The sequence below is a fragment of the Chelmon rostratus genome, chromosome 15 (genome assembly GCF_017976325.1).
Source record: "Chelmon rostratus isolate fCheRos1 chromosome 15, fCheRos1.pri, whole genome shotgun sequence".
NCBI lineage: Eukaryota > Metazoa > Chordata > Actinopteri > Chaetodontiformes > Chaetodontidae > Chelmon > Chelmon rostratus.
Genome location: NC_055672.1, coordinates 5,852,448 through 6,074,911, shown reverse-complemented (window position 1 = coordinate 6,074,911; position 222,464 = coordinate 5,852,448). Strand labels below are relative to the sequence as shown.

Here is a 222,464-nt window from a genome sequence, read left to right as displayed (position 1 = left end):
TTCATATAAAAAAAAAACAGGATGCTAAGCCAGAAAAACTCACTGGAATGGAAAACGGTTCATTATGCTGTCTGTAGTGGAATAGATGCCTGTCATTTGGAGCCAAATACACACCTCCAGCACAGTTTACGGCTGCTGGGTTTCGTTAAGTCAAGGTAATATTTCAGTTGTTTTTTTCCATGATGATACCATGTGTCTCTGTCGATACGGGTAAAACACCCAGTGTTACACATAACATGAACTGCTCATGAGGAGCGCTCTGCCTGTGAAAACTGTGCTTCAATAGCTGCTGTGGCTCTGAAATGAGCTTCAAAGGTCCAGTGTGCAGGATTTAAGTGACAGCTAGTGGTGATATTGCACATTGCAACTTATTGAGCACCCCTCGCCTCACCCTCCACGAAAAACACAAAAAGCCCCTCACTAGAGCCAGTGTTTAGTTTGTCCTGTGTGGGCTTCTGTAGAAACATGGCTGTGCAAGTCAGCAGACTGGGGATGTTACTGGGAAATTGGAGTTTGACCCAAACCAGACACTAAAAGTCAATTAATCTCAGCCTCTGCTGCTCCAGTTTTGATCATCCTTTTTTTTTTTTTACAATCTGTCCCCCAACTTTATGGATGATTATCACTGCAGTACTCCCAAAAACTTTAAATCAGGGTTGTGTGTTTGGGTGATAGTGCTGTAGCTGATATCCAAGCATTGTGTTTATATGCAGACATGCAAAACTACAGAAGAAAATTACAATCTCAAAGTCGTTTCACTGAAGCTTTTTATTATCCCGAATCCACAAACAGCCCAAATCATTCGAACATCTGCCAGGATTGTGAAACAAGTGCCATCAATTTGGGATGAGTGTGTGGATTTCAGTTGCACATGATCTCACACAGCAAGGAAGATAATTCACTCGCTCCCTGCAGAGCCGAGCGTGCTCTGACACGTCAGACCTCATGTTTGTTTTTCTAATCATTCAGACAGATGTACACTTTTACACAGTTTCCACTCAGATAAAGTCTGATATTTTTGTTTTCTGCTAAAAGAAAGTGAAGTAAGTTTCATGCCTCATGTCAATAATGTGGGATGATGGAGCGAGAGGGTTCTTCAGAGGCTGACTGGTGGGACTCAGTTATTCAGTCAACCACTAGAGGGAGCTGCATCCCTGCTTCCCGCGGCTATGGACAATGGAGAATTTATGGATTGAGGTTTTATTCCAGCAGAGCCACAGAAATACTGGTGGAGGAACAGTGAATGATGGAAGCCACACTTCGTTCTGTTGGACGTGGGGAAGGACGGCCTTTACGAAAATCACTCCAGCACTCAATGTCACCCATTGTGATACTCAATCTTGTGCGAGTCTCAACACTTTAGACAGGTGATGGAGGTTTCACCGGCCCACAGGTGTGAGACACAGACGCGGATATTTCTGAAACAGAACTTGATGGTACTGGTGTACATTTAAACGTTTCAAACCTCGCTGTGGTGTGAAGTGGTTGTGTTCACATGCCATGGTGTCTACGAGGAAAAAATATATATTTTAGGTCTTTAATGAGAGAGAGCTTGTGGTACTGGATATTTAAACAAATACTTTTAAATTTACCCCTTATAAAAATTGTATCAGCATATTATTGAATTTTATCATAATGATCATTCTCATGTTTTGAAATAAACATTTATATACTTATTTACTTTGCATTATCTCATATTTTGAGTGTAAAAGGACAGAAGAAAGCAGCTTTAATACTGCTCCAAAGCTTTGAATAATATATGAATAATAAGCTAAGAATAATACAGGAACACAATGAGCACATTGTCTGAGTCTGTTTGACACATTTGGCCCCAATCAAACCTATTTAAAACCCACTCATTTCACATATATTGTGTGTATTTGTTGTCAAATGAAACATTTTAATGATTTTTGCAGAGAGGATTTCACCCAGAATTGTCAAGGATACCTCCTACATGATACACAAACGTCTAAAACATACTAAATATAAAATGTGCTGTCAGGAAGCACTGAGTGCATCCCAGCCGAATTTAGCCATTTCAACCTCTCAGTTCATCAAGAGCGCCAAACAGAGCAGCTGCCTCTACGCTTGCTTTTATACTGGATGAGCTTTAAGTGGTAATGACTAACAGGTGTGAGAGACGCGAATCCCGGTAAAGTGTTAGCAGCTTGTTAAAGGGACAGAAACTATTAAAAACTGATATTAATTATAATTAAAACAAACAAAACATCCAACAAATTATAGGAAGCTGAGACAAATGAACCACAATACGCAAATGAGCAGTTCACAGATCAGTGCACGCTAATCACAGAAAAACTGAACTTTTTGTCCACATCTTTAGGCAAAGATGTGAGAAAGTAAAACATCTCATGATCATTTGTATCTAGTTTGTGATATTATGAATATTTAGGGTGACATTATGAAGTTGTGTGGGGATTTTGTAACACCTATTACTTGTTGACTTGACGATTGCTCATCCAGCATGAAAAGGTGGTGCTGCAGCTCAGTTCGGCACTCTGAGGATCAGAGGGGTGGGGTTGAAAGAAGACTTTTTGGGCGCAACTATTGCGGCATGTCTGATCTCACAGGAGCATTTTAAGGCTGCTGCTTGCGCTGCGCCACTCGCCGCCAGAAAAGCCGGCAAAGTCTAGTGCATGAGCCGTTTGTTGTTTACAAGCTCAAGAGCCTGTGTAATGCATCTTCAAAAGGCCTCTTCTCCACACTGATGCTTTAGCACACGCCGTGTTGCTTGATAAAGGTGTAGCATTACCTCTCGTGAGAAAAACGAGAAGCTGTAGCAGCTCTGAAGGGAAGTCAAAGACCTGTGACTACCTCTTGTGACTGTTGGTGAAAAGAGATAAAGATGTGAACATTTCTTGCACACTAGGACTGTGGAATGAAAAAACTGCTGCACAGTGAAATGCAAGGTGCAACCCAGAATATGTTGGATGTATTACGCTGATATCTGTCTTGAATGAGCAAATCTAAGCGCTACCTTGCAATTGATCTGTGCGGGATGATTGTGGTGTTTATCTTGTCAGAAAACTGATAAAAGCTTGAATGGGCTGTAAGCCCTCAGTCAATTACTTTATCACATTTTATTGAAGCCTGTCTTACAAAGTGATGTGTGCTATAATCTACATTAGACACAAATCCGGTCAAAGCAGCGCATGAGACTCCTCTGAGAAACGCTCGTGTTTCCAGGGCCACTTAAGAGGAGGTTTAGGCGCTACTCCATCTGGGAGTGTAACGATAACCTGTCATGTAATGGCAGCTTTCAGCCACACAGAGGCACTTGAACCTGTCCCGAGGCTCGTGAGGGTGGAGTGTGCAATGGAGATACCTGCAGAGAATTCACATTAGGGATGTTTTAGTTACAGTGTGATGGAGACGTGCGCTCGTTTCCAATCGTTTCATCTAAAAGATGAGCATGGTGTGCTTTATCTATGTGTGTGTGCATGTGTGTGTGTGTGTGTGTTTGCTAGTCAGTCACACTTCAGTCACCCCATGAAGCAGTGGCCTACATAATGTGGCAGACATCATTGTTGCACATTTCATCTGTATTGATTTATAGCATTTCTTAACCACACAATCACTGCGACATTAACACCCTAAAAATACCGTTTTACTATCTAACACTGGAAATTGAGTAAAGCCTGGATGAAACCTGGCACCTGTCAGTAAAGGCAGACTTTGAAATTGATGCCGCAGAATATAATTCTTCAGTACAGATGAGAGCTAACAGCATGTGGGATGCTTGAAGGGGGGTGAGAGAGAGACGAAGAGGGATGGGAGTAGCATGCTGATGATTTAGTGCCGGTGCATCGACCAGACTGTATAAAGTGAAGATAATCGCACGGTGGTAAAGCCGATCAATCACATGTTCTCTGCCCTCGCACATGATTGGATTCTCCTTGTAATAAAATAAACAATGGGCTCTTTGTCAGGTGATGGGGTTGCGCTGAATGGGTTGTGAAAAATAAAAATCAATGAGAATCCAATCGTAGAATTGTGTGGGCTTTCATAGCTGCGTGGGTGGATGTGTCCACATGCAGATATCAACCTCACCTGCATGCCTTCAGCGTGCTTACACTGCCTCAGTCTGGAATTCTGCATTTACTCTATGTGCATGTATGTAGTTTGTGTGTGTCCCTGTGCGGAAAGCCTCCCGCTGCATCAGCCATGCAGATGCGTGCATGTGTGGGTGTCTGCGTGTGGGTGTGCACATGCACACGCTTTATCTTTATTCTCCCGCAGGGGAACCCACATATCCACGTGTACAGTATGTATGAATGGAGATGGCCGGCCTTTTGCTCAGACGCAGTAATTGGGTCACATGTGTGAACGGCAGTCAGGAAGAATTTTAATCAAACTTAAGAATCCCCAATGTGCCCCACCCCCCCACCCCCACTGGCAATCAATTACCATCCAGTGGGGTTAATCGTGAGGATAGCTGATAATGCATTCATTCTGTAAGAAAGAAACACAATTGCGGGGATTTCTGCATCTCTGAGGTTCTGTAGCTGTGACCAAATTGTGGAGAGGAGTGTGAGTAGCCTGTGGGAAGCATAAAACGAGTGTTCATCCACCTCCACCTCACATGTCTCTCTCCCTCCATCTCTATAGTGCTTTGTCTAGTAGGTAAATAGGAACCAGGCTCTGTGAGTGATGAGTGTATTAGCTCCTGCCAGCTGTGACCAACCCTGGGGTGTTATTGGTGGGATGTTGTGTGTGTGTGTGTGTGTGTGTGTGTGTGATGGTGTCCGGGTGGGGGCCTCTGGGCACGGAACGGGAGGGGGTGCAGGGGAGAGAGTCGCAGACGAGGGAGTACCCCACGAGAACCAGAGAAACTCCCTGGCAACCGGAGACGGGATCAACACTAAATGGGGCGCCCCCATTCATCGAGCACCGAGCACCGATACAGAGCCAAGTGACAGAGACTGAGAGGGGGGGGGGGGTACAAATATCTGAATGAGTGTAAAACCATCAGAGGCTGGACAGCGGGCGACTTCCTCCTGCTCTGCACCCCCTCAAATTAGCCTGCACAGATCTTAACACACGGGCTGCAAGCGTCCCTGAACGTGTCACAACACTTAGTCAGTGATTGAGACGAGAGATTTAAAATGTGGAGAGGAAAGCGTGGGTGCTGGGGGGCTATTTACGTTCAGCCTTAAGCCCCATTAAGAATTGATAACTGTGGGAGGAAAAGATATGGATCTCATACAGAGAACATCTTCAGCATCCACGGGGGCGCACGCGTACGAACACGACGCACGCTCGCACGCACGCACGTGTGCACGCACAGCCGACTCTTTGATGTTAATTGCCGCAATGTCACTCATGATGAGTCAGTGCATCGCCGAGGTGTCTGTGAATGTGACTCTCAGTGTGGATGCAGGGCTATCGCACAGCTCGTGCGCGCGCGCCGCGCGTGTCCTCGAGCTCCGCGTCGGATCCTCCGGGGGGATATAAATGCACCACAGTGGTCAGACGCCTGCCACACCCTTCCAGAGTAAACAAAGGCGGAGACATCTGAGCCGTCAGCCCTGGAAACGAGAACAAGTTGAGCCTCTCAAGACGCATCTGATGGTGTTTAGAGAAGCGCGAGGCGTGTCTGATGCTCAGCCTAATATTGTAATTACAGTGAAATTGGCTCCTGCTTATAGATGAGAGGCTATCTCCAAAACCGCCCCCTCGCTTTTACGCACACATGCGCAGGCCGCTTTTACTCCACAAACACACACACACACACATTCCGAAATCTGCCCCTTTGTCTCGGTCGCCCCCAAACAGGAATCCAGCGAGGAAAGGAACAGAGAAGTGTGGACCAGACTGTCTCCTCCCCCCACCATAAGCGCACACACCACACTCTCTCCTCCCCCTCCCTCCACAGCCCTGCTCGGCCCCCAAGCCTTTGTGTGTATGTGTGTGTGTATGCGTGTATGTGTGTGTGTGTGTGTGTGTGTGTGTGTGTGTGCGAGCTGTGAGGCTGACTGCGTACCCGAAAACCGTGTGACGGATGCCTCGCGTAAAAAAGAACAAGCTTCTTTTGGATTTCCAAATTTATCCGCGTTGTGTGCTCAATGAGCATTTGGAGAACCTGCAGGTGCGAGTAAAGGGGAGCAACCGGGACGCACGTGAATCTCTCACTTATCCAAAGCCAGGAAATAGAAAGGAGAGAAGCGCAAGTGCCGCAAATTGGACTTTCCACCATCAGCAACCCTCCTCTCTCTCCTCTCTCTCTCGCCATCCCCTGCTCCTCCTCTGTAGGTCTCCCCACTTACTCCCATCCACCCTCATTCTCCCAGTCTCCTTCAGTGAGCCCGGAATAGCCGCCGCACACCGGAGCGCTCCACAGTGGTGGGGGGTTCAGAATTTCGGCGTGAGTTGGGAGACGCCGGAGATGGATTAAAGGGACTGTGCGCCGCAAAACTGGAGCAGCACGCAAGACCACGCCGGGGGGGAAGGGGCCGACGGGACTCGGTGAATTCACGGAGCCCCCGGGACAGAGGTGAGTGCTCGGGCTGTCCGGTGGTTTATGTGGCTCTCTCCCCCGCATGCACCCCCCCAGCAACCGCTCCTCAGCACATGGTTTTTCACGTTTCCATAATTGATGATCTCATACGCAATCTGATGATTTCTGCTTGTGGTGGAGTAACTGCTGTTATCAATAGCCTGCACAGCTTTATGCTCATACATTGCGGCTCCTTTTCATGCAATGGCTGCTAAAACCTATAATATAAGAAAACAGCCACTAAAGCAAAGTGCATGTTGAGAAATACATGTTTTCCCTCCAGGAGAGACGCAACCATCACTACCACTTTTGTTTTACATCTTATTAAATGAATATTCAGTAATGAGGTGTAATAGCAGCATAAACTGATGGTTGAACGGTTGTGTTCTGTACAAAAGCAGGTGATAGAAGTTGTGCAAACCCTCCTCCGCATCAAGCGCTGCAAATGGCCCTTTATATGTCTCCCCCGGCTGTTAAGGGCCCTGCAGTGGACATGGCTTTGCAGGTTGCACTGCAACTTTCTCCAAGGATGGATGAGTGAATGGAGTCACTCAGTGCATTTACACATTCCTTCATTTTCAAGTTCATGTTTGTGAGCTCTGGGTCGTACAAGAGCAGCGACTTTACGCTGTGCCTTCTGGTTTAAAGGCTTAGTCAATGGCCTGCTGGGAGACACCAGGGATCCATGTCAGTACTGTACCGTACTACATGGTAGCACTGTAAATACTATACCGAAATCTTTGCTTATACAGGGGCAGACCGATTTGGAAGCAACCACATCACATTTATTATGACAAGTATTGGGGCCTTTTGTATATTTTGCATATTTGTTCTAATGAAAATTCTAAATGATCGAAATGTCATGAAACAGGACTGTGACACAAAAACAAAAACACATTCTTAACTAGAATGGCACCATCACACAAATAAAGACAGTTCTTATAGTATGCAAAATAAATGTACATGAAATCTTTCCTCCTCTCCTATTGCACCATGCCAAGGCTGCAACTACCAGTTATTTTCCATATCAGTTCATCTGACAGTGATTGTCTTGTTTTGTCCAACCAGCAGTTAAAAACTCAAAGATTTGCTGTCACACGACACAGAGAAAAGCAGCAAATTCTCACATTTGACAACCTGAAGCGACGTAATATGATATTATCAACATAGCTGCACATTAATTTCCTTCCTAATTGATTGTCTAATTGTTTCAGCACTTTGCCAGGCAGCGCTACACTACGCTCAAATGTGCTAAAATCTCCGCTAAAGTATGTGCTCAAATATATAGATGAATGACAAATTAAAGGAAAAAACTGAATAAATGTGAGGCCTAACAAAGGTGCCTTCCGACAGTGCAGGAGGGGTCACTGAGTGGTTTGATGCTTTTGCAGTCACCAGATCTCACATCACTGAATCTTTATAGGAGATTTTGGATCGAGCATCATCGTAAAAACATCAGCGCTTTAATAAGATGCTTGATGATGGGGTTTTCCTTGATTGTGTCATCCATCTGTACATCACAGTGCAGTTATAGACTGTAATGTATGTTTTACACCTCATCGTCCCTCACCTGACTGCACTGCTAGTCTGTACTAGTCTGTCTCCAACACCCCTCAATGTCGATGATCACTGAGTCTTGTATCTTTCTCACTGTCTGACACACTCTCCACTGCAGGCTATACAACCCACCTCCCTCACACACACACACACACACATACACACAATGTGTACAGATTGCCCAGACTATACACACACATGCGAACGCAGCCTTAATGGTTGCTGGTGTGCACACATTTTGCATTCTCACACACACATATGACGTGCCCCGGAGGACAAGTGCTGGTGTGACAGATAAACGAGCCCTTTTCTTCAGTGAAGAGGCTCATTCTGTGTGTGTGTGTGTGTGTGTGGGAGTGGGGGGGGGGGGGCTATATGCACTGTAATGTAAATCATTAAATGTTGGGGTTGAAGACTTGGGTGAAGGTTTGGGTTATTGGTAGTCTCCCGGAAGTCAATGGAATGTCTTCTGAAGCCATGTAAGTGTGTGTGTGTGTGTCTGTGTGTGTGTGTGTGTGTGTGTGTGTGCGATGTGAGTCCGGGTGAGGTTTAAGTGCTGGCTGGAGTAGGTCACTGAGACCAAGCGGCTGGGAGAGCGAGACCCGGGACGCAGCGTCTTCCTAAGCTGCTTTCAGCTACACTGGAATCCATCCATCCCAATATCCTCCCTGACTCTGATCCTCACCCGCCACCAACCCCCCTCTCCCTCCACCAGCACCACCAGACATACACAAACCACAGCCACACTCCTCTGCGTTTCCTCTTTTTTTTTTTATCATTCGCCTTCTTTATGTCTTTGATCTCCGCTTATCTTGTCCCCAGTCCTCTCCTATTCTCCTCTCCTCTTCCCTCCTTTCCTCTCCTCTTCATTTCTAGCGGTCATGGAAATTAGACGGTAGAAGTCTTTGATTCCCGGTGCCTTACGCCGCCTCAGGGTCAGGCCCCCTTATCTCGGAGAGAAAGAGGGGAAACAGGCAGAAACAGAGAGGAGATAAAAAAAGAAGGGGTGATGAGGCAGGCAGAGAGGTGTCGATGCAGAAGGACAGAGAGCAAGAGAGGGGTAGGTGTGGGAGGGTTGAGACAGCGGAGACGGGGATTTGTAGACAGATGTGCTGCAAAAAGACAGAACGGGGAAGAGAGAGAAAGGTAGAGAGAGGGCAGGTGAGAAACAAATAAGCAAAGCCAAACAAAAACCCTGCAATAAAACCAAGAAAGAAGCACCAAGAGGCAGAAATAAGTGGAGAACCCTACACAGCTTTCAGCCAATATGATGTTCCCGAAGGGTGGTGTTTTCAGATCGAAGCCTCAGATCAGCTGATTTTGTGCTCATATTCAACCTGCCTTGAGTTTGGCCGTTTGTGTGCCTTTTAAAAGGGGAAAATCCAACTAGAAAAATGACATTTACACAATCACAGGAGAGTAAACCTCTCCATAGGAGCCCATTCAAATGGTGTGATTCATTTAAGGCGCAGGAGCATGTTTTGGAGACACCGCATCAAAATCAGAAAGCCTGCAGTTCATATTGAAAAGTCAATACTGACCTGACGGCAGCAAACAGAGGTTAGGGAGTTAAAGAGCAGGAACTGGAGGTAACAAAGAGAGAGAAAAAGAGGGACGTAGAGGGAAGTGTTGTGGCGGGTGGAGGACAGAGATGGAGAGAAATGGAGAGCTGTAGGGAGAGCTGTAAATATTTAACTCTGTTTAGATTTCCATTTGGGCCCTTGGCTCTTACTCCTCTCAGAGACCTTCTGATCGCCTACAGGTTACTGACGGCAGGAGATGTCTGCATGTGTGTGTGTGTGTGTTTATGAGATTGTGAGGAAGTGGAATTTAGAGGATTTAGAAGTGCATTCAAGTAGAGGATTCATTAAAGTAATTCAAATGCTTCCTTTTCACCAGAATTTAGTAGAACTCAACATCACTTTTCGGCGGTGAATATTTATAACCGTGTGTGTGTGTGTTCCTCTGCACGTGTGTGGTTATTAAATGTGCATGTGCAGCGTTATAGGCCTCATCATTGAGTGTGTGTGGGTGTGCAAAAACTAAAAATGTGCCTCGTTACAAAACGCTATAACAAAATAGCTCAGAATGGATTTTAATTGTCTGCTAAGCAACGCGAGGTCTCGTTCTTCAAGCTAATGCATTGAAACGTGTGCAGTGTAAAACCTACCAGCCTTTGCCAGCATTTGAGAACCTTTTTGACCTTCATTCATCAGATAAATCCAGACCTGGCAGAGATTTCAACATCTTTTTGATGCTTTCGGAAATATTGATGGTGTGAATCCAGGAAAGTGAAGCGAAGCTCGTCTCTGACAATCTGTTATCCCAACAGGCTGTGACTGGTCCCACCCCAAGATGACGTCCCCCAAGAACAAAGCCAAGAAGAAACCCCCCAAAGACAGCATGACGCTGCTGCCGTGCTTTTATTTTGTCGAGGTATGTGTAGATTGGAGGTATTGATGAATCACCTTTTTTATACGCCGGTGCACAGTCAACATGACTCACCACATTTACTCAATCGATCAGTAGCTGAATCGCTCTCTCTGTCGTGTGGAGTATCAGCGTTGATGTTCTCCACTAGAAAATGTTATGGCGTCATCACTTTTCGCCTGTGTGTGTGTGTGTGGAGGTGTGCATTAGCTGAGATGAATCACCTCTTTCCAAGCAAATATTAAATGCTAGTCACTCTTTGCTTTGTCCTTGTCCTTGTGTGTGTGGCGGGCGGGTGTGTGTGTGTGTGCACATGCGTGTTCAGCTCCCCATCGTCCTGTCCTCCTTGGTGTCCCTGTACTTCCTGGAGCTGACGGATGTGTTGTCCCCGGCGATGGTGGGCTTCCGTTGCCATGACCGCGACCTCTCCATGCCCTACGTGGAGACGGGTGATGAGCTCATCCCTCTGTTGATGCTGCTGAGTTTGGCCTTCGCCGGTCCTGCGGCATCTGTAAGTCCATTGCACACACTCTCTCTCTCACACACACACACACACACACACACACACATATAGCCATGCTTCCATAATTTTTGGGGACATTACGTAGACTTACATTAATTTCCTGGAGACTAACCCTAACCATAACCATAACCACTACCTGCCTGACCCTAACCCTTACCCTAACTTTAACCTAAACCTAACCTTATCCTAACCTCAACCCAAGTCTTCACCCTTATATTTAATGATTTAGATTATAGGGACTTTTGTCTCCATAAGGCCCATAAGGAAGGTGAGTCCCCACAATGTGACTAGGTAAACAGACCTTTGTCCCCAAAACATGAGTAAAACATGTCCCTGCATACATATAGGATTATTGATGCGGATAAAAGGGAGTTTCATGCAAAACGAAGGAAAGGTTAAGGAATAGCTACATTTTGGGGGCAATTGTGCTATTTTGCCTCATTGCACAGACTCAGAAAAAAAGCAGAGGGGCACTCGGAGTGCACAGACCTCCACCAAGGCCAATACCCCACTCTGCTATATGTGCTTGTGCCTCATCAACTCAGCTGTGCTTTTAATGATACAATTCTAAATGGTAAATATTTCAACATACATTAGTGGAAACCAGAAACTGCGTTTCCATAGCCAGACACTAGTTTATGAAAAAAGTCTTGCAATTGTACCCGTTCTTCCGTGAAACAAAGAGCTCCATAACGACTGCTTTCTGCATGCAGTTTGAGCATCTATATGTGTCGACTACCGCAGAGGACTTCTGGTACCCGTGAATGTGCATTGTGATATGGAGTCATTGTATTTCTAGAACTGGCTTTTTTGTCACTGTGAAAGTTGCGACTGTCTACTGGATTTTAAGACGTGTTGCATTTATTCCACCAAAGTCAAAAGCCCCATCTGGGAATGATAATGAAAGTGGAAAATAGTTGTATCCACCCAGTGAGATCCGCTGCAGAATTTAATGGGCTCTTTCTTGGTCCTTGCTACACCCATCCACCAAGTTATATGAAAACCTGGCCCATAGTTTTTCCCTAAATCCTGCTGACAAACAAACCGGATACATAACCTGCTGTGTGGAGGTAAAAGCAGCTCTGAATGTCTGTGCATGTACTTTTAAGGTGTGTCAATGCTAGACTATGCTAACTCCTATAGAGATGAGCACAAACTGAGCGTAGCTCAAACTCCACCTTTAGAAGAACAAAGGGCATTTCTAGCTTGATCTGGCCTTTCAGTGTCACTCAATATTTCACAGGAAATTATATTTGAAAAAAGAAGGAGTATTAAGTGACTTTTTTTGTAGGTTTAGCAAACCTGCATAATTATCGGCCACTGGTCCAACAAATGGACCCTTTTTAAAGTTGTTTTTGCTAACTTAGCAGCAAATGCGACACACATAGGGAACAATGACATTCATTTGGAGTCATTTTTCTGGCCAAGTTCAATATCCGCTCTGCTGTGAGCTCAGTTTTGGTCTCCACCAACTCCTGAGAAAGCTATCTTGATCTTTAGCATTTAAGGTGTCCGACTTTTTTCACCAACTAGTCACTGTCATTGCCGTTTGGTGCTGGGCGGGTAGCATACAGTTGGTTGATTAGGTGTTTTTTTGCACCTGAAAACTAGTGAGTAATAATTCCCTGTGGGTTTGCAGCTGAGTGATGCTTGATCCATTGTTCATGTAAAAATTAATCCAAAACCTCCCAATACTGGAGCCACAGAGATAAAATCTTATCCCAGAGGATCAGCGATCTCATGCATGTCTTTGGTTTTGTGTGAGTTCGACACACATACATCACCCGGGAACCCTTGTGTACAGACAGATGCGTAGATCACACAAATATGCAAACGTACAGCCTCTCAAACACTCACAAAGCAAACTCAATCTCCCCTCAGAAATGCAGGATCAATGGACACATTGATAAATACACACCTGACATTCCAATACACCCCATCAAACACGCCACAGGCCCCCACGATCAATACGCACTCGCACACAGACACGCACGCTGTTAATCCATCAGCAGCATGGAAACGAGCAGACCTCTCCAACACTCATCTATCACTCTGATTGGAAGTGATCACTATTCGATAGCACCCTGCATGCATTCCCCCTCTCTCTCACTGTAGATCATGATCACAGAGATTTGACATCAGTAGCAGTTTAGCAGCCCATTTTCTTCCTCTTCTCTTTTTGTATTTTTCCCTCGCTGCCTTCCTATATGACAGAAACGCCTAGAGTACTCAAAAGCTTTTTTTTTTATGTGTGCGTGTGTGTTTATTCCTCACCTTAAACCTACTTTTGTGCCTCCCTCTGTAGATTATGATGGGGGAGGGCCTCATGTACTGCATGCAATCCAAACTGAAGACGTGTCCCAAGTCGGAGAGCAGCATCAACGCTGGAGGCTGCAGCTTCAACTCCTTCCTACGCAGAACCGTGCGCTTCGTCGGTACGTCCAACCACCAATCCTGTCAGGGGTTTTTTTGTGTGTGTGTGTTGAGTTTTTGGGGAATTAAGGTCATATTATAATCCTTTTAATCATTTTTTTTGCAGTTAGTGAATATGGTTCAGGGTTTGCTCAAGGAAACCTGGAGAGATACGTGGCTGCTCTTGCTGCAGGGGCCATCTTTCAGAGGGTCTCATGAGCCACGTGGTTTGTCAAACAGTGTGATTTTCCCATATATGTGCATTCTGTCTGTGATTGAGAGGCCTATAAATAGCTTTTTTTAATCGCACGATCCAAAACAAACACCCCACTGAAGTGAGCAGTGCAGTGTATTAAAGTAAACCGATAACTGCATAAGTATGACAGTGTTACATCTATTTCTTTCTCTCTCAGAGTTGGATATCGCTTTGTTTCATGTCTGCTTTTCTCCATGTTGTTGCTGCCGAAAAATAACTAAAATGAATTACGCATGTGGCCATCGGACAGAGGATTAATCCTTCAAAGGTTGAAGATTAACATGTCAACACATGTGTTTTATTTAGTCTTACGTTACCAGCAGCACTAACATTGCAAAGAGCAGTCTGCTGTCGGGAGTTGGCCACAAAATGTTGTTGTTTTTAAGATGGAAATCAGTTTTGGCTCTAAATTATTCCACTTACCGGCTGAGCCCCCAACCCGATTCCACTTTTAAGAGAAGGGAAATAAGCTAATTATATGCGTTAAATGAAGGGTGACTTGAAATGAAATAAGCACGATACAATGCTCCATGTGTAATATCTTGAGGCCGGCTTTGAGCTTTGAAGTGAAAAGACAAATTAATTCACCTTGCCAAATTTCACTGTCTGCGGAAAAACTTAACATAACTTAACAAACTGAAGGCTTGTGGTGTCACTTCAGGTTGCCGGAGCAAATTCAACGTTGTTTTCGACTGCAGGTGTTCACAAATGAGCAGCTCAATGGGATGAAACCTCCAGAGGCTTTTAGTCCATTTACCAAGGCAGCCCCGCACCGTCTCTGTCTCCATCTCCTCCCTCAGGTGTTCATGTGTTCGGTCTCCTGGCAACAGCCCTGGTGACAGATGTCATCCAGTTAGCTACTGGTTACCACGCCCCTTTCTTCCTCACCGTCTGCCAGCCCAATTACACGGCCCCGGGAGTGTCATGTGACAACAACGCCTACATCACACGGGACATCTGCATGGGCAAAGACCAGTATGCCATCATGTCAGCTAGGTAAGGCGTGCACAAATGTTAAGAGCTGAAACGCACCACGCATAGACTGTGTCCATCTGCCTGGATTCAAAAATGTCATTCATTGCAATAAATAATCAGTTAATCTGTGCAGGATCTAACTCATATGCTTCTCTCAAGCTCTGCTGCTCTCATGCCATGAAACAAGAATTCAATGTGGGGCCTCTTTGCTTTTTAGTTGATGCACAGAACTATTTACAAACTTACAATATGCTGAAGGCATATTCCTGCAGTTGAGGCTCTGCTCATACAAACATATCCTTTATCAGAAAAATCTGGAAGACGGTGAGTTACAATGATAAAAAGATTTACAGTGGTTGAACACCATACTGTATATTGCAACACACCACTATCTTGCAGGAGTGTCTATACAAGCTATGCTGTGAGGAGTCATCAAAGCTAATTTGCATCTGAAGAGGATTACAGGAGATTAAAATAGTGAAGGAGTGACATTGTTGCAGTTGAATACTTTAAAATAATGCAAGATTTGCTTATTCATGATGTTGCCCGCTCATTGCCCAGCTGTTTCTCACTTTCAGGTGCTGTGGCCAAGCAACAAACAGACACACGTCAGACAAACAAGTTACAGCATATACTGTATATGTTAAGCAGGCATAATAGGTGCACGCTAACAGAAAAGATTACAACTGAATATAGCTCCTATAGGGATAATCCCAGAAGTACAAATGTACACGTGTTTGTACTTCTACACCTGTGAGGACCCTTATTGACATCATGTATTCCCTGGCCCCTAACCCTGACCTTAACGGAATAGTTTTGGATAATGTGCTTATTTGTTTTCTGCACAACAAATAAGTGTTACTATACATAATATAAGGCTACAGCCAGCGGTTGGTTATCTTGTGTAACCATGACGATTAGTCTTTTTGATGTGGGGGTTATACTATTTCCAGGTCGGTCACTGCACTGGACAGGAAATAGTTTGGCACGTACCGCTTTGGATTTGTAGCCTGAGCTTGAGGCGTGTTGTCGATGCACTGTTGAACAGAGGAAGGAGACTGTTCCCAGGCTTTATCCTAAGCTAAGCTAAGCTAATTGGCTGCTGGCTGTGGATTTACACCGAACATTATCTCATCTAACTCTGCAAAAATGCAAAGCCTGAAGCCTAAAGTCTTGACCCTCAAACACACCTTTGAAATAGCAAGAACCAGCCGAAAAGTTAAAAAAAAAAAAACGTTCTCGCCTTGAAGGTGAAAACTCAAATTGGTCTTCACAAAGACAAACCAGACTTAGCCTCCCAGAGCACTTAACTTTAACAGCACACACAGAGATTTAGCCTTGAAGAAGTGGGAGAAGGTAAACACAGCACTGCAAGACACAGGGAGAAATACACCCACAGCACGAGGCGGCTTCATAAGACAAAGTAAATGAGATTTGTGATTCAGCTTTCTAAACTCTAAATTAGCCGCTTGGACCGAGACGCGCTCGCCCTCCCCTAATGTTCCCACTAATGCCCCGTGGTATTCTGTTTGCGCTGATTAACGCTCACATCCAAGGACGTGCGCTCGGTTTGACAGGCACAGCCGAGCAGGCACTCAGGTTTTAATGTCAAATACAATCCAGACATCGGCGATAACACGAGCAACCGTGACAGCTTCATTCAGGTTTGTCCAAGAGGCAATAAACAGAATCCACGCAGGCTTTTTTTCTGTGAAAATACATGAATCTCTCTTCCTCTCTGCCCTCACCTAACTCTCCCCCCTTTCTCCCCTCAGGAAAACATTTCCATCCCAGCATGCAACGCTCTCTGGCTTCGCCGCTGTCTATATCTCCGTAAGCACTTAATTATGACGTATTTGCATCGTATACTGTCTGCTCGTTTGTTTAATAACTCATCAACCCTGTTTGTTTTACATTTGGGGACGTCCTCGGTGATACATTGATATCACAGCAGTGTTTTTGCACCACTTTTCTTTATCTTTGGAATTTTCCTTTCATAAATTTTCATGAGGTTGTGCAGATGACAGTAATCTAATCTAAAAAAAAAAAACTATCCAGATGCTCTTCTATGTATTCTTAACAAATGTAGCTGCTGGCAGCATGAAATTAGTTCCTGCATATCAAAGGATTATGTAGCTGGAATTAATTCACTGTCACGTCATACATAAGTCACAATTGCATTATAGTGTTTACTCGCTGAAAGATTTCCGGATTTTCAGACTACAGCACCCTCGAGCCGTTCAAATTAAAACACATTAAGATAACAGCCTTTTAATGTCAGATTTCAGTGTTAACTTGTACGTCCTTGCACATATTGGGCAGCTTTTTGCCATTGTGCAGTCCGGCGCTGACTGCAGCAGTATGTGAACTGTACAGCAAAGTATCACTGTCATTTTTCCATGAGGTAGCACCCTCCCACACACACACACACACACACACACACACACACTCACTCCTCCAATGGCTAACGCGAGCTACTGGCCATATCTCTGCTGCCTCACTGAGCCCAGGGTGTGCTCATTAAAAGCTCACCAGACAGATTTCTTATGAGAGGAGGAGGAAAGCAGCTGTTTTGGTTGCTGGAGTTGCAACATGTTGCCTGATCTCTGCAGAGTCGAGAAGCAGCCCAAAAACACTGTTCTCAAATCATTTTTCTCCTGTATTATTCTTCACTGACCACCGCATTAAGATGTTTATTTCTTGTATTCAATTTTTAAATGCTGCTCCCTTCCGCTTTGGGAAAAGAAGGATTTTTATGCTCAGTGGTAGAGGGATGAGCTTGATTAAATGGATACTTTTGCAAAGCCTGCTTTTCTGCCACTCAGCTGTCCTCCCCTTTATGTAATCGAAATAAAGCGTGCGTGCGGAGAATTTCGATGTAGACGTAAATACATTCTCTCTCCCTGCTTTCTTCCTCTCTCTGTTTTACTGTCAAACAATATTCATCTTAATGACTCACTCAGTTAGCCTCAGATGAACAAAGGCAACAGAAACAATATGAGACAGTTCATTTAATTTTAAAGAGAATTCCTTAAAGCGGTTGAGCTGCTTTGGAAACGAATGCAATTTTGACATCCAGTTGGATGAAAGTTTTTTCTCTTTAAAGGAATAAATCTACATTTTGGGAAATGCAGTTATTCGGTTTCTATTTTTCTGCCAGGACAGCAAAAACACAAGTGGCTTAGCTTAGCAAAAAGAGTGGATGCATGGCTAGTGTGGCTCTGTCCAAAGGTTAAGAGAAAACCCTCTGCCTTTTCACTTAAAAAAAACTTGTAAAGTCATGATGATGTGGCATAAATTGGGGTCTGTACCAATGTGTAGGCCATATTCTACTTAGAGTTTTCCCTCAATAACTTCCTAATTACTGCTTCTTGATAGTAAATAAGGAAGTTGTCGTACATGGATTACAAGCTTAATAACCCTAACCCTAACCCTAGGAAATCTCCAGAATAAGACATTAATAAGTGCTTTGTTAAGACTAATAAAGAGCCAGTATGCTACTAATATGCATGCTCATAAGCAGCAATTTATTGGTGAATGTCCACCTTGATGTAAAATCTGACGATAGTGGCATCAGTCTTCCTTCTTAGCAAGTGCATTTCCCAACATGTCAAATTATTCCGACAGGACGACTTTCCACTGTTGAGGTCAAACTTTTGTTGCAGTGTGTTGTTACGCCTTTTCATGACATCTCCACCCCGGTCTCTCTGTCCACAGATGTACTTCAACGCCAGCATCAGCAGCACGACCAAGCTGCTGAAGCCGCTGCTGGTGTTTGCGTTCTGCATGGCGGCGGGCCTCGCCGGGCTGACGCAGATCACTCAGCACCGCAGCCACCCGATAGACGTCTACGTGGGATACCTCATAGGAGCCGGCATCGGCGTCTACCTGGTTAGTCATAAAACTGTGTGTGAGGAGGTTTATAGTTAAAGGACCTAATTTATGTAGCTGGTGTAAAGATGAGTGCTCCTTTTATGATAATGTCACCGAAACTGTCTGGAAATGGATTTATTATTCTATTTCAGGATTTGGTTTGAGAAATGAGCGCCAGAGTGTGTTTTTGTGTGTGTATTTAGGGATTTGTTTTGTCCCCGGGGAGTAGTTAACAGTCAGCATGCAGCGTGGTGGGAATGACTGAACACACATAAATAGATTTTTTTTTAATAAAGTGGTTTAGTTGTTTTGCTGTGGCTGAATTGTCCCATTGTATTATTCTAACACTATCACAGCATGTGCTAACAAATGCATCTTTTTCAACACCTCGCTTCCATACTTTCCTCTCACAGCAGTTTTTTTTTTTTTCAGGCTCTATATATAGCTTTTTCTATTACGGAGGGAAGAGAGAGAGAGAATGAATAATCCGATAAGAATTCTCTGGAACAATTTCACACTTCATTTTAAGAAAACTTGTCGTTGCCATTTTCTAGCTTTCCTCCTCCTCTCACTCTCTTTCTCCCTCGCCTGTTCTGTTTTTGAGAGGGGGGAGCGTTTCTCCCCCTCATTAAAGGATGAATTCTGAGAGAGAGGGGGGGAAGAGAGTGATTCATGCTGACCTCAGACTAAACAGGAGGAAGGAGGAACGATGCCCATTCGAGCACTCGCTCCCCACTAATAGGAATATAAATTTTATTCCCTCCGCAAGATTAAAGAAAAGACATTTTCACGCTTCAGTCTTTATTTAACATGCTGGGTGCTTCTATCACATCATTTATTTCTCCTTCCCACCTCTCTGCCTGCATCCCTCTGTCCTGTCAGGCGGTGTACGCAGTGGGAAACTTCAAAGCATCAGAAGAGGATGCTCACTCCGTACAGAGGCTGACCCCAGCTCAGCAGAAGGATGGCCTGAGGGTGCTGAGTCAGCGGAGTCACGACTCCCTGTACAGGAAGACTCCCAGGGTGTCTGAGAGCAGAGAGGAGCTGGGGGTGGGGCTGGGGTCCGGGGCCCGCAGTAAGGTGAGGAGGGAGAAGGCGTCCCTGGCCTCCCTCAAAAGAGCCAGCGCTGACGTGGAGCTCTTGGCAACCCGGGGTCCCATGGGCAAGGAAACCATGGTAACCTTCAGCAACACCTTGCCCCGAGTCGCAAACGGCAACAGCCCCATCTCCCCCTCCGATGAGCCGGCCCCCACGCAGCGTCACATGACCTTCCACGTGCCCTTTGACCCCCAGAGGTCTCGGCAGCTGGTGTCCGAGTGGAAGCAGCGCTCGCTGGAGCTCCGTAGCCAGAGCTCGCGAGACGATGAGGAGGGAGCGGAAGGGAACGATGCAGACGAAGGGGGAGACGGAGGAGACCAGGAGATGCCTTCGTCCCTTTACCCTACGGTGCAAGCCAACAAGGGCATCGCCACGCCCACTGGAGCCAGGATGGCGGTGGCGCCGCCGCTCGTCCACATCCCCGAGGAGGCCTCTCGGCCGCCGCCCGTCTCCCCCAAGAGTGCCAAGACCCGTGCCAAGTGGCTGTCTCTCACAGAGGGAGGAGGGGCAAAAGAGCCGGGGCCGGGGCCCATCGCGGTGTCGACGCCCCGCGTGCCCAACCTGCCGCCCAGCCAGCCGCCCAGCCAGCAGAGAGTCACTCAGGTGAGACGTGAATGCCTGCGTTACTTTGAGGAATCATTTTTCCTTTGATTTCAAGCGGCGCGTAGCCAGCTCTGAGCAATACATCGAGACAGGAGGAGAGAGTCAACAGCTGCCAAACGCTGAACACACCTGTGATTTATTTTGTTGTTGAAATCAAAACACAACAACATGGTTGGAGGCAGTTCCACTGATTAGTTTTCAATATTAAAATACTCCCACAAGGGTTCAAACGCTAATTATTGTTGAGATAAATCTTATTAAAATGTCTGTGAGGGTTATTGAACGTGTTGCTATTACCTTTTACAATGTTTACCGCAATAAAAGTGCCTGAATTCTGGGTTTAATGTGCCACAAAGCAAGTTCTTGCTTGACCTTGGGAGCAGCAGATGTCAACGTCAGTAAGGTCAGCATCTGTCCTTTGTAGATTCTGATGAGGTTTTCTCCTGTCCTCCAGGTGATAGCCATGTCCAAGCAGCAGGGTCATGGACCCGTCTCTTCATCCACTAAGACATCAGAAGGTGGCTCCTCCTCCGGCGGCGGGTCCAACTGCTCCGAGTCGCCCTATTATCGGATCCCGTCTGATCGAGACAGCTGCACGGGGAGCAACCCGGGAAGCATCGCCGGGAGCGGGAGCATCGTCACAATCGACGCTCACGCTCCTCACCACCCGGTGGTGCGCGTGTCGGCCAATAACGGCAAGCCGTGGGAGTGGAGAAACACCATCAGTGGTAACATGATGGCGGCCGACACGACGGGGGACAAACACCGCGCGGCCCTGCAGCGGCAGGACAACGTCAGTCACTACCGGGATTACCGGACGCTCCCAGTCAAAACGGACTCCCTCGGCTCCTCCTCGGCCAGCGGCAGCGCCGAAGGAGGAGCGGAGCTGCCTCCCCCGCCTCTCCCGACCTCCTCCTCCCCTCTACCTCCCCCTCCTCATCTCTCGTCGTCTCCTCTACCCCCTCCGCCTCCTCACTCGTCTTCTTCCCCCTTGCCTCCCCCTCCACACCCGAGCTCCTCTCCAGTGCCTCCTCCTCTCCCTCCACCTGCCTCCTCTCACATGCCTCCCCCACCTCACCTGTCCTCTCAAATGCCCCCACCTCCGCACCCATCCTCCTCTCCAATGCCCCCACCTCCGCACACATCTTCCATTCAGATGCCCCCGCCTCCGCACCCATGCTCTTCCTCTTTGCCGCCGCCACCTCACCCCTCATCCTCCATGCCTCCGCCTCCTCACCCGTCCTGCTCCAGCATGCTTCCCCCTCCTCCCCATCCAGACTTGCTGATGGACAGCCACAGCCAGGCGCTGTCCCGCTCCTCCACCCTGCCTCGCCGGCCCTCCGTCTCCGCCCGCAGCCATGCCGAGCAGGAGCACTACTACAAGGCCATGCAGAATGAGAGGATGTTATAGTGAAGGGGACAGACAGCAGACATCATTGTCACATCAGCGATTGTACTTCGAAAAAGACTCAACTGAGAGAGACAGTGAAACAGAGTAGGTTGCGGCAGGTGAAGAGAGGTTTAGGAAAAATGACAAAAAGGTTTAGAGACTCTGAATCCAGAACAGTGGCTTCAGTCAAAATGCTGCAAACGAAGAGAGTGGAGGACCATTAGGAGGTCTGGCAGCTCACACACACTCAGCAGGGGATCCGGTTTTTCCCTGCCCCCCACAGTGCCGGCTCAAAGGCCCCGACTGGCAAAAACGACAAGGCAAGGGGAGAAATGGGAGTCAAAGAGAACAGGGCGAAAGATTACAAACCTTAGCTTCAGCACGCGCATCCTCCGTGTTGTTTTATGACACATTCGGAGAAGGAGTGGAAGAGGCTGCGGCTGAAAGAGATATCACAATGAACGGTCTGGGATTTGCTAACTCAAGTTTCCCTTGAGAGGGTGGATAAGCCTGAGAAAACAAAACAACTACAGGCAATGCGAGCGCTCCTTAAAGTAGCGCAGCCGTGTGAGGTTGCCAACCATCACACACAGAGAATTTGCCGTTGTTACCAGTTGAGAAACTCGCGCTTCAAAGCGCCCAGAAGCCGTGAATACAGAAAGAAATGCAGTAAGTTCGGCGACAGGTTTGAGAGTATTAAACGGCAACCTCAAAAGTGTAAGGTGCCGTTTTACCCCCTCTGAATAAACAAACCAAATGGGGAATTTTCTGTTTGACGCCGAGCAAATCTGTCGGTATCCACCAGAGAGAGCCGGCTTAGGAGGTGTTGCTTCTGGAGGGGTGCGCGAAGGAGGAGGAGGAGGGGTGGGTGTGAGGAGGATCACGCACAGTTGGGCACCCCTATACAGACGTCACCGAACGGATTACTGCTGTAAACATGAGAGGCGGTGAAACGGAAAGAGAATTGTTCCTAGCACGGCGAGCCAGGCAGCCGGTCTGTCTTTGCTGTGTGCAAAACCTGCCGCGGAGCCTGAAGCAGCACTGAGGAGATTAACGTCTGTTTGCCAAACCACGCCAGCGCGCTCTCTCCCTCTGTGCCCCCCTCACATTCGGCCCTCTGGCAAATCGCGCTGGTGAGGGGGACGTCAATGTAAAGCTGGCCAGCCGGCAGCGCGGCCCACCATCGGCGTGCACGTCGGCTCGGTTGGATGGGGCTAACAGGCCTGGTCGCTAGGAGTTTCTGTTTACGCCTGTTAGCATTTCAAAGGTCTTGGTACCACTTTCTAGCTATGTATACTTTATAAGAGTTTATTAATAGTTTATAAATTGTTGGTTTATCAACAACTTTTATCAACAACAGCATTTATTTATGCTTTATAGATCAATAATAATGCTTTCTTAGGAGCTACTTTTACGTTGTTAGATATGCACCTGTAATGTCTTTTTATTTTCAGGAAGTTCTCTGCAGGAAGTTTACAATCCTTTATTCATCCATGTGTCCGTCCATTATCAATAACCGTTTATCCTTTGCAGGGTCACCAGATTAATTTACTATGTAAGTATGCCTTACTAGAAAGTGATACCAGGATTTTTTTGTCGTCGTATGATAATAAATTTGTGGATGACGGTGTAAACGGCCAACCAACACCATGACAGGTCTGCAAAACCTCCAGAAAGCGCTGACAGAACAATCGCACCTCAAGCTCCACTTGCTCTCTTGCTCTGGATCTTTTGACCAGCATCACATGGTCTTCATCAGCCACGCGCTCAGCTGCCAGTTGAACTGCTGATGCTCCAAAGACATTATGGGCAAACTGCTGTGTGCTGATGAGAATCGTGCAACGCGGTCGAAAGGTCCAGAACAAGCGAGTAAGTTCGCCTCCACCTGAGAGGAGTTTTGTCAACGGCTGTTTCAAAGGTCAAGAATGAGCGGCCCGCCAAATGGCTTGCATTTAGTTTTTGACATTTGTGGACAAAATGATTAATCGTAGAAATAATCTAATTATTAATCACTAATAAAAATAATCAATCAATGCAGCCCTAAGAAACAGTGCGTGTTCTTCCTGCGCACCTCTGCCTCTTGTGTGTATTCATACTATGCTGTATAAAGTCGTTATCTGGTCATTTCATACATCCAAGTCTTTTCTAATGACAAGTGCTTTATTTTGGATTGTACTTTGATCATGTTTTAATGGAAGGACGCAGTCTCACGAACACATAGACGGCCGAGTCGGCCTCCACCCATGCACCACAACGTCTGAACAGTACCGATTTTGTAAAGTTGTGCTTGGAAGGGGGCAAGTTAAGTGGAACAAGTTGTATTTAGTAGTGGAGCCCCTCAGACGGGGAGCTGGTAGATAATGTTGCTCGTCGGTTTGTGCTGCATGTGTGTACGAGCTTGTTTTTTTTTAACTTCTGTGCTTCAGGTCTGCGACGTTACCTTTGACAGACAGACATGCAGCACTTTTCAGTGCTGGTGATTATCGTACTACTTTCCCTCTTTTTGACTGTAAAAAATACTTGATCTTACCTAACATTATTAATACTATTATTATTCCACAGTCCTCTTTTATGGGCTAATGTTTTCTATCTGTGGTGATGTGTAACATTAACAATCTGATTGAATAAAAATGAAGGCTTCTTAACAGAGGTTTCGTCTTGTGTTGCTTGACCGCGGGTGTTTGTAGTACGGCTCAAAATAGAAAGAGGGTCAATGCGGGAGCAGCTTTTACCGCCACTCTAATGAAAAGGATCTCCTCCATTGATTCTGGGGTCGTGAGTGCTTACACGCTCATTCGTATTGTACACTCGCGGACACGTGCACGCAGCCGGACGGACGCAGCACGTGCACATTTGCAATGCAACATTTGCTCTTTTCCTGTGGGCTGGTGTCAGGTTTCCGTAATGAATTCTGCTAGAATGCTGGTCAGTCCCAGATGACCTGCAGGGATGCAGCAAGCATTGGCTGAGCCCTCTGTGTGTGTGTGCATGTGTGTGTGCGTGTGTGTGTGTGTAAGCGTGCCCCCTCAGTTTATTCTGCAATTATAGCACGCATTCACACGCATTAAGGTGGATGATTATGCAGATTTTAATTGGGACTTGTGCATGCGCGCAGATGTAGTACATGGTCCTGGTCTTGTGCGTTCATGTGGTTTTGTGCATTTTTCGATCTGCACGCATGTTCGAGCGTTTGTTTCGTCATGTATGCATGTATGTGTGCGTCCGGTGCTTCAGAGCGTTGAGCTGTGTGATGAGGCCGAACAGGCAGTGGGGGTGCAGATGGTGTACTGAGGCCTGAGGACAGTCAGCCTGTCCATGACTCACACTGAGCAAGCCAACAGCTCTCGCTCTCTCTCTCTCCTTGGTGGCCCAGAAAGCCCAACACAACAAGTGTGTATGTGTGTGTGACTGCAGGAGGCAACAGAAAATGCGGAGCGAGCTGTCCGTATGCATGTGTCTATTTTTGTGACTGTATGCCTGTGTGTATGCTTACATCTTTTTGAGTGTGTGTGCACTACTTTGTGTGTGTGTGTGTGTGTGTGTGTGTGTGTGTGTGTGTGTGGCCGTGGCTGTCCAGGGGAAGCTGCTGACATTCTTTTCAGGGCCGATTTGCCGCCGCAGAAAAGCACAAAAGCCTTTTGTCCACAGCTCTGCTTTTATCTTACTCACTTTGTCGCTATCGTTCCACCTACCGCCACCTCACACATGGAGGAAAGCGGTTTGGAGCTGCGGAGCTTATATCCTGATCCAGCTCTCAGTTTCTTGAATGACAGATTGGGAGTTTTATGAGTCACAGGGATCACTTTACTCTCATTTCGATCAATATCGGGGTTCATTTTTCTATAAAAAAATAAATAAATGTTGATCTATTTGTAGCATGGTTGTCATATAGTATTGCCTTCTGGTTAGGATCTACACAGATTCATAATGGATCCCAGCGCTTAAAGAGTTATTTTTTTATCAGGGTTCATTGCTGAAATGGTTGAAGAAATGCTCTTTAACAGCCCTCTTGAAGGGCTTCGCCAATTATGAAAAGGAAACTAAAGTGATGCTTTCAAATTCCCATGGTGTTACGGTTGTTAAAATTTTCAGCCTTGCACCCACAGTACATTACATTTAGTCTCAGACGGGCTTATTAAACCATGTTAGAGATCCTGTCATTTGTCGGCCCACCAGACACAGACCTTGTAGCGAGCTCTTCCGGATCCCGAAAGATAACCAGCCGTAATGTTCTGAGTCTGAGTCTGGCGCCTACCGCCCCAGCTAGAGGCTAAGGCTGACATTTTTAGGAGGCTGGCTGAGTCAGAAGCTGCATTTCCAAAGCGTGTTTCTACCTTGGGGGCCAAGTTCTTTTTAAAAAAATCTACATTTCATCAGACTTTTATGTGACCAAAAAAAGACAACAATAAAATCACGACTGACTACCTGCCAAAGTAGCTGGTAATGTAATCCAACACTATATAATTTGCCAACATTTAGCTGGTGGGGAGAATTATTCCCCTCCATGGATATAGTCTTGGAGTTGAGGATTTATGCTAGCTCGCTCGCTCTTCAACCCGCAGGCTATAGAGTGTGATAAATGTCCCACCAGGCTACCGGTTGCACTGTTTCAGTCCGGCTGGGAGCCTGACATTTTTATAAGGCTGTCCTCGCCTCTCAAGGCAACTGCTCCTTTACAGGAACTTGATTTTCAGCCGCACTGACTCTTTCCAATACTCCTGACATGAACCATTTTTATTTTGAACTGAGGGTCTACGTATGAAGTATTTTCAAACAAGACCTCGTCCACAGAAATGCCGTGCTTGCTAACTCCCCGTCTTCTCAGTCAGCGATCATCTGCTGCTGGTTTGTTGGAGGTTCCCAGGCTACAGCCTTTGTCAGTTTTGCCTCAACGCTCTGGAACACAGTGCTGAGAGATATCAGGAAAGCGAGCTCGCTAAATATTTTCAAAACTAAAACTAAAGCGTTGTCCCTTCACTTAACCTAGCTGTGAATTTCCTGATATAGGCCTGAAACTGTCGCACTTTGTCTCACACTTGTGCACTGCTGCACTACTTAATTTTATGCATTCTATTTACTCTATTTTTAACCTTATTTTATCATTATTATTGTTCAGTGGGTTTTGTTTTCCATCTTATGTTGTGTATTCTCTTTATTCTTTTTTCATCCTTCGTTTTATCTTATTTTTGCTATAATTATCAAGAGGGTTTTATTCTCCAACTTATTAATTTTCTATCCTCGTTTTTAAATTCTTTGTGTTCTCCTACTAATGTGAAGCACTTGGTGAATATGATGTCTTTGTTGTTCTGTGTCCTGTATGAAAGGTGCATCTACACCAAATGTCATGGCAATCCATCCGATAATTATTAAGACATTTCACTCAAAACCACAAATGTCAACCCACCGGTTGTGCTAGAGGAAATGTCCGATCATAATCAATCTCAGTAGGATTCATCCTCTGGAGATGATGAAGGTCTGTACAACATTTCCTGACAATCCATCTAATAGCTGATGTACAGTATTTCTGTCTGGGCCGTTATGGGTGCCGCTGCTAATGGCTGAAAATGAATGAAAATCACCCATAGCAGAAAAATAGAATAGGTGGCTGACAGTCCGTAAATAAGATTGTTTCCAAAAATTCCTCAAAAGTTGACTTTGCAAAGATGCAAGGCTTTCATGTGACAGCTTAAAGACACACTCTCCAAGCAGAGAGAGCAAGTCTTTCAGTCCCACTCTCTGCTTCTCCAATTATACTTGATGCGTCTGCTCGGCTGTCTCCTCATGCTTTCCCCTGAGAACTGAGGTGATAAAGGGAGAGACGGAAGCAACGTACTCCTGTACCCATGTACCCCACATGCATGGATGCGTGCAGAAACATAAATATGCCACGGACGTGCACGGCGACACACTCAATAAAACCCATGCAGATCTGGAGATTTATCAGTTGAGACTGTCGCATACACAAATACACCCTCACGCTTACTTTTGCCCTTGTGCTATTTGTCTACATGTAAGGGGAGAAGAGAGGGAACAGCGCAGTGTGTTTGAGCTTGAGTGGGTTGATGTGGTTGTGGCCTTACATGCATGAGTAAGACTTTACAGTACATGGCTTTAATACCCTACAGGCCTCGCAATGGGTAGTAGCACACTGACACAGTTATCAGACCAGACTAATTGGGTCTGGGACTATGTGTGTGTACATGTGTGCATGTCTTAATGCATGTGTGACCCTTTCATGCATTTATTTGGAACCTTACACTGCATATTCTGTTCTCCTTCGCTGCCCTCTCACCTCTAAACCCTCTCAAATGCGGATGTAAGAAATCATATAAGTTCCTCCGTGCATCTGTCATGACTACATATGTTGTTATACTCCCATACGTCATCTCATATTCACAAATATCTCTCCTGCCAGGAAAAAGTGTCAGATGTGTCAGAGTTTTCTATGGAAGCTCTTGGCAGAGGATCACGCACTCTTGCAACCATCTGACCCAGTTTCGGTCCTCACATCACCACAGTTGATATGCTGAGGGATATTATGCATTATACACAAAAACACAAACATTTAGCTTGCCCTGCACCAAGCAGTCGCCACTCCACAATCAAAATAGTACACTTCATCGAATCAGCAGGTGCGCATATGCATATGTGTACTAGCTTGCGTAAGTGTTTCGCCAATGCAAATAATCCGGTATGAAATTAAAAAAAGACAGTCCCGTCGTTAATCCAGTCTAAATCAGTCGGTCTGGGAGCATCAATTTAATGAGTAAATTAGAGCGCTGCGGCACTACACTCATCTGTACTCATGCCTGTGATCCGTCCTATTTCATATCAGCTACAAGCAGGGGAGCCGAGACAAAGACTGCATCTAAATGTAACTGACTGGCTCTAAGTGTGTCTGACTGTTTCTGGGTATTTTCTAACCTGGTAGTCATTCTACATCTCATCACCATGTGTCACACGTGGTGAGTGACGATCAGAGATGGAAGATCTGAACAGGAATGTGCGCTGATTGATGAACCTGGATCAGCTACAGAGCCCACAGAGGCAAGGAAGGAAGGAAAAGAAGGAACAAAGAAACAAACAGAAGGAGGAAGGAGGTGAGGAGTGAAGACAAAGCATAAAAGAGGAGTGAATGAAGCAGAGAGGGAAGTAGGACAGACAAAAAAGGAGGTTGTGAGATTGATAGAAGACAGAGAAGAGACAAATGAAGGAATGAATAAATAAAGTGTGATGCAAAGAGGGATAAAAGCAATGAAGAGTAGAGAAAAAGGGGAATACTGAAAGGAATCAAGGGTTAAGAGAAAAAAGGAGGTATATGGGAGGAAGTGGAAGGAAGGAATGTTTGGCATAAGGAGGGAAGAAAATAAGGGAGGGATCAAGAAAATAAATGAAAAAGGAAACTGGAAGGCTTAAAATGAGGGAAAGAAGCAGCAGGGGGACAAAAAAAAGAAACGAACAAAGGCAAGTGTGTGGCACAAAAGGGGAAGACATTAATGAAGGTGGGAAATCTAAAAAAGGGTGAATGAAGGAAAGGAAGGAAGGGAGCAAAGGAGTAAAGAAAGAGGCTGCAAAGGAAGCAAAAATCCTAAAAATGACCAAATGAATGGGGGAGAAAAAAAAAACATCCATTTCAAGTTTCACGTGACTTTATGGGTGTAAGACAGAAATAAAAGAGCTGTCACTCCACCGTGGCTCCCAGTTGAGGCCATGAATGGATCGCTGGCTTTGCCACGATACTCGCTGACCTGCATAACAGCCACCGATTAACACGTTGTCACATTTGATGCCAACTTGACCCAGCAACAAGGGCGGGGGAGAGGGGAAGGGGTGTCATGGTGATGGTGTGTGTGACAGACAGACAGATATTGTGAAGGAGAGAGGAAGAAAACAGGAGCACAGATTCTGTTCCATTAGCCGAATATGAGTGTGTGTGTGTCTGTGAACATGCATTACTCGTGTAGATCTGTTTTCACAGTCATGTTGTGGGGCCTTATGGGGACATAACCCAAGTCCCCGTAATGTGAATTATTAAGTTCAAAGGTGAGGACTTTGGTTAGCATAGGGTTAGGTGTTGGTCTATGTATGTTTGTGTTTATGCAGGGACGTGTATTACTCATGTTGTGGGGACATAAATCTGCTTACATAGGAACATTGTGGGGTCCCACCTTCCTTGTGGGTCTGACGGGGACAAAAGTCCCCATATTGCACATCATTACATTTTAAGGTGAAGACTTGGGTTACCGTTCGTGTAAGGTTGGGTTTAGGTTAAGGTTACGGCTGAAGTTATGTTTTGGCAAGTAGTGGTTATGGTTAGGGTAAGTCTACAGGAAATGAATATAAGTCTATGTAATGTTCTCAAAAGTAATGGAAATGCAATTGTGTGTGTGTGTGGGATGCAGTGATGGGAGAGTGACAGTAGGAGTGCAACTAACGATGGCGCCTTATAATGAGGCCGACGCATCCGTTCACACTCACGCATTTCCACTGCGTGACCCTCATCATTCCCCCGTGGACCTACGGCAGCAGACTGATGTGCTTTTGTGTGCCTATTCAAAAGGACGGCCAGATTAAGAGAACTGTATTAAAAACTGAGTCAGGCGCGGACCAAACGCTCATCTTTCATAATTCATGTATGGTTTAGTGGTGTTATTCTGCTGCCATGGAGAGAAGTACAAAGAGAAGTAAGTGAGACGGGGAGAAGGAGAGAGGAAGAGCGACAAAATGAAAGATGAGGCAGGAATAAGACAGAGATGAGGTAAAAAGGGTTCGTGGGAAACATCATCTTTTGATGTACTCTAGTGAAACAGCTCATTACAAGCCAGAGCAACAACAGAAAGTACAAAAATTCTCCGACTCCCACATACACCCACAAACACAGGCACGACGGCATACAACAGAGGAGAATACAAAACAATCTACGGCAGCCCGCAGAGGCACAGCTGACATTTTAAAACATACAGCGAGAGACGGCAACTGAGGCAGGTAGACAGAGGAAGCAAAAGGAGGAAGACTAAAGAGAAGTGAAACATTTTTGGCGTTTTTCTGGCCCAGCGCACTGAGCGTATTCCAGGATGAAGGAGACTCTTTATACTCCTTCTCCTCCAGGGCCTCAATCTGCCTTTCAGCTCCCTCCCGCAACACTTTAGTTTCTTCCTCTCTCTTATCCATTCACTTTCCCGACGCCCTCCTCCCCTGCTGTGGATTTGCACCCGCCTCCTCCAAATTCCACTCAGTCATTTTCATTTTGGGTAATTTTCATCCCGCCGATGTTTATTCATGACCCGGGTTCTGAGAGAGAGATAAGAAGCCGAGCGCTGAGCTGGCCCCGAGGGCTGCGAGGGCTCCGAGTCAGTCTGCGCCCAAACACACATGCACATAAACATGAAGAAAGAAAAGCTCATGCAGGAAGACGAGAGTTAGCACGCACACAAATGCTAACCCTCCCACAAACGCACTGTTTTCAAACAGAGGCGTTTTGTACGTGAAACACCGCTATCGTTATCAGATTGAGACTGAGCCGGATGCCTCCCTTCACCGTTTCTGTTTTTTCTTTTCTTTTTTCTGAGATGTCAGTACCAAAACATGCCTGACCCTCATCTGTCAGCAGTGTTTATCATGATGTCATGACAGACACACGCACGCACCACAAAGGAGGCTGTATCCTTTTACCAAACCCCCTTCCTCCCCTCCCCTCCCACGTGTACTTGTGTACTCGTACGTTGCCTGCTTGATGCCTCTGTGTATGCAAGTGTGCATGTTTGTGCAGACAGATTTGCAGTTAAAATGGCGGGAGAGAGAGAGAGATGAGAGACGTGATGCACAGAAAGTGAGCAGGAGACAGTCTCTCGGAGTGGGTTGAAATCCTTCTTATTCTCCCAAATCTGCTCAGCCACGCTGCTGTTTCGATGCCTCAGAGTCTCGAAGTCTCCAGACAATGCACGCCAATCTCCCTGTGTGTCGCCTCTGCACCTTTTCCACCTGTCCAAATTATGAGAAGAGGCCAGAGACTGCGTGTCAGCTCAGGTTCTGGTGCCTGCCAGTTTGAGCACAAGGTGGAACTCCTTAAAGTAACTCTCCACACTTGCAGGTTTAAATCTTGGCGTTCTAGAGTTCTATAGACTGTAGGATGACTTATATGTCATATTTATGAGAAACTGCCCTATTGGTGTGCTTGTGTCTACACTGACAAGGACATATGTAAGTGCAAGGCTGAGAAGAAAAGAGATAACTTTAATTGACTGGTGAGTTTATTTGATGCATGGTCACTGAAACAGTTACCTGGATGCCGTAAAGACTTTTTCAACTTCGATCACATTTAGTGCAGTTGATTGTTGGTGATGGTTCTTTTGGCCTTCAAATCATCTAAAAATATCTGAAATATCTGAATTTAGCAAGATCAAATGTTCCTAAATCTGAAAATCTGATCAAACCGCACAAAAGCGGATGAAGCAGATTAGCCAGGTTTTTGGGTGCTAAAGTCTTGATAAATAATACCTAAGACTTAGCCATGAATACTTAACGTTATAAAGAAATTCTTAAGATTTAAACCCAGGTTTTCACAGGCATAAATTATGCTGCAAGTAACAGAGAAAAGGCTGATCTCTGCAACAACCACGAGCTGAAGAGGAGCAAAAGTTACGCAGAAACGGGAATAATTGTGATCCCAGAAATGTGTATTTGACACTAAATACGTTATTGTGTCCCTGGTAGGAACAGTTTATGTTTATGGTTTTATGCTCATCAGTCATTCTAACATTTGAGCGACTGCATGATTGAAGAGGTTCCAGCCATGCTTAATGTTGCATAAACTCATTCAAATGTAACCAAAGCCTTCACAACGAAAATACAGTTGTGGCTATTAAATGCAGTAAAATATTTGATTTATCTCCCGTAAAGACCTATCCATCCTTGTACCAAGTTAATTTAGTTGATAAATTAAGTGCATAAGTCAGTTAATTAGAAAAAAAGTTTCAAAGACAGATGAGTTATTGACCTTTTAATCTTCATTTTATCTGATGTACAGGGACACATGGATGATTTTGTGTCCTTAGATCATCCTAAATACAGGTCTTGACTGATTACAACAGAATACAGTGATGAGGTTAACAGACTAAGTAAAGTGTAAAGTGAAATAAAGTGATAAAAATTGTAACCATCACTGATGAATTGACAGCTACAGAAGATTTTCAGACAGGAAACTTGCAGTGGCACATGTCTGACACGTGAGCTCCACCTGCTGGACAACGGGTGCAGGTGCAACATATTTTGGTTGTGCGGATGCAGGTGTGAAAGAATAATTTGGGTCAGACAATAACAGACGACGCCAAAATAGTTTAAGAATTAAAAAAATTATCACTGTGACTCTTTTAGTGTATTTTTTTCCGAATAAGAAATAGATAATATACCGAGCCCTGCTCAAAACCACTGCTTCAGGCTGGAAAGCTGTTCAGCCTCAGAGCCCGAGGTTATTTATGTAACAGAACGAAAGCACATCTTGAGACGTCTCGACATTGAGTCTCTCCACCACTAGATGGCGAAGTGGGGCAGAAAAAATGAAATAATGGTCTTAGTCTCCCCTGGATTTGATCCCAATTTTGGGCTGCACGCACACCGCTCTTCTGCAGACCTGAGGCAGACAGCCTGGTTCCTTTGCACGTCATATGATAAGGCTGGAGGAGAGCCAGCAGGGCCCCCGTTTGGAGAGGAGGACCCATATCTCAGTCAGCGCGCGCAGCCTGGGCCCCGTTTATCTCTACAAGGCAGGGAGGCGTATCCTTTTCCTCTCTCCCACTCCCCCCTTCACATACCACTCTGCCTCCCTCTCTCACCCGTACACTAACTAGACTCCAACCTGCTTCAGACGACGCCCCACCGCCCGTGAGATTTCCACCGAGGGCCGCGCCAAGTCTGCCGTGCGTCTTTTTCGCTCCGGCGGAAAACCATCGGGCTCTTATTACTGTCGGGCTGCGCGCTCGGGCTGCCCACGGCATCACTTCAGCAATAACAGGAGGGGTGCCAGCCACAAGAAGAAGAGGAGGAGGAGGAGGAGGAGGAGGAGGAGAGGAAGGGGTGGTGAGAGTATTCCGAATTGACGCTCAGAAATAAACAAGGAGACACCCTGTTTGGAAGACGTCTGTGGCGGGAAGCGACAGGGATCCGCAACTGAGTAAGTGGCGTTTTGCGGTGTGCGGCGGTCGTGCCCGCGTTTTCCCGAGGCTGACCCGCTTTTGGTCTGATCCGTCCAGCGGCTGCATTTAAGCTTCCAGTCCGGCAGCATCCTCTGGCTGCGGGGTGGCGGAGCGGGACAGAGGCGCGGAGACAAAAGTGGTGGTGGTTAGGAGGGAAATAAGAAAGATATTGGCGTGAAGCATGTGCACTGGTGAAACCCTTTCCTGTAAACACGGTCGTTGCTTTAAATCCGAGGTTGCAACTCACAGGAGGGAGGCGCAGCATCCTTTCCAGGGGGACGCAAAAAGCTAAATAAGAAGCTGGCGGGGTCAGGCGCTGCTTTTGAGCTGAATTACAGAGAAAAAATAGCTGCATTATTATGTCATGTCAGCAGTCTTTATTAGATGCCCTGAGGCCGCGTTCCTGTGCTGTACTTTCAAGCCATGATACCGACAGGTGTAACGGGACTACATGTTTACGCGAACGCCTTTGATGATCCATCATGTTACATCGATCTGTTTAGGAGAGTGGTTTCAGGATGCCTTTTAGTTTTGTTTTTTTTTTTTTTTTGCCACGATGGTGAATTTCCAGTGGCGCCAGCAGCCGTGCGCGGCCGCCACTGCATGGGTGAGAGATGCTGAGTGGCTGCAGGCTGTGGAGGAGAGAGAGGAGAGTAACAGGGTGCTGTGTTGTGATGTGAGCAACATGGCGCGCATGAGCTGAAAAACCTTGGCCATTACATACTCCTGTCTGGAATTCACACAGCTCGGCGGACCAGGCACTCCGCTTCTGGATACCAGAGAATGAGGTCCGTGCATCATCCCCAACAGCCAATTCAGCTCAGGTTGCCACCGGTGATAGTCCGCCTCCTCTGTCCCCTCCAGAATATCATGTAGGCTTGTGTGCGTCCTCTCCTGCTGAGTAGAATACATCAGTATCAGCTGGAGCAAGTCCTGGTTTTTGCTCTGTTTTTGTAATTATGTTTGATCGCAGCAGGCATAGGCACAACCAGACAAAGGGTGTGTTTTTGTTTGGTCTTGTGTCCATTGTTTCTCTCCTGGGTGTCTGCCCTGTGAACCTATACGTGACTTTTGCGGACAACATCTTTGTTGACAAGACCAGCAAGTTCACTGCCACAGCACAGAGTCCATAAACCTAACATGCCAGGTGAGCTTCTGGGAGAACTCCTGTGAGAAGCGCAGGCGGGCCGTCCACTCTTTACGTAAATGGCTACAGAGACACCTGTTTGAATCCTGGAAATGCAGTGAAGCATGGCGGTCTCTTCTGAGGTGACAGACCAGGTGTGAATGCGAGTGTTGTTGTTGAAAAAGGAGCCAAAGTGACCTGATTTCAAGTCCTTAGAGCAAGTTCGCAAGATCGTGACAAGTGTAAGGAATGATGCGATGCATTTTAGGCTTTTTCCTTGCCAAATTCTGCACTTTTTCACTATATTTTACAAGTCTGGCAAAAAAAAGTAAAGTAGATGCTATGCTATTGCTAGATTATGCGCATTAGTCTTCATTGTCCAGGTTAGTGGAAATGTATCAGTGTTTATTACTAAATACACAATAACGCAAAGTTCAGATCTCTGGGCAGACAAGCATCAAATTAATAAACGTACACTACATCCTATGAAAGACTGAATTGAAATTATGCATATGCAGTGATGCAAATATGAAAAAACAGACAGTATCAGCAGCACGTCTCTGCACGCGCTTTGTTGTCTGCTCTGTCATTTTCTCGTATGAGCGAGTTAAGTCCACGTTAGGCCTCAGCCTGGCGGCGTGTTAGCTGACGGTCTGCTGCTGCTCTGTGTTGTGTCAGCGACTCGCAGTAGAGCTGACAGCACTTGTCTCGTCCAGCCAATCATCATGCAGCAATGTGACCCTGGACAGCCCCATCTCTGTGTGTGGGGCCTTTGTGTGGCTTTTACAGGTATCTCCACATGTGTGTTTGCATGCGTGCGGCTCTGAGTGTGCATTTTAGTCTGTCTTTGCTAAAAAAGGATGGCTTGTGTGTGTGTGTGTGTGTGTGTGTTGATGGCTGTCTCCTGGCCTGACAGGCTGGGCACTGGGATGGATCTGCTTTCACCAATTTAGATAGGGGAAATGAGCTGGTAACCGGAAGGTCATTCATCCTAATCTTGGACTGTCAGTGAAAAATGAGGTGAAATGCGAATGAGTGACACGTTTTACCACCAGCTAACTACGGCGAAAGCGCCCTTTAGTAAGCTGAAAAGCCCTGATTGCTCCGACAGATATCCTGGCAGAAATATCGAGCTGCTACTTGAAGCGAAAGACCAAAAAGTGAGCAGTCACTAACCTCCCTGAAAAACTCCTTAAATAGGTGAAGGGCATCCAAGCGACACAGCATTGTTGCTCATATTAATGCAACCTACAACCTGGTGCTTGCTGTCCAGCACCGAATGGCTGAGGTAGAAACTAGATGGTGAACACGTTGGAGCTCAAATCCACATGTTTCCCCTTTAGGAGCTAAAAGAACATTTGACTTACATTCATCAGGTCACCCATCTCCAAATAAATGCCAGACTTGCTCTGTATGGATGTGTAAATATGCAAGTGAATGCATTTTATCTACTGTTAATATGGCAGTGTTGTGTTTACAGCATGTTCCCACTGGCCACAACTCAAAAAAGCCAAAAAAAAATCAGTTATAGCAGGTTAAATGAAAATGTTAAGCGGCTGAATGTGACTTCTAAGTAAAAGCGACAGCAAATAATTTACTTGCAACATAACACTAGCTCTGCTATTGCACGATTGCCAGCATTTCGGGGGCAGAAGCGGTTGGTACACCGTCATTACCAAAGGATAGCGGGCCTCTCACGGGTTCATATCCTGCCCTGAGCGAGTAGCCCCAGAGTGATGGATATTACTAATTACCCTCCCTGACCTTGCTGTCATTAAGAAGCCATCTATGGCGTGGTTATAAAATCACAGCGTGCTAGTTGAGGAAAATGAATGTCATGCATTACAGCTGAAAGATGGTATTGTTGGGTGAAAGAGGAAGTGGAAGTGAAAGCTTGCTCAGCGAACACGCAGCGCGATAAGGAGAAACATCTGGCCAGATAGTCGAGATGTGAGATGTTATTTGATAATGTGATGCAATCCACCTTGCCCTTCCTGTCTCTATGTTTTTTTTTTCTTTTTCTATTAATCTCTGCCTCCTCTTTTCCTCCTGGATAGTCACTTTCCTCTTTGTTTTTTTTTTTAGACTATCTCTCATTACAACCCCCCCCCTCCCTCCTCGCTGCTTTGTCATGACAGATAAGGCGAGAGAGGATTTGTTTTTTTCACTCCTCTTCCCAGCAGATACTCTGTCTTCTGATAAACTGTCATTTTTAGCCTCAGAGTCATTTTAATCTCGGAGGGAAATGTGCTCGGCGGTGTTGTGTTCGTGCACGTGCGCTTGTGCGCGTGTGCGCGTGTGACGCGCCCCTCCCGAAACACGCGCACACCCACGCGCTCATATGATGATCACCAGTGTTGTTGCAGGGATGATAATCAAAAGCACTATTGATAAGCAGCAGAGAAGGATCATCCATTTTTTTTGCACTGTGGATAAACTGAACCCAACACACACACACACACACACACACACACACACACACACATTTCCAGACAGTTCAGATCTGGTTGAAGGGGAAAGAGGAGAATGAATATGAGGTCTTGTCCCCTCGTGAATGAAACATTGTTTTGTGTGATCCCAGAAGAGATCCGACAGTGTGATATTGAACAAACATACTTGGCATAAACAGTTCCCGAGCCTCTTGAGAGCTTTAGTGGGGATTGGGATCTTGCCATAAGGGAAGGCAACCTACTCGCCTAATGGTTCCTGTGTTAACGCTAAGAGGCTGCTCCAATAATGCAAGTCCTGTATCCGGATACATTGCCGATTGACCAGAGAGCACGCCGGGACACAGGAGACAGTCCACTTTAGAGACTGACTCGTCTGCAAACATAAAAGCAGTGTTGTCAGCTGGTCATGTCGAGGCTAATGCAGGCACATTGTTTTCACAAAGAGATGCAGGCTGAGGAAAAAGTCAATAGTTACAACCAGCAACCCCTTCTATGCAACACTGTTAACTTCTTGCACTGCGGTTAAGCCTGAATGGAGAGACGAATAAGCATCTGTAGCATTTTTGTCCAACAATCAGGTGATATTCAGGGTTTTTTAATTGCAGTGTCTGTACACAAATTCAAATGAAGGCACGTGAGAACGCTCATAGAAAAGATCTGGTTGCTCTATTCTAGCGGTTTTGTTAGCAGCTGCACAGAGAGTGACCCCTCTTTCTAGGCCACTCAGATTCCCAGTCGTAGGACTGCGGCTTTGTTGCTTAACTAACTGACAACCACAAGACTTGATGCGAAGTGCCTTAACATGACGTTCCTCTAATGGCTGCTGGAGGCTGACTCCAAAATGTCTGCGTTCTGAAGGGATTTGGCGAACGCTTTGTCGCAGGGCTGCAGCTCATGATTATTTTCATTATCAGTTTCTCTTTGCAATTAATTGTTTTGTCTCTAAATGTCAGAAAATAATAAAAATCCTCATTATCGTTTCAAACAGCTGCAGACGATCATGTATGACAGGAAGAGCATCCTCACAGTACCAGTGAATATTTGCCATTTTTGCATGAAAAGTAGTTGAACCGCTTAATCGATCTTCAAAATACTGAAGTTGGCAAGCTGTCAGCTGTTGCAGCTCTACGGCGCAGTACGACCTGTGCATGCATCCCACTCCTTTCCACGTTTTGTTGTGGTGGTGGACTGTGTGTAATGTTTTTTCCGGGCCTTTAGTTTGCTCTCTTGCTTTTGAATGTGGCTCAGCTAAGTCTTATTGCCATACACACCCAGATATTTAACCATGCTGTTTATCTGTCAGTTTATCTCCTCTCAGGCCGAGAGTGACATAAAAGGCCTTTATGTCACTCTCGGCCACGTTGGTTGCTTTCAAACGTCCCACCACAGACCTATCTGTGACACCGAAGACGCTGTGTACGTGTTTTTCCCCCGTCTACAAGCTAAAGCCTGTGTTCCGACCTCCGTGCAGTGGCTGGAATCAAAACACAGGGATCAATAAAGTGCCACAGGAGCTGTAGACTCAGCATGCATTCCCTGGATGTCTGAAAATTAACAAGCAAAAACCATGAGTCCACAGATCTGCAGTGTAAAGGTTTACTGTTGAGGAAGCAATGAAGGTCGAGCGTGAAACACAAACGTGAGGCGAGTCGATGAGGAGGGGTCCAGGGAGAGGAGACACAGGGCGGGGAGGTCAATCTCGTTCCCCCGCACCCCGAGTGCCCGCGTTCAGTCATCTTTGTGACTTTCCAAAGTCAGATCTGACAATCGCGCCTACTTTCTGCATCGGCCGCTCAGGTGTGAAAAACTCCTTGTGTGTCTACAAATGGACGCCCTCCTCTGCAGCGATGCCCTCACAATTAAAAAAACACAGAGCTCATGTCTCTCCATTGCTGCTGCACATAGACCCACTTTCACACCAAAGCACATCTGGCCAGTTGCTGTGAATAGCGGGCATTGGTGTTTGCTTGATTATGTATTTACGTATATATATTTTATATATTTAATGTTTGACCTCTTTTTGTAAATATCTGCTTATTCTGAATCTGATGCAGCAACATGTTTCAAACAAGTTGGGACAGGAGCAACAAAAGACTGGGAAAGTTGTGAAACGTTCCAAAAACACCTGTTTGGAACATTCCACAGGTGAACAGGTTGATTGCTAACAGGTGATAGCATCATGATTGGGTATGAAAGGAGCATCCTGGAAAGACTCAGTCGCTCACAGGTGAGGATGGAGCGAGGTTCACCACTTTGTGAACACAGTGAGCTCAGAAACATTAATGAAATTGCGGTCATTAAACGCAGTTTGTATGCTAATGATATTATTATCATGTTTTACAGTGTCCAGGTTTTTGGAATCAGGGTTTTATTACGGGTATCCAGTATTTCCGGAGCTTGACTAATGGCAGCAAATACAGTTGTGAGAGCCATTTCTGTGCATTTCTGTTTCATTTTTATTTTTTTTAATTTATTTTTGCTGTGAGCTTCCCACCACTTGGGGCATCCCAGCTGGGAAGTGTGAGAGGTCATATAATCAGCCAGGTGAGGCACTCAGGTGTGGCTGATGAGAGGGAAGTTTTGACCGCGCCGTGGTGTGTTGTGTCGCATCGTTTTGGTATTTGTTTAATTCTGATTTGGTAATCTGCATTGGTAAGCAAACAATTATTGGTTTTGGAAACTGTGAAATTGAAGAATATGAACAATAAACAGCACCGTGGATCGAAGCAGTGGAGTGGACATTCACGCGTCGAAACATCCTCACCATCAGCAACCAGGTGCCCTTGATCGATTGGCGAAAGGGGTCACGACAACAGTAAATCTTAATATTTGTTAACTTGCATGAAGGTATTCATTCCCCCAATCACACTTCTGATTGACTCACTCCTTCCTGACCTCCTCGTTGCACTCCACTTGTCTGTGCGTGGCTTCTCATTTCTCCCCTCTCAGCACGGAGGTTACGCAGAGTTTCACTCTCTTCTGTACTGACAGAGCTGTTATTTATGGGTGACCTCTGGGGGGGAAAGGAGTTTTACCCTCTGACCCCTGGAATACTAACATGTGACCTCAGCGGACTTCCTCTCGTTTTTATTGGCACCGCGCTGTTTGTGTTGAGCAGGGTTGTGCCTCAGATAGAAGGATGCAGGGCTGCACGGGAGGTGGTGGAGGAGTCGTGGTGTGCCTGCTGGCCTGGAATGAGTGTGTGTGTGTGTGTGTGTGGCCGGGGCAGAGAGGCAGGGAGGAGTATTGTTGTCCCTGCACTCTTTTGGCCTGGAGGAAGGAAGCCGTGGAAGTGGGGAGCAGAGAGAAGGAGAAAGAAGTGCCACTCCAACACAGCGAGTGTGAAGGGGATTTGAGATTAGTTTCCTCTTCCAGACTCTCTCTCAGCTTTCTAATGCAGGTTCTGGGTCATTAAGCCCAAGAGTCATTCTCACAGTCATCATTCTTTCTGTAGAGGAAGCATTTTGGTGCCAGACACTGTTATTCGGTGTGTGTTGATGTGTGTGTCTGTACGTGCTTTTTTTATTCAGGAATAGCTAGAAATGATCTATTAGGAGCAAGTAATAGTCAGTAATTAGTAATTTAATGTGTCCTCAACCACAATTTTCTCCCTTTTTTGCCTCTCGGTGTCATGTAATTTCTAAACAGGAGTTAGTTTGTGTGTGTGTGTGTGTGTGTGTGTGTGTGTGTGTGTGCGTGCATGTGCAGAGGAGATTTCATTATGGCTGCACACTTACCAGTTCTTGCTGTTATGAAGTAACACCTGAGTGAGCGGGTTCCTCTTTCACGAGGCGAGAAAGGCTCGACGCCATTAGAGGCCGTTTTCAAGGTAATTTGTTTTAACAAGACATGAACGGTATAAAATTAGAAAGAGTTTCTCAGTGTGTTTCATTTTACGTACCTGTCACTCTGACTGTGAATGCGGCCTCTCTGATTGGCTAACAGCACAGTCTCTGACTGGCCGACGAGGTTCCAGCAGTTCTTCAGTGTTCAGATCAGTTTAAAATACATTTATGGTCCATTTTATTGGATAATGCCACTAATATTATATATGTTTGCCATAGTCATTACACCCCTCTCTCTTTTTACCCCAAATACATCATGAATATATACCTTTTTACTGAAAAAATGAATCATTTTGCCCGTGTTCATCACAAAGAAGGATAATAGTGTGGCTCAATGATGCCTTTTAAATACTTTTTAGGCAACAGTGGAGGTCATTAGTGTTGGAAAACAAGCTTTTAGTTGTTGGGGTTTTTTTGTGGGATTTGTTAAGGCAAATATTGAACATCACAAGACTGACTGTATCCTTTAAAAGCAGTTTCATCACTCTCCTGGTGAAAATGTTTTGGTTAATGTACCTCTGGTTCATCAAGCCCCGGGGCTACCCATATGGTTGCAATGTTGTAGGTGTTAGATCAGCTCAGGCATTGTGCATTGAAGTGTTTACTATCTAAGGAAGCGCAGATGCTATAAAAGCAATCTTTAAAAACAATCTGTGCATCTGAGTACGTGTGAGCGTGGGAGGCAGGATCAGAGTCAGCGCGCTGCGGTGTCCATTTCCAGGTTGTTGTGGTGTTTGTTTAAGATAATCCTAGATTAGTAGTGATGAGATCTGGTGTGATGTGTCACCCCCGCCGACAGATAGACCCATAGACAGGCAGTCTGTGGCTGTGCCACAGTCCCACAGTGGGGCTGGACTCATGCACGGGTCAGTACAGCATGTACTTGCTGACCTTTCCACTCCCAGACTGTGTTGCGTTAATAATTCATACAATGTTTCTCTGCCTTTTCAGAACATATTAGTGCAGCTGGCTGTGAGAAACTTTGTTCCTTTTGTTGTTTTTGCTACAGCGAGGACAATCATTTAGTACAATGAAAGGTGGGTAGGAGGGTGTGTGTCTAATTTTGGCTTCGGTGCCACTTCAGCGTAGAAAAAACACTTCATCTCACCTTGCAAGGGAGAGTTTTAAATCCAGGCTGGGCTTTAGATCAACATGATATCCAAAAACAAAGATGCTCAGCGGGATTATTATTCATTTAGCTCCGTTGGCATTAAGGTAATCACTTTCAGGGCATTTGGGTGTAGATAGAAAGTGTGTTAAGTGACTGCTGGTGCCAGAGGACCAAGAGCACGATGCTATTAGCTGGTGCTCTATGCAGGCACTTAATGTGTTCCTGGAAAGGCTACAGCGTCAGTGCACTCACTGGGGAGCATTGCTGGTCATTAGTCCGTTTCCTTGACTTCTTCTGCCGTGCACCTGCCTCGACTTTCATAAAAACATCCCCAGCTCTAGTGTGTTGTTTGCAACTAAGCATGCCAGCTAAAACCACTTCCTCTCTCAGCCCCGCCTGACCGATATTGTTGATCTATTATATTTATCTGTCTCAGTGTGTTTCTGCTGGCCTGTCTGCGAGCGGCTCCCTGGAAGCCTTCCCTCCTCGCCCATAAATGTAATTACTCTTCTAACTATGCTGCAGAGATGCCTGTCTTTGTGTCTGCTTTCCTTTCTCCCTGTTTGTTCATAATTTATGAGAGAGGCAGCGGGACACAGGCCCTCCATGTTCCAACAAGGTGGACATATTTTTTCCAATACTCCTTCAGAATTTACAGCTGTAGCGGTCAGAGGAGCAGGGCTGGTGCTGCAATTCAGGGTTGAATTGAGTATTTGACCCCAAATTGGTCCAGTGCACATCTGCTGTTAACTCTGAACTCAGATCACACCTCAGAGCCGCACAGATTTTCCACTGTCATTGAGGACTGATGGTTTCTAGTTGCATTATTTTAGGTGTATGCATGATTATCAGACCTCTGCAGCATCGGTAAGGTTCTAGTCAAGTCAGCTAGTCTGCTTTTTGCTGGATTTTCAACTGCATAACACGGCCTTCATCAGCTCATAGAGTTTGCTCATGTGACCTGTGAAACCTCAGTCAGACGACAGCAGCTAAAACAGTTCCAAGCTCTGGAAAAAGCTTCGATCTGCAGTTAAATACCACTCCCAAAATCAATGCTGAACATTCAGGGTGTAGCTTCTTGATGTCTGTAGACAATTTCATTTGGTCAGCGATCTCTAATGACAGCTGGATGTTGAGACGAACTTAAACATGAATGAATTTGAGAGGTTTGTCCCATTAATGAACAGTGGGTTATGGAGAAAAACCTGGTTATGTTCGTCAAAGCTTAGTGTAAAAAAGTCTTGCTTTGGTTTGATGATGTATCAGCCTTAGAAATAATAATAATAATAATAATAATAACCAGCTGTAATTGTATGCTCATAAATATGTGCTCATTTAACACTTTAAAAAACAAAATCAATAGTTTCAACTCTCTTATTAAAATTATGTAAATGTAACTTGAAAGATATTTTAATTACACTGACAAATTCATGGCCGGAAAATTTAAAATATGAAGTTGAGTAGACTTTTTTTAATTGCATTTAATAAAGACACAATTGAACCTTCTCCAACCTTATTATTCTATGTGAAATAATCCACATATTCCCTCTATATGACAACGGATGCAGTGTTCAGGTGTGCATGACTCTCATGTTGATATACTGTGGCGTTCTCTGTGCAGCTGTTTTCAGTAAACTTTGGAGTGGAGTTGGGATTTTCTCTGTGTGCTGCTTTGTTCGGGATGGAAAGCGTCCTTCATTTTTCACAACTGATTCATTCAACAGAGTTAATGAACATTAATAGAAATCCATGTGACTCGTCCCGTCTGTATACCCTCAGTCTGTTCCGCCTGTCTTAGCTACCGCTGTGTTCGGCCTCGCCTCTGCCGATGGTCACGGTGACCTTTCCCAGGTCAGGATGGTCAGGCCTCGCTTCCAGGCCTCCTTCATACCACCGATGAGCTGATCCAGATGAGTCCCCCCCGGATGCTCAGTCAGCTAAGTGCCCTGCTTCCGCTTTAACCTGAGGGCTGGGAAGGACGTTCAAGGAGAAAAGAAGTTCTGAAATGCACAACATGGACATGAACAGTACCTGGATGAAATGTCCTAACAACACAATGTGCTTTTGAATCTGGAGCCTTATTTTATTATTCATTATTGGACTTGACAGTGCCGGCTTCTCTTATTGGGCCTGAGTTTATTCAGTGCATCTCCAGATGTTTTTTTCCTTCTTCCTGTTTGTGCTGGATCAGTGGGAAAGGCGAAAATGAGAAAGAATGTGTCTAGACAGTACTCTGTGTGTGTGTGTGTGTGTGTGTGTGTGTGTGTGTGTGTGTGTGTTCATAGTCGATCAGATGATTGTGGTTTTACTTTTTCTCCAAAGGCTCTCCATGTGATGAGAGCAAAGAGCAGTGTGGTGTTGGAATGCATGTGTGCCAAAAATGAGTGCATGAATCCTGCATGTTACAGAGCGTCCTTTTATAATACACCCCTGAGGTTTTTTTTGTCAGTCCTTTGCAGCTACTGTGGTTTGTCAGTGGACTAACAAGCATGACAGAAAATGTGAGCCAGTGCTTTTGCATTGCAAGCCTTTGCGGGGGGAAATAACAATCAGATGAACCCGACAGCAAAGCAAGATCGGAGGGATTGACTCTGCTGATATGCTCACAATCCAAGCTTTATGGGTGCTTAGTTGGGAAATGATGCAAGCAAATGTAAACAGTTACAGTGGGTGTTCTGGCCACTCATCAGGAGGAGGAGTGACACAATCAAACATTTTTAACACATTTCGCTGGCAGTGGGGAGGGCTGGGCGTGGAGTGAACAGTAGAGCTGTTGTTGTTGCAGCTAAATGAGAATCCCATATGTGTTGTGATGCAGTTTCGGTTCAGGCTGGAAAAGGCACACCGTGGCCTCTTTCTGTGCTTCATGCATCCTCTCCAGCTTTTTTACACATTCACAAAATAGTAACCTGAGTCAAAGAGGTCCTCTTCTTTTCTGCAAACTGAGCAACCAAAGCAACTGGACACCAAGTCAGTGGATTTATACAAACTGAGTCCATTCATTTGTGGGCTGCATTGCTTATCAAATTCCTGGGGTTCTATGCAGTAGTCTAATTTTATATTAATATATTTTATCTAAATGCATTATAATTTTTGTTTAGTCCCCATTAATTAACTTTATTCAGTCACCAAGACAATCTCAGCAATCTGAAAGTATCATGTGGTTTAACAGGAAATGATCATGCAACACTTCAAATCTAGATATTAAATCATAGGTCATCCATTTGTACGGTACTGTGCTATATTCACTTATTATTTTGCTTTTTCTTTCCTCAAGTACTCAGAAAACAGTGAAAAATGTACATGGAGACATGAAAACGGAATTCAATGACTGATTCATCAAAATAGTTGACACTGAATTTAATGTTCATCAGCTAGTAGAAGAATCAACTGAGGTCATAAATGATTTTCTACTATGAAGAGATAATGTCAGCCTTTAACTTCAGAAAAAAGCAAAATTGATGTACTATGATGATTTTTGAGGGCGCCTGGTACCGTGATCGCTCTGTCCTTGCCTCAGTGGAGGAACAGTTGCAGTCCTTCCACTCTTGCTTCGGCTCTGCTTCCGTCCATCCTCCATCCTGGAGCTCTGGTCTGGAACCTATTAGAGCAGGAATCTCCAGCAGCGCCCTGCTAGCACATTAGCATGCGCTCGCAGACTCTCCCTGACAGGGAAGGGACACTGATTTAGTGCAAACAGACAGATATTTAACCTCAGTCACTGGGAAGTCGTTGGAAGGTAAATGTCTGGCGAGCGAGCGCTGCGGTCGAGGATGGTTGTTTGTCACAGTGTGTCATCTCTGATGCTGGTGGTCATGTGTGGTTATAACGCTCTGCTTTTGTCGGTCTCTCTTTCTCCCTTAATCTGTCTCTATTTCTTTCCTTCAGGATGGCTGAGGTGTCACAAGAGGAGAGACTCCAGGCCATCGCTGTAAGCTCTTTCTACACACACACACATGCAGAGGGCACATCAGGGCAACACTGATGGCTGCAGAGGCAACAAATCATTGCTGCTTGTCAGGATCTGACCACCCGCCTTAATGACGCAGTGTTTTAGATCCCGTCTCCTTCACCCATTAGAGGACATTGAAAGCTAATGCAGCTCTCAGCTCTGCAGGCCTCCCTTCCCTTTGCTCGCTACCTGTGACACAACATACATGTTTCTGCCCAGTATAATTACATATATTATGATATAAACTTTCACAAAACATTTTTAATTGATGGCAGGCACAGTTAGTAAAGCACGTTTGATTTGCTGTTGAGCTATGTGTCCTGTTTTTGGGGTTTTTTTTCTCGCCAGTGCAAGTACATTGATTGAGTCCAGTGTTTAAGCCAAATTCCTTGTATGTGCACACATGCTTGGCCAAACAAGCCGATTCTGATTCGCATTCTGATTGCAACAGCAACTTCCACGTCAAACATCAACATTTCAAACGTTTTCCTGGAATTAACTTAACATATGGAGTCAATAATATGTGGGTAAAAGTATATAGTAACATACAGTAACTGTGCACCAACTGCTTTTCTGCTGCCTCTCAGATACACTGAGCAACTACATTGGCTTACACATAATGTACAGAGTCATCAAAAGTTGGCCTTAAGTCATCAGTACTACCAGTAAAGACTAAGGCTGGAAATTGTAAGACAAGACACCAGCGCTAATGCCTAATAAACTTTGGTACCCAGCCAAATTAAGGAAACAGTGTACTGTTCTTTCAAAACATCTGATTCATAATGCTCTTAAGTATTGTTGTGCACGCTTGCAGAGTAATCATAATGTGTATTTGCTGTAACAGGAGAAGAGGAAGAGGCAGACAGAGATCGAAAACAAGAGGAGGCAGCTGGATGATGACCGGCGGCAACTCCAGCATCTCAAGGTGCACACGCACTCACTCCCACACACATTTTACACATGCCCTATGTGTACTGCTGAACCTGTGGGAATACCTTTGGTGTAATTTATTATTTGAAGATTAAACCTCCAGTTTATGCAAAAGATTGTCTGCAATTGAGGTGACAGTACAGTTAGCGGGGTCTTCTTTATTGTAGTCTTACTTTGTATTTAAGCCGGCAGTTCACAAGAAGTAACACTGATATGTGCTCACAGGCAATTTTGCAGATTTTAGATGAACGTATAGCCACACATTGAGTTTCTTTGCCGCAGCGTGCACCGGACACAATCACAGCTTGTCCAAGCCTTTGCACAGGAAACAAGGCCCTGCAAAGATGTGGACAAGCTTAACCTGCTTAATACTTTCATGTCCTATGCAGTGGACTTTGGATAAATCTTTCCAGTTAACGTGTTATTTCCACTTTAACTAGGCAGATGTTGACTCCTAGATGAATCAGTTCCAGGAAAGAAATCCATCCTCGGGTCCCTGAGTCAAGTCCATGAATGAACAGAGAGCTAGCAAGTGTTATTTTCCATATTGCAAAGCTTCAGTTTCATTCACGACACCTCAAGAGCATCACAACAATGCACACAGTGACTACAATATCTGTAGTCGTGGCTGCTGCAGTTAAACACACCGTGAGTCAATAAAGAACAATAAAACACAGCTGGAGAGTAGATGTTCTCAGCAGACTGGCAGAAAAAAATGCAGCATATTTTAATTACATCGTGTCTCCACCGTCCAGCCTGCCTTCGAGTGTGGCCGTTTGGAACAACTATAAGCTTTTGATCCCCAGTGTTGTACAAACCAGTTCTTTTCTAGTCTGTTCTGATTGGAAATCTCATCTGTTGCTCCTGTCCATCCTGTTTGGTACATACATACTCTTTTTATAGTTTTTTAGATTTAGTACCACTTCAGTAATACTCAAGTGTACTTGATATGTAAATAGTTAATAAATTGGCTCAATGTTTTACAAACTTTAATTGAACTGAGGTCAACCAGTGACAATCAGGATTCATTAACATTCAAAGCACACTTGTAGTACAACTGTATTATATCACCAATGTGTTGGAAATATACTTCAATATACTTAAAATGAAAGTGAAATTAAAGTACATTTTAATTAAGCTGCCCTTCATAAGGACACTTTATTACTATTAAAAGTATTTGGAATTTAGTACACTTTTTAGAAGGGCCTGTAAATACAATTTATATACATTTACAATAAAGTACACTTTTTATAAGTACTGTGAAATACCACTTTAAGTATTGCAGAATTAGTATATTCATCTTTAATACGTTTAAGTAGAACTAAGTGACATTTATTTAGAAGTACACTTTTTAAACATATATGTCAAACATACTTTAAATGAAGCACAAAAAGTAAAAGTGTACTTCTAATGACTTTTCTGTACTTCAGTTATATTTCTAACACACTAAAGTCTTCTACTGTTTGCCCTGGGTTTTCATCGTCATCGTCATCATCCTCACCTCGGCTCATTGTGAGTGAACCGCTGTTTGCACCGAGCTCTGCGTTCGACATCCTCTGAGAACACTTTGTCTGAAATGTGCCGGAGCCCTCGCACAGATAAGATGAACGTATTCACGGATAAAAATTCTTTCCAAGTGCAACCTGGACCCCTGCACGCCTCTCCCTTCCTCTTACCAGAATTTGAAGCAAGCGGACAGGAATCCCGCCGCTCAGTTCTGTGTTTTCAGGAATGATCTGAGTAGTGTTTTGTGCTTAAACGGCTAAATTAAACTTAGCAGTCCCTTTCAAAACCCCCAGTCCTACGCACTGAGATACTCCCAAACTGCTGCTGTCACGGAATGTTCAGAATGGACAGCAGATAACACCAGCAGCTCCTCCACATGCTGTTAATACACACACACACACACTCCCTGAAAAACACACATTCAAATCTGCATGCATACAGACACACACACTCATTATATCAGAGCCAAGGCTTTTGTCGGCGTATGTGTCAGCACTATCAAAGCTATTTCAGCCCCGGACAATCCAGCAGGTCACAGATACGAGCAAAGGTTGCGGTGAGTCGACGCACGTGCGCAAAAATGCCTGTGACCTGTGCTATTGTCCTCGCGTGCTCCCACTTTTTCTATTTTCAGAGCAAACCTTTGTAAGTGTGTATCTGCACTTGTGCGCGTGTTCGTTTTTGTGTGCGTCGCTTCATAAAAGAACACAGAAGCCTCGGACAATGCGGAGGGCTTTGGCAGAGGAAACAGATTTTTGTCCCACTCCCACCAACAGGAAACGGCTCTTACACCCACCGCGCCCCGCTTTCGTCTCGCCCGCCGACACACACAGATGCGCAGAGGGGAAGTGCAATCACGCTGTACAGGAGCACTAGAAGGCCCTTTGTGCAAACCGCAGCAAGTATGGCTTTTCCAGAGGCGTTCATGTGGAAAACCCAATAAATGTCTCTGTTCACACGCAACATTTTTATAAGGGTGTACCTGCCCCACCATTAAATCACACTAATACTGGATCATACACACACATAGTCACACTCTCACACTGCAGATGAAATGGTGACGTAATACGATGTGAGGAGGAGTTCTGCTTTTAATTAGCAAGCTATAGATGATGGGATTTTGCTTGCAGCAGCTCTGAATGTCAACACCCCATATTCTTTTTTACCTAAATATGAAAAACACACAGTTTATATATGAGGATATGAGAGGTAATGTTCCAAATTCAAATGACCAGAGCTCACCACTGACACAGCTCGACAAAGTTATACATTATTTCACTTATACATTGTTTTTTGTGCACACCACAGATACGAAGACACACACAGTCTCACATGTTCTTTAAGAAAATATGTTAAGTTGCCAGCTAGTAGCCTTCCTGCCAAAAGTTAGATGAGAAGATCAATACCTCATGTTCGTATGGTCAATGTGAAGCTAGCTGTTAGCTTAGCTTAGCACGAAGACAGGAAACAGCTGACAAAACCCAGATACCAGCACCTGTAAAGCTTAGCTTGTTTGTTTAGTCCAGGCAAAAAACAGCAGGAGCTGTCAAAACTGTCCAGGTAATGGTCTAAAAAAACTCCAGATTGTGGTTTTACGGGGGTTTATGCAGGACAGAGCCAGGCTAGCTGAGCCCTCCCTGTTTTCAGTGATGGGCTAAGCTAGGCTAATATTTACAGTACAGACATGACGGTGGGATCATTCTTCTCGTGTAGTGCTCTTTCCAAGATGAAGATTTTAAGCAGTTTTTAACTATTTCTAAATGCTATTGAGCAACTCAAGAGGACTGACAAAATAACAAGAATCACATAGACTGGATGAACTTTATTTTGGAGGAACTGAATTATATATTTTCAAAGAATAAAAAGTTTAAGGTGGAAAGATGCTCAATGAATTTTGAAATAAAGCTGTTTCCCCAACAGCTGCTCAGTACATTTGGATGTGTGTGCGTGTGCATGTGTGTGTGTGTGTTTGTGTGTGTGTGTGTGTGTGGCTGTATCACAATTCCGCCCTTTGTCTGCTACGTTAGCAGCTTTTACTCCAAAGAACAATGGAGAGAGACGTAACTTCAGCGCAACGGCTTTATGACTGCTGGTGCAGACTGGAGTGTGTGTGTGCGTGTGTGTGTGTGCATGTGTGTGTGTGTACGCATGAGTGAGTACATTAAGTGATGTCAGGCGGCCGTAGGGTGTGGCGAGAGAGAGAGCAAGATTGAGAGAGTAGAGAGCGAGGCAGGGAGAAGCAGGGTTAGACTCAGTGCCCAGGAGACCATGCAGGGCCCGGGTCTGAAGAGTGTTGAATTACACCGTGTGAGTGTGTGTGTGTGTGTGTGTGTGTGTGTGTGTGTGTGTGTGTGCCGTAAGCTCTGTGCAGCTGAGTGTCTGCAGCTAAATTACTCAATGGGGAAGGTAAGAGTTGAAACTGAGCGACAGGCACTTCTAGAGATAAACACGGACTGAATCTGGGGGAAATACATCCTGACAGTTACAGCTTTATTCAGTGTAATATACACAAATCAAAAAAGTTCATGAACTTTATGATTGATAGGGATAGAGAGAGAAAGAGGAAGGGGCGGTGGTCGAGTCATAGCAGAAGAAAAAAAAGAAAGCGGGGTGGGTGGGGGGGTTTGCAGTAGAAATTCTTGTTGCATCACTGGAGAGGAATTCACATCAAGCACGGGTCCAGATTTTCAGTCCGACTCGTGAAAACAAGAGCTTTTTCTCGCACTTTTCCACATGGCCAAGCAGCGCTGTCTTTCACTGCACGGTCTCACAGCTGCAAGCGAGATACGCTGTTATATTTACCTCCAAGCACGCCAAGTATTTGCTTTGATATTAGTTTATCAGCAGGAGGGAATGTGGACGGGGATAAGAATACGGGGCTGTTTGGAAACTGATCGAGGAAAAAAAACGTAGATTCCACCTCAGAGCAAAATATATGCATTTTCATTCCAATGTTGTTGCTTACATCAGCTCATATGGGAGTGTTTACTTATTTTGGCCTAGAATTAACTTGATCTACTATAATGAGACTAACAGATTACAAGTTTAGTCACAGTTTAGTAGCAGAGTGCTCTCAAAAAGCCCATAAAGATATTTTCACAATCACTATCACCCCCTTGGAAATGTGTGACGCCATTAAACTATTCTGTTTTTATCTTAAAGTGACTTATCTAGAGTTCCAATCCCATGCTCAGATGAGTATAATAGGGTAATTATGTCGTATTTTACATTTTCTATTCAGTGCCAGAGGCCTCGATGCCTCTGGCTCGGTGCCATAGTCCACTTGGCAACAACAAGTTGGCAGCAGCTGAAGTATGTGACAGAATCACTGAGCGGCGGCCGCAGTCAGCAGAGAAGTGCTGGACACGCTCGCTGCTTGATTTCTGTTGCAGATTAGCTAAAGGGCTTGTCGTTCCCAGTGAAAGTGCCACTAATCTCCTCTGACCAGAAATTACACTGATGTCCAAGTGAGAAAGGGTGATAGCGTGTGGCATTTTGGGAGATCGAGTTACTGCTAATTAATTAATCAGCTCCTCCTGATTAAAGATCAAAAGTCCTGCACCTGCTTAGGCTCCATGAAAGCCGACGTACGGGCTCAAACACCAAACGCACGTGAAGGTGCCGTGGGCAATTTTGTGAAACGTCTTCTTCTTTTGATTTATAAGAAAGTGAAATAAATTCTCTGCCTTAACTGTTGCCTTTCCTCCTCGTTAACTCTCAACAACAACATGTCTATATTCATTTCGCTCTGTTGCAGTCAAAGGCGCTGAGGGAGCGCTGGTTGTTAGATGGAGCTCCAGCGGAGGAGGAGACTCAGAAGCGTCTGCAGGAAGACGAGGTGAAGACCAAACTCCTGGAGCAGGTCATCCTCAGGTCAGCACCTAAAAACCCCTGCATGTCCGATCTTTGAAACAGATGGAAAGACAGTTATTAAAACAGAATATTATTTTATTTGCACGTGCACGGGTCAAACATGCTTGGTTGTTATGGTGAAAACGTAGGCGTGCATCAATTTTTCCAATGCTGAAACAAAACAGGAAGGAATGATCATGGAGTAGAACTCTTCTGCCGCACTAGAACACATTAGAGACAATGGTGGACGCTTTGAAATGCAGCAGCAGTCAGCGAACAGGGATGAACATGCTTTAGATGTCATGTGAGGGTTATACATTACATTACAGGTGATGTAATCCAATCTGAGTGTCCAGAAATGGTTTAAGGGCATTGTGGCTAATGTGTGCAGCTAGATAAAAAGTCAAATAGCGTCCTTATACTTAATATTTGACTATATACTGTGCATCATAGACTCAGTGGTGTAAAGCAGTGCTGCTTAATTTTAATTAATTTGCATGTGTGTGTGTTTCTGAGTCAGGCTGGAACAAGAGATTGAAGAGCTGGAGACAGACGCGCCAGCCAATAAGGGTGTGGCCAAAGAAAATGGAGGTAAGTTCAGTACCCATGGCAACATATGATCACACAGGAAACCATGGCAACGCTGCCTGACCACCTGTCTCAGAAAGACAAAGCAAGCTAATAACGGCGTCTTCATTTGCTCCATTAAACTGTTCCTTTCCGCCGGAGGTCATTAAAACAATATTTCCTTTCTTTCTTTGTCTCTCTGACTTACTCCGACCACCCTCCATCCTTTTTTGCACTCTCCTAACCTCTCAATGATGCTCTGGCGCCCCCTATAGGTGAGAATGGTGTAGTGCAGACCTCTGGTCAGACCCCCAAGAGAGAGGTGACAGGGATTGAGGCCAAGCTGCTGGGTCCCAGTCCTGACCAAGCTAGCGCCGACAACCCCGTGACCCTGGTGTTCATGGGCTACAAGACCGTTGAGGAGGAGCAGGAGACCCGCACGGCCTTGGGAATGGAAGGGGTGGATGGCAACGTCAAGGCTGAGTTTGTTGTGATCGAGGATGGGGAGGGGAAGGCCGGTGGAGAGGCAGCCACGGCAGAGCAGGCTCCACCCAACGGGAGCATGGCGGAGAAAGAAAAGGCCAACGGTGGCGGAGAGGACGGAGAGAAGGAGAAGGAGAAGAAACAGACCTGCAAATGCTGCACGGTCATGTGAGCTGTGTGTGTGTGTGTGTGTGTGTGTGCGTGCATGCGTGCGTATGTGTGTGTGTGTGTGTGGGTGAGCGCACACCTGCTCCTGTGCAGGCACGTGTGCCATCGCATGTGTCCGTATTTGCAGATGTGCTTAATTTTCTGTATGTGGAGGAGTGTGTGTGTGTGTGTGTGTGTGTGTGCCAGGACTGGAGAGAAATACAAAAAACGTACAGTTCCACAGCCAATATACCAACAATGAGAGCTAATACGAGCTCCAGCTACAACAAGAACCACAAAGACTCATAAGTACACTTTACTCTGTATACTTTCTCTGATATGTATTTGACTTTTGGTTTCTATTGATATTTTTCTATTTTTCTGTCTTGACATTTATATTGTATTCAGTATGTATATCTTTATTATGGGACTGTGTACTGTAAGTTCATTGTTATTATTGTTGGAAAAAAAGAAAATGTATTAGCTCTCTGGATTGTACTGCTACCCACTGGGGGAAATCTGGAAACTTTAAATCATTTAAGTCAAAACAGCAAACTATGAAGGACACAGATACTTAAAAATATATATATTTCTCTGTGTAGGCCTACCAATTATTTATCGGTCAATTTCATATTGCAATATTGTCTAAGATATTATTTTAAATAGTATTTTAATATATTGATATGAAATTATGTTTTATACAATGTATTTATTGTTTTTGGTTCTCTGTATCATCTCCAAACATTAACTGCATGTAAGCTTGTAAGCACTACCAGATTCGCGTTACAATCATAGAAAGTGTCTGCGCTCTCTTAGACTCATACGTGCTCATATCTTTAGTCTTTCTATCAGTAACAGCTCATATAATTGGCAGGTTAGAGATGTGTATTAAGTTTAAAAAGAAATCTGCAGCACGGAGACAAAGAGGCTAGTTAGCGCGTTAGCTTCTCATAGATACTACGTGTGACACATGTACATGAGGATCACAGCTTTTCTATTTTTTAAAAATAAGACGGCTACACTCACTTTATGTTCAGCAGAGTCGTGACGAACCATCGCGCAACGATTTAGAACACGCATAAATGATTTTGTTCTCTCAACAGTAGACTCAATGTAAATCTAATGAGGTAGCACTGCATGAAGCCTTGCAACTGTTCTGAGTGTCCTGTCACTTGTTAGGTCTTTATTATACGCTATCATGTTCACATGAATGTAAATCCAGGGGTTAAATTGGGATTCGTTGTACCATAACGAGAGGAGGCGGGTTTGCTCCGCTCGCCGTAAAGAAAAGAAAAAAAGAAAAGGAGAGGAAAAAAAAAGCTTTTTGTCTCTTTATGAACCAAATAAAATCTGATGATACTGTAATTTCACTGTGTGTTGGTCGGCTGCTGGTTTCTGTCCTGCTCGCTCCCAGTTTAACCCCTGACTCTTTGTCTGTAGACCTGGGCCCAATAGCACTCGAAAAAGAAAAACTGGGTACCTTAAATCTCTTGAACACAAGGTAAAGAATTTAGTCGAGCTTAGAAATAGGCCATATTCTGTAAGAAAAAACATTTTGAACTGTGCAGGTTGCTAGCAAGACAAATCGTGCATATACACTATAGCAAGTCAGAGCTAAATGCAGTAGAGGTTATTGGACGGTCTGGGTCGGCGATTCCATGCCACCAATGTTTCCGCTCCCCATGTCTCTGATTCACCCACACATCATCACCCTCATCTCACTGTCTCGTCCTCGTCCAACAAACGCAGCCCCACCTTCTATGCTCGGAGACACGCAGTTCAAAAACCTCTGAAGTTGGTGCTAATCCTAAATCTCGTCTGACGCCCCCCCATCCACCAACTGTCTCTTTCTTTCAGCGCGGTCAATCTGTCTCGCTCAAATCGCTGGTGAGGGGGATTGTGGGAATCTACTGCCTCCTTGTTGAATAAGAGAGTCTTTCGCAACCTTCAGTGCCAGATGCATTCTCTCAAGTCCTGCCTGCGTTTACCACCAGAGAAATGCTCCCTTCTAACATTCCAGAGGGAGGTCAACAGGCGTGGGCAGATCAAATATAGTCTATGCTTTCCATATGTACAGTTCCACTGTAATTGTACGACTTGCAACTTTCTTTCTTATATTGACTCTCATGTTTTTCTTTCCTATGGCCTCTTTGCAAGGCGGTATATTGTATTTGATGTGTGTGTGTTTTTAAAAAAAATGATGACTACATCTGTGTATTGTTGGTGCCTTTGTCAGGTTCAGTTGGTTGGACTTGTCTGTCTGCTGCCATTTTTAGACCGGGGTTTCTACGTGCTCTGCTCCTGGTCATGACGACCCACTGGAAACACTGCCTTCTAGTCTAGAGGGTCACCACACAACTACGACAGATCCTACTCGTTTTTCACGTGATCAATAAATGCAGCTCAGCCTATAGGTAGTATTCAGACTACTGTTGGTGTCTTGAAAGCCTCCACACATATAAGAAACCACACCCAAAGTTTAACATTTTGCTGGGATACAAGCTTTATGCAGTAGACTGACTGACAGTTTATGTATTTATGTACAGCATACACACGTGTGCATATCTATATGCACACATACATCTGTGTACATAGAAATACGTGTACATTTGCTGAGCTAAAGCTTTGCATACTAGTGGGTCTCTGGGACAGCAGCAGAAAAAGCAACCTTGTGTTAGACCAATGCCTGTTCATCTATTCTGTGGTCGTCTCAGTGTTTAATCTTGAATAAAACTACTGTTTGTTTACGCCAAGCCAGATAAGTGTGTATGTAATTAACCAAATGTACACTGTGTTGTAGATACACATAATGTGCCGTGGCTAATGCGTGTGGTTTCTGGCATCTTAGCTGATGGGAGTCACAGATGGGAACGGGACACCCTTCTGGGGAGAAGTATGCACAATTATAAGCAGATAAGCCATCCATTAATTATAGGACTAATGCAGTTGCCTTGTAAAAATAACAATGAAAACAATATATAATTGAACTACCCCTCATTTATGCACCATGAATAATGTAAAAGAATAAGGCATACATGGGATTTCAGCATCATTACAACTACACTGACTGGGGAAACTCTGGAAAGCGCACTACCCAGAATATACCACTAGAGAGCATACGTCTACTGTTTTGTGAGTTAGTTTCAATATTCTCAAATATACTGTTAAGTGTGTGTGAAAGAGAGAGAGAGATGGGGGGGTGGGGGTAATTATGGAGACAAAGACAGAGAGGTATTTAAATAAGGCATTCTTCAGATGGAGGTCAGGTATGCACTATTTATGAGAACAGCTGTAATTATATTGCTTTATGCTGCAGCAGTTCTGCCTCCGATAAATAACAATTTAAAAACATCTCTTGAGCCCAGAATGAATGTGGCATATTCAGCTTGTCGACACATTCTCTAACATGAGTCAGATTTTTCGATTTAATAGAAGTGGCAGACGTGTTCCACATGACAGGACACAGTATACATTGTGTGAGGTTTTTAGGTCACACCCATGACAATGCCTTTCCACATTCACACAAACATGCAGGCGCAGAAGAAAAACACGACTGTCCCGGATTTGACTACTGGAATATAAAAAAGGTCATTGGGAATAAAAAGGAGATGGAATTTTTGATTTTAATGGATTTGAGAGGTAAAAGAGAGGTAAATTAAAGCTAAATCTAACTGCAGCTATAGTAACAGACACTGGCGATTAGCTTTCCTCTGTCATTAGTTTGTTACATGTCAGCCTCACATAAAATGTAATGGAACGATAAAACTCTTTCTCCTTTAAAATCCAACCTTGTTCACCCCAAAATAACTTTTTTCCCCTCAGTACCTGTGGGAAACTGTCAAGTGAGCACGTAGCCCCGGTGGTGCAACAGTGTTTCAGCACCAGCTGCACATGCTTCATACTTTCCAGGAACAAATTACTGTACGTACGTCTTATTCACACACATCACCATGTGACACTTTGGCCTTAGCCACTTTATCTGAGTTCCTGTGACTTCCCAGCTTTAGATTTTCACAGCCAACCATTCATTTCTTTGACCTCAATATCTAAAAACAATAATGCAAACTGGAAAGTCTACTAAATGAGTTAAAGAACTGCATGTCTCTTGATATGTGGTTTTTCTTCTTCTTCTTTGTATAAAGTGTGTAGGCACGTGATTGCTTGGCTGGATTTTGAGGCAGCAAAATAAGACAGAAAAAAAACTTGGAACAAACAAACTCTGCCAGATCTTTTTCTTTATGTTCAAAATGCCTTCCCTAAGAGGAAATATCATGTTTTGCTTCCATCAGAGATGACACCAGTTCATTACTTTTTAATAACACATGTTCAACTGACTGGTTGATTACAGTGTGCACATACCCCTCGTGGTACTTATATAGTGTGTATTTGAGCTGAACCTAACTTTAAACTGGTTATGCTGGTGACCTTTTGCTGGCCTCTATGCTCTCTTACAGTATAGATGTCTCTTTGTTCCAGTGCCTTGCTGCCTTTAGCAGCTTTAAACTACATATATTGTCTGTAGGATCTTTTCCTGGCTTGGTACTTGCTCAACAAGCCTCAGTATCAGAGTAGTTACCACACTGACTGTGTTGTACCCCACCAAAACCAATGCTGTTGTTCATACATCACACTGAGCGGTGAAAATTGCAGCATGTGCATTCCTCCCATCTGAATACTTCAAACCATTTGTACATGAATAGGTCCACAAAGTGTTGGTCATCATGACTACATAGTTTTGTGGGCTATGTAGGTTGAAGTAAAATTCCTTTTCCACCAAAGACATCTACAGCTGGAAATGTAATTCTCCCAACACTCAGTGACCGGGGGGGATGGGTAACCCTGGACACAAACATTAGAGCTTGACTCTCCTGATCTTTAGTGAATTGTCTCATATTTGCAGTGGTGAAATCAATTTAACTTTTACTCAAGTGTTGTACATAGGTTTGAGGTACTCATATTTTACTTGACAATCCTTTTCATGCACTAAATTCCAGAGGCAACTATTGTACTTTTTACTCCACTGTATTTATTTGACAGCTAAATAGTCTACTTACACCGCAGCCTAACATTTTGCATTCAAAACAGATGAGCATCTTATTAAGAAATGATACTGTATATGAATCTACTCACTGGTATATAAAGTAGTATTGGTTCCAACTTGGAAATAAATGCTACTTATGTAGGCATATTAATGCATATCACAAACCAAATACCAAAACTATAGCATTCACATAGGTCATCTTTCTGCATAAGTGCTTTTACTTTTGTTACTTCAAGTAGCTCCAGCTTCTGGAGGCCAATTCTTACTTTAAGTACGACTTTAAATGTAGGACTTCTACGTAAAATGCAGTGTTCTTACACTACAGTATCGCTAGTTTTTAATACTTCCAGTACAACACCAGTGTAGTGGACAGTGGTGTTCATTCAAATACACCATTAAAAAATCCTTTGCTGCTTAACTTATTTTACTTTGTTAACATGATGACACAAAATACGCTTTTCATCGCATAAACGTCAATCAAACCTAACTACTTTATATGATGTACTGGAAATTTGCCGCGGCCTTCTTTTTTCACGAAATGATAGTCGTCTTGTCCAATCGCGACTCAAGTAGAAGCTTGTCCCCGCCTGTTTTTGGCTCTTGAAAGGGCCTGGACTAATCAGCGCTCGCCTCCGTGTGTTCAGCCATTTTGTAAGAAAATCAAGCAAGTCTGCCGCCCTACCTTCGCTTCAGACCTGCAGTTTTTTTCTTGTGCAATGGACGGGTAAGTGAAAAAGAACCGACACTTAAGACTAAATTTTATCAGGGAAATCGGCCACCGAGTAATTTCTTTTCATATGTCGGTTGCTCTATCAAATATTTCGATTCCGATGGCTGTTTCACTTAACCGTTAGACCGGGAAAGTTTTGAAAGAGTTTTTTTTTTCATCAAAACATGCAACAGTTAGCAGGAGCGTAAGCTAACTAGCAGCTGCTAGCCATCGCTATTGCTAGCAAACGTTAGTTATGTGAGCGTTTGAACAGACATGCTTTTTTTCACATTGTCTGTAACCGGGACTAATGCCAAGCAAACGTTTATTTAATGAGGTTTACGATTTGACAGACCTTTACATTTCAGGAACATACTGGCCATACTCCGTCGTTTGCTAGCGCAGACAGTAGTTAACAGTGGCTAACTACCTTGGTAACGTTAACTTGGTTTCACGGGAGCTCGAGCGCTAGCTAAAGCAACGTGTCTCATTTCCGCATTCATTTGTCTGCGGAGTGCCAGGGCCATGTTGAAGATGTCTGGCCTGAACATTTCACGTTGATTCAATCAGAGACTTCTAAGTTAGCGTTACATCGGGTTATCTAAACAGGGTAGGATACACAATGGTGCGCTGTTTCAATCAAGTGTATTGTAACGTTACTCGTTTGACCACCTGAATTCGACAGTTTAAAGGACTTTCTAGGTGGTGTGAATTTTCCGTCGACTCCCTTAGCAAGACGCGTAACGTAGAATTGTTATTTGATTTATTTCATTATTAGTGTTACTTCTGTTCACGTAAATGTTCACTCTTAATGTTTTGCCAACCCACTACAGCCGCCTAGACGCTGACTTGTACCCTCTGGGATCCGGCTACGTCCCTGAAATTGAGTAAGTATTTTGTGTATTTGGCGTGCAAGTCTTGAGCTCGCATTGTTTAAGTTTCTGCGGTGTTTTTTGAATTTTAAGCTTAGTAAATGTACCCCTATTTGAGTGAGGAAGGCAGTGATTCGGGCTGAAGCGCACTAATAATCATGTTTGCAAGGGCTGTGTTTTTCTTCATTGCTTTCCAGAATGTGCTGTTATGATGAATTGCTTAACGTGATGTCGTGATAGGTTGTGGTTAAATTTCTTTGGTTTCTTTCTCTTTCACAGAGGTGTCCATGACATATCAGTTGGAACAAAGGTAAGAATTTTTAAAAATCTCCTTCTCTTTGCAGTTTGGTCCCTCTAACTGTCCCTCATGTCAGTACATGGACTATACTGTGAATGCTAAGAGAAAGATTGTATGCAGTTTTGTAAAACTTGCCACGGTTTTTGCAAAGTCAATACTATAGTTGTCCATTTGTGAGTTGTGTTGATTCTGATACCCATTCAATCATTTGTCAGTGTAAAGATCCAGTAGGTTTTGTAGTTTAAAAATAGCTCCTATTTAGTCATGTATTGCTTTATTAAACCTAGCCATTTATGCTGAGAGATCAGATTTTTCTCAGGGATTTTTATGTCTCACTGTTGCCAAATCAATTTTTAACAGATGTTTGAGAATTTTTTCGTTTCAAGTCAGAGTGGAAATAGAGTACTGTGCCGACATTGGTAACTTGAATAACATAGCCTGTCAGTTTGCAAGAGCTTCCTCTATAATTACAGAACTGCTGTCCAAAGCCATTTCTCATACATAATGAGTTTGCAGTTGGAGGCTGGCTGTACATTTAAAGATTTATGATATACAACCAAATGGTCAGCACATATAGTTTGTAGCATCTCTCTAAGACTGTGTACATGGAATATTTGATAATTCAATTACAATAGATTATCTGAGGTGGGGCTTCATGTTTTCCTGTCTTGGTTCTGTTGGGTTTTGTGGCTGTTGGGAAATGAAACTTCCTGTTGTTTATTTTGTGTGTTCCTTAATAGCCTTTTGGCCTTAGTGGAATGTAAGAAAGCAGCTGAATCCTGCCCCGGCACTTAGTATTTATACGTTCTTCTTTCACAAGTTGCTTACAAGACTACTCAACCAGCACCAGTGAAAGAAATCAGCAAAGTATTGTCTATTGTTAATGTTTTTTGCTTGAATCACCTCTCAAGATTTTTTAGTGATGAGAGAGCTGTTGCATGCTTATGTAAGTGACTCTTCTCAACATGTTTGTGTTTGCAAGTGATGTGTGCAAACTCAATGAAGCAGTAACATGTTTGTTTTTGGCAAACTGCTCGTTGTTAACTTGCCTACCCAATAAAAATGCCTACTTACATAGTAATCCTTGGTAACAGGGCCTGAGGCAGCTATGAGTAGGTGGAGTAATTGAACCCAACTTAGGGCTTTAACCATCCTCCCGCAACGGTCCTCATCCTCCTGGGCAAAGGTCTTTACATTGTTTAAACAGCCACTCTGATACACACACCCGCAACAGTGACACACCCCAGTTCCTCTATTAGTTTCAGGCCTGTTGTTTTTCATCATGTTAACAATGCACAATTTAATAGGCCCTGATCAATACTGAAGATTTGACTCCTCATGTGATTTCTTCTTTTTTTTTTTTCTTAAACCTTTCCTGTTTTCTGGATTTGATGTGCTGTGGTAATGATGATGCTGAGTTATGGAGCGCTGCCTTGCTGGAATCTGTAATTATTCCGTCTGGGCAGAGTGTCTGGCATTCCGCGGTTGCATTCCAATCTCCCCCCCTCCAGCCCCCTGATGAGGCACAGCTCCCTGCCCCCTCCCCTGGCAAAGGCTGATCAGAGTGAACAAACATGTCTGTACCTGTGCTCTTCTCCTTTGTGCTTTTCCTGAGAGATTGCCTCCCCCATTCAAAGTCCAAAATAAGGTCGCCTGCAGACGCCAACACAAGTACAAATGAATCCACTCAGATTTAGCCTCTTTATGAGATCTTTTATTTCCCACATCAAGTGCTGGATTAGAGTTCACGATATCATGTTCTTTTTCCACCTTCTTTAATACAGTGAACACCAGGTGTGATGTGTGTGGTGCAGGGAAATTACCTTCAATCCATAGTCGCATTTTGCTTTTAAAATTAAGTTCAAGGTAGGCCATTGTTATTAAGAGGAAGCTGCTCAACAGTTTCAGTATGTGAGCCAGTAATGTGTCATCATCTCCTGAAGGTTACTATTATACTGTCAGCGTCCTAAGCAAACAAAAGGATGTGAACAAGTCGATACACATTTAGTGCGTTTGTGTGGAGAAACAGGTTTGGCATTGTGTTGGATTCAGCTAACAAACAACCATTTACAGTATCTTTTTTTTTTTTTCTTCTACTGCCTTTGTAACTTATTTTTGGGCTGTCTACCACACTCCCCCCAAAATCTATACAGAGGTATATTTTTCAGTCCATTATTACACAGTCCTCTGTGTTGTATGTGACTTGATGTTCATGCTCTGCACTGTAGACTGCCTTAGCTCTGTAGTTATTATTAGAAATGGGGAAGTAGGGGGAGAGAGAGAGAAAGTGAGTCTGTCTGCCATGGAACAGTAACCATCAGTCCCCAGGAGGAAGTTTAGCAAAGCCCTGGAAGCAGGCCTGATCTTTCTGCTCTTCCTGTTTGGAGTTGGTCTGCTGACTGATAATGTGACACAGCCCGCCCACAACCATTGAGTCAGGCTGGAGCCACTTCCTTCATTTTTCATTGTGTTTAATCTACCCATGGCACATTTATCAAAACAAAAATATTCTGTTTTTTTTTTTATTTTTTTTGTTTGTTTGGGTTTTTTTCCCCATTTTTTCCCACCAACTACAACACACCACCCTCACTCATTCACTATAATCTGTATTGCTTGCTCCTTGTTGTTTTATACTCATATTTTTACTGTTAGAAGTTAGTGCTAGACACCAGTATAAGTTAACAGGCCACTCCCACTTTTTGATTGCTTCCCACCCATAGTATCATTTGATGTCCTGTTAAAAGTGTATCTCGCAGTCTTAAACTTAAGCTCAGGGATTGCTTGACATGTATGTATTCAATTTATGTTAAGATTTGAATATTGGCCAAAGTAGGAGGACCCCAATCCGGAATTGAAAGATAAGGCATAGGAATGTCACTTGTTGCTTTAAGTTCATGATCTGAGATAGCAAACCTTGTTTGTGTGGGCCTCCGAGTGAGTGTGACCCACTCAGCCAAACCATCTGGAAGTCAAAGGGTAGTTTATACTACTGCCTACAGTGTTGTGTTCTCAGAGCAACTGACTCAGTATCCCACACCGCTCCTTTACAGTCTTTGGAGGCACTACCAAACGTTCTCTCTCGTATTGCCTCATTCCTTCTAATACCAGATACCAGAATTTTAAACTTTTGATACAATCCTAAAGATGCAGTGGCACACAATTGTTATTATTAACAGCCACAGAAAGTGTCAGTGAACACATACCCACACATTCCTAATTATTCATGATATATTTTTAATAATAATTCTAACCCTGTTGTTTCATCTGTGCAGCCGTAGGTTGAAAATGTGATTGTAGATCTTTTTTTCTCCCGTCTTTAAGAGCTTCGATAATGAATGTATAATTAACAGAGATCATATCATTTCAAATGTGATATTGAAAACAATATTGAAGTATTGATTCTTTTGACAGTTCCTTAATTCCTGCCTTTGATGAATAGACTTTGCAGCCTGACTGAAAACCACCTTGCATATTTAAAAGCCAAGATTCACAAGGTGAAGAAGAATGCTAACAAACCTGTATGACTGGTTGTTGTTGAATAGCTTCGGGGCTCTTCAACTCCCAGAGTGTCCTTGGGGCTCCATATGTGTGTGTGCTGCCGTGTAACAATGCCCCTAGTCTCAACATGAACAGGACCTTCATTGTAGAGTGTTGTAGAGCTTAGGCTGCTGAGCCACTTCTTGTGACTGCTATACTTCATCTCCCACAACCACAAACACACAAACAGCCCTGAAACGGCACTTTATATCTACTAAAGAGAGAGGACAGACAAGGCTGTTTCAGCGGACAGTAAACTAGTGTGAGCTGGTAGTATCCCCATCTTGTCTTCGATCCAGAGGGCTTCGGCGTGTTATCCTTCTTCTTTATAATAATTATGAGAAGATAGCTTGTACTGACTGACAGCTGCTGTTGAGATGAGCTTTTACTACAGACTTGTTGTGCTTACAGCTGAATAGTATCTGTTCTTCCTTGAGTGTAAAACATGATAATTTGGCACATTGCCCCCAAGCAAGATTTAATGGCCCATCGTGACTGACTTTAAGGTTTTGAACTTTGCAATATGGTTAGAGAAGAGTATAAAATGAAATGGGAAGATTTGATTATAATGCAAAGTCAAATATCCCTGCTGACAAGCTGGGTCACTTAATGCCTCTGGGTGAGGAAGGTGGAGTTCTTCTCAAGCGTGTTTGCTCAATCCTCTTTTGGTTATCAGATTACTTCCTGCTTTATCACACAATGGCTCAGTAACATGAGAGCTATGCTCTCCACCTGCCATGCTGTGCCCTCATTGGTGAATTCACTGAAGTGAACCATTGTTTTCTCTCCTTCTACAGAGGGGATCCGACGAACTCTTTTCTTCCTGCATATCCAACGGGCCCTATATCATGAACTCAGGTAGGGGGGTTGCCATGGAGGGGTGAATCCTTTTTTACTGAAGTGCTTGTCGTGTCTGGTTTGTTTGTGTTGCCATGACGATCAATCCATTATTCAAGAAGAACCAGGGCCTTCTGTTCCCTCCCTGATTGTATCTGCTTCTGTTTTTTTCCCTTGCAGCCAATGGCAACGACACCAAAAAATTCAAAGGTGACGTCCGCAGTCCTGGTGTTCCGTCACGTGTGGTCCATGTGCGCAAGCTGCCCAACGACATAAATGAGGCTGAGGTTATTGGACTGGGACTGCCCTTTGGGAAGGTCACTAATCTGCTGATGCTGAAAGGGAAAAACCAGGTAAGGACTGATGTATGCTGGTCTGCTCACCAAACCTGTATGGCTTGCAGTCCTGGGTGAAATTTCTCTTGTGGCCCGGGAGGAGGGATCAGCTTTCTTAGCCCTCTGTCCTGACCTGAAAATTCTGACAATGTCCCTTTTGTGACATCCCTGTGGTTTAGTGGGTAGGATGAGAAATCTGCATGCTGATATTTTCTGGAGGAAGACATTGCCTCCCTCTTGAATGTTTTCATTATCTCCTCTTTTCTATTACCTGCAATACTGTGTTAAAACCTGTAAAGGTGTCAAAAGAGATTTCGCAAAAAATAGACAAACAGTGATGTGCAGTGAAAATGCTCATCATTACAAAGGTTTATAACCAGTAAAATTATTAGGAACACTTAATAAATACAGTCTCAGAGTGACCCTTATTATATGTGATGGGAGAAGCAAATGCAATGTTTCTCGTGACCTCACCTGCAGGCATTCTTGGAACTGAACAGCGAAGAGTGTGCACAGACGATGGTGAGCTACTACTCTTCTGTGACCCCTGTCATCAGAAACCACCCCATTTATATGCAATACTCAACCCATAAGGAACTCAAGACAGACAACTCCCCCAACCAAGTGGTAAGGGCTTGCACGCACACATGCACACACACTTGGTTTTAATGCTGACTGTAGAATTTAGGCTTAGATAACTGTTGTAGGCATTGCAATTTACTAAAAGTTGTGGTGTTGGCTAAAAGTGTAGATTTCTTCCTTCCACCAGTCTCAAATGTATTACTCTAATCTTTGTGATCCTTTTAATTTCTCAAAACAGTGCAGTGTAATGTCGTGTCTTGTAAGTTTGTTGAAGCATGCTTAGAATATGGCAGTTTCCAAACAAAGAATTGTTACCTCCGTTCATCCATTCATTTCTTACTTAATACTTTTCATGTCCGTTCTAAGAAGATCCTCTGTCATTTCTCCTTAGCGTGCCCAGGCAGCTCTGCAGGCAGTCAATGCATTGCATGGAGGTGGAATGGGAAGCATGGCCATTTCCACAGATGCAGCAAGCATCGGAGGAGGCGCTGCCCAAAGCCCTGTCCTCAGAGTCATAGTGGAGAACCTTTTCTACCCCGTCACCCTGGATGTACTACACCAGGTATATTTTGTAGTTTGGCTAAGACACTAAAGTTACCTAGCTTTTTCACAAATTTCAGTTTCAGATATGTGTACTAAAGGTTTGCCACTTGCTTTTTAATCTTTAAACAGACCTTGTACTTTGGATAGTGGCACATGGCATTTACATAATGAATACTTGTCCATAGCTCCTATCTATTACAAAAAAATGGTAAACTACATAAACAAACCATGTATGTTGGTAAAAGTAGGACTGTTGTTAAAAATATACATGCAAATATACTTCCTTTGTTTGTCTTCCAGTAGTGTGAAGTGATGAAAATTTTTGTGAGAATGTTGTCATTATAGCATCCCTAATCATGCTGTCTCCCCTCCCCAGATTTTCTCCAAGTTCGGCACAGTGCTGAAGATCATCACTTTCACTAAGAACAACCAGTTCCAGGCTCTGATCCAATATGCCGATGGCATGACAGCACAGCACGCCAAACTGGTGAGACTTGTACTACTAATGCTTTTAGTCCTGATGTTTCTGTGCTTGTTACCATAGGGAAACTGGATGCTTTGTTACCTTTGCAGTAGGATTGAGAATATGTATGGCTGATGAACCAAATTAAAGAAAAGCCGCAGCCACAGTGGAGTGTCTACACTGCCACATTTTGATCAAAAAGTGTCACACATCACATAAGTTGTCTTAACTGTAATGCTTCAAATCTCTCTCAGTCTCTGGATGGACAGAACATCTACAATGCCTGCTGTACCCTGAGAATCAGCTTCTCCAAGCTCACCAGCCTCAATGTCAAGTACAACAACGATAAGAGTAGGGATTACACCCGACCAGACCTCCCTACTGCTGATTCACAGCCCTCCATTGACCACCAGACCATGGCAGCTGCTGCATTTGGTAAGATTGGAAGAGGTTTGTGTGTATGTGGTTCTGATCATCATCTATAAATGTTAACAAGCCTAACTATACATAATCCAGTTGCCTTTTGATTCTAGGTTTTGCTTCTTTTATTTATCAGTTTGTTTTTGAGCATTTTCTTAGTTTTTAAATCCTGATTAAGTATTGATTTGATGGAGAAGTTTCTGTTCTTTTCATGTTCCAGCTGCGCCCGGCATAATCTCAGCCTCTCCCTATGGTGGAGCCCATGCCTTCCCCCCAGCCTTTGCCATCCAACAGACAGCAGGTCAGTACACAAACTGTCTCTCACCTTGCTATTCCATTTGAGATGTGTATCCCTTCTCCAAACATTTGCCTGCTACACATAATATTTAATTGGCTTTGATGCTACGATTTCATGTTTTTCCCAGTTTTCATATTCCTCTTACCAGGCCTCTTCAGTATGAGGAGAGCAATAAGCTCAAAGTAATAAATATTTTGTTTTTCTTAGGTCTGTCAGTGCCTGGCATTCCCAGTGCCCTGGCGTCCCTGGGTGTGGGCCATGGTGGCATGGCGGCTGCAGCAGCGGCCGCCAGCCGGCTCGGACTGTCAGGGCTCGCTCCCTCTGGGGGACACAATGTCTTGTTGGTCAGCAATCTGAACCCTCAGGTCAGTACTCTCACTAGGCTTAAACAGTTCCTGCTTCTATGAGTGCAGTGCTAAGAACTGTTCAAATGTTACAGTGCTATTTGTTTACACTATGGTTCATGAACCTGGATCCATTTGTTCAAGAGCTCCAGTGCTTTTCCCCCCATTTCCCATCACCCTCACGTGAGACTAGTTGGAGTACCCTTACCACTGTTTTTAATTAAAAGGGGGTCATCGAGTCAAAACCTCTTCTCTTTCAGGACCTCTCTGTGTTTGACCAAACCTGCTGCATTTCTGACCTGCCACTTTGCTCACTGTGAATTTTAAGTTTATTCAAAACACTAACTTCTTTTTTTTTTTTACTTACCATTTCATATCTTCATTTTTGTCCATTAGTTGAAATCATTCTTGAGTTGTTGGAGAGACAATATTACTTTTTTCTTTGTATTTTTTAAAGAAACACGTCTGCAATTTAGGTTTTTTTAATATATGTATACATATATATATATATATATATAGTGTGTAGAATGTATAAGTAGCCTGTTACACTCATTACATTCACTGTAGTAATGTAGTCATTGCATTAAACAGGTCAATTTTAAGATCAGCTTGGACCAGGATTATAACAATTGATATTCACACTTGACTGTTTTATTATAATGTAATTTTAGATAAACTAAAACATAGAATGTAATTCAAAAGTACATATTGTCTCTGCCTTTTTCTGTATTTCATTGTTAATCTTTTTTCTCTTCTTTTTCTCCTAGTGTTCCCATAGTGACAGTGCATTTTAATTTAGCCAGTTCTACTGTCTGAAGCACTACATTTCTTTGTGTATACTGACCTTGTTTTTTACTTCCTTTTTCTCTCTCTTCTTTCTCTGTCCCTCTCTCCCTCTTTTTTGTTTTAAAACCCCCTCACCTCAACTCTTGCCAACTGACTGCACGCCCCACGACCAATTGTTCTGACCAATTTCTGTCCTCTCCCCTCTGCCCACTCCTCTGTTACTGCTCCTTCCACCTACCCAACCCTCTTTCTCCCCCATTCATTGCCCCCAATTTGGACATCACCTGCAAATTTAAAAAAACACAACAAACACACAACATTGGCACCTCTCTGGTCCCCTGATCATCATCCCTCCATTATCTTCTTTCCTTCCTCCACCTCATCTTCGTCTGTTCTCTTCTCCCTCCTCTTTCATGCTGTTTGAATCCTCTCTTTCTCCTCTTGTCCTCTCTTCATTCTCTTCGTCCCTCATCTCCTCTCCTTCCTCCATGGTACTGTGGCCTTCCTGTGGACCTCGCTGCCTGTGGCCTGCGGACATGTCCCGACTCCACTCCACTGTCCTCCACTCCGCTCCGTCTTTTTTCCCCTCTCCCCTGTTCCCTATCCCCCTTTGGCCCCCTGCCCCGCTGCTCCCCCTGCTGTCTCTAAAGAGCGTTACGCCACACTGCCTCTTTATTCTTTTCGGTACGTTATCATCCTTTCATCTCCTTTTTTATTACTACTGTTACCTCGCAAGGTGGGCATGTCTTGTCTCATGTTGTTGGCTTTGTTTTTTTTTTAACCACTGATGTCTGGTCATCAGGCTACAGGGCTATGAAGGGTGGGGGTGTCTTTTGTTGGGGATTTTGTATGGCCTGTTGTGGTTGTTGTGAGTTTGTGTGAGGACAGTAAGGTGAGAACACCACACAAAGCTGCAGCATTTCATTTTTAACAGCAGTGGTTGGCTGTCTGTGGGGAAAAAAAACATTTGCACTTTTTCATCTTCAAAGAGCAAAGCCCCTCAATGGAAATATTGCCTTACTAAATAGAAATGTGGGAATCATTTTGTTCAGGAATCAGGCGAGAAGCTGATCTAAATTCTAAAGCATCACCCTCAGGAAAGGATAAAAGTCAACACTTTATTTGGTTCCGCACGTTCCAATTTTTAAGCCATGAAAATTCATCAAATTTCAGTTTTGTTAAGTTGATTTTTCTGTGCTTGCCTTGAGTCACTCAGCAACATAGTACATAGATGAAATGCTGCTGCTTTTTTAGTAGTTGTGAGTTGACATGTCCCTCGGATTATGTCACCATATTATTCTTTCGCAGTCTGTCTCAGTTCCTCTTAATGTGGGTATGTGCATGTTTAGTTTATTCTTGCATGTCTCTCTCATAGGCCCTCAAGTTGGTCAAGAAAATCAACCTTTTCTTCACTGTAGAGTGGTCACACTGATCAGAGATACTCATTTTACTACTCTTTGATTTTTTTTATTTTGCCTTCAAATCACTACCTCCCCCTTCTCAAGCATAACTAATTTAGCTGTCGGCATCTGTGTAATTGTTATCTAAGAGGGCTTATGCAGAATTAGTTCTAGAGATGCACAGTTAAACAGAAATTTAGCGGAATAGCCTGACAATTACTTAATAATCAGCCAGTGTTCATTTAGTAGCAGTATGAATATTAATGTCCCTGATTTGACGGTTTAAATTGTTTTTGTTGCTGTGATTGGCTGTGTGGGTCCTCTTAAGGCTGTGTTGCTCTTTGTTGCACATGTGTTGTGACACCTTCCGCTTCCTCCTTAGGTGTGTATGGCGATGTGATGAGAGTGAAGATCCTATTCAACAAAAAGGAGAATGCTCTGATCCAGATGTCTGATGGCACACAGGCTCAGCTAGGTAGCTACACTCCAGCTCTGCAAAATCACTGCTTGCCTTCTTTGATCTATAATTTTCTTTCATCTTGGTTTCGCTTCACATCATTTTACCATACATTGTTTTGAGCCTTTACCTAGTGGGCCTCAACCGAACAAACAAAACAGTTTTATTGATTTGTTTCATGTATTTTTGTTTTATGCATCAAGAAGGATAAGAATGGAAATTGATTTAAAAAAAATAAATCTATGGTCTAATCTATAAATTATGGACCTTATGTTGAATTGATGATATATATTTAAATGTTTTAAGTCCAACTATTTGAATATATAATTACATATGGAAATGTGTGAAATCAGCCATAAGTCAGTCTTGTTTGGAGTTGTATGTGTGTGGCGCTCTAGCAAGTGTTGACCATCTTATTATTCTCTCTCAGCTATGAGCCACCTGAATGGCCAGCGTCTTCATGGCAGGGACATGCGTGTGGCTTTTTCGAAACACACCACAGTTCAGCTGCCCAGAGAAGGCCACGAGGACCAGGGCCTCACAAAGGACTACAGCAACTCACCGCTGCACCGTTTCAAGAAGCCTGGCTCCAAAAATTACTCCAACATCTTCCCACCCTCTGCAACACTCCACCTCTCCAACATACCGTGAGTGCTGCTGCAAGAGCCTCATTTTTATTCCCATTTCCTCCCTAGCAGCTTTTGTGTGCTGAGCTTTTCCCTTTGTAGCCCTGACTCATTGTTGCTTTTTTTGGTGCTTGGGATGAAGTAATTGTGACATTATTTTCTAAACATGCTATACCAGAGGTGCATTGTTTAAGGATGCCAGTAAATAAATGCAAGAAATGCAAATAAAGTAAAGGGAATGTAAACCCATATAAATGCTTCATATTGATTCTTTGTTTTCCTTTCTGCTCTCAGGCCTTCTGTGGTGGAGGATGACCTCAGGAGACTTTTTGCCAGCTCAGGAGCCACAGTCAAGGCCTTCAAGTTCTTCCAGTAAGTCTCAGTCCAGTCACACTACATTTCCAGAATTGTTATGTCCTTAGTGTTGGTTGAATTCTTGTTCTTCTTCATAACACTCCACAACCTCCAGAGTTGCCATGAAGTGTTATTCATAGTCGGCTTTTTCTCAATGCTCAACAAGACAGTTTAGTCAGATTTTCAAGTACAATGTAGCAAATAGCGAGCAGCCTTCGCAAAAGAGGGCAGCATGTTGACACTTTCAGAACACGTTGTTCTCTCATGTTTTATCAGAAAGGACCGCAAGATGGCCCTGATCCAGATGGGCTCAGTCGAGGAGGCAATTGAGTCCCTCATCGAGTTCCACAACCACGATCTGGGAGAGAACCACCACCTTCGAGTGTCCTTCTCAAAGTCCACCATCTGAGTGCCTTTTCTTCCTCCCTCCAAGTCTATTGCCATTTGAATGCTACTTTAGTCAAGGTTGCCTTCAGTGGAAATGGTCACCATTACATATTTATGGCTGTGGGTCTTTGTAGAATGTTGCGCCTTTCACCCCTATTCTTAATTATTTCCTGTCATTAAAAGGTTTGGGTATAGGATTTAATCAATTCTACTTATTGATTCTGATTCTTGGTTCCAAATTTTTGTTATGAGAAAACACAAGACATTGTTTACAGCAAATGTCATTATATCCTTTTGATTTACAGTATCATAAATCGCAATTCAGCATAAAATACAAGGTGTTTTGAATTAAGATATAGAATATTTCTTTCAGTGATATTCGCACATCCAACTATCTCAGTGCAGTTGTGTTGGTAAATATGTATGACGTCATTCTTGAGAGAAGATCTCCCTCATTGCTGAGTAAGAGCAGTGTGCATGATCTTCTTTTCTCAAGACTGAAATCAAAATGTGGACATGAATTTACCCTCTTGTCATGACCAGTTTTTTTGCTGTTTTACACTTATGTGTGTGTGAGCTAGACCTGCGAACATTAGCTGATTCTGGGGCATTATGACTTTGGCCTTCATTCTTTTACCATGCTGCAGTATGTTCGACTCCTCCACTGCAGTAGTTGTTTTAGTAGTAGATCCTGCCTTTAATGAGGTAAACAATATTCACATACATTGGTAAAAGTTGAAGAAGCGACGTAGACAGTATATCAGTCAAAACAGCTCAGGAATCAGTAAGTGGAATCAGTATGTTTCTGATCAAATCTTTGGTTTTGATGGAGCTGGTTCCAGTCTGGACATGTTCTTGGTACCCAAACCTTAATGTTCATTTGTTCCATCGCAAAGTTTTAAGTGGGGTCCTGGGGAACGGGCAATATTCTACAAAGACAGATGTTTTATTGGAGGTGAAGTAAGGGCAGCTGATGAACTGTCACTTTAGACCAAATCGCTTAAAAAAAAAAAAAAAAAAAAACACCCTCCTCCACGGATGTATGCTTATGTGGATGAATCGTATCCACACCAGACACACTTCAGCATTCCTTTTACTATGATGGTCGTATGGATATATATAGATATCTGTGTGTGTGTGTGTGCCTTTTTGAAACGCCACTTTGAACCTGTTTGGCCAGTCAGAAATGGTTTGAGACAAAGGATTTTGTTTTGGCTCGCAGACCACCCAGCGATTTATTTCTCTAGTATCCATTTTTATTTTCCTTCTGTAACTGCCCATCTATGTGCTTCGGGGGATCCGTACCACTATCTAAAAGTTTTCAATAAGGACACATTTTTCTTTAAATATCTCTATCTATAGCCTTGTGCCTTACTTTGCCCCGACCAGATAGCCTAAAGCGTTACTCTGGCTTCGCTTGGGAAAGATGTGGCTCTCAAAATGCCTTTTCTCTTGTTTGTGTTTGTTTTTTGCCCCCCTCCACCCCCCAGGCCTTTTGATACTGTATGTACCAGCATTGTTAAAATGGGGGAAAAGTGGCTCATTGAATCTTTTCCTTTTAAAACAAATGTTAATCTAAGGATTTGTATGCATATATCCCCATTATATGTATGTAGAAACTATGAATGTAAGTCAGTTAGATGCCTAATATTTTTGATTGGTGGTGTAGCTCTGTTAGGTGTGTTGTGGCGGGAGTAGAGCTGCGTCCAGCCTTCCTGTCTTACAATCCCCACTCACCTCCATTTAGTCCTTTCTCAGTAGGGACAATGGTGTTTGGGGCCTCATTTAACCATATTATGTTCATCTATATGTGGACACATATATTCATTTATCGTTTCTTTTAATGTTAGCATTTACATGTGTATCATTTCTGAGCTTAACTGATACCTAAATGTAGTGGCTGGGTTTGATCATTATCACAGTGCCTTGACAGTGTTAAATCTGAGGCTGAAATACGTCTGGCCGGGTCAGTTGGCTTTGTTTACCTCTCGTTCAGGTGTTTTTATCTTACCTGCCTACAAAGATGCCTTTATCCCATTATATTCAGGTAATCCTACCTGTGAGAGGGCAGCTTGGAGGCATTTGTCAATTGAAAGTCACTACAGTCTTGGACTGTGCATAAAATCCCAGTATATATTTCTTAAATTCAGGATAACAGGATTATAGGTTGGGGGAGCCCTCACCCATTCCCTGTCTGTGTCAACTTACACCACAGTCAGGTTGTTTAGTGCACTTTTCCTCAATGATAGGTCCAAGTTGGCACCATCACGCTGAAGTCTTAAACGTTGTCACATTCCTGCGTGCCTCAAAGCACCAGTTTCCACAGCCTCGACCACTGTAGTTTTGGACCAGATGCGGATGCGCTGTGTCTCTATTTTTGTAAAAGATTATTATGCATGGTTTAAAAAAAGGCTTCATGTAGCTGCAGACGGTTATTGCTGTTAAGGACCAAAGTATCTTCTACCCCCGCTGTTTTGTAGTGTTGTGGTTTCTTAAAAGATTTTTCACATTCCTGCTATTCCACAAGTACACAAGGCTTCAAGTTCCTTTTTTTCCCCATTTCTCAGATGCCTTGGACAAAAGTCACATGTTGAAATATCTTTTGGGTTTCAGCGTATACTGTATATTGTATCCCTTTTCGTTTGACTTTACAAAGAGCCTACTTTGATAGATTGCTTTAGGATGGATACTTAATTGAACCACAGTCATAGCTGTGATGTTGACAGTGTAGAAGATTATATGCCTTTCAACTTTTGTTAAAAGCTTTTATTTTTCTCCTTTTTTTATATATATATGGGGGCGGGGTGGGGTTATTGTATGAATCGGGGTTGATGGTTGTATATATTCATGTTTTTGTACCACAAAATCATTTGGATTATATCCACTTTACGTTCAAAACATGTATATTTTGATAAAACAATACAGACCTATGAAGCTCTCTGGAGCTGTAAAAACAAGAAAAAAAAACTTTTGTAACACAAAGACATTAAACCTGAATCTGAACACAGAAGTGTCTCTGTATGTGCCCCGCCCCCCCCCTCCCCCTTTACCATTCTGTTCTTGTCTTTTGCATCTTCTGCTGCCTTCAATAAATCTTTAGTTTGTTCCTTCTTCCATCTGGCCTCATTTGGTTTCTGTCTCTTCCTCTCTGTCCTGTGGAACTGCTGCTCTGTAACGGTTAACATCTCGTAACATTTTCCACATTTCCCATCCTGTTTACTACTGGTGGGTTGTTTTGTTTTTTTTAATCTTTTACTGTGTTTCCAACTTTGTCCTCATCTCATCTGAAACTTGACTGACTGCTCATCTGGGCTCAGCTCAATCCAGCTGCAGTCCCTTGATGAAACAGCTGCAACGATGATGGCAGGGTGGAGGAGTTAATTTGACATGCAACGCTGGATACTGTTCTCAACGATCTTGAGTAATCCTCCATCCTCCTGTGTTCTGCTTCGACCTTTTCGGCAGAGTCTGTCCGACTCCGAGGAGATGAGCCCGGTTGCTCTGGAAACCAATCCTCCATCTCACAAGATGAATAATTAAGATAAAACACAAGCGTGGCTATCGGGCATATCTGGCATCCATGTTTATCAACATGTTCCTCTGGGATGTGGGAGAAAGACCTCAATGACAAACTAGTTATACACCTCCTGGGCCACTAGGGGGAGGTCTTGCACTCTGCTGGTGATCAAATGCTGCTGAGCAGAGGTGACTTTACCTGCCACTCACACAATGTCAATAGTTAGTGGCTTAATCTCGAGTGCCTCCTTGGTCTTTCTGGCATTATGCGTCTTTTTTTTCTCTCCAGCTTCCTTACAGAGCCGTAGAGAGGATTAACCTCAGATCTTCTCTCCCTTTTGAGAGAGGGACAAATGAGAGAGAGAGGGAGAATTGAGTCCAGGGGTGTTTGCATTTGTGGCTGAGAGGAGCTGGGTTTTGTTGTATAATCTCAACAGTTTGTGGAATGTGGTTTTAAATATAGTGGACTTCAGCTTGGCGTAAATACCACGGCGAAGGCTCTCCTTTCTCCGCCGCATAACAAAGCATGCATGAAGGTCATGATAAGACAAACCTGTCTCATACTTGCTGGGCAACATGACATCTCAACAGCTTGTTTTAGGATGCTGAATAAGACCGTACTCTTGAGCAAATAGTTTATTTTAATGTTACCCTAAAGGTAACAGAGCTGTCACCTTTAGGAAGATATATTCAGGTGCTCCTTTTAAAAACATCTTCAGTGTATCTCTGCTAGTCAGGAATCTCCACGGCAGCTACTTGCCTCTTTGATGCCGCTTTGATACCTCACACCCCTGTTTACTTGCAGCATCTTCGTATTTCACTCTGCACCACCAGTAATTTAGAGCAGGGAGCAGTCGACACAGAATCCTCTTTGGAATATATTGAAATGCAAAGAGATTGCATAATTGGGTGGAAGGATAACTCAAAGTAACATGATCCAAACATAGATTTGAGATGTTTTTGGGTTATCAAATTCCACAAGTCACTGGCACACAAAATATGGTACTTTTTAAACCTGGCAAGCAGTATATGTGCAGCAAGGGCAAACATTTTGCAACACTGCTCTGATCCAGAAGTTGTTTGACAGCAACGGAAGAATCCATACTGTATATCTGCTATAAGCTCTGCTGCAACATCCCAAACATCAAAAATGTCACTCTGTACTTCTTACTAGTTTACTGTGCCGTGCTTGCTACAGTGCCCCTCCTCCTCTGTGCCAAATCCAGACCCCCTGGAGGTGATCCTGGCTTCATCCAGCTCCGTGTGCGCGGAACTAAATGAAACCATGTGAGGTGGTGCTCCTTCCACATCTGGCAACATTTATTTACATTAGTGCGACGGCCTCTAATCAAGCAAAATGCTGGCAAACACCAAGGCCACACACAAATGCGAACCTGGTGACTGGACGGGGGGGGCAGGGTGACCAAGTGGTTCAAGAGACCGTCCTGTATATCATTTGTGACATGTTCAATCCCCACAAAAGCCGGTTAGTCACTGAAGGAAAAAGTGCAGCATGTGTGAGAATTCAAAGCCTGGCTGCTGTGTCAGTCAGACATACATGTTGCATGCATCTGTTTTGTGTTTTGGGGTCTGGAGCTGGGAGATAATTCACGCCACTCTGGAGTTAAACTGCACGCAGACTTAACCAGCTCTAAACTCCAGGATTTAACGCCCCTTTTAAGTAAGCATGCGTCCATAGGCTGACTCTCTGACCCACATTCATTTAGATTTAGCATCACTTAGGAGGCCTCCATGTCCGGATACACCCAATGCTGTGTAGTCTGCGCAGCTTACAGGAGATTTACAATCCCTTCCAGAGTGACACAGCACAGGAGGAAAAGCCTTAAGCGGAGGTGAAGGATGTCTTTTGGTCTATAGTGGCTCCCCTTAAAAAAGCCATCAGGAGACTATCCACCTGTTTACATATGCACGCCTCAGACAGATGTTGAATAATTCATCCACAGAGGCGGACAACATGCAGCTGTATTTGGGTTACGGGGGTGCATGGGTTCTCTCCCTGCCTGAATTCCCGCAGCCCAAATTATAGGCATTACTTTGCAGGCAGAGCAAGGCAAAGCAAAACTAGGACGCTTTGCATATAAGATGCAACCGAGAGGCACAATGCGATGTAAAAGACGGGGCCGCGGGAAGGTGCAGCTGAAAATGATCACACTGGGCCCGGTAGGGTGGCGCAAATCAAGCGGCTTGATCGTGAAAGAGTTTGCAGAAAGTCCTCTGTTTTGAGGCTACAGGGTCGCTCTCTCCACTCTCCCTGCCTCTGTGATGATGGCCTTTCGGGGAATGCAAATGAACGCGATGCAAATAATTGTCTGCAATCAATTCCCATCTTGTGGAGGCAGATTGAGCTCCGGCGAGGATCAATCCGCTCCCTGGTTATCGACACATGTTAGAAGCTCTTCGTGGAAGCAATGTAGTTACTGTATCTCCCTCCACTGGCGCTGAGGCTAAATGCCTAAGATGGATGTGTTTTTGCAGACACACACACACACACACACAGGACAGAGGCAGCAGGGGTGGCAGCGCTCTGTCAGACACAGCTATCTGGAGGTTTATGGCTCACAGGTTTTAGACTCGGTGCTGCCTTCTCTTGCCCTTTGGGCCTAATGGACACTGATGGAAAATGACTCCACTGTTCCAGCGATCCATCAGACGCCCTCTCCCCCCCCCCCATCTCCGAGCTCATCCATCAGGGCCGCAGCTTTCAAACAGAGAGGGAACTTTACGGGCGCTTTGCATGTCCAGCTGCGAAATAAAGCGCCTTCAGTCAAACAGGCTGCTGTAGAGGTGATTAATAACAAGTTAACCATCACAAAGGCGATCTAAACTAGTTTCTCTCGGCTGAACTACGATACATCATCTGCTCGCACCTAAAATCCAAATCCACGTCTTATCAAAAGGGCCACTTAACTTTCACAAATAAAAAAAAATGTGTTTGCATGAGTTGAGGCTTTCCTCTTTATACCCCCGGTTGTGTATCAGCGGGGACGCAGTGAGTCAGCCAGCCCCGAGTCCCAAGAGGTAGCGCGGCACGGCACGGCGCGGCTACAGGCCCCGCCCGCGCAGAGAGGGAAAACGCGTGCGCGAGATGGGGAGAGAGAGAGGGGGGGGCGGGGGTTACTTGGACCGAATCAGGGTGCCGGCGAGTGTCGTTGCCGCCATAGGTGGAGGGTTCGCACGGGAGCGTGTTCGGATTAAAGCTGTGATCATCGACGGCTCCCCGGCGGCGCCGGTCAGCGTGACGCGCGGAGAGCGAAGAGCGCACCGCGGCTGGAGTCACATTTGGATTAGAGCCAGTGACAGCGGAGGGATCACCAAGTTGAGATGCTGTGAGAGCTCGTGGTGTTTGTGTGTGCGTGTGAGTGTGTGTGGATGTGCGAGGAGGATGCTCCCGTCGCGCTGGTGTTACTGTGCGCTAACTTTGGACTGAAAATAGCGGAGGGGAGCGCGCTCGTCCGTCTGGGATGTAATTCTTTGAACTGCGATAAGAGAAAAAGGTGAAGTGGACGCAGTTTTAGGCTGTGGAGAGATTCGCGGTGTGAGGGGAGCGGAAGAAAGCGCGCGCCGGGCTGAATACCCAACACAAATCGGGGCAAACAAATATGACGGCCGGTTTTGACGTTGTCTCGCGTCTGCTGATGAGCAACGACTCCGAAAGCAGCACAAACCTCGGATGAATTCCGGAGTGTGATTAATTGTGATTTTTTTTATTCTTTTCTGGAGAAAGAAGGGGATCTAATCCAGGTGGCGCATCTATCTCCCCGGCTGCGCGTAATGGGAGAAAAGTTTCGGACCTTGCAGAGGAGACGCACTCGCAGCATCCCGCCGTCGACGCGCGTATAAATAACATGCGCATCCCGCTGTTCCGTCCGCGGCTGACCAAGTTTGAAAGTGAATTTCAGCCGTTCAGTATGACTTGAAACAGCCTTGAGGGGAACTCGTACCAAGCCAGTTAACGATCCATGAACCGCCGACCCGATTCGTCCAAAGACGCTCAGACGGACATTAATGATCTAGAGAGGATTTCTGCAGCAGCGGCAGCAGCGCATTGAAAGCCTGATCCCAGTGAGAGAGAGAGAGAGAGAGGGAGAGGGAGAGAGATTCCACCTGGATGTCTACGATGTTGTGCCAGCTCGGGCAGAAGTGTGTGATGGAGGTGGTGGTGCTGACCATCCTGTCGTGGGTGTCGGTGTGGGCAGAGGAGAAGATCATCTTTGACAGACACGCTGTCTACTGGAACAGCTCCAACCCCAAGTGAGTTTTAGCACGAGTTAGGCCTGAGTGTGTGTGTGTGTGTGTGTGTGTGCGTGTGCGTGTGCGTGCGTGTGTGTGTGTGTGTGTGTGTGTGAGTTATCTACCTGTCTGACATGTATGGCCCTCAGAATACCCCCCCCCCCCACACACACACACACATTTTGTCCTCTTCCTGTCTCAGCAGTGCTTTGGCTGAATATTGTAATATTGATGTCTTTCATAACGAGCATACCAGACACATACACACACACACACACACACACATACACACACACACACTCAACACACTCACGCTCAAGTGGAAGTGCGCACGCACGCTGGATATTTGTTCTGTGCACAGGGAGCTCCTTTTGTCTTAGACAATGAGGGCATCCTGCCTCCTCTTCTCGTCAATGTCTCGAGACGTCTCTCTCTCTCTCTCTCACACACACACACACACACACACACACACACACACACACACACACGCACGCACGCACAGCCTTCACCTTTTCTCTCGGCTTATTTCAGCCACTCAACACACGCGCACGTTATTTCTCCGGCAGTTTACCAACACTGCTCACAAGAAAGAGCACATCCACAAATAAACACTAAAGAAAACATAAACACACGCGTGAGCGCGAGGCAGCGCGACACGCACACACACGCACCTGCCCCTCTCATTAACATGGGGCCGAGCACACTGGGGCTGTCTGTCTAATGGTTTGTGACAACCTGGTCTCTCTCTCTCTCTCTGTGTGTGTGTGTGTGTGTGTGTGTCTCGCTCTCTGTCTCTCTATCTCTCTCTTTGTGTGTGTCTCTCTCTCTCTCACACACACACACACACACTCCCTCCTCTCTCTCTCTCTCTCTCTGTCTCTCTCTCTCACCCCTTCCTCTTGTTCTCTCCCTCCTCTCTCTCTGTCTCTCTGTCTCTCTCTCTCACCCCTTCCTCTTGTTCTCTCCCTCCTCTCTCTCTGTCTCTCTCTGTCCTTCACCCCTTCCTCTTGTTCTCTCCCTCCTCTCTCTCTCTCTCTCTCTCTCTCTCTCTCTCTTTCTACCCTCTCCCTCTCTCCCAGGTAGATAAATAAACAGTGAAAGTGCTCCCTCTTGCTTGCTCACGGCTGAATTAGTTCAAACTAACAGCCCTGTCTCTCTCTGCATCAACCACACACACACACACACACACTCACACACACACACACGCTGAGCTAACAGGCCTGTCTCTGACTGCATCACTTTTCCACAGAAGGCTTCTCAAATATTTAACAGGCAAGGGGGAACATTTTCTCCCTTTCTCGCTGTCTCCCTCCGTCTTTCTGTCTTTCTTTTCGTCTCCCTGTGCTCCCTCTCTCCCACCACACACACAAACACCTACACATTGCAAACGTCACGGGGTAAATTTAAGCTATATGGACGGTTGCTGGGGGCGCTGTTATTCCGTCAGGGTCGTACGGAGAAGCCGAAGCAGAAAGGGGGCACATCAAAAATGCATTGCTACGAAAGCAATGAATCTGGACTCTGGAGCCCTGGCGAGGTTGGTTCCCCCTGTTAGACCCTGGCACTGTCATTGCTCATGCTGCGCCTTTTTTTCTTGCACACACACACACGACTGCACTTGTGAGGACCTTCCACTGACAACATTCATTCCTCAACTTTAATCTAAAGCTAATTCTCCTTCTAAACTTTGAGGATTACGGCAGGTTTTTGTGAGAAAGCAGCCCGCTGGCAGAAGCAGACGAGAAGACAGACGCCACAGTCGTCCCGGCTCGTGAACTCTGGTTTATTGCTACTTGGGTTTTTGACAAAGTTTTGGTCATAATAGTAGGACTGTACTCACCGAGGTTACTCGCTGTGATTTGTGAAGGCTGTGAAATCGCTGAAAAGAAGTCCAACGGGGCCAGAAATAGTCTTTCAGAGGATCATGCTAGTAAACAAACTCCAAGGTTAAGAGGAAATGATGGTGAAAGGTAAGTTATTCCCAGACTGCACTGGTGGAAGAAGAAACATCCAGTACCAGTGCAACAATAGAAAATCACCCCATTGTAAGAATAAGAGTGAACTATTCCAAATCCTGCAGAAGTAAACACACAGAAATACCATCAGCAAAGTTTACTGACTCACATATTATTATAAGTGTTTCATATTGTAGCTGGTCGGTGGAGGTAGAAGCAGTTTGGGTCGTTCAGTCCAGTGTTCCCAAACTGGTCGCCAGGTAAATGTGAGCGGCTGTGAGGTGATTAATGAGGTCGGTTGGACTGTTCTCTGATCTTTGCTTTTTTGTGTGTGAAGTAAAAGAGAATTTAACTTCGAAAAGTGATTTAAATGAAGGTATTTTAGGATTTTTAGAAGGGAAATCAGTGTTTGGCGGAGCTACAATTCATAATGAGGGGCTCCAAACTAGGCAACGAGGGTAGCAAGACCGAAAGTTGAACAAACACTGGATTAATTTAGATTTACTTTGTATTTTAGAAGATTATCTGATGATTTTATGTAAAATTCACTTAAACTGTAGCTGTCAGAGAAACGTAGTGGAGTTGAATCAAATAGAGACCCTCAAGAAAAAGTACAAGTAACTCGAAACCGTACTTTCTTGAAGCCAGTTGATTAAATTTACTGAATTATTTTCCATCGCTGCCAAACTGTCCATCATAAAAATCCATCATCTTGCTTCACCTCCAAATAAAGTGAATCAGCTGCATTAGCTGCTTGCTTGTTTACAACCCGTCTTATCATTTAATTGAGCTTTTCTTGCCCCATCTGACTTGTAGCAAATGTCGCCTCAATCCCAAACCTGAGACAATGCTTCGCTGAATGATAAGTGGCTAAAGCTACAAAACAAGAACCTTGAAGTTCCAAATTAATTTGGCTGAAAGTTTAATTGCAATTTTTACAAAAAATACCATTTAAAGATATTATTACTAGCAATTAAAAGCAGTCGCTATCATCTGAATGCGTGTAAATGTTGGTTCCCCTCACATTCACCTATTGCCCTCCTAACTCCTGATTGGATTGTTCGATCACATGTCCGAGAGAAACCAGGAAGTGTTGTGATGGAAGTGGGGGAACCAGGAAATGCTGCTGAAAAGAGAATCCATCTGCATCTCGCTTGTTCGTCCAGGTAGGACTGACTCTATAACACCGTGTGCTGAACCCAGACCTCACACTAACGCTGCAGCATGAACATTTTCAAGTCCTCCATGACACATTTGATGGAGGCGAATGTCTCACAGGTGAAGTTCAGGTTTGGTGACCTGTGCCGAGAAGCTCAGGGACTGTGCGAGACTAATGCGTCCCATCCTGTCATAGTGGCGGCGGCTATTGTCGGAGGCAGACAAAAAAACAGCTTGGAAAAGGAACAGCTGTGTGTCTTAATTGATCACACAACATCAAGCACACAGCTTGTATTGAGCCATCAGGATGTGTTGTCTGTTCTCGGCTGCATCAAAAGTTTGTCCCCGACAGAACAGCTTGAGGAGGACGTTCGCTACAAGGTCACAAGTGCTGACTAATATTTACGGAAGTGATCATCGCTCGCCGGTTTGGTTTTGCCAGTATGAACCGCGCAGCGGCTTTCCTGGAATCGTACCGAAAGTAATGCGGCTGCATCACCGATTGCATTTACGGCTTCCTCCCACAGCTGAAACAGCGTATGACCCACCTGGCTCGCGCAGGTGATTTGAATGCATTGCTTTGGTTTTGGCGCTTTGGTTCACTCTCGTCAGCGTGGCTTTCAGCCAGTGTGGCCTTCGCCGCTCTGCACGCTCCCTGATCAGCACCATGCGGCGGAGCGGCGAAGTCGCCATGTAGCTGGTGAACATATTGTAGCATTTAGCAGCTAAAGAGCCAGATACATCCCTCGGGGGGGGCAGTGGAGGCTGAGAACAAGAGAGTGACTGCTGGACCTGAGTTCATCAGGTGGCCAGAAACTCATGTTTAAGCTGCGAATGAGCCGCGTCTGTTTAAAAAGTGCTAATACTGAGCGGCCTCACATCAGACATGTTGGCTGCACAAACCTGTGCCATGCTCGCTGCCCTGTATCAGCCCTGGACGCTGTAGCTGGCGTGATGTCCTCAAGTTACCCATCGTGTTGGAGCGACGGTAGAAGTTACAGGAATAGGCATCTGAAAAAAATGTGCTCACGGCGAGACAACAAATGTTTTTTTGGGGTTTAACTGACGCTGTAAGAGTTGCCGTTCCCCTGCGGATACGGACTCCACGCTCCATATTTTCCACTACAGGTGATGTTTTGATTTAACTGCTTCAATTAATGTTTGTGTGCCGCCTCTCTGTGTGCCTCACTCTCCTACGCTCTACTTTTCTCTTGTGTGCTTCTTCAGGATTAATCACCATCCACGCATTTTAATCGTTTTTTTTTTTCTACCTGCTAATTAATTGCGCCGTCGCCACATTAGCCAGGTCTGCTGCCGCGGCGCCTTGATCCAAACGAGACTAACCTGGTTAAGTCCAGATGAATAAAACGACTTAAACAAATGGTCCAGCTTGAAAGAGCGGGCATATTACAAACTGGCCGAACCCTTTATGCGAAGGGCTCTGGCTCTCAGCAGGCCTATCTCTTTCAAGGTCTTGCTGGATAATAGAAAATGTATGAGATAATCCAATTCAAACAGCTCCGGCCACTTTTGGTCACGGCGGGGAGCGGCCGCTCGCACACACTCAGAGCGTTGTCCATTCTCCTGTTGTGATGAGATACGTGGCGCCGCGGCAAAGTGCCAGAACACACATTATCGCAACAGTATTGCAACACATGAACTGGAAATCTCCCAGAGCCACATAAAAGGATTTATGCCACATGCATGAAGGAATATAGGAGGCGCACACACACACACACACACACATATCTATGGACAGACACACCAGTAGGAGCTAGATGTAGGTCACAAACTCTTACACACAATCACATACAGTACAAACCACGCAGCTGTCTATTGAATAGGTGAGGCAGCTTCCATTTTTGTATTTAATCGCTGTCGTGCACACACACATGCACACACACACACACACACACAAACACTGGAGGCTAGATGTGGGGCACATGCACATGCTCATATGCACACACACCCAAACTGGCTCTCTAGTGAGTAAAAACCCATCCTTTTGCCTCTCGCTGGCTGCCACACAAGCATGCACGTGCACACACACACACACACACACACACACACACACACACACACACACACACTGAGCCCCCTTCTGGCTGCCAGGCCCATATTATAAAGCTTGCAGGTGAGGGGCTTTGTTCACCCCGAGCAGCTAATGTGCTCAGAGCAATGGGCTCTCCTCCACACACACACGCACACACACACACCCTTGGCTCAATGGTCCAGAAGGAGCACCTTATCTAATCCCATGGTTTATCCTTCAAAAGACTTTCTTTTCCTCTTCTTCTTTGTTCCCTCCTCTCTCCTCTCTCTTCATCTCTGCGTCTTTGAGGAACTCCATGTCAGTGAGCAGCGCTGATGGTTGACGACACTCTCATTCTATGGGACAGAATCTATCTCCTTGGAGACGCACACACACACACACACACACACATGCACCCACGCAGCCTTTGAGGAAGAAGTGCCTCGCGCGCAGCGCACCCACACACTCATACGTATACTGCGCAACAGAAAGTTTCGCGTGCACGCAACGAGCGCGCTGCCCGCACACACCGTTGGCACAGCCCTTGCTCATGAACTCACACACACACACACACACACCACTGTCTGTCCGCCGTGTCCCCTGTGGCGCCCAGTGATATGTGTTGTCACTAGCACTTCCTCAGCCCTACCACACACATACAGACACACACACACACAGATTTGCATCCAATTTACATGTAGACTTGTAGTCACCCCCGCTCAGTTACTGACAGTTTGTCAGACTCAAACCTGCCCCTGGGTTAAATCCATCTTCCACCGCCACCGCCGCCACCACTACCCACTCCACCTCTCCGTCTCCCCATCCTTTCTTCCTCCCTGTCTCTCCATCTTTGAGTCTCCCTATCAAGCTCTCATCTTCCACTCTCTCTTATCTCCCCTGTCTTGTATCACGGCTTCTGCTCTCCTCTCCCTCCGTCTCTCGTCCCCGTTGGGATGCGGTTAGCATGTTTCGCTTGCACAGGACCCCGCCGCAGGCAACCTCTTTCTGTACATGAACGCACAAAGCTGCAGCGCATCGGCCTGCACGCTCTCGCCATGACCTACATGATTGGACGGTGCTGTGTGTTTGTTTAAAATGTCAGCACCGTTGGGCTCATGTTTGGCGAGACCGGCCTCGTGAGCTATCTGCGGCTCACGTCGAGCTAAAAATGATACTCCGAGTAATTAAAGTCAGGGCTCCTACATCGGAAATTATTTCTCCCAGCTCAGCAGGAGAAGCAGTTACATAACAAGATCTAGTGTAGCTGATCTTAGTCATCAGCAGATTCAATGCAGTGATTGGCAGGAGGAGGTCATCTAAATATTCAGGGCCATTAGAGTGGAACAGTTTGTCTGCCTGTGATAAATGCGCTGTCAAATCCTTTAGTTAAAAGTATGAAAGTCAAAAAAAAAAGAAAAGCGGTTGTTTGACAAAATGCTTCTGTGATTCTTGACCACAGAGATGTTCCTTTGTTTCCGTTGAATAAAGAAATCTTCAAATTCTGCCAAGAGAGAGGAGACACACAGCATAATGATGTAGTTCTGAGGAAGAGGAGCTGAGACGCATCGCATTCGTACGGCGGGGTAAACGGCGGGCACGCATGATGAAACGCTCGCTACCTTCTAACTGCACGATTGAAGAACAAAGTCACGCACGCAGAAAGTTTTGATATCTGCAACACGGACAGCGAGCGTGGTGCTAAAAACATGATCGTCATGCACGGCGTCTGAACGCTGTCCCATTAAATAGATCCAAGTATTAACTGAGGACAAGTCAAAGCAAATTTCCACCGCGTTGTCGGGTGCTGTGTAAGGGCCGCAGTGGAAATAAGCCTTCATTTAACTAACTTAACTATAATTTACTAATTGTTTAAGTCATTTAACGTTCGTCATTCGCGCTGCTCTTCCCTGTTTTCTATCATTTACAAATTGAATCCGTTTTAAAGCAAACATTTTCTTTCCTTCGAGCACCAGGTGTAGCTGATTACATTAATGCCTCCCATGCAGGTGTTCCAGAGGTGTTCTCACTGTGCACGCTGGCTCTCAGCGTCATTCAAGTGATTAATTACGCCGGTGACGACGTGCTGTGAGAAAGAGCCGTTTAACGGTGTCAACTTGAGTTCTGAGTAAGACTGATGGGCCTCTTTAGGACTATTTTTCCTATTTTATAGACTAACGATGGAGCGGTTGAGTATTTTATTGGGAAGAACAGATGCATTAGTTGCAGTCTGAGATGTCATTGTGTTCTCCGGAAATTTAAATCTTGCCTTTTTACTGCCAGCAACCCTGAAATAAACCAGACGAATGGTAGTTTGCTAATGATGTTGCAGTAATAATGCATTTTCCGTGAGTTTAGGATTTATGCCACTTTCATTGTTAGTTCTTCTCCTGCTCACATAACCCGTCATAAACTGTCACATCCGGGCCTCTTACTGAGCGTCTTTCCTTTGCTCTATTATATATTATATATATTAAATTCCAAAATCAGTGTTGTCTAGTGCACACATGGCAAACACTTAGAAAAATGAAGTCCTGCAAAAGAAAACTATAAGACTCCTGCACGCTGTTGGCACAACATTTACATACAGCGATTGGAAAAATGTTGATTCATGAAGAAGCTGCATGGCTTGAATGTTGCATACAATGCAGTCGTACTTCACGTGTTGCAAGATGACGCACATATTCTGTAAGTTTCTGGTAACAATAGCTCGATTTTTCCTCTATTTCTGCCACGCATGACCTTTGATCTCCACCTCTTCATGACCCCTGTGCTCATTTGCGCTGCCAGTCATGTGTCGCACAGCGTGTCTGCTGCCTGCACATGTAGCGGTTAGCAGTAAAAATCTATGTCAGATTGAGAAATGTCTCCAGCGCCATGATTTTTACTCCTCTGCGGCAGCCATTTCTTCCCCTCACTTCAGGATTAAGGATTTTATTCTTTCCGTTATTAAGGTAGTGGCTTAGAATCATAATCCTTGTCTTAGAAATGATTTCTTTTTCAAAGTCGGTTTCCCAAAAAATATATATATTCCCACAGAGCGAATGAAACCACACCTCTGCTCTGCATTTTTTACAGGAAGGTTTTCGATCCTGCCCTGAGAGTGTGTGCATGCTGCTAAGTATCGCAATCACATCATCTGCCCATAGGAGTGTAATGCTGTGTTTAGTATGTCAGAAGCGTGGCACTGAATCTGTAATGCGATATGAAATGTTTACTTAACATCCCCCCATGTTTGATCGCTCGCACGGCGGCGCAGGTTTAAAGAATGAGCGCTGCTTCTGTTGCCACCTTCCGCTAATGAGGTTTGTTGATGGTAATGAATACGGCATTGATGGCGGCGATGATGTAAGCGCTCCGAAACAACCTGGGGAGATCCCAGGAGTTGTTCTTTTAATGAAGAGAGAGGGGAAGTGTTCGTGTTAGGAGGCAGAGGAAGTCAGCGAGGTTTTATGAGGAGGCTGAGAGGCCAACAGACAGGATGAAGGGATGAAAGCATGAATAAGAGAGGACAAAATGCGCAGATACCAGCCCAGAATATGAAAGACGCCAGACTGCACTCAATACATAGCGAACAATGGGCATTGTCATTCCTGCTCCATCCTTGTTTCTGCTCCCCTCCAATACTTCTCCTCAGGTCCCGGCTGGTTGTGCTGATTGTGTTAGCCGAGCGAAAGAATGGGACCCTTTCAGTTCTGTGTGCATGATGCTCTGATGGGACCCCGGCCGCTCAGGCTTCATATAGACCAGCTGGAGACTGATAATAACACATACAGCATGTCTGGCTACGCCTCGGACGGGTCCTGAGAGACAAAAGAAGACAAAAATGTGAAAGGGAAATAGAGAGATCAACTTGAAGGATTAGGGACACTCAGAGCATGAATATGAAGAAGGACAAAAAGTTGAACGTATAACAAAGACAAGGCCGTTCCGTTTATGCTGAGAGTTTGCGGTGGTGGCAAGAGAGTGAAAGCAAAGGAAGGGAGATGCAGAGGAGGGAGAAATTAGGCGTAAAACGTGGTGGAAATCAGAGGAGGCGAGAAAGAGGGAGGAAAAAGACGATCACTCCTGGAAGCGCGAAAGGCAGACGTGCGGCAGCGTCGCTGGAGAGAAAGCAGCCATAAGCACATGGTTGGACGGTCCCAGCAGGCGAATGTCGAGGGGCTGGCATTACGGGGGAAACACTGGCCTTTAGCACGGAGCCTCGGCCAATGTTAAAGATGCCCTCTGGCGTGAACAGCTTTTAGAGTGAGAGAGCTGGCATTTGAAATACAGGAAGCGAAGACGGAGGGATGAGGCGAAGGACGGATGTGCCGCTCATGCCGATGCTCCTCCGTTTCCCACCCGGCCTTGCGGCAGGCGAGGCTGAACTCGACGAGGAGCTGACCCCGCTAACATTCACGCTGATTATCACCTGACGTTTTTGGTTTTTTTTTTCCACCGAAAAATTTGGCAACCGAGTTCGGCCTAAAAATGTTTGGACTGCGTGTTTCATCTTTGTCATACTACACAATAGCATCACAAGACTCTTGGCTTACGTTCGCATGTGTGTGTGTGTGTGTGTGTGTGCAGCAGTAATGAAAATCGGTTTCTCATCTCCATCCAAAAAACGAATCCCCGGTAGATTCTGGAACAGTAGGAGCGGAAAGTCAAACAAAAGAAGGAGCGAGTGAATCATTTGCATTGTAATCCATCAGACGAGGCGGGGAGAAATCGTCTTATTCCCAGCCAGCTACGGACGCCCCGCTACCTGTTTCATCCAGAACGGGGCCACCGTAAACAAACCTCTCATTTGACACTATCCTAATGGGGCATAATAAGGCAGAACCAACAGATGCCGCGCGGCTCTCATGATTTTGTCGCTACTTAATTCTGCTTGGTGCTGAGGCTGCTAACTAACTCAGCCCTCTGATTCCTATACGGCCCTCCGAGGTGGCCATATGCGCGCCGCCTTCTGGTCCAGCCTGTGTGTAATTTCGCCTGAGCTACAACATCCTCTCTGACCTGCATATTAATCCTCACCTCAGGTCTAATCCTGAGCTAATTCTAAGCAAGACTCTGAGGGCTTTATATTAGCCTGCACTGGCCTCTCATCTCATGGGGGATGGGGTGAAAGGAGGTGATATTGATCATTGCGATATGATGAAGGTGATAATGATGCCACTAGTGATGATGAGCATATGGATGACAGCGGAGGTGTTAATGCTAACGGCGGTGCTTGAGTCTGTCATCGTGGCCCACAGTCCTGGCTGGAAACGTGTCTTCGGTCTCACCTCAGATATAGTAAACACATAAATTAAGCAGCTAACGCATCAGAGATTCAGGGCAGGCACAGATCCATTCAATACAATGCGGTTGTAATAGTTCATCTGGCGTTGTTGAGGATGCTGACAGCCTCAGGGACAAAAGGCCTTTTACAAAGGTTGTTTTTGGCCATCTGCATTTTAAAGCACCAGGCTGAGGGGAGCATCTTGAACTCATGTAGGTGCAGCTATTTTAAGGGATTTTCTGCACCTGAGCTGCTGATTTATTCCTTCCTTTAGAATTGTTCCCGAAGCAGCCGTATTCTCTCCATCAGGCCGGTCCAGCTCGCCACCCTCAGCATCCAAACTTAAAAAAAAACGAAAAACAAAGTGACATTTGGCATTTATTTACACAAATAAAATCAGTGTTGATCATGACGATGATGCTAATGATGTTTATGAAGAAGCCGATAATGAAAACAGCGGGAAACGTGACGATGGTGATTAAAGTTTTGATGAGGAAAATGAGGCCGGTGACAGTGATGATGATCGCGGCTGTGATGGCCGTGTCCGTGTTTTCATGTGATGTTGATTATATTAATGCTAATGATGATGATGTAATGATGATGATGGCGGTGGCGGATGAGTGTTTTTGTCCAACTATGGCAGGGAATGTGTCTTCGTTCCACAAAAGCAGACAATAAAAAAACACAATGGGAATAAGATTTATTGCTGCATAATATTTATAATAAATGTTCCATTTTCCATTGAAAGATATAAGAACAGGTATCACAAGTCAGCAGTACAGTAATATTAATTTACATTTTTGTTTACCAAACTGATGATGATTGCACTAGTATGATGAAGTTAAGGAGGATGATGATGATGGCAGTGGTGATAGCGATGAGGAGGATGCGGAGGTCAAGATTAAAATCCTGAAAGTGTGCTGCTGATAGAACCAATAACAGCGATCGCATTGATGCCAACAGAGATTGTATTGATGATCATTATGACCACGCCGCTATGATGAAGATGATGATTGGCCAACGGGGATGATGAAAAGGAGGTGAAGGAGATTAAGGGGATGCGGGATGATGATGATGCTGACCCCGATGTTTTTGACATTAGTGCTAGTGATGAAGACTGTGGATCAGTGGTGGAAGGTGAAGTACTCATTCACTCACTCAATCATTTACTCAAGTAGAAATACTCTGGTGCAAGTAAAAGTCCTGCATTCAAAAGTTCACTTAAGTAAAAGTACAAAAGTATTAACAGGAAAATATACTTAAATTACCAAAGCAAAAGTACTCATTAAGCAGAAAAACTGTATATTATTATAGTATTGGATTATAATCTATAATTTGATAGATTCATGCATGTGTGATTTTAATATTAATAATTTAATATTGGGGTTAATTTTAATGGCTGCCGTGCTGTGTAGTGTAATTTATAACGATAATAATATAAATATCTTATTTGTTGATAATATTTTGCATTAATTTGAATCTGTAAAGTAACTTGTAACTAAAGTTATGAAATAAAAGTAGTGTAAAAACTACAGTATCTGCCTCTGACATGTAGTGGTGGAAGTAAAGAGTGCCATATTGTACAGTACTTGAGTAAATGTACTTAGTTACTTTTCACCATGAGTCAGGATGACACTGATGATGATAAGAATTCCACTGGTATGATGAAGATCATGGAGCTGTTGTTCATAGTCACAATAATGATGATGATCTTAATGTGAGGAAGACCACACTGATTTGACCACAGTGATAAAGATGATGATGACACTTGTGTGCTCTGGTGTGATGAAGATTTTGATGATTAGGATCATGATGATGGTGGTGATGAGGAGGAGGAGGATAGTCGTAAAAATGATTAAAGTGATTATTATGCTGCGATAACGATGGCGGCTGTGTTGTTGTTGCGAGCACGAGTGAAAAAAACAAAAGCAATGAAAGTGATTACAAACGATGATGACAAAAGTGAGGACGGCTTTGATGACTGCAACAGTTGGACTCGTACGATGAAGATAATGACGAGGAGGAGGGGAAAGGTGAACATGATAAAATGGCGACGATGAAAATAATGATGTTGATCATGATGTTTGATAGCAGCGCTAATGATGATGGCACTGATATTAATAGAGATGACGGCGCTGGTGTGATGAAGACGATGAAGATATGTGTAACGGTAAACACAGTGATCAAGAAAAATGAAAGTAAAAATAGAACAAAATAAATCTGTCACATGTTCTGCAAAATATTGAGAATAATAGAAAACACTGGGTTTTGTGCAAATGTCACCTTCAAGTACTCTTCAGTGTACTCGAGCAGTCCTTGAGTACCACTTGAGTAATACTCGAGTATACTTGAAGTGTAAATAGTTGCTAAACTGGTGAAGTCCACCAGTGAAAATCAGGATTCGTGAACAACACAGTCACAGTACAATTGTATTCTGTCACCAATGTGTTGGAAATATACTCAAATATACTCAAAATTAAGTGAAATTAAAGTTTAATTAAGCTGCTAATGGTGTGTTACAAAATAAAAGTACTTTATTTCCATTAAAAGTATTTGCAATGTAGTACATATTTTAAAACTACACTTATGCACAATTTACAATACACTTACAATAAAGTACACTTTTTATAAGTACTTTGAAATACCACTTTAAGTATATTCATTTTTAATACATTCAAGTTGATGACATTTATTTAAAGGTACACTACTTAAAAGTATCTGTCAAACATACTTTAAATGAAGCACAAACAGTAAAAGTGTAGTTGTAAAGACTTTTCTGTACTTCAGTTATATTTCTAATACACTAAAGTCTACTACTGTTGACCTGGGTTGTGAGTATTAGTAATCTGGTTTTGATCTTAATTGGGATGTGGCGTTTACATGCAACATGAGAATCCTGATTCTAACAGCATCCAGGTTTGTGATCATCCGTGTGCAGTTTTGTCTTGACTTCTCGCCGTCTTCAGCCGCTTTGTCCGTTCAGAAACCTGGATCAGGTGCGTACACGCCACAGATCCTGGTTTTTATCGGAGTCCTCCAGGTAGCAGTCGAGGCTTATCCAGGAAATGTTGATGTTTTCATGCGCAACAATAACCGGGATGCTCCAAAAACCCGACCATTACCGGGACGCTAAACACACCTATTATAAAGAACAAGTGCAACAGATGACTGATGCAGATAATGATGATGATGATGGCGGTGGTGATGATGATGAGACACCCCGAGAGCGCCGACGACGGCTGCGCTGTTGACAATAACAAGCATATTGACACTGATGCTAATAGACGGGACATTGTTGATAACAGTGATTGTGCCGGTGCGGCGATGAATACGATGTTGAAGATGATGATGTCAAAGACAGTGTGATTAGAATTGGGTTTGAAGATACTCACAGTGATGAAAGGGCCGTGATGAGTCACCTCCTTTTTGCTGCTCTCCCAAAAAAAAAAAAAACTCCCCCCATAACTCCCCCAGCCCTCCCCTCTGTCTCGCTCTTGTAAGAGGAGAATAGGAGCACTCCATTAAGATTCTTCTTCTCTCCCCTCTGTTGCCTCTCTATGGAAAATGAAGGAGCGGGGAGGAGTTGTGAGAACATTGTTACGTTGTTTTTTGTCTTCCTGCCGCCTTCTCCTGGAACGGAGGTAGAAAATGAGGAGATTCTCCACCGATGAGATTGCCTCATTCTCTGAGGCGTCACCTCCGACAGCTGCAGAGAGGTGTTATGTCACGAGCGAGGGAGAGATCATTCCTTCTATTTTCTCTTTTTTCTCTCATATTCTCTGTGTGTGCATTCGTGGGCCTGCCTGCCAACAACTATGTGCGCACCTTTATTTCGTTGCCCGCTCTGCGTGGGCGTTCAGGTGTGGCACAGGAGTGTGCGAGTGTGTCGGCCGCGGTGTAAAAAAAAAGGATCCTTACACCGGTTTTGAAGAGCCTAATCAAAGGCTGGCAAATTTTCCTTGCCTCTTGTGTAGTTCTGAAGCAACTGCTGGGCTCCTCTTCCCCCAGCCTCCCCCTTTTTCTGCTCCCACCTTCTCTCATCCCTGATTACTGAAGGGGCTGCAGGGGGGCTCTGTTCTTCAGCGGGGCTTTGTGTTGACGTCCTTCATAGCTGTTGCACTGGAGGATCCTTATAGGAGCTGCGGGCCTCCGCCTAAACCGAGCTCCTGCAGAAAGCGCCGCTGTCTGCATTTCGTGTTCCCCACTGCGGGTGCGTGGACACAAGTGGGTGACATGCAGCTCGCTGTGGCACCAATCATCCAAAGCCTGAGGTGAAGCCAGAGACAGGAGGGAAGGAAGGAAGGAAGAGATAGTAACGGATATATTTATAGTTTATGCAAGGTGGTGAATTAGGAATATGGCTCTGAGGAGCTTCCTTGTTTTTTTTTTTTTTTTGGGTGGGGGGAGATAAGGATGTGTTATGAAATAGGAGGAGAAAAGAAATGGTCCAAATGAAATAAAGTTGGAAAAAAAAAGCTGTCAGCCATGTATCTTAATGAGATTAGTGTCTGAAGCAATTACCATGTGATTTGTTCAGGCAGGGAACACAAAAATGCTTTAAACGAATCCCAAATTTAAAAAAAAAAATGGGGGTGGGGGTGGAGGGGGGGACGGGATGGACGCAGGGGAGCGAGGAAGAGATGGAGGGGGGGTGAGGATGAAGAGAGGAGCGTGAGAGATGGAGAGAAAAGAGAGAAAATTGACAGGAGGCGTGTTGGGCTGTCTCTGGGTGCAGTGAGGAGTATAGGCTGTGGCATCCGCTGGTGGTGCTGCATACTCTCTGTTTGATCAAACACACTTCAAACACCCTCGCTGACTTCCTCCCGCACAGAGTTGGGAGACGTGTGTGTGTTCGCCTGTGTGTGTGTGTGTGTGTTTGCTGAGGAAAGCGTTATTGATGTTTTGTTTATCTAAAATGGGTCAACCCTAAACAAAACAAGCACAGCGTCTACAGTGGCGGCGATGTAAACTGCGGCGTCCCCGCGGCTCCCGGACCGTTGGATAACGTTGACCCCCCACGCTAGTGCGTGCGTGCGTGTGTGTGCGCGCACCTGTGTGTGCGCCTTTTGCACGTGCGCTGCTGCCCCTGTTATCCCTCCCCTGCCACTCTTTTCACTTTTATTAAGTTATTCGCCATTAATCGCCCTCTACACCCACCTCATTGCATGTCTTCATCCTCTCCATTTGCTCCCATTGAGGGCCTCCTCTGCACATCAGCGTCTTAAAGAGCCGCGACTCCAGAGAGCTCATTAAAGCCATTAGCGGAGAGGAGTCACAGAATAGTTAGTCTGCCACTCGCCGTTGTCTGCGCTCATATCTGTAACCGCCCCGCGCGCCAACACTCAACCTTTGACTCATCTGCGTGCACCCGCGAGGCCAGCGCCTCCTATAGGTCGCCTCCTCATGCATGTTGCATTACGCGCGCGACGTCTTTCATTTTCCTCCATTAAAATCACTCCAACACAGTCATCCTGTCACATGAATGTTTGATTAAGAACATTATTGAAGATTAGATTGATGAATTATTGATCAGCAAGGTGGGAAGCCAGCGGGGAGTAGATTAGACACGGGCCACGAGGTGTGTTTGTGCGAGTGCGCGGTTAACACATGCATGGGCCCCGTGTTTAATTGACTATGCATGCTTGCCGGTGATCGAGCGCGCGCGTGTGAGATCCAGTGATAGCGCGTGCGTGCTGCTGAGTTTGCGATCAAGGGTTCGTGCGTTTTTTCCCGAGTGTGCGCTGGAAGCATGTGATGGCTCAGCCCGGAGCCGATGGTAATTCAGCCGTGATTCTGTTGCAGGAGATCATTGTGAATTCTCTCTGATGTTACAGCAGACACTTTAACCTTACATCAACACGTCAGCAGCTCAGCGGAGGCAACATTACACTGCTGACCCTCCTTTTTTCATCTCAGTAGTGTTTTGGTGAGCGAGAGGCACCGGGTTCATATCCCAGACAGGCCTCCGATTTGCAGTCAGTGCAACAGATTTATTTACAAAACTGCTAAAAGAGCACACTTACTGTAGTTGTGTAATTGTCAGTCAGCTGTGGGTGGAGGTGTGAATAATGCTGTGGTGGATAGGTGTTAGATGGCGTCAAAATAAAGTGGTGCACAGGCAAAGAGCCAGAAAGAGAAAGTGAACGCATCTGTGATGTTTTGCAGAGCCAGAGGGCCGTCCGGACTGTAGAAAAACACGCCGTTAGCGCCTGTGATGTTATAGCTCTCTGATGGGACGTCTCGAAGCCAGAAGCTTCGATTGGGCCCCCGTCGGCACCATCTCATCGGGTATTCAGGAAACGGGAAAACAGGGCAGCTGAGCATCATGGCCCAGCGATACATAGCCTGCAACACTGATTAGTTAGGCAGGCCCGTTCCCAAAAATACTGCAAGTCTTTTGTTGTGTGCTGAAATTATTTTTATTCCTGCATGAGATGTGAGCAGCACCAACTCATCGCAGACGCGATGCGATCACATTAAAGTTATCCTGCTTTATTCCAACCTGGGTTATTGGATTTACAGGAATAAATGTGGCTTTTGTGCCTCTACAGGTTAGGCTAGCTTTGCACTTGCACCCCCACTGTAGTGATTCAGGGAAACTAGCTTTCCAAATAGACATGTTTTTTGTGTGAGTCATTTCACGTTCTTTCCACTATATAAACTTCATCCTCATAATCTTCTTAATAGAGCTATAAGCCAAAGAACACTTACCATCAAGACCCACATTAAATGAAGTGTAATTAGCAGTGAAAAATGCAACTTCTTGCGTCAGAAATATACATTTATATTGAGAATATATGTTGCGGTTTTTCCTAATCACTTCAATGCAGTCAGCGTTTTTGCATCTCATCAGTGAAAAGTTTGCTTTTCCAGACATGATAGTTTTGTTCCAACATGAGATAAATGCCGTTTTGATTTTGGAAAAACACACACGTCATCCTCATCCTCATTATCTGATGACATAATTGTCTCCACTTTTTAAACTCAGGCCTTAGCAATGACTTTTCCTTTCTCTTTCTGCAACATTATTCTTATTCTTAGAGGCTGCATTTTTTTCTTCTTTCATGATTATTCCCATCTTTGCACAAAATGCTGATGATCAGGAGCTCGGAAAAGATTCATTTTCAAGCTAAGCTGTGATTTTCATCACGCTCAGCTCCGCAAGCGCGCCGTGTGAAACTCGCCTCACTCGTTCCCGGCGCACCGTGGGCGTGAGGGGCTCCAATCACACGTCTGCCCATTTTACACACCTGCCTGTAAAATGCTCCTCGGATGTGATCGGCTGGGGATCAAATTGCACTTAGGGTTTTAAAAAAACACGTAAATTACGGAGAAAAACATTTTATGCCGGCAGCGAACACCGTGCAGCTCTTGTTTCAGGAGAAAATGGTGGTTAAATTAAGTGTAAGTGGGTTTTTCTGGTGACAGGATAATAAATCCAAAGACACTCGCTGTTCACCTCATCCCTGTGAAGAGGAAACAAATAGGCCATGACTGTCAGTTACTGGCCTTTTATTTAGAAACCCTCTTTTTGTCTCTTGGCCCTAAACACTCTCTTACTGAAGCATCTGGGGAGCTACTTAGCAAACAACTCTGAGTCGGTAATGAGGAAGTGGATTCACCCTCAGCACAGCGTCTCCCTCTTCTCAGACCCAGCCTCCTGTTGCTGATCGCCTTGTTGTGCCTCGCCGCGTCTCTCGGCTGTGACAACAAATGCCAAAAGTCTGCATCCGAATTATTTGCCCACGGAGATGTCGGCAAATCTCACGTTCTGAGGAGAATGTGAGCTCTCGCGCCCACCGGGAAACTTCGGGGATAATCCAATTCAAACAGCTGTGGGCAACCGCTGCAGATCAAATCCTTCCTGGGTAGGTCTCACTTGCCGGGCGCGCACCCTTAGGCCACGCTCACGGGCGAATATTAAGGTGCCGTCAGAAGACAGACGCAATGAGAGGGAAGAACATACACTTGGAAAGTTTGCCATTACTTTTTATTGACAAGAGCCAGGTGCGGAGGAGGCGATGTTTTTGTACCCTTGGTTAAGCACAAATTGGCTCCAATACATGTCTGCTGTATGCTTGTCTGTTCCGATGATGTGAATTTTCAGGCCTTCTTGTACAGGATTGCTTTTTTTACCCCAAATTTCCATTTTTTTTCATTCTCTCGTGATGACTACTTTTCCGCCGCCGTTGTTCAGAGGTTTCCTGTGATCCCCTCTTCGCTTCCATCACATAAGCTTGATGGAGTGCAGTCAGTCTTTCAAAACGCTCCCATCCGCAATAGCAGCGCGCTCACCTCTCTGTGAAAATGTGGAAATTATTCAAATGTGAATGGGCGTGCATGAATTCGCCGTGGCTGTGTATTGGCCCGCGCACACAGATGAGTGAGCGTCTGCAACTGCGGGGAGCACTCGATAAACCCGTGACGATTCCATTATGGCCGCCAATTTATAAAAATCAAACTGAATTCACTGCAGAATCCATAACTCCACCATGCAGCTGCACCATGCAGATGCAGTGCAGGGTGCAGCTGCAGTAGCATCATGGAGGAAGCATGATAGTCTTAGTTTTAGGATTGTTTCACAGCAGCAGTGGTGATGACCAAGGAGGAAGGTCTTCACTATACAGCAAAAACACCAAAGCCTAACTACAGTGTGAAAATCTCTTAACTTCTGTTTTGGTCCTCCTCCTGCTGTTTCACTGATTTATTCATTGATGTACTCTCTTTTTAAAAAAAAAAAAAAAAAACTCAATTCCCATGAAACCTGTTCAACCTGTTCTCCCATCATGGCACCGAAAACAACAATAAAAAAAACAAGAATAAAGATTAATCTGAAGGTGCTCCGTCGAACACGTTTCACCTCAAATCAGCACACAGAAAATAAGCAGTGATTGAGTTGGATATCAGAGGCTGAAACTAAACAACACGTCATGTGGAGGACGATGTCAGAACAGAAAGAAGCAGATTGAAATAAGGGAGGTCCAATTTGTGAAAGAATTTAGTAAAACTTACTTTTACATGCATGGTGCTTTTGTCTGCCCTGATGAGGCTTTCTGCAGCGAGTGGATTTAAAGGCCCTGATGAACGATAGATGTTAAAATATCCAATTTGGTCAGCTGAGAGAAAAACGAAAGAACGAGAAGATAATAACCCCCCCTCATCTCTCAAAACAAACAAACAAATATGAAACGCAAAATTAAATCAGCAGACAAGCTGATTTAGAAGAACAAGGAGCCAAACCTTAAAAAGCAGCCAGCATCGCGGCGACTGCCAGCGAAAACTGGACAGCTCTCAGTCGGAAAAGATGTGAAATATATTTCTTATTCCCAAGAAGCTGACTCTTCAGAGACGTGAGGAATTTCTCCTGACAGCGGTGACAGGCAGGAAGTCCTCCCCGCGCTTTCACCACACTCGATTTGGTTGCCGTCTCCGGCGAAAAACACAGGTTTCTCTCACACCCCTGAGGCACTTTAGCTTCGAACCGCCGCCGATTCTTCCACCAAACGGGCAAATCTGAACCGAGGTTGGTACTTTCAGGAAGTTAAAAAAAAAAAAAAAAAAAAAAATCCTCCTAAATCAGTGGACAGTGTGTGTGTATGTGTGTGCGTGCGTGTGTGTGTGCATGCATGCATGTGTGCATTCCACTCCCCCCCCCCATCTGCAGAGGAAAGAACTCTTTGAACTGTGAACCAATGAGCATCGCAGCAGCAGAAAGATGTTGCTAGGAGCGATTCCTGCATCCAGCTGTGGACCTGTGCATAACACACACACACACACACACATAAAACACACACTCAATACACACCCAAAACAACGTTTGTCTTAAGGCCATACTGTGGAGGTGATGTGAGCTCCTTCTCCTCCTCTTCATCACAGGATCACATGTTACATATCTGGAACACGTTATCTCCTACTTACATTGCTGCCGTTTCTTTTTCTCTCTGCCTCCATCTCTCTTTCTCTCCCTCCATCTCTCCTGTATTCCATCTAATGCATAGAGACAGGGTGGATGTATAATTCATACCCCCTCTGCCAGCCGTGCTCCTCAGTGTGTGCGTGTGCATGTGCATGTGTGTGTGTGTGTGTGTGTGTGTGTGTGTGTGTGTGTGTGTGTGTGTGTGTGTGCTGCCACCATTACTCGTCAGGCCGAGGAGACAGACCTCACCCAGAGAAGCAAAGCGGAAAGAACAGGTCATCTGAGTACTTGTTTGTGTGTGTGTGTGTGTGTGTGTGTGTGTGTGTTGATGTGCACAAGTGTGTTTACCTCCGTGTCTTTACATTGATATAAATCATGCATAGGCGTGGGAACGCCGGCTTTGCTGACTTCTCTTTACGTTTCATTACGTGGCTCAGGGTTAAAGGAAGCGAGCGTGGGCGAAACGTTGACGTCTGCTTTCCTTTGGCGTCCTCGCCGGTTTTGGGAGTCGTTTTTATCTCGCCGTGGCGTGCGCTCCTGCGCCGCTTACGAAACTGTAAAAGCAGGCCAGCGTTCGCCCTGCGCAGGCAGACATGCTTCTCTGAGCTCGAGTTTCTCTGAAATAGAATTTGGGAGGGCAAGACCCACCTCTCTTCTCCACTCAACCATACACTTACTCATTCCCTCTGGGGAGGAGAGAGGGAGAGGCAACGAGGTACAGGAGTGGGAGGAAAGAGGGAGAGAGGGGAGGGGAAGAAAGAAGGGCGTAAAGTGCAAAGGAGGGAAGTGGAGAAAAGAGAGAAATGGCCAAAGAAAGAAGGATGAAGAGGAGGGCGAGAAGAAGGAGAGGAAGGCTGGGAAAGGGTGACTGCTGCACAGTGGTGGAGGGTTTATCATTTAAATACCATTTTGAGGCACTTTAGTAGTTCAATTAATGCTACTTTACATCCACTTCATGACATTTCAACACTTTGAATTAACCTTATTTGATTATTATATTGTAGCTCCTTATAGATTAACGGGTAAATCTATAAATATTCTATATCATCCTTACTGTCAACTAATCCCATGAATAGATCAAAACCAAACATGAATTGAGCCTGACAAGGACTGTCTCTCCTACCAAAGCCTGATTAAACATATTCCTTTGTGCAATGGAGCTCCATTGTTGTCCAAAAACTACTCAAAACACATCAAAGAGCCACACTGTTGCAGTGGGTGACATGTTGCTTCATTACAATGAGCACGGGCACTAGTTTGAGTACCAAATATTTATTAATACACAACAGACACGCACAGATACGGTGGCTGCAGGAGCCCAAAACATTTCCTTTAATAGACACGTGCTGCAGCTTCAGAAATGATGCAAATGCAAGAACACACATGAAAATCCCAAATAAACACAACAACGGAAAATGAAAAAACGTGCTGCAGAAAGCCAAAACAAATAAAAGCAACCACGCTGCAAATACAGAAACGATGCGAAGTCTAAATCATTTCCAGACAACACATTGTTTTGCATTTGCCCGCAGTCTTTTATAATGCTTCAAACAAAGCAACAGCAAGCAACCTCTTCCCTCCACTTTTCTTCCCACATCAAAAACGTCTTTCATCTGGTCCGGTCGAAAATCCAGCTGTTCCACTTAACGCTCCCCCTAGAGGCCTGGAGGACTTGCCTGGAAATGCAGCGTTTTTCTCCTGTGTTTGTGTGTTTTAGACTTTGCATCGCGTCTGTATTTGCAGCATTTTTCCTGTTAATGTTTGTGTTTTGGCTTTCTGCAGCACGCTGCCGTCGTTGTGTTTGTTTTTGAATTGCCATCGTTTCTGAAACTGCAGCACGTTCGTCCCAATGGAAATGTTTTGGGCTTTCGCAGCGCGCTCGCCCTTATCGGCCACCGTGCATAGATGCACCATTTATTCTGGTTTAGCAACATCTCCCAGCCAAGCCGTTTCAGTTAGCATTTATTAAAAAAGAAAATTTTTAACTCGTCTTTAAAGATGTTTGACTTCAGTAGGAACCACTGGAGCTGAGAGGCGCACACAGGGCAGGGAAGCTAAAAGTATTGAGAGACGGTTGTGATATGTTTAGCCTGTTAAATATGACACATTATTCAGGATTTAACCATTATGTGTATTAGTAGGATTTAGTGGCATCTAGTGGTGAGTTTGCAGATTGCACCCCTCCCTAGAGCCAAATGTTTGCTTTGTCCATTCTGGACTACTGTAGAAACAAGATGGCACCACATGGCGGACTCCGTGTTATAAATTAGTTATAAATTATGTAATATATTAGATGCTGTATAAACATCATGCTGCAAGTATGTTGACTTGCTTTTTGATCATCTGTATATGATTTTACAGTAGAAGTCAAATATTAAATGCTTTTTTAGATTGTGGCATCGCTGCTTTAACCCAAGTCAATGATTTGAGGACTTTTTCCACAGCTGCTGATGCAGATACAAAAAGAGAGGGAAGAAAGGGGGAGAGAGAGAGGAAGATAGAGAACACAGGGGAGCTATAGGTGCAGAGAGCAAAGTAATGGAGAGGACATGTAGAGCAGCATAAAGAAAAAAAAGATGGAGATGGAAAAGAGAAGCGCTATAAGCCACCAAGAGCATGTAGAGGAAATAAGATAAGAGCAGGAGAGAGTGAGGCAGAAAGAATACATGTACTGGTGAGGGGGGGGGGACAAAGAGCAAAAGGGAAGCGTCATAGGCACAAGCCAAGATGAGAACATGTAGAGACAAAAAGAGAGGTGGAGATAGAGAGGGGGGGGGGGATCAAGTCTTTTCCCTCTAATGGGTGAGTGAGCATCGGGAACAGTCAGCTGAGTCCATGTCAAGAGGAAAAGAACCTAAACGAGCGCGGAGCTTTACATGCACAGTTCAGGCCGCCGCCACACCGCTGCAGACAGCCGGCGCGCTAATGGACGCAGAGCAGAGCCGCGCGGAAAGACGGAAGAGGTGGAAAAGAGACTTGGGGAGATGTTTCAATTGAAAGAGTAAAAAAAAGCTTTCATGCTCTTTACTGTACATCTTTGCTGGATTCAGTGATGGAGTTGGCTGGCTCGCTAGCTGATAAATTGCAAACAGAGCAGCGAGAAGAAATACACACGGGAGATGCTTTGATTAAAAAAGTCTCAAAACTCATTTAGGGTAACTTACTGCTGCCGCTGTAGCTCTGTTTAATAGATGGCAGGCAGGGAGGAGAGAGGGGGGAGAGGGGAAAGTTACATCAAAGTGCTGCTGGTGATAGAAATGCATTAGATATAAGCACTGCCCTGATGTTTGGAATTTCAAAGCTTCAACATTTTTGCTTCCTATCCTGGGATCTGGGCGCTTTTATTGCTTTGAGGGTGTTTTTCGCTAAGGAGCGACCCGGCCGATTCTGTTCAGCAAAGCAAACGACACGTGCCACTACAAGCGGCGAGTTTCTCTGTTTAATGGACAGCAAAGCGAGGAGAGACAGAAGTGGGAGAAAGTGTCTCCAAGCTAATTTGGTGTTTTCACTGGCTGCTTAGTGCTCACTTCAATGTGCAGGAGGCAGAGGGAGTCGGAGAGAGGACGAGAGAAGAGAAAAAGCAATACCTCCACAACATATTACTGAGTCCTGCAAGCACTGCGGCTGCAAGAAGTTTATTAAAAGGAGCGATGCACCTGGCAGTAGGTCGCATGATCCAAGCAGATTTCATATTGATTATTTCATAGAATCGAGTGTAATTTTGTTCAAACGTGTGCAACAATCTGTGCAAAAGATACTGGAAGATGCCTGAAATATGACTTATTGATTCAAGCAACACTGGGAACAAGTGGAATGAACTTTCTTTTGAGTATTAACACACATAAAACACGGAGAAAAGGGGAATATAGGTATAAAACCTAACTTAAAGACTTTAATTAGTAAGAAAGAAGATTTAAGATAGAAGTCAAATAAGAGGAGAAAAGAGGCCAGTTGGGAACAAGTGAGCGAACGCATGGGTGTAACTCTCCTGTTTTAATAAGAAAATCAAGCTTGGGGGCTTGATGTGACTCTTTAATGCTTAAGTTTAAGCAGAAATGGACAGAAGTCAGTGTTAACATTCCCCTTAAGCTTTTACTCTCCATCTAACTGGAGCCTCAACCTGCTGCTCGTGTCAAGTTCAAAGTCCTTTTAGTCCTTTAGGTGTTCATACACAAATGCAAATTTGAAACAAGCTACTCAAACAACAACGTGGCACTTTTAATGGGCATAGCTAGAACCACGTGTGCACGTTTTTGAGGAGGTTTAGCACAGCAAGACAGGGCTGGACCAACCTGTACGAGGCAGGAGGAAACAGTGAGCTGAGTTTTCTAATTAAACCTATTAATTCAGATATATGCACAATGTGAGGAGAATATTATCTGAAATATTAAAAGTCTTCAAACCATATTTTCATGGAGGGGGCTCAAGATTACACAATAAAACAGGAAGTGCCTGCATTGTGCCAGCTGATGATGTGCTTTAGTGATGCATATTCCCATATTCCTTAACAAATAAAGTTACAATAAATCAAAGTACCACAAACCAGTTTCCACACAGTGACCTTTCTGGATCCCCAGGGCTCTTGGGCACGTGCTCGTCTCACCTGATTGATAATCCAGCCTTGGGGCTCGTGGTTGTGTATTAGCAGTGCACAAATTCAGGACAATCATGCATTTTATCACAGCGTGCACACAGTGACAAATAATTTATAATAATGATATAATTTAAGATGGCCGCAAAGAACCTGCAGCATATGTTTCCCGCTGTGAATGGCTGCAAAGTTCTTTTCAAGTCTTATAGCGACATCCTTCATCCAATCATGTGCTCACAAAGCAGTGATCCTGATGCTATCACCTGTTAGCAATCAACCTGTTTACCTGTGGAATGTTCCAAACAGGTGTTTTTGGAGCGTTCCACAACTTTCCCAGTCTTTAGCTGCTCCTGTCCCAACTTGTTTGAAACAAGTGAGTTTTATTCGTGTTTTGCAAAGCATCATTTTTGGAATCAGGGTTGTGAGTTTTGGTCTGGAGTCCAGGCAGCATTGCATGTCAGAAAAGATGAACGCCGATTTGAATTAAGCCAAACTTTCTCCAAGCAAGGAGCACGATGCAGCCGGAGCTGTGACGTCAACAACAACAAACATCTGCACATTTATCTTATCTCTCTGTCAACCTGGCAAGACACACAGGGGGGGGGAAGAGAGAAATATCCACAGAGAGATTCATCGAAGAGCCCCTGGCCAGTTTAGAGTTTCCTTGTCAATGTAACTGAATAGCTCTCTATTTAATGGACAGCAAACAGGCGGGAGAGGGAAGGAAAGATACATCGAAATAAGGCTGGATGTTGAAAAATGACACCTTGCAGTGCGCCGCTCGCTCCGCTCTGTCGGGGAAAGTAAGCAGCCGGTGCGAGGGGGGAGACACACGGCAGATGCTTAAAAAGTGTCTCCGAGTCAATTTAGTGTTCCCATGCCGCTGTAACTAAATAGCTCTCTATTTTATTGACAAAAAGTGTTGGAGAGAGGCGAGAGCGGGAGAACGATGCAAGAGTGATGAGCGGAATGAAAAACGAGTCAGTGGAGACGCAGGAATCCACTCAACCTCATTTGTGAGCTCTGGTATTTACTGCCGCTATCAGATGTGGATTAGAGGCAGATCACAGAGGCAAGTCGTTTTATCTCATTCGCTCACTGAGTATTATTAAATCATCGCCGTCCTGGAGAAAGCTTCTATCTTTCCAGTTTGACGTTTTGTTTTTTTTTCCCCGACGACTAATTAGGTTGTTTAAAACAGCGTGTCATGTCCAATATATCTTCATGTCTAGTTTGGAGCGGGAGCGCGCTTTTTGAGCGTAAGCGTTAGCCGTATGTATGCAGTTTAATGTCAGCACGCGGGCGGCTGATGCCTCGCATCAGGCGAAGAGTGATGACAGTGTTTTTGTCGACTGTTTTGCGGACGTTCAGTCAGCGTGAGAAGAAATAAGTGGGACTTTCGCACTCGTCTCATTAAAATTCAGCAGAGATGTGCAATTTATTTAGCCTTTTCTGCCACATTTACACACACTCATCATCTTAACAGACAGGAAAATTATTGTATGACTGAAGGCTGTTAAGTATTATGCTGCATTCATATGAAGATAGCCCAAAAATGGGGTTCATCTAGGCTGGAATCAATTAATCAGCTGATCTCAGTCTTCAGCTGATAACGAAGTGATCCCTTGATGTTGATTGGTTGGCCTGGTGCGCTCCACCTTGGTTGGAACGAAAACCTGCAGCCACACGGCCCTATATGGAATCAGTTTGACATGCCTGATCTAGACATCTCTGGAGGTCTATGTGATGTAAAGGGCCTTTTTTTATATAGTGCTTTTCTATACAGATGACTGCTCAAAGTCTGCATAGTCAATACGAGCACACACTCAGCAAACTGGGGGGTTCTGGGGATACTTCAACATGTAGACTGCCGAGGCCGGGGATCGACCCTCTGATAGGAATTCCCTTGAAAGATGTATAATTTTGCTGTTTACTATAATTGCTGTTAGCTTTGCTCTCCATGCATGTTGAGTTGGAAGTTTTGCGTGTGCAGCAGACCTGCTGTGCGCTGACTTTAAGACTTGAGTTTACACTAGCAATTAACTGGCTGCAGCGCTGCTGCTGTCCATTATCACACAGCGCAGAAATTATCAGGAGCTTAAAAACCCTGCATTGCTTGTTTGAAGGTTAAAAATGACTTATAGTGCATTTAGAACTTAATTACCTTGAATTTGGCCGATGTGAAGCAGTTTCGTTTGCATGCTTTTTCAGCCACTATCAACCCTGTTTGTTAGAAATGACATTTATACAGACCAGGCAATCGAAGACCACCATGTTTAAGTGTCGTGACCTTAAGAAATGTTAATTATGCTTTACCTTCAGTTACTGTGTCACAAGAGCTCATAATTAGAGCAAGCAAGTTAACATTTTGTGACTTTTGCGACACATTTACAGATGAGAGAGGGTCACACTCAGCACACTCATGCGTTCTTTAATTAGCTCTTTCAGTCGTGGCAATGCACAAAACAAATGCAGGGATTCATCCTCCGCTAAAGGGCGCCAGGTACGTGAACAGGTGGATGGAATCACCAGCCACTGATTGCACCACACAGACTGCACCGTCGACCCCTGTGACAGTAGCACAGATATTCATTAACCTTAAAGCGAGGCATTGCTTTGCTTTAAAACTCATCTACAGTTCCATCTGCAGTTCACGAGACATTTCAAAAGTCAAACATCGAAAAGAATATTGCGGAAAAAATACTTTATTTGAGCATTTTCCTGCATTTAACGAAGGCTGGCGTGGTGCATTAATGTTTGCTTTTTCTGGCATTTTATCATGTAGCTCCATATATCTGACCTTTTTAGAAAAATCTGAGGGAGGTCGACGTCAGAACCGAAGTTTAAAGTTGGAAACAGCTACAGTAACTCCCGCGTGACATGAACTTGACATTAGTAGTCATGGTAATGGCAATATGCCGGCATATATTGACATTGGAGTTGATGGAGAATTGGTCCGTTTTCCTACAAATTCAAAAAAGTTGGTGTTTTTTTTTTTTTTTTTAGAGGCAGGACTCTGTGGGACTGTTTGATGTATTTACTCACTATGGAATCAATAAAGCAAAACAAACATGCACTCTATGATTATATTAGAAACCACTAGAGCACATCTGCAGTGCAGCAAGGTTACCAAGTTCAAACCAGCCTGATCCTGTCAGTCGCTGCTCCTCTCTGACACACACGAGGAGAACAGCAGGAAAATTAGTCAATGAAAGTAGTCACGGGAGAACACGGCATGTTGGTTTGGGAACGATGCGGCGCGAGATAAATGGAGGAGGTGTGAGGGGAAGGGTGGAGGAGGGAGGAGGGGAACGGGGCAGTGAAGGGAAGACAACAGAGGAAGAAGAAGGGAATCCATGCATCGCTCCGCTGGGAGCCACAGCTCCAGCCTTCCTCCAGACCTTCAAGTCAGAGCCGTCTACCACTACAGAGAAAACACCGCCACTGCACCTCCTTCAAACACACACACACACACACACACACACACACACACACACACTCCCACCTCTGCTCCTCAACGCCCCCAGAACAGCTGTCAGCTACCTCTGGACCCCTCTGGAGGGAGTGTGTTCTTTAACTACATGTCATGCATCTACAGCGTGAGTTTGCATGCACTCCTGGGCATGTGTGAGTGTGTGTGTGTGCTTGTATGTGAGTGTGTGAAGGCTCATTACTTCTTTTTTTTTTTGTATATATTTACTTTAAATCCCAGAATATTCCATGTTTATTCTGAATATTAGGAATAGACAGAAAATCACATTTTAAAAGCAATTAAAGCAAAAATATTCAACCAATTCAAATAGGATGCATAATCAGCAGCTCATTTGCCGGGGGGGGTCAACATTTTATCTCTGCACTTGATATTATAAGACACATTTCCTGAGCTGAGCCTGTAAAAGAGGATCTCTGTTTAAAGAAAGTAGGCCTACGAATTTGGGATGAATGGAGACTCAAAACCTTGTAAAAATCCATATAAATATAAAAGACTCTGGGTATTTCTTTGATGAACATGAGTCAAAATGCAGAAATATGAGTCTGTGGTGTCTAAAATGCAAGTATGAGTCTGTGTTTGAGTGTGTGTTATACTACCTTTCCACAGTGTGTGTGTGTATGTGTGTGTGCACGCACTTGCACGTGTGCGTACATGCATCACGCTGTATATGAGGAAGGAGGCTGGCTAACAAGGCATTAGCGCTCTAACTGCACTTTCTGTCACTTTGACTCTTGTTAGAGGCTGCTGTAGCTCTTTTAAACGAAATCAATACACAATAGCTATTGCCTAACAACACATGCATGCCCACACCGACACACACACACATGCTGCGAGAGAAATAGCCCAGTCAGCGACAACGTCCAATCAGGAGCTGTTTAAGAAGACAGAGAGAGCTGTTTAGAAGACGTGTGTGCTGCTTTAGAGAGCAAGAAAAGCATTTAAAGAGGTGTTCCTGCCGCTAACGAGCGGTGCGGCTTGAATTCACATGCTGCTAATTCATCAATAACCTTCTAGTTCAGCTCCTGATGTGTGCATGTGTGCACACGCTGTTGATTTTTTTACGCTATAGATGGACGTAGTCTCTGTGGGTTCTGCCAAACTCCTGGCTAATCCAAAAAATGGGCAAAGAGGTGGAGCGTGGGTGGAGCTGAGGCTTGCCGAATGAAGCTTGGCTGCTGAAACCCAGCGGCTAGCTGTCACTCAAAGCAGCCATGCCCATAATTATGCTTAACATTAAGCCCTCATATAATTTCATTGAGTGAGTCAATCGTCATGAACGGGGAAATTAGCTATAGAGGCCAAAACTGTGTTTAGTTCCCGATTGTAAACATGTTTGTTTCTGCTTTGCAGTTCATCATTTTAATATGGAGGTCTATGGGGATTGACTCGCTGCCTCAAGTGGCCATTCGAGGAGCTGCAGTCTTTGACACTTGGCCGCTGGTTTCACTTTTCAGACAAAGAGTTTGGCGCCTGTGACAAACACTCAGACTGATGAAGCCAAACTGAGGCGGAAGGGACAGGCCATCATTTTCAGGGGAAGGACAGGCCGCTGGGGCACTGCCTGAACCCCCATGCGAGCACGGGTCTTGGAACCCTCAGTATACAGCTGAATTTTGCCATATTTTTTTTTTTTTTAGAAAAGCATCAGCAACAAATACACAAAAAAAAACCATCAATTCTGAAGGCTGCAGTTTGTGTTTCTATTATCTTGTCTACTCCATTTATATCAATGAGGTTAGGCCATATAAGAGGAACACCTCTCAGTGTATTTCACACAATTATGAAATAGGTTATCTGTAAACGCGAGGCCGGGCTCGCCAGTGTTGACAGGTAGCGTTCGTGGGTGCAGAGAACAATTAAAAATGCATGTTCTGCTATTTATGGAGCTGAAATTTCAGTGTTATGTAAGGACGGACCTTATAACCCATCCCTCTATAATACCTTGGTGTGTGTGTGTATGTGTGTGTGTGTGTGTGTCGGAAGGAGAGGTTAAATGTGTGCACAGCAGAATGTGTGTCTCCACATGTGTGCGTGTGTGAGTGTGTGCGCGATGAGTATTTGACTGCTAAAGACCTGAAAAGCCACAAATCAATACTGCTAATGAGAGTCTTAGAGCCGTGAGAGGAGGGATAGAAAACCTCTCACCCTGTTCTTTCAATTTGCCTTTCCCTCCTCCTTTCCCACCTTCTTGCCTCCTCTTTTCCCTCCTCCTCCTCTTCCTCTCTCTGTCTCACTCGGCCCATATGTTTCTTTGCTCTCGTTTCCACCTCGCACCATTTTGTTGCTTCCACTCATCCCTCCCTCCATTCCTCAGACCCACAAGTAGGCGTCAGGTGGTGGTAAACCGTACCATCATCTCCTCCTCTCAAATGCACTTTGCTCCGCTCCTCCACTCTGACAAATTGAATATTCCCTCTAAACACTTTTTCCAGGGGCGGAGGCATCTCATGTTCTGCTTCCACGGATCCGCAAACTTAACGTCAGGCCCCCTAGACTCACAAACAGCCTTTTATCTGCACAGACGTATCCTGCAGCATCAAAACTTACATGCCTTCAAGGACCTCACTGCAGCCAGATTATTATATATGCTGATTATTTTGCACTTTAACACCCAGATAACCATTGATTTCCATTAATTTCTTTGCATCATGAACATCCTTTAACTCTGGGAACTTGCTTACATGTTGTCATACATCAAGTCTGCGTTCATTCTCGTCAGTCTTGTATTAACAGTGCGTGCTAATGCGGTTTTAAAGCACAGACTAAGTTGAAAAGTCTGCACTGCAACACAACAACAGTGGCGGGACAAGAATTTACGGTCCCGTTTCACCAAATTTGCCACATCCAAGCTGCGATTTGCAGCGTGATGAGCTCATTTCCTCTTGCTCAGTTTGACACGTTTTCACCAATCAGAACAAATGCAGTACTTGCAACACACGCAAAGGCAACAGAGTGTAGTTCTCACAAATGTGATGGTGACGCTGCCACCATTTGTGATGTCAACGGGGCTTGCAAATCAGCCTTGATGCATTATTTATATAAGATTTGCTCTTATTTTTACTAATAAAAGTCCTTATTTTTGTCTGTTTGCATAACATGCAAATAATGTATTATTTGCATAACATGCAAATAATACTTAAAGTGTGTGACTTCCTACCAGTTCACAGCCATGATGGGACAAAAAATGTATGCAGACTTCATGTTTAATCTTACAGACTACACGCAAGCAGCATTTCTTTGTAAATCTGACAGTAAATATTTATATTGTATAGAAATGCACAGAAACCAACGGATGCCTGGAACTGTAAACAAGACACACCCAACTTTCTAAAACACATGCTTTGCTAATTGGTTACACGTGATGTGACCTGATTCCTTGCACCAAATGGGCCAAAACATGCAAAACAGCCAGTATGGTCCTGTAAGATAAAACACCACCTATCTAATAAAGAAGCTCCAGAGTTGCTGATTAACACAGATGAAAAAGGAGGCGGGGGTGGAGAAAGATAATTTAGAGACCGGGTTGCACAGAGGTGAGGCGCGTATGATAAATGGCTGACTAGGCACAGCATCATTTAGAGTTATTAATAAAACACAGACGCTGTATCGATCTGTGACACAGGCGGAGCTCAGCGCCGGCAGATATGCTCTCTCTGATATAGATTTACATATGGCCCCTGTTCTCCCGTATGGATTCTGTGGCAGAGCTCAGACTGTTTGAAAGGCTTTGACTGATTAGGCCTGTCCAAGCTGCTGAAGGTGGGAGAAGAGACAGAAATAAGAAACAAGGGGATGAAAGAAAGATGTATCTACTGCGTATGAAGCGAGGGAGGGAGAGGGCAGAAGGGAGATGCCCCCGTTCCCAAATCAGCACCCTGCATGCGGAGAGCTAAGCAGACCGGACAGGTGTCAGCGGCACGGTGAAGCCTCCCATCCCAGTGAAGCTATCACGGGGCAGAGCTGTCGGCGTTCAGTTAAAACTCCTAATCATTTCCTCCGACTCCCACAACTTACAGTCATTCATCATCGCCGTTCATCATCCTCCGTGAGACGTCTCAGAGAGAAGTTCTTAATTTACTGTGATTATGACACTGTTTGCATATAGATTGCTGGTAACGATTGGAGCCGTAATTTGGAGGGAGGAGAAGCCGAGGAGGAGGAGTTGGGGTTTTTTTGTTTTGTTTTGTGCCTTTGTCCTGAAGAACAAGAAGAAGATCCCACGGCTTAAGTTCCTCGCCGCTTTCACACACACCAACATAAGCACATGCACACATGCACACAGGCCCATCTTCTTTCCCCCATGAAGGCACGTGCAGGGGTCCAGGGATCACCCAGAATGCTTTGCCCTGCATTGTTTAGCTGTTCCTTTCAGCGCATTAGAGGGGGGTGAGAGGCTCTTCTTTGCCAAGAGATGGGTCAGGCCCTTTCACTGCCAGCATCCTTCTTTCACCCAGGCCTCTGTCTCCCAGGGCAACTCTCTTTCTTGTCCCCTGCATGTGTGTGCATCCCTGAATATGTGTGTGTGTGTGTGTATACATATCTGTATGTGTGTGTGTGAGGAAGAGTGCAAGTGAAAGAGGAACATGAAAGGGAAAAGCAGGCTTGATGACTCGCTGCCAAACCTTCTCCAATTTCCTCTCCACGACTAATCTGATTGGCTCCTCTGATGCTCCGACGGTGAAAGGAGAGCAGGATTGGACGATGCCGGCAGGAATTGAGCAGGCAGAGGGCCGGACTTGGCTGGGAATGTTTGGGATAAGGCAGGAATTTGGGCAAATTTCCCCCTATAGGACTCCTTCGGGGCGTCGTTATGCGTATGTCGACAGGTCTGTATAGTGTGTATGTTTAGAGCATCCTTTCTGGTGCGCAATTCGTGTTTGTGCGGCTCTGCCTTTCGCATGAGCATCCTGTTGGATTGAAGGGGCAGAGGAAGTATTGGATTTTAGGGGGGAATAAAAGGCAGAGGGGCCATGGGAGAGAAAACTCTATCTCCGTTCACCCGATTTAGGATTACCAAGAAAAGCAAGGGGGGCTTGTGGAAACAGGGGGAGGTGGAATGACAGAGAGAGAAAGAGAGAAACACAGGGAATTAGAGACGTAGAGAGAAACAATGAGGCCCGAGTGAATCAGTCTGAGCAAACCAAATCGAGGGGGGTGTTGGGAATCTGAATCGGGTTAATCGGCAGGTACATTTACAAGAACGTGACCGGACATAAATCCTTGAGAGCTCGCCATACATGCTCTGTGGTGTAACTCTGACTCATCTGTGTCTTTAATAAAAAGAAAAGAAATAGGATTCACACCATATGGCAGCAAGACAGTGGGTTCCTTCTGAAATTCCATACTATGCACTACATGCTCATACTGTGTGTATCATTCAGCATACTTTGGTCTAAACAAATACTGTGAATCTTTTCAAATGTACTGATCAGTGTGAAAGAGATTCGTCACCATGGTAACCTATGCCAGCCAACCTCGCCTGTCCTGCATTTGCAATAATCCCTTATCGAACAGTGGCCATAACGATGAAAACGCTAATTATAACTATGACAACATTGCAACCACAACCGTGTGTGTAAATTCTGTGACGTGATCAAACAAAGAGTTAATTCAAGAATGTATCGTGCCTAGCAAAGTGAAACTTTAGCTATACCTACGCTTAAATTAGATGCTTTGCTTACCGGCCGCCATCATTGTTGTCATCAATGCCGCATTGCTTTGTGGGATATTTGTAACGGCATAGTTTCCAGTGTTTGCACACTGAAATATTCACCAGAAATAGTATGCACTGCACGTACTATTTAGTTCATACTACCGTTTCGGACACACTAAAAAGTCACACATACTGTTTTAGTATACTAGCTGTATGTTAGTGTGGAATTTTAGATGGGCTCTTAGTCTGGAACCATGCTAGCAGCACATTGGCGCTTTGAACTAAATGCTAACATCAGCATGCTGACATGCTCACAATGACAACACTAGCATTTTAATGTTTAGTAAGGTATAATGTTTACCCCATTAATATTCTTCATTTAAACTGTTAGCATGCTAGTTGCTAATTAGCAGTAAACTCAAACTGAATGAGTATTGGACAAATAAAGCATAAGCTTTAGATGGAGAGTCAAGGGATCGCCAGAGTTATTACAATTTATCCTGAGGGAAATTTCATGGCATTCCACACAAAATTTAGATAAAATGTCAACCTTGTTGTGACGCTGGAGGAAAACCCAGGAGATCACCAAAGTCAATAGGATTCATCCTCTGGGGATCATGAATGTCTGCGCAAACTTTTGTGTCAATGCATCCATTCAATTTGGAGATATTTCACTGAACAAGTGTAAACTCTGACCTCCTAGTGGCGCTGGATGAAAAGCCGGGGCATCCCCAAAGTCCTCAGGACCCAAGGGACCGTGAATGCCTGTACAAAACGTCATGGCAACCCATCAAATAGTCAGATACATCTCATCCCAAAATCCTTACCATTATAGTGCTGCTGAGCGTCCACCATTCTGTGGGACAAAGGGATTTGTTCCCATTCAGCTACAAGAGTGAGGTCTAGCGATGATGTTGAGGGGGTTGATGGCAGGCAAATCAAGTTCTGCCTCACCAGACTTGGAAAAGCATTTCTTTATGCACCCGGCTTTGTGCAGGGGGGCATCATCAGGTTGAAACTCCAAACAGCTGCAACAAGCACACTATTGTCTAAAATATCATTGCATGCTGTCCCGTCGGCTCACACTGTGAAAAACAGCGGCGGTTCACGAGGGGTGTCCACTTACTTTTGCCCTTCCAGTGTAAGTTAATTTGAATAAACGCCTCCACCAGAAGGCTTATGTTATACATGAGGAATTTACCTTAGTGAGTTGGTGTACATGAATAATTGCAGCAATGTAAACAGTCATTAACTCTGACACTCTGCACCGCGCAGAATAAGCAACAAGACGTTTTACACAGCAAACAGTCCAAATCCGAACAGCGACACAATGCAAGACACAGATAAACCGACGGAGAGAGTGGGTGGGTGGGAGAGGAGGAGGGCGGGGAGGCAGAAAGGTGAGAGAAAAAAGAGGAGAGGATAAAGGAAAACTGAGGTGAGAAGCAAATGAATAAATAAAAGGAGACACGCTCGCCAATTCGGCGGAAGAAAGGAGCAAGGATTATGAGGTGTACAGATGCGGAAAAAGAGAGTGGGAGAGGAAAGGAGTGATGGAGTGGAGGGGAGGGGGGGCGGGAAACAAGAGAAACAAAGACCTCACAGTGTTAGGAGTGCTGCTGGGCATCCTCAGAGGAAAACAGAGCAGACTCCTTTGTAGTTGGAGAGGAAGCTCCAGGTCTTCATGGATGTGTGCATTAGCTGCTCCTTGAATTAGTGGCTCCCAAAGGTCCCTCTTTCTCTCTCTGTACCCCGCTTCTATCGCTTCCTCCATCTTTCCAGCTCTCTAAAGCCATCTATTTCCATCAGTTTATCTCCCTGGCTCTTCACCTTTCTCTATATCTGTCTATCTTCACCTCTTTCACTCTGTCTTGCAATTTCTCTTTCTCAATCTCCCACACAAACTTTATCTCTAACACACATACACACACAGCAAAAAAAAAAAACCCACCAAAATAGAAACATCTGCGCACACACAAGTTACACAAGCATGGGTGTGCACACACACACACACACATAGAAAGACAACACAGTGTTTTTCCTCTCACAGGCTTTCTCTCACACTCAAACAGGCTTCCTTCGCAGGTTCCCAGGTGCAGAACTCAGCATCAAAACAGACTCCCTCTCCTCCTCCTCCTCCTTCTTCTTCTTCGTTTCTCTCACCCCTTCCTCTTTCTTTGTCCGGGAGAAGCCGAAACTAAAAATCCACAAACCGAAACTGACAAATTACTCACAGCGAGCTCTACCTGTTCTGCGCTGCCATTTCTTCCCTTTTTCTGCTCCTTTCCAGTTCTTCATCTTCGCTCTTTTCCCCTTTCTTTATCTCTCGCCGCCATGCTAATTTTTCTCCCCATCTTCCTCTGGCTCTTCCCTTTTCATTCAGTAGAGGTGAAACTCGAATGATTCGCTGCTTTATTAAAAACTGTCTCTTGTGGGTGTTTCATTGGGGGGAAAAGCTTCACAAAACTTCATAGATACCTTTAAGACTGTTTGTTTAAGGAGACCTACTTTTTTGCTCTTTAGGTTTTGTGTTTTGCTCAAATACACTCCATAAAAAAAAAGTGATCTTGTTTTCTAGCTTTACTGCGACAGGTTTTCTAGCCGAGCTCAACAGATCGCACTTAACTTTAAGCTTTGAATGACATTATATTAAATTGCCGCTCAAACAGTAACATCAGTAAGTGGCCAAATCTCTTTAAAAATCCCTTCATCTTCAAAGAATAGTTGGATATTTTGGAAAATTCAATTATTCATATAGAAGTATTTGGAAGATTGATACTGCCAGTTAGCTTAGCTTAGCAGAAAGGCTGCAATCAGGGGGAAACAGCTAGCCTGGTCCTGTCCAAAGTTCAAAAAGTGTGCCTGCTAGCTCCTCTGCAGTTGGCTAATTAGCACACGATGTCTCGTTTGTTTGATGCATGCACAGGCAGAAATGTAAAAATGACATTTTGTGGTTTTAGAAAGAATTTATTATTTTGTTTTGTCAGTATTGGTGATTACAGCGTGCCAATCACAAATTCATGTTTAAACATTTTTTGCTTTTGTGCAAACAAAATGAAACCTGTTAATTAGCGATCTTTAGCAGTGCTGGTAAGTGTCTTTTTTTTTAACTTTGGCTGTTTCACCCTCCCTCGAGTCCTTATGCTAAACAAAGCTAATTGCCTTCCGGCCTCAGCTTAAATACGTGAGACCGGCATCAATTTCATCTCACTTTTGTGCAAAAAAGTGAATAAGTGAATTTCCCAGAATGTCAGTGCTTGTGACGGTGTTGGATTATAACTTCTTTAATCGCTTAGCAACCACCTGACTGCAGCAGAGTTATTGCAGCATGATTGTTTTCTGTGGTTTCCCTGGCGTTTTACGAAGCTTTTAAACAGCGAGTGATATCATGGCTGAGCGGGCGATTTCAGCCCGCAGTGAGGTGAGCTCTGATACTAAAAGCTATGGATTTAATTAGCGACACTGATGATTCAGTCCACTCAGCTCAGCTCCGGCGTTAAAGCCTCAGCCGATGCTGTGCCGAACACCTACTGCATGTGAGAAGCCAGCTGCATTTTTCAGATAATGTAAATTAATTTAGCGAACTCAAGTAACACTACGCACCTTTGAGATCAGTGTTCTCCGGCATGTTTTTAATGCTGCAACAGCCTACGCTTCTCATCTCAGCCAGGTTCTTTTACTACCTATCGTGTTGTGCCATATGCAAATGGTCCGTCCCTCCTCATTTCCAATGTAGGTCAGCATCAGACTTATGAATTTCTCCTCACCGTGCAGTCTGTGTGAAGCCTGCCAACAGATAACGGTGAGATGGTGGATATCTGAGACACTTGTTCTGGGAGAAAATGTTCCACCAGTCGATGCTGTGTGTATTTTTCTCAGGACAGCTGGCATACTGAATGGAAACCTCTCCACAAATCTCCAACCCCCTCAACCCTCGCACGCCTCCTCCTGCTCCCTTTCGCTCCTTTGGCTGCATCCTTCAAACCCCACCACCCCCAACCACCCCACCTCCCCTGCTATTCAACAGTTGGCACGAAGACAAGAAGCGAGAAGCGATGGGGGAGAGTTGGAAGGCGAGCGGGGGGACTGGTGGAGGAATTTAGAGAAAGAAAACGTATCGGTTGCACCTACCGAGAGCGCCGAGGGGCAGTGGGCAGAAATAGGGTTGTTAGTGAGGGGTTACAGCTGGAAAGTGTGCAGGAGCCACTGAGCTGGAACAGTAGACGATAAGGGCATGCTCGTTCTGATGAAGAGCTCCCCGTTGAGTTATCAGCCCACAGGGGTTCTGGTTTTGGGGGTTTGTTTGTGCGTGCATTGGATGCTTATGTGCACATGTGTGAAAGCTGTCTTGCGAGTGTGTCGGCGTGCAGGCTCAGTCATGGGTCTTGTGTGTAGTGCAGTTTGCACTCGTGTGTATTAGTCTGCGCGAGCATCTCAGAAGTCTCGGCGCGTGTGTGATTGTCAAACGTCTCGGTGCGTGTCTGTCAAACGTCTCCACGAGTGTGTGTGCGCGTAAGTGTGTGGCCTCCTCCACATCTGTTTATCTCGTTGTATCAGTCCCAGCAGTAAGGGCATGTCTTCAGTGAGTCCCAGTCTGCCCATATGTCTGCCGTGATCCGTGAATAACTCTGCCTGCCAGTCTCAGACAGGGCCGGCCCTCTGCTCCACACCGCGCTGCTCCCTGACACACAAACGCACACTCACAAACGCACACACATGCTAATGCTTACCCACTCTTATTTATGCACACAGGTATTCATGCATCCTCTGATGCGTGCACTCATACACCCACACGAGTATAGACACAGACATGTGCAGGCACAAATTCTGCTCAGGTGGATAATTGAGGTAGGAACACAAGCGTACACACACGAAGACACACACCTACTACACACACCTGCGCACAAAAGAAAAAAAAAACTCCAATCGCTCACAGATGGGTAATTGATGCAGGAACACGGGCAAATATACACATAAAAGCGTCACGCACACTCACATCGCAGCCTCTCAGCATCACTCACATTTCCTCCAGGTTAGAGGACACTGAGGTTTTTGACATTGAACACAACAGAGGCAGGAAGTTTATGTGCTTTAATAAAGCCAGATAAAAAGGGGGAAGGTAAATAAGGGTGAGGTTAATAAGCTCTGGGCGAGAAGCTGTGTTAGAACACAGAGCTGAAAAAGCGAAGAGACCCAGGTTCACACCAGATCAAAGTCTTACATCCAGATTACTCCTCTTGGAAAATAAACCACAACAAATTGGCGGCGGCCGAGGACTTCTCTCTGATTCTAACTACGATAGCATCAATTAGCACTTCAAAGCGGCATAAGGGTTTTCTCCAGCTATCTTTAGATGCCAGTAGGCGTCTTTCTGCCTTTCTGTCAATAACAGAATAATAGAGAGGGGGAGTTTTGCTGGCGTATCAGCGGGGAGATGTTCGCAAACGTTTCCAGTAGAATCCGCAGAGGTCAGTATCACCTTCATAATTGGCAGCATTATAGAGATGAATGGAGTCACGCGTTCAAAATGCCAAGACAGACCTACAGGAAAAAAAAAAAAAAGAAAAAGAACGACGGGCGAAAAGTTGGCAGAATAAATTGGTGCAGAGATGAATGTGTGTGCGTGGGACTGTGTTGTTTTTCTGCTGTACACTCCGAATGTCAGGCTGTTCCCGGCACCATTGTCAGGAGAAAGTTATAATGATGTGCATGAATTCATCAAGGGTTTGCATCATCCTCGCGGCACACTCAGCATCTTGGAATTTATTTAGAATCAGAGAAATCATCATCATCGTCCTCAAACGGCACCATGAATTATCTCAGTCATCAGCGACGTTACATTTAACTCCAGACTGGAGCCGCGCGCTCGTCCCACGTGGTACGAGGGCAGCGCGACCCTAATATTTCGCCCTAGACGGTGTGATTGCCGCTGATTGAGATGAGATTGCAATAAAGGAGCGCTCGCTATGGAAGCCTTATGATTTCCTCCTTGCGCTTTGTCAGCTGTGCAGATTGAGCTGCTGTTCATTATCATGGAGAGGCTGTCGACTGTTTGAGGGATCCGGGAGGAGGCTGGAGGGAGGAGACAAGGAGAGGGAGGAAGAGGAGGGAAGTGGAAAAGGAGGGGGTAAATCAAAGCAAAGTTTGGTAAACTTTCCTGAAGGTCGTCCGAGAGCGTGGCTGGGACGGGCCCGGGGGAGGGCCAATCAAAGACAGCTTTGTCAACCAATCAAACGGCAAGCACCGTATCATCTTCAATCGACAAAATGTGCCTGCGGAATGAAAGAAAGGAAATGCGAGCTAGCGTGCTTTACGCTCTCAGAAGGTGGGTACAGAGAGATCCTAACCTTTATCTGTCTTCTTTATCAGCGACTCGAGCGACTTTGACCTCCACAGCTATTAACAGGCGTTTCTGACACACACACACACACACTCACATGATGCAACACACATACAAACACACTCTGTCCCTCTCTTTTGTTTTTCTCTTCACAAACACACATAGTAGGAAATTTAACGCTTCTTCTTCACACATGTACGCACACACACACACACACACACACACACACACACACACACACACACTGCTTGGTGCTGTGGGGCTGTTTACATAAGGCCTTGCCCTGGGAAAGCACTGTCATGCTGCCAATGCTGCCAGCAGCGAAAGAGCGAGTGAAAGAGATGGAGAGTGTGGAGGGGAGGGAGATGGCGGGTGATGGGAGATAGAGCTTTGCCAGTCTGATGTGCTCGCCGCCTGGGGGACCGGCGGTCACTCAGAATGAGGGATGAGGATGGACGGAAGGAGGGATGCAGAAAAGGAATGCGAGATGAAAGGAGAAGTGTAGTCGAAGAAAATCTAAGCAAGAGAAGGAGGGATTTGGATGGATGAGGAGATACACGGGCAAGGGGGTGGGGGTGGGGTGGGGTGGGGGGTAGATAGATTTAAGCGGAGTGAAGCAGGCCAAACTAAGCAGGGCATAAGAATGGCCCGACAAGCTGAGAACAAAGGAGGTTAGGGGGAGATTGGCAGGAGATGAGGATGGAGAGAGAGCAGAAGAGAGGAGAAAAAGATGGAGAAGGAGATGGAGAGGGAGGGGAGGAAGACTCCCAGAGTCCCCTCGGTTTGATGCTGTTTCTCTTTGAGGCTCTTAATCTATACGAACAAACGCATCAGCTTCATGTTCACACACAGTTCGAACCTTTATGTCCGCACTTCAGGCTTTAAATAAAGTTTATTTATTTAGCCGGTGGAAGGGGGAGGGTGGGCGGTTGGACTGGGGTGGGGGGGGGTGGGGGGGGGGATGTACCCAAGGTCAAAACCACTTAAGTGTGTCCCTCTTTCTTCTTATGTAACCTCTCTCTCTTTCTCTCTCTCTCTCTCTTGCTGTATCTGAGCTGCATACTAAGACACACACTCTCAAGCACACACACACACACACACACAGAAGCATACTAAAGCAGGCGGGAGTGTATTGATTTAGCATGGTGTGCAGATTCCCACCACTACCCCTATACGCAGATTAAAGGGAGAGGAGAGGAACACACACACACACCTGCACACACACTCAGCTTTTGCTCTCCAAGCTTTTTCTTTTATCAGTGCAAGTGGGGTATAGTCATTATGCATATTCATTTTACGCATATTTATAATTAGTTCTCGGGCGTTAAGTGGTTGTGACAGTATTTTCTAAACATGCAAGTTTAGAGATGCAGCGTTTTTAGATTTAATTTAACAGGGATGTGCAGAAGTGTGTGTGTGTGTGTGTGTGTGCAGGCGAGCACGTGTGTTTGCATAACGATCATTCCCCTATGCCGCGCTTTCTTGGGGCTCTCGGCGTGCCAGCTGTTATCCCCTGCTGAGGGACGGCACGCACACACACTCGCTCGCACACACATGCCGCACCTACTCGCTCACACGTCACGCCCTCTCTATTTCAACATTAACAGTCAGCCGTGCACTGCTATGTCTTCCTGCAGGACCGTCTCAGAGTGATGTGTGTGAGCCTGGAGGAGGCTGCGTGTGCGTTTGTGTGTGTGTGTGCACGCGCGAGCCCTGTGTGATCTCTGTGTTCTCTCTGTTCGCTCTCCTCTGATACACTCTGTTCCCAAGCCACACCATTAGTGGCCCACTGGACCCTCAGAGATACTCGCGACTGCAAGCCCAAAAGGAGCTTTTACTGGCGTGCACCAAAGAGATACGGCACGCTCTGCTCCATTAAAAGCATTTAAACTTATTTTTGCGAGGCCTGACTTTTTTAGGAAAGAAAATCCTGGGTGCTGCATGCAGTCTTGCACACAGCGTTTGTTTTGTTTCCCACTCCTTGCTGGAATCATGCAAACTGCAGGTTAGGCTCCAAACATGGCTCACTGGCCCATTTCTTTCCACACAACAGTGTTCAACTGCTTATGACAAAAGCAAATGAGATTTTACAGCATGTGCTCTCGTAGTGGGTTTCCGTTTATGCCAAAACATGGCTGAAAAATGCATTTTAGAACAATTTTTGACAGATAACTTGATTTGGCTCCAGTTAGTGACTTTGCATCCTACTGCAATATAATGCCGAACGTTTTGAAGACTTAAAAAATGGAGACTGACAGTACAAAGAGCGCAAGATGATTGTGACACACACAATGAAGTAACAATATAACAGCAAATTTGACTAAACTAATGTGGGGCTTTACTCCACACTGGTGGATTATCCCGCTCAGGCAGTTTTCAAGCTCGTGGAAGTTGTTTTTCATGCTGTACGAGAGTGAATGACAGCAAACAGATTTGTTCGCGAGGTGAGAAAAGGAGCGCTTGATAGCTTCAACGCTGTTGACTGACTGTGCAGACAGAACAGAACTCATGTAAAAGAGAGACAGTCCTGCCCTTTGGCAGAAAGCACCCATTAGACGCTTCTTTCACATTGCTGAACGAATCATTTATCCCTGTTGAAGCATGTATGAGTAACTGCTGACTTTACAACTGCTAGCGCTGAATTTCAGTACAGTTATATGACCAGTGTCCTTCATGTGGGCATTGTGGTTTGCATGCAACAAAGTATGTGCAGCATCAAGGTAAGATGATGCTAACCTTGATGGTGCACGCAACAGCTTGTTATTTAACAGTGAGTTGCTAGGCCGGTTGCTAGCCTTTGCAAAGAAGGACCTGTAGCTCCTGCAGAATAAAAGCGGTGGTTTGCAATTGGACAGCCTTGACTGTGTGTAGGAAGTGTCCAGAAATGAAGAAATCCAAACTACAAACTAGCAACATCAGTACAAAAATGCTGCTGTTTTGATGAGACGTTGACTTCTAATCATGCCAAGAAGGGTCTGCAGAGAACGTATGTTTTTGCTCTCATTGCTGTCAGAGCCCCCATACCGTCTTCTGGCACTGTAATGTATTCTGGGCACAATGCACAAACAAGCGAGCAGGAGAAAGTAATTCAGGCACGGATTTAAATAAATACTGTACATCCACAGGAGATGCACTGCAGACGTTTTTAGGCCAGCAGTGCGATCTCATGAGGTCCGGGATTTAGAAAACTGATCTCAGAAACACATCAAAAGTGCAAGTGTAACCAATAGCAGTCATCTGACAAAGCCTCCGCTCTGGCAAAAGTGGCTGGTTGTCATTTTTGTGAGGTTTGACAAATGGCTGCAATTGTGGCTCCTTCACACGGATAGTGCGAGGGTGGTGTGACTTGGATCGTCACGGCCAGTAGAAATGATAAGAGCTCGGCTTACTTGATGCAAACACGGTCACTTGTTAGATTAACTGCAGGTAGCGGTTGCAGTGAGGCGGCTGCACTTTCAGCTTGGAATAGATGCTGTTTAGTATTCTGTCCTACTTTGAGTCTTGCCTTTGTACTTTTTTTTTTATATCATGCACTTAGGCCATGGAAGAAATATATAATTCAACCTTCTCTAACTGGTTTTGTGTCTGTTTGATAAATGTGTGTTTTATGCTCGGAGAGCGTTTTTGGTTGTGTTTCCTTCAGACCTGCAAACAACAAATAGGTGAGGAGGACTTACTGTGCTAAAGTAATGCCCATCAATACACCTCAGACAGCTGGATTCAGAGAGATCATTTAGTTAAGACTGCTGGTGAATTCGGCTGCGGCATAGCTAATTGTTTCCCATGGTGTATTCAAGTACGTGCTCTTTGTTAGAGAAGTTGCAGGTGAGATTCGGCTTGGACTGAATCTTCTTTCTCGCCTTGTGTTCCTGCACTCATGGGACGAAATCCAGCCAAGATAAATGAGGCCTTTACCGCGAGACCTTTACTTTTTGGCGAATCTGAAAAAGCAGAGGTAAAAGATTCATTCTCATGTTCGCTCTCCTCTTTCTTTCTTTCTTTCTTTCTTTTTTGCTTGTCTCCATCTTCTTATTATAGCGCCGAGCTGTGTAACAGAGATACTGATGGAATCAAGAAGGCTCACACCATCATACCAAGATCAATGTAACATGACAGGGGGCTTTTTGGCCAGGTATTTTTAGACTACGGCATTATGGCCTCTCGCTCTCTTACAGAGACACTTCATTATCAGGACCAAATCAAGTAGCTCTGTGTGTGTGTGTGTGTGTGTGTGTGTGTCTGTGAGTGAGTGAGTGTGTGTTAAGGGATATAGAGGAGCCAGTCCAGGAAAGTGAAAAAGAATGTCAGTGTCTCTCACTTGCTTTCTGGCGGTCCCTTGTCACGCTGACCCTGCTCTAAGGTGTGTGTGTGCACCCATTAACATCTTACCGTCATTCTCTGAATGCTTTTTTCAAACAGTTTCCTCTAAATGTTTCACCAGGACGAAACCACCTCCATACGAGTAATGAACTATGAAACCAGGGCATTTGTAATCTTGCCTAATTGACACTTATCTTAAATTTGACCTGTAGTCCCGCAAATCTGAGAGGGCTGCATGAAGCAAGAATCCAGTCAGCTAACCTCTATTTATAAACCTCAGGGTGCTGATTGGACGGTGCACAGTCGCTCTTGTCTTCATTGGTTAAAAGCACATGAAAGAGTCAGGGAGCGTGCACACTCGCACACAACGTACACTAAAGCATGCACGCGCCCTCGAACACCACCACCAGCTAAGGCATGCATGGCTTCTAATTAACATCCAGCCCCCCCAGCTGTAACGTACAGTACAGAGTCTAACAATAAATTCATCCTCCTCTCTCTCACACAAACACATGCACGCGCACACACACACACACACACACCTCCGCTAATCCGCTATGTGTTTGCTGAGAGGCATTCCCCTTTCCTACTCCCCCCGCCTCTCGCTCACATCTTCCCTTCATCACTCCCCCTACACACACACACACACACACACATCTTCCTCCCAAACTGCCTTAAAAGAAAAGACTTTTAAGACTTACAGATCTTAACACTTTTTTTGGCGGTGGCTTAGGGGTGTTAGTGGTTGCGCGTGTGTGCGAGTGCAACACTGTAAAGGTGTGTGTCACAAAGGCGCTTGTGTGTATCCCCTTGTATATGTATGAGTGTGCGTGAATGTGTTTGAGGGTGGAGAGAGGAGCCGGGTTGGAGGGGTTGGGTGTTGAGGCTTTAGGGTTTAGAGGGATAGAGGCGAGGGAGAAGAGGAAAAGAGGAAGGAGCGGCGGCATGTTTGTCTGCGTGCACGGCGTGCGTGCGTGCAAGAGGCAGCTACGGCGGAGAAACAGCAGCGCTAGCACTGCTTAATTAATCAACATCAAAAGACAGCATTAAAAATGAATGGAACCCGAAGCAACAGTTTGGCTAAAGTGAATTATTCAGGCGTGGCGCTTACCCCGCTGCCCAACATTCTATTAAGAACTAAAATCTAGAGTTTTTTTCCTCCTCCTCGTGCCCCCATTTAGTCTCTGTTTGTAGCGGGGCTGCAAAGTTTGCTGCTGAGGATCAATGCCCGCTTTGCCGAGGGAATTTTAGGCAAACAACTCTCAGTCCACTTTTCAGGCTCTTCTGTTGGAGCAGAATGCCATTAGTCTCACTGCTGACCACAGTTACGGGCCCTTAGTTCCAAATTAAGGCTCTATTCCTTTTTCAATTAATTGTATTCGAGGAAGTGGTTTTCAATTAAATGAAAAAGTCGCTGAACTCTGAGATGAGGAGATCTTTAACCTAAGTGAAAATCCATTCTCTTTTTCCATTATTTAACTGTAATTTGAATATCCGCCCCGATCGCGGCGAATTAAAACAGATAATACACATTTTAATCACCTATTAAGCGCTGTGTACTGTCTATCATGAGTCATGACTGGGAAGGCTGGTGTGGGGAATATTGCCGTCGGGCATCCGTCCAACTTCTCTGTTAATTTGTACCTAAGCTCTGAATTAATGCAGTATCCCGCATTCATTATTTAACACTGTCATAAAACAGATCTCAACAGGCGAGCTGCAGCTGAAGCTCTTTATTTGCTCGTTACCATATCATACTGTATGCTGTCAGACAGCTAAAAACAGTGCAAAATTTACATTTTACTACCATCTCCTCTTGGGGGGGGGGGGGGGGGGGGGGGGGGGGGGCAGAACAACAGCAGTATTTCACTGTAGCATGAAATGAAGGCAGTAAAAAGTTGAGACCTCTGTGAGGGCTACGTCTTTGTGTGGCTGGTAAACACAGATGTCACCGCTTCTCACCGTGCAGCTGTTCATACAGCTTCAGCCGCACAGGAGCCGTAAACTCCGCCGACCATCCAGAGGCAGTCTGTCGCATTCTGGACTCGCTTCCCGTCGCGCCGGGCTGAAGCAGAGCCCTCGCGGTGTCAAGGGGGAAGCGAAGGAGAAGGCGAGATGGAGAGGACGGGCGGAGGAGGAGATCTGGGGAGATGAAGGCGAGGAAAATGAGGAGAGAGTTTAGAGCTAAAGCAGCAGGACTTTGTTTGCATACATTAAGAAGCCCTAGCGCCATTCTCATCAAAACCAGATTGTCTCGTGAATCTTATTTGTACAGCATCGGCTCCCTGCCTTCAGCTGAAGCTGCATGTGTGAACTCCGGTTTCATTTTCAAGTTGAAGACAGACCAAAACATCTCTGCTCTGCAGCATTTCACTTGTTAATGTTTTATTAACCCAATCCTCAGCGTCGAGAAGCTGCAGGAGAGAGGCAGCATCGATGGACGACATCCCAACCAAACTGAGAGGATTTGGAAAAAAAACCCCTCACAGATCCTCCTCAGAGCATTTTCATGAAGTTTATATTCATGCATGTGTGTTGTGTTGATTTTGAAACACAGCAACGCTGAAAAAGTCCCAGTTTACTTATTTTTGTCTTGTTTTCTGCATCTTGATGTTCTGGTCTGATCTGAAAATAGTCAGACTCAAAGTAAACTTTACTGTACTGTGAGCCACAGAAATATACAGTACAGACATATAACAAACGGGTGAGGAGCAGACAGTGAGGTACACACACCTACGTACACACACACACACACACACACACACACAAGTGCAATTTCTTTTGGAAATCTTTCGCCCACCGTGATCCAATCTCCTGGGACACACTTTTTTTAAAAAAGGGGAAAAGAGACATCTGGAACAACAGTCTGGGTCTGTGTCTACGGGGTCTGTGTGCATGTTTGTGTGTGTATGTGCCAGCATACATATGTGTGTGTGTGTGTGTGCATGAGTGTGTGTGTATATTCTGCTGTGTTTTACTCAGCAGTCGACAATATGAGTTCACCTTCTCCCCAGAGTGAAAAAGTGGAAAACCATGCTGGTCTGTGTGTGTGTGTGTGCGTGCGTGTGCGTGTGCGTGTGCATGTGCGTGTGCGTGCACTATCCGCAGCCACGCTCAGGCAGTGGGAAGTGGATGTGTGTGGTGAAAGGAAAGGCTGGAGGCTTTATGTGTGTGAGTGTGTTTCTTTCTTTTCCTCCCTTAGCGAATGCCTATTTCTAGATCGGTTTGAGGGTCAAGGTTTGGCCACCGGTGGAGAAAAGCTGTGTTCCCATTTAAAAGGGAGAAAAAAAAAGAAGAAAAAAAAAAGCTCTCGCTCTCTCTTCACAATGAAAAGAAGACTGAACACACATCATCCTCTTAAAGCCTTAACCCTTGCTCTGCCATGAACCTTCCCGTAGCACGGACGGGATGAAATAACAGAGATGAAAACATCAAATCCTGCCATTCTGAAATCTTTCTGACCATTAAGTCAAAGCGTTGCAATTTCAATCCAAATGCATCTTAGTGTGTACGAGCTGGAGGCACGTGTGCAAATATAATTGGTGTTGCAGTGATTTCATCAGAGGTAAAATTTGGCCCTGACCTGCCTCGCAGCTCCTTGCAGAAACAGGCATCTCATGGCTGCTTCATTTCTCAGGTGCTATTAAACACAACAACACATCCTGATACCTAAATGACGTCACATGGTTAACAATGGGTGGGCAACAGTCAGTTAAATTACATACATACTTTAAGTTAAGTTATGTACGTATGTAAGTCAGCGTAGACATCTGGTTTCACACGGGACCAAGCAGCAGTCTCCTGGGTGAGAGTCATGTTTGTTTGACCCATCTATCCATCTTGGCCTCCCTACGCGAGCTTCGTTTGCTCCCGTCATGATTACTACAGCCACTAGAGGTCGCCACCTTACGATAAGCGCAAATAGTGGTTGTAAGAAGCTGCTTGCACAGACTAATTGTTTTGGAGGCCCTTCGATGTGAGTAATTTTAAAAGAAAAAATTCACAGCCTCCCCTGAGCCAGGAGGTAGAGCTGTCGTTCACTTACCAGAGGGTCGGTGGTTCGAGCCCTGGCCCCAGCAGTCTGCATGCAAAAGTGTGCTTGGGCAAGACTCTGAACCCTAAAAATTGCTCCTGATGACCAGCCGTCAGTGGTCAGTATCAGTGTGTGAATGAATATCCTATCCTCTGCCACCGGAGTATGAATGTGTGTGTGGATGTGTGAATGCTGGCTCGTGCTGTAAAGCCGAGTCGGTAAGACTACAAAAGCGCCCTAAATGCCATCCATTTACCATTCATAATCAGCATGCTTTAGTCAGACCCATACTTGGATTAGGAGTCCATTGGAGCTCTTATGAGGTGCGAGTCGTAATCACGGTGACTCAGACTCTGACTCACAGGTTCACACAGGCCTTAAATCCATTAGGCTGTAGAAAAATATGGATGGAGCGTCCGTGACCTCGCCAGGTTTCTCCAGGGAACCCTGGAAGCCTGTTTATGAAACTTTCTAGTATTACACCTCAGAAAACTTTAAAAAGCCAACAAAGACTGTAGAGGTTATTTGCTGTGTGTGAAGTACGAGACACATTCATTATTGTTATTTACTCCTATTTGTAGAGAGGTGTAGAAATGACCTGGTAGTAACTTTGCTGCTGTACATCAGAGAAATCACAAGAATTTACATATATAATGTACATATTTTGTACTTGCCTCCATTTCTGTGTGGTAGTCGTCTACAGAGACTTCTGGGCCTCCCTTAAATTCTTTAAGTTGAGTCTGGGAGGAGGAGTTAAAGTGAAGGATGTTCACCATTACCTGTCAGGTTTTGATAATCACAGGCCCTGGAGTCTAATTAACTGCTCACAGTCATCTTGTCATCCGATATCTGGCAAATATGGTGGAGTGCGGTTGTAGTAGAGTGTGATAGCCGCTCAAATGAGCAAGCACACCTGCAAAATGCACGTCTTTAAACAGTTTTAGATAAGCAACACTTTTCAATTAGCCACTCGGTTTGTCTTAAGACAATGAAGAATCCTGCAGAACCTGTGAGTGGAAATAAATGTGCAACTCCCTCCTCATTCGAATGAGAGCACCAACCACCTAAGAGTCTGACAGAAGGCTGTTTTATCCAAAGTGTGAAAGGAGTTGAGATGACGGATAGTGAAAACTTCCCAGCCCTGTTTGTGACGCTGTGTCGTGCATGCAAAGTGCAGTAATTGCCCTCATCCCTCTCGCTGGCATCACCTGGCAGATAATTTTAACAGAAATAATTGTGGGTGGCATGTCGGAAAAAGCCTAAATTTATGAAAATTGAAGTCACACTACTGCAACTAATGCCCCGTAAAACTGAGCCGTGCCGATTTGTACTGGTTTTAATGGGATGTATTTCCCGGCATATTTGATGATAAGATTTTAATTAGTTTTTTAATGGATGTGCTATTTCACTAAAACTTTTTGTGAGTTAATAACAGTTTTGATTCCAATATAAATTATACCTAAAAAGTGTGTGCCTAAACTGTAAAGACCCGAAATTGTATGACCTCTCCTCCATGCTGATGGGTTGCTCTCTTTAAAACGGGAAAAAATGGAGTGAAACAGGAAACTAAATAGCTATCACTACAGGAAATATGCAAAGTGTTATGTAGTTTCCAACTAAAACCTCAAAATACGAACATTTTAAATATGCAATATAAAACTAGTGTAATATCTATAAAGCAAGGGAAGCATATTTTCTACAGGATGAAAGAAAATTACAAGCACTCTTCCCATAGACTTACACATGCATGGCGATCTTTATAAGCACTCTTCCCATAGACTCATACATGCATGGCGATCAACCTTAAAAACAACAGCGCTGAACGCTTATTTGCAGACGCCTCCTGCTGCTCTCGTCGTCACGTAGCGTACGCTTTTGTGTGGCTCTTCCCCGACTGCACTCTATCGATCTCGCCCGTGTCATCCAAAATGGCAACGTCCTCATCAACAAGCCGTGAGGCTGTTGCTGAAAGAGCACAACCGTGTTTGCAGAATGTCAGGGGATTCGGCGGCATCCAGATGTGATCCCAGCTGTGAATTTCAAACGCAGATTCAGCTGCGGCCTCCGCCGCCCGCTGCCAGCGAGGGCGAGATCGAGGGTGCATTTGATAACAGAAATTCATAACTCAGTCAGCGATTTGCATTGACTTGGCGGTGATGGATGGACCCGAAACAACTGCATGAAAACATTGCTGCAGGACATCCCCCCTGCCATCGCACCCCCAGTTTGAGCGTGTTCTGTGGAAATCAGCCCTCTGAACACAACAGTAAGTTTTGAGATGGATGAAAGAGCATCGCAACCAAAGCAGCTTCAGGCCAGGTTGAAATCATAACAGGGATTGACTAATGTTTATGAATTTCTTAGTGTGTGTGTGTGTGTGTGTGTGTAGTGGGTGGAGGCTATCTGTGACAATTTGAGGGGGAAAAAAGGAGTGGGGCTGGGGAGGAGAGACTCAGAGAGAGAGAGGCAGCGAGTCTCTGCGGAGTTGTTTTGGTCATGGTGCTTGAGCACTCTGATTAATGCTCATAGAGAGACACCAGATGGAAAAGAGAGGGAGAATGAAAGGGTAGAGGAGGAAATTTGGGGAGAAGAGCACCGTGGAAGAAGATGGTCAGAGAGTGGGACGGGCAGACAGAGAGAGAGAGAGAAAGATTAGACTTAACTCATGGAGATGATGAGAGAGAGCGAGAGAAAGAAAGTGCGACTGAAACCAAAAGAAAAAAAGAGGATTCTTCCATGGTTTTTGGTCATGGCTGCGGCTCTCCACTAACCAGTAATTACTCTGATTTGTTCAAGTCCGAGTGAAATTACAGTGCGTCGACACTTCAGGCTGATTTTTGAAATTTTTCTGTCTTAAAAGGAGGAGGTCTTTTTGGATGTATCTGAAATGCTCCTTTGGCTTTAAACGTCTGAGGGGGCGTGTGAGTGTGTAAGCCGAGCCGGCAGACCCAATCAGTGTGTTTACAAGAAAGCAGGTTACTCAGAGAACTCGGGTTACGCGGGGAATCAGTAACCTGGTTACCATGAATCCACGTACGCATGCGGCAGGTTTGTAATCAGATTACTCCCATAGCCCGGCCTTACAAGCAGCCAAATGTTCACCTGTGGAAACTGACTCATTCAGACTAGATTAGATTTAGATTTAGCTTTGTATGACTTCTAGTGTCAGTGCTGGAGATGGAATAGGAAGTCTCATTTCTACATATAATGAACTCTTCTTTTTCTGTCTGTAGTCTTCGTCGTGCATGAGCACACTTGTAAAAAAGCTGATCGGAACCCCAGTTACATCTATACCAAGAAATTGCCATTCTCCAGGGGGATGCAGCTTGGAAAATCCGGTTTCTCTGATCCCTTACCTCAAACACCAAACCTGGTTTTACGAAGACGTGACGTTTAGGAAAATCAGCTCACTGCATACATGCAACTCTTTTCTAACTAGCTTTAAAGTTCTGTCTAAATTTGATGTTTCTGACCAAAACACATGGCGCATTCGCAGCATTTTCTTCCTCATGCATTTGCAAAGCCTTTTTGACAAATGTTCTATATCATGCATTGTTTACATCCATGTCTGCTAGCTTGTTTGCTTTGTGCGTGCATGATACAAACATTGCTTCACAGCGCCTCAAGTGGTCAGAAACTCCACAGAGTACCTTTAAGTGCACGTAAATCCACTAAATGTAAACAAACCGACATTTTGCTGGTAACTATAGCAAACACGCCACCGACAGATGTTTTTTTGTTAGCAGCAAATTGCTATTTAGCCTATAAACCGAATAATCTAACCAGGCGATGGTGCAGAACATGTCCCAGAAAGCTAACGTGGGCTGCAGGTCCAGGTCATGTGACGCTGCCATGCATGGCAGCGTCACATGGCGGCTTGATGCAAACACAGCTCACAATTTGAGTTTATTTTATTTTTAGTGGCCGCAGCTATAGCATAGCTATAGCAGAAGAAAAAAACATGTAATTCAACTTCAGTTTGACTTTAAAATAACAAAAACACAGAGGCAGAGCAGAGACTTTTAAAGTGTGCTTTAACACTGCTGATTTTGTCGCATTTCAATTTTTTAAAAGACTCCGACGATGCTGTTAAGGGTCTGTGCAAACTGTTTGAGCATGATTCTACAAAGAGCATTTGCAAAAGTGCAGATGATTCATTATCTCACCAAGACGGGGCGCGAGCCGAAAGAATCACTTTTTGGTGAAGAGTCAAGTTGGAGATGTAACGTTTGCAGAGGAGAGGATTTGAAGGAGAGAGAGGAGAGACGATGGGGAGGGTGGGGGGGTGGAATTTTGGGAGATCAGTGGCAGGAAAGAAGATGAAAAAAGAGGGTTTGGGCGCCGTGGGATTACTCCAAGATGTGTTGAGTGGGAGACAGGAATACAGAAAGACAGAGCGGGAGAGGAGCCGCAGAGACAGCAGCAGCACTGCTTCTTGATCTGTCGTAAAAATTAAGAAGCAAGAGACTTCCTGTTGTTTGATATGTTGCAATTTAGGAGACTTTCCCCAAATGACAATATAAACACTGGGGAAAAAAATGCTGGAAATAGTATTTGCCCTAAAATGTTGTTTTTTTTCTTTTATGTAGCTGACTGATACATGTAGGTCAAAGCACTTCCACCTTGTCCATCTTAAATGATAAAATATGTAATTTGCCACCTGGCGCCCCAAACTTCACCTGTCAGCACCTTTCAAAACATCACAACTATTATTCATGTACAAGTTTTGATCTGCCTCCTCTATGATAAGGTTCGATGACGTTTTTCCCATAGACCACCAATGAAGATATTTTTTTATATGGTTTTGACAACTTAGCGATAGGTCATGCTCGATCAGAACTAGTTTGTCCACGTCCATGTACGACAATCATGGTTAACCCCTAACTTCCACCTGAGGCGTAACGCCCATTTCCCTACGCATATTACGATTGCTTCCGCTCTAGACAGTGCGTCAAATTCCACCGAAGCGTCCCAGAAGCGTATCTCCGCTCTGTTTCCTCGGAGAATATCGGTCGAGGCGACACGTCAATCTGTGCAGAGCAGATCTGGCTGGACAGGAAGTCAGACGCAGGAGAGGTGTGGAGAATCAGGTGAGCTTTCAAAATAAAACACCGCGTGCAGACTTTCCAATCGTACATCAGCAGTAAACACGATAAAAACAGACAAATAAAGAAACCATTTAACCACGAAGCCTGCTTACTCATGCTAGAAGCACAAATATCAAGGAAAAAAATACCAAATTAGCAAAATCTGAGAAAGTTAGCAAAAGCTGGGTTAGCAGCCGCGTGGTGGGACGGAACAAAAAACGTGTCCTGTAGAATCTCACGGTAAGACTAAGAAAAGATAGAAACAACTACATCTTTGAGAAATGAGTCTCATAGTAATCAATAAAAGAAGAACTACTCGGTTGAGGGTGAATCACAGTCAGGATTAAAAGAAACTGCTGGAGAGTGAGACGCTCTGTTGACTGAACCACCTCCTCCCTGAGATGTTTTGCGGTACCATAAAGGCGTCGGCACGCTTCAAACGAAGCGGCGTTTGAAATGTTCTTCACGTTTGAAGCGTTTGAAATTGTAACTTCCACACTTCACACAGCGTTCGGCCTGGTGGGTGGAGGGGCACGCGGGGTTTCGGCTTCTCTCTCAAGCTCTCTTTAGTCGCTTTTTGCGCTTTCATCATTTTTTCACTTTGTGCGAAAGGGTGCAATGTCCGAAAGCGTGCCCTTATTTGGACGATCATCGCGTCTTGTTTCACCTTCAAGTCCGGCCTTGTGGAACAGCTGTAAACACTTATGCCTTTTCGAGAACCCCTCCCCGGGCGCCGTTCATAATTCACGCGGCCACCAGAGTCAGGTTAACATGAACCGAGGTCAGCGACCACTGCTGACGTTCCTCTTGTGAGGACAATCTCAGCTCAGACTCTGTTTGTTGTTCCTTTCTCTCTCTTTTTTTTGTGGCTTTTGCAGCTTGGAATTGGCCCTGAGATTGAATTGAAAGTGAGTGACAGAAAGAAAGATTGACACAAAGAGAGATGGACAGAACGGGAGAGAGGCGGGGGCTGAGCCGGAGAGACAAGCAGAGAACGAGACGGAGAAAGGCAGACAGACAGACAGGAAGTCAGGCGGCGCTGACCTTCACTCCATCCTGAACCATGTTCAGCGCTCAGCACACATGGCTCCACTTAATGTGGCGAGACTTGAGCTCGCGTGTGTTCGTGTGTTTCTATTTCGGATTTACTCACAGGAGTGTGGCCATTAGCACGAGCGCGCATGCTTCTGTGTGTGTGCCTTTGGTTTTGTTTACGTGCTGATGTTTACTTGTGCTTCGGCACGTGGATACGTGTACAGTATGTGTGTGTTTGTGTGCGTGTGGGGCTGTGTGTGCGTGCCTGCAAACACAGTGTGTATCTTAATTGGACTCCATTCAAGTGTTTAATTACTCATTAGAGATGCTGCAAAGCAATCTATACACCAGCTTTCCCCGTTCGCTCCCTCTGCCCTCTGCGACTCCCAGCCCGCAGAGACTCAAACGCTTTGACCCAAACTACATGGATTAGTTCACCTCGTCAATCTGGATCAACCCGTCCATATTAGATGAAGATCTTTAAGCCGGAGGCTGACGCCGGAGCGAGACAGACAGTTAATAAGTCAGTCAGTCAGTTTGACACCCAGCCAGTTTGTTCATGTGAGAGATGAGTCGTCAGACCGTCAGTCGAACGGCTGGCCTACGCTTTTCACCCAGCTGAGTTATCCAGGTAGTCATTTAATGAGCCAGTCAGTGGGCCAGCGGGCCTGGTGGTCTTTTAGCTGGCCGAATCAGGCGGTTGCATAATCGCTCTGTCACTCTGTCAATCACTCCGTCTGTTAATCTGTCAGTCAGACTGTCAATCAGAGAGTTAAAAAAAAAAAAACATGTAACTCTGCAAATGATGCTTCACAAGTACAGATGAAAACACAGCTTTACAAGATACAACAAAACAGGTGCAGGAAATCATCAAACACAGAGAATTACGCTCACTTTATCACAATAGCAGTTCCAAAAAAGTTGTAAAATGGAAAAAAACAGAATCAGTTATTTCCAAACAAGCTGTGTTCACCATGTAGTAATCTCCTTTATCCAATCATGCGTTCACAAAGTGGTGAACCTCGCTCCATCCTCGTTTGTGAACCACTGAGCCTTTCCAGGATGCTCCTTTCATACCCAATCATGATACTATCACCTGTTACCAATCAACCTGTTTACCTGTGGAATGTTCCAAACAGGTGTTTTTGGAGCGTTCCACTACTTTCCCAGACTTTTGTTGCTCCTGTCCCAACTTGTTTGAAACGTGCTGCTGCGTCAAATTCAGAATAAGCAGATATTTACAAAAATCAATGAAGCTGATGAGGTAAAACATTAAATATATGGTCTTCGTGCTTTTTTCAGTTGAGTGTATCCACGTTTTTTGGAATCCGTGTTGTCGGTACACCTGACTGAAAGTAATGGCGTCTAACACAACAGTCCTGCAATAAATCCGTCCTTCAAATGAAAGTTATTATGTTCAGTTGTTTGTTTGTCCAACACATTTATATCAGTGAATGCAGGCTAAATAACAAAAAACACCTCTCTGCATAATGCAATACAGTTCAACAGCACTGCAGACTACATCCTCCAAAATTCAACCTAAAGACGTTTCAGCAGTCATGATGGCAGGATTTATTGTATTAGACTGCATTAGTTTTATCTATAAACTGAGTGTATAATAAATTTAATCCCAACAACATGAAAGTGCTGGATTAAAAATTTAAAAAGTGGATTTTTTTTTTCCTCAAGCTAAAACAGCAAAAGATTCTCTGTGTCCTGATCCTGGACTGTGGAACTTTTAACAGCATTTAGCTGCCAGGCCTGAGGAGTCTCAGAATGTTAAAAGATTATGAATACATAATAGAACCGAACCATGGAGGATTTGGTTTTGCCTCTCTGGCCTTAGAGGGCAAAGTTGCTGTCCTGGTGGAGTGTGGGCTGGACATTTAGTGGAAAAATAACCAAGTGCGAAGGAATAAATTTAAACTTTTTTCTGTGGGTCTCTCACTCAGCGATATCTTGGTAGCCGTGTTGATTGACAGCCACATGTATCTCCCAATCTGTTAAAAAGAAGAGAGTCATTAAAACTGCATGATAAAATCTGAAGAATGCATGAGTATTGATGGAATGAAAAATAAATCAGTCAGCTCTTCTCCCTTCTTTAAACATTGACTCTGTGGATACGTGACATTTCTGCAGGGCGCTGACACAAATCCTCTCTTGTCTTCGCCCCCCCGTGTTGAGTGATTCCTAACGGTGTGCACGGACACCAGCCATCAGCTCCTCTTCGCTTCGCTTTGGGCCAACCTTGTCGATACCAATACAGCCCCACTGCTGTTTACGCTGTCGCCGGTGCCAAAGCGGGTGCTGCATCACGGCGGATGCCCCTCAGAAAACAAGGAGAGCGATACGGGCATATCATGCACTCTGTCCGTCAGCTTGTCAGCTGCGCCGCGTGCGCCCAAACTCTCATCTCGTCTGTCTCGCTAACTCACCCTGCTTGTCCATCCATCACCGTCTTTGTCACTCTACCCGTCTGGCTTTGGGTCTATCCTCTCTCTACTTTTTGTGTGTATGTTTTAGCCACCACATCACCAAGGTGACAATTATTCTACCAGCAAAGTCTGTTATGTTAATTCCGTAGCGTGGGTGTCGGGTTGTGTGTTTGTGTCTGCACATATGATGAGGAGCATGTTTGTGTCTGACAGCGCGCATATATGTGTGTGATTTTGGCAGAAATTGGCACAGGCGGCGCTTAATCCGCAGGGGTCCCATGTTGCCCGCCTTGAAGAAATACATAATAACCTTTCAGATGCGGCGAATGTCAACACAAGTTGAGCTTGGGAATGTGACGGTTTGTGCTTGCTGCAGTGTATGTACAGTAGCATATTCACGTGTGTGTGTGTGTTAGGTTGTGTTTATTTCTAGCTAGTGTGCATGTGTTTGCGCAGGAGTGAGGATCAGGTGCTAATTTGCATAATTAAACATGTGCATCTGTGTTTATGACTTTATGAATTCCGGCATTTACTTGTGCGCGTTAATGTGGATGTACACGGGTGTCGTTGTGTTAACATATTCTGTCAGAAGGTGCCCCAGTGTGGTATATCTCTGTGCATACGTGTGCAGGTATATGACTCTCAGCGTGCATTTGTGTAGAGGGAGGTGGTGTATTTACTTTGGCCCACATACCATAGCATTAGCAGCAATGCAGCGGGAGTCGCAGGCTGAGGCGGCGAACACCTCATGCTGAGAGGAAAGCAGCTACAGAGTCTTAGCAAGAGGAAGATGTGTGTGTGTGTGCAGTAGAAATACACAAATGTTGGGGGGTGGGGGGGTTAAGACAAAGGAAAAGGAAACAGAAGGGACAATGAGGGCCACGAAGACTGAAAAGAGGAGAAAGCAACAATGTCAAAAGATGCTGTGCTCCTGGAGGGAAAGTGCGAGACGAAGAAAAAGGGGAAGGAGAGCGAGTAAATGAATCTGAAGTGAGGAGAGATGAAGATTGAGGGAAAGAAAAGTTAGAAAGGGAGCAAAAGACAGGAGCAGATGAAGATGGAGAGATAGAAACGGCGAGTAATGTGGAGTTAATTGGAGAGACATCGAGAGTGACTGAAGCTGCAGCGCAGCAGACTGAGACAGCAACGTAACCGCTTCGAGACACGCACATCATGAAAGAGCAGTTTCTTCCTGCCAGAAAGCCGAATGAGGTGAAACTGTGCACATTTCACATGCTGAATATGAAATTTTACATTTAAAAGACCCCACATTTTTCATTTGGCCAACAGTGCCTGGAATTGGCAGTGGTTATCCAGCGATAATGGCGCAATCACTCTGTGTTGGTGTGTGCACGGAAGAAAGCCGGATGTTCGCCGCTGTCGGTGAGAGAATGACGATCACCCAGCGTGCCTGCAGAGAGAGAGGCTGGCAGCGAAGGCTGAAGTCTGCAGTCTTCTGCCCCATCCATCCACTCCACCTTCCTCCATATGCAGACTGTCATGTTCGTTATGCTATCTAACCACTTCCTATGATGGGCCTGTCATAACTACCATGGCCACTAGAGGTCGCCACCTAAAATATGTGTAAATATGGGTCGTAATAACCTGCTTGCACAGTCGAACTTTATGGTTGTTTTTTGGTGAGTTTGGCGTGCTGCTGTTATCCCAAAACAATTTATTATGTTGATATAGGGTCACTGCACGGGACATCATGTGATCTCTAATTTTTGTTTACATGGATGTTTGCCTTATGGGTCAAATGTTGCATCATTGCTCTTTTTTCCATTTTTGGAGCTTCCCTTTGAAGCATCATTTAAACCCAAATCTTGATCCCGCGTGGAAAGCGTTTCCGTTGACTGACATCCCTCACTCAGAGGCGCTTCTTTTTTCAAGCCGCATCGCCGAGAGTGACAGAAGGAGATCAAGTGAAGCTGGAGGAAAAAAAAAAAAAAAAAAAGTTATGGATGGAGAGAGGGGTGACACAGTGAGAGCGAGAGAGAGAGAGAGAATGGGGGAGAGAGAGCGAAGCGTCCTTTGATGTTGGTTGATCCGGCCTGCTGTTTAGGACGCAGGCAGGTATGGCAAACATCGGAGGCTTCTCCAACCAGAGGCTTTGATCACAGCCACGCTGAGAGATGATGTTGATGACTCAGAGGGGCCTGAATACTAAGAAGAGTCCACTACACACAGAAACACACACTTACTGCTGTACGTAGAGGTACGCAGATATCTACAGTGCATTAATACACATCCAGACTCTCCTCCTTTCTTTCTTAATCTTTCATTTCAACTTTTAAACTCCTCAGTATCTGTTTCCTTTTCATCCTGACGTGCGCACACAATACCATAAAACCCTTTTACACGGGCTCTTTTCCACTTATTGTGGTCCAAGCCTCAGAATGAGCCTTTTACATCCAGACGAGAGCCAGCAGCCAAAAGCCGAGTCCTTCGGCTGCATCCGGCTAACCTCGCCAGACGATTCAATCGCACTGAGAGAGTGAGGAGAATCTGTGAGACATCAGGGGATTAGGAACGAAGCAAACCATCATATCATATTGCGCAGGTTCGCGCACAGACAATATTAAAAAGACATGGCTTGAAGCGGCGTAGCAAAAAACTGAAAAGGCCGTGTACTGAACAACATGCACTTCAACACCAATCTGTTTTAGGGGCATATTTTAAGATTCTTTCTTTTTCATGAAGACACTGCTGGGCTTCAAAGCAAAGTTTTTCTATCTTCCCTCCCTTCCTGAGCCTAATTACCAAGTTTTCCTCCTTTCGGTAGTTTCACATGTGGAAATGATATTGACTGTCAATATCCCAGAAATACAAAAAGCTATCCCTCTCTGGAAATGAAAGATAATCAGGTTTTATCAGCCAGAAAATAAATATATTCACTCTTTCTTGTCCCGGTGATAAAAGTTTACACAGAATGACTAAAAGGATTAGTGGAAATTTATAATTTCGCACTGTACTCTGCTGTGAGCTACATTAAAGCCCCTGTGTGTAGACTTTTGATCACTGTACTGCAGCATCTGTCAAATTATTATGATGGGAGAAGTTTTTTGCTCTTGAGAAATGAGACAACCTCAGTGACGACTGGCGCCGTCTTTGTATGTGATGCTTTACATAAATTCTCAATGTCGTGAGGTTGGATTCATGGAGGGTGATACCACAACTTAGGGTCACCAAAGTCAAAATAAATACTGTACACATAGAGGGGCATTAAAATGGATAAAATGGATGTATTTTTTTCTTCACTTGTAGTAATGATCAGAGAATTGTCACCCGAATCAGGGCTTCATGGCAAGTTTTAGCTCATTGTTTAGGCGGCCAGCCCACAGCTTTAATGTCTTGATTCACTCCCACTGCTCTCATAGTGTTGTTTTTGACAGTAGGAAGCAGCTTTTTACTGCAGAAAAGCTCTAAAAACACACAATACACTACCTGCTCAATGAATTTAATGAAAAACTTAGCTGCTTAAGAGCCATATATTTCCTTTTAGAGCTGGAGGAGACCAAAAGCAGAGCTAAAAGAGGATGCGCATTGAATAGTATTCATCAGGTAGACAGAAACACGACTCCAGATAAATGATTTTTAGCAACTGTTTGCTAACAAGTTTACCATATCAACTTAAAGGCTGATGACGTGTAAATGTCGTTTCCACTGCTCCCACATCACCAGTAAAATATCAACATCAAGTTGCAAATCAACAGCAATGGAGAGGCTATGTAGGCTAAGTAGTTTGTAGGTTGAATATAAACGTTAGTTAAACAGGTAACGGCTGTAAAACTATGCCAGTAGGGGGCGCTGTTAGAGAGAGATCCACTGTTGGCTCAAAATACTGACAGTGACATAATTTAACTCTCAGGCTGCCGTCGTTCGTTAAAGGTTAAGGTGCTTTCAGCACTGAAGGGTGTTATTTCACTTTTAGCACTTTTATATTTTACAGTGAAATTATATCTTAGACAAATTACAAAAAGTATATTTTCCCTTTGTGGTTTGCAGTAGAGCAGACAGGTTTTTGTTGGTTTTTCCTCCGTTTTGAGACGCGTCTCTCTGGGATTTCTGCCGCCGTCACCAACACGATGGAGGTGAATGGAATTTTGTTTCACAGCATCTAAAAAGAGGCTGAAAAGCTTTTATTGAAACTGCTTTTTACATGACAGTCAAATGAGATGTCATTCACCCTGACTTTGTGTGGGAGGAAGCAGAAGTACAGTTGCATGGTACGCCTACATATACAGTGTGATGGTATAAATGTGTCCACCGGTAAAGATTTGGCGGTACCGTCTCCCCCGCTATGCGCTATGCACACACTAAGTTCAATGAAGTAGAGGCATGCCGTCAGTGTGAGTGCATTCCCATGTCTCTTTGGCCAGCGCAGTGTGTGTGTTTAATTCCAAATGACACACAGCCTAAGAGGAGGGGATGCAGGGACACACACATACTCATCCACATATAACCGCACACCAGCATGTACTCTTTAACAGCTCAGAGAGCCGTAGCACACACCTGCACACACACACCTGCACACACACACACCTGCACGGCTTCCTCTCGCCTGGGCGTATTAGAAATGCAGACGGTGTCACAGGAGCAGGGCAGGCCGCTGAGTAGCTTAATACAACCTAATGTATCCTGGCACATTAGCCCTTTCTTGGATTGAGCATCCTCACTCATGGAGACGCACTTTACCAAGCTGCCACTTAACCGACCACACACACACACACACACACAAACGCACACACACACACTTGCTTCCAGGCATGCAAACACACACACACACATACACTTCATTGTACGTCCACAGCACTGACGCTCAGATGGTTGTCATCCATAAATGTATCAGAGCACAATCAATAGGCAAAGCACATTTGTCTCAGATGAAAAAACACAAATGTGCAGATTGAAATGAGAGACAGAAAAACTCCTCCTCCATCTGCTCTTCCTCCAGCTGGCCTCCTCCTCCTCCTCTTCTGCTCATTCTTTCCTCCTTCTTTCTCTCTTGTTTTACTCTCATTTCATGCATTCTCATTATCCCTTTCCCGGTCTCCCTCTGTCCCCCTCCTCTCTCCGTCTTTCCCTTTTCTTTTGTCCTCATTTCGCATGTATCTCCGTTCCTCCCCTACCTTTTCTCTCTGTCTCCCTCCCTTCCTTTCTTTGCTTTCAGCCCTTTTATTCTCATTCCGTGCATCTCTCCCTGTTTCTCTCTCTGCCTTTCCCCTTTAGTTGTTAATCAGAGTTGATTGGGAGCAGAGAGAGCCGAGAGGAGCTCCCCAGTGGATCAATGCCTCTAAATGATCTGTTCAAGGATCCCTTTAGAACCTGCAAAACTCGCTCTGATAGGGCACCGAAGCATGAAGGCGCTCATTTCACATCTAACTCACTTCCTGATTTGCCCTCTGGGAGAGAGATAGGACTGCCGTTATAGGGATAATTTGTCCCAAAGCTAAATATCCCACTAACCAAAAGTGCTTAGACCAAAATGTCTTCATTCCAGGCAATCAATTACTGCCAAGGTGAGGGGGGAAAATGATGAATTTGTTTAAAAAGCTCAATCTGTGTGCGTGCGCGCCATCCGAGACGTCGAGATTGCCCGACAACTGGGTTTGTTTACGCTCATTTGACTGAAGACGTTTTCCCGCGTTTCGAATTTACCGAGAAACAAGATTTGATAACGTGCGGCAGCTGAATCTTAAATGCATTTTCCTGCGCGGCGTTCAGAATTAAACCGATCGCTCCGTGGCGATGCTAATGGCGAGCACGGTGAAGAAGCGGCCGCACATGCAGACGGATTGATAGGACGCTACGACGTGATGCAGCCTTCGACATGTTGGATGGTTTACTGAAGGGTCTCAGAGTGGACAGGGAGTTTTGAATGACTGCGGGTTGTTACAGATGCTAAAACAAAAAGATTATCAAGTCACCCTTCGGACGTATTATTTATGGAGTGCTGGTAAATAAAATATATGAAATATCAAATATTTAAAAAATGCTGATGTACTGTATTTTCTCACAGAGGGACGCCCATATGAAAGCAAAATTATACATGAAACAAAGCGTATTTATTTAAAGCCTTATGGTTAAACAAATACTACGTTGTTGTGCACTAATTCAGCAATAGATGTGAAATATTGATTTAGCAATTTCAGCTCTTGCTTCTAGAAACCATGAATTTAAAATGAAGGCATCTCCCAGCAAAGTAAGACTGTTTTCAAGGATGAGTTTGGTGATTTTCCATATTTTCAAACCCCGCTTAGAGACCAAAACCAGCAATGGACTGATTCTACTAACAAGTATTGTCTGTGTGGCCTAAAGGCAGATACAAATACGCGCAGTAGCTTTTTTCTTTTTTGCCACAGACATTCCCTGTTGTCCAAAAAAACCCACATAAATAAGCAATGCCGTTACATTGGGTGACATATTCCTTCATAACTGTGAGCACAGACACTGTAGACTGATATAGAGTTGATTTAAAGACACCATCCTGCTGCCACAGAGCACCAAATGTGTGTTAATCCATGGCCAAAAATAATACTCACAACTATAACGCCCAGCTGTTTTAAGGAGTATATGCTTGTTTTTAAAGATCTATGTCCTCAGAACAAATGAGAGAGTCACAGGCAAGATGGGCAAGTCATAAAGTAAAGAGAGGCAGACTGCATATTGTTGGTTTTTTGGCATTTTAATGGCATTTGTTGACAAAAAAAAACCAAAAAAAAAAAAAACAGAATATCCCCATCCTTTAAGAGAGTCTGTTTCGTTCCAGTGACTTCAAGATGGTAAACAGAAGTTCAGTTCCAGTATAAGCAACATTGGCACCAAAACATAAACACAAATAGAGCTTGTGTTATGCAGGGAAGAAGTGCAGCCATATGTTTTTAATGTACTATAACTGCTTTGCAGAGTCTGTCGAAAAGGGGAGTCAACAACTGAGTTCAGTCACCGTCTTATGTATTCCCATATGTTGCTTGCAAATAATTCACAAGCTCTTTGACTCAGTGCCAAAGGGAGAAAAACCGGAGGGGAAATCAGCACAATATACACCCTCCACAATGTGTGTGTATACTAATGTTCTTCAGTCACCTCTGACCCACTTTTGTCCGTCGTACCAACCTCAGTGATCCGTATGTTTGCCGAACTAAATGGACACTCGCCGCAGCCGCCTCGATACATTGCTTTAGGGGTAGAGATAATAATGTGTGCCCTCTACCATCACATGACCCACTTCTCCTGAGTATCGCACGAGAGGGCTCATTCAGGCGCTCTGGAAAAAAACTCTTCCAAACATGCTAATAATTCCCATGAAGCTCCGCTCGCCCAGCTTTATTAAAATAAAATCGGTTACTGTTCAAACTTTTGCTGCAACCAGAGGGATTATTATTGATTATTCTGTCTGTCTCTTGTTTATTAAGTCAGTAAAAAAAAAATAATAAAAAAACCCTCTAGGATGTTTTGCTGCGAACCGCCATGACTCAGATGGTTTGAAGACCCTCTATTAGAAAGCTTTTGCCGAAGTGTCCTTGAACAGCTCGCGGAGTCTTTAAATGTTGCTGCTTTGTACACAGTGACCTCACATCTTTCTACATACAGCCCGTTTACTATTTACCATCTTTCTGTGGAACTGAGCAAACACAAAAATGTCAGCCATCGTGCAATTTCATATTTTTACAGTGCACAGCGTGACTGCACTAAGTGGACACTCGCCGCAGCTTCCTTTGCGCAGTGCAATCATACAGAAATCCAATATGGCTCGTAAATATTCATAGTATTGTGGAAGATGTGCCTCACACAATCTCATTTACCTCAGTAAACTATTCCTGAAGCCTTCTCACCTCTGCTCACTGATTCTGTGCATGTTCCCCTTCGTGATTATTTCTATTCATGGAGAAATTTTCATTTGCTGTTTCCCTTTGTGTCTTGCAGGTTCTGGCACGGAGAGTACAGGGTGGCAGTGAACATTAATGACTATCTGGACATCTACTGTCCTTACTACGAGGGTCCTCCGTCCCACGGGCGCATGGAGCGCTACATCCTGTTCATGGTCAACCACGAGGGCTACACTTCCTGCCAGCACAGGATGCGCGGCTTCAAGCGCTGGGAGTGCAACCGTCCCAGCGGTCCTGACGGACCCCTGCGCTTCTCAGAGAAGTTCCAGCTCTTCACCCCCTTCTCCCTGGGCTTCGAGTTCAGGCCCGGACACGAGTACTACTACATCTGTGGGTTATCAGCCAGCCAGTGTGTGTTTGTGGTAACGGGTGTTTGCCTGTTTGCTGTGCGCCCGTGTTAGCTCCTGTTCAGTATGCATTTGTAAACGATATGTAAATACGCAATCAAAAGATTTTGATTGAGAGAGTTCTCAAACACGGCCCACCGTGTCGCTCGTACACCCACAGGCGTGCACAAATACACCTTCCATCTCTCTGTCGCTCCCCCTGCTCTCGCTCTCTCTCCTCTCTTTATTTCTTGATGTAGCTCTCTGCTCCTATTGAGATCATAAGTGGTGTGCTCAGCAAAGTGGTAAAAATGTCACCAGGCGTAGTTTGTAATCATTTTTATATTAGCTGTATTGATGTTTCTCCTCACTTCAACAAGTGATGTATTAGTATCACAGATGGGCCTTGCCCCCCTGAGACTGTTTTCTTGAGTTAAAAAGCTATCATTCCCCCACCAGGCATGGGACAAACAGCAGCATCAAATTACTCTTAAACATTGTTTTCAGCTGCTCGGTGTGCCAGATGGGAGGGATAGATTCACCGCATCCGGACAGTTAAGAGCAAGATCAGTTGGTAATCACAGAAAAGCACGTTAAATTGACTTTCAAAAGCTCTGCTGCCAGTGTCGAAACTTTCTGGCGCCACGCGGAGTAGAAGTGCCACTTCTTCTGCGCGGAGGCTGCGAGAGCTGCCCGCGACGAGACATTCGCCCGTTTGAATCCACAGACCAGCTGGGGGAAAATGTGGAAGTACGAGAGAGTGATTCTTCTGAGAGCGAGGACAGTCATGATTCACACGATCACAAGAGGTCGCTTGTCAGGGAAATGCATGCATGGAGCGTGTCTGAACAAACATTTATTCTGTTGTCTGTCTGGTAGTGTTAAAAAAAGTCATCCTTTTGTAATTACTAATTTCACTCCTTAAGGTGGAATTTATTAAATCAGGTAGCATCTCACAGCAGACTTGAGCAGCATTTCCACCTCTGTGCAGCCTGACCCAGGTCCCTTCATTTCTCCCCGCGTTACTGCTGCACAGCTGCCTGAAAACCGACCTTAACCTTTTTAGTAGGAGATGATGCATTCTCACTGTGACCCATAATGGGATGAGGGTGCACCAGTCCGATGTCGGCATGCGAGTGCAACATATTTCTTCGTCGAGCTTTTTGCCCTTGGATGGGGTTTCTGACCTCACAGCAATATTCTCTTTGTTCAGACAGCGGAAGAAAAGAACCAAAAAACGAGCCTTGACTCAAAGGTTTATGCAGTTCAGTTTTTCATTTTATTTCTAATGCACTGGCATGATTTTCTAATATGATGCAATCACTGCCAAACAAAGTATAATGTGCAGCACGGCTGAGTTAGTGTGAATGATAATAAGACTGAGATAATGTGCTGCCTCCAACACTATCTGTCCGCACAGTAACTAAATGAGTAGCAAGGATTTGCAAATATTCCTTTGCCTCAGTCTGTTGTCTGCGCTGTCACAAAGACACAGCAGGCGAGAGTCAGAGAGCTAAAGAGGCGAAGATAACAGCCACCCGATGTCCTACTGCACTTTTCCCAGTTGGCACACACACACACACACACACACACTCGAACGCACACTTTTGTTTTCAGTCTCATGTAAGGATGGACAGGGCCCCTCCAGAGTTGTATAGTTGCTGACTATGGTATTGTGTTTCTGGGACCCCTGAGGGTAGTGTGTATTCCACAAAATTGGAGTGTGTGTGTGTGTGTGTGTGTGTGTGTGTGTGTGTGTGTGCGTCGTGGGGGAGGGGGGAGGGTTGCGGGGTCAGTTGTCAAGCGATTGTGAGTCCGTGAAAGGCCATGTCCATCATCTTGACTGACAACCACACATGTTTTTGTCTGTCACTGTCTCCAACATGCACATACAAGCACACACACACACACACACACACACACACACACACACATGCACACTCACACAGGCCAGTATTGTTGTAAAACGAAGGTGAGTTGACAGTTTTAATCACCCAGTCCAGCCGATGAGTGTGTGTTTGCGTGCGCGTTTCCTGTCAGATACTCCACCAAGTAAAACACACCGATCTCCGATGGCGATTTGTGGTCACACCGGTGTGTGTGTGTGTGTGCCCATGTGTGCACGTTGGTGTGTGTATTTGTCACACGCTTGACATGTTGACAGCTCCGCTCCACCCCTTACTTCTCCCAGCTGCCAGCTGATGAGGTTGAGTGATTTTCAATGGGTTTTCGGGAGACGTTGGATTGTGGATGTGCTGGGAAACAGAGGCGCTGGGAGAGCCGATAAGACTCCTAAAAAAAATGACAAAAGTGAACATTTTTGGAGGGCATGGAGGGAAAGGAACGGGTGGGGGGATATATATCCACTTCTCCACTTCTAGCCCTTTCTTCCTGAAATGTTGCCATTTGTCAGTGAAACAGTAGGGAACCCAAAACAAAGACACACACCAGGGAGACAGCTCGATACAAAGCTGGCAGGGCTTCATAGGGGACCAGTTGGGACTATAGGTGGATGATTTGAAGAAACTTGAGGCAAAGGCAGTGGGCTATAGGGAAGCCATAAAAGGGTAAAGGAGGTGAAGGGCAGAAAGAAGGATGGAGGGAGGGAAAAACAGGGAGGAGAGGGCAGAGGATGGGTCAGATTTATTTCCTGTGCGCTGTGGATCTTGATGATGGTCCTCTCTGGGGTCACTGTGGGCTCAGGCTATTCGGATTTCCTCAAGGGAGAAGGCCAATAGGTCTCCACGCACACACATCTGCAAGCGCCGGCGTGTGTACACATTCTCTTTGTGCACATCCTCGTATGCATGCGGGTGCGTGCGCACGTCTGCATGCGTGAGCGGCCGGGGAGTTGGTCGCCACCTCCTCCGAGGTCTCCAGCTCTATTTCACATCAGAGTGAGGTGGGACTAAAAACCCAGATTCAATTTCATTTACTCTACTTTGAAGTTTGAATCACAGTAACTTTTTAACATTTCCTCATTTTTTTTGGCATTCAGCCAGGGCGGCACGGTGGCTCAGTGGTTAGCACTGTCACCTCACGGCAAGAGGGACCTGCGTCTGTGGGGAATTTGCATGGATTTCCTCCCTCTTTCCAAAGACATTCAAGTCAGGTCGATTTGAGAGCCAGTATTTCCCTTAGGTGTGAATGTGAGTGTGACTGAATCCCAGTGTGCGGCCAGATCCCTCTCAGACTTGTTTACATTGCCTGAAGTGTTCTGTATGTTTACTGGAGTTCACAAGCTTGGGAGCAAGGGTTTAAGAGAACTTAAAAGGACATAATATAAAAAAAACTTTACAACTGCTTGAAGCAATATATGTCATCAAGAAAGTAATAGGCTGCATTCATCGCTACATTAATGTCAAATTAAAACAAATTACTGAGCAGTAGCTTACATAAAAAATACCTTCCTCGCTTTATAATGCCTAGCCTTGATTTACCATGCTGACAAATTTGTTTAAAGCTAATTTACTTTGCTGGAGAAGACGAAATGTCCACAAAGTCTGCGTATTATTATAAGAAGTCAATGAACAAAGTGTGGGTGTAATATTTGTGTGTGTTGTTATGTTGTTATATATCCCATGAATTGTTATGGTCATTAGGTTGAGGTTAGGTGTTTCTCTGTTGTGTGGATCCAACCTGTGAGCCTCCCGATTGGCCCTGAAAGCCCTGAGTTCACTGTGTGTCAGTTGGTTTGTGGTAAATAATCTTTAATTAGTTCGAGAGCAGGTGCCACTAAATTACAATAACGACTGAACAGATAATTATATCTGTCGATTTGTCGATAATATTATCGACAAATCTGTGAAAAGATATGTTAGTCCACCACTCTCTGACTTGTCTCAAAACCATTCATTCCTGCTGACGGCATAAATCTTTAACAACAGGTCGCACATATACATGCACATATGTAATTTTATCTTTTAAAAAGGCATAGGAATTTGCTAAAATAGCAGGGCATTGTAGTTTTTGGCAAATGTTGAGCAAATGTTGGGCAAAATGAGCATGTCACCCAGTGTGACGGTGTGGCTAAGTGAGATGTTTTCAGGACAACAATAAAGGTCAGCGGCATAAAGGAATAAGCGAAATCAGGCTTTGGCTCCACAGATAATGATCTTTTTTTTTATCCTTTCATGGGATTTGCAGACAGCAAGAAAATATAGAATATCACCAGTTGTATCTTTTAATGTTGAGACCCTGTCTTATTGTATATATGGTGCATATTACTAAGTAAATTTATGTTTAATTAGTTTAATTGGAGACAACAGTGCTGCAGAGAGAGGAAGAACCGTGGGATTTAATAGCACATTTACCCCAGGATAGGACCACGGCTACAGTGTTGTCTCTGTGAAGTCCCAGTCCAGCCAACCACCTGATAATAAGCCTCACAGCACTCAGAGACAGAGCAACATTTAAAAGAAGACTTATTAAATTACTTTATGAGGGCAATCAGCAGCACAAATCGCTTTATCTCCCAGCTAATCTCCTCTTTCAATCTCTCTGCTTTTTACAGCGTCTCCTCACCCAAACCATGTGGGACGAGCATGTCTAAAGCTGAAGGTGTATGTCAGACCTCCAGGTAAGTCACGCTCTAACTACACACACGCACACACACACACACACACACACACACACAAAGGTCCAGATTGGCTATCAAAGTAAAATTAGGGGGGAATAAGAGGTCTGATAGAATGCCCCGGCAACACTCTCTGCTCTGATTCACAGACCAGCCAGGCAACACTTTAATACCTTTACACACAGACACACACACACTTAAAACACACACACACACACACACATTGTGACGCATTCACACAGACAGGGAGAAGCGGACACACAGGCACAAAGTGGCGTACACACTTCACATCAAATCACATCACATCACACTGGGTGTGAGGGAGACCTTCTGTCCTTGCAGAAAGAGAACAGAGCAGGCTGAAAGTGCTCTCTAAAAATGTTACCAAGCCTCCACATCACTCTGCTCGCTAGATGTGCTCATAAGGAACAAGAGAGCAATCTAATAATAAACCCATCGCATACTGTAGAGGTCTAATCTAATAATAGACACTTCATATTTTCTAATAAAATTCTCCTTATGCATCAGCCATGTGGTGAAAAAAATGAAGCACGACTTACTCGCCACACAGTACTGAGTCTTTGTTTCCAAACAGCATGCAGCCTGCTAAAATATGTCCTTTTGAAAAACAGCTCCCTCGTATATTGGCATAGACAGGGCGCAGTGCTCACACGAGTGCGCCATGTTGGCCTATGATATAGCCGTTTAAAAATAACTCAACGGAAGACTGGCGCGCACGGGGATCAGATTGCGGCAGGCGTTGCGCTACACTTGCGTTACCTTTAAAAGAATCTACCTGCGCGTCTTTTCAAAGGCGGATTCCACCTCACGAGTCTCCAGCCTGAGCCCCGACCAAAGAATCAAACCTGGGTAGTAGCACATCTCCCCAGATAATGACACAGCTTTGAAGATCTTCGTAAAAGGATGAGAGCCGGCCTTCGCAGCTTTCCAGGCTCAGATCATTCCATATCTCGCTAAGGGGGAAGGAAATTCTCTCCTCCTCCATAATTACTGAAACAACATGCATTCTTTTATTCTGTCATTGCTGCAGCTCCTTCTTAGAGATTCTGCCTCTCTTTTTTTGTGCTGTTAAAGTAATCTGTCTGACATTGCAACTTCCATCTCATCTGTGAAATATCGTCAGTAGAGTGAGCTGTGAGCGGTTGCACATATATGTGTGTGTGTGTGTGTGTGTGTGTGTGTGTGTGTGTGTGTGTGTGTGTGTGTGTGTCAGCTGCTCCAGATTCTGAGTCTCTGTGATTAAACTGTAATTAGGTTGGTTAAACCCCCTGCAGAGCTCAGTTGCTGTCGTCTTCTCCTCCTCCCTCCTTCCTCTCCTCATCCCTTCTCTCTGCCTTTCCTTCGCTTTTGAAGGGAGAGTTTTTGGTTTGTCATTCACTTTCCACCCCCTCACCCCCCCTCTTAATAGTTCCACTTGTCTACCCTTTGTCTTGAATTCATTCTTTATTTTTTTTTCTTTATTTTTTGGAGATCGTCTTGTCTTTGTATCTGTCTGCGTGTGTCTCTCTCAGTTCAGATGTTTTGTCGTTTTTCTTTTCTTTTCTCTCCGTTTCAGATGGGTCGGGATATGATTCTCCGGAGCCCTTCCTGACCGATGGAGGTCCGAGCTGGAGGCCAGGGTCCGTGGCCCCGTTAGCCGCTCTGGCCTCGCTCCTCCTGGGACTCTCCTCCTGGCTGTGACCCCTCTCCGTCTCTTCCTGGAGCTCCCGCCCAGGGCTGCTGGGCTGGGCTGGCTGTCCCTCTAAATCCATCACCCCTCAGGGAAGCCCTCTGTCTCCATCCTCTCTTCTCCCACCTCCACCTCTATACGACCACCAACCACCCCCACTGCCAGCCCCTTCCATGGCCCAGCCACGGACACCCTTCCCTGGCCTGGCTGAGAGGGTTGGATCGTAAGGTGTCTGGGAAGCTGCCCTTCATCTCTGATCCCCGGACTCTGGGTGGAGCAGCACATCTCAGCTGAAAAACACAAGGGAACTGTCTCTGCACTCATATCAGGGGGTCTTTTTGATTTGACTATTGACTTTTGACCACTGATGGGGTAGATGTAGCCGCGGCTATGATTAAACTTGTCGTTCCAGTGCAATTCCTATCATCCAATCACGGCAGGATGCATTAAGCGATAGGCCTGGATGCACAAAAATTGGATTTTTCTCACATTGCTGTCCCATCGTCAAACCAAGAATTGGAAGTGGCCAAGCTTGCATTGTAATTGAAATTCTACGCTATCTGGAAGCAGTCCAGCTGCAGCGAGGGAAAGCGCAAATGTATAGAGATGGAGAGGAGAAAAGCGACCCGGCCCGTGCAGGAGAGAGAGAGGGAAAACAATGCGGGCACGGATTTAAATGAATACGGCCGTATGGGAAATGTGATATTATATGTGTTGATATTTTCAGACCCAGTCTAGATTCATTTTTTTAAATGAGAAGCTCGGATATAGTAATGGCAAGTATAATCATAGCCTGTGTCAGTGGGAGGGTGGGGTGTGTGTGTATGCGGGAGGAGGGGGGGTGTTCTGGGCGGGTTTGGTGAGGTGTATATTTTCAGGTGGGATGTGTTTTGTCTTATTCATGTTTCTAAACAAAGCATTTATCACAGCCTGGCCAGCGCAGGCGTCTTCAGCACTGTCTAATGTCGGTCGGGTCGGGTGACTCTTGGAACCATGACTTTCTCATGTATGAATGTACCACTGGTCACCCACCTCTTTGTCTTTCTGTATTATTATGGCTGTGGTCACTTACAGTACCTTCTCTTGGACTGGCAGGATGAGCGGGTTGGGGGTTTTGGAGGGATGGTCGGGGAGGGCGGGCAGGAGGCGGGGTGACGTAAGGATGCGCGAAGGACAGGTGAGAAAAGGAGGCGACACTCAAGTTGCATGACCACTGTGAAACCTTCAGATCAATCTCGTTTGTAATGATGATATATTTTTTCATGGGGGAAATCAAAAACACCCTGCTACAGCTCTCTTGCTCTCCCTGAGACTTTTTCAGACATCAAAAGGAAAATCCAACCTCTCTCCTCACACGGTTTCTCCTGTCTGGCTTTCGGCCGTTGATGGATTAGCTCGGGCCAGGAGATAAATGGACCCACAGGGTGAAACTGACTGGAAATCAGCCCTCAGAAACCAGGCCGGATCACAATGGACGTAAACACTGACTGAAGCTGGTCCTGGGTCTGAGGGTTAAACCAATAAGGGAAGCGCATAGACTGTGGCAAATGAGGCGAGGTGTGTGTGTGTGTGTGTGGTAGCATCACAAAAACACACATGCACATGCACACACACACACACACACACATACATACATACACACACACACACACAGTCTTTGATAACGGGACTGTTCCTCTGAGCATTCATGGACACGACTATAAAGGGAACAGCACAAAGCGAGAGGGAGCAGAGGGGGGAGGGAGAGGGAGAGAAAGTGTGTGTGCGTCATGGGACTGAGACTTCTTTAATGTTGGGAAGTGAACATAATGAGTAAGCACTGTGAACACACACATGCATACACACATGACGACCCATGTGCAGATACACACACACAAGTGCAGACATATGTAGAAAAGCACATGCAGATCTAGACATTTGCAAAGACATGGCATGCACATACACACATGTACAAAGACACACACAAAAACACGAACAAGGGGAAGCACTTCCTTCCCCGTTTCATCTTATTTTTGTAGCATTTAAAATCACTGTTAATTACTCCTGTGTGGGATGCAGTGATGGGATATAGCCTGTGGAAGATTAAAAAAACGTGTTTTCTCTTCTTCTATTCCACTGATGCTGTCCTTCTATCGTTCTTCTTCTCTGGTTTGTGATCCATGGTCGGTAGTGGTAGGATGCCTCCAGGTCTGAGCGTCATGTATGAGTTTGTCTCCTTTTCTGTTTGTGGTGTTTTTTGTGGAAGCTGACCTCAGTCATTAAAGTCAGTCGGTCAAAAGTAAACACAGAAGTCAGAGCAAGGAGAGAAACACACAAATAAAGATTGTCTCTTTGTCTACTCGAAAAACAAGCCAAGCGAGTGGAATTTCTTTAGTGGCAATGTGAATTAATTTTCATTTGGTGTTGTTCCCCCCCCCCCCCCCCCCCCCCCCCCCCCCCCCCAAAGGGCAGATGATTGTATTCATGTATTAGACTGCACCTGGGTCTTTATTTTGCCCAGTCTATTTTCCTATGACGTCAAAGTCTTGGGACAGTGAGCAGTGAGCTCTGCCAGTCAAGGCATGAAATTATTCAGATGAAATCACCCTCTCCAATCTTCAGCTGTTTCTCCCTCAGCGATGTGACAGCTAATCTGAACTGCTGACAACGTGGAGACCGAAAAGCTTGATGGCCTTTCGTCCCTTGTTTCCATCAGATTTCCAGCAGGGTGGCCTACCGGTGATGGAAAGTAACTAAGTGCATTTACTCAAATACTGCACTCTGAGGTACTTCACTTGAGCATTCACACGGTCCGCATACTTCTGCTCAGCTACATTTCAGAAGGAAATATTGTGTTTTCTCCTCCACTACATTTATTTCTGTTCTCTAAAATCTGTGTGAAAATGCTAGAAATTAAAAAAAAAAGTTATAAATACAAAAATTATATTTAATGTGATTTAACAAGATGGAAAATGGCGGCAGATAAAAACGGCAGATCTGTGTCACACACTCCTTAAATGAATACATGACACTTAAATGCCATATTTCCATCACAGTTTTCCATCATTTAATGTTCACAGTACTAGTGCTCTTTTATGACATCATCTCACTTCTTCTTCTGCAGTAGTTCTAACTGGAGAATTACCACCAGCAGCTGTATATCTCAAACTACCAATATTTGCTGATCACGAGAGGACAGAAACACACTTTAATTCATATTTTCTCTTGCCAATTTTCTGGAAATTTGATGAATTGTTTTGTTTGTGCTGCATTTGGATGGAAACTTGATTTATGAGGTGATTTCCCCTCTAAACTTCTCACATTGTTTTTTATTTGAATAAACGTTTAAGGCCCAAAGAGGTAAATTAATCCAACATTTCATGCAAAAAAAGAGAAAAGATTGCAGAAAAGTTCAAACAATCAATACAAATTTGTGTTGCAGAACTTTGTTTTTTTTTTTTTTTTTTTTTGTCTTTCTTACGTCATTGGAGGTAAGCCGCTGCGAGCCAATGGACTGTACATGCAGCTGGCTGCACTTCAACCATCTACAGCAGTAAAATGCTGCTTGCACGCTCACGCATCAGTATTAACAACCTATTAATGTGATGTATGATAACAGAGCAGTCAAAGCTTTCACTTAAGTATAATTTTGAATGCAGGAATTTTACAGTATTTCTACATTGTAAAAGGCCTGAATGCTTCCTCCAGCACTGTGGCCTACAGGTTAGAGAGATTGCCTTGAAAGTTTGATCCTCAACACAATCACATGTCTATTAAAAGTTAGGTGTCCTTGAGGAAGACACGGGAACATCACATGCTGGTGACGCTCAAAGGCTAAATGTCTCAAAAAAATTAATATGAAATGTTTCCTCTCCTCTTCGAGCTCTGTGGGTTTTCTCCAGATCTGGACAGACAGACAATAGACACTGTCTCCCATTGGGGCTTGTAAGGGCCAGCGCTAGCTTGAAACATTTATCAGCCCTGTTTTAAAAGCGTTATTTGAAACCACTGCCTCGTCTCTTTTGACGGCGTGATGCAAAAAGAATATCAGAAACGTTGTTTTTGGGGAAAACTGCGCTACATGAATTATAGATGAGCCTTGGCTTGCCATGTTTGGCCCTCCTGCGCAAAGGGGGCTAATGGCTATCGATGTCTCCAGTTTCCATCAAATTGCTTCATATGAGAGCCCAATTCAAACGGAGAAAGAGTAGATTCCAGTGAAAAGGAGACAAGGGAGTGAAATTATCTCTGAATATTGAGATGCATGCTTGGTCAGCCAATTCTTTGTCCTGACAAGTATCAGGTACCAGCGGAATTAGCCCAAAGTAAAATTAAGCCCAATCAAGCAAGGCCTCGGGACCTTCCCGTGTCCCAGTGCTTCTGGGAGGAGAGACGGATGTGTGATACAGCTGGAGCAGAGCCAGAAATGAACAGATGCGCTCCTTGAAATCATGAGAAACTACTGATCTGGGCTATGTCAGTGACACACATGCACATACGCACACTATTATATCCCCCCTTATTCTCTTCCAGATTTAATTAATCACTTGATTATTTCGGCTATTTTCATTGGCTGGCATACCCCTGGGGCAATAATTGGCGAGAGTAAAATTGGCCTATATGATGTTGGTTTTGGCAACGACCAAAAAGGAGAGTCAGGAAATACAGATGGCGACCCCTCTACATTCTTTTTCTCTGTCTTTCTGTCCCTTTATCTCTTCCTCTGTTGATTTCTCGCTCTCGCAGGCACATTATTAGGCTATAGGCTAATCCATTCTCCTCTCTCGCCTGTACTTTTGTCTCTTCATATTCAACTAACTGGCATGATTTAGGAATTATGGAATTAGGGCAGCGCTCCCATCTCTATTAATGAGCAACGGCATGATGAAAGAGCTTGATCCTGAACGTGCCATCTGTAGTCACTATTACACATTCACTTAATCTATCTCTCTTTCTCTCACTACTTTCTATTCTCTCTCTTTCCGCCCTTCCTTCCCCTCTCACTTTCTCACACACACATCCGCTGTCAAACACACTCACATTAAACCTTAGCTAATTATAGAGGAAATACTGATTCTTAGCTCTTCAAGCACTGCTGGATGTGGCGTGAAATGGTGAAATGGCACAACAGAAAAGTTAACTATGGACCCACACACCCACGCATAGACACACACGTACACACGCAGGAGTCCAGATGGACCGTGTGTTATTGCTGAATAATGCATACTGTGTAGACTCTATAAAAGATACATGGGCGAAGAGAGCGGGGCACCATTCAGGCACCGTGGGAAGTTCGGTGAGGGCAGCTTTGGAGCATCCCTTGTGCAAATTTGGGGCCTGTCACAAAATGTATAGCTTGTAGATATTTAGCTGTAGGTGACCCCGCAGGGAAGAATATTTAGCTGCTGTTAGAGAGGGGGAAAAAAACCACTTGCCTTGTTGACATTGTCAGCTGATACGTTGGCTGGCACTCTGCCTAGTGTCTTTGCAGTCACCTTGAAAAGGCTTTTGTGGTTTAAACCATAAAACTTGGGGAATTACACAGCAGATTCAATGCTAGAGGCTCAGATTTCAGAACATCTCTCAGAAACACTATGAAAAATATCCAGCAGTCTGTCTTCATGTAAAATACTGGGGAGGGGGGGAGGGAGGGGAGGTCTGGGTGAAGGGTAAATGCTGCACTCATGTGGGGAAAATGAGCAGCGCCTCTTCTCTGGAGTCATATGACAGGACATGCGCACCATCATGTGCTGCGTTCACGTGCTCATCGAAAGCTCCCTCCTCTGAGGATTACTGTTTGAAATACAACTGCACGAACAAAAAAGGGTGATTTCTAAAAAACAAATGGTTGGTTATAATGCGCTACTATAGCAGCACAATTAAGGGGAAGCACAGCATCCCGAATTAAATGTTTTCCTCCCTAATCTAGTTGCGAAAAATCCTTGTGACTTTTAACAAACAAAGCAGAATAAAACTAAAAATCTAAACATATTGCTATACTATTTGTTCACAGATCCCACTCTGTGTGCAGTGATGGAAAGAAATAAAGCACATTTACTCAAATAGTTTGTACTTAAGTATAATTTAAGAGATAAGATGTTTGAATATTTCAATGTATATTTGTATACTTCCATTTTCTGCTTCCACTCTACCTACACTCTAGGGTGAAATTACGCTTTTTACTCCACTACACAAAAGTGATAGCCACAGTTACTTTGCAGGTTAAGATTTTCACATAAAACAACGTCAAATCACATAAAGCAGAAACTCTGAAATAACCATCCTGCATTTTAATACTTAATGCTTTAACCTTAGTACATTTTCAATGAATTTCAGGGTACTTCATCATTATATCATTACTATTTTTACTCAGTTGAAGTGGCTGAGTACCTCTTGAAACTATTCGCTTGGCTTTGGAATCGTAATATTTCCGACAGCGCTTAAAGGCACCAACCGACACACTTCGGACAGGCAGACGTCGGAGCCACTGAAGGAATCCAGAAGTTGCCAGAGCCAAGTTCACATACCGTAAAGAAGGAGGAGTAACGACCTCGTTTTTTTTTAAACAAGGAGGGTTAACTGTAAGTATTGACTCCCCAGGTAAATACCTCTCTCCTTTTTCCTTTCAACGTAGTTGTTTGAGTGGCGGCGTTGAGTGGCTTGACAGGAAAGCGGAACTGGCTAACTAGCAAGCTAGTAGCACATTAGCTGGGTTAACGAGTCGCCCCCGGATCCTGCCCTGTTTACGACACTTGAGCACGACAGCAAGTTTTCAGAAAATGTAAGAAAACTTTTAATCAGCTTTGGCAGACTGTTCGACTCTGTTCCAGCTCTTTTTTCAACTCTTCCAGTCAGTTTTTAAGTGTTATTTCTGGGGCTTTACAGCCACAACGTCGGTGTGTTGGGTGTGGGAGACTCGTTTTTTTTGTAGTCATTTGGTTCGTGTTTGTCATTCAGCCTAACGTCACTTGTCTCCCTCTTAAAGTAGAAGCGCAGCACTTCACTGTATTCCTCTGCGTGTAAGATTACCTGTGTCAGGTGAGTTTATATGGCACTACAGCCATTTAAATGTAACAGCGGAAATGATTAACCATCTGTCGCATTTTCTCCACTGTCTTCCGTTATGATTGGCAGCTGCAGTGAAAAGCCCTGACACTTGTTTTTACCCTGTCAGTCATGCTCTGAGAGAAATAAAAGGTCATGCTTTAGGTTATCTCTCCACAGCATGATGTTATTGGCCCCTCTTGTTGCCTGTTCAGGCACACAGATCTGCATTATCAGTCAATCCACCCTGCCCAAAATATATTACAGTTCATACATAACCAAAATAAATGTGTTGCCATCACTGAGGACGTGCTGCAGGAAAAATTGCCTCTTTTGTTTGACTGTGACAAAGATCCAGGAGGAGGATATGAGCACAGCATGATGAGAAGAATAAGAAAAGACGTCAGCCTGTTGTGCCGTCTGATCTGGAGGAACTGGTTTGGGTTGAGGAACAAGAAATGTGTTTCCCTGTGGGGGCTGTTGTGTTAGACGCTTGCTGTTGATGCTGTGAAGAAACTATACCATGGACGGGTATGTCCTCAAGGCTTGTTAAATCACTCTTCTTGTTGCTGTGGACACATGTAATCTGGTGTCTGTGTTGTTATTGAGTGTGAAAATATAGGTTTTACCGTAAAGTGACGATAAGCTCAAATTGCCCAGGGAACGAAGGTATTTACCCATTTGTGGCTTAAGTGTGTTCTTCTCATCAATGAGTCATGACAGTAAATCAATACCCAGCTATATAGAGGTCCGCTTTACTGGCACATGTGATTGATCTTTTAGTGTCGGCATCCATCTGCGCTTGTGAGTTGGTATTTTCGAGAGAGCACGATATTTGTGCATGAGTCCTCCGTCGGCGTTGCATTTGTAAACTCGCATCAGTATCTTGCCAAGTCCAATAATCAGTTAGAAAAAGCAGTCATGCCTGTGTGAATCAAGTGCCCTCTTTCCAAAACAGGGAAAAAAAAGAAATGCAGAGTCAACAACATTAAATCCTCTGATCTGTCTGCCAAGTAGACTATCCATTTTCCCTAGCTTTTTTTTCTCAGGATGTGAGTTGCTGCAGGAAAGGGAACTCGGAGTTCAGGGGTTATTTGAAAAACAAAATGTCGCTTGAAGTTTAAAGAAAAAGAGGCTGACGGGAGAGGAGGAAAATGAAAAGGGAATGGAGCTGTATTTCCTGAATGTTGGTGTCTTTTTAAAAAGTTGGAATAAAAGCAGAGCAGGGTTTACGTTCAGCTGGATCTGTCCTTGAAACCGCAGCCTCTCTGCAGCACAGAAAACAAGCTCAAGTCTTTTGCTTGTGATGATCTTGATCTCACGTTACCGTCTGCACCAAAGGTTGTCTGAGGCTGCCATCACGCCAGTCGTTTTAGTGCGTCCTGTGATGCTGGACCACATGAAGGTCACGTAATGCACAAATCAGATTTTGTTTGGATCGGATTTGTATCTGCTAAACCGTTCTGCACGGTAGCCTAGCTCACGCATGCTGTGATCATAATGCATCTCCAAATGGATTACCTGGAAAAAACACAGTGGAAACACACCTATTACTCAAGTTCTATTTGCTTCTGCCTGTTTGTATTCATTTTGAGAGCACAAAATGTGCAATATCTCCATGAGTGGCCCTTAGCGGCCAACCACGATCGACACTTCCCGCTGCTGGTTTACAGTAAAAGCTTCTCAGCGACATGTCCTTGCCTTGTGCTGGCCCTGCTGTCTTACATATTGTGCAAGATCATGCAATCTAAATTTTAATCTAAACACAGAGCCTGCGTGGAGCTGTCAAATGTGGCTGCAGCTTAAAGGATAACTTTCGTTTTTTACAACCTGGACCTTATTTCTAGCATTAAATACACCCATTTACTGACCCAGACAACTTTGGTGGCATTTGGAGTCATTTTGAAGAAATTGGCCCCAGAGGAGCGGCGCGTATATCCGTATAATGCGAGTACTCGGGGCATCCATGCGCAGCCTCTATAACGCATAATCTGCGGCAAAACTCGTTCATTTTCCAATATTTTGTTATGATATGCTGGTGCTTTTCCCCTCTGAGCTGGCTGTCGGCTAGTTTAGCTGTAGTTTGGCACCGCCGCAGAGTCAGCCGTGTTGTGGCTGGCTGCTTGCAGTGCACGGCGTTAGAAATGACGTCATCCACGTCAGAGGTAGTTGTCTAGAGATGCTGGATATTGATAACATGCCACCACGGGCTCAGAGGGGAATAGCACCAGCATATCATAACAAAATATTGGAATATGAACGAGTTTCGCCGCAGATTATGCGTTATATAGAGGCTGCGCATGGATGCCCCGAGTACTCGCTTTATACGGATATACGCGCCGCTCCTCTGGGGCTAATTTCTTCAAAATGACTCCAAATGCCACCAAAGTTGTCTGGGTGAGTAAATGGGCGTATTTATTGCTACAAATAAGGTCCAGGTTGTAAAAAAGAAGTTATCCTTTAAGTTGTCTTGACCAATCAGCTGTGGGAAATACCATGACATCAGTAGCATGACTGCAGTAATTGTTTTTTTTTTTTTGTGATTCAATAACTGAGACTTAAGCACTCAGTCTTGTGTTGAGGAATGATAGTGGAACGTTGTTGCATTTGAATGCACTGTATTTAGCAATTTTCTACAAATAGCAACAGTGAATTTGCAAACCTTCTACCATGCTTTCAGCCAATCAAGTAGGTATAGTGTATCACCTCCGCTGTAAGACAATCTCTGTGAAGATACTAGATCAGTTGCATAAATAACCACATTTGCGATTGATTTCCATGAAAAATTATTTCTAACGTAATTGTATAAGATATGTGATTTTCTATTACTACCCTTATCAGTACGCCTTATCGGTTAGGTTATTTGCTGATACTCTTATTGTTTTTTTTTCATAGGTAAAAAACTGCATTTGTATTTTTTAAATATATTATTTAAAAGAATAATAAAAGAATACATTCAGAACAGCTTTAGAACATATTAATGTTTTAAATATAACTAAATATTGTTTCTAGAGCAGCAACAGTGAAGCTTACAGCTGCAACATCACTATATAAACTCAATATCTCACTGGAAACGTCGCATGACAATACCAAGTGAAGTTTAGAAAGAATGACGAGCACAGACATCAGCTTCAGTCATTCATCCTGTCCTCTTTCCTCCTCACTCTGCTGATGTGAATCACTGCCTGCAGGTACCGCTGGTAAAATACGTACTTCCAACTGTAGCCTTCTCCATAGTCCACCTTTTGTGTTTCTAGTTCTCCTTCTGGTTCTATTCCTACTTCTGTAAGGAAGATAGGAATACACAGGAATCGAGATGCTTGTGCAGCTGTAGTGCTCCGTTAGCAAAGGCCTACACTATGGGGGTATTTTCCAATCTAGACTTTATTTAGACAAGTAGTCTCACTGAGACATGCAGTCTTATTCTAAAGAGAGACCTGATCAAATTTGGTGGCCACAGCGTGACCCTTCGTGGAAGCGGGCCATCGGGCCACGGTTAATGTCGAAACCCTACGTAAAATGTCACATTTTTGGTCTACTTCCTGTAGCAGTATACTGTACGTCAATGAAATGTGCCAGTTTTTTGCAGATGAGTGTTGGTACATTGAGGAAATATGTGCATACAAAAAAAATCTGACATTTCGCTTAACTGTGATGCTGCATTTTAAAACCAGAAAACACAACAGTCTTTTACGACAACTCTTTTTGAAACATTTATCTTTTATTTATTTATCTATATAGACTTATTTGAACTTTTATAATTTTATAATCAATCACTCTGCTATTCTGTAATGTCTAGTTTGTATTGTTGTAATCTTGACAATGTGTTGCGTATTTCTGACAGTTACTGACATCCAGTTTCATAATTGTGATTTCCCTATCACAGCCTCGTTATCTCTCTTCTATCATCATTAGCATACACTCTGCTAGCCACACTGCAGCTAAGCTTTACACAAACAGGGAACTGCTCTAGGCTCACCAAAGGATAGTTTTGCTTTGTCATTATATAGATTTGTTTCCTTTATTAGCGGGCCTGCTGTATGTGTACAGACTCCTAACACTCCCTCAGGGCCAGGAAAAGAGTCTGATTTGTTTAGGATTTGAATCTCCCTCTTCCCTCTCCATATGAGTGACGTGCTCAACCTTGATGTACATATAATTTAAACGAGGGAATTTGAATTAGGGCTAGTGGTCAGTTTCATCCAACAAAAGTCAGTAATTTTATGATTGATTAATAATGAAAAAATCCCATTGTAAGTTACTGGTTCTAGTTAATCAGTCAATCGCTGACCTTTGACATCTGCTGCTCTTCCAGGCCACAGAACATAGAGCTCGGTGCCACGGGGGGAGCCTCCAAACAGGACAGCAGCAACATGGAGGACATGACTGTGGAACAGATGACCATGAGGGCCAACCAAGTGACTGACGAGGTACTGAGTCTCACACACAATACACATAGAATCCTTATCTCCCTCATTCTCTCATTGTCTGTCTCTCTCTGAGTGAGTATAAAACTTAATTTTCTACCCGAAATGCTTTAGTAACAAATGCCAAAGCTGTGCAAGCTACAGACAGAAGCCACGATCAATCAATGAGCGTTTGGAGCATACTGAGCATACAGTCGGACAGTTGGGAAGTGGAGAATGTTTGCACGAGTGTTTTGAGAAGTTCCTGTGGATTTTTTTGGTAATGTCCAAAGAATTCTCTGTGACACTTCCTAGAAAGAATTATGCATTTTGCTGCAAACTTATGTACATCCAATTAACTTATTCTAATTAATCGGTAGCTGGAGTGAAACGTCCATGCTGGTGCGGGTCTCTGCATACATGCAGAGCTGGATCAGAACTGATCCATGCATCACTGCTCGAGAGTCTTAGTCGATGCAAACAACATGAGCTGGACATGCAAACATGAGAAATTTGTCTACAGGCAAGCAAATAATATAATGTATATGGTTAATTAAGTTTCCACTGTTAAATTAATAATAAATGGATATTTACGTGTATTTGAATTGAGCTTTTCTTCTTATCAAGGAAACATTTGAGGTAATTATTTAGAAATTCTAAGCCCCTAAAATAAAACACTCTCTTTAATTCAACAACTTTTCATGAACAGTTTCAAACCTGCAGGGTGTGAGTATTTGATACTAAAAGGGGGGATTTTGGGCGGAGTATCCCTTTAATTCACGACCAAAAGACCAGTGTATGCTAATAACCTACAAATATGGGGTGGGGGGGTTGAGGTTGCTTCAAGACAGCCCTGAAAGAGAAGAGCAGGGAGTGGGTAATTATATTCATTGCATTCACAGCTGATTATTAAGCTAGGCATTAATAGGAAATGTGTGAGTTTTACGCCTAATTTAGCGCCATAGCTCCCTCGCCCCTCTGTGCTTCTGACAGTTTGAATGTTGTCAGCTATATCTGAGCGTTTTATTATCAAGGAGATGATTGTTTAATCAGCACTCCAGGGCATCATACGATCAGCCATCTGACTCAAATGGAGGCAAATTAGCTTGCTTTATCCGGGCTTGTGGCTCTGCACTAATTTTCACTGTACTAATTGACTATGTGGTTTTTGTACTCTTTTCTTGACTGTGTGTTTTCCCTCTGTGTGTGCTTTCTGACCTAACCTGCAATTTTCTCTTCTTCTCTTTCCACCTTTTCCTGCTGCCGGGCTGACTTAGCAGCTCGTAGAAGGGACAGGGCATGGGAGGGTCCATCTGCTAATGCTACTTACCACTCTGAGTGTTTCAGGTATGAGTAGTGGTTACCCAAAGCCAGAGCATGGTTATGTATCGGGGCAACATCGGAATTTGCTATGATAAGAAAAGATTGTTTTTAGGAAGTCGAACAAGCGCTTTCTTATAATTTCAAGGTAGTCTCATGTCCAGGGGTTAAAAATGGCTTCTACGCTCTTCAACATTGTGTTGAACGAGTTGTGTGTGTTTCTACCGAATGCCCGTAGTGTGTTTTTATGCTTTTTGTGGTAGAATGAGTGAGTTTTATGTTTCAAACGCCTTGCATGTAGTTTGCTGGAACCTGCACCTCCCTCACCTGACTGTACTTCCATTTAAGCCATCCCAAACAAATGATAAAAATACCACACCATTGTCTGTATCTCAAAGATTTGTCACAGCACCCCAATCTGGAAAATTTGGCTAAGACAGCGATTTCGGGCTTAATTAGCCAAGTTCAAGGATTTTAGGAGACGCAATGTAATGTTTATCCACCCAAGTGACGTTCTGGCTAAGCCAACAGAAACCTGGCTGTGCTCAACACGTCCCTCTCGCCAATTCCGTGTTTGTCTTTTTCTCAACTCGCTGATTAATGTATTCAGAGCAAACACAACACAGAGAGAATGAGGAATCGGGTCCCCACTGTCTCTTGTTAACAGTTCATTAGTGATGGTAACAATGGAGTCATGCCCTGAGACACTTTTGTGCTTCACTCCTTTGGTTGCTCTGCTCTCTGTAAAACAATTGCTATAAATAGAAGCACAAAGGCGTAACTCACCTGAACTGACTACATTCCAGTTCGCCGTCAACTTTTGAAACTGTTCGTGCATGGGCGCTTTTGTTTGTGTTAACTTGTGCGTTAGTCATACCCACGTGACTCGATCGGGCACCGTGACTCGAGTTGAGATGCACCGGTACGCAGGATCTCTAGGAAGTGTCTCAAATCCGCACTGCATACTTATTTTGACAAAGTTTTACTACGTTTGAAAAACTGGAAAAATGACAAAACGAAGTATCCTCAAAACAGATGTTAATGCTGATTTTTTTTTTTTTTTTTTTTTTTTGAGTTTGCTGTCTCGGGATAACTAAAAATTATGTCAGAAAATAAAAATGTGTACAGTTGAGAGAATGGAAGTAGGGAAAATTTGGCCCTTTTTTCCCATGAAAAATACTCTTTAATTTTTAACGGTTCATTTATGTCAGTCTGTTAATTGATTAACTAGTTGTTTGTCTAGCAGAGTAGCTGCTCACACCTGGAAGAAAAAAAATATTCAAAAACTTTCAATTGTTCGGTCTATAAAATGTGAAAAACACAATTTCCCAAAGCCTAAGTCGACATTTTCAAATAGCTTCTTTTGTTCGACGTATAACCAGAAAGTATTCACATTTGAGAAGCTGGAACCAGTGAACTTCTGCCATTGGTGGCTTTCCTAAAAATTACGTGAACAAGTATTTATCGAAATATTTGTCAATCAATTTAATCCAATGAACTAATTAATCAATTGACAAATTGTTTGAGCTCTATATTAAAACAACAAAGTCATGAGGATTTGGCTAATTTATTCAAGATCATACTTCTTTATTTTTGATCAGATACTTCTGTTGATATACAGTCAATAAACTATGATAATATGTCAGGGATAACTGTTGAGTTACACCCTAAACAAAAAATTGAAGCAGAAAATCATGAGCAGTGTAGAAAATAAGATGCAATCAGCGTAATCAGTTAATTGTTAAAGTGATTTTCAAGCCAGCATACCAACAATTCAATCTCAATTAAAACGATCTCCTGCTTTTCTTCTTCTTATGTGATCGGAAACTTAACTGTTTGTTGCACAAAAGAAGCAATTTGAAGACACCACTTTAGATTTTAGATGGGCATTTTTCACTATTTTCTCGCGTATTATTGATTAATGTAACAATTGATTGAGAAAATAATTGGCAGATTAATCAGTAAAGATAATCATCAGTTGCAGCCCTAATAAGCTCACACATGTGTTAACAGTGCTGGATCCTCCAAGGCTAGGAAAATAAACTGAACCAGAATTCTGATTTTACAATAATATACAGCAAAAACATGATCTCGGCTGATGTGTCCTGTCACAGTGTTGAAATGTGGACATGCAATGACAGGATCTTATAGCTTTACACTGATGTTATAGATTTGACTTTCATAACCTTATGAATATTAATGTTGTGACGTCCTCCTCCATGTTTTTCTTATCATGTGTATCTTTCCATTTGCCTTATCCCTCTTATCTTGCTCTATTTCTCATTGTGTCCCTGTTAATTCCCTTGTGTTGTTCTGTTCTCTCTCTGCTCTATCGGTCTGTCTCTTCAGGCCACATTCACACCTGTCCATTGTTTTGTTTAAATTAACTCAGAGAACCAGATCCAGATAGAGGCCTGATAGATGTAAAACCCTGTCTGGGTTTGACATCTGGTCCATCTGTCCCGGCATAAACAAAGAGTCCCAACTCTAAAATCTCCTGTCAGAATATGAGGCACTAAAATTTTGTCCCAAAGAAAAAAAAAAAATACATATTTTGTTTGCAAGATCGTGTTTTGTTACCTAAAGGAGCCAAACACAGAAATGTATCAACCCTGTTTTTTGAACGGACTCCAAATCAATCTTTGTCTCTCTGTTTCTGTCCTTTTTCCCCTTGTTTTCTGTGCAAATTGCTTTGAGATAAGAAACTTGTTCACCTCTTTGTATTCACTAACACCTCCTGTTCTTTCCTGCACAGTCACTGGAAAGCACACGGAGGATGCTGCAGATGGCAGAGGAGGTGAGACTCGAACATGAAGCCCAACATGTATCATCTTACAGCTGCGTCTGGCTGACCAGTAAACCGCCTATGTTGGTTAATAATTGGTTGGTTGGATCTGCAATGAAATAATTTACGATTTGTTCAGAAATGAAATCAGTGCTTGAAATAAGATTTGAGTTTTTCGTTGATGTAATTAGAGATCTGAATTGAAAAGTTTAGATTGTCCTTTTAGAGCAGCATTATGGTCACTGTTAATCATTTAAGACTTTGGCATGAATATTTTGAGAAAGTAATCATTTTGCAAGAAAAAAGTTGCTTCAATTATTAATTATTACACTTTTTTGTATTAATTGTATTCACTTCAATCAGTTTTCAAATTCTGAACAACAGCAATATAATATTATCCGTTCTTTATAAAATATAGATCTGTCTGTAATCTTTTCATTGGTTGTGATTGTGTGTGTCTTTTGTGTTTTCAGAGCAAACAGACTGGTGTCAACACCATGGTGATGCTGGACCAGCAAGGAGGTAGATAATGCAACATGAATGTGTTTTCCTGTGTGGCAAAGAGTGAATGCACATGGTTAAGTTTAAAGAGTGACCCATCGTCACATTTGGATGTTCTTCATTCACTTTGAAAGGAAGCGAGTAATGACATGTGTCACGCTAATGCTATTACTGTAAATGTTCTTTCTAAAATACAGTAATATGCAGGTCCTCGTGCATTAGATGCAGCTACAATCAACCACATGTATGAATGGCATGCAAATTTCATTATTTCAGTTACTTCTATTTCAAAGTCATTTGGAGATGATGCAAAGACACAGATTTCCTGTTTGATTACAGAAACTGTTTTTTTTTGGCTGAGGCACTCTGAATCATACAGATAAGATCTCTGAGATGTGTCTGCCATAGACAAAAGCCATTAATTGGCGTTATTTTAACCCAAAAGATATGTAACATGCTTTCTGACTTAAAGTTGAAGTAATTCGTGCTAACCTCCCTGTGTGACTGTAAGCACATAGAAACTGTAGCATTAAAAAGCAGAAGAGGTTCACTTCCCTTTTCAAATGAAGTAGTGCCTGTGTTTGAGTGTGTATTAGTATTGGCCACAATGATCAGTAGTGTATTTATTTATAGTGTTAAACTAGTGTGTTACTTCATGATTGATCTTCAGGTTTTCTCAGAAGATATTTGTCCTGAGCTCTTTTTTTTTTTTTTTACTTGTGACTTTTAGGGCAGGTGCTGTCCACGATTTGCTTCCCCTGTTTAAAAATGTGCATTTGTAATTATTTGTTGTACCACCTGCAGCTTGTTATTTTTTTTTGTCATCTATATCCCATGCTTTTTTTTTGTTACTGCTGCAGTGACCCAGTTATTGACCCAATTTAGGATTCCTCACACAGATCACTGAAGTTTAATTTAATCTCTTCTAAAAACGGGTGAAAAAAGGTGATAAACAAAACAAAGTTATGAATAAGACAAATTCCTGGTCTATGAATTGTACCAAGATAGAGAAAGGGCGATTCTGACATGGTGTGCCTGCCTGTGTTTCAGAGCAGCTGAAGCGTGTGGAGGAGGGCATGGACCAGATCAACCAGGACATGAGACAGGCTGAGAAAAACCTGACCGACCTCTCCAAGTGCTGCGGCCTCTGCGTCTGCCCCTGTGACAGGTACACTGTGCACGCAGAGCTGCTGAAGGCTCCAGACCGCTGCTGTGTGTTAGCACGCTTTGCTCGTTTTTTATTCTGTGCTGTGCGTGTGCTGTCGTGATCATTTATGGAGGAGGCATGTGGCCGGTTTTAACAAGAAAGTGCATGGACTTCACTGTAGCCGCGCTCCCAGCAGCATATTTGTATGCACATTCGAAAAGGTTGATGGAAACAGTAAAAAACTCAAACAAACTTCCTCAATTGAGCAAAAGTTTTTACACTCGCTTGAGGTGTTTTTTTTGTTTTTTTTTTTTAAAAAGAGTTAATGTGCTTAATGGGAGAATGTGGAAACACCTTTTCAGCTCTCATAGGCAGCCAAGGTGCCTGGTTTTCTTTCTTCTTTGAGGTTTGCTGGCAATCGGCAAACAGCTGATTTTGTTTCTGGTTCGCGACCTCTACTTCTTCTGCTCTGTTTATTACAGCCATACATATCTTCACCTATACTGTCAACTTCTAATGTCTTGGGTTTTTTTTTTTCTTTTGGACCATTTTAAGAATTGACAGTTAGCTGGAGACATAGCTAGTGATAGCTATTGTGAGTATAGAGCAAACCAGCAAGGGAAAGCTGTGTAAAACAGCTGAAGCTTCTGATCGTTAGCACATTTTACTTTTTTATATCATGTATAAAGTTGTGAAGTTGGAGGAACTGGTTCAAGCTACTGCTTACAGGAGTGACTGGCAGTTGGAGCACTTCTACAGCTTGGGTAACCATGACGTTCTCCTACAAGAGTTGACCTAACAAAATATCCATATAAACAAATGTCACAGGTACCTGCTTGTGTACATTAAAATAAAAGTACGGTGAGATGGGAGCGTTTTGTCTTAAAATTCTCTTGAAAGTGCTGCCAACAGTTGCCAGAAATGAAAGATTATGGTGCTGATTAAAATAATAATAATATAATCACAGCTGTGGCAATGTGTTTTGTTCCCAACTGCAACATCAAAGCATTTTGAATTCTCCAGCGCGGCTCTCCGTGGCTCCTTCTCCATAGCAACAGCAGCCGATGCCATGCCTCACAGAGAAAGCATGATTTCTCAGTAACAGAGTAGAAATCATTCAAATTGGTGCTCATTCCATAAACCTGTAGGACTGTTCTTTTATCCAGGAGAGTCCTGTGTTTCTGTGTTGAATAATACTGAGGGTGTCAATGAAAGAAAAATTTGAAATGAGAATACAGAAGTGGGGAAAACAATCCTGGAGCCAGCAGCGACTCTATTATCAAGGGATTGAACGCTTCCATGACACTACTCTGATCCGTCAGGGTGATTTCACATCAACACAGCATGAACTCTTGATCGCAGATTGTCATACGGAGAGAAGAAAATACAAATTTGCATGTCAAACATGAATTTTGTGGTCAAAAGATTGCCAGTGCAGTTCGTGAGCATTCCCAACGGCTTGTGAACGAGTCGGCGATGTGACAGCTCTTAACATGACAGGTGTGCTGCTCTGTGCAGCGCATACTTAAAGCTCTCTCCATCAAACCATATCGATGCGCAGTGTGTGTGTGTGTGTGTGTGTGCATAGTAAGATTGCATCTGGTTCTAAACGTGGAAAAAAAATCTCCCCCCAATGCTTTCACATTGGAGAAGAGGATTCTTTGATGATTACCATACGATAAGGTAGGGAATCTTTTTAACTCCCTCAGAGTAATCTGTTACTGTAGCCCACCTGTAGATGCTTTTATGTAGAGATCCGTGTGGTTGTATTTGCGTTAACATCCTCCTCGTTTGTATTTAAACACCTCCGGATTTCTTGGTTTGTGCTGACTTTCTGCTTTTCCTCCAGGGTGTCGTCAATCGAGCACGACTCGCGGTACAAGCGTACCTGGGGTATGGGAGGAGGTGAAGGCGAAGGCGATTCCAATGGATCAAAAGTAGTCTCAAGGCAGCCCTCAGCTGTCCGCAATGGCCAGGCTGCCCATGTGAACGCCCAGGCGCCCTCAGGCCCGTACATCAAGAGGTGAGGTCCTGCTCGTCTCGCTTCTTTGAGAATATTTCACCATAATGTCGCCAGAGTCTTGTCAATTTACACACATTTATTCCTCAGTTGTGCTTTTTACAAATAACGTGTGGCGACACGCTTGACAAATTTCCATTCATGGTACAGGATAACCAACGATGCACGCGAGGATGAGATGGAGGACAATCTGAATGCCGTGGGCAGCATCATTGGCAACCTGAAAACTATGGCTGTGGACATGGGCAACGAGATAGACAAGCAGAACAAACAGATTGACGGCATCACTGCCAAGGTAGGAGTCTGACATGTTAATGTGCATTTTCATTCCCTAGGTCGCACTTCATAAGCAGGTCAACCAAAAGTCTCTTATTTTCCTGTTTATGAAAGTGAAGTTGGGAGGAGGGATTACCTGAGTTGTCTCAGGAAAAACTGTTTTTCTCATGATTTTTTTTTTCTTTGCTATTCATCATGTCGAGTTTGACGGCCAAATTAAAGGTTTCCTGTGGAGTTTTTCACCACCAGTAGCACTGTGGAGCAGCGTTTTTACAAGTGGGCTCCTGATTTGTTTCTGTCATGTGCATGAGGAAGCACATGACAAACACAAGCAGCGCAACACACACACACGCACACACACACCTGCCCAAGGTTTCACGCTGTTGTGCTGATTGGCAGTCGGCTGCAGTGCTGGGGAGGAAGGAGGAAGGCTGCTAGTTTGCAAACATGGACGTGAACAATGGTGGAATTAAAATAGCTTTAAAAACCAGCTTTGAAACGCATTCAGCCTTAAGATGCACGCTCTATGGTGAGAAATGATGACTGTAAACATAACTTTGGCTTTTTGCACAGAAACACCACAGGGTGCCTTTTAAAGAACTGCATATTGGGTTAGAGCGAATGCAGTTAAGTACATTCAAGTTAAAGGTGCCCTGTGGAGTTTTCTGGTAAACAAACAAAAGTTATGTTGCATTCAGTGCTATTTGCCAAAACTCCTTGAGGTCTAAAAAGCCCATTTTCTTCTTCATAAAGCATTTTTCTTTCTTTCCTGCATTGTTGTACACCCATGGTTACTTGGTCGCAGTCTCCTTCTCTGCCATTATCAGCACATCTTGGCAAATTAATGCCACCTGTATATCTGTGGAAAAGAGAGGAACCATTGGGAGGGAAGCTTTAAGTGTATTTAAAGTCATTGAATAGCGAAATGAAAAAGAGGATGGATGGTGACTCCTTGCTCTGTTTCCTCTCTGTGTTTCAGGCGGACATGAACAGAGTGCGTATAGAAGAAGCGAACCAGAGAGCCAACAAGCTCATCAAGTAGAGAAGGAAGCCGCTCCTGCCAGTTCTACCCATCAACCCTCAGCCTCCGCCACACCTGTACACACACTGCATACTTGTGCACGTGCAGGAACACACGCTCTTTGACCTAAAGAAATAGAAATTCAGTCTGGAAGATTATGTTTGCCAGCAGTGCGTTTGCCTTTACTGCACTAAGATGTAAGTAGAATACTCAAACATTTATACATTTTTATAAATTGACCACCAGCAATGCGCCCTTTGACCCATGTATTCATTGTCATGCTGGACCTCGAGAAGCAGCATGGGCAGCAGAAACTGCACCAAAGAGGAAGTGACTGACTGCCTGTTACTGCTGTTTGATACCAAATATGCACCAGACCTGTTGTATCATATCTCAACATTCACAGGAAGGGAAGTAGCACAGGTCCGCTGCTTTTCTTTCTTATTTTATTTCCTGTGTGCCGCCTTTCTCTTTAAGTCAACAACTATGAACTGTCTCTTTGGCTGCGTCTCTGGTTTTTATGGATGAGGTCACAAATCCATTAGCTGTCTTTTATCCAACACAGCATTAATTTATGTATCAGCCCCCGTTGGCCCTATCTTGATACAGCTACGTCTAGTTTAATCATAAAGCGTTGACTTTAATCTGAAACAAACGTATCTTCCTCAAATCCTCATTGGTTCAATGTGTAATTAAGTTTATTGTATCATGTGTTATGAGATGACATGCTTATTTAATTATTATCAAGCAGAAATGACTTGTGAATAAAGTTGTGTTTTTTAACACTTTGTTCTGATGAAAGAGCGATTTCAAAATGAGAAAATATCGAATGCGCTTCGGAGTGAGTCATGGCAAATCCTTTCATGCTGGAATTCAAAGCACCTGCCCCTGAACCCTGAATGATGGCAATTTAATGTTTTCATTTTCCGACTACTGACAAGTCAAGGTTGGAAGTATTTGCAAGAAGCCTGCCGCTGACCTGGTGCACGACATTTTAACACATAGCAATCGTTTGTCCTTCACATGCGAAGGAGGGCCAGTAAGCATCATGAGGAATGTTCATCATTGCCTCCTCCGTGGCATCTAGTTTAATTCATAATAACACTGAATACAGAAACAGACGAGTGGTTGAATGACAGTAGATTTGTCATCGGTGGATCAGCTGCTGTGCTGTGCCTCTTGAGGTTCTTCCACTCTGACCGCAGTGTTGTGTAAATACTGAAACATACGGTAGCTGTTTATTAATTGCCTTATGTCACTCTGTTAATCTAATTCATTCTTTCTTTGTCACCTCTTGGATAATAGAGATTTATAGCACCCAAGAGGAGATTTAACAGCCTATGCAGGGTTCCTACATAAGTCTGCTAAAGTGTGGGAAATTAATTTCCTCCAGTTTTATGATTACACGGTCTGTACAAGTATAAAAACAAACGTTCAGTTCTGAAATACGCGGCTGTACGTTGTTTAATTGACTAATTTCTCACACTGGCTCACGAGGTCGTTGTCATCATGGCAGCAGTTTTGTCATGATGGAAATGACCTGGAATTGTAAAAATTAAAGACATTAGTCAGGAAAATGTTTGAATTTAGAAACGGGAGACTGTGCAGGAACCCTGTCAGTGCCTGTATCGATGGTCCGTGGTTGTGTTCTAACAGCCACCGGATCACAAACGGCTGCTCTTGCATCTGTTCTGTAAATAGCCAGTTCTCACAGCAGAGCTGCAGTGAAATGATAATATCTAACCGTGGAAAGCATAATTTGTTCTCATAGCCGGGCTGAGAAATTACTGCTGGCAGCAAGATGCAAAAGTGTGCATGTAAATGAATGGTGTTTACGGGGTTACTGCAGAAGCAGAATAAGTCCTGGCGGGCCCCGTTGAGGCCTCGCTGCGCAAAATTGGCTAATGACAAAGTAATACAATATGCTGCAAGTATCTCTCATATGCATCTTCTGCCTTATTTGTTTTGAAGAAAAATGATAATTTGTATGCTTTGCTGCAGGCATACACCTATTGAGTTTGTAAAGATAGAATTGAACTGTTTTTCAGGGCTTTGTATTGCTGTAAGTGATCACCTTCAGCCCGTTACTTGTCAGCTGAGATCTAATTAGTTTAGCCTGAGGCTGCCTCGCTGTCTTTAGGCTGTTTATTCATTGTTGTACCAACAGCCACTGGAATGTAAATCCAACCGTTTTGTCTGCTTTGAATATGTTCATGCGCAGCTCGTCTTATCTGAAATTAGCTTGGTTAACGGATGACTGTTCGACAAAGTAAAAATGCCTTTTGTTTCACGCCTGCCTCTGTCAAATTGTTTGTACTCAATAAATCTACTTTGAAATTCATTTTATTGCACCTTTTTAATGTATGAACACTCCTAGTGAAGTCAGTAATCATTAAAAATATGCAAAGGCACGACCGTGGACGTGAATTTAAAAAAAATTAGCAAAGGGGATTAAAACGTCAGTAACTCCACCCAAACCGAATCGTTTCAGGAGTTTATTTTAAAGTTTATTCTCTCAAAATGTATTTGATAGTTCTTGTCAACATTGTTGGATATTTTACATAGCTGGAGAGTACAAAATGCAGATTTTAAAAACCACTGAACAGAAAAGGCAGGTAGGAGTGGAGGGATTAACAAAGTGGATGGAGGTGACAGAGTGTTACTGTAGATATAGTGACCAATAAAAACAAGACTGAATGCACGTGATGCAAGTTTCCCAAACCATTTCCAGGTGTGTTTCCGGCAGAGAAATTGGATTACTGGTACTTGTTGCACAGACGTGATGTTCTTCTGGCCCCGTGTTTCTCATTTAGATTAAAACCTCTTCTTTTAATCTAGACAGAGACCATCGTGATGCTACCACATCTCCTCTTGAGCTGAACAGTCTGTTTATCTTTCTCCACCCGACTTCCATCGATTCATTGAGGTCACTTGAGTTGGAGCGTAGTTCAGGGACGGAGCCCGCAGTACAAGGCAAGACGGCAGTGGGAGAGTGTAGGTGTGAGCCACCACCCTGGTGACAAATTAACATCTATAAATGCTGTTTCGTACACTGTACATACTCTATATTCCCTGTATATCAGTTAAAATGACTTATTCTATAATGGCTTTGTTGTTCAATGTACCGAATTCTCACTCCCTTCCTTTCTTCACCTTACATTCATGTTAAAGACACATTCCCTCAGCTCCACGCTGCTGCTGTACGATCCTCGCCCGGTCCTGTCGTGTGGTTTGGAAAAGCAGTCATGATCCATCCGAGCCGCAGCTCGTCCTAAACTTTGGCCGGTACCGAGAAACGTTTCTGCTTTTACAACAGCACCTGGTTTAAGTTGGCTGTAGTTTGACGCTCAACGTTTCGGGTAAATAAATCGAGTTTGTGAGACCAGAGGGGTGTTTCATAAAGCCAGATTACCAGTTAAACCCAGTTTATTTCAGCAAGTCAGGCCTATTTGTCCGTAAAGGAGGTTCAAATAAGTCAGACTGAAACACGGTGTTCCCTTCCTTTAATGATGTTCTGTGAACACGACTCAATTTGGAGCGCACGTCAAATTTAATACATCTTGACACTGGCTGCCCTTTTTAATATGTCATTTTTGAATCCAGCATAATTATAATAAAGCCATGACTTCTGTGTGTAAATGTCACTGAAGAAGGACGCCTCAGGCAGCCAGTGTGAAGGTGCTGAAACAGTATTTTCACTGTTATTATGCTTTTCCAAACCAAATATTAAAATCATACGCTCTAAAAAATTATCTTATCGTCATGCTATAAAATAAAGGCCCTGTGTAGGGTCTCATTGTATATTTTGAAGTTGTTTAACAGTATCTTTCATCTTATACATCTACAGCTGTACATTCATTTGAAAAAGGCTGTCATTTCTTTGTTTAAGTTCGTCGTTTTGTTCACTTTTGCTGCAATATTTTACTCTCCGTTGTCTTCTTTTGGCTGCTTCCCATTAAGGGTCGCCACAGCGGATCATCTGTTGCCATCTCGCTGGCAAACTGTACTCATCCAACCCGGCTTTTTTGTTTGTATATGATCTGCATGTGTGATGTGTTACAGGCTTTTTACGCCGGTTGCCTGTCCGACATTTAACCGGGTTTGGGAATGGCAAGTAGGAATGTGCTTTCTGCGTTATGAATTAACACTATCAGTGTCTTCATGTCTCGGGTCCAGACTGGACTTTAGGAAACAGCTGAGTCCTGGTTCGGTTAGTGAGGCTCCTTTAAAATCAGGCTTTTCTCAGTCACACCTGCCACCTTTATGAAACACCCCTCAGATCGATGCTAACAGAATACTCTCTCGCGCGTCTCTGCAGCCAAAGTTAAAGACAAATAAGGTCGAGATGGTCTTGATTGAAGGTTCAAGAATATCACAATAGCACCATATCAAACTAACCTAAAACATACTTCATGCATCTGTAGATATATAAACTGTATATGTATATATGTTGATGAATAGATATGAACTTTAGGGTTCAATACACAAGTGTCGAATATATTTCAAGTTCACAGAAATAACTACTGCCACAGTTCAGCTGAGACCGCAGTCTGACTCGATCTATATTCCAAACGGACTGACTGCGGCGTCTCACGGCTGCTCGCACGTCATCAGCTAAAGTCTCAGCAGTCAAACCCTTCACAGTGCATAGAGCATTTCGTTTGCATGCCTGCAATTAACACTTGGTGTGTGTGTGTGCACTGTGCAGCCCTGCGCTACAGTCTGCTCATCACCAAGCCTTTACACCGCATTTACAAAGCTGGTCAAAGCCTGTTTAATTCACTCTGCTTCTGCGAGTAGCGTTTGGAGCTCCAAATTCAAACAGCACAGTATTACAGTTCACAACCATTGTATAAGGCAGATTAATGAAAAGTACTCCGTGGTACTTTCTGAGTCACCCTATGTTCATTACAGGCCTTCATATCGTACATAGCTAGAATCAAAGCATGCCATACTGAAGCCAAAATTGCAGCAAAAATAAGAAAAGAAAAGTTTTACAAACATTCTTTGGTTGAGTGTGAAAGGAGCATTCCTGTGCTTTAATTTAATGCTTTGAATTTGGCATTTGTTAAAAAGAACACAAAGAAAAAAAGTACACTGGCTTAAATACAAGCGAAGAGTGACGGCTTTAACCTAAACTACAATATTTATGTAAATCCTCGCAAAATAATATAAAAAAAAAAATCTAGTGATAAAAAGCTCGCTCTGACTGATTGTACACGAATACTACTTTCTCTTTCCAGGTTGCCTCAGCAACCCCCCCTCCAGCCCGCCCAGTGGCCGTCCCATCTCCTTTCACTTCTTCTTGGCAAAGCGGCTGAACTTCTTCTCCTTGTCTTTCTTGGCAGAGCTGGCCTCAGGGAGGGCGGCCGAGGAGGAGGGAGCGGGCAGGCTGTGGGCTTTGGCCCCTGAGGCCCCCGACGCCTCCTCCGCTGCCAGGGGCTGAACGGCCTTCTCCATGGCTTGGCTCCAACGCTGGAGCTCCTCCTGAAAATTAAACACACACACACACACCACAGAGGCTTACAAAGGGAGGTCCACCTCCAGGGGGGGCAGTGTGTGTTTTTGTCTCCTGGTCTATTTGAGTAAATGAACAAGTGGAGGTGGCAGCTTCAAATGAGCTGTTTGTGGGGCTAAATTAGGGTGAAATAGCTGAAAACAACCAAACATATTTTATTTTGAAAAACTTTAATGATCCCTGTGGGTTAAGACTCTCGCTGGATGATGAACTTGATTAATGTCAGCCGCTTACTGTACAAAAATAACTTTAGATGTGGGAAGACACATCAAACTGAAAGACTTGAAATGAAAAATGTATGAACCATATGTAGCATTACACCCCGGGCTGCTTTACAAAGGGTCAAAGATTATTCAAGATCAGAACATTCGGTCTCGTGCGATTTAGGGAAAGCTGCTCGGCGGTTCAAAACTCACCTCGTCTTTACACTGGAACAAATATTCACTGCCGTCTCCTAGGCTGTGAGAGGGACAGGAAGTGAGGTTAAACATCACAGAACAACAAGAGCTCTTCTATTTTCACCATTACAGTAAAAAAAGTAACTAGTTTCCCCAAAACTGATTTTTAGTCATTCACAACACGATTCCAAAAAAGTTGGGATGCTGTGTAAAACAAATAAGACAGAATGTGATAACGTGTTAATCCTTACTCATATATATATGTTTAATGTTTGACCTCATCAGCTTCATTTATTATTGTGAATATCTGATTATTCTGAATTTGATGCAGCGACATGTTTCAAACAAGTTGGGACAGAAGCAACAAAAGACTGGGAAAGAAGTGGAACGCTCCAAAAACACCTGTTTGGATCATTCCACAGGTAAACAGGTTGATGTAACAGGTGATAGCATCATGATTAGGAATGAGAGGAGCATCCTGGAAAGGCTCAGTCGCTCACAAGCGAAGAAGTCCCAACTTTTCTGGAACCAGGGTTGTAAGCATCTGAGCTCTAACTGTCCACACATTTGAAACAGTGCGCTAATGTTTGTTTCCCACTGGCAGCAACTATTAGCAAAGTGAGGCTGCTGAAGCTTGAGACGGTAGTTGATTATCTTAGCTTAGCATACAGATGCATTCCCAAAATATTGAACTACTCTTTTAATAGTGAGACAATTCCAGAAACCGGAAGACTGGCAGGATTCTCACCGTAGTTTGGCGACGTGCTTCTTCTTCTTGTAGTTGGTGAGGATCTCCCAGCTGGCGTTACTGAGGGACAAGGGGCCCTCGCCGTGATACGTCACCCCATGGCCGAAACTCTTGGCGTCCTTGTAGGCCGAGAGCTGACCCGGCTTCAGCACACAGTACAAGTTGTTCCACGACCTGAGAGGGAGAGGAGGGGTCGGAAACTGGCGGCCTCAATATCGATCGTTTCAGATATCTAATCTCAGGCAATAATGCAAAATCAGTTTAATCCCGATTAGGAGAGCCGTGACAAGATCACCGCTCCAGTAAAAGGCCATTTTAACATGTTCATGTGTCACCATTAGATTTTCATTCGCTCTTTGTTTAATGTTTAAATGTTCTCGTGTATGTTTTGCATATAAGAGTTCACATTCGTAGGTGAGTCAGTCTGTAATTAATTCTCTACTGAGGACATTTACATTTGAGGGCTTGCTCAGTGTGTGTTAACTATACTTACAGCTTGCAAACATGTTTTTTCCTTCACACACCTGCTGTCTAAACAGGACTAAACTAATGTGTTTGTAAAATCTCGCTCCTGAAATACAAATCATATTTAGGCATTATTTTCCACTTCCGCTGTATAACACGTTTTGAATGCATGCATGCTGTAGCTCAAGGCAGCCGTTGGCTTCCTCTCATTTCTTTCCAATCTGAAAAGAGCTCGAAACCCTTGAAACTTGCTCGAGTTGTTTAATCCATCACAAAGAAAATGAACTGTGTTCACAGATTGATTTAAAAAGGCTGAGGCGCAATTATGTTGAGGTAACTTGAAAAATGATGCAGACTTGACGTTTGTCGTGATGGATGAAAGGAGGTAAGCAATTATTCAAGTGTGCTGATAGATTTTCCTAACAAATGAGTGGAAGCAAACGATTGGGCTAAAACATGCAGAAACAGCGCTGTGGTCCATCTACCTGTTTGAGGCCTTCTTTCCTGAGCCCTCCACGTCGTGTTTGCGGCCCAGCAGGCCCTCCTGCAGCACAGTCTGGGCTCTGGGGGGGTCCATGGGCATGGTGGCAGCCCTCTCTGGTTCTTTCGGGATCGATACCGAGATGGAAGGCGCCAACTCCAGAGAACCACTCTCTTTCATTTCTGACTCAATGGGAACTGTAGAATCACCGGCCGTCCCCTCCAGCGTTCCTGTACTGGGGGCCACTGCGCCAGACTGGAGAGGAAAAACGAACCGAGACAGAAAAACCATATATACCTGCTCATTTGTAGGGGATAGGAGAGCAGAGTGCGCCCTTCATTTATGCATCCATGATTGTTTTTACAAGTGCTCAAAGAGAGTTCTCAACAGAGTCAAATGTAGTTTCCTCTAGCATAAGAAAGTCAAGGACCTCTTTTCAATGCAAGCAAGAAAAAAAGCAGAGCAGAGAGGCGGGTTTTTAAAAAAATTCAGTCTCTTAAACAGAGGTCACAACATGAGAAAGCTCAGAGGACAGGAGCTGAGTGAGTGCAGCTACTAACCAGAGTCTGTTCCCCAATAGTGTAAAGCTGTGAAGATTCCTCTGCAAAGCCGGTGTCTTCTCTCCTGCAGGAAACAGGGCAGCATGGGGTCGACTTTCAAGAGCAGCGGGCGAAGAACAATGTGTTTGAGTGAGTAGAAAGAGAGAGAGACCTGTGTGTGCCTGCACGGAAGCTTAAAGGAGAAGACTTGCAATATTCTGTTGTTTTTTTGTTTTTTTTTGTTATTGTCAACAAACCCCATTAGAGACGAAATATTGCAGTTGTCCCTCTCCGAATACTTTTTGACCTCTTCAATTTGTTGGGCCTATTTATGGCGGCGGACAGTGTGTGTGGGATTGACTCAAAGTAAACCACAGCGTCCATGTTCATCGTAATGAAGGAAGATGGCTCACTGATGTGTTTTTCATAGTTTTTAGAGAACAGTGGAGGTATATGGCACAGAGGACGAAGCCACACCAGACTTCCTTGGATTTTTAATGTATTCAAGAAAAAATTAGAATATCACCAGATTAATGCTTTCAGAGGGCTTTTGTGATGATGGTACATGTATTGTGTGTGTGTGTGTGTGTGTGTGTATACCTGCTGTCCTTATCTGAACGTTGCTCTTCTTTAATGAACTTCTCCATCTCCTGCTGCTGCTTCCTCAGCTCCAACAACTCCAGCTACAACACAGTTCGGTTTGGAAGCATTAAACGACACGTTACTGCCGTCAGCCTCAGCGCTCACGAGCTAAATATGTGTTGTTTTTAAAGATTTCTCTGGTTCGATGTCTCTGACGAGACTGCAGCAGCGGTAATGATTCATGTTTTAGTCTTCATCGTACCGTAGTGAGACGCTCCAGTGCAGAGAAGCGTTCTTCCCACGTGGCGGTGGATTTCTCGAAGGCTTCGTGCCTCTTGAGGAGTTTCTCGACCTCGTCCACGCTGTAGCCCAGGTCTTTGCTGGTCACGTAGGGCTCCTGAGCTATCAGCCAGGCCTCAGCCACTGAGGCGTCCCGCGCGAACTGACACACCTCCAGCACTGGAGGCAGTGAAGACGGGAGAGTTTTTACAGTGTAGTTTCTTTGTCTTACAGTAACACCATTTAAAACAACTGCAGCTGAAAGTGAGGACATTTTTTGAAAAGTAAGGACATTCTTTTGGCAAGTGAGGACGTTTTTTGGAAAGTAAGGATATATCTGGAAAGAGAGGACATTCTCTTGGAAAGTGAAGACATTTTTGTGGAAAGTAAGGAAGTTTTTTGGAAAGTAAGGACACTTCTGGAAAGAAAGGACATTCTTTAGAAAGTGAGGACATTTCTGGAAAGTAAACACATTTTTAGGAGATGAACATATTTTTAGTATTAATGTTTTTATATATTTTTTTGAATTGAGGACATTTTTGTAAAGTGAAGACATTTTTAGAAAAATAAGGACATTTTTTGAAAAGTAAGGACATTCTTTAGGAAAGTGAGGACGTTTTCTGGAAAGTAAGGACATATCTGGAAAGAGGGCATTTCTGGAAAGAGATGCCATTCTCTTGGAAAGTGAAGACGTGTTTTGGAAAGAGGACATTTCTGGAAAGAGAGGACATTCTTTTGCAAAGTAAGGACATTTCTGGAAAGTGAAGACTTATTTTGGAAAGTGAGGACATTTTTGTGGAAAGTAAGGAAGTTTTTTGGAAAGTAAGGACACTTCTGGAAAGAGGACATTCTTTTTAAAGTGAGGACATTCTTTCGACAGTGAGGACAATTCTGGAAAGTAAACACATTTTTAGGAGATGAACATATTTTTGGTATTAATGTTTTTATATATTTTTTTGAATTGAGGACATTTTTGTAAAGTGAGGACATTTTCACAAAGTGAGGCTGTCTTGAGAAACTGAGTACATGTTTGGGAAGTGAGGACATTTTCACAATGCGAAGACATTTTTAGACTCATACAGTCGGGTTTTAAAGGTTGCTGTCCATCTTGTATAAAGCAGCATTTCTCGAGACTCAAACCGGCCACATGTGCAGGTTTATAAAACTGTATATATAATTCCAGATTGTAGTTCACGTGGTGTTAGAGGAAACAGTATCATAGAGCTTCTCTGTTTTTGTCTCAGATTATTTTTAAAACTATAACAAAAAGATGAATTGGAGCCTGAGGTGCTCAGTGTATGTGCTTTCACATCACTTTGGCAGGTTAGTAAAGGTGTGCGTGCACAGGGTTTGGTTTTAGGCTGGAGTTTAGTGTAGTTTTACTCACAGAGTCTGAGCCAGTCCCATCTGTCGTCCCACTTGAACATCATCTCCTTCCTTTTCTCCGTCAGCTGCACCAGCTTCTCCTTAATCTGACACAAGCAGTCATACAGTCGCAGTTACATATCAGCATTATTAACAACTCAGCCCCAAGACTGGCTATTATCCTCTCAGAATTAGTATTGTGAAGTAATTAACCGCACATTAAATTCAGGCCAGGGTCAATTGCTCATTTAAATTCTTTTGGCTTTTCCATTTCTAATTAGTGTTTGCTTTATAGGCTCCCTGATGAGTGTAAGATGAGTGGAATTTTTTTTTTTCTTTCAAGGCGATCCAATTGGTTCCATTGTGCCAGACAAGAACAATCACTCCCAGAAAAGTAATTAAATCTAATGAAAGCAGCAATTTGAGGCTCAGCTGAGGATGAAAAGAAGCTGTCTCTGCCGCTCAGGTCTTACCTCAGCAGAGTCTCGGTGCTTGCGTGTCAGCAGGGCCTTGCCGAGGTCCATGCAGTCGGTGAATTTTGCTCCCCGGGCCTCAATCTCCGAGCGGATCCCCTGGTGGTACTTCTGCAGGAGCTCCACGGATGAGACATCCCTAATGTAGAGGAGGGAGGGATGGGAAGTGATAATATCTATCTACCTCTGTTGGTTGGGATTGAAACTGCATGACCAGGCTCTGGCAAGCTTTCCTTTATCTAATACAAACATACCATAGTTGTCCTGTATAAATAAGTAAGAAAGTAAGAAGAAGCAGTCTCATAAATAGATAATAGACTGAAGCTCAAGTTATGCATGTAATTATATTTTCTGTATATGATCAGATTGCTTTTAGACAGTAAGAAAATTACTTACTGCCTTTATTAACCTGAACATCCTCGATTAAGGTAATTATGACCTTCATTTCGAGTACTGTCCTAATAACACAAGCAAACTAATTTGGACCCACTGAGACCAACTACTGAACAATAAGTGTGAGAACAAATTAAAATATGTACTAAATGTCATGTTTAAAACTCTAATTAAACAGTATAAAGTGTGCAAGACATAGTCTTTGGTCAAACTTTGTACTAAGGTACACATATTCACCATTAGCTAGTTGCTAGCATGCATGTTAGTGGCATATTGGCATATTTATTAGTCATTATAAAGCACTTACTAATGCCTTAATCTGGAGGTTATGGTTAGATTATTAAAATTGTAATTCAAGCAAAAATGTCATCACTTGCTGTCAACCAGGAGGTTGTTGAAGGAAAACTTTGCTCAGTGGTTTTAGAGTAAAGCATTAATAAATGCTTCGTAACACCGAGCCAATACGCCAATAAATAACTAGTTAATGGTGAATATGTACGTTTCAATACTTAATTGACAGTATTAAAAAAAGAAAAGAATATCCATGTTTTAATTGACTGTTGAACTTGTGATGTGAATAAAAAGTAGTGAGTTTTTGTGGGTTTGTGTTACAGCGATCTGAATCAGATTTCTCTTTAGGAAAAAAAAAGAGAAAAACAGCCTGTTGCTGTCTGAAAGCAGCTCAAATCAATATTGATATAGTTTGACTTCCTTTGCATTATTGATTCATTTATTTGAGCCTATATTTTATCATTTAGTGGACAGTATTCTTCTGTTTTGACCTGCTACCAAAGATAAAAAGGCGTCTATACATCCAGATTTTTGTTGCCAATTAAAACTTGTGAAAATAAAAATGTCCGACACTCAGAGGACAAGGTTTCAGGTTTGTTCTTCAGCTGTCTGAATCAGAAGCCCCTTTAGTCAAAAGAAACACATCCTCTTGTAGTTTGGAAATCAGTGGTGGCATTAAGTCGGAATTTACTGAATGGAGCTCTGGTGAGTCCTTGTCCGAGGTGTGCTCACCTGGGTTTCTCCTGAGTCTCTATCTGCTGGATGATGCTCTCCATCCAGGCCATCAGGTCCCGCACCATGGTGAAAAAGCGGAACTTCTCAGCCGTGTCCACCAGTTGCGCCCTGCGGCCGTCGCAGGCGTCCAGCAGACCCTTCCAGGCTTCCACCACCTCCCGCTCGGTGGCCTGGATGCTGTCCGCTCTGCCCCCTGCATACTGGGCGTGAAGCCGCGAGGCCGTCTCCTGGAACTGTTGGACCTGGAGGAAGGAGAATCAAGAGTCAGTAAATCATAAAAATTAAAGTCTCAGACATCCAAAAACGTGTCGTGCTTTTTGTTACTGTACGTGACTGCTTGAGCTTCACTGCGTACACAGATGAATGTGCAGAGTCATTAATCTGCTGAAGGCGTAAAGGTTCTCTGTGCTCATCTTAAATCTGAGTTTAAGTCAAGGACGTATGAGCAGGATTTTGTTTGGAAGCCAATCATGGTCCAGTATGCAGCTTATACAACAGTTACACAAGGACATTTAAAGCCTACGCTAAGAATGGGCTTTTTGAGTGAGCTGGTCCACAAGCCCAGTATCTAAACTTCTGAAATGAAAAGTATTTGCACATTCATTCACTTCACAAGGGAACTGAACAGACAAGCAGAGAATTTTCAAATTCTTCAAACATGCCTCAAAGGAATCTTTCACTGGTTAAATCATAACACAAACGTGATATACGGAAAATATTTGTTCACGCAACATTTTGTACATTATCTGAGGCACTGAGGCGTTGACCTTTGTTTCCCAAATACATCAAGAAAAAGTGATTTTATGTAGTTAAAATTCTAAACGTTTTTCTAACCAAGCTGACGTTTTATTTTATTTCAATTAAAGCAGTATGTATTTGGTTGTCTACCACTTGGGGGCAGCAGAACAAGGTGTAAACACAACAATGACGTTTTATCACATTATATAGCAGCATTAGCATCTACTATATTTAGAGTCTCTGGATTCTTGTGATGTGTGTCCAACATTTGCTCTTCTTTTACGTCTATTTTGGTTTCCTGAGGGAAATATCTGCCTCTTTGGCTGCTAAATGCTCCAGCTATTGTTGCTGCATACAACAATACAAAGAAGTTGTACTCTGTTCAGTTGTTAGCGGTTGATGAGAGCAGCGAGAGTGAACCAAAACAGCCAAAACATTGATCTGAAAGAGGCTCAAACATAATGGTGATGCTTCTCTGTGGGCTCATCACTAAAACTGACCCCTTTCAAATTACATATATTAATTTGATGCATTGCTACTATAAAAATATTGATTACTGCAGCTTTCATTTTTTAAATCTTATTGATTAATATTGATCGGATGGTCTTCCCAGAGCAGTGGGATTAAAGAGGCTGCTAATCCCTCTACTACTTATGGGTTCTCACCCATTCAGAAAACTCATAGTTGCCCAAATATTGCAGCACTCTCTCCTTCTAGATATGAATCATCAAAGTTTGCCTCTTGGCCGCCGCCTGCTGCGTTCCCTCAGAGTAAAAGGGCTGCTCCCCTGCGTTGTACCTGTTTGCCTAGAGCTGTGATGTCTCTCTCAAAGGCGGCGTGCATTCTGTGGAAGGACTCGGCTTTGCTGAAGTCCTCTCCCACATCATCAGGCAGCTCTTTCTGCTTCTCTAGGATCTGAGCCACGAGCTCCTTCCCATCATCGAAGTACCTTTCAAAAAAAAAAAAAAAAAAAAAAAGAGATCAGTCTCTCCCCGTCTCTCTGGCTCTGTGTGTATTATCATCTCATTCAATCAATGTAAAGTCGTCGTGTTTAACTTGAATTCTTGGTGGCGGTGTTATTGCATCCAGATGTGTTCTGGTTTGATGTTATTAGTCACTCTCTCTTGTCAGGACATGCTATGCTGCATTACAGGATTAGGCATGAAATCCTAATGCGATCAGTCCAGATAACCGGCCGCCTGGCTACATCAATACTCCTTTCCTTACTTGAGCAGTTCGTAAGATGTTGCGAGGAGCTGAGCGCGAGTGTCGATGAGCTCCAGCAGATCGGCCCAGCTCTCATTGATGCCGTCCTTCCACTCCGCCATGGTGGCTGCCTCGGCGTGGCCGGCTTCGATCAGCTCGTCTATCGTCTGGTTGACCATGTCCACTCGCTCCTGACCCACCATCCCCGTCTCCCGCGTGAACTCTCGGAACTTATCTCTCAGGAGCTGGAGGTAAAAGATGGAATTGCATTTTGACGCTGCACAGCACACACTTCTTTTTTTTACTGAAATACCCAAGAAATCATTCAGTGAATGCTCATGGATGCTCAAGGGTTAGAAAAGATCTGTGATCACTTTACACCAAGAGAACAAAAGCATGAAAGCACATGCATAAAACAGGCAAACTATCCTCTGGTGGTTTTCTCTTAGTGATTATGAAACGCTTGTACCGTTTCCTCCTTTACTTCTTCAGTTCCCATAAACACTTCCAGTAAGTAAGCACACCGATCTCATCTCAAGCAGCTTCACTTCCAAAATGATATGAAATGTAGCTTCATGTGTACTTAAACACCAATTCAAAGTGCTTTACAGATGACTGGCCAGCTGATAGTAAGGTGTTTATACATGCATAGTTAAACTATTTAAGACTAATGCACACAAGAAATAAAAGTGAAATGATAAAATAGATTTAAACAGCATACATTGCTCCTGCGCCTGGAGCAACTGATGAACTTCTGTTATTCTTACATGTTTTGACAGTGTGTGCATGTGTTTGTGTGAATAATACCGTGACGTGGTCCAGGTCCTGGCCCATCTCCTGAGAGGAGGCCACCACGTCTCTCTCCGCGATCCAGTGCTCCAGGTCCTCCACCTCTCGGCTCAGCAGGAAGTGGTGGTAGGTGTGGTCCAGCTTCTTCCTGCGGTCCTCCGCCAGCTCCCTCAGCCCCGCGTACTGCTTATCCACCTGGCCCTGTCGCCTGATGATCTCCTCGCTGCGGGCGAGGTAAATGAGATGCAGCAAGGATGGAGAAAATGAGAAAAGGGCAAAGAAGATTGGATTTAGGTTTATTCTAGATGAAGCGTGTGATTAGCCTACAGGAATTATCGCATTTTACATGCTCGTCTCTCTTATCACCCTTAACCACAACTGACTGGGACGGTGTGAGTGAATTAACATCCAAACAAGGAGTTCAGAGGTGCCTTTTTCTGCGTGAGCATCAAATCATAAAAGCACCAACCCATCGGGATGGTCCTTGGCAAACAGTTTTTGGGCACGGTCGGCCAGCTTCTGAATGGCGTCAGCATAGTCGTCCACGGCTTGCTGAAGGATCATGTGACGCTTCAGCATCAGCATGGCACTCTGCTCATCCTGGAGAGATGGAAGAGGAGGAGGATGAGGAGGAAACAGGAGGAGTTAGCAGAAATCATGCGAAAGAAGACCGGAGACGACGCATCAAAGCAAAACAAAATACTCCAAATGAGCTCTCAGTAGAGGGTGCCGCTTATAAAAAGGGTGTCATCGTAATTGAAGAAACCCCCTGACCATGTAATCATGTTAATGCATGCAGTGCCACTTTATTTGCAACATGATGTGCCTTGTTATGCTTTGAAGCGTACGATCTGTGTTTCAGACATCTGCGGCCCAGCATTCCTCGTCTGTCACCAGCCGCGCTCGCTCCGCCCCTCACCTTGGCCTTTTCATCAGCGATCATGTAAAGCTCCTGCTCCCCGATCCAGGCTTCGGCCTCATCCGCGTCGTTGTAGTACTGCTGGGCCAAGTTGGAGCCGTTCAGCCTCTCCCTGCGCTTGGCCATCTCGTCCTGCAGCCGGGCCCACGCCTCCTCCAGCTCCTTCAGCTGGTCCGCGATCCGCTCGGCCTCCGGTCTGCCCTCTGCGCCGGCGGCCGCCGCCATCCTCCTCCCTCTCTCAAGCACCTCGTCGACGCGGGGCTGGTGGCCCTCGATCTCCCTCTGCAGCGTCTGATGGACAGAGGAAACGATGAAGGTGCAGCATCGCCCCAGAGACAATGTCATCTAAAGTCCTTCTGCAAGTGCTTTTTACAAATGCCTTCTCTACCAACTCATGTAGATTTTTGTCAAAGAGGGAAACATTAATAGAACCATTAACTACTTGCTTATTAGCATACATATTAGTAGCATATTGACTGTTTATTATTATTACTTTCTCGTAATTAGAAGGTTATTGAGGTAAAAGTCCAAATGGCAATTTCAATAATATGGTCATGCAGATTAAGGCATTAATAAGTGCTTTATAATGACTATTAGGAGCCAGTATGTTGCTAGTATGCATGGCAATAAGCAGCTAGTTAATGGCAAATATATGTACCTTAACATTACGTGTGACCAGAGAGGATGTTGTAAGTTAAATAAAATGTGGTTTTCTTTGCTTTTACGGTTTAACTTGTGGCATCATGTTGGTTGACAGTTGAAAATCAGCACAGTCTCCAGTATTTCCACTGAGAAAACACTGACAGATGAAATAATCTGCAACATTTTGTTGATAATCAATTAATCATTAACACTCTCTTGTTCCAGTTTCTCAAATAAAACGTTTTTTTCTGCTGTTCTTCGTCACATGTAATTGTAAACTGAATCTCTTCGGGCTCTGGTGGGACAGAATGAGCTGTCGCCTTTGGCCTAAATCAGAACAATCGATCGAGAAAATAATGTCAGCCCAAAAATTAGAGATTTGCAGCACCACAGCTAATCGTGACTCTTTTTCTGTAGACGAGTCCCTTACCTGGTTCTTCTTCAGCAGCATTTGCACAGTTTGAAGATTGTGGCCATGCTCTCGTGACATTGCCAGGGGCATCCTCTCCTCAATCCAGAGCTGAGAGAGAGAGAAGAAGAAGAAGATTATGACACTAAAATGACAAAAAAAAGTAAAGACTACTTTCTGCTAGGAAATAGCTTTACAGATCTCAGATATACACAGAGTATAAAAATTATTAAGACCATCTTTCTTATAGTGAATTTTACCCTTTTTACAAAATGTCTCCAATATCTCAAACAGTAAAAATCCTTCTTTAAGCTGTCTCCTCCACCTGATTAAAGTGGATTGAGGCGGTGAAACCAATAAAGGATTAAGCCAGATTCACCTGGAGAGTCAATTTCATGGAGAGAGCTGGTGGTCTTACTATCTTGCATACTAAGTGCACATACTGTAATTGAAAACTTCATTTCCAAATTAATAATTTATCATTTTCGGGGAGAAAAAAACACCCTCTGAAGTTCAAGCTTCAATATTTCTAAAGTCCCAAAAGGTTTTATCTTGCTGTCATTCCAAAGCCAACACTAAATCCTTTAAAAAACTAACATTCTTTATTCTAATTTTGTGCTATCAATCATTTTTGCGAAGGCAGGGAGTTTCGACACTTTAATTTTGCTCTGAAATTGGATCCACGCTTACGAGCTCGTCGGCCAGGTCCCTGCAGAACTGATGGACAGCCTTGCCGGCCTCCAGCTTGCCCTTGCGCTGGGCCAGTGGTGTGAGGAGCCGCTGGAAGTCCCCCTGCAGGGCCTGCTGCTCGGCCTCTAGCTCCAGCTGGTCCTCCCGGCCTCCGCCGTGCTTCCTGACGGCCTCCTGGAGCTCCTCCAGCTCGCGCGCCCTGTCACGCACCTGGTTCTCCGTCATCTGGCACGGGGAGATAAGATTAGAGGGAAGGATGAATAGCCTTTCAGGAGCCTAATCAGAAAAATCAGTAAACCAGAAGTTTCTTTGTCTTTTGCCATTTATACGTGAAACCAAGCTCAGCCACAGTTTTCAGCAACAGATTTCATGAAACTTTTATCAATGCAGCACAGAAGCTAATATAACTTAACAGTGTTCTTGTTTTTCGTTCCATCAAAACGCAATCAGCAAGTGTTTTTGGCTATCTGGCCTTCGTCAGGGTGGAGCCTGAGGCTGTTTCTGGTTTCCTTTTACACAACACACTCATCCGTCATGTGATCGATATATATCGCCATAGATACCATCTATACAAAACTTCACAAACATCTTTTTCCTTAAACACACAAAAATCTCCTTCTCCTTAGTCCATACAGAAACCTTTTAAAAAAATATATCAATAACCATGATTACAGTGTATAACATTACAAACAACTTTTTACATCATTTTCTAATACATACACTTAATTAAAGGGAAAAAAAACAGTTGAGTATCAGATTCTCAATACAAGTAAACAAATTCTACATTTTTTTCATCTAATCACACAGAGCCTGGTTCTGCTCGAGGTCTCTGCCTCCTAAAAGGAAGTTTTTCCTCACCACTGTCGTCAAATGCTTGCTCATGAGGGAATAGTTGGGTCTCTGTAGATAAGGAGTTTGGTCTGTACCTGCTCTATATGTAAAGTGTCCTGAGAGAACTTGAGGTTGTGATTTGGCGCTATATAAATAAAATTGAATTGAATTGAATTAATTATTCTGATCACATTTTGAAAAAAACAATGAATTTAAATCACTCCCATCACTTCAAATACTGTTGATGGAGAAGAAATATGATCCAGGAGACTCTACAGAAAATGTCTAATTCCTCATTTAACCCCTTTGGGCTTAAATCGGTCAGTTTAGAGGTCCAAAATGTGTCCCTCTTCGGGGAGGGACTTCTCCATTTGACCCTCTCTTTGACAAACAACCAGAAACAGCCTCCGGCAGCCCCCTGATGAAAGCAAGGTAGCTGATTTAATAAAGCGTGGTGGACTGGAGAAGAGCTGTGCGACATGTTCTTTAATTTTAATGGACTGAAACTTGCGCGCTGCTCTGCACCTCAAATTCTTGTTATTCTTTCTGACAAATATGATATGATGAGTTTTTTGCATTAGATTTTAATTTGTAAGGTTTTTGTTTGCTGTGTTCAGCTGCCAACAGATCCGACCCAGATGCTCATTGACTTAAAGTTAAGCCTACGAAAGCACATGAGCTAAAGCTAAATCCATAAAGTACCCACTCCCATGGTGAAATTTAACCACATATGATTAAAGAAGTGTATGTATCTAATGGAACTGCAGACACAATAATACATACATATACAGCGTATGTTACAAAGACACTGACCTGATGCTTCTTGAGCAGGATGTTGGCACTGGTCAGGTCTTTGACGTCCTCGTCTCCGCTCTGCAGCTGCTGCTGCAGCTCGCCGAGCCACTTCCTGATATCAGCCAGGCTCTGGTCGAAAAGCTCCGAGCGGTTAGCGTCGAACAGCAGCCGGGCTTTCTCCTGGGTCGTGGACTCCAGCTTGTCCCACAGCTCGTGGAGTTTGGCCAGTCGCTCCTTCACGATGGGCTCAAACTCAGGCTTGGACTCCATGAGCTCCTGGCCCTCCTGAGGGAAGAAGAAAAGGCTTTCAAAATAAGATAAAAAACTGAAAATAAAAGAATCATGGAAGAGGTAAAGCCAATAAAAAGTAAAGAAAGAAAAGAAAGAAAGCATTCACTCAGATGTGCCTGCTTTAAATGCAATACATATACGTACACAGGCGTTCACATGCACGAACACAGCATTACAGACCTGGTCTACTTTGTTGAGCCAGTCCTTATTGGAGGCCAGCTCAGCCATGAAGGCCTGATGTTTCAGCCATTTGCTGTGGAGGTTCCTGGCCTCGTCGTACGACGTGTCCTGAGCCGTCAGCATCTTCTCGTTGATCCACACAGTCAGCTGCAGCGTGCAGAGGAATATTAGGGATTAGCCAGAAGATTCAAATCAACAGCTAAGACTCAGGCTGCAAAACTTGGGAAAGTCATGGAAACATCAGCATTTTTGCATTTGTGCAGACATGACTTTGTTTGAGCAGGATTTACTTCTTTATCTTCTGAAAACAGAGCATTTACCAATTAGCCAAATGGGACCCCTGACCCAAATAGGGAAGATACAAATTTCACCTAAGAAAGCCTCATCAAGTAGCACTGTGTCATAGTAAACAAAGCAGTGTGTGTTTGGCACATTGTCTACAATAATCAAGAAATAAAATGAGGAAAAACACTGATGTCAAGTCTCAATGAGGGAATAATTAAGCTAATAACTAATGCACTAATAGATGTTACCCAGTGGTCACATGAACTACAGACTGACAGTGAACTCACATCCTGAGTGTTTTGCAGGAAGTGCTGCAGGTCTCGGTTGTCTCTGAGCTTTTCGGACACCTCCTGGGCTCTTCTTTTATTCCTGTCATTCCTGGAGGTCGAACACAAAGCCGAGAGCGAACCTTAAAAACACAACTCCAGGCCGGGCACACCTTCCTCCGCCTTTTCGTTCAACAACTCTCGCTGTGACATGACAGGATGCGTCGGCGAGCGAGAGAGAACACACAGAAAAATACCTGACACGGTAACACAAAACAGTCATCTGTCTCTCTGCTGCGCCGTGAAGAATAGCTCTCACTTAAAGATCAATATCCATTATTGCAGGCGCCCGTCTACCAAGCTGAATTGTGGGAGTTAATGGGAAAAGCTCCTATGCCCTCTTTACTGCCTCTTGTTGACATTAATGATACAGTGATAAGAGAGCTGTTTCACTGAAGAAGAATGAGTTAGACTGAACAGATCTATTCTTCTACATCACATCAGGGCCCCGGTACTATTTATCAAACTGCTAAAAGTGAAATTTTGGAAAGCATTCACCAATCGTTAAAGTTGGTTAAGAGGAGATGCTAGATGACTGCAGTACAAAACAAGGTGAGCACTTCTGAGACATGCTTTGGAGTGATTGTACAAAACATCATTGATCGCGGTGAATAATAGATGAGCTGAAACCATATGTATAATTCAGAGGAGAGCAGTTTTTACCTATTTGTTCTAAACATTTCGTAGGATGCTACACGGCCTTCTTCGGCATTCTTAACTGTAATTCTTGTCATTCTTTGACAAAAAAAGATAATACATGAGCATTCAAGCTTTTCCTGACTAGAACCAGCACAATAAATGATTGATGACGAAAAGACCCCTCTAAGGTAAAATCTGCGCATGATAAATACTAAATGTGGCTGAAATCATAATAATTTCCCACTATTCACGAGCCCTTTTGTCAACAATTAATTGAGACATGGCCTAATGACTAACCTGTCTCCGATTGAGTCCATTTTGTCCTGAACCTTCGCAGAGTACAGGTTGTTGCTGTCCACCAGCCGCTGTCCGCCCAGCAGAGCGCCGTCAATCTTGTCCTCGTTGGCCTCCATGGTGCTCACAAAGTCCTCGTGCTTCTTCAAGGCTTTCTCTGCCCCGGCCAAGGTGTCGGGCTTGTCTATGTGGGCCAGGGTGTACTCCTGGCGAAGACAAGGCGAAGACAAAAAGTCAGCATAGAGAGGAAACAACGCTCAAACAACCAGCTGACAAACATGCAGTGTGGTAACTGACCGCACTGCATTCTTCCACACCACATTCTTTTAAATACCCAGAGCATCGCTGAACCCATCATTAAAACACATTTCCACGTCTTTATTTACATAGTCTTACTCCGCATACCCATGCAGTACAGTACCTGGTTGTTGAGGATGGCCTCTACAGCCTTGCCATCCCTCATGAACTGCTGGAAGCCCAGACCCTGGTCCAGGAAGGTCTTGCGACTGTCCCACATCTTCTGCAGTTCATACCAGCCGCGGTCCAGCCCCTTCAGCCTCTGCTCCAGCTGCTGGTACTGAGGATCATCCTCCTGGCCCTGGGTGACCTGGGTGCCGGTGTCCCTCACGCGGTGATAGTCCTCCTCGTGGTTGTTTATGTCTTCACGTACAGCGTCATGAAGGCTGAGCTGCTCCTCGGCCTCCGGCAGCGTGGCGGGCATTTCCTCTGACGCCACAGCTTTCTGGGTCTTGAAAAGCCAGGACTGGAAGTCATCCATGTCCTGGAGGAAAGTCTGTAACTTGCTGACCTCGCCCAGAGAGTCCTCCCTGTCTTTGAGGGTCTTTCTTAGCGCGTCCCAGGCCGCGTCCAGCTCCGCTCTGCGCGCCAAGATGTCAGCGGCGTTCTCCGGGTGGTCCTTAGCCAGCTGGTCAGCCTCTTGTCTCAGGAAGGTAAGCTTGGTGTCGATGGCGGCCAAATCTCTCTCCATGCCAAACAGTTTCCTCTGGATGGTCATGACAGCTGCCAGGTCATTGCCCAAGTCCTGCGTGGACTCGATCACCCGTGTCTTGTCTCTGATCCAGGCGTCTGTCTCGTCACACTCCAGCCCGTAGTTGTGCAGACTAACAGCAGAATCCACTTTCCTCTTCTTGTCCTCCACCATGGCCTTGAAGGCCTCCCACCTGAAAGACATTTATTTATTGAATGTTTCAATCACTTTAATGTCATCTTAGGGGCACGTTTTATACCCTGCCATTAGCCCGCAAAATACATTTTCTGGTTTCGCTGTTATTTCCATTTCATTTCCCAAAAGCGGTGAAGAGTTCTGGGATGTAAAGTCATACTAATCATAGAGAAAATAGTCATTTCCCTGCAAGAACTGCTTCATTCACTGGAAACTCAAGTAAACATATTAAATAATATACAATTCAATTACTTGTATTATTAGAAACTCTATTGTCCATATATGCTGCATTGTCTGCAACCCTGTAGATAAATTTCACCTTTCTGTCTGTCCAGCTGACCTGCTTGTTAGCAATTAACTCAAAATAAATGCAAGTGCGCACCAATTGAACCCAACAACACAATCTATAATTAGCACTAAATTACAGACTTCTTTCCAGGAAAATTCCAATTAGGAAATTATCGACCTATAAAATAAAGCCTTTGATATGCCTGAGGACACAGATGAAACCTAAAAATATGAATCATCTTTGTTATTTATTTCAGGTGCAACACTGAATGATTAATTAGAAATGTCGATGCGCAAATAAACAGTGAAATGCATGACACACATATAATAAAGAGATAACATATTCAAAGCACCTCTTATTCAGTCGCGCCTGACATTCTTTGACCTCTTTGGTGCGAGGGTGTCTGCTGTCCTCAAGCTGTTTCACAGCTTTGTTCACGTCATCAACTCTCGACTGCACATTTGCCATATCTTGAGCTAGAATGCTCAACCTGGAAACAAGAAAAAAGTGCTAATTAAAATAAAAACAGCACAATATACATCATATGCATGTGTTTCTGATGCATAGACACATGGGTACAAACAATGCTACTTCAGGGAGAATCCAGCAAACTATCTGTAAAAACATTTTTGTTTTTTGAACATGAATTTTAGTGAATCACAATATTAAATGCAGACAATTCATAATATAATTTGTTCTGTGTACCTGTTTTGCACTACTTCCAGATCCTCCAGCTTCTCAGGCACCTCTAATCCCACCAACCACGTCTCCTTCTGGCCCATCCAGAGCTCACAGGCGTCTGTCTCACTGAAGATGGTGTACAGGGCCATGGTGTTATCCAGCCTCTTCTGTCTCAGATCAGCCAGAGACATGAGCTCCATGTACAGGTCCTTGATGTCTTTCAGACGTCTCTGGATATCAGGGGTGTTTTGGAGCTCCTCTGGCAGCACATTGGCCTGTTTGGACAGTGCATCTATGGTGGCCCCGTTCTTGATTGCTTCATTCTTCAGGTTGTTGTGCTTCTTCAGTAGCCGCTGCGTGGTGTACTCGTCTTGGCCCACGTCATCGCTGCTCATCTGCCTCTTGGCTTCTAGCAGCCAGGTCTTGAGATCATCAGCATCTCCCTGAAACTGAAAGAACCTCTGGGTGTCCTGGAGGTTCTGTTTCCGAAACGCAGCCAGCTCCTCCAGCTGCTGCCATTGCCTCCGGATGTCGTCCATGCATTCTTGAACCTTCGGGGAGCCGAAGTGCTTGGCCTGGATCATCTTTTCTCCTTCAGCCAAGACCTGTTCGAGGTTGGCTCGGCGGGCTCCGAGCTCGTCCTCGAATGCGCTGTGCTTGCTCTGGAGCACCAGCACGCTCGTCAGGTCCTTGCCATAATCCAGGGAGGAGAAAATGTGCTCCTTCTCTCTAATCCAGCTCTCCAGCTCCGCCACCTCCCATAGGAAGTTCCAGAAGAGGCGGGACTGCTCCAAGCGGGCCCTTCGCTGGGCCGCCAGGGCACAGAGCTCCTGGTAGCACAACTCCAGGTGCTGCACCCTGTCGTGGATCACCTGGGGATCACATGGCTTGTAGCCTGGGGAGAAAATCAAAATATAATTGTTTAATTGAGGAAGAGTTGGTTTTTTTTACATCTTTCTTTGCTCATTTAACAAAGCAAGCTTAACTTTTTTAACTCAAGCATCAATTCATGAACTTTGAGGAAATAAAATAATACAAAATATCTGATCAAAGAATATTTAAACACGAACAACCGATACAACTTTCAGTATTTTTGCCCTGTTGTCCATACTTCAATACTCCGCCTTGGTCAAGGTCCATGGCCTGCAATCTATTTAGTGTCCTCATGCCTAGTAGAACCAGGACAGGGGGCATAATGAGCCTCTGCACTTACTATCTCCATTGGCAAACTTGAGAGCTGCAGCGCTGGCGCTCTGTACTCTGTCTGCCTGCAGAGCGATGTCGTTCTCTAACAGAGCGTGTTTCTGTAACAAGTCTTCCACTTCCAGCAAGTGTTTCCCAAAGTCAGGAGACAGGAGTCGAGCCTAAAGAGAGGAGGCGACATTCTGATCAGCCGAGTGTGTGGAAAATACACGTTGTTGCTTGATGGATATGACCTCCTGTGCTGTACCTTCATGTCATCCATCAAGCTGATGATGTAGAGCATCTCCTGGAAGATCCTCTGCAGGGTCAGGTTCTTATCCAGACGCCCCCTGCGAGCCTTCAGCAGCTCCTGCAAGTAGTCCCACAGGCGCAGGATGTTGTCCTTCCGCACGTCGATCCGTTTGGCGTCGTGATATCGCTCGGACTCCAGCTCCTTGGAGATGTTCACCAGGGCCTGAACGCGTTCCTCATACGCAGCGATGTCCGTCTCAATGGCATCGTGCTTCTTCTTCGCCGCCTCCACTGCTGGCAGGTCGTAACCAAAGTTATCCTGAGGGCAGAGGAGCAAAGAGCAAACTTCATCAGAAAAACAAAGCAGACACTTTTTATACTTTAAAAAGGTCCATTTCATTTGCTAATACATCTGAACTAAAGTTTGAATGCACTTTTACTTGCAGTAGAGTGTTTATACTGTGAGGTACTGCAACTTTTACTTAAAGGTGCCCTGTGGAGCTTCCATGTAAACAAACAAAAGTTCTGTTTACATTCAGTGCTCCTCATTAAAACACAGAGTGTGTATCCTTGAGCTCCATCAGATGTGCTGAATGCATTTGCCTCCTCACAAACATTTGTATTCTAAATCCAGCATTGTTTGCATCCATGTTTACTAGCTTGCAGTCTTCTTCCCTGCCTTTGAGTGTACACTGCATTGGAGCAGTACTGCCACCTGTAGGTCACTGGAACATTGTGTGAAAGCAGATAAACGTTTAATTTCTTTTAACTTCTAACTTTTTCAGATAACAAAGTTGCTATTATTTACTTGTAACTACACTTTTTAGTTAGTATCATTTACCATTTTTTCATGGCAACTTGTTTTCTGCTGTTTATCTCTCAGTATCAGTGATCAAATGTGTAACCTTCCTGCTGTGTCAGTTAATTCATGCAAATACTGTACAAATCTGTGCTGTTATACCTGTAATTCTATCTAAATAGGTAGTCTAATTGAGATCAAGATCTTTTTCAAGAGGCACCTCAGAACTAATATGAGTGTTTTCAGCTGGAGGCTTCAGCTCCGCTACAGAAAGTCATTCCTACCCACTGCAATAACTCTGTATGAAGACTCCCCTCTACGCAAGGACAGGGACTTTGTACATTCAACTTTAATTTGCACTGTGAGAGCTCTATCTTAACTCTAATCTTTATTGTTTTAATGTAGTACAGTAGGTTTCATGCACATGTGTATATATTTTTAAAATAGTGTTTTTCTTACCCACGTCAGGTCATCTTAGTGTAAGTTCTGTGTGTTTTGTGACGTGATTCGCTGCTGCAATTTCCCTTAGGGGATCAATAAATTACTCCACCTACCTACCTGTCCATCTATCTAATAACATTATATAATGCCCATAGTTTTGCTTTTGTACCTGAGCCACTAGTCTCTGGTTCTCCAGGAGCCAGGTCTCCCTCATGGCAGCCTTCCTGTCGAATCTTCTCGCCATCTGTTCCAGCTTCTCCTGTCTGATCAGCTCATCCCTCAGGACTCGCTCCCGCTCGTGCTCCGCCCTCTCCAGACGCTCCCAGGCCTGCACACATGATGAGATGCATCATTAGATGGTAGTTTTTGCAAGGTAGGGGTGTAATAGCAATGTGACGCTTTCCATTTCAGACTTAGAAGTTCTTTGCTTGATCCTGTCCTCAAAAACCTCAGAGGTCGAGGTCAACTTCAGAACAACTCCTGACGTTGGTTGAGTGTTATGTTCAAGGACGCTGTCGGTAGATGTGCTGATACTACTGTGCACACAGGTTTGTCTTTAAAAGGACGGCATATCGCATTTACTCACTTCAAGGATCTTCCAATTAGGGCTGAAACTAATGATTATTTTTATAATAAACTATATTTTTTCCATGTAATTTGGTCTATGAGATGTCAAAACTAATTGTGAAAAATGAAATTGATCCCTATGCTAGTCACATGTTAAGTTCTTTCTTTTATTTTGTTGTGCCTGCAGTGCTGTCAGACCTTTATTTTCCTCCAGAGATGGCTGTTATTGCAGTTTACTGAATTGCATTGTAGTATAAACAGTAAAATTCAATTCATCTGTGGTTTAATTGTTGCCTTGGGATTGTGCTCTGCGGAGTGAATGAATTTTGTACATCCAGCTGAGCTGAAGGCTGAGCTTTAAACCACAGACTGAGACACAAGCTTCACATGAAAAGTCCGAAGCCAGACATTTCCTTTATTAAGACTACAGGTGAAACGGTTCGTCCAGTAATCAGTCAGTTAAAAGTTAAAATGCCAAACATTTCCTGCTTCCATCTCATAAATTGTGAGGTTTTGTTGCTTTGTATAATGTGATAGTAAACTGTGTCTCTTTGGGTTTTGGACTGTTGGTTGGACAAAACAAGAGATTTTATAGGCCACATGATTAATCAATGAATCTAAAGAACAATCTCAAGGATAATTGTTGAGGAAAAAAAACCCTCATTCTCCAGCTCACCCTGTTGATATCTGCGACCAGGGCTCCCTCTTTAGGTGTGTAGACCCTCTGGTTGTTGGCCCTCATACGACTCTGGATGGTGAACAGCAGCACCTCGAGGTTTCCCTTCTCCTGGAACCTGAAAGAGAACAAACACAAGTCACACAAAAGGTTCAATTAAGATGTACCTTTACTGCATTGTTTGGTGTCCTCCGCTGGACAGAGTGAACTTCAAACCACTCCTGAAACTTCATGACTTTATTGGCCCAACATACTCTCTACGGATTGATCCGTCTCGACATTACGCTGAACAAACTTTCTTCTTTTACAATCTGTGCCTCAATCCAATCCACCTCCACTCGCACATACAGTCCAGTTGGTATAAAAAGTTGTGTCAAAGCATCGGAGCTTTTAATTAGAAGATGTGTTTGTTGATTATCCCTTATCAGTTTGCAATCTATCTCTATTATAATCTAATCTTATTCATTATTATATCTATATATATATATCTTTTAAATTATAAGAATAGTGTTCAGTATCTAAGTAATTACATTGAGATTTATTTATTAAATGTATTTTTTGTTTACATGCGCATTCATTTGGCTCACGCAAATGTGTTATTATACGTGTGATCAGGAATGCGTCTAATATCTGTTTCCTGTTTGTTGGTTTACGGATGACAAAAACAGTAAAATAGATCTGCTATTTAAAAAATGTTTTTTTTCGCAAGTTTGTTATTAATATTATTATTATTATATTATTTCAGCATGAGGTGGTTAATGTGCATTTGCTAAAAAAGAAAACAGACTGATGTGAATCACTTTAAACTGTAAGTTTGAAGTGATTCTATTAAATGGACTGAAGTCAGCTGGAGATATACCCAACTAAATATAAGATATCACACAACAGAATACATTAGATTAAGTGCAAAACTTATCATTAACTTTTTTAAACAATAGCTATAAACAGCCAATAAGTGTACTGCATAGTGTTGGAAAGACAGTGATCCCTCTTCTCTATCAATGTGGTTAAATGATGTTATCTTCTGCCCCAAATCAAAAAGTTATTAAGCTAAAGGCTTGTGGTTTGGGGTTTCAGTTACATGTCTTTGTAAAAGTGAGTTATGTGTTTTCTTTTTCTCTTACAGACTAAAAAGCGCTGGACAAAGACAGCAGATCAGAGCAGGTGTAGAGTGCAGTGTAACAGGACGGCATCTGGGCTCGACTCACTTGGGAGGCTTCTCTACAGTGCGGTACGTGTTGAAGGCCTGAAGCTGCTGCTGAACTCCAGTCAGAGAGTTGGCAAGTTTTCGGTTGTTCAGCACAATGATGGTCTGTTCGATCCACGTCAGCAGGTCTGACGCCAGCGTCTCGTACTTATCAATCATCTTCTCTGTCTCAATGGCGTGATCCAGAACCTGGCGAAGGAGGTCAAAGACAGTGAGGGAAGCAGACTCGACGAACTTGACACATGAGCACACAAGCGAGCTCCACCTTTGCGTCTCACCTTTCCAACTCTCTTGCCCTCCACAGCGAGCTGCTTCATCTTCGAGAAGTAGTGGTAAAATGCCACGACGTATGTGATGATGGACTTCTCATCTGGGTTCTCTGTGAACACATCTACAAAACAAAACAGCACACAAGTCAGTCACAGCCAAGCCGGAGACAACTCTGGGCCTGAGGTCTTTTTTTCCACCAGGCTTAAAGCTCATAAACATTTAGTTCTACATGAAGGCACAGCCTCCATCAGTCACTCGCCTTCTGGGTCTAACAGCTTGGTCACGCCAAGCTGCTGCTCTGCTACGTTGAAGGCGTTCTGGAGGTTGTGGGTCGGGTTGGACCTCTTCAGATTGTTATACTCCACCAGATCAGGCCTGAGAAAGAAAGACGGAGAGAGTAAAGACGCCAAAAAGAAAAACGACAATGAGACAGAAACAGGGATGGAGAATGAGGCGGAGAAACACTGAGCAGATGGGTTTCATGCGTGTTTACATTGCAGAGCTGGTGAGAGTGGATTTGACCATTCATCTCTCCTTACCGGTGTTTGTGTATGAGAGCGTTGAAGGCCATGCCGTCCTTCCAGCTGGTGGTGAAGTTCGTGATGTTGACATTGGGATACCTGCAAAACAAAAGCCGGGGGATGTCACTGACTGAACACAGTGGCATAGCTGAGAAGCTCCTGTTTTACATCAGTGTCTGGGATCTGTTCAGCTTTTCAACACGTGCATCCTCATTATGAACCACTGAAGTGTTTTCCCAGAACAGTGGCATTTTGTGATTTGCTCCCAAAATATATTCATGAATGATGAGAGGTAGAAAATTGAGACGTGAAGATTCAGAAATTGACAGAAATTACACTTCAAATGAAGACATTTAACCTAGTTCAACATTTTTTTCATGCTAAGAGTCAGAAGAGTATAGTCATACCACTTTCATGTCTGTACAGTAAATAGCTACAGCTAGCAGCTGCTTATTAAGTTTGCTAGCCTGGCTCTGTCCAAAGATAACAAAATTACCCTACCAGCACTTCTCAAATCTCACTAATTAAATGAGTACTGTGTCTTTTTGAGAAATATGCTGCTTATTTGCTTTCTTGCGGTCGGTTAAATGAAAAGATAAACACCGCTCTCATGTCTGTACGGTAAATATGAAGCTACAGCTAGCAGTGGGTTAGCTTAGGTTAGCTTAAAGACTGTAAAAAGGTGGAAATGGCTAGCATGGCTCTCTCCAAAGATAACAAAATATGCCGACTAGCACCTCTAAATCTTGCTTATTAAAGGAATGTTTTGTCTTTTTGAGAAAAATGCTGCTTATTTGCTTTCTTGTGGTCAGTTTAATGAAAAAATAAACACCGCTCTCGTGTCTGTACGGTAAATATGAAGCTAGAGCTAGCAGCAGGTTAGCTTAGGTTAGCTTCAAGACAAACATGTTTTTACACTTAATCTAATCAATACACCTTCAAAATAAATTTTATCAAAAATTGTAATAAAACAGCAAACAGTGATTGTGACTACTTTTGGTAAACACATTTTTAACCATATAAACTGGAATAATAAAAGTAGCTCATTCATCTTATTTAAAGAGTATTTTTCAAGATACTTCATACAACAAATTGAATATGGAAATAAGAGCCTAGGAAATGAAAACAACATAATTGCAGGACATAAAATGAAATATTAAAAGCAGTTTTGAGTGGCAGTCTAAAAGATGAACAAAAAAGTATTTTTAACCATGAAAACTTTACAGCTGTGCACAGGAGTGCCTTTTTTTATATGAATTCCCAACGGGTATTTACAACAGCTTGGCGGTGCTAAAGGTCACGCATTCCACTTACCCTGCAGTTTTCATCTGACACCACAGAAGAAGAGCGTCCTTGGCTGAGCGTGTCTCCTTCTGGTCCGCCTGGCCCGTTTCCACAATGATGTCCTGGATCTGATGAAGAACAACAAGCACAGCTGGGTGGTTAATAATGAAACCTTACTAATGACTGCAAGGTTCAAGATAAAATAAAAAAAACTATTCACAACAGAGAACAAAAAGCTGACTGGTAGTAACGTGTCTCTAATAGGAAGCACCAGGAGGGACCATTTGGGTAAATTGGCACAAAAACCCCTTAGAAATATTTTATTTATTAGAGCTTACACAGGTACTTAGAGCTTTTTATTTGTGTAAAACAAAACTAATCTCAAGTGATGGATCATCAATGTTATTAGCCGACTGGATTCTTACAAATCTAAACCCGGGGTCCAGTTGTTGGAGGGAGGGGTGGTAATTATTGAAGTTCTTATTTTCCCACACAGTGGGCCAGTAATTAGAGCAGTGATGTGATCTGAGAGCCAGGCCCTGAGAGAGGGCTAAATTTAGCCAGCTTTGGTTCTCCTTGGTTTATGCAGACTGAAGAGGTAGAGACAGGACCAAGTCAACTCCTTCCTCTCCTGTTTTTTTTCTTTTCTCTTTTGAAAAGTCTGAATAGCGCAGGAGGCCGTATTGTTTGAACTAACATGTCTAAAAATAACAGTGTTGCTGTCAAATTAAAAATAAACATATGCCCCCTCCGAGAAGATGAAAGAGTCGAACAGACATGTTCTGATGTTGTGGATGTGCTTCTAACAGCGGATAATAATGGCTGGAACCTGAAGGCATCACATTCGAGGGAAAAAGAAGAAGTCGAAAACATCCCAAGGCTGCCTGTTTCTGTGCTGCATGCATCCACGCACAGTAATACACTCCACACTTTTATTCACGTTCTTTCAGAGTGGTCTACGGTAGCTCCATCATGATAACATGTATTTCAACTGTGGCCAAGCAGCAAATTTGACCAGCTCATCATGGCTGTAAGAAAATCTAAAGGGATGCTGAACAAGATGTCTGCTGTATCGAAAATAACCTGCTTCTGGAAAGCAAATAAACAGATGTACCATTGTTGAGGTTTATTTTGCAAATTAACTTCCTTTACTGCCTTCATACTACAAAACCTGTAGACTAACCAGTGTCAGCCCTGTCTGATGCACAACACTAAAGTATATGTCATATAATTTGCTTTCACACTTATAGTTATATAACTATATTAATGTTATATAAAATACATACACTACTGCAGTTTTCAGCACTAAGTTTTTTTGTCATATATTTGCACAAAATATTCCACGTGCATGGCCCACATGTTGTTGCTTACTTAATTTTCTTATATTGTTGTATTCATGATATTAAATGGTTTGCCTCTTTGGTCTAGTACTGCTATAACATGTGAACTTCCCCTCTAGGGATCAGTGAAGTCTTATCTTATTGTTATAGGGGACGTAACTAACTAAAGGAATGCTAACAGTAACAGTATATTCAGTGTAGCCAGGCTCTTAGCTTACCTGGAAGCGAAGGATGATGGTCCAGATGAGGCCGAGGATGAGGCGATGGTTGCCGTCGACGATGTCGTGGGAGCCCATGTTCTCCAGGTGGACCCTCTGTTCTTTGAGGAACTGCAGAGCCTTGTCCACATTCTCCAAACAGTGGATACGCATTCGGCCCTTGGTGGGTTTTGGCTGAAGACAGAAATAAGACAGAGAGTCAGAGGGAAAATACACAGAAGAGAAAGAGGAGAGAAAAACCAAAAAATGACGTCTTACCAGTCGTTCTCCAGACAGCACCTCCAGCAGTTTGATGAGCATGCGTCCATCCCGGAGGTCCAGGTAGAGGTCGGAGATCCGACAGCCGACCCGGGACAGGATTGAGTTGACCCACTTAGTGAAGGTCTTCTTCTGAACTGCCTCGCGCTCATCTGATGGGAGCACAAAGTTGAGAAAGAACATGAAAAACCTTCTACAGAGCAGCAGCACTGGAGCTGGTGGGGATTAACTGTCCTGCTCAAGGGCACTTCAGATAGACGGAGGCCGAGGAAAGCTTGCTGGTTAAATTAATCCTCGCTGCAGAGCTGAGCTGCCTGGACATACCCAGTTATCAATACCAGCGAGTGAGCTCAGTCTGCAGCAAACATGCACTCAGAAATGATTCTTTGGCTCCACTAATTTAATCCCAATAGCAGCATTTCTACCTTCATATCAGCTTTGCCTCCAGGAAATATGATTTCCATAACCGTGACCAATGAGGCAATGAGCCCCTGGGCACAGACATGTATACAACCCCCCCACCCTCTGATATGAAGAACTGCAGTCTTAAAGGCATGCTATGCAGGATTTCACTAAAAAACAAAGCACAGGCTCATACAAAAATATCCTTCTCTTCATCATGTATGACAGAAGTGTGTGGTGGTGTATGTATCTGGACCTCTCTGTATTTGCCTGCCTGTATTTTCTTGTTATTTTGCCGTGGTCTCGACCTTTCCGGGCAGCAACCTTTGGTCTGTGTGTGTGTGTGTGTGTGTGTGTGTGTGTGTGTGTGTGTGTGTGGCCTTCAGCCAGTAACAGCGTGCAGGGTGTGAGGTCAGGACTCTGTAAAAACACAGCGACCAGGTAACATCACGGCCTCCATCCCCCTCCTCTGCTCCTGCTCTCTGTGTCATGGATGCATGAAGAGCTGCAGGTCTCTTTGACCGACACACAAAAGTATATATAATTGTACTTCTATCCTTGTGAGGACCCTCATTAGCATAATGCATTCCCGAGTCCCTAACCCTCATAACTAAATGGCTAACCCTAATTCTATTCTAACCTTACTCTCAAAACCAAGTCTTTAAGGTCCAGTGTGCAGGATTTAGCAGGATCTATTATTATATATGTGAATATTTGTGTTTTTGATACCTTAGAATGGGCTCATCCATGGAGGCTCAGTGGAAACTGGGGTCCAAAGCTTACACACTATATACAAAATTCAACCCTGAAAACAAACTGTGTTTACTGACAGCTGTTTGAGTATTCCTGAGCCCATGTGGTAATCTCCTTTATACAAGGATGCCCCTTTCATACCCAATCATGATGCTATCACCTGTTACCAATCAACTTGTTTACCTGTGGAACGTTCCAAACAGGTGTTTTTGGAGCGTTCCACTACTTTCCCAGTCTTTTGTTGCTCCTGTCCCAACTTCTTTGAAACATGTTGATGCATCAAATTCAGAATAAGCTGATATTTACAAAAATCAAGGAAGCTGATGAGGTCAAACATTAAATATATTGTGTTTGTTCTGTTTTCAGTTGACTGTATGTGAAAAATGTGAAAAGTTATCACATTCTGTTTAATCTATGTTTGAAACAGCATCTCAGCTTTTTTGGTATCAGGGTTGAGTTATTCTGCTGTTCTGATTTAAACAGTTGAAATGTTGCTGTAACGTCAGTATGCTGTGTGGGCGTTATATGAAGAAAAGAATAAATAAGTCTTGGATTGGGTTTGGTTGGCAATTTTAAGAACATGATCTGGACGGCCCTAGTTTTTACTGAGCTCTGTGAGTATCCAACAAGAAATGTGAAACAGTCCCTTCAAACAGGGACTCTTCAATAATGCAGCCATGACCATAACTAAAACTTCAATTAGTCTTTAATTAAATGGTCAAACTTCGCCACAGTGCTGCCCTGCTGGCTAAGACACTTTAGCGCCGCGGTGTCAAATAGGGCTACGTTAAAATGAGGCCACTTTAAAAGATCTGGACCAGTCACATTACCCCCGCTGTGTATTTGTAAAGCACATGTCTTTTATTGGAAGCATGATGTTGCTGAAGTGCTGCTGAAATCTCCTGGAAACTGGCGGTTTCTGCTCAGCTGTCACAGCAGGAGGAGTCAGCGCTGGTCAAGCCTGCTTTGGCTGTTAAATCTGATGCACGCCATCAGAAGAGGAGAGCTTTACTTTAACCATCTGTCTCCTCGTCCTCCTCGCAGAGTAGAAAGGGAAGCGATGCTGCATAATGGCATCCCGTGCATAACGAGTAAACACAAGCAAGGTCTCTGCAGAGTGAAGCGCAGCTGTACAGCATTCATGCTGAAATTCCTCGACTGCAGTTGCGCCCGAAAACTCGGGAATGACAGAGCTGCGGAGAGGGCGAGCGCCTTGGAGTTGGAGAGGTTTTTGGAAGGACGAGCGCCGCCCACGTGGTGACTTTGCCGGGCTCACGCTTTAAAATCACACCTCAGTGGCCGGCAGACGTGCCTCCTACTCGGCAGCAAAAATAACAGCGACTGTGATCGGACCGTATGTCAGCACGACCCAATGTTCTGCACTCGGTTTGTTTTGTTTGTGGACACTCTTAATGGGAGTGGGAACAGGAGAGGTGTGAGTGGGAGCGCGTGAGGTCGGATCTGCGTTTAGCTTCCATATAAAATGCATCAAATCTACCTGCATGACAAACTTTCTGTTAAAAGCACAGAATATAGAGCAGAATGAGACTTCTTTACTGGAACTTCTTGTTGCTAATCGGCTTACACAAGCACCAATAACGATATATCTGCAATAAGCTAATAACAGTCAGTGTATTGATCTGACTCCAGACATGAGCTGCACAGACAACATACATCCGAAGCAAAGTACTGACTTAGACTGCAGCTCATTTCTGTAAGGCTTTGTGCCTACTTATCAAACACTGACTTTGAAATCATTATGATTGATTAGCTAATATGTTTAATTTACAGATGATTGGCAGTATCTTTAAAATCAATGTCACAATATAAACAGATATAATAACCATATACTATATTATGTATTAGATAACAGTTCATGTGTTAAATGAAAACTGATGACTTAAAAGCTAATCTTGTTAGTTTAAGTATTTATTTATTCGTTGATAAAAAATGTTGCACAGGATCAAGAGACGCAACAGATGAGGCCATCTTGCTAAAAACTGTCTCACACATCCCATAAATTTACCAGCAACTAATAATAAAGGGCTTTACTTGCATTCGAGCAATTATTTTTGTGCTGTTTTTTCTTATACTGGACATGAGACCTGAAACAATGTGCTGATTTATTCATTAGCAAAAAAAGTGAGTTAACAACAATCCTGATAATCGATTACAGCAACCCTGACTCCAAAAAAGTTCAGACTGCGTAAAACTTAAACAGAATAAAATCATTTGCAAACAATCTGTGTTAAACAAAGTCTTCCTGAGCCCATGTATTAATCTCCTTTATCCAATCATGTGTTCACAAAGTGGTGAACCTCGCTCCATCCTCACTTGGGAATGAATGTCCCCCTTCATACCCAATCATGATGCTATCACCTGTTACCAATAAACCTGTTTACCTGTGGAATGATCCAAACAGGTGTTTTTGGAGTGTTCCACAACTTTCCCAGTCTGCTGTTGCATCAAATTAAGAATAAGTAGATATTTACAAAAATCAATGAAGCTGATGGGGTCGAACATTAAATATATTGTCTTTGTGTTGTTTTTAATTGAGTAGATGTCAAAAAGGATAAGCAAGTTATCACATTCTGTTTAATTAATGTTTTACATGGTGTCACACTTTTTTGGAATTGGGGTTATAGTAATTTTAAGTAATAAGTAGTAGTAGTTGTCTGTATTACACCCCAACTCCCAGTCTACACACACGCACACGCACACACACACACACACACACACACACACACACACACACACACACAAACACACACACACAGCTCCTTAAAGTTTATCAGGTCAACCATTAGTGACGAGGCATTTTCCCCTCAGTCGTCCCTTCTTGCAACACGTGACTTCCCCCTGGTCTGCCCGCTATGGTTTGCTCTGTTTGTTCCTGAACCTAAATATGACAGCAAACTACAGAGTGCAAAGGACTGCATCCTTAATGACTCGTGTAATAAATGATTCAGACCCCGAGGCTGTGGAGAACAAGCAAGGAACAGAAGAAGGAGGAGGAGGAGGAAAAGAAAGGAAAGGGTGGTAGAGAGGATAAGTTAAAGATATCGGATTAAAAGTTCGGAAAGATTTAATAAAACAGAGTGAGATACAGGAGGACTGGAGCTAAGGGAAGAGTAAAGAGGGCAGGCGATGAAGGGTAAGAAGAAAGTAATGGAAGGGGTGACTGAGATGCAGGGTAAATCTATAGAGGCCCAAACTGGAAAATAGAGCAAGTTACATTACCTACAATATCTCCTCAACGGCTAAAAATGACCCTAAAAAGCTCCAGCTCCATTCTTAGCACCACCAAAGAGAAGAGGCCTTACTGGGTTATTGTATGTAAAACACATGGTGCAGCAGAGTACAGTAAATAAATCATGCTTCATTCTGCTCCCTCAGCAGAACAACAGCACGCACTGCTCCGCTGCATCCACACGGATAACCACGCCATGAAAAAGTAATGCCAATTAAAGACATGCAAATAACTTGAAGCTCCAGTCGGGGTGTCGGCGCGGATTCAGCGCAAACTGTCATTATCTGTCAGACGAAAGAAAGCATCATCGAGACGAACCTGACAAATTCAGAGGCACTGAGAGGACAAAGCACATCCTCCTGCATCACCTCGCATCACGAGACCGTGAGAGGAGGCTGAGTGCACGCTGATGCTCCCGGCCATTTAGGAAACACGGGACAACAGAGGGGGAGCTTCTCCAGATGAGTAGTTCAACAAGCTCGATATGACAACAGCCCTCTGCTCGCTCGCTGCTCCACGCAGCCCTCAGCGGCCACGTGAAAACTAAGTTCTGCCTAAGCACAAATTCCAGGAGAGGCTCTGCAGAGCTGCAGGGAATCAATATGCTTTTTAAATGATTAGTGACACAAGATTCAGTATCATCTACTGTGTGTTTTATGTTCTAGGTCTTTAATTCTACAGTCAAGTCCCCAAATTATCTCCTCATACATTAATACTGCGGTATTTGTAATATGTTCGTTTGTTGCCCAGTTTCCACCTACTTATTTTGTCTCAGATGAAACTTCCTGGAAATGCGCTCTTTGAATTACATACACTAAGATTGGAATATTTTAATAAGTGTGACTATGCAGCTTTTGAACAGTGGCCAAAAGCAGCAAAAACAGAATAAAGACACACTGAATTTCATTTCATTTACAAAGATTACAAAGATATCAAATTAAAGCTGGTCACAAGCTGGAATCAGCAGACGTATCTCCGACCCAGTCATGTCAGACACACAGCAATATGTCTCTGAAGTGTGCTTACATTAGCCACCATGAGCTAGCGAGCTGTTGAAACAGACCACATAAGGCTATAGCAGCAAAACTCAAGCAACGGTGCATTTAAGTGCTGATGAATAAAACTTTGTATTCATTTTAATCCGCATGTGTTATTTCTTGTTTCAAAAGTCACATGGTCTGGTTAAAAGGTTTCATATCAGTGTTGGTGCACAAGTGGGAGGTTTTAATTAAATGTATATGAAAGCTGCAGTTTGTTATTAACATACATGATTTCTGCCTCAGACAGAGCAGAGCTGGTGCAGAAAAATTGAAAACACAAATGAGACATTTAGGTGCAGTTCATAAATAGGAAAGCAGTCCGTCGGATGGGCTGACCACAACTCTGCTGTATGTTTAAAGTTTGGTTGTGCTGCTACAGGAGCTGCCATTGTCATGCTGTCTTTTTACATGAATTAAATATCGCTGAGCGGGCGCAGCAGTCATATACATTATCCGACTTCTTTCACTTCCTGACAGCTTTTCCACGCTGACCGGACTGCAGCGGCAGCTTGTCACTGCCGTGCTCTTCCAACTTCCCGGGTTTATGTCCTCCTGCATACAGTATCAGTACAAGCCTTACTAAACATTCCTCTGTTTCACATGCTTTTACTCTGTAATCTCTCATCCACTCTTTTGAAAGCCACATGACTTATTCATGCTGATGGATTTTCTCTGTATACAGCCAGATCCGTCCTTTCCCACAGTCAGCTCTTACTGGATGTGACCGGTGGTCCTGCGGCACGCTGCTACATGCCTGAGTCATGGCACCGCCGCTGCTACCTGTCCTGCAGCCATGACACCATGTCTTTATAACACCGCCGCTGCTGGCCTTCCTCAAGACGTGCTCTCAGTCTAAAATGAACTATCTGAGCTTTCAATAAATGGGCTCAGATTAGTGCAAGTTAGAGGCTGTCATAACAAACAGCACTTTGACACATAAAGATTAAAGGGGAACCCCACGAAAGTTGGAGAAAACTACTGCCAATGCAAAAAAAAAAGTCATTTGTGGCTCGAAATGCGATGAGCTGCCTTAAGTGACATCACTTGAGTCAGTCGGGGCTGAAGACAACAACTTTGAAAATATCGAGAGCTCTCCAGCCCGCTTCTCCTCTTTGCTCAAGGCTATGATAGCCGCTGCTAGCATACAGCAGCACCCCTAAATCTCCAACCGAACTGTTGGCAGTCGAGTTGAATTGTGGGTAACGTAGGCGTATTTTGACAAGACAGAACAATGAAAGGAATAAAGACAACATCTCTGGTTGTGTTTCAATGATTTTGATGCTTTTTAAATGCAAGTGCACAAAAAAAGTGCGATGCAAAATCAGTTTAGTGCTCTTTTATATGACCTGGATACCTGACAGAGGCTGAGAGAGCATATTTACACAATCATTTCAGGGTCAAATTCATGTATTTTTAAATTGCAAACAGGAGAAGATTGAGGGCCCAAAGACCTGAAGGGGGAAGTGTGCACGTTAAAGGTGAACATATCACAAAAAGAAGAAAATTAGACAAGATGGAGCCGCAGCAGAAACACTAATCGCCAGTGAGTTTGTCAAATTCCAAAAAAGACGTAAGAAAATGGATGAACGGTTGAAATCAATACATGCAAAACGCGGCCTTGTTTTCTGTTATTGTTGTTCTGTCCAACTTGATTCTCCTGCAGCCTCTAGCAGATCTCCCTAATAACTTGTGGATAAAAAGCTAAGAAGATGTCATGAAATGCAATTGGCGGGTCGATACGCTCGGCTCCGAACAACCTCTCAAAAGTTTGCCGCTTCACGTATCAGTTGCCCCTGAAGTGTTCAGAATCCATCGATACTTGAAATCTAGCAGAGGCAGAAGAAAAAAAAAAGCATGTTTCCCTCCCTGTTCCTGCATCGTCTCCTCCATTTTCTCCCTCTCGCTAATGCACTCCTGTCATCGGGGAGTTGGATAGCGTAGTGCAAGCTAACAAAAATCCACAGTGACGGCAAACCTCTCTCTTAAAACCTTAATAACGCAGGCAGGGGAAAGTTAAACCGCCAGAGAAAGTGATTATTTTTTAACAGGGCAGATGCAGTCGTGGGGGGAGAGAAAAGGTTAGGATGAAAACACAGGAATACTTTGGTCTCTGGAACAGTTTTGTGAAGGTTAAGGGCCATGTGGAGAAGAGGCGAGATGGAAAAATTAGTTATTTTAAAAACAATCGTGCACACGAGGGTGCAGAACACCAGCCAGCGATGAATGGCGTTGGAGGGAAAAACATGACAACCTTTTTAGGAGTTTCCCCATGAATTATTCAAAGCCAAGTCAGTGAACAATTGGGGCAGAGCCACCGCTTCCTGAAAATAAATAAATTACAACCATATACATTTGATAAAAGGGCAACGGCTATGAAAGCTCAGACTTTCTGCTGCTGCCGCCGTTTTCCTGTGCTCAGATCAGGATGACAAACCGAGCTCACGCCTGCTCACATCACAGCCCAGCCTCCCCGCGATCCGTCCCGGCCTACACACAAACACAAGTTGGGGACGGGAGGGGCGTGATTGGGAGAGTGTTATCTCTCTCGTGTGTGAGGCGGGAGAGGACGGACCTCTCAAACACACACACACACACACACACACATACAAAGATGCACGAACGCACACAGCTCCCCCGCCGGGACCCCGTACCTTGCAGCTGCCTGAAGCGTCCGTCCAGGATGGAGTTGAAGCAGATGTTGGAGGTGCTGTAGCTCAGCCAGCGGGCCCGCTTCATACTTTTAGCAGAGGAGGAAGAGGAGGAGGAGAGGAGGGCGGGGGCAGGGTGAGGGTGAGAGGCCCGCTGACGTCTGGGGGTGCAGGAGGAGGACGAGGAGGAGGACGAAGAGAAGGGGGAGAGTCCCGCGGGTGCCACGGCGAGTGGGATGTGCAGGAGCGTGCCGTTCTTCTCCGGGTGGTGTTCAGGCTCCTGCTGCTTCCCGCTGCTGCTGCCCCTCGCCCCCTTCCTGCTTTCGGGCCTCTGGGCCCGGTGGACCGCCGGGGTGCTCCTGCTCCGGCTGCCGCTCATGCCGACCCGAGCAGGGGCCTCCTTCTCTGCCGGGGCATAGGCGCGGCTGGCAGCCTCCTTGGTCCCTCCGCCGCCGCTCCGGATGGTCGTGGTCTCCCTGCTGCTGGCCTTCAGGCTGATCTTGACCTCTCGGAGCCGGGGCTGGCTCATCGGGGCAGCGCGCAGCAGGCACGGGCTGCTCATGTTGACCCCCCCGAACGACAACAACAACAACACACAGCCTGGAGCCGGCAGAGGAGCTTGGCACTCCACGTCTCTCCTCTTCTCTGTCTCTTGGCTCTCTGTCCTCCTTTCCAGATCCCTCTTGTGCTCACTCCTGCTCCCTCCCTCCCTCCCTCCCTCCTTCTTCTTCTTCTTCCTTCCTCACTCTCTCCTCGCCGCTGCCGTGATGATGCTCTGCCTCCACTCTCAGGCGGCACAAGAGCCCAGGCAGCCTTCACAGTGAATCCTCCGGCCTCAACCATGCATACAATATGTTTCAATACGTCCACAAGCTCACACGACTCCCTCACTCCTCCCAACACCCCCTCCCTCCTCCCAGCACTCCCACACAGTCGTGACATCACTGAATGTGGAGTGCATGGATGGCACAGTTGTGGTTTCCAGTGCCAATCATCCAACCTGAACCCACCCATCTCACAGGAATCTGTCTTTTTTTAGGCTTTTAGCCTGGACATCCAGCACGTTTCGTGTGGGCATTGAAGGCATCACGGGTGCATATTTCTGAGTTTGCGAGCTGTAAATCAGCAGTGGGTGTCATTCAGAGCCTCTCTCCTCACTTTCCTCCCTCTTTGTACCACTCTCTCTCTCTCTCCCTCTCTGACAGGAAACACTGATTGCATTACAGAAACATCAGTGCAGCAGCACTCTAACACAATATCACCAACACCCACATGAAGCCTTGATCACTTAAAGAGACAGAAAGGAAACCGGCGAGAGCGCCGCCCGATAAACATTTTGGCCACCCGGATGTGCTGTAGGGCTGAATATCAATATCAATGCATTACTAGTAAAGGACAAAATGTGTGCTTAGCATCACCAAACAAATCTTCATTCTAACTCATGAGCCTTAATTCATTCTTCATCCATTTTCTAAGTCAAATTCACTCATGACGCATGTTTATAAAGAACCCACGTTGACCAAAGTGCTGCACAGAACAGAGCAGGTAGTCAAGATACGAGAGACACCAAGGTAGACATTAACAAACGCACCTTGACGGCACATAGAAACAACACACCAGTCAAAAATCAGGGTCTCTGAGCTGCAACAGCAAAAGAGCAGTCACCCCTGGGTTCAAGTCAGCTGACCTGAGGGACCTGGAGGCAGAGTCAGGGGTTAGGAGGTCTATGGGAGGGGGTCAGTCCATTCAGGGCTTTATAAACAAAGAGAAGAGCTGTAGCAGTTATAAAAGCTGCCGTGATTGGACCGTACAAGTCAGCGGGTAGCAACTGATGAATGAGCCAATGTCTGTGAAGTCGCAGCTGATGCTGATGATCAGCGAATGCGACATCAGTGAACTAATGCAACGCTGCACATAAAACTGTTATGGTTCCAACTAAAGAAGCAAAAGGCCTCGCAAATAGAGCTTCATGTTCTAAAAAAGGCTCAGTAATGATCAAAAACAGCTCAGCACTGTAGTTTTTAGCAAAGGCAGGAGTAAAGAGTGTTTTTGTGGGGACTATTTTCAGCTGCGGATTAATCCACAGTTGGTGCTTCGATGGGTATATTCAGCAGCAGATGGGTGAATCTGGGTCACCTCAAAAATCAGCCATAGTGCCCGGATTCAATATAAAGAAGAAACAAGTGACCCAGTGCAGCGATGGGGCCCATTGGTGTGTTTTTAATCATTGTGGGACAACGACGGAGGCCCAGAGGAATAAGATGCATCCAGTTTGGGCTACACAGGAAACACTCAGTGAGTTCAAGTCATTGTTGGTTTTCTTTGCTTTCTTCAGATGTTTAATCTGTTCAAACTGTTGCTTCTTTTGCTAAATTATGACATGTTTATGTCAAGGACGAAAAGGTTTTGATGTCCACACTAGCATCAGAAGTTTTCAGATGATCCCCGCGGCCGGCGCCCGGCGTCACCTCTACAGAGCTGAATTCATGTTCCACCACCTTGCGGCTGACCTCTTTTGTGTCTACGGCTTAACAGAAACGAGCACAGTGTGACCCTGAACTCCCCTTTTGTGTTACGCTTCCTCCCACCACAGAAACCCCGCTATTTTAAAACCCTGAGCAGCCGGCCCACAGGTGGGTCGCAGCTTACCAGCTCAGCCAGGAATGCCAGAGATGCGTGCTATGGGAGGCAGACGGGCGGGGCAGCTGTCCAGATCGGTCAGACGGTGGACATTCTGGGAATGTGCAAGCGATCCCGGTTCCTTGCAAAGGGCGTGGAGCAGTGTCAGGGCTCAGCTGCCGGGGGTGTGTGACACCACGAGAAACATGCACACACAAACACACACACACGCAGCAGCACCTGCGGAGCTGCAGCTGAGAGCTTTGGCGTAAAATAACGGAGCACCTGGAGTGTGATTTTTGTGCCTAAATCTAAGCGAAGGTCAGTCAAGCTCATTCAAACCTGCCAAAGTTAAGCAGACCCCCGTTATAGCTCATCCTCTCTGCCCTTCCCACGCTCTTAAAGAGACACTGTCATCTCAAAAATCTGTCACATGAAAGCCTCAGAGAGGACACGGCCTGTTTGCTATGCACGCACTCACCTGCGAGGGCCTTGATGCGCGAGCGCTCAAACAGCCTGGCCGAGCTGTTGTCATTGTCCAGCTCCTCGTCAGACAGGTCGAAGCGGGTGTTGATGCGGCTGTACTGCTGCGAGATCTCAGCATTGTCAAAGTCTGTGGTGGAAGTCATGGCGGCAGCCAGCGCGGCAGGCAGGTGAGGGGACGGCGGCCCGGCGTCCTCAGGTGGCCTGGGAGTGTCGGGAGACGAGCGAGAGGGGACGAAACGGCAGGACGGACCTCAAATAGTGGAGGTAGTCTGAAACAGAGGGGCAGACAGCAGAGGTGTTAATGTGATGGTGGGGATTAACTGGGGTTCAGCACTTTAATAATGAAATTAAAATTAATAAAATGTCAGAAAACAACCTAACAGAAGAGAATAAAGAGAACATTTGTTTGGCTTATTGTTGCATCACACATGTTTGAGCTGCACTGTGCAGAATGATGTTTGACACTGATTCCAAAACAGTTGGCACGCTGTGTAAAACAAACAAAACAGTTCATTCACTAATCCTTTTTGACATCTGCTCAACAGAAAACAGCACAATTTGTGATTTGATTTTTATAAATATCTGCTTATCCTGATTTTGATGCAGCAACATGTTTTAAACAAGCTGAGACAGGAGCACAAGACTGGGAAAGTTGTGGAACGCTCCAAAAACACCTGTTTGGATCATTCCACAGGTAAACAGGTTGATTAGTAGCAGGTGATAGTATCATCATGGGTATGAAAGGGGCAATGTTTGTGTATTCATAGATTATAAATATACACACGTGATAGAATGAACAGATGTGGGTGGAAATACTAAGATGTAGTATTAGAGTATAATACTGCTCATTGATGATCTATTCCACTGGATACTGCAGTGATTAGTCGATTAATCAATTAGTCTATAGACAAAAATGAATCGTCAAACCTTTTCAGTCACTTTTCAAGCAAAAGCACCTGAAATCTGATGGGTTCAGCTGAGCAACTGTGAGAATTTGCTGCAAAAATAAATTTACTGCAAGGAAATTTGGCTTTTGGACTCTTGGTTGGTAAAAAAAAACAAAAAAAAACTAAATATCTGATGACATTAATTTGGCCTCAAGCATATTTTTGACTGTTTTCAATGTTTTATAGACCAAATGATCAGTTACTGAAGAGGATGAAATGTTAGATTAATCGATAATAAAAGCACTGTGTCGCTGCAGTTTAGTTTGGATTAAGTTTCAATCCGTCTGTCCTTTTGGGGAGGGGCTGCATCTGTACCTGGTCTGACAGTGCAGTTTGGGCCATTTGAAGAAGTCTATGTGACCTCTGGTGTGGCACAGGTAGACTTTCAGACAGACCTGTCACCTGTCGTAGCTTTCGCTCCGGCCCCACAAGCTCCGCTGCCTGTCTTAATCTCCATTTTGTGCACGTCACTGTGCTCCGCCGCCTGCAGTGTGCCTGCGTATTCTTTGCGTGGAATGGCGGGCTGAAGGGTAACCGCTCAGATAGCTGTATCTGGGCAAAGCATAGCTCCCTTATCACGCTTCACAGGGGGAGGGCAACCCCTCCGTCCTGCACAACATGACGAAGCCGCCTCCTTTTGAATGATGCAGCTCACGTAGTTTGAACTGCGAGTGTGTGTGTGTGTGTGTGTGTGTGTGTGTGTGTGTGTGTGTGTGTTTCCGTTGGTGGGTATTTGTGAGAATAAGCGAGGTGAAGCGAGGCGGAGGAGCCCGACTGGTGTTGAGACTGTAGTACACGAAGAACAGAGATGTGTCCTCACGTGGCACTGACTGAGAATGCATGCACATACTTTTGGATTGAAGTGATGACATTAATACTAGACATACCTTATAATATTTTAATTTTAAATACATTCACTTAATTACTGTACTAACTCTCTGCTTGAGTATTAAGTACTTTTAATTTCAGGCTAGTTTATACTTCTACACTACATTTCAGAAGATAAAATAATGTAGTGGGACACGGTTATAAAGCAGCATGAAAATGCATAAAAAGTACAAGTATCTCAAAAATCGTACTTAAGTATTGTACTTGAGTAAATCTACTTATTTACCTTGCATTTATTGCTGACATGAATTCACAATGTGACCACAGAGGTGCATCCAGAGAAGAGGCCCTCAGTGATGCACAATGATGGCATCCTACAGGTCTCCAGTATCAGTCCTCTGCAGGCGGCTGCTATCAGCCCGGGGATGCTCCACCCACCACTGGGGATCCCCTTATCACCTCACACACGCAAACCTGGACGGGGCTACGGCACAACACACTCATGCTGCACGAACCCTCCTTACAAACGCCGTATCCACAAACTGTCGGCTGCATACAAAACCCGTACGGCTCTAATCGTGTCGAAGGGCCGACTGCCGGCCGGCAAACACAAACCGCAGCAAATGACGTGCGTGAGCTGGGATTTGCTCTCAGTGATACGGCGCTACGCTCGGTTTAAGGCTGTTTAAAGGCAAGCTGGCCTTATAGACAGTCCTGTGGCAGAGAGTTCACCGCCTGCCTCAGCAAGCGAGTGTGTGTCAATAGTGAGGTGTCCTTGAGAGACAAAGTAGGTCACCCTGCCCGCTATAAGTCCCTGCAATGCAGAATAAAAGTCTGAAAACGTCCAATAAGATGCAGCCACCGGGTATCACCGTGGGGGGTTTCTTACAGATGCATGATAATCAGGTTCTGGCTGAAAAGTGATTCATTACACTGTAACCGAATGATGTGAAGACGACTGTCCCCAATCATTACCGAAAACCACTGTTTCCATTAGAGCCGCAACCAACATCTGTTTTCATTACCCGCTAACAACGATGACTCTTCTCATCAGTAAAATAATAGAAAACAAGACGAGGAGTCTTCAGCCAGGCTAGCAGCTCTGTGAGGCTGTAATTCAGCGTAGCAAGGCTTTGAGCTAAATGCTAACATGCCGACAGGCAGGCACAACGTTTACCACGTTCACCATCTTTGTTTTGCATGTTAGGATTAGCACTTAACACAAAGCGGAGCTGAGACTGATGGGAATGCAGATATTTGGTCCTAACGCACTGGACAAAGTGAAACTGTGAGCTGATGGTGGCGCTAGAGGAGGAGTCACAGGCTCGTCAAAGTCTCCAGGAGTGATCGACTGGGACACGTGAATGTCTCTGCCAAATTTTGTGCTAGTCTGTCGAGAAGATGTTGAGATATTTCACAAGGTGAGTCAAAACACTCGAGCAGATGCCACAAAAGTCAGTGGGATTTGTCCTCTGGGGACCTTGAACTTCGGTGGAGGTAGCAACAGACACAGAGACCAACACCGCCATACCTAGAGTCGCCAGCATGACTGAAAAGGAAAGCCAAAGGCCTTGAAATCATATTAGGCCCAGACAACTGTCCAAAACCGACATAAGACAGAGACAAGCTGCAAATATTCTGCATTTTTCCTTCATTAATTTCTTGAAACAATTAATTAGTAAATCATAATTGTTGATGATTAATTTTCCAGCAATCACCTTTTCTATTAACTGTAAATTAAGAGTTTCGGCTCTACTTTAGATGTGTCTGACTTCAGCAAAGTTAACGTCACAGACACATAAATGCTTTATAAGTCACATCATTAGTGTTACCATTGTGAGGTATTTGGCATGAATTTGATAGACGTTGATATTTCACTATTATTAGCCTCCACTGATAAAGACAAATGACATAACCCCCTGTATTCCAGCACATGGCCCAGTAAATTTAACATTTTTATAGCTGCACATTGTGAGCAAGTGAGTAAGGGGAGCTGGATAATTTCTCAAAAGTTACCTAAATGTCAAGAGGGAAGATGAAAATGTCGGATGGAATTTCTACAGATATTCAAGTGCAGCTCGAGCTCAGGAAGAAAAACACATTACATTTCTTTACAATAATTACAATAACGAAACACGAGTTTCTGATACCTGTGGAAGTTTTGGGAAATTGTTTGAAAGGTGTGAATGAGATTTTCGCTTAGGATTTGCTGAGTATACAGAAAACAGCTCCTCGTTTCTGAGGTGTGACACGGCTCCTCTTCCCGCCGCTTGTGATTTTTTAATTGACTGCACTCATTTCCCTCCGTTGCTGTTCCTGCAAAACGACATCGTAAACAAATATGCACGATGTAAACACCAAATCAGCGCCTGAGACGAATAACAAGCTCCCAGCTGTAAGTAAACTCCTCGCCGATGCACTCCCGAGGAGCACGCAGCACATTATCAGGCTGGGGGGGAGTGCATTATTCCGAGCCGTCAGACGGAGAGGGGTGAAATGAGAGACTGGTGTGGTCAGGATGTGTGACCTGCAGTGTGTGTGTGTGTGTGTGTGTGTGTGTGTGTGTGTAACTGTGGCAGCAGCTGGACGGAGGAGAGGGAGGCCTGCGGTCCAGCAGAGTAAAGTGGACAGAGATCAATATGGAGGGAGGTGAGAGGGAGGCTGGTTGCTGGACTGAGTGACCAGCAAAGACTGCACCTTCCTTCATCAAACTACCTACAACTGCAACACAGAGGGGAAAACATGGGGGAAGCATAAGCACACTCTGTTTAACATAATCCATACAGTACTGTGATTACGCACAGGAGATGCGAGAAAGGCTCCTGTGTTGTGGCCAATATTGTTTTGACTGCACCAACGCCGAGCCTGGTCTTGTGAGAGGTCGTGAGGAATCGATAGTAAACTATTCCCGGAGTGTGTTTGGACAAAAGTGCCCGCTCGTCCAGACACGGCGACACACTCACACTTTTAAGTCCTTTTAAGGGGAGCGAGGAGGGGACGTCCCCTCTGCTCGGGGAACATTATCTACGAAGCCGCCACACTGTTCGGGATCATGCATGGAAAAGCATTGTTAGGCGCCTGAGAGAGAGAGAGAGAGAGAGAGAGAGAGAAGGTGCAATGGTGGAAAGCTCTTTGGTTTAGTTAACACTGTTTTATGGCGTTTAACATCACCGGTGGAATGTAACTGAGTACATTTACTCAACTACTGCAGCAAATTTGAGGCACCCTTACTTGATTATGTGCATATTCTGCTACTTTACACTACATTTCATGAAGAAATACTGCACTTTTTACTCTTAGCTACTGCACAGATTAAGATGTTTGACACGTTTATAAGACATGATGCTACAGATCACAAAAGTCAAAATACTTAGATAAGCTGCACTTTAAGCAACTTTAACAGTAAAATGCTGCTTACACATTAATGCATCAATAATAATAATCAAATAGTATATAATAGTACAATCACACTCACACTGGGGGCGTTTTAAGTACTTTCACTGCATCTTATCTAATCGTGTACTTTTACTTAAGCGACATTTTCTATTCAGGATATTTCTATGCGTTTTTTAAAGTAAAATATTTCTACTTTTGCTACAGTAAAGTACTCATGTATTTCTACTTCCTCTCTGTAACAGTAAAAAACTTTTTGAAAGCGCAAACATGCGCAGTGACGTCACTTTGCGCACCTCCAGTGCGGCCTGCGCACAGTGAAAGATAACAAACTGATAACCCAAGAATTTCCCAAGAATTACAGCGAATAAAATAAAACAAATAAATAAAAAGTGAGTAATTTCACTACTGTTGATTTAAATGAATGATGAGCGTGAAAGCCTTTTAATAAACGACGCCATATTTCCACACAGCAGCCGGATCTAACAGGTGGTCTGCAGGAAACTTTTAGCTCCCCTCCAAACAACGGCAAACAACTGTAGTCTGAATGGAATGAAACCATTAAGTGATCGATGACAGAAGCTATTTGGCCAAAGATCAATAAATTCATTTAACTGCGGGGCAACTGGCTCTGCCTCCAATTTACACTTACACGCTTCTGGATGTCGTCCTGTCCCAAAGTGTTTATCTTGAGCCTTCTCCCTGCCAATAAAGCAATTATAATCCCATTGAAGCGGCGGGGTCCTGGTCTGAGCGGACGGAGGTCTCCACGGCGCGAGGAGGGCACGGGGGACGAGGGAAAGGGGCTGTAGGCGCCGCGCGCTCCACGGTCATTCCCGAAAGCCAGCGACTGACCCTCCCCGCCGGGTTAAAAATAAAGTGGGCGCATCCAGTACATGATCTGTGCGCGCGCGGGGGACGGACATTCCTGACAAGAGCTGGTGACTCTAAATGGCAGAGACGCGTCTGAGCTCCTGTGCGCCCCCACCCCTCCGCTCCACCCCGCCCCGGCCGGGCTCTAATCGCACACGCAACACCCACCCACCCATCCACCCGCAGAGACCCTCTGAGAAATGTCACCTCTGCGTGCCACTCAGCAGGCAGCGCGGAGAGGAGAGGGTCCGCACATGGGGGCTGCTGCTGCAGAAAGAGCCTCACGTTACAAAGGATGTCCGTAAATTACAGAGAAAACACCTGTCAGACACCGTGGCATCAGGAGAGGGAAGTAACTAAGTACATTACTTGAATATTTCCATTTTGAACTACTTTAAACTTCTACTCCAAGAGATTTCAGAGGTAAATGTTGGAGTTTTTTTCTTAAAATATATGTATGATCATAAAAAATAAACCAGTGGTTCATAGCTTTTGTGTCTCTTTACAAAAAAGCAGCACAGAGTTGGGGCCACTACACCACCATCAGATGGTTTTAATCAAATAAATGTCCAAGGCCCAGAGAGGTAAAATGATATATTGTGATATATAGTG

The 222,464-nt window shown here is 44.2% G+C and overlaps 6 protein-coding genes across 12 annotated transcripts; 5 read left to right on the top strand and 1 right to left on the bottom strand.

The window, feature by feature from the left end:
* Positions 1-6,466: 6,466 nt before the first annotated feature.
* LOC121618475 (phospholipid phosphatase-related protein type 3-like) lies at positions 6,467-21,639 on the top strand. Its single transcript, XM_041953994.1, is given in 10 exon segments — positions 6,467-6,511; positions 10,404-10,507; positions 10,827-11,012; positions 13,330-13,459; positions 14,493-14,688; positions 16,443-16,500; positions 18,385-18,558; positions 19,423-20,241; positions 20,696-21,380; positions 21,383-21,639. Coding segments are annotated over 9 exon segments (2,586 nt in total). The 5' UTR covers positions 6,467-6,511; positions 10,404-10,426.
* An 11,840-nt stretch (positions 21,640-33,479) lies between these two features.
* On the top strand, positions 33,480-56,536 carry palm1b (paralemmin 1b). Its single transcript, XM_041953607.1, has 6 exons — positions 33,480-33,800; positions 46,243-46,285; positions 47,151-47,231; positions 52,500-52,615; positions 53,115-53,185; positions 53,437-56,536. The coding sequence occupies exons 2-6, from the start codon at positions 46,244-46,246 to the stop codon at positions 53,814-53,816; spliced, it is 690 nt and encodes a 229-aa protein (XP_041809541.1). The 5' UTR covers positions 33,480-33,800; position 46,243; the 3' UTR covers positions 53,817-56,536.
* A 2,957-nt stretch (positions 56,537-59,493) lies between these two features.
* On the top strand, positions 59,494-75,196 carry LOC121618231 (polypyrimidine tract-binding protein 1-like). Of its 4 annotated transcripts, none has more exons than XM_041953596.1 (16): positions 59,494-59,556; positions 60,375-60,428; positions 60,693-60,723; positions 65,046-65,106; positions 65,266-65,438; positions 65,901-66,047; positions 66,394-66,564; positions 66,922-67,032; positions 67,263-67,443; positions 67,649-67,729; positions 67,934-68,091; positions 69,507-69,540; positions 70,639-70,731; positions 71,144-71,360; positions 71,634-71,711; positions 71,970-75,196. In XM_041953596.1, the coding sequence occupies exons 1-16, from the start codon at positions 59,549-59,551 to the stop codon at positions 72,100-72,102; spliced, it is 1,731 nt and encodes a 576-aa protein (XP_041809530.1). In that variant the 5' UTR covers positions 59,494-59,548; the 3' UTR covers positions 72,103-75,196. The 4 variants fall into 4 exon arrangements, with proteins under 4 accessions (XP_041809530.1, XP_041809529.1, XP_041809531.1 ...); XM_041953597.1 differs by lacking the exon at positions 59,494-59,556 and adding an exon at positions 60,042-60,243; XM_041953598.1 differs by lacking the exon at positions 59,494-59,556 and adding an exon at positions 60,137-60,151.
* A 4,529-nt stretch (positions 75,197-79,725) lies between these two features.
* efna2a (ephrin-A2a) lies at positions 79,726-151,656 on the top strand. The gene is made up of 4 exons (XM_041953609.1): positions 79,726-79,868; positions 145,091-145,383; positions 149,893-149,958; positions 151,532-151,656. Exons 1-4 carry the CDS (start codon positions 79,726-79,728, stop codon positions 151,654-151,656), a joined length of 627 nt encoding a protein of 208 aa, XP_041809543.1.
* Positions 151,657-158,071: 6,415 nt separating this feature from the next.
* On the top strand, positions 158,072-172,940 carry LOC121618236 (synaptosomal-associated protein 23-like). 3 transcript variants are annotated; one of them, XM_041953603.1, is made up of 8 exons: positions 158,072-158,205; positions 162,984-163,098; positions 167,150-167,191; positions 167,653-167,701; positions 168,731-168,848; positions 170,677-170,850; positions 170,998-171,142; positions 172,103-172,940. In XM_041953603.1, the coding sequence occupies exons 2-8, from the start codon at positions 163,042-163,044 to the stop codon at positions 172,163-172,165; spliced, it is 648 nt and encodes a 215-aa protein (XP_041809537.1). In that variant the 5' UTR covers positions 158,072-158,205; positions 162,984-163,041; the 3' UTR covers positions 172,166-172,940. The 3 variants fall into 3 exon arrangements, with proteins under 3 accessions (XP_041809537.1, XP_041809536.1, XP_041809540.1); XM_041953602.1 differs by lacking the exon at positions 158,072-158,205 and adding an exon at positions 158,250-158,405; XM_041953606.1 differs by lacking the exon at positions 158,072-158,205 and adding an exon at positions 158,646-158,662.
* Positions 172,941-174,631: 1,691 nt separating this feature from the next.
* sptb (spectrin, beta, erythrocytic) lies at positions 174,632-221,852 on the bottom strand. Of its 2 annotated transcripts, XM_041953583.1 has the most exons (37): positions 221,632-221,852; positions 215,807-216,080; positions 204,614-204,765; positions 204,356-204,529; positions 202,828-202,925; positions 201,532-201,612; positions 201,252-201,367; positions 201,001-201,113; positions 200,724-200,911; positions 199,516-199,633; positions 198,442-198,600; positions 197,049-197,351; positions 196,812-196,962; positions 195,623-196,493; positions 195,270-195,407; positions 193,867-194,626; positions 193,449-193,651; positions 192,474-192,564; positions 191,902-192,048; positions 191,449-191,715; positions 189,805-190,029; positions 189,136-189,225; positions 188,064-188,354; positions 187,614-187,744; positions 187,163-187,367; positions 186,377-186,600; positions 185,948-186,098; positions 184,409-184,653; positions 182,993-183,131; positions 182,542-182,626; positions 181,138-181,334; positions 180,894-180,976; positions 180,315-180,378; positions 179,759-180,009; positions 178,809-178,982; positions 178,079-178,121; positions 174,632-177,631 (listed from the first exon to the last, which is right to left on the bottom strand). In XM_041953583.1, the coding sequence occupies exons 2-37, from the start codon at positions 215,952-215,954 to the stop codon at positions 177,440-177,442; spliced, it is 7,068 nt and encodes a 2,355-aa protein (XP_041809517.1). In that variant the 5' UTR covers positions 215,955-216,080; positions 221,632-221,852; the 3' UTR covers positions 174,632-177,439. The 2 variants fall into 2 exon arrangements, with proteins under 2 accessions (XP_041809517.1, XP_041809516.1); XM_041953582.1 differs by lacking the exons at positions 215,807-216,080; positions 221,632-221,852 and adding an exon at positions 212,710-213,268.
* Between the last annotated feature and the right edge of the window lie 612 nt (positions 221,853-222,464).

Coding starts and splice junctions, on each gene's coding strand:
- palm1b (XM_041953607.1), top strand. CDS start 46,244: ATGGCTGAGGTGTCACAAGAGGAGAGACTCCAGGCCATCGCT. Junction 46,286..47,150: donor AGAGACTCCAGGCCATCGCT/GTAAGCTCTTTC, acceptor TTGCTGTAACAG/GAGAAGAGGAAGAGGCAGAC. Junction 52,616..53,114: donor CTGGAGCAGGTCATCCTCAG/GTCAGCACCTAA, acceptor TTTCTGAGTCAG/GCTGGAACAAGAGATTGAAG.
- LOC121618231 (XM_041953595.1), top strand. CDS start 60,340: ATGTTCACTCTTAATGTTTTGCCAACCCACTACAGCCGCCTAGACGCT. Junction 67,730..67,933: donor TGCCATCCAACAGACAGCAG/GTCAGTACACAA, acceptor TGTTTTTCTTAG/GTCTGTCAGTGCCTGGCATT. Junction 68,092..69,506: donor TCAGCAATCTGAACCCTCAG/GTCAGTACTCTC, acceptor CTGTCTCTAAAG/AGCGTTACGCCACACTGCCT.
- efna2a (XM_041953609.1), top strand. CDS start 79,726: ATGTCTACGATGTTGTGCCAGCTCGGGCAGAAGTGTGTGATGGAGGTG. Junction 79,869..145,090: donor TGGAACAGCTCCAACCCCAA/GTGAGTTTTAGC, acceptor TGTGTCTTGCAG/GTTCTGGCACGGAGAGTACA. Junction 145,384..149,892: donor ACACGAGTACTACTACATCT/GTGGGTTATCAG, acceptor TGCTTTTTACAG/CGTCTCCTCACCCAAACCAT.
- LOC121618236 (XM_041953602.1), top strand. Junction 167,702..168,730: donor GATGCTGGACCAGCAAGGAG/GTAGATAATGCA, acceptor CCTGTGTTTCAG/AGCAGCTGAAGCGTGTGGAG. Junction 170,851..170,997: donor TCAGGCCCGTACATCAAGAG/GTGAGGTCCTGC, acceptor TTCATGGTACAG/GATAACCAACGATGCACGCG.
- sptb (XM_041953582.1), bottom strand. CDS start 213,268: ATGAGCAGCCCGTGCCTGCTGCGCGCTGCCCCGATGAGCCAGCCCCGG. Junction 204,530..204,613: donor TGCTGTCTGGAGAACGACTG/GTAAGACGTCAT, acceptor TTCTGTCTTCAG/CCAAAACCCACCAAGGGCCG. Junction 187,368..187,613: donor GCCAAGGACCATCCCGATGG/GTTGGTGCTTTT, acceptor CCTCGCCCGCAG/CGAGGAGATCATCAGGCGAC.